The 215,863-nt window shown below is 37.8% G+C and overlaps 2 protein-coding genes across 2 annotated transcripts; both read right to left on the reverse strand.

Moving 5' to 3' along the window:
• Positions 1-53,656: 53,656 nt before the first annotated feature.
• On the reverse strand, positions 53,657-55,110 carry LOC126377365 (zinc finger protein 480-like). The gene has a single exon (XM_050025090.1). It carries the CDS (start codon positions 55,039-55,041, stop codon positions 53,782-53,784), a length of 1,260 nt encoding a protein of 419 aa, XP_049881047.1. The 5' UTR covers positions 55,042-55,110; the 3' UTR covers positions 53,657-53,781.
• Positions 55,111-70,945: 15,835 nt separating this feature from the next.
• On the reverse strand, positions 70,946-201,969 carry LOC126377397 (uncharacterized). Its single transcript, XM_050025131.1, has 8 exons — positions 201,860-201,969; positions 125,429-125,521; positions 114,710-114,909; positions 97,188-97,289; positions 95,808-95,916; positions 87,089-87,200; positions 77,536-77,714; positions 70,946-71,150 (listed from the first exon to the last, which is right to left on the reverse strand). Exons 2-8 carry the CDS (start codon positions 125,499-125,501, stop codon positions 71,047-71,049), a joined length of 879 nt encoding a protein of 292 aa, XP_049881088.1. The 5' UTR covers positions 125,502-125,521; positions 201,860-201,969; the 3' UTR covers positions 70,946-71,046.
• Positions 201,970-215,863: the final 13,894 nt, after the last annotated feature.

The raw sequence follows: 215,863 nt of genomic DNA on the forward strand, positions 1-215,863 counted from the left end.
CCGGCGATGTCTGGGCTATTAAGGTTTCTAGGTTTTATTTAAAAATATTTTTTTGAGTTCAAAACGATTAGGGTTACCTATTGTATGCAAATTATTTTTAACTAGAGAACATGTATGGAAAATTTGATAAGAATGGAAGAAACGAAAATGGTGCGTCAGGGTCGTAGCAAGTCGTGTTCCATGGTACATACGATGTACAGTTGTCACATAACAAGTAAATTGTGCATGAACCATATATGAGGCAATAAATTTGAAACTCGTACGTGCATGGCCCATATGTGGGCCACATTTTTTCTTGCCATAGCACATAATACATAAATTCCAATGTATTTATCGAAAAACAACATTGCAACGTGAGGGGTTGATATCTAATTTTCATTTACACAGTGAACGTGTTAATATCTGTCTTGCGGGCGAGTTTACAGTAACAATTTTTTGTAGTCTACTCGCCTGAATAATTTCATGAGATTGGCCCAGTTTGCTCAGAACGATAGTTAATAGTAGTTAATGCCATCTGCGGCAAATCTACAATAAGTCACGTCAAAAAAAAAAAAAAGCTCAGAACGATTGAATGGGAAATTTTGTCCTTTCAGACATAGCAAATCATCATCATCAGCCCATTAACGTCCCCACGGCACCGGCCTTCCCTATGGATGGGTAGGGAGATCGGGCCTTAAACCACCACGCGGGCCCAGTGCGGATTGGTGGTCATTAACGACTGCTAATGCAGCCGGGACCAACGGCTTAACGTGCCTTCCGAAGCCTTCCTTTTTTTTGTGGTCACCAATCCTATGACCGGCCTTTGCGAAAGTTGCTTAACTTCAACAATCGCAGACCGAGCGCGTTTACCGCTGCACCACCGAGCTCCTAGCAAATATCATTAACAACATTTTAGGCCCAAACATCGAAATTAAGCTTTGTCGCTTTAAGGGCAATTTATGTATGCAACGAACCAATTAGTCTCCTTTCAAATCTACCGTTCAGTATGTAATAGGTTCAATATACTAATTAATATTAAATTGGGAGGGCTTGAAACGTTTCAGTTTGTAGATCTAACTACTAAACGGTACGTAGTTGTTTTGCAAACATTGGTTAGTTGCCAATATCCTCATTGAAATGGAATCATTGACGAAAAAAACAAAAAAATCGTAGACGAAGTTATTTCAATCAATACGTACTGTTCAGGATTCTAAAATTATTTAATTACAATGGTATTAAAAGATAATTGTTCCCTCAGGAACTGCTACCTTAGCAATAAGTCCACCTGTTTTACTACCTACCTAATTATAATAATGCAATTTTAATATTTGTTTTAAGTGCAATAAAGACTTTTGTAATTTATTGTATTGTTCAAAACATCCCAGAAACGTAATATTAAAAGATTTTTACTTTTATAGCACTTAATTATGCTTATGGACATGTTACGGCCTCCGTGGTCTAGTGGTTGAGCGTTGTGCTCACGATCCGGAGGTCCCGGATTCAAATCCCGGTGGGGAAAAATCACAAAAATCACTTATGATCCCTAGTTTGGTTAGGATACAGGCTGATCACCTGATTGTCCGAAAGTAAGATGATGCGTGCTTCGGCAGGCACGTCAAGCCGTTGGTCTCGGTTACTATTTACTGATGTAAGTTAGTAGTCGTTACATGAGCTATGTCAGTGGCCCTTGGTGGTTCAACAGTAGCCCTGACACCAGTGAGAGCCTTCAGCGTTCCCCATTTGTCCGGCCAAGTAGTTAATGCCATCTGCGGCAAATCTACAATAAGTCACGTTAAAAGAAAATATACAAAATAGATCTAGATCTTTTGAGTAGAAAATACTTGATAAAAATCAAGGGGAGGCCTTTGCCCAGCAGTGGAATCGAAAGAGGTTATTGAACTTTTTGCAAAATTGGCATCGTAATAATTTAAATATTCAACAAGCTTCCCCTTAAAAATATCGCGCGATAAGCAGTACACACCAGTTTGTATACGACACAACGTATGATGGATTAGTTTTGTAATTAACCATTTATTTATTTTGTAGGTACTTAAATTTCAGACCCGACGCGTTGTAATGGACTTGATATACATAAATACATGTAAAAGAATGAGTAGAACGGATCGTTAGGTTGGTAGAAAGTAAAAGATAATCCCAACAAAAACATTTTCATTTAAAATGTTGCCAAGACGAGATCATATCGATCATCATCATCAGCCCATTAACGTCCCCACTGCTGGGGCACGGGCCTTCCCTATGGATGAATAGGGAGATCGGGCCTTAAACCACCACGCGGGCCCAGTGCGGATTGGTGGTTATTAACGACTGCTAATGCAGCCGGGACCAACGGCTTAACGTGCCTTCCGAAGCACGGAGGAGCTCGAGATGAAAACTTTTTTTTGTGGTCACCTATCCTATGACCGGCTTTTGCGAAAGTTGCTTAACTTCAACAATCGCAGACCGAGCGCGTTTACCGCTGCGCCACTGAGCATATCCCGTTTTTCACAGGGTCCGCTTACTTAACCTGAAGATTTGACAGGTCCGGTTTTTTACACAAGCGACTGCCTGTCTGACCTTCCCGATTAACAACCCGCCAAAACAGGTTAGGTCACATACCTCCAAAAATGCATTTCTCGGGAATGTGGGTTTCCTTACGATGTTTTCCTTGACCGCTGAGCACGTGATAATAATTTATGATCGAAACATGGATTCGAACCAGCGACCTGAAAGTGAGAGGCAAGCAAACACCGAATGTTGAATTTTATTCCACTACATTTTTCGAACAAGCAATGAAGTTATTAAGTAATTAAATATATTTAGTATATGATTGTGTATGTATATATAAAATGTGTCTATTATTTTATTTTACTTATTTGCGCACTACACTGCAGCTGTACAAATGTACCATATCCTTTGCCGAAGGTTGTCTGGAAGAGATCGCTCTTGGCGATAAGGCCGCCTTTGCCCACCTTAGAATAAGTTTATCCTGTAAATGTTTTGTGAATTTGTGTGCAATAAAGTGTTATATTATTATTATTGACTTTGGCACAAAGCTTTCTTTGTGCTCGATAGACTAACAATAAGGTAACCTCTTTAGGTTAAAGTAAAAAAAACTTATTAACCGTTAGTCTATCGAGGTCTTTTAGAACCGTATGTTCATGTAGGAGGGGCAATAACTGTCTGCTATCTAACAGACAGCCGCAGCCAATAAGGTCTCAAAGCTCGAATACTTTACTAGCTGAGATTCCAAACATACCTACATACATGCCTGTAATATACAGGTTGTTAGAGACGTCGTAACGAAAACTTTGAGGGATGATTCAGACCATGATTCTGAGTTGATATAAAGTGTAATTTTTCTTCGCAAAAGTATGATTTTAAAGTAAAATTTTCATGAATTTTCAGTATTAGTTACGATGTTACTTACATCCAGTACAAGTACATACAGGTAGCCATACAAGTAGGTATGGGTGTCAGTGACACCATAACAAATACTGAGGGCGATGATTCAGACCATGATTCTGAGTTGCGGTTGAAATAAGGCCCTTGTGCTTATGTTTTTATTCGTATGTTTAAATATCCTTTGTACATGTTGTTGTGCAATAAAGTATAATTGATTGATTGATATCAAGGGAAAAATAATTTACGTGAAAATTTTGGTGTTTTTTAAAATTATTTTTAATTTCATACTTTTGCGATGGAAAATTCCACTTGATACTATCTCAGAATAATGAACAGAATCAAAAATTACATAGGTGGAAAATTATATGGTTCAGTGGTTGAGCATTAGCTTATGATTCGGAGGTCCTGGTGGGTACGAATCCTTGTGGAGACAGTAACTCTTGCTGGCACCATGGTACATTAGGTCGGTCGTTGATATCACAACCCACACGAGAAAACTCATGCATCCATTTACGGTCCAAACGTGAATTGAAAAATAAAACGTAAATCATTGGACTTGAAATCAAATCAAATCAAATCAAATATACTTTATTGCACACTACATACAAAACAAAGTTACACAAAAGGACGATAGATACAGTACAATCTGGCGGCTTTATTGCTAAGCAGCAATTTCTTCCAGGCAACCAGTGGAAACATTTATTAATTTAGTGCGGTACAGTGCAACATCTTGTATAAAATTATAAAATTCTAACATAAAAAAAACAAATAAACATAATATAAATAAAGAATAAAATAAAATAGAAATATATACGTATAAATACATACATACATATACCCAATTATATCAGACGTATATACATATTATAATTATATATGACATTATATATAGATACGACAATAGTTTCCTGTAACTACTAAAGGATAAAATACGTTATATTGAACCTGTGACCTCGCAGTGAAATCAAGCGTTCTTCCAACTGGCCTACTACGGCTTACCATATTAGTATATGAATTACTAAGTAATTACTATTCATTACTTGTTATAGCAATTTGACACCGCTTCCATTATGTTATATATTGTCTAAATTAAACCGCAGCATATCAGCTCTATTCCATCAAAATAAATCCACTGTTTACGTTTCGACGTCAAAGTTAAACGTCAATTTTGATAGTAAAAAAATTTGCAAAGTTTGCTTGTTTTTCTTGGGAATCATGCTAAAACCAATAATTGAGGTTTGTTAATTGAGAAGAAATTGGTTTAAATTCTTCGTAAATTTTGTATTTGAGCTTGTTTGTGATTTGTTTGTGTGGAAGTTGTAATTAATGTTAAGGATTCTTGGGGCCGCATCTGAATAAGACACCCGTATCGCTTTCTATAAATCTCGAACAAATTGTGGAATAACCTTTTTTTTTAAAAAAAAACCACCAACCTAACTTTCCAACCAAACCGAAACCCCTTCCCCTTCCTTTTCGTTTTTTTTCTAACCTTTTTTTTTATTTTGTGTATATTTTAATGTTATAAATGTATATTTATGTATATTTTTTGTGTGTTTTTGGCGGAAAGAAGAGAGGAATGACAATTACTCCACCGACAAGAGCTCTTAAATAAAGAGAGAGAAATGTATATGTGTGTCGTAGGTTTTACCTGAATATATTTTTTATTATTATTTTTTTCAAAGAACGTCAAGGACCCCGTTCCGAGGTTGTTCTTACTGCTTCTATTCCTTGGCCATACAGGTTGTGAGAAGCTGTAGTATTTAGGTGGACGAGACGATCGACGAGTTGCTGTTAAGATTAATTAATTATTATTATTATTTTATTATTTTTATTATTTCATTTCATTTCAATTATAGCCGTCCTTCCAATAAAATCACTTTATCACCGGTTAATTATTTGATTAGAAGGTTTACAATAATAAAATAAAGGATCTATCTATCTATCTACTCAGCCTGAATCCGCCCACTGCTGGGTATAGGCCTCTTTCACGCCATCTTTCCGGTCCTGTGCTAGTCTCATCCATTGCTTTCCGGCGTACCTCACAATGTCATCCGCCCACCGGGCTTGTGGGCTGCCTCGATATCGCATACCATCCCTTGGCCACTATTCAGTAACAGCCTTAGTCCATCTGTTGTCTTCCCGTCTTGCCAAGTGTCCTGCCCATCTCCACTTAAGCCTAGCAATTCGTACACCTACAACTTTGCTGATTGCTGAATTTCGACGTTTAGTATACGATCTACCAGGTAAATAAAGAATATTGTAAAAAAATAAAATACAGTGAACACAAACTATGGCGAACAGGAGCGGGCGGGCGAACAATGCGCTTATTTTGCGCGCGATTAGCACCAATAAGTGTCGTGCTTATTTTACTCGCTATATCATTTCAAATTATCTCCTAACACTTAATATTTATTCTTAAATTGATCCATATATCTCTTGAAATATATATTATAATTTAATATTTTTGATTTTATATAAATAAGTTCTTATGCTAAGTAAAATATCCAGCCCAAACACACTTCACAATTAATTATTTACCGCAACATTCTCGCTGCCACTCGCAATTTCTTTCACATAATGTTTTCAAACCGCACAGTTACATTCCCGTCATTCTACAAACACAAAAAGCCACATGAATTATTCAATTTTACCTGAACCGTGTGAGATGTCAAGAAAAAAATCTTATCTACATACTAGGGGGTGACGTGTTACAAATGAGAGGGGGCATCTGTACCCGCATACTTAAAACGAGACAGTGGTGGGACTTTATCGATAAAAAAATATCGATATTTTCACTTTATTCTTTCATGTGGTAGAGTTAGAAATGTAAGGCTTAGGTGTACATACTGCGATCAGATCCAGGATGTTTTAAGAACGGCAAGGACTTATGAAGACTTTGATGAGTGTGGAAGAAGTATCAGAATAGTAGTAAGTGGAATTCCATGGGCCCTGCCTAACCCGACGGGTAGTAAACGTAATATTATGTTTGTATGTATTTTTTTAAACTATAAACCGGACTTGTGTTAGGTTAGGTTACTAGTTATTAGAACGGCTTAACGTGCCTTCCGAAGTAAGTACACATCATCTTACTTTTCGGACAATCAGGTGATCAGCATGTAATGTTCCTAGTTCTTATAGAAAAATGAAAACTGTTAATGGCAATAAATTTGTTTTATTCTCGTCAAGGAGATTGGGCGTCGGTTATGAGAGAGAGGATGTGATGCTCGCTCCAGGTCCTACCTGATGCAAAGACTGTCCATCACCATTCAACGTGGCAACGCAGTGAGTGTCATGGGGACCTTTGCGCCGGATGAGGCGAGGGGAAGGAAGGGACCTGTTTGACTAAGCAGGGATCCCTGCTACAATGTTTATTAAAGTAGGTATTTTCTGTATTATTAATATTATTATTATTTGACACATTGGCCCCGATTCCTGCAGACACCCCCTAATTTTATTTTAAGTTATACCCGTCATTTTCTTATCCGCCGGAAAGGAAAGTGACGGATGATTGTCAACAAGTTAATTTTAAAACGAATGAATAACCCGGGCGAATAAAATAGGCATCTCGCTGCTATGTAATCCGTTTGACGTGCTGTCTACTTTAACTCTGTCGGGTTATTGGGCGATGTAAAATTTTTAGACAGTTGTTTTAGATTTCTGGTTAAAATTGACGCGTGTCCCATAAATTTTATGCCTGTCGATTACCCGTCCCTTTCTTTTTCAGAGGATAAGAAAATGACAGGTGTAACTTAAAATAAAATTAGATGGTGTCTTTATTATTTTGTATTTTAAGGTGTAAATAACTTAAAATATACTTTTATTCTCATTCTTAGTATTTTTTATTTCTCTTTCTAATCCATTTTTATCGATACTACAATGCGTCCCATCCCTACAAACCGCACCTGTCACGGTACGGTATCGCTAACACCGTCTTTGTTTTCCCAAAAAAAAAGGGAATTAATCTCTCGACAGGCCGATAACAGTAGACAGAACTCTGTTTCAAACATTTACCTTTTTCTCCGTAAAAGAATTGGCTTTTCCTTACAAAGTATAGGTGTGTTACAGGCATATTTTTCGCTTGATATATTGCATACAATTGTGTCAGATTGGAAAGGAGAAATGTCGAGATTTACGCTTAAAAAAGAAATGGGGCAATTTGTTTGAAAGTGACTGTATTGAATTTCGGCGGTGCAAATTACTTATTTTTTACACGGTAAAGCAAAAATGAGGGTTATGTTTTTGATTGCTATTTAAATAATAATTATACATATATTTATGTATTTATGAACGTCAGTACGTAAAATCTGTCTGAAAGAGTGCAGACTTTCTGCACTCAGGTGAAGTAGGCTCGATACCCCCTCCGGTTGATTGAGGGGAAGCCTGTGCCCGGCAGTGGGACGTATATAGGCTATTTATGTTATGTTATGTATGTTTTATACTTTTTGGAGCGCGTTTAATTTTGAACTTATATTTTTATTATCACTGTCACTGTCCGTTTCCAACTTGGCCAAGGCCTTTGAATAAGCTACGTTCTGACAGCATTCAAATTAATTCAGCTATTAGAATAAAAAATTGTTTATTATAAAAGGACGCTACAGAGAAAACAAGACAATAACATAATTTAAAGTGTTCACAAAACAATTACAAAACAGCAAAACGGATGGTCGTCGAAATGATCGTAAGATGGTGGTGAACATCTTGAGAATACACTTACATAAACACACGACCCACTGCTTTAAACAAGCCAATATTCCGGCTATTAATAGTGAAAATAGCTCCAGCAACCATCACTGGGGCAGCGTGGTGGAGTATGCTCCAAACTGTATGGAGATAAAAACAGCTACTTACTTTAAAAATAACACTCTCGGTGCTTTCATGGCCAGGGTGAACAGGCACCTTCTGGGCGAGCTCGCTCCATCTTAGGCTTCGTCAATGCCTCCGGGCAAGTCTGTATACTGTGAGTAATTTCTTCTTCTTCTAACGTGTGGATTGTGAGGTGAATTATCAACCCCATCAACCCTGGTGTCAGCGTTACTATTGAGCCACCAAAGGCTCCTGAGATGACTCATGTAACAACTACGTACTAACATCAGAAAGTAATAACCGGGATTAACGGCTTAACGTGCCATCCGAAGCACGGACCTTTTTACTTTTTGGACAATCAGGTGATCAGGTGGGCAATTTAAATAATAGAAGTAGCTGCGTAGTAATCAACTTGTAATCCGAGCTATAATAATTAATTAAGTTGGTTTACATTTTTTTTTAATTAAGATGGGTTTGCTCTTGACTTCGTTCTTCTACAAGAAGAAGAGATCGACGTTGGAACGAGCTTACCCAGAAAATGCCTATTCACCCGTGATTTAAAGGACCCCAGGTTATAAGAGTCAGGAAACACCGACGCCGGCAGCCCATTCCATTCCTTGGCTGTGCGCATTATGAAGGATGAAGCGAAGCGCTTGGTGCGGATTAGTGGTATGTCAACCAAGTAAGGATGGTAACCCGCCGTACGTCTGGATGTCCTCAGATGGAATGGACTTGGTGGAATGAGCCGATGGAGCTCCTGTGCACACTCCCCGAAGTACAATCTGTAAAAAACCGACAGACAGGAGACTTTCACATTGACTTTGACATTTCTATTGAACAATATTAAATACTTACAATTATCATCTCCCTAGCATTATAACATTTTTTCACGGGATCCGCTTACCTTACCTGAAGATTTGACAGGTCCGGTTTTTTACAGAAGCGACTCCCCGTCTGACTTTCCAACCCGCGAAGGGAAACCTAGGATACAGGTTAGGTCACATACCTCCGAAGACGTATTTCTCGGGAATATGGGTTTCCCCATGATGTACGACGCTGAGCATGTGCTGTGTGAGTTTGGATTATAAATGATTATCATGTGATAATCATGAATTACAAACCAAATTCGACAAATAAAAAAAATATTTACATATTAGATTTAATTTAGCACGTACTCACCTTTTAATTCTTAATTATTGTAATTTAACCAAGTGAGCGAGACTGTGATCCTGCAGACAAATTGCTTATGCAATTTTGCAGGACATTGCATTTAAACTAATGTTATACTTAAGGCTTAATAATAATAAATAAATAATAATAAAAAACATTGGTTTAGGGCTGTGCTGGATTCGAACCTGCCACCTCAAAGTGAGAGGCAAGCGTTCTACCATCTGAGCTACTTAAAATATGACAGCTGAAAATCCCACCAAGGCGAATATTTTTACTCTTTAAGTTTTCTATTGATAATTAGTGTTGCCAATGCCGTAACAAAAAGTTTTGAATCGATATCAAAATGCTAACACATTAATAATAATGTTACCGGCAGAAGATTAAACTGTCAAATCGAAACTCGTCAAAGAATTTTCTTTCATTCTTTCGCCAAAAAAGAAAAAAAGAGAGTCGTATCAAAAAGAACTGACGGCAACTCTTCATTTTAGAAGGGTTTTACATTATCCGATACGTATTATGTCGTTATCGAGAACTATGTTTTAAAACTGGCATAAAACATAGCATAACTTGTGTTATGTTTCACTAAAATAGTTGGCTTGACCATTATAGTCGGCGATACGACTCACTACCTATAACGTTGGTCTAACAGAAAGCTCGGTGAGGTGAGGGTACTTAGTTCATCTTGCGATGGATGTACCTTTGTCTATCCCAATTGGGATATATTTGTGATCTTGCGTTATGTTAAAAAAAATCGTAACGCATAGTGTGGAAAGGATCTAATTCCTCGTGATTGACAATAATCCAGAGAAGTCCCGTTTTCAACTGTCAATCCTAACCTTCAATCAGTGTCGCTTCAGTTGAAATGAATCTGCCCCCGCTTCATGGATTACGTTATCTATCTAAACGCGATATAATATATCGCTTCGAACCAAAAAAATGTGTTATCAATTATTATTATTGCGTATGGCAGACAAAAATAAAATATCCTGCGTGGATCAAATATCCAGCTTAAGCTCCCTTAACCAAGTCTCTGCTGCATCCGTCACACAATGCAGCTCGGCTATGCCACCTGGGAACTGGTGCAAAGGGCACTCGTTCACTATATGAGATATGGTTTGATCCGGGTGACCACATTTACAGTATGGCGACTCCTTTAAGCCCCATTTACATAGGTGATGGTTTGACTTTCCATGGTTTGTCCTACACCGGTTCAGTCGTGTCCAGATTTTTCGCTTGGAGTCAAAGCCAGGGACCCTCCGCGAGGGATCCTGAATAAGGTCCGAATTTGTGCCGTCGAACATGTTCCACTCCAGCCAATCAATTATTTTGTTATCAATTATTTCACAACTATGTATTTCTGGTTGTTTGAGGGTACGCTGGTGCCCAGCAGTGGGATGTGTATAGTATGCCAAATATTAGCAATTGTGTTTATGAAAACTGCTCTTAACTTATTATAATAGAAATAGTTTAGTATAAATGGACGCGACACACAAAAACAAGACGATAACATCATTTAAAATTGTCAAAACGGATGTTCGTCGAAATGATCATATAAGGTGGTGGTGGACGTCTTGAGATAAAAGGGCCTTACTCAGCACAAGTCGCGGCGTGAACCATGGTTCACACATGGATGACGCTGATATTATGTGTCCCCTACGTAAATCACGACGCTGGTATTGTGGCTGAATTCCGGTACCGGGGTTCGAGCCGGCGGCCGTCTATTGAGAAGTAAGACGGTGAACCACCAAACAACCAGTGAATATTCTGACATAAGTAGGTTTATGTATGCATGTTTGTACTCCTCCTTTTCTCTGCAGTCAGTAATTGGGTAGTTTCCTAGTTTAAGGTCAAATTATGAAATTCTGATAACTGAATAAAGACAGATTTAAAGGTGACAAAAAACTTTTCCTTTTTTTATTTACTTAACTTAGTTATGAATTTCAATAAAGAAAAATGTAAAAACAAGTCCGACATTTTGTCACGGTTTTCGTCGTAGAAAATCACGACGTTTTGTGACGTTTAGTAAAAAGTAACTGATTTGACCAGTTGGAAACTACCCTATGAGCAGATGGATACTGGAATTCGCATTATCCATACTAAATTGTAAATTCGACATACTAAATTTTACACTTAAAAATGATAATAATATTACAGCTTTCAATGACGAAAATTATTCGTCGAGCCAATTAGCCAGCTTTGTTTACATTTAAATTAGTTTCCAATTTTGGTTGATAAAATAAACAGAAAATATTATGACGCATAATTAATTTATGAACTAACAATCTATTTTGGACGACAAACCGCCCAACTGGGCGCCCTCAGGCATGTTGTCTTAAATTTTGTACCGTGTGAGAGCCCTTAGCGCGCCCCATTTGTCTGGCCATGTAGATAATGGTGCTAATTCCTGTAAATACCATCTAATTTTATTTTAAGTTATATCTGTCATTTTCTTATCCGCCGAAAAGGAAAGGGACGGGTAATCGACAAGCATAAAATTTATGGAACACACGTCAATTTTAAGCACAAATCTAAACCAACCGTCTAAAAATTTTACATCCGTCAATAACCAGACACAGTTAAGTAGACAGCACGTCAAACGGATTGCAAACCAGCGACGTACCTTTTGATTCGCCCGGGTTATTCATTCATTCATTCATTCTTCCTAAAATTAAGAGCTGTGAATCATCCGTCCCTTTCCTTTTCGACGGATATGAACATGACGGATATAACTTTAAATAAAATTAGGCGGTGTCTGCAGGAATCGGGGCCATTAGGTGGCTAATCTAAAATTAGTAATAAAACAGCCATGGAGTTTCCGCGATATTATCTAGCAAAGAAGCAATTTCAAGCAATCAAGCCTTAGTATGCCATCATCTTTCTAGCATTATCCTGTTTTTCACACTGTCCGCTTACCTAACCTGAAGATATGTCAGGTCCGGGTTTTTACAGTAGCGACTGCCTGTCTGACCTTCCAACCCGCGAAGGGAAACCCAGCCCAACACAGGTTAGGTCACATACCTCCGAAAATGCATTTCTCGGGAATGTGGGTTTCCTCATGATGTTTCTTTCACCGCCGAGCACGTGATATACATTTATTATCCAAACATGAATTCGAAAAGAAATCATTGGTTTAGGCCTGTGCTGGATTCGAACCTGCGACCTCAAAGTGAGAGGCCGTTCTACCAATTGCAGTAGTATTATTTCTTATTCTACGATTATATTAGGAGAAACCTCCTTTTAGCCGGTTGTTATAAGCATCTTCGCATGTAAATCCACTCATGGAAAAGCTCAGGAAAAACAACATTAAATTATAATTGTATTTATGCAGAGTAATGTCAATTTTGTGTTTTTCGCCGCAGGAAATGAAACACATTTGCGTGGGTTTTATTAAATTTATTTTCACTCGTTTGATGTTTGAACGAAAATTATATAAGTAGTCTTTACGTTCGTATTTGGAGTTCCTTCAAGTGAACATAAATACCTAGAAATACCAAGTATATTATGTTTCAAGTTTTGACTTAAGTTGCACAGGAAGTTCACAAAATAATTAGGTACCTTTCGTCTTAACACAACATACATACATAAACTCACGCCTATTTCCCACAGGCGTAAGCAGAGACTATAGAATTCCATTTGCTTCGATCCTGACACGCTTCTCTTGCTTCCTCCACATTCATCAATCGCTCCATACACGCACGCCGCGCCGGTTAAGAGTAGATCGTACTAAACCTTTTCTAAGGACAGCTCCAATTTGGTCAATTTGGTCATTTTGGTCAATTTGGTCCGTGTGTGTCATGTTATTACAGAACAAAGACTAAACGGAATAGAATAGACTAGGAAAGGACAGAACAGAATAAAATAACACCTCACAGAACTTTCTGTGTTAGGTGTGTCTTTCTGTTTCTGTGTGTATGTTTGTGTTCTGCTCTGTGTTTCTGTGTTTTAGTTTCTGCTTACAATTTAAGGCTGTATACACTGGCTGACTGCCTAAATGCAGTTTATGTGGCGGTAAACTAGCTTAATTCACTATAAAATTAAGCGCCCGGTCGTTAAATTCAATGGAGCTGTTCAATTAACGACCTAAATGACGGTAGCCAGGTAGTATTGTACAAAATTTTAGCATGTAACGTTAATTCGGTGTTTAGGCAAACTGCTAAATTAGGTTGGTTTCATAGTTTTCTCTCATGTGAATTGTGGCTGATTTTATCAACCAAGGTGTCAAGGGTACTATCGAGCTACCAAAGACCCCTATTATGGCTCATATCACGACTACATGTCTGACATCGAAATCATGATGAACGACTTACGTGGTCCAGCTGAAATACAATTTGATTTTTATGTTTATATAAAAGCAAAACCAAGAAGAGCTTACATGGAACAGATTAAAGAAAAGGTTAACGTCGTGACTTATAGGGAAGTCAAGGAATTGGCCTTTGACAGGCTGGAATGGAAAATGCTACACCGACAAGAGCGTGGCTCTTAAATTGATGATGATGAAAAGCAAACGGTAACTGACTGAATCACTCATCACGACATCTTAGAAGCTACAAGCTAGGAGTGTAAATTTTTGTATGGTAGTTTCTTTTAAGACGTAGTTGCTGACTGATGCGGACTTTTCTGAAATTCAACCCTCAAACGGTTAAAAAACGGGTTTGAAAGTTTGTATAAAATGACAATTTTTAAAGTTAGAATACGGAAGTTTGTCAAACGTCAAAACACGAAATTGGGTCGTGTACTAGGTTCAAGATAAATTATGAAATTCTGATTACTAAATAAAGACACATCTAAAAGTAACAAAAAAAGTTTTCTTTTTTCAATTTAACTCATTTATGAATTTTAAATAAGAAAAACGTAATAATAAGTCCGACATTTTATCACGTTTTTCTATGACGTCACAGTGTGCTTTTCAAACAAATTCCATAGTAATTTCGTGTTTTGACGTTTAGTAAAAAGTAACTGATTTGACTAGTTGGAAACTAGCCTATTACTATGAAAAAGCAACCTGTGACGTCGTAGATGTCAAAAGCGTCTCAAAATGTCGCATTTATTATTCAAGTTTTCATAACTAACATTCCTAAGTATGTTAAATAGAAACAAGAAAAGACTTTTTGTCACCTTTAGCATACATACATACATACATAAACTCACGCCCGTAATCCCAAATGGGGTGGGCAGAGCCACAAGTAATCAAAGACAACTTGCAGCCACTGTTGATACGAAGTCCTAAGATGGATATTATGAACGTTATGGTGATAAGGGATCAGCCTATCGCCCATAACATTAGTCCATCATGTTAGAGAACGCAATCCCTCTGTCGGTTTTTACGACATGCCCGGGAAGACAAGCAGCTGAACGTGTTCTATGTTTTTTATTTGCTCCCAGAACAGCATAGAAGCGACACCTTTAGATCTGTCACCTTTAGATCTGTCTTTATTTAGTAATCAGAATTTATCTATGACCTAGGAAAGTACCCAATTATGATTATTCGCGGCCGAAGACGCGGGGAGACAGGCAGTCCCAAATAGAAGTCCCGGTGATACACAAACACTGGGACTTCTGAAGGGTATCTCCCAGAAATATTGCTGTAATCTGAAAAACCTCGGCTCGACTGAGCTCCGTTATAAATAAAATGTCAACTTCGAAGCGCCGGGACGAAATCTGTTAAAAGTAAAAACACACAGCCGTAAATACTCGTGCACACCGTACTGAAATCATGAAACATTTACTCTTAACCTTTACTGTGAAATGATAAAGATAGAATTGCCTTGTCATTAACCTAGTTATCTGGATTTGTAGTATTGTTAGATAGAACATATTCGATTGGTCTAATCGCGACTGATCACTATGCAGGTGGGGATACCTAGTTGATGGTTGCGATGATTGCGAGTGTGGAGTATCACCACAAACTATGGCTCACCTTTTGTGCTGTCCTAAGTGCCCTAACACCTGCACTATTAAAGACCTGTACGAAGCCACTGGCAATGCCGTAAGCGTGGCCAATTATTGGTCAGCAAAAATTTAGCTTCGATCGCCATCGACTCGCAAAGAAGAAGACTATGCTAATGAACGTCACAACACTGGTTCCTGTACATTGACAAACCTTGGGGGTTAAAATGGCCACACCGATGCTATTCATCCAAGAAAGCAATTAGCACCATTCGACAATACAACATAATTATGTCGTCAGAATCGATAAAGTGACCGTGAGAATATTTTATCATAGCCCTCCTGGTAACGTCGAGATTTCTAGATACTATAGTTAAAGATTTATAAATTTTAGAAGAACATTTGGTCTTATGACTTTTAACATCAACAGCAGTTACGCGGCTCCGAACTTAATAGCAACCCGTGTGTCCTCCCTTATTTCACCGCTAGGCATTAATTTGAGGAGCAATTAAAAGTTTCGCCGACCATCGCACGGTTTTTAGCCGAAAAATGTTTTACGCTTCAAGTAGGAGAGCGCAAACGGTTACACTCATGAACTATAAGTAAAATGCAGATGTTGTATTTCCAGCTTTTTATACCAAAGTTCGTTTGTTATTTATGAGTTTGCTTTCAAAAGCGAGTTTTGTGTTTTGAGCGGTCAAAGCGCGAAAATTCGTTGGTGTGTTTTAATTATTATTGTAGTTTTGAGGTTAGCAAAGTTGGATTTTGAGCGCATTTGCATCCAAAAGGAAGAATGCAAAAAAGTTTGTATTAAACTTCATCATTTTCCTAGCGTTATCCCGTTTTTGACAGAGTCCGCTTACCGTTAGGTAAAATCAGGTTACAGGTTCACACAGTTGTGACAGGTTCCATTTTTAACAGACGCCACTGCCTATCTCATTTTCGAACTCGCGACGGAAAAACCAGCCCAATATAGGTTAGGTCTACCAATTAAATATTATAAACAGATTCTTAGAATTAAAAAAATAATGTCATAGTTGAACGGAGTGGAATTCCATACATATTTAATATTCCATATTCAGCTCAGCGTTGCCAGACGTCCCGATTTTGGCGGGACGTCCCGATTTTTAAATCAAAATTTAATGTCCCGCGCGGGACAGACTCAGTCCCGCTTTTCGGGAATAATTCGACCGTGCGTGCAACGAACGTACTGAGAAAGCGCGGCACAGACAAGTGTGGACTGGAAATTTTGATTTTGATTTCCGTTTGTTTATTCAGAAAACGAATAAGAGTCAACTATTTAACGACAGGGTAGGATAGGGTAATACATTTTCTATGGATATTTTTGCTATCAATTGTTGTAAACGTAATTTGAACTCAAAATAAAAGATAAATATATATTTTTTTTATTATATACGTTTTTTTCACTATGTCCCGCTTTCGACGAAAGAATCCCGCTTTTTTCACTCAAAAAGTTCCAAAATCCCGACTTGGCAAAAAAAATAATCTGGCGACGCTGATTCAGCTACTAATCAGCTTCCAGCAAACCCCAGTTTGGTTAGGACATTACAGGCTGATCACCTGATTGTCCGAAAGTAAGATGATCCGTGCTTCGGAAGGCACGTTAAGCCGTTGGTCCCGGTTACTACTTGCCGATGTAAGTATGTAGTCGTTACATGAGGCATGTCAGGGGCCTTTGGCGGCTCAATAGTAACCCTGACATCAGGGTTGATGAGGTTGGTATTCCACCTCACAACCCACACGATAAGAAGATGGGATTGGGCATACCTGGTCTTCTTATACCATGGGTAAACCAAGGAAACGTGGCAAGCTTAGTACGTTTAAATTTTTCCCGTAACAACAATATTTTGCATTAAATTTTAGTTACGACTCTATATTCAAAGTCAGGAGCTCTGTGGCGCAGCGGTAAACGCGCTCAGTCTGCGATTGTTGAAGTTAAGCAACTTTCGCAAAGGCCGGTCATAGGATGGGTGACCACAAAAAAAAAGTTTTCATCTTGAGCTCCTCCGTGCTTCGAAAGGCACGTTAAGCCGTTGGTCCCGGCTGCATTAGCAGTCGTTAATAACCATCAATCCACACTGGGCCCGCGTGATGGTTTAAGGCCCGATCTCCCTATCCATCCATAGGGAAGGCCCGTGCCCCAGCAGTGGGGACGTTAATGGGCTGGTGATGATGATAATTCAAAGTCACCATGAGCAACTGCATCTTTCGACCCCAATGGAAGGAAGCAACAGAAATTGGCATACATAACTTAGGTTAAAATTGTTTTTGCCACAAATTTCGACCTGTTCAAAGCTGGTTTAGCTGTCCAAAGGGGAAATGCTGCGTCACGTTCAAAAAACTCGGTGAGGCGTGGGCAATTAATTCATATTCCGATGGACGTACTTCTGACTATAAATATAAAAATAAAATTGCTATTTTGAATAGCAAATTCTAGATTAAGTAAATTAAATTCAACATTTTTGGGATTATGTATACGTTTTTCAATAAAATACCAGATAATATATTAAATTTGTCAGAGAATAAATTTAAAGCTCACGTGAAGCTTACCTTATGTAAAAAAGCTTATAATAAGATTAATGATTACCTAAAAAATAAAAATGTCTGGTATTGAATGTGTTCCTCTAGTCATTGAATAACTTGTAATGTACCCATTGATTTAAAAGATGTGTTGCTGTTGCAGTTTCTTGTCATTTCTTTTCCTCAGCCATAACACTTTGCGAAATGACGTAAATTAAAAAATGTTACATTGACCTTCAACAAGTTTATCCATGATAATTACGTTGAATAAATTATTCTGATTTCTGATTTCTACTACAATTGGGATTTAGTCGTGAGTTCATGTTGTTTTTTTTAGTAAAATCAAAGCACAAGAATCCTTAAAAGATACAAAAAAGCGGTTGAAATTCCAAGCCACCTTTCCTCTATTTAAAGTGTAACCCTAATTTGCTACGGTCGCTACGCCGTAGTAACCGTAGCGCCGTAGCAACACTTGTAACTACGATAAACCGAAAAAGGGCAATTTCGGTAAATTATCTCGCGCCGAGCTTCGAAATCTAAACCGGCTGCGTATCACCTAACATAGTCCCCAAGGTCTGTCTACGCTTACTACACGGCTTAAGACATAAGCTGACGACTTAAGGCGGCGGCCAGTCATTTGTTCCATTTCTATTTTATTTTTGAGAATAAAAAAATGAACTTTCTGCTTAACTAGGAGCATAGACTAACGAATAATTTATATTGTTGAAATTCTGCCAGTGTGGTACAGCCATCTTCGTACTGATTATGGGCGTGCGTATACCTATATGGATACTTCTTTATACTTCAGTTTTCAATATTAAAAAGATATATATATATCCTGTTAAACTTATTGTTTTCGATTCTTATTTTAAAACTAGAACTAATTAAAACAGCATTAAATCCACCACATGCTTCGTCAAAAAAGTCCTGTTAAACTGTATTTGTTTATGGTTTTCTTTTTATTTTATTTATTCAAATAAGTATGCCAACAGTACATTAAATATAATGCTATACAAATATGAAGGTAATGTTTGTATTTTGTGTATAGGTACATAACGCAAACAACCTATATACGTCCCACTGCTGGGTGCAACCGAAGGGGGTATGGAGCATACTCAACCACGCTGCTCCGCTGCGGTTTTGTGGTGTTTTTACACCTCACCGTTTGGTCTAGGTATTTACGACATTAAAAAAAATAAAAATAAAAAAAGAACATTTAAAGTATGTGTTGCAAAAGCATATAATCCTCAAAGCTCGCTCGCCCCCTATACCTTTTAACCACCCCTTATCTGGGTAGCGAGATGATTTATAGCAAAGTCGCTCCCATCTCGTCCAATTTAGTGAAAACCCTGCCAACGTAATAAAATACCCTAAAGCCACAGCCGGCGTTTAAGGTTCCAGCGGATGAGGGTCGGGAGAATCGATTCACATGGCTGCGGTAATCGATTATCCTGACTATTACAAAAAAAATACGTCATATTGGCCCCGATGCCTGCAGACATCTCCTAATTTTATTTTAAGTTATACCTGTCATTTTATCATTCGCCGAAAAAGGGACGGATGATTGACAACTGTTAATTTGAAAATGACAGGATAAACCGGGCGAATAAAATAAGCACCTCGCTCATATGCAATCCGTTTGACGTGTCCTGTCAACTTAATTCTGTCGGGTTATTGGGCAATATACAATTTTGGAAGGGGTTTTTAAATTTCTGCCTAAATATGACTTGTGGTCCATAAATTTTACGCCTGTCGATTACTCGCCCCTTTCCTTTTCGGCGGATAAGAAAATGACAGGTATAACTTAAAATAAACTTAGATGGTGTGTACCAGAATTAGCACCATTAAATAATTAAATAATGTATCTGACTGTGATAATCGTTTATAATAGCTCTAGTTATACATACATACATACATAAACTCACGCCCGTAATCCCTAATAGGGTGGGCAGAGCCACAAGTAATCAAAGACAACTTGCAGCCACTGTTGATACGATGTCGTAAGCTGGATATGATGAACCTTATGGTGATAAGAGATCAGCCTATCGCCCATAACATTAGTCCATCATGTTAGAGGACACAATCCCTCTGTCGGTCTTTACGACTTGCCCGGGAAGACAAGCAGCTGAACGTTTTCTGTTTTTTATTTGCTCCCAGAACAGCATAGAAGCTCTAGTATCATTTTAAATATAATCTGAATGTGTAATAAAATACCCTAAGGCAACAGCTGGCATTTAAGGTTCCAAAGCAGGTTAGGGTCGGGAGAATCGATGCATGTGGTTGCGATAATCGATTACCCTGACTGTAACAAGAAAAATAAAGTATACTTTTGTACCCGTTATTTGTTGTATTGAGTTATAAAACCGTCATAGCTCAGTTGCAAGAACGCCTGACTCTCGACCTCACGGTCGTAAGGTCGAATCCCAGCATAGGCCTAAACGAATGATTTTCACATTTGTTTTTCAATTTATATCTGAATAATAGTGAAGAAACCTACATTCCCGAGAAATGCGTCATCAGAGATATTTGGCCTAATTTAACCTAAAACTCTCCTCTATCGTGTGGATTGTGAGGTGGATTACTGGTGTCAGGGCTATTACTGAGCCGCCATAGGCCCCTGACAAGACTCTTGTAACAACTACGTACTTACATCAGTAAGTGATAACCGGGACCAACGGCTTAACGTGCCTTCCGAAGCCCGGATCATCTTCTTTAAACAATCAGGTGATCACCTAAAATTCTCTGAGGATTCACTGCTAACCGCATCGGTGCTTAGCGTCGTGTGACAATCGCCTTTAACCAAACCAAACCAAATTACGGCCAAGAAAGAACAGTCACGAAGTTCAGAAACAAAGTTCATTGAGGTCACAATATCTTCCCGAATCACAGTATAACGACTTTAAGGCCTCCAAAAATTAAGCGTCGCACTCTTGATTTTTAACTACGTTTGCTACGCCATTAAGGACCTTAGAAAATCTCATTTTCCTGAAGGCTTTTGCTAAATTTGGAGGCAAATTGTCGTTAGAGAAAAGCCGGGGTTTATTTTACAGTGTGACTTTAAAAACAACGGTTTGCTAGTGCGTGTAATTTGAATGTTGTTGTTTCGGACGAAGCTTATGTACGTTAGTTGCTTAAATATAAAATTTTGAAATGCTTTTTGCTGGAAGTAGAATATTGAAATTCTCATCATAAAAATCATAAACAGACTATATGCGTCCCACTGCTTTGCACAGGCCTCCCCTCAATCAACCGGAGGGGGTATGGAGCATACTCCACCACGCTGCTCCACTGCGGGTTGGTAGAGGTGTTTCTACAGCTAATAGCCGAAACCAACGGCTTAACGCGCCAAAGCACGGAATCATATTCTATATATGTCACCGTAAAATTGTAAATAACGTTAGATTATAATCTATCGATTTGAATCTCGCGAGATTGTGAACTGTCGAATAATTATGAATCGTATCATATTGCTTACAATTTAACGTATTATTTTTCGGTAGATTATAATTTATCGAAGTGAAACCGTCAAATTGTGATACGAAACGCACCTCGCGTGCTATACCATAGAGTTACAAAACTATTAGAGTGATCATAATGTTAATTTGGGATTCTCTTAAAATGCATAAATGTTTTTGTCATAATTTTAATTATCATAATCCTTTTTGCATAACGTTTTTTAGCATAATAGTTTTACTTTCCCATAATAACATCTAGGAATACTGGTTTGTTAGGTATAACTTATTTTTGGGATTAATAAATAGATATCCATAATTCTTTTTTAGAATAATAGTGTTTTGTCATAATTTTTACAAGGCATAACAGTAGGTTAGGGTGCGGCGGGGGTGGCCCTTGGGCCACCCCTATGCCGCCAACATGTTTATCTTACACACGAAAAGTATACTGAATGATACGTTTCAGATTTTTTAATTTTGATACATTTTTTCTTACCATGTGATGTCAGAATTATTGATTACTTACTAAATAATTAATAAATACGTACTTGATTTCACAATCTTGAAGAGCATTTATTTTATTTGACTGACACCTGTGTTTTATTCCTAACTCTATGGACACAGAACGGTCTACTGTAAGGCCGACCAATCAGGGACAGCCGTCGGACAGTTGACAATTTGACAATTGTAAGATTGTGATTTAACAGTTTTACTTCGATAGATTATAATCTGACGAATAATAATACGTTAAATTGTAAGCAGTATATTACGTTTCACAATTTTTCGACAGTTCACAATCTCGCGAGATAGATTATAATCTAACGTTATTTACAATTTTACGGTGACATCATCATCATCAGCCGTATGACGCCCACTGCTGGGCATAGGCCTCCCCCAAGGATCTCCACGACGATCGGTCCTGCGCTGCCCGCATCCAGCGGCTTCCCGCGACCTACGGTGACATATATAATTTTAATTTTGGATTTTCTATTTTATAATTTTTTTTTCTTGTATATAATTTTATTTATTTAATTTAAGTAAAAACTGAGTGTTTGTACGTGATATTTTTATAAATATTTGTTTTACTTCAACTTTATTTAATTTATTTTTTTCGTTTCGTCTGCCAGTGTAGTGTATTCCTTTCTGTGTACTTATATTGTATTTCATATTGTCACTGTGGCGTACTAAGTTAATGAATAATATAACTTTCTCTTTTTGTTTTCTTATTGTAGATTTATCGCATTTGGCATTAACTACTTGGCCGGCCAAATAGGGGGATCGGTGAGGACTCTCACCAAGACGTACGTGTACGCACGAGACCGATTTATTCGAAAATGCAACGAATTTGCCGCCGGCATGATCACGGTACGTTGTATCAACATCCCCCTAACATTATCCCGTTTTTCACAAGGTCCGGTTACCTAACCTGAAGATTTGACAGGTCCGGTTTTTACAGAAGCGACTGCCTGTCTGACCTGCCAACCCACGAAGGGAAAACCAGCCCAATACAGGTTAGGTCACATGCCTCCGAAAATGCATTTCTCGGGAATGTGGGTATCCAAACGATGTTTTCCTTCACCGTTGAGCACGTTGATATTCATTTATGATCCAAATATGAATTAGTAGATATTACTGTATATCCACTGCAATGTACCTACATTTCTCCCTCCCCTGGCGAAGTGGGACTTTCGTATAACTCCCTGGCTTTGTCTCTTCCGTGCCGTCTCCCGATACCACGCTTTTAAATTTTCATTGCGAGCAGATTGCAAAAATATTCTGCTGTTTTTAATTAAAACTGTACGGTTGTTTACTATACTCAAATATGTTTGGATAGTTCATAAGACACGCTCTGAGATGTATGCAAATGAAAGCATTTTTTATTTTTACTTTTTCTGTGTTTTTCTATGTGATTTTAAGAAACAGAGTAGGTATTTCTCCACTGTATAGTTAGTAGTTAGTTGCTGTGTGTGTGTGTGTGTGTGTGTGTGTGTGTGTGTGTGTGTGTGTGTGTGTGTGTGTGTAAGTATAGTTAGTTAGTCTCATATCCCTGCTTTAAACGCGGTAAGAACCCGTTATTATGTGTTTTAATTATGATAATAACCGCGTAAAGTTAAAACAATGTATAGTTACTACATTTCCTGACTGTGACTATATGACCACCACCACCTTTTGCTGTGACTATACTTCCTCTTTAACCCAGCAGTGGACGTGTACGAGCTGTTTATGTAGAGTCAAAATCACTTTGTGGTCCCTAGTTTGGTTAGAATATTACAGGCTGATCAACTGATAGTCCGAAAGTAGGATGATCCGTGCTTCGGAAGGCACGTTAACTTGTCGGTAAAGTATGTAGTCGTAAGTATGTATAGTACTGTCATGGTTTCCTGTCTTCCATAGTAATGTATGTATTATGTACGTATTTATATATTATTATTATAATTCTTATTATTGTCTTCTATGAATTGTTTTTAATACAGTTTATCTAGGTATGGTTATTAATCAACTTTGCACTGTCTATCTCGCTACGTTTTTATTAAAGTCCTATACCTAAAGGATGCCTGGAAGAGATTGCTGGCTTCCATCTTCGCCTCTGCAACCGTTGAGGTCTTCACCCGTATCCCTGGGTAAGGGTTCTACGTTATACCCCGTAGGTCTGGGTCCCTATTCGAACGCAGCCACCATCTCACTCCGGTCTACTGAAGTAAGAGGCGCCCATCCCCGCGGCAAAGACGCGGCGAACAGGAATTGCCCCAATGGAGGGCAGAGAAGATGATGTCACCCTTGGAGCTGGGTTAACGGTCATGTATGGAACCAAGACCAAAGGCCTATTCTTTATTCTATGGTTTAAGCCTATGGACTTTTTCATATCGGAATAATCTTTTTTAAGTGACCCGGCAATGTCATAAAAATACTTGTCATACTAGCAAAAAGCTCCGGGCTACGGACTGAATTTAATAATACTCATATTATCTGGTTAACCTCATAAATGGAAGGCACTATATCGCTATAATGAAATTCCTGGTAGCCGCTTTGATGGGCGGACTATTATGAATAAAGGACGCCGTGGAATGAAGACAGATGCCAACATGAATTGGAGAGGTTTTTAAATTCGATCTGAAGTATTTAGGAACCTATTTATTCAACTTCCGTAATCCAGTGGTAGAGCGCTGGGCTCACGATCCGAAGGCCCCTGGTTCAAATCCCGGAGGGGATATATTACAAAAATCACTTTGTAATCCCTAGTTTGGTTAGGACATCACAGGCTGATTACCTGATTGTCCGAAAGTAAGATGAACCGTGCTTCCGAAGGCACATTAATCCATTGACCCCGGTTACTAATTACTGATGTAAGTATGTAGTCGTTACATGAGTCATGTCAGGGGCCTTTAGCGGCTCAATAATAACCCTGACACTTGGGTTGATGAGGGTGGTATTCCACCTCACAATTCACACGATAAGAAGAGAAGATGACTCGAATTATATTGACAACTTTAGGGATGTCTTTAATCAGATACTCCAATCTGAACGTTTCTGAAACAATTGAATGTGGAGGAAGCAGGAGAACAGTGTCAGGATTGAAGATTTGCAAAAAGGCGCATGCGTGGTTTTCACTGTTGTCATCTTATAGTAAAAACCAGTTCTGAAGTGATTTTCTTCAAACAAAATCTCGATCGGGTAAAAATTTTGACCACCATTTTCTAATTAAAACACATAATAACGGGTTCTTACCGCGTTTAAATCAGGGATATTTCGAGAACTGTCGAAATATCGGGAGTCTCATATCCCTGATTTAAACGCGGTAAGAACCCGTTATTATGTGTTTTAATTAGAACATGGTGGTCAAAATTTTTACCCGATCGAGATTTTGTTTGAAGAAAATCACTTCAGAACCGGTAAACCTAAAACACCATTTTTATACCTGGGTTGAAACTAGCGAGATTTTGTTACTAAAAACACATCCGAATGTGATAAAACTTGAATAAGACTACAGGCGAAATGGCTTTTGCTAAATAGTTTTTTTGTTTATGTGCAATAAAGTACATTTGATTTGACAACAAGCTGCATACTGATACCGCTTGGCGACAAAATTTAATATTCATAAGCCAAACTGTGGACGGTGCGAACCAGTAAGTTCTCAAATAGTTACAACTTGATTGCGACTCCATGCAAGCTTCTGTGCAGTTGTACGAAATTTGCGTAGTGCTCTCTAGGCGAGTGTGAAACTTGAATGTACACTAAATACATACATAAACACATAGACTAAACATATTACCGTTTCTTACTCCGTATGCTGCTATATTTTATAATTATTATAATAAGCCTTGGTCTGTACGATCACGAGCATTAATATGTATACACTTTGGTATCATGTCACATTAACTTTTTTGAGAAATTGAACTGTAAGTCTCACTAAATGTCAAATATGTTAGTGCGACAGAGTCCTAGAGTGGGTACATTATATTGCTCATGACTGTACCTTAGCACTAGAACTTTCCGGACTCGCTGACCCCCCAAAATACAGGTTTTCCTATTTTGGGGGACAGAGAATCACTATCTGTATCAAAACTCTGTACGATCAACCACTATTGTAACTTTTCGTTTGTGTTCATTTTTGGAAATAAACAACTTATTATTATTATTAAAAAAAAAAACAGCCATATACGTCCCACTGCTGGGCACAGGCCTCCCCTCAATCAACCGGAGGGGGTATGGAGCATAGAGGAGCTATAATAGAGGGCGAACCTATTGCCATTAACTAGGCTATCTATGATTCAAACATGAATTCAAACTCATAAAGTCATATTCAGTGAATATGTTTGAAGATTTTAGTGTCTGTACAAGAGTATGTGTGTACCCCAGATTGTTTTTTTTTTATTAGTTTGTTATACGAAATTCATTTCGAAAGGGCGCGAAGTCATAAAATGTTTCGAAGGTTACGTAGTTTGATATTCACCAGGAAAAAAACTGAAAACTACTGGGGGGTTAAAAAGGCCACATCGAAGCAATTCATTTAAGAAAGCAATTTTGATATTTGTTTGCATTGCGCACTTACTTTTATATGCGCATTTTAAACCCCTGTGTAGTTTAGTATAGATTTTTCCGTTGCAAAATTAATGTCTCATTTTTAAATTTTGCGGTGGTAAATTCCAGTTGATATCAACTCAGAATCATGGTCTGAATAATCCCTCAAAGTTTTTTTATGATGTGACCTATATTTTGTAAACAAGAATTAAAAAAAAAAAAAAAATTATGTGTTTTAATTATGATAGTAACCGCGTGAACCTCAAACTAACCTCGTTCTGGTTGAGCCGAATGTGTCAGTAAGAACATTGTTGCGGGATTGGTAAATTATTTCATACACGAAACCTTCTACTTGCCCCAAAAACACAAGTGCGTGAAGAGAAATGTACCAAATATAATAAAGCAAATATAATAAAGTGACATCTCAGAACAGCCACTATGTGAGAGTATAATACAGGGTGTTAGTGACACCGTAACGAATATTTTGGGTGACGATTCAACCGGGTGAGAGCCTTCACCGGGTGAGAGCCTTCAGCGCTCCCCATTTGTCCGGCCAAGTAGTTAATGCCATATGCGGCAAATCTACAATAAGTCACGTCAAAAAAAAAAAAAAAAAGGTGACGATTCAGACCATTATTCTGAGTTGATATCATGTTTACTGTCGGAAAATTCATAAAAATTTTAGTGTATGTTTTAATTATTTACTGTGTTTTCAGCTGCATAAATTTAAAATGAAAAAGATAAATTATGGTCAACTTAAATTGGCTATTTCATGAAATATGTCCATTTCATCTTCTTCTTCTTATCGTGTGGGTTGTGAGGTGGAATACTAGCCTCATCAACCCTGGTGTCAGGGTTACTATTGAGCCGCCAAAGGCCCCTGACATGGCTCATGTAACGACTACTTACTTACATCAGTAAGTAGTAACCGGGACCAACGGCTTAACGTGCCGTCCATTTCATGAAATGGTCGAACACATCATGAACTGTTCAATTTTAAGATCTCGCCACGACATACCTATATGTAGTTTAGGTGACTGATATATTTTGAATTAGTTTTGTCTTATTATTTTTAAGTTAATTGAAGTTTGTTAATGTGGCGTCCAATATGGAAATAAATGTTTTTTTCTTTCTTTCTTTCTTCAAATAAACGTTCTATTTTATTTCGTTACGGTGTCACTATTGAACACCCTGTATATCATTTTCCTGACACGTGCTCTGCATCGCCTCGTTTCTGAGTGGCGACGAAAGGAGTACAATTGGAACTTCCACACATATATATTGCATCTAGTACTATTAAAAGGGTCCGTGGTCTAGTGGTTAGAATCTTGGGCTCACGACATGGAGGTCCGGGTTCGATTCCCGGTGGGGACATTTTCGAAATCACTTTGTGGACTGTTTGGCTAGGATAATGTCTGACTGTCCGGAAAATTTTAATTTAAGGAAACTTAGACTGTTTATGTTATGTGTTAATATTATTACTTATTTTTATATTTTTAAAGGTATCAATCATCGCAGACAATATAATATCATCATCATCATCATCAGCCCATTAACGTCCCCACTGCTGGGGCACGGGCCTTCCCTATAGATGGATAGGGAGATCGGGCCTTAAACCATCACGCGGGCCCAGCGCGGATTGATGGTCATTAACGACTGCTATTGCAGCCGGGACCAACGGCTTAACGTGCCTTCCGAAGCACGGAGGAGCTCGAGATGAAATTTTTTTTTGGTCACCCATCCTATGACCGGCTTTTGCGAAAGTTGCTTAACTTCAATAATCGCAGACCGCGTTTACCGCTGCGCCACCGAGCTCCTCAACAATATAATATATACCTAACGTAACAATTTATCATCATAATTTTATCTATACTTACCTGTTTACATGTATTAATTGTTATTTATGTGACCATTATAGACGGCGATACGGCTCACCTATTATGTTGGTCTAACAGAAAGCTCGGTGAGGTAACTCAGTACCCACTACTTAGTTCATCTTGCGATGAATGTACCTCTGACTACGCTATTTCATAGTGTACCTCCATACCCCCTCCGGTTGATTGAGGGGAGGCCTGTGCCCAGCAGTGAGACGTATATATAGGCCGTTTATGTATGTACGCTACGGATATTGGCGTGAGGATAATAATTATGTAAAGTGTTAAATTTGTTTGTTTTATTATAAAATCTTAATCATTCAGCGTGATGACGTAAAGGCAGACCATAGGCTTAATAATAAGGCCCTGTCAAAAAAGACCTCTAATTCCACAAATCGTTTCGCACTTGAAAACATTTTTTCTGACCTTTATCATTAAGCCTTTTAAATCTAGAATGAAGCATCACTGTTTGCTATTCGGCTGCCGTTGTCGTCCTAAATGTGTTCAAAGGACGTCGGGTATACGTGAGCGGGTTCACAAAATGCGCCGGTGTGCTAAAGGACTGCTGGGAAGAGTTAAGAAGACGAAGAATCGGGTAGTTGAAATATTTAGTCAAGTGACATACTTTTTATGGAACGTCAAAAAGAATTTGTGTTGTATACATAGCATTGGCTTAACATTGGAATTCACGCAAGCATATATTTGAAATTATACAATCTGATAAAATATGTTTGTTTTACAAATCCTCGATTTCTTTCAATTAATTTCCATCCGGGTAAAGTGGCCGTGGTAGCCCAGTTGGTAGAACGCTTGCCTCTCATTTTGAGGTGTCAGGTTCGAATCCAGCATAGGCCTAAACCAATCGTCGAATTTGTCTTCGAATTCATGTTTGGATCATAAATGATTATCACGTGCTCAGCGGTGAAGGAACACATCGTGAAAAAACCCACATTCCCGAGAAATGCGGTTTCGTAGGTATGTGACCTAACCTGTATTGGGCTGGGTTACCTTTGCGGGTTAGAAGGTCAGACAGGCAGTCACTTCTGTAAAAGACCGGACCTGTCAAATCTGCAGGCTAGGTAAGCGGACCCTGTGAAAAACGGGATAATGCTAGGAAGATGATGACAACTAAGTATTCATATTTTCGAGATAATCATTTCGACAAATCAATTCGACAATCATTGGTTTAGGCATGTGCTGGATTCGAACCTGCGACCTCAAAGTGAGAAGCAAGCGTTCTACCAACGGGCTTCCACGGTTTTATTAGTGGGCGTCATACGGGTGATGATGATGATGAAATCTTAATACTAAAAATACAATTTGTCAATGCCCTGCAAAACTGTTTTTAAACAGTTTGTCTGCAGGAAAGAGTCTCTACTAATAAGTAATATGAACTTATATCTAATAGTCAATTAATAACATAAGTTAACTAGGAATAATAAGTTAGCTAGGACACGAGTCTAGAAGGTGTTGTTTAAGTAATTTTTTATATTAACTTTTTTTTACTTAATATTGTGTCCAATCTAAATGTTATACAGTCTATATTCAGTTATATATTGTCAAGTATCATTTTGGTGTCGACGAATTTTATTACATCTGTCATCGTAACAGATATTAACTTTCCATTTTTGATGCGACTTGCGGTAGATTTGACTCGAATATTTACCTACTACCACACCCCGGACATTTCATACAAACAACCTCATTGGCATAACCACCAAGAGTGGCTCAAGCCTCGAAAAAAAATTAGATTAAAAAAAAAAACCTCATTTTACAAAGACACTACCTACACATTGACATTATCAATACGCGCAACTGTGTGTGTGACGTCTGACGGCTGCCAATTACAATATCTAATTTAACCGTCATTACTTGCTTAGGTGGGTAGTACTACTTACGAAAGATGGTTTTATAATGATCAGTAACTTAATATTTATTGACCACACAAATCACAAACAAGAAGTTTTTAACAATTAAAGTTAAGAATATAAATAAATAGGCTTTACAATTGATTTAAAAATTACTAAACTAATTAATTGCATTCACATTATTTTTACATTAAGCCCTTCCTAAGTTAAATTTGATTGCAAATTATTAGCATGTTCTATTGAACAACCGCCATGAAAAATAAATATTTATAGGCGCCGCGTAGGCGAGCCAGCGCGAGCAGTGACTGTGAGAACAAATATTCGAAATAGACGAAAGAACGTCGGCGCTCAATTTCAAAATTGGAACAAAAAACTAATGTGATAATAAACAATGCTTCGTTATTTTTTTCCAGTAGTACTATATACAAGGGGGGGGGGGGGGGGGGGGAAGTAAACCTAAGGGCTCAAACTGGATGACAGCGGCAGCAGCGCGGCGGCGATAGCGGCGCGGGGAGCGGCGCGGCGGCCGCTATTTCGTTGTCGGTGTTGCGGCGGTATAGAGTTGTGTCTCGAATGAACGCGATGTCGAAACGGCGACAACGCATTTTCGATTGTAGTTCTTTTGTTTCGTACGATTTATTATGGGCAAAAGAAGACCTGAATCCCTATAATGAATGAAGGAAACAAAAAGGCGAGTTTCAAACGCAGCGACACCGCTCGACTAGAGCGCACCGCTCGTACCCCGCTCCCCGCGCCGCTGCCATCGAGAACACTTCAATATAAGTCTTAGCATTTGAACGCGCCGCTCACCGCACCGTCGCCGCCGCCGCGCCGCTGCCGCTGTCATCCAGTTTGAGGCCTAACTCAGAAGCTGGTGGGGAGCGGAGAGTTGCCGTTTACTGCCTATGGCTGTGCCTGTACCAGTAGTGGATCCACCAGTAGAACATTTCACGACCCTGTGTCGTTATTTTTCTTGCAGCTACTTTTCCTCGGCTATACAGGTTGAGAAGTTCACCTCTAGACGCTCTTAAAAAATACAATTTACGGTTTTTTTTAAAGAACGTCTTCTGCCGTGATTGTATTCCTTATTCTTCTTCAAATTACTGATTTTCGCTGCCCGATTCTAATTTCCAATAGGTACTGTTATTCCCAAGCATGCCTATCTTCTCAATTATCAATCATACTGAAAATTTAATTTTTATCTAAGTATTTCATAAGAAATCGAAATACAAAGCCGGGCATTGTAGGATTTATTTTTAATAAAAAAAAACGGCACGAGGAAAAATGAAATTGATTTCAACAAAGAGAGTTAATGCCGGAAATTCTTATATAAAACTCTTGTAAAGGCTTTGTATGGATTTAATCTTCGATAGAAACTTGAAATAAATAAATTAGATTTAATCGAGATTGAGGAAATCCTTGACAGCGGAATTTTTTTGCAAAATAGTCCAGGAAAGTGAGAAAAATAGCGGCGAAGATATTTTTATTACTATTCTTTTAAATTTTATTAAAAATAGATTTCCGTTCCCGGGTGAGAGCCTTCAGCGCTCCCCATTTGTCCGGCCAAGTAGTTAATGCCATCTGCGGCAAATCTACAATAAATCACGTCAAAAAAAAAAGATTTCCGTTCGAGCAAAGGCAAAGTCTCGTCTGCTAAGTACTTATGATTTATTTTTCGCAACTGTGCGCAAGCGATGCGCGTGTCTACTGATGATCTAGTATATCGATGGAATTAATATAATGCATGAGAATAATTAACCTATATTAGACAGCCCAATTGCTGAATGAGGAACTTTCCAGACCGCGTTACCCAAAAATGAAAAAAAAATACGGAAATATGAATTTGGTTTTACATACATACACAAACTCACACCCATGTACCCCGAAAGGGTGGGCCACAAAAAAAAATGAAAAAATAAATAAATTTATTATTTTTTTTATTTATAAATGAATTTGGTTTTCTTTTTAAATATAAAAAAATAGTTCTCAAAACCTCGTTAGATGGCGCTTATTAACTATGTCACTGGGCCATTGCCAAAATGCTAATGATAGAGAAAAAACATTGAATTTAGGATATTAATAAACGAGACAAAGACTTCTTATTTTCATTCTTTGAGGACATTCTGATAAGATTCTGTTTTATTTTTTTCTTTATTTGTTTATTTCGAAACATAATCAATGTGACATGTACGTTTCGTTTTATGATTTCAAAAAGAAAAACACAAATAATTTAACGTTCCGCTCCATAGAGCGGATTTTTTATTGCTACTGCATACAGTAGCAATAAAAAATAAAAAAAATAAAAATAAAATCTCTCATTTGGAACTGCTTTAAAAAAATTACCTAGGCACTACTTCTAATTAAACGAAAAAAGTTTACCTAATAAAGAGTAAAAGATACTGTTTATTGAATCATTTAAAATTCACAAAACAAAATTATAATCCTTTAATTTCTAAAGGGAAGTCCTTCATTGAGTGATAGAGTGAGAAACATTGTGATAAGACAGAGATGTGGTGTCGATATAGTGACTAAGATTGAGAAGGGAATGTTAGGTTGGTTTGGACACGTAAAGCGGATGAAGGATAATAGAATTGCAAAAGCGGTTTATAAAGCGAAAGTTGATGGTAGGGCTGGCAGAGGAAGACCGAGAAGGACTTACGATGACCAAATTGGAGATGTCCTTAGAAAAAGTTTAATACGATCTACACTGAACCGGCGCGGCGTGCGTGTATGAAGCGATTGATGAATGTGGAGGAAGCAAGAGAAGTGTGTCAGGATCGAAGCAAATGGAATACTATAGTCTCTGCTTACCCCGGTGGGAAATAGGCGTGAGTTTATGTATGTATGTAAGTCCCTCCCAGATTTTTTTTTTACGTGACTTATTGTAGATTTGTCGCAGATGGCATTAACTACTTGGCCGGAAGCAGGTTGTGAGAAGCTGCAGTAGTTTCAGGCGGATGAGACGTTTTTTTATGTAAAAAATACGATTCAGAGTGTTACTATGTTACCTACTGAATGAAGATATATTTTTTAATTTGAGTTTTATTTAGAATACCACTTGCTCTATATTTTATATTTCGTTTAATAAGCCTTGCGTGTGGAGTATCACCACAAACTATGGCTCACCTTTTGTGCTGTCCTAAGTGCCCTAACACCTGCACTATTGAAGACCTGTACGAAGCCACTGACAATGCCGTAAGCGTGGCCAATTATTGGTCAGCAAAAATTTAGCTTCGATCGCCATCGACTCGCAAAGAAGAAGAATAAGCCTTAGCTACCCAAGTGAAACACACCAAAAAGAGTTTATTCATTAAAAAAAAAATCATTAAAAACTTTTTACTCTCGCTTATATGTGGGTGTGAACCCCGAACGATAGTATTGACTTTTGTTTTTTCTTGTGCTTGATGACAAATACATTTTTATCCTGAAATATTTAAATAATCCTATTTGAACCGCGTCATCACGTTTGCACTACAAAACGCTTTACTACTATTCCAAAGGGATAGCTAAACTAATTCAATATGCGTAAGCAAATGTTAGGATTTACTTAGTAAAGTTATGATTAAGTCAAGATATTAGCCTGTACGCTTCAACTGGTTTTGAAGGGGCAATGTTTGGGCTATGCCAACTTAAACCCCATAGGTCGAGCCGTTGATTGATGTGGGACGATATTTTGTGGAAAGGAAAATTGTAGAAAAACTTCTACTAACACATTCATTTTGCATAAGATAGTTAAGTGGTTTTAAGTTTACGCGGCTATTACCACTATTAAAACACATAATACCGGGTTCTTACCGCGTTCTCCGTGGTCAACGGCCTCTGTGGTCCAGTGGTTGAGCGTTGGGCTCACGATCCGGAGGTCCCGAGTTCAAATCCCGGTGGGTACATATCACAAAAATCACTTTGTGACCCTAGTTTGGTTAGGACATTACAGGCTGATCACCTGATTGTCCGAAAGTAAGACGATCAGTGCTTCGGAAGGCACGTTAAGACGTTGGTCCCGGTTACTACTTACTGATGTATGTACGTAGTCGTTACATGAGTCATGTCAGGGGCCTTTGGTAGCTCAATAGTAACCCTGACACCAGGGTTGTTGAGGTTGGTAATCCACCTTACGACCCACACGATAGAAGACCCACCGGGATTCGAACCCGGGACCTCCGGATCGTGAGCCCAACTGGACCATGGAGGCCGTCATTTCATGATGTGCTCGATCATTTCATGAAATGGTCATATTTGATGAAATAGAATATCATACGTTGGCCACATCATGACCTAGTTTGGCCAGATCAATGAACACAAAACGTTTAACGATATGAGCAACTAAATGCTCATGCATTTAGTGAAGTTATCATTAACTTCATGATATGGCCAAACGTTGGCAATCATATCGTAAAATTATTTTTGTATATATTTATTTATTTATTTTATTTATTTATTTATTAACACAAATTACATAGACATTATAGGCAACATTATCCACTGGTAATGGCGCTGGTGTCGATTATATTTAAAACTTGATTGATATTTATAATCGATCAATCAATGTAATTGTACACACATACACATACATAAACTCACGCCTATTTCCCACCGGGGTAAGCAGAGACTATAGAATTCCATTTGCTTCGATCCTGACACACTTCTCTTGCTTCCTCCACATTCATCAATCGCTAATTGTACAAGTACAATGTAATTGATTAAGTAGGTAAGTAATTTACCATGTCTAAATTCAAGATAGCACTGATCTCGTTTTAAGTATGTTTTTTTATTTATTCGCTTCCACAACCAAAGTTTATACATTTCGGTACCCTGCGTGTATTTCATACCCTACGCTTTACAAACTTTCAACATTATAAACAACTTCCATTTTTCTACATGATATACCGAATTGATCCCGGTATTTCGAGCTTAAGTAATTGGACGTCCCCTAGCGAAATTCCGGGTAACCATTCCATTGCGAGATCAAGAAAATGAAAAGGAAAATACATTTCTTATAATATAATTCATTTTTACGTCAGATGTTCTGTATTAAAGACTATATCTGGTGTTCCTTTCCTTTTCAAAAGAACAGATTGTACGGTTGCTTCTCAAACGGGGAGCGCCTTTTCGAATCCAGGTACTGGACTTGCATCGATGAGATATTATTTTAAGTGCAGTTTACACTTGGCAAGACGGGAAGACAACAGATGGACTAAGGCTGGTGGCCAAAGGATGGTATGCGATATCGAGGTATACCACCAGCCCGGTGGTCGGATGACATTGTGAGGTATACAATGTTTTAAGTTTACGCGGATTACGTGATATGAGACTCCCGATATTTTGACACTGTTGCAAGTGCCATGATCACGGGATGACTGATGAAATTGGAGTGAAGTAGGTAAGTAGATCCATAATTTTCTACGGGCAGACATATCTGTCTACCTTCTTTCTTTGCCGCTTGTTTATGTATTTGATATCGGAATATCGGGAGTCTCATATCCCTACTTTAAACGCGGTAAGAACCCGTTATTATGTGTTTTAACTATGATAATAACCGCGTAAACTTAAAACCACTTAACTATGTTATGCAAAATGAATGTATATAAAACTTAAAAACTGAGTATTTTATAATAAATTATATAGTCGTACAACTGTAGTGTGCGTGTATGTCCAAACGTTACTATGTATATAAATCTCAGCGTATAACTTATACATGCTTAAATAATTTACGTTGTTAGGTAGTCACTCCTTTATCAAGCAAGATTAAATTGTTATAGGACAGTTAATTCTGTGCTTAGCTCACTAAACTGGCGTTAAGCAACCGTTTGGAGTTAGTGAAGGTTTATAACGTTATTAATCTCCTAAGCCTTGGTTGAGTATGTGAGTATTTTGTTCGGTAGCGACGTACGTGAATCAATGAATGTATAATTTACGAGTATTTACCTACTCCACTTTAAAACCATCGATATATGAGAATAATTATTCAACAGAAATCGACATTATATAAAATTTTAGAATTTAGAATGTTGTTGATGTTATCTGTCGATAGGTTTATGAGACACCTTTTTTGATTGTAAAATGTTTATTATTACTTTGAATAAATAAAAAAAAAATGGAAGATTGCTTGTGCTTGAACCAAGTAGCCACACCTCACCGAGTTTACCGTTAAATCAACGTGATAGGCGATGAGCCGTATCGCCGTCTATAATGGTCCAGGCAACGGTGTTAGTGCAAACTGCACTTAAGATAAATCGTGTGGGTTGTGAGGTTAATTACCAACCTTGTCAACCCTGGTGTCAGGGTTATCATTGAGCCGCCAAAGGCTCCTGACAGGGCTCATGTAACGACTACTTACTTACATCATAGTAAGTAGTAACCGGAAACAACGTTTTAACGTGCCTTCCGAAGCACGGAGGAGCTCGAGATGATGAGTTGCTTCACTTCAACAATGGCAGACCGAGCGCGTTTACCGCTGCGCCACCGAGCTCCTCAACATTAGATTACAAAATTGTCAATAAAAGCGCGTTCTGTGTAGCTTTGGTCGGGTAACACTATAACTACTGTGTGAACTACTTTGAATTCCCAGAGGACGCTATGTGATATTTACATGAAGCTGGTAATACCACTTCTATTTTTTATATATTTAAATAGCATACACTAAGACTGTTACTGTGGAGCAGTGGTATCCCAGTTGGTTGAACGCTTGTCTCTCACTGTAAGGTCGCAGGTACGAATCCAGCACGGGCGTAAACCTATACGATTTTCAAAATCGTTTTTAGAGTTCATGTTTGGATCATAAATTATTATAGAGGAAACCCACATTCCCGAGAAAACTCCATTTCGGGGGTATGTGACCTAACCTGTATTGGGCTGGTTTTCCCTTGCGGGTTGGAAAATCAGACAGGCAGTTGGTTCTGTAAAAAACTGGACCTATCAAACCTTCTGGTTAGGTAAGCGGACTCTGTGAGAAAAGCAGGCTACCAAACTGTGGAATGTGCTGAGCTACCAAAGAGCACTCGACATCATGTGTAGGCAGTTTCAAAACAGTTTATAGAACCACATTATTTACGTCTGAATTGAGTTTTATTAGTTGTTTGTTTTTATATGTATATTAATTATAATTTATATTTTAATATATTTTTTATATTTTACTTAATTATTATTATTAAGTTTTTGATATTTGTTTTATAAATGTCTGTATGATCTATAAATGTTTGTTTTATAAATGTCTGTTTGTGTGCAATAAAGTATATTTGAATTGATTATATTCCCATTGTATAACATTTTTTTTTTAAAGAACGTCTAAAGCTCCACCTCGACTAAAAGAAAGCTCAGTAAAGTGTGGGTACCTACTTAGTACATCTGGCGATGGATCTACCTCTGACTACGCCATTGGGATATCGTCGTGACCTTACGTTATATAATATATGTTGACTCAGGTTTTTACCATTATCATTTGGTAAATCTTAAAATTATTAAGTAAGTATATTTAAACTTGAAAAGGTTTTAACAACTCTAGTAAGCTCCTTAGAACCGCGAGCGAACGTGCGTTATTGTGAATTTCTCAAAATAGTGTTTCGTTTGCTTATATTTCAGCTAGTTTGGGGCAATAGAATGCTTTTGGCACATTTATTTCAGGCTGCGGAATATTCATGCACAGACAAAAGTTAATACAATACAAATATTCTTTATTGCATTAAAATAAAACAAAATAGTTTCAAAAGAGACTTAACTAGGTACATGGCGATTTGTCCCAGACACCCATAAGGCGAGGAAATATTTACAAAATAAAAGTGTTCAGGTGCAAATTAAGTGCAGCTTACCAATAAATACAAGCAAAATAATAAACAAACAAAGCCAAATACAAACAATTTTGTTTGTTCACTGGTGACTCTTCCGGCCAAATAGTTCCCATTCGTGGCAAAACTACAATAAGTCACGTCAAAAAAAATATCTTATCAGAGTTATAATCTTAGCATAAGCGTAGAATACGGAATAATACTATGTATAGAACGGCAACTCTCCGCTCCTCGTAACACGGCATCTCTCCGATTTTAATCGCATTATATAACAATATTTTGTTTCTTTGAGAATGTCTAGGGCTATCACGTTAGTCTAACAGAAAGCTCGGTGAGGGTACTTAGTTCGTCGTAATGGATATACATTGTGACATAGTTTTAAGCTTATAAAATTATGTAAGTAAAATATTTTTTCTTTGTGTGTTATTTATTCTACTAACAATATTCTGTCTTTTACACCACGTCTCTCTGCTATCACACTGTTTCTCACTAAATAGATTGATAGGTTTTTTGGGAGGTTGATTCATAGACCAAATTAAATTATTTTATTTGGTTGGTTTCAGATAGTCTAGGTAGCAATATGACTAGCTACTTTAAAGACTATAATCGCAAAGTGACTACGGCCTCGGTGGTCGAGTGGTTGATCGTTCTGCTCACGATCCGGAGGTCCCGGGTTCGAATCCCGGTGGGGACAAATCACAAAAATCACTTTGTGATCCCTAGTTTGGTTAAGACATTGCAGGCTGATCACCTGATCGTCCAGAAGTAAGATGATCCGTGCTTCGGAAGGCATGTTAAGCCGTTGGTCCCGGTTACTACTTACTGATGTAAGAAGTCGTTACTTGAGTCACGTCAGGGGCCTTTGGCGGTTCAATAATAACCCTGACAGCTGGGTTGATGAGGTTGGTCATGGTCATCCACCTCACAACCCACACGACAGGAGGAGGATCGCAAAGTAATTAGATATAATTTCACCTAGATCTTAATATATTGATAAGATGTTGGTGAAATGATATCTAATTACTTACTAAGATGATGCGCGTAACAATGATGATGATGAGTTGTGACGAAGTATTGATGATAGGCGGATGACTAGATATCATTTCACCTAGATTTTAATGTATTGATAAAATCTAAGTGACATGATATCTAGTCATCCTCCTATCGTCAATACTTCGTCGCAACTCATCATCATCATCACAAAAGGACTACATAGCGGTATGTCTAGTTTGTTCATAATATTATGTGTGCCCATTAAACCACAAAGGTCGACATTGAAGCATCACAAAGAGAGAAAAAACAAAAGAATAAAATAAAAATGGAACACAGACTAAGCCCAAATATACCACTGAATTTCGGCAAAAGAAAAATATGCTACAGAAAACATCATAAGAAAAAGTAGGTACGTCGCTAAATATACTATCCTATCCGTAGTTCCTTTCGAATGCCGACGTCCGAAAGACGGAATATACGATCCCGATGACCCGATTACTCTAGCCGCTAGCTATAGAGGCGGCTAATCAGCTCGCGACACCAAACACCCAAAAATTCCACTTGATATTAACTCAGAATCATGGTCTGAATCACCCTCTTTAGTATTTGTTACGATGACACTAACACCCTGTATGTAGTGTCCGGGGTGAGCTAGTGTACCCGAGGCTTACCTATCTTGAAGCTACTTTTCCCCGGCTATACAGGTTCTGAAAAGCTGCATTAGTTTTAAGCGGATGAGACGTACCGTTCGACAAAAAATATATTGGCCCCGATTCCTGCAGACACCTCCTAATTTTATTTTAAGTTATACCCGTAATTTTCCTATCCGCCGAAAAGGAAAGGGACGGATGATTATCAACAAGTTAATTTTAAAATGAATGAATAACCCATGCGAATAAAATAGACATCTCCCTGGTATGCATTACGTTTGACGTGCTGTCTACTTAAATCTGTCGAGTTATTAGTTAGATATCTGCTTAAAATTGACGTGTAAGTATTCCATAAATTTTATGCCTGTCGATTACCCGTCCCTTTCTTTTTCAACGGATAAAAAAATGACAGGTATAACTTAAAATAAAATTAGATGGCGTCTGCAGGAATTAGCACCATTATTGTTTTAAAATTGATGAATTCAAAATAAAACCATGTTACCTAAAGCATAAATATATTTTTAAGTTTGAGACGTCTCTTGTACAGGTTTCGTCTTTATTCTACGCTTGACTTAAGTACTAATATTATATGAGTATTCTACTCTAGTATTTAAGCTTAATTTGGGTTTACGTTACGAAATATTTTTTGGTTAAGTGCGTAATCTGGCTTAGCGAATTAAAATTTATTGCGTCCGCCGTCCCATTTCATTTACGAAGTATCGTTGCGAGTGTAACACCGAAATATGGCAACCCTGTTTGGGTTTTAACATTAGATTTAAGAGTTTTTTTTTTATAAAAACTCACACCCATAATTCCTAAAAGGGTGGCCAGAACGACATTGCAAATTAAGTAAATACGAAAATAAGTAAGGCTTCTTGTGTATGATTGGGAGGTAATGAATTCGTCTTGTCAAAGTCAAAAATATCTTCATTCAGTAGGGAACATATGAATCAGCATTTTTGACATAACGAACGTCTCATTCGCCTAAAACTACTGCGGCTTCTCACAACTTGTAAAACTGGGGAAAAGAAGCTGCAAGAAAAACCTCGGCACAGGGCCTTAGAAGTTCTTTGAAAAATTAATATCAGCATCAGCCGTATGACGCCCACTGCTGGGCATAAGCTTCCCCCAAGGATCTCCACGACTCTTGTTATATTATATATTGTTATGTATAAGCTTTGAAAATTGTGACGATGCTGGAGCATAAGACGTAGACTACACTGTAAAACCTCTCTAACAAGGAGCGAGTATAATTAAGATAGAACTTCATTTACAGGTAAGTTCGTTTAATCTCATTGTAATATCGAAGTTCAATGCGATATCGAACTGTGCTGTGAGGAGGTATTTTAGTACATTTTCAGTAAAAGCAGAGCGTCGTATGAAGGCAACATGTCTGCCTACTTTGCATATGGAGTTGTGTTGCTTGTTGACGTAAAGTGACGTGTAGGGACGTGTAGTGACGTATAGAGACGTCTAGTCATGCGTGTGGCATACAATCTCAATAATGAAGGAAACTACGCTCAGCTCAGGATAACAACCTACCACCACCCCTATAGTTGCATACATAAAGTCACGCTTATACCCCTATTGGGGTGGGCAGAGTAACAAGTCACCAATAAAATAAAAGAATGATTCATGCGTATTAAGATGAATTGGGTCTTGTAGTAGGTTCAAGATAAATTATGAAATTGTGATTACTAACTAAAGACAAATTTAATAAACTAACGAAAAACATTTTCTTTTTTCTATATAACTTATTTGGGTCGTTCTTCTTTTTTATCGACAATAAAAAGACATTTTCTCGATTTATCGGATTTAACATCTTTAAAATTATAACGGCAATAAATATTTTAAAACATCATATAAAGATGTGTCTGTAGAGGACTATTTAGTGGTTCTCTTTATCTTGGTAACATACTTTTCTTTGCAGGCGCATTCCAAAAAATATTGTGACAGAGTGGCCCTTTTCATCGGAGACAGCATTTCAATTTACCACTCTGTCACATAATTTTGTGAAAAACGATCAAGCTACGTTAATAACTAATTGAGGAACCGATTAGTATTTTGCTTGTATTTTGAGTATAATAAGATAACTATATTTGTGGACAATCAAAACATGAAATAAAATTCTAAAACATAACTTATCAGAAGCAGAACGAAGGACAGATCATTGTCGATAAAAAAGAAGAACAACCCATTTATGAATTTTAATTAAGAAAAACGTAATAATAAGTCCGACATTTTATCACGTTTTTTCTTTTTCTTGGCTCTTCTAGTATAAGCATTATCCACCTAGCATTATTCCGTTTTTCACAGGGTCGGCTTACCTAACTTAAAGATTTTGACAGGTTCGGTTTTTTACAGGAGTGACTGCCTGTCTGACCTTCCCACCCTCAAAGGGAAGACCAGCCCAATACAAGTTAGGTCACATACCTTCGAAAATGCATTGCTCTGAAATGTGGATTTCCTCACGATGTTGTCCTTCACCGCTGAGCACATGATCATCATTTATGATCAAAACATGAATTCGAATACAAATTCGACAAGCATTGCGCATTGGTTTAGGCCTGTGCTGGATTCGAACCTGCGACCTCAAAGTGAGCGGCAAGCGTTCTACCAACTGATAATAAGATATTTTCTATGGAGGGACATATATTATATATTGTATAGAATAAGGAATAATACTACTTATAGAACTCTCCGCTCCCCACCAGCGGCCGAGCCAGGTTTACCTCACCCCCGCTCAGTCTTACTTTAGTTTTCAAGGCGTCGGACGTCACACACACAGATGTGCGTGTATGATAATATCAATGTGTAGTGTCTGTGCAAAACGAGGATTTTTGTATGAAGTGTCCGGGGTTTGATTTTTTTAAATATATCAGCGCCTTTACTAGGTATAAAAGAAAGTCAATGACCTTCATATGTTGTATTTGGATACACTCTGGACGTCAATCTATTAGTAGCGAAACGTTGACTTTGCTTCTTTGAGAATAAATTATTCCGTACTCGTATAAAGATCTAGGTTTATGAACTTCATTTATATTAGGAACATTCGAGAAACAGTTTCTTTTTTTCGTGACTTATTGTAAATTGCCGAAGGCACTTGGTCTAAATAATGGGGGACGCTGAGGGCTCTCACCCGGTACAAAAATTAAGACAGGCCTGAGGGTGCCCAGAGGTCTGAAAGAGATCATCATTATCAAATTCGATAGCTCCGGTTTTTATTGAAGCGTCTGCCTGTCTATCTTTCCAACCCGCAAAAGGGAAAACAAGTCCCAATATAGGTTAGGTCACATCACATACCTCTGGAACGCTATTGGGAATTCGGGTTTCCTCACGATGTTTTCCTTCACCGACGAGCTCGAGATACTCGTATAAGATCTAAAAATTCAAAAACAAATTCGATAATCATTGGTTTAGGTCAGTGCTGGGGTTCGAACCATTCAAAAGAGAAACAGATGAGAGAACTGCCGTCGTGATTCACGCCGCGACTCGTGCTGAGTGAGACCCTTTTACCTCAGGAAGTCCCCACCACCTTATAATCATTCCAACGAACAGCCTCTATGCTTTTTGTAATTGATTTGTGAAAATTTTAAGTAATGTTATTGTCTTGTTTTTCATTCATTCATTATTCACATTTACATTTTACAATAAATGGTATCATTACAGGATTCAATCCAAAATCGATATCATTGCATTTAAGACAATTTAGACAACATAATAACAAATAAATATTCAAAAATTAACCAATTACCTATAAATTATTAAATTAATACATTAGTCAAAGTCAAATCAGTCTAAACAAATTGGATACAAAACATATTTATTATTAAATTAATAACATAATCAGAGAACAGTAAACAAATTAAGTAACATAATTCAAGTTAGTCATCAAATCAAGTTGTTTTTCCGTGTGGCGTCCTTTTATAATAAACAATTTCTATTCTATGCTAAATAATTTCATACTACGGAATAACAGTGTCAGTGTTCCATTATAATACAAAGGGTATTGACCTTCTAATAGTAATATCATGTAAATGGATAGGCGTACTCGTATATAGCGATATGTAAATCGACCCTATCTTATGGTGTGTATGTAAATTATTTGAGTATAAGTATTGTATTAATAAGAAGTTTTCATGGTCTAGTAGCTAAGGCACTGTGGTCGTGTTCGATTTCCGATGAGTGCATTATTGTTTTTTTTTTAAGTAAATAGGCTCGCGTTAAACCACAATCTCACCTGTGTCGTGTTTTTAAAAACTTACAAGTCTACACGTTCACAAGCTACAAGTAACTCACATGTACGGTCACGAGCATTAATATGTATACACTTTGGAACCATGTCACATTAACTTTTTTGACAAATTGAACTGTAAGTCTCACTAAATGTCAAATATGTTAGTGCGACAGAGTCCTAAAGTAGGTACATTATATTGCTCGTGTAAATGACGTTTATCAAAAAAGTAGAGGGATTGTAAAATAAATAATGACACTTTTCTTTTTTTTTTGGTCTTTTATTTACTTAAGGGCTTTTAACAAAATTTGTTATGCCAGCCCCATCGATCAAGACTGAATAAAACTGATAAAAAATCATATTTAATTCATGACACATGTAACATGCAATTTACATGTGTAGTTTTGATAAACACATTCTTGTAATAAAGATAATTTTAACAAGAAAATTTCTTGTAATACAGAGCTTGTAAGTTTCGATAAACAGGGCATTGATCGTAAATGATGATGTGGTCTGGAGTGGATCACGCTTACCTAGCAAATGTCTATTCTTTAGCCTTGAAGACTCCCAGATTATAACGAGTTGGAAAAACAGACGACGGCAGACAGTTCCAGTCCTTTGCTGTTCGCATCAAAAAGGAAGAGGCAAAACTTTTAGTGCGGATTGGTGGTATATCCACAACATAAGGATGGAATAACTGCCTTGTACTAAATAGTATAAACATGAACCCCTAAAAAGTTCCTAGATTTAATGTGATTAAACGGGAAATCCATAATATTTGAATAATATCATAATAAAGACGTGTCTAAAACTGAATATTATTATACTGAATAATATTTTCAAGGAAATTGGATTAAATTTATTAAGGTGCGAACATTTACTGATGTTTGTTTAGGTAATTTGTATAATTAAGTTAAACTATTTGCATGTGGTCTGTCGTCGGATGGGTGAAGATTTAGGATTAGGATTGTGGTTAGGATACTCTTAGCTTTTACCACACCCTGGACACTTCATACAAGTAACCTCGTTTTACACAGACACTACACATTGACATTATCATACACGCGCATCTGTGTGTATGACGTCTGAATACATATGATTCAAGTCTAAACTATGTTCGAGGTGAGGTAAACCTAGCTCAGACGCTGGTGGGGAGCGGAGAGTTGCCTTTCCATACGTATTCCTTCTTCTAATTTTTAACTTCTATACAAATGATTATCACGTGCTGAGCGGTGAAGGAAAGCGTCGTGAGGGCCCAGGCACATTCCCGAGAAACGCATTTTCGGAGGTATGTGATCTATTCTATATTGGGCTGGTTTTACCTTTGTGGATTGGAAGGTCAGACAGGCAGTCGCTTCTATTAAAAACCGCAACTTTCAAATCTTCAGGTTTGGTAAGCGGACCCTGTGAAAAACGGGATAATGCTAGGGAGATGATAAAGAGATGAAATATAGGAGATTTCTTTTTAAATGACATTCAAAATCACTCACGAATTATGACGTTGACAGCGACTCCTCAAACGGCGATTCCCGCTGCGTGTCTCTTTACGGCGAGTGGCTTAACGTCGCGTCTGTCATTTTCTTGCAGGTCATTTCAAAACACAATTTTAATAACCAAACAACGAAACGTTCGATAGAAGTCAAACGCTTGTCAATTCTAACAAAGTATCGCTGGGACCGAATTAGAACGAAACAAAAGTTGTAAAAGAAAAGGGCCCACCTGGGAACAAGGAGGTAACTTGTACCTCTGACGTCTAACTTATCACGTCCCCATTTCCGGGAACAAAAAATCTGCCTCGGTGAAAGGGCCTTAAATTATTTTGCCTTGACTCCAAACATCTGCAGAGTTGTTGGTGCAAGCGATGAAAATTTGCCGAAAATACGCGAAAATATCTTTTGGTTCACAATAAGGTTCGAATTTTATTGTTTCTAAGCGCATCCCCGTGACCACAGACAGATTTCTTTATGCGGCTCGTGACTTTAGCGTAATGTCTGTCATCTACATTATATAAAGCGATGAAGTGTATTCATTGACAGGAAACTCTCGTAAGATTTTCAAACACAATAGCACACCCCGGATACTTCATACAAAACACCTCGTTTTACACAGTCATAACACATTGACGTTATCGTACACGCGCATCTGTGTGTGTGACGTCTGACGCTATTAATTGATTGGTTGTTGGTTGTTGTGTATTTTGTTGTTGTTGTTCGATTGTTTTTTTTGTTGTTTGATTGTTGTGTTGTTTTTTTATGTTTGAGAGAGGGTGAAGTAAACCTAACCTCAGCCGTTCTATATGTAGAATTATTCCTTATTCTATGACAATAGTTAAACAAAGGGGTTTGAATTTAAAGCGGACGGAGTAAGGTGAGCCAAAGGCTCAGAAATGGGATCACTTAGGCTAAATAAGATTCATAAAGAAAAATTGTTCATTGTTGTTGTATTTAAGATATACTGTCCTCTTCAAAAAGATTACAGGTACCTCCTACATAGCCTTAATTGCCGTATAAAAATATTCATCAATAAATCAATCAATATTTTTTAATTGTACATATAAAATTTAAGGACAGTTACAAAAATATAAAATAAACACAACAACAACAACATTGCAGCACACAACAACAACAAAAAAAAATAATTAAAATTGCTACAAGAATTAAATAGCTATTTCTGTCAGGGGTTCATCGTTAAAAGTATCTACTGACATCATTCATTATTTATTACAATTATTGCGACTACAGACGTGACATGATTTTGTAAAAAGAACTTCAAAATCCAACAAAAATAGTCGCAGCCGAGTCATTCCACCAGGCGTTCGCCATTTCGCCGTCTCTTTTGCCAAAACCCCGACAGAGGATGATTGGTAGAGGTTAGGTCCCTAGAGGCACGCGTCGCTTACCTGGGCCAAATCCCAGGCCATTTGGACCCCGTTTGTAATGTTTGCCTGGAGAAATAGGGTTAACCTTGCCTTTGATCTCCAAATGGAGTAATACGGGCATATATTTTAATTTTGTTAACTTTTTTTTTACAATTCTTCCAATTTTAAATTGTTCTTTTTATTAGCATTTTTTCACCGACTGTGCTTCTTTTGTCTGTTTGTTATATCTCATTAAATAAAGCTTAACGACGGGCTCATCATCATCATCAATTTAAGAGCCACGCTCTTGTCGGTGTAGCATTTTCCATTCCAGTATATGAAAGGCCGATTCCTTGACTTCCTTATAAGTCACGATGTTAACCTTTTCGGTTTTTTATTTCTTTTTTTTTTCTCCTTTTTTTTTTACGGCAGGCTACGTTCCCCAAAATTAGTATAGACACCGCTGTCGAGATTTAACGTGCTAATTACCTATTTTCTTATTACTCGAGTAGATAATTATTCAAAAATAAAATGTAATAGCAGAGGCATATATGAAAATTATTGTTGCTTGATTTTTGGATCACATAAGTTATATAATTATGTTGCTACCTATATTGCTGCTCTTTATTTTAATCAGAATAGTAATGGGTAAAAAAGGAAAATGTAGGTAATTGTGTCTGGATGTAATAAAAAGTGTCATCATTTATACCCAAAAACAAAGATAAAAGATGCATTATATCTGGTATGCATGAAATTAGAAGGTTAAACGAATGGAAATCTGTACAGCGCCATCTATATTGTTTTGAGGAACATAGCCTGAAAAGTCCCTCATTAGAATGACAGCAAGAAAGAAATAGTATACCCAACTACTGAGCCGTATCAACCATTGATTTACCACTACCGTAGATACAACGCTTGATACAAAAATGCGGCGAAAACTTGGCGCTTATTTAGCTATACATTCGTACACAGCGGTTTATACATTCAATAAAAATGTGTCAAATTATAAAAACTAAGTACGCATCGTCTTATTACGTGTATTACGAACTTGAGTCCAAATTCTAAACTATATATAGTAATAAATAAGTACTACTAAAGATATATACTACTTTCAGGACATTTCTCTTAAAATTAGAGTGTCAAGGAACACATTTTCAGGTTTTCAGCGCGACCATTGGCGAAATTGTATTGGTTTAAAATTCTAGTCATCGGTGATTGCGAACCCAAGTTTGTTTTAGACAGAGGGATGTAAAAAATGGTTTTTGAGCAAATTAATAACACATTGGTGCAAGTCCAGCACACCGGGGTTCGAACCGGCATATTTCGTTTGAGAAGCAAACCATTGAACCAAAGGACCACAGTCATCATCAATAAAATTAAGAGCCTATCTAGCTAGTGTAGTATTCTCCATGCTACTTTTTTAGGGAAACAAAGGGCAGTGGTTTCCCTCTTGCCTTCCGTCCCGCAGTACTCTGTCTGACGCGAGTGGGATGACGCCAAAGTAGTATATTTCAAAGCTGGGTTAGGACTCACTCCGCCTCTGAATAGTGCTGACGGTTACTGCTGCCCTCTGTCAGGTTCCAGGTTACAGTCCCTGTGACTTACCCCTTTCGTCCTGCATTGCCATACCGATGGCTCCCATCTCCGCCTGTACAACTGTTGAGGACTCCATCCGTATCCCCAGGTAAGGGTTTTACGTTATACCCCGTAGGTCAGGGTCCCTATCCAAACTCAGCCACAATGTTACTCCGTCCTACCGAAGTAAGAGGCACCCACCCCCGCGGCAAGGACGCGCCGAACAGAAATTGCCCCAATGGAGGGCAGAGATGACTTTGTCCCCCTGGGGCCGGGTTAATGGTCTTTTATGAAACCAAAACCAAAGGACCACTGTAATGCAATCTAATTAAGTTGTATTTAATTAAATATATTATATTATCGTGAACTTATGTTATATTTGTTGTTTATTGAGAGGACACCTTTGTACACCGAAGTATTTGGAAATTAATTTCGAAGCTAATTACTTACTACAGACTATTTTCTGGATCGTATACTCTCTTTGACTCCGAATAAGTATTATCTTTGAATTTGATACAAATGAATGCCAAAATATCTGTCTGGTCTCGTCTGGAAATATTCAGTTCGTTCTTCTATCGTGTGGATTGAGAGGTACATTACCAACCTCATCAACCCTGGTGTCAGGGTTATTATTGAGCCGCCAAAGGCCCCTGACATGGCTCATGTAACGACTACTTACTTACATCATTAAGTAGTAACCGGGACCAACGGCTTAACGTGCCTTCCGAAGCACGGATCATCTTACTTTTTGGGCAATCAGGTGATCAGCCTGTAATGTCCTAACCAAACTAGGGATCACAAAGTGATTTTTGTGATATGTCCCCACCGGGATTCGAACCCGGGACCTCTGGATCGTGAGCCCAACGCTCAACCACTGGACCACGGAGGTCGTCATTCAGTTCGTTGACCTTTTACTACGTAAGCAAAACATGAAATCATACGTAGACAACAATTATATAAATTATAACTCTTACTAGCAATCCGCCCCGGCTTCGTTCGGGTGCATTGTTGAGGAAAAAAATGAAATTATTTACGATATCACATTAAAAACCTCAAAAATAACAGTATTTCTCCATTATTTAAAGGATGTAATCATACATATACACCTTCCTCTTGAATCACTCTATCTATTAAAAAAAAATCTATCACAAAAATCACTTTGTGATCCCTAGTTTGGTTAGGATATTACAGGCTGATTGATCGAAAGTAAGATGACCCGTGCTTCGAAAGGCACGTTAAGCCGTTGGTCCCGGTTACTACTTACTGTAAGTATGTAGTCCTTACATGAGCCATGTCAGGGGCTTTTGGCGGCTCAGTAATAACCCTGACACCAGGGTTGATGAGGTTGGTATTCCACCTCACAACCCACACGATAAGAAGAAGACTGTGAAAAGGTTACTTTCACCACGACAATAAACAAAAGATTTTTTTTGCAATCGTAATTTTCTTGTAGATAGGGCGTGTAGAACGGTTGCTCCAATCGCCTTCCGTTCCGCAGTACACCGAACAATTTCTCAATCGGTGATGTACTAGCTAGAGCCCTACCAGAATCCATTTCCTCGGCCTCCAACCAGTACTGATACCGCTGGTTCCCGGCACCAGGGCAACCTCTTCAACCTTTATTTTATTGGCGGAGGATGTGCTGCCGCCAAATGATGTTTTTGGGGTACCGAACAGAGCATAGTACCCCGCTAGTCACGAGTTGGTAGTGTGACTAGGGACCGACGATCCCTCGCCCTATCTATGGAGTTATGAAGGCGATTACTCCACCGACAAGAGCGCAGCTCTTAAATAAAGAGAGAGAATTTTCTTATAAATCTTTTCCTGGTGATGCTTGTGTTGTGTTTACTTGTTTAGATTACATTCTCACGGGGATTGTAGCCGATTGCCAGTCACAAAGTCGTCTCAGGGGTCTCAAGAGGTCTTGATGTTGTCAACCTGTCTCACCTTCACCGCAACCTTCTACTTATACTGAGTCAAAGTTTAATTGACATTGATTTCTATCTGCGATTCTATTACAGACGGCGATACGGCTTACGACCTGTACGGTCTCAAACCGCACAGAGTTTGCCTACGTCACGCCCAATCTACTTTCAGGCTGCGTGACTATTTCACTTACTTAATAATCTTAATAATTTTAGTGGAAGATGCTCTGTAGCATCACACGCTCATGTAACACACACACACGCACGCACGCACGCACGCACGCACGCACGCACGCACGCACGCACGCACGCACGCACGCACACACACACATACACACACACACAAGCATGCCGAACGTTCTTTAACCTTTTCTTATTTCTAATAGGTACTTATTAAAAACTATCCCACTCTTATTATTGTATACAGTCTATAATTCAAGCTGTAACTTAAACATAATAAAATACCCAGCACCTGATTTGGAGTGCGGAGAGGCTGGTGATATGTCTGTATAGGGCATCCTAGTACAGACACCAGTCTCTCACACAGATGTTATAGTTATGCCTTTGTTATGTTGTTTGTTAAACTGTCTGTGTGGGAGAAAAATAAAGCTTTATTATTATTTATTTATTTAATCTTTAGTGTAATAACTAATCTCAACGTAAGTGATACTCTACCTTAATTCTATCTTGTAAACTAAATAACTGAATAATTATCGTCTTATATTGCACTTGCATCTTTCATTAACTTACCTTACCAACTATACGTAGGTACCTATTAAGAGAAGTGGGTGTTCAGACTTAGGTACGGGCTCCTACACGACCTTTCACGTTTGTTATAAAACGCGGGGTACTAACTGTTGACAGTAATTAACAAACCATAAACTCTCGACTATAACCAATTGGGGTAGTCAGAGCCACTTCCATTGCGAGATGAACTAACCACACGAGTTTTCTGTTAGATCAACGTGATAATGGCGAGCCGTATCGTCGTCTTGCGAGCTAACTGTGTTACTGAAAACTGCCCTTAAGATAAATTAGCTAATAACTCATTGGTGTAGTAACATATCGGGGTTCGAACCCCCATTTGAGACGTGTTATTATTATTAGTTTTTTCTATGGTCAGTTGTAAGAGACGTAGGTACAATTAAAAGCAAAAGTTCAGTCACTGAGCCCAGCGAATTATTTGTAAACATTTGTGAAATTATAAACCATTATAAAACCATTCGCTGTTATAATTTTAAAATTTATGTTTCTGTAGGTGTTTTTGGCCTATTACAGAAACGACATGTAACCAGGAGGGCTTAAGTGCAACCAGTTAATTTATTACTTTCCACGAAACTGATTGGGCTTTGCAGCTTATTGTACCTGTATTATTAATAACAGGTACCTATTAAGGCATTAGGCGCCCTGTACTTTATGAAAATCTGAATACCTACCCATCATCACTACATACTTAGTATAAAGCAAAGTCGCTTTTTCCGTTCCTATATCCCTATGTACGCATAAATCTTTAAAACTACGCAACGGATTTTGATGCAGTTTTTTTAATAGATAGAGTGATTCAAGGGGAAGGTTTATTATGTATAATAACATCCATTAAATAGTGGAGAAATACTGTTATTTTTGAGGTTTTTAATGTGATGTCGTAAATAATTTCATTTTTTCCTCAGCATTGCACCCGAGCGAAGCCGGGGCGGGTCGCTAGTAGATACATAATAAATCGTTACTCGGTAAGTAATACGGTAAATTGAGTCAAATCGCTTGTGTAAGGTACTTGGAATAGCCTATTATCACTCTTGGTTGTATAAAATTACCTGTGGGTAGTCCTTCCGGGCATATAAACCGATTATGAGACTATCTAGGGTCACGAAGTTTCTCAAAGTGTGCATATTGTGTTTGTAGTAGTGTTGTCTAAAATAAAAATCATCTATAGAAACAATCAAAGAGCAAAAGTTCAGTCACTCAGCCCAGCGAATTATTAGTAAGTAAACAGTGGTGAAATTCTTAACGACCTCCGTGGCCCAGTGGTTGAGCGTTGGGCTCACGATCCGGAGGTCCCAGGTTCGAATCCCGGTGGGGGTATCACAAATATCACTTTGTGATCCCTAGTTTGGCTAGGACATTACAGGCTGATCACCTGATTGTCCAAAAAGTAAAATGATCCGTGCTTCGGAAGGCACGTTAAACCGTTGGTCCCGGTTACTACTTACATGAGCCATGTCAGCCTTTGGCTGCTCAATAATAACCCTGACACCAGGGTTAATGAGGTTGGTAATTCACCTCACAACCTACACGATAGAAGAAGACTATACTTATTAATTTCATTCACAGTAGATATTTTTACATTAAATACTAAGCGTAGGTTCAATTTAATTTAATTGCAGATTATTAGCACAGTTTAATGAGCAATCACCATTAAAAATAAATATTTATAGGCGCCACGCAGGCGCGCCGGCACGGCGCGGGCAATTACTATGAGATCAAATAATTGAATCAGACGAAAGAACATCGGCATCCTATTTCAACGAATATTAAACTGTTAAATAATTAAAAACAACGGTCCGCGCGCAGCCTTCACGATCCAAGACCAAAACTAAACTATGTCAGAGGGGGTGAGGTAAGCCTAGCTCAGACGCTGGTGGGGAGCGGAGAGTTCCCGTTCTATACGTAGTATTGTTCTATGGTATTGCTTCTGAACTATTGTAAGGCCTATCGAACTCATGTAAGATTATGGCTGTTTTTTTTTCGATGTCTCTTCAATTCTTACTAAGTAAGATGATTCCGTGCTTCGGAGGGCACGTTAAGCCGTTGGTCCCGGCTATTAGACGTAAAAATACCTACACCAACCCGCATTGGAGCAGCGTGGTGGAGTATGCTCCATACCCCCTCCGGTTGATTGAAGGGAGGCCTGTGCCCAGCAGTGGGACGTATATAGGCTGTTGTTTATGTTATGTTATGTCTTTAATTCTATTCCGATCATAGAATAAAGATATCGAGCGAGTCACGCCTCTTTCAAATTCTCTAGTCGAGCACAGAGTAGAACGTAAAAATGGAAATAATAATAATATTTCTATCAACGTTGTAGAATAACAAAGTGCAATTTTTAAATGAAATTGTTCAAATAAAACATTGGATTAAAGTACTTTAAAGGGGAAAAGGTACTCACATTTCTGCCGTAGTTAACTTCGTACCCTCGGAGCTGCTGATGCACTTTTCAATGTACTTTAGAGAAGATTATCAGTTTTATCACGACAAAAGAGATTTCGATAAACGCGCGCCATGCCTGTGAACTGACTGCACTTTTTTTTAAAGTTAAAAGTTTTTGGCAGGAATCAAGGAGTTTTAGCCGGAATTTTAAGTCGATTTATTTATTATTATTTATTACATGAAGTTTAAAATATTTATCAAATAGTTTTGCATTAATAAATAATAACAATTAAAAATTCATTAAATTAATTTAATGTAACTAGTTATTAGTTTATCAATGTAATTTGGTAACAAAACTATTATTTATATTTATTTACAATAAAATAAGAAATTAGAATAAGTAGGTTATTAAAAATATCCATACATATGTAACTAAAAAATCTATTACATCAAATTTAATATTAAAAATAAATAAAAGATTAAGCTGATTACCTATTTAAAAATAATTGTAGTTGTAACATTTTATTAATTTCAGGAAAACAATTTTATTATTATTACATCAGAAATAATATGCAATATAAAAATATAGCATGCAATAATCATTAAATTGTACAATATAAATACATTATCTTATTGAAGATTTGGCTAAATTAATCCTAGTTATTCTGCCTTGCATTTCCCTGGCAACACCATGTTTTTCTATCAAATGCCGTCTCACCGTAGCTGGTCTTGCATATGTGACGTCACATTCATTACAAGCATAGACATACACTCTCTCATGCACATTATTTGCATGGGCTAACATTTCACTTCTCTGGTAAAACTTTCTCGGGCATCTAGGACATTGAACTGTTTTTTCCATATGGTATAACGCATGTTTTTTCCACACAAACCGTCTTCGGAACGTTAGCCCGCATTTGTCACAAGCAAAGGGGCGTTCTCCAGTGTGTAATCTTATGTGTTCGACTAGGTCGAATTTCCTAGGTGCTTTGAAACCGCATTCTTTGCAAATATGATGGGGACCGATATCGTGGGAGGAAGCTAAATGGTATTGTAACTCAGCGTAAGTCACATATTTTTTAGCACAGTGTTCACAAACATATCTGCAGCCTGTATGACGTAGCATATGACTATTGTATGTGTATAAGTTAGCCAATACCTTATTGCAAATCTTACACTGTATATCCTTTTCAACTTTCTGACGAACCTTTTGTTTTGTCTTTTGTTTGCTATGTTTATACTTTTGTTTTACTTTATTTTGCTTGTATTTTTTTCTGTAATTATTTAGGCTCTCCGGCTTCATTTCTACTATTTTTTCTATTCTGTTTAAGATATCATCAACATCTAAGTCATCATTTTCAGGAATTTCAATCGAATTTGATTCTTCTTGATAGTCATTTGAGAGAAAATCATCGAAATCGTTATTTGGAAATTCTACCTCAGCAACAGTATTAGTTTCAACTTGTTTTACAGGTTTTTCATTGGTCTTATTCAAAGATAACTTGACTTTATTTTTCTTAGAAGTTTCTAATGTAAATCCATCAGGAAAATATTGAGAAAATAGAACAAACTGAGATACTTTTTCTTTGAACTCCACGTCAGAACTGTCGAATTTTCGCACCATTTTTGTAAGTTTTTCGTCGCTCTTTTCACATATTTTCTTAAATACGATTGCTTGTTTAAGTAAAAATAAACAGTCTTGACACATTTTATTAGGTAAAGAGTCGTTTTTTAAGCGAATATTTGCAAAAGTTATCACCGATTTGCCATAACAACTTAGTCCGTCGTCAGATGCCGTATCAGTCAAATCCACCATATTTTCACTGTTTCCTTGCGACAAACACACTCGACAGATTGTTTTGTAGAATTCCTCATAATCTTCCATTTTAAAAACTTAAATTATCGCCAATAAACCGTGAGAAAAAAATCAAAACAAAAATAACAGAACTGTCTATATGACAGCCTCAGTTTTTTTTTTAAGTTTTTGGTTTGGATTCAATGATTTTAAGCCATGTATTTAGTTTATTCTCTTCAATTAAATTAGTGTGTTTCAATCAAAATGTTTCTTTGTAGATAATTCGAGTGAGTCAGAATGGAATAACAATATTATAGAGAAAAATGTTCTGCGATTTGCTTTTCCAATAACATAGAAATCCATTTGCTATGGATCTACGCCAAAAATGCTTTTGGATAATAATTTTGTTTCAAAATAATAATTTTGTTCTTTTTATTATACCAAGACGGTTGGCTGAAAGACTTGCTTTCTTGGTGGAATTCTCTTCTTAGATTGCAAACTTACACACCGAACTCCCACCCATAATACCCAATAGGGTGGACAGAGCAACAAGTAAGTAGGTACTTGACGAGAGGACTATTTATAGCCACATTTAATGAATACCAGCGAAGTCCTAAGATGGATATTATGATGAATGAACCATATAAGGTTAGGTAGATAGGTCCCTACTGGTCTTTATTTTGTCTGTCTGTGAGTGACACTAACTTTAGCGACTTCAACCCAATTGGACCCCTATTATGTTCACATTTTTTTTTTTTTTTTTTTTTTTTTTTTTTTTTTTTTTTTTTTTTTTGACGTGACTTATTGTAGATTTGCCGCAGATGGCATTAACTACTTGGCCGGACAAATGGGGAGCGCTGAAGGCTCTCACCCGTGGCCGGACAAATGGGGAGCGCTGAAGGCTCTCACCCGATTATGTTCACAGAAGTTTTAAACTTTATATCCCCAACTGAACATTTGGACCCCGTAATGACTCGTTGTTCTTCTGTTTAAATTCTTATCTCGCTCTTTTGTTATTTGTTTGTTTTTAAAATTCCCGTAGTGCCGATAAACGTACAGAGAACATCAACAAATGAAATTCAATTTTTCTTAGTTCTAAGTTTTGTTGGAACTCTAGGGATAGAATCGGATGTTAGCTTTGTGTTCAGCTGTATTCGTAGTGATTGTTCTCATTGTTCCTTGTTCAAAACTAAGTCAAAAATGTATATTATGGAGCGCCTTGTCCGCCATTTTGTTTATCTGAACTTCTCTATGCTGAACTGCCGGGTCTGCATGACAACCGCGCCGCGCGCGGTGCGAATTATATCGAGGGCTTGGACCAATAAACGATGCTATCTACGTAGATGGACGTCAATCGGCTATTGATCGAAGCGCTCAGTATAAATCGGGCCGCGCGCGGCGCGGTTGTCATGCAGACCCGGCAAGGAGCGTTAAAAAAACATGGAGAGATAGAATGCTTTCAACTATTTTGCCCTCTTTACATGTTTGAGAAAAAACCGCTTGAGGTTTTGCGTCCTTCCCGTGGACAGTTATTTTAGTGAATGCGTGACTTAGGTACATCGTAATGTCACGCACGCCTTCCATCAAGGTCACCGATCTGGAATGACGAGCGCATAAAAAGTCAATTCAGTGTGGAAGATACGTGGAGGCTGGAGTGGAACATGTTCGACGGCACAAATTCGGACCTTATTCAGGATCCCTCGCGGAGGGTCCCTGGCTTTGACTCCAAGCGAAAAATCTGGACACGACTGAACCGGTGTAGGACCGACTATGGAAAGTCAAACCATCACCTGTGTAGATGGGGCTTAAAGGAGTCACCATACTGTGAATGTGGTCACCCGGACCAAACCATATCTCACATAGTGAACGAGTACCCTCTGCACCGGTTCCCAGGTGGTATAGCCGAGCTGCATTGTGTGACGGATGCAGCAGAGACTTGGTTAAGGGAGCTTAAGCTGGATATTTGATCCAAGCAGGATATTTGTCTGCCATACGCAATAATAATAATAATCGTAATGTCAAAACGAAATCAAGAGCAAACCCATCTTACTTAAAGAAAATGTAACAGGTTTGAATCCCGGCTCTAAACCACTATTTATAGGAGTCAGTCTTGTTGGTTGAGAACTTTTAATATGCATTCACAGAGACTTACGTCACAACTGATACGACACAACTTTCATTAGTTCCGCCGTGGTCTTCCTCATCGACGTCCTTCTATTTAGTTAGTATTTAGTTGTTTTGTGACTTACATCGTAAAGTAATGGGTTCGAATCCCGGCTCTAAACCACTGAATTCGACTACATGAGTTTGAGTTTATCTTTGGATACTAAAGGTGGTACCTATTAATAAACTAATCTCAGCTGCGAGACTGCCCTCAAGATCATGTCAATGTGACAGTTCTCATATAAAAACAGAGACTTGAGCACGTGGTTTCCACGATTTGTGTCAGTTTAGCGTTAGGCTCGCTCTCAAATTTAATTCAAATTCAAAAGTATCTTTATTCAGTAGGTAACATAGTTACACTCTGAATCGTCAATGGTGCTAATTCCTGTAAATACCATCTAATTTTATTTTAAGTTATATCTGTCATTTTCTTATCCGCCGAAAACGAAAGGGACGGGTAATCGACAAGCATAAAATTTATGGAACACACGTCAATTTTAAGCACAAATCTAAACCAACCGTCTAAAAATTTTACATCAGTCAATAACCCGACACAGTTCAGTAGACAGCACGTCAAACGGATTGCATACCAGCGACGTACCTTTTGATTCGCCCGGGTTATTCATTCATTTACTCATTCTTCCTAAAATTAAGAGCTGTGAATCATCCGTCCCTTTCCTTTTCGACGGATATGAAAATGACGGATATAACTTAAAATAAAATTAGGCGGTGTCTGCAGGAATCGGGGCCAATGTTTACATAACGAACGTCTCATCCGCCTATAATTACTGCAGCTTCTGCAATTTCTGCCCGTCCTGAGCGATCTCTCTAATCCGTCTGAAACACGTCCAGGTCGTTTCTCCATCGCTTACTGGGTCTGCCTCTGCCTAATTATTCTGCATTCATCATCATCATCAGCCCATTAACGTCCCCACTGCTGGGGCACGGGCCTTCCCTATGGATGGATAGGGAGATCGGGCCTTAAACCATCACGCGGGCCCAGTGCGGATTGGTGGTTATAAACGACTGCTAATGCAGCCGGGACCAACGGCTTAGCGTGCCTTCCGAAGCACGGAGGAGCTCAAGATGAAATCTTTTTTTTTGTGGTCACCCATCCTATGACTTTGCCAAAGTTGCTTAACTTCAACAATCGCAGACCGAGCGCGATAACCGCTGCGCCACCGAGCTCCGTTTTCTGTTGAATTCTGCATTATTATTATTAAAAAAAAAAACTTTGAATGAATTTCAATACATTTCTGAAACGGTTCAAATTACGATTCAATTTAGCTGGATAGTCAAGCAAAGTTCTACAATTATTTAGCATGATTATACCTCGCCAGACCGCAGTTCAAAGGAAAGCTAACGTTCCACCTATTACGCACACATTTCACGATTGATGAACGAGACGCTAGTACGTTTCGAGTGATGTTTAATAGTCAAACAAGATCGCGATTAGAGGGTAATCTATCGACTCAGCGATTTCACTGCGTGTGGAGCCGCCTTAATAATCAGTGAGTGCCGCTGAAAATGCCTTTCGATAATCACATACCTACCTACCGTCGGCTGGTACGAAAAACCGCGAAAGCGCCTTTTTAAAAGATAACACTATACGGGCTTAGCACCGTAAGCGCGCGACTCTTTCTCGCCTCAAATTCAAATTCAAAAATATCTTTATTCAGTAGGTAACATAGTTACACTTTGAATCGTCAATTTTTATATAACGAACGTTATACCTCGACATACGTCACTCGTCACTGTCTCACAGTACCGCACAGAAAGAGACAGATGATCTATGTCGCGGCGAGAAAGAGTCGTGAGCTTACAGTGCTAAGCCCGATTGATAATGTTTTTTTTTTTTTAACTCTCGGTCAATCGAACGTCGCCAGGGGCCTGTTTAATAAAACATACTATTGTAAATTGCAACGACAATTTGGTGTTCATTACGTAGCTAATATGAAACTGCAAAATATTCGTCATCACACACTCCGCAATGTACATCAAATTGTCATTTTAATTTGCAATTGAAGTTTTATTAAACAGGCCCCAGGTCTCTTTGGGCCGCCCCGCTTCCGTAGTAATTATTATTTTTATTTATTTCATGACGTGACACACTGTAGGCTGAGGGCTCTCACCCGGTACAAAAAGACAACCGCCCTGAGGGTGCCCAGTTGACCGCGAACCTCAGGGTGTCGTTTGAGAGCTTATAATTGAAATTTCTTCGATGGTTTGATACGGCAACAAGCACGCGGGGAGCGGAGCTAGGTTTACCTCACCCCCGCCAAGCCGCGGAAGAATGCGAAAGTGGAGACGAGATGTGAACCCAAATAAATCATGTCGTTCTATCAAAATCACGTGCCATGCATGTTAGAAAAACAAAATAAAAACAAACGAAAAACAAAGGAAAAACAAAGTTATCAATTGCGACAAAATTTATTGAATGGATCGATAATTTTATCACGTTGCATAATATTATATCCCTGCAGGATTTACATCAAAACTGACACGATAGAACAAGATAAAAGGAAATCTGGCAGTCGATGCATCTTGCTTTCTCTTTTTTTCCTTCTTTTTTAGTTTTTTTTTTTATTTATTAATAATTTCTTGTACACATGATAGCAAGAAAACACAATATGACAATATGAGAGACAAAAGGCACAACCTAACAACTTATTCTATCTTTCCTTTAAAAAAATCAAACCGAACAAAGTTCAATTAAGCACTGTTATTGTTAAAATAATAAAATCGTTTACACTAGCGACGATGTAAACAAACCCAAATTGATTTAAAAAGAAAAGAGGTTTTTCGAGGGATCCCTGTAAAGCTTTTGAAAGGTAAAATAATGCCAGACCTTGATAAAATTTTATTTTGTTTTGTTCCAACTGACGGAGTTGCCGCTCCACCACAACGGTGTGATATACAGGGTGGCCCAGAAGTTCAGGTTCAAAATGAAAAATTAGAAAGAGGGGCTCATTAGCTACCAGAAACACCCCCATGTATGTTCAGCAATTATTTACGGTTTAGGAGATATGACCCATTTTGTACCTTTTTCTAGATTTTCTACCTTACTTCAGAAATAATCATTTTGTCGCTATCCCTTTCTTAATAATTATTTTATTTTACTTCACAACTATGCCTAAGTCTGTGTACCGCTCAATCAAAGATAAATCAAAGTGAAATCAAAGATAAAAAAAAAGTTATCGGAAGTCAAAGTGAGAATTCGACCAAAATTGTTACAGTTGTCAAAACTTCGCCGAAGAATAATAAACACATGAAATTGTCATGGACCCTGAAAGTATTTCTAAAAACTGCTCCATTTAATAGGCTTTTAGAAACATTCAAAAAAGTACCCTTAATACGGGCAAAAAACTAAGTAATTAGCCCTCAAAGATTGCAAGACAGACAGATTTAAAGGAAAATTTGACATTCTCAAATAATGTAGCTGCTACTTTCTAACGTTGTTAAAGGTGCTCAAAGACACATTTTCAATTAAAAGTTAATAAAAATCACGCTTATAATCGCCAACAGAGTTAAGCGTACATAGGGATATAGGGACAGAAAAAGCGACTTTGATTTATACTATGTAGTGATTAGGCACAAAAAAAATATACGTTTCTTACAGTTGGTCGCAGTAGAAGAAGAGAGAAAAAGTATTGCCATTTTATGCATCAAAAAGTAAAAAAATATAATTGGGTAGATGTTGCCAACAGGGAGACTATTCGTATTAGGAATGATCCAATATGTTCGTATTCTCACCAGAAAATATTAATACACTGCATGACTAGCTTATAAGAGAAAGTATTTCCGTTATTCTAACAATATTTTCTTCACCAATAATATTACCTTGTCGTTCCAGATGTGCCATATTTAATACATTCCGCAGGTGCTGTGTTATTGCGTGTTATATAACAAGTAAGTATTATTACAATACACATATTATTAATTTATACAATTTGTCACAAATCAATCTCAATTTGTCAATTTGTTTGTTATTACAATTATACTAACTTGTTCGAACGCTTGACTCTTATTAAGAGGTCGCAGTTTCGAATGCCCGACACGGTCCTAAAAAGCTGACTTTCGAATTTGCTTCCGAATTCTTGCTTCGATCGTAAATGATTATCACGGGCTCAGCAGTGAAGGGAAACATCGTGAGGAAATCCACCTTCCCGAGAAATTAAAGCACATAATAACGGGTTCTTACCGCGTTTAAATGGGGATATGAGACTCCCGATATTTCCCGAGAAATGTATATCAGACGTACTTATGTAACTTAAGCTTTATTGGACTAGTTTTCCGTTCGCGTGTTGGAAGGTAAGACCGGCATTCGCTTCTTTTTTTTTTTAAAAAAAAACGGCTGATCAGTTTAGTTAAGCGGATACTGTGCGAAACGGGATCTAGGGAGATGATGATTACGACGAAAACAGCGGCCTTTTGCTCGCACCGTGTCGCTTTGTTGAGTGTTGTTAAATTTTGACAGTTCCCTATACTATGTGTGTAAACAAACATTTGTTTAGGTTATATTTTGACAGTATAACCCTTTGCGCAGCGTTTAACTCTCTCTCTCTCTATTTAAAAGCTGCGCTCTTGTCGGTGGACTAACCGCCATTCCTCTCTTCTTCCCGCCAAAACCTTCACCTCCCGATACGACACGACCTGCACCTTCTCTTTTATTTGTTTCATAAATGTTATCCTAGGTCTACCCCTTCCTCTCTTCCCTTCAATTTTTCCTTCTATAATGTTTGTTATAAATGAATCGTGTCGTATCAGGTGGCCAATCATATTTCCTCTCCGGTTCTCTATAGTCTTCAATATGGTTCTCTTTTCTTCAACTCTTCTCAGCACTTTTTCATTTGACACCATTTCAGTCCAGCTTATACCCTCCATCCTTCGCCAACACCACATCTCAAACGCTTCCAATCTCTCTCTGTCTCTCTGTGTCATAGTCCACGCGTTTAACTGGAAAGGGCGAAATCATTGTGTTATATTTATTCCCTAAAGATCGGAAAGAAGAAAACTTAGAAAATCTTTTAATTTATCACGAATTTCCACTTTATTTTATTCTATTGAATTTCTATTTTATTCTATATATAACTGTCAAAATTCTCAACAGTGCTGCCACCTACATTTGAGCTTCTAGTTTTTATCCTAATTACATAAACTTGTATATAACAGATTATATAAAAAAAATATTTCGGGTGTTTTCCAATAGCAATTGTTAGTAACAAAAGTCTTATTCTAGTCGTAGTCGGTTAAGTCGTATTTTATGGGCGGGGCACACGATAGGAATAATGAAAATGTATGGAATGTCCGGGGTGTGCTAAGGGGTAGGTAGGCTCCTATTTCGTTTAGATGAATACTTTCAGGGTGGAGCCTATATAAATTACTCCAACGACGAAAGTAATAAATCCTGAATACTTTGCAAACGACGCCGCGCACTGTACTTTTGCAACATTCCGATTTAAGAGAAATAGGCTTCTGTTCTATAAATTATTATTTTAAGTGCAAAGTTTTATCTGCAGGAATCGGGGCCTTTAGGACTGTATCCCACTTGGGGTAAGTAGAGTTACATCCATCGCAAAATGAACTAAGTGCCCACACCTCACCGAGCTTTCTGTTAATTTAACGTGATACGAGTTTTTTTTGACGTGACTTATTGTAGATTTGCCGCAGATGGCATTAACTACTTGGCCGGCCAAATGGGGAGCGCTGAAGGCTCTCACCTGGAGTGATACGAATAGATGCAGATAAGTACGTCCTAATTTTATTGTAAGTTATAAGCACCTGTCATTTTCTTATCCGCCGAGAAGGAAAGGGACGGGTAATGAATTTTCTTTTTCAATTATGTTTCTATGTAAAGTTATTGATGATTGGACACCTAATAAGACACGACTAATTCATTAAAAACATCATAGAAGGAAAGCTAGAAGGAAAGAGAGGAAGGGGAAGACCAAGAAGAGCTTACATGGAACAGATTAAAGAAAAGGTTAACGTCGTGTCTTATAGGGAAGTCAAGGAATTGGCTTTTGATAGACTGGGATGGAAAATGCTATACCGACAAGAGCGTGGCTCTTAAATTGATGATGATGTAAAGTTATTTGCATAAAGAAAAATAATTAAATTTTTATGCTCTGTATGTAATGTGTCACAAGTTCATGAATAAATATTCTCCAGCTCTCTCTTTCTCTATATTTATTTTCCGAGCACTGGAACGTTTTCATATATACATACATAAACTCATACCTATTTCCATTTGTGGAATTCCAGTCGCTTCGATCCTGACACATTTCTCTTGACGACGGCTTCTCTTGGGATGTTTATATTAGTTTATATCAAAAAAAAAATCAAAATTCAAAAATATCTTTATTCAGTAGGTAACATAGATTATAGGCTGTGTTCACGGTGTTAGTGGCACTAATAATGATCTGAATTATCCCACTCAGTACCTATTTGTTACGACGTCTCTTACACCCCGTAGTTTACGTAAGTTTTTTTTTTAAATATTACGAATATATTATTTAATAAAGTATTTTACTAAATGCACTAGAAATTGATTTTTAAATTTATAAAAATGTTTTGTGGAATTTTAAATAAATAAAACAAATATAAAAATGAACAGTTATTTTATATTTATATGTGGTTTGACTTAACACGTAATATTTACACATATTAACAATTACATTCATGAGCTTTGTTTATCACATACAATCTAATTTTTATTTACATTAATGTTTATTTTATAGCGACGTTTCACTGGAATGACAAACTTATATATTTATAATATAATATAATATTATATTATAATAAATATTTTAAAACAAAACAGTTTACTTTATATATTATTATAATAATATGTAATATATTAATACAATAACAATATATATTATTATAATAATATGTAAGTATATATAATTACTTACTATAATAATAGTAAGAATAGTATTATTATAGTAAGTAATTTTAAGTATTAATGGCAATTCTAATCGATCTAACAGAAAGCTGACTGTGTCTTTCTATCGTGATAGACAATGAGGAACTTTCCAAGCTTTGTTCCTCAAAAACAATATAGATAGCGCTGTACAGATTTTCCTTCGATTAACCTTCTAATTTCATGGATAACAGACATATGCATCTTTTATCTTTGTTTTTGGGTATAAATGATGACCTTTTTTATTTAATACACCCAGGAAAAAATACATCTTCCACGCATTATTATTCTGATCAAAACAAAGAGAAGCAATATAGGTAGTACCATAATTCTACACAAAATATATTCCGATTACCAAGCAACAATTATTTTTGTATAATATGCGTTTGCCATTACATTGCATTTGAAATATGTACCCGAGTAATGAGAAAATTGGTTATTATCACGTTAAAGCTGTACACCGCCATCTATATTGTTTCTGGTGTTATCTCATTCAAAGATGCCACGACATTATGTAAGTGTACAATTATAAAAATTACGTCAAAACCAAGTAAAAGTGTCAAAAATAAAAAACAGTGTCGATTTGCCGATTAAAAAAATTTGGCAAAAGGATTATTTTTATACTAACTACCTAGATTTATTCATTTCTTATCGTGCTGTGGATAGTCACTAAATGTAAATTTTGTACACTAAAATAAATTAAAATGTTATTTTACCTACAACATTATTTTTATTAAGTAAGTTACATAAAAAAAAAGTTTGATAATCTAGAAAATTATTATTTTGCGCGATATATAAGTACTTATAAAAGTAATTATAGTTTCTAAACATGCTGTAGATTAACAAAGTTTTTCAATTTACAGATAAAATAAAACTTGAGTATTTTCTAGAACGTGTGAAAATAATAAATAAAATATTATAGTTTTATAATATTTAGTTACCTAGGAGAACGTTTAAGACACAAATAAAAGAAAAGGTACAGGCCGTGTCGTATCGGGAGGTGAAGGTTTTGGCGAGAAGAAGAGAGGAATGGCGATTACTCCACCGACAAGAGCGCAGCTGTTAAATAAAGAGAGAGAGAATGTTTAGTTAGCGAAGAAATAATTGAGGAGAGGCTGCGGATAATGATAGTTGCAACACTGTTGCTTGATACCAAAAACCACGGAAGCGCCTTTTTGAAAAATAAATCAAATTCTAAGTTGATATACTTCAACAAAAATATAATTTCAAATAATTTTAATATGGGTAAAAATTTGAAATTAGCTTGTTTATTGCAAGGTTTTGTTAACAAAAATCACATTCGTTTTGGTAACAAGGCGCTTACCTGGTTTTGTCTCTATTAAGCGACAATGCGGTAATCTATTTGTCCGGTCAAGAAGTTAATGCCATCTGCGGCAAATCTCAAAAAAAGGTTATCCATTTTTTATCATCCTGCCCACATACAGTCTAGCTAGGGTTTTTATAAACCACATTTCAGAAATTAATGTTATTATTTTATAAATATAACATATTTGATTGCTTTTTGTGAATTTTAAATGATTCAATAAATAATAATATATTTTACACTTTATTAGCTACACAATCATTTGTTTATTAACCGACTTCAAAAAAAGACTTTTAAGACTATAATCGCTAGCAGAATCAAAAATGTAATGAAGTTTATTACAAATGTTATTCTTTTAACTAAATACATTGTAATACTAAAATATCTTAAAAAAAACCGAAAGTAATGCCAACAGGGTTAATTTTTGAAAGCAGTTTAATATTTAGGGGGTTAGAACACAGTCATACAACCTAACCTGCAGTTTCAAGTTCTTGAGTATGACTGAAAAATATTGAAGAATTGTGCCAACAAAATTTCGTATGCGAAGAGGCACTTTCAAAAATTCACCCATCTCTTTCCATTGTGTGGCAAAAATTGAGACCTACATTCTATGACAACATACAATAACACAGATTAAAAATTTAATTACACCGGACCTGACGAGGGTTGCCATATTCCTGAACACGCTTCGTTTTTATTAGATTTTAAAAATATAACGCCAAGAATTAATATTACACTGAAATGGTTTAGACGTTCGTTTTTTTGAACATTTCATTTTGAATTCCGAAAAGGAAAGTACCTACTCAAAATGGGGTCGAGATAAATTATAAAATTCTGATAATAAAAGCAGATCTAAAACTAACGAAAAACATTTTCATTTTTCTATTTAACCTATTAATAAATTTTAATCAAGAAAAATTTAATAATAAGTCCGACATTTTATCACGTTTTTCACAGACCTCCATCTAACTTTTCATACAAATTCCAAAGCAATTTCATATTTTGACGTTTAATAAAAAGTAACTGATTTGACTAGTTGGAAACAGGCCTATTTTTATGTTTAATTTTAGAACGTAAAATTAATTTTCAGATTCACAAAACAAGATCGCTTTAGTGGCGATGTCGTACGGATAAGCAGTGTTTTAGTTTAGGACTTAAAGTTAAACACATAGAGTCCACAGAAGCCTCCTGTCAATCATAATGGACTAATTAAAAAGCGACGAGCAGCTGTCACTACGCAATTAATTACACCTAACTAATGATGCCAGTATCAAGACTGGCAAGTTTTTTGATGACTTGAAATCTGCTCTTTTGAATTGGATAAATGACTTGGACAAAATAATAAAGCTCATAAAATTTATTTACACTATGGACTTAAGTTGTCTGAAATTAAACAATTTTTATTTTTATTTAAAAAAAATCTGGCCAAGCATGCCATCTGCGGCAAATATACTAACGTAACTATCGTACCTTAGGACTTATTTACGAATTTAAATTAAGAATAAGCTAAATTATAGAGTCAAAGATAAATGATACAAGCTAATTCACAAATAGAATCCAGTTTTAGGTAGTTAAAAACCAATCTCATATTTGTTGTTGTCCAATTTGGGCCTATCGTTAGGTTACTATTTTTTTTAGATCCAAACTATCGATTGTAAAACTATCGATACGAGTACAAGTGCAAGTTTGAATTAGCAGTAGCATCGATACGCGCAATATCGATATGCTTGATGTTGTCTATATATATATGCTATTGATAATTTACCGTCCATACTATCGATAAACCTCCATTATAATACATAATTAAATATAATTATATACATATTTTTGTCTAATTTATGAATTTGAATTAAGAATTACATTACGAAGAGTTTGACTTTTGACCACATTTATTGATGACGTCATACTTGTGATTACTATTATAGAAAAACAAATTCCATAGAAATGTATCGTTTTCCCGTTTCGTAAAAAGTATCTCATTTGACTAGATTGTCCTTTTGCCTATAACCAATAAAGAACAGTACTACGTATAGAACGGCAACTATCCGGCCCGCACCAATTTGTTTTGGGCGTCGACTTCTGCCCTCTTTGTTTTCTTAGTTATAAATGGCTGTAAACCGCTAAGAAGTAAGTGAAAGAGCGCGCGGACTATATATCTCGCTCGCACTTATGCACAAGGCAGCACAAGGTATGAATGTCATTTTTACATGGGGATCCGGGGTGTGCTATTACATTACAAAGAGTTGTACGTTTGACCACGTTTTTCGACGATGCCAAACTTCGTTTAAATTTATTTTAAGTGCAGTTTTCACTAATACAGTTGTCTCGACCATTATAGACGGCGATACGGCTCACCACCTCACTTGGTCTAAGAGAAAATTTGGTGAGGAGTGGGTAGATACTTAGATCAATCTTGCGATAGGTGTTGTCGGCGCTGCAGTAGCTCCGGCGAGGGGTTATTGTTTGTTGTAGGTGTTGATGGGATTGCTTCAATGAAAGCTTCGTTTCTTGAGGGGGATTGTTTATTGACTTGATTGTTTCATTACATTTTGTGCGCGTACGCGATTGTTATAGTCTATCGTTACGTGACGCGGAGATAGATAGAGAGAGTGAATTGAAAGAGCACAGATAGAAAATATAGACCGGGAACGGAAGAACGTCTCGGGGTTGCCGTCTTTCAATAGTGTTATTGGTGCGTTCACGTTGGCGTGAACAGGTGTACTTCTGACTACCCCAATTCGGATATAATCGTGAGCCTGTTATGTTAACGTTTACGATTTGTGAAAGATATGTTATTTGTCTGGGCGTCTGTGTTGCCATCCTTTTAAAGGAACGACGGGTGTTCGAGTCGAGTAATTCGAGTCCTATATTTCCTCAGCAAATACGAAAGCCGAGTTGCCATGGAAAAGGTTAAAAAAATATGAACTAGTTTCCATGTCAAACGGCGGTTTTTATAAGGAAAATATGAAGTGGTATGTGGTGGTTAAAATGTGTTCCGTAATTACTACGCTCTCGTTTTCAACATTTTATTATACCTCCTGTCTCAGCGAAATAGTTTTCCTACTAAAAAAATATATTTAAAAGTTTAGCCAAGCTGTAACACTTTTATTTGAAAAAAAAGTCTTTAGATCTCATCTAGAGCTTAGACTCTTTAGGAGATGGCCAGTTAATATTTTTGTAAACGAATAATTACATTTTTTTTAATTATAATTATTAAAAATTACAGAAAAAAATGAAAAAAATGTTGTAAACAGAAATTATAAATGGAGACCCGTTAATTAAGAGCAATTTTCTATTTAAATTAAAAAAAATAATAAGTTCTTTATGCTCTGTGTTTTTTCGACTTCGACTAAATTCTATACGATACGACTCATAAACAAAATCACATTACAAAAGTCAAAATATTAGTCAAAAATCTACTTTGATCAATCGGTCCCGGCTACTATTTACCGAAGTAATGTATGTAGGTGATGAACGAGCCATACCAAGGGCTTTACCTGGCTCAATAATCCTGACATCAGGGTTGATGGGGTCGGTCATAGACCTCACAATCCACACGAGAGAACAAGGGGTGTTTTGGAACTACAACTTTGAAGCAAATTTTCTCTCGTACATTAAGAATTCCATTTGGCCGTACAGAAAGCTATCCGCAAGTTTTCGCAAATGTTCAATGCTGCAGAGTATGAGAGACACCGTAACGAAAACTTTGAGGAATAATTCAGACCATGATTTTGTACCGGTATTTTGAATTTGTCAGAAAATAAATTTAAAGCTCATGTAAAGCTTACTTTATGTAAAAACCTTATGATAAGATTAATGATTACCTAAATGATAAAAATGCCTGGTATTCAATGTGTTCACCTAGTTATTTAATAACTTGTAATGGATACCTACATTGATTTAAAAGATGTGTTGCTGTTGTAGTTTCTTGTCATTTCTTCTCCTCAGCTATAACACCTTGCGAAATGACGTAGATTCAAAAATGTTATATTGTTCTTCAACAAGTTTATCTGTGATAACTACATTGAGTAAATAATTCTGATTCAGAATTCTTATCAAATTCTTATTTTCCGTCGCAAAAGTGTGGAACTGAAAATAATTTTGAGAATCTCTAAAATTCTATTTGATATCAACTCAGAGTCATGATCTTAATCATCCCCAAAAATTTTCGTTACGGTGTCACTAACAAAACCTAAGACTTATGTCATAAAAACCGTGATAAAATATCGTACTTATTGTTTGTTATTCTTAATTTAAATTCGTAAATAAATTATATACAAAAATAATAATTTATGTGAAAGATTAATAAAAGTATAAGGGTGAAGACAGAACATGAATTCAAATTTATTACTCCACTATTATTAATCAAGGAAAAACTTCTGAAAACATTAATATTGCTAGGATTTAAGTTGTTACTGATATTACAATTTTGAATTACTTACATACGAGTAAATCGATAGTTGGCTGATAGAAAGAATATCGATAGTTTTGCTAGCGGTCGATAATATCGATATGCCCATCGATAGGATACTATACAAATAGAATCCAGATTTAGGTAATTACAAATCAATCTGATATTTCTTTTTGTCTAATTTGGACCTGTAGATAGAATTAAATTTTTTGTAAGTACATCAAAACTATCGATTTTATAATTATCGATACTTAGGCAACACTATTTTGAACTACCAACAGTGTTGATACGCTAAATATGTAATGTTATTGATTATTTACCGTCCATACTATCGATAAACCGTAGATATCCCGGGCGCGTAATGGAATAGCTAACTTAATAAGCGCGGGGTACACGCACGCACAATTATTAATTGCACAAATTCCCATTTGCACAAATTTGCTTCGCATCTCTTAACGAACTTACAATGATTGCTTGTGCAATTCAGAATTTGTGCAAACAATACGCCTGTAGCCGGAGTTTCAAGCATGTACCCATAATTTACACGAGTTTATGACATCATAAAAATAAATTATTATTAACGTGTGACGTTTCTTATAATTATCTAACATTGTAATTATAATTTTATAATCATAATTCTGTACGACTAATTCATATTCTAAATATGAAAAGTACAAAACGATATAACAAAAATGATAACAGAATGAAAATTTAAAGACAACATTGGAATACTTATTAATTAAATATTTTTAAAAATAAACTTTAGTTTTCTTTCAGATTTATTTCTTTTTATGAATCGCCCACATCTATATTTTTAATTTTAGTTACGTTAATGATTATTTTAAAATTGGCTTTTCTTTTTACAACGTTTTCACGCGGAATGAAAATGTAATTAATAAATTAATAACCTTAAATTATTATATTAAGTAATAAAATTATTATTGGTTAAGATTACGTAGTAACTAGGCTACTCAGGTTTCAAATAGAAGTTAATTAAATGTCAGAAAAAAAATTCTTTTTTATTATTTATTTAGAATGTGGTTTTAATTAAGCAACTTTAATATTATGACCAACTTAATATCCCAAAATGGAATCCAACTAAACCAACCATAACATTCAAACATAACCTCAAATGTGGCACAACGACGAAAACTGTCCAATTCTCCCTACTCTCTTGATTACATTTCGTTCCGCGTAGAAACCAACTGTTCCTAATAATAAATAGAGTACATTTTACATTGACACTTAGATTACAGCTGAGGCCAATAGTCGTCACCGTAGAATGATGTTGAATACAAATGTTGGTAAGAGTAATCTGTAGAAATTGCGGCTGATGTGTGAGGGAGACGACGACTGCATAGCTGCTGGGTTCTCGCCTGTGAAAGAAAGAAACAGTTATATATTTGCCAATACCATAGGACCCTGGCGTGGTTGATGATTTCCCTCAATCAGCGCTTATCGCTATCGACCCACTAGGATCGATTAATTCTTTGAAATATTTTTCCTCTCAGACGACTGAGCCGAGGTTCGCGCCCAACTGGGCACCCTCAGGTCTGTTGTCTTAAACGTTATACCGGGTGAGAGCCTTCAGCGCTCTATTTGTCCGGCCAAGTAATTAATGCTATCTGCGGCAATTCACGTCAAAAAAAAAAATCAGCCCATACCATGTATGAAATATTACTGATAATATTTGATGGGGACTTATAAATATCCTAAGTGATCCCTAGTTTGGTTAGGACATTACAGGCACTTGATTTTCCTTCTTCTGTCGTATGGGTTGTGAGGAGTACTTACTAAACTCATCAACCCTGGTGTCAGGGTTACTATTGAGCCGCCAAAGGCCCCTGGCATGGCTCATATAACGACTACGTACTTACATCAGCAAGTAGTAACCGGGACCAACTGCTTGACGTGCCTTCCGAAGCACGGATCGTCTTACATTCGGACAATCAGGCGATCAGTAACGTCCTAACCAAACTAGGGATCAAAAAGTGATTTTTGTGATATGTCCCCACCGTGCTTCGAACACTCAACCACTGGACTACAGAGGCCGTTTCAGTGGTTTAGGATCAATAAAACAAATTGAGGGATAATCTAAACACGTTGTCACTCTCACCGTTTGTCGACAAACATAAAAGTCAGCCATTAATGGGGAGGGGACATAAAATTCGGTCGTCGGCTATATTTTACAGCGGATTTATAAACTACTAGCAGTTCATGTCTCACAGGACATTTACTTTAACAAATGAAAATGTTAAGTAGTATATTATTGAAGAGAATGAGCATAAAAACTGCCTATTTCACCATTTATGTAATCATCGTCAGGCTATTAACGTCCCCACTGCTGGGGCACGGGCCTTCCCTATGGATGGATAGGGAGATCGGGCCTTAAACCATCACGCGGGCCCAGTGCGGATTGATGGTTATTAACGACTGCTAATGCAGCCGGGACCAACGGCTTAACGTGCCATCCGAAGCACGGAGGAGCTCGAGATGAATTTTTTTTTGTGGTCACCCACTCTGTGACCGGCCTTTGCAAAAGTTGCTTAACTTCAACAATCGCAGACTGAGCGCGTTTACCGCTGCGCCACCGAGTTTATGTAATTTTGTTGAGAGTTGATTTATGTAATACAAACTGGATTTAAAAAAAGAAAAGAAAGGAAAACATGAAACAGAAGGACTAGGGCCCTGTGCTGGGAGGTTTTATGGCCACGTGTTTCCCTCAGCGTTACAGATTCCGGTTTGGTTGTAGTTTTACAGCTAGTTACATAGTATGTAATTTAATTTTTGACGTTCAAAAAGCGCTGACTATGTAAGCCAATTTTGAAAAATAAATAAATTGAATTTGAGTTTGCTTCATTTATCATAGAGAAAGAAAAACGATATCGAAGTTCAATAACGATACAGGCATCCAATTAAGAAGAGAATTGTTTTAAAACAATAATTTTGTTAAAAGTCACTTTGGTCCTATGGCACTCCGGCCTGCTTCTCGATCAGGAAGCGTCGGTTCGAACCTCGGTACTGGTTTTCATTAATACAGTTCGCTCGACATTTTATAGATGGCGACACGGCTCACACCATGTTGGTCTAACAAACATCTCGGTGATGTACCATAACAAAATTTTGTTAACATTTTGTTTTGTCACGCCTACATCCCTATTGGGGTAGGCCGAGTTACATCTATCGCACGATGAACTAAGAACCCACACCTCACCTAGCTTTCTGTCAGACCAACGTGAATTTGATGACTTTTACTTCTGTTTTTCTCAATAAAAAAGACTGTGTTATTTGTGTGATGTTAATATTTGTAGGAGGATAGGAGCTCGGTAGCGCAGCGGTAAACGCGCTCGGTCTGCGATTGTTGAAGTTAAGCAACTTTCGCAAAGGCCGGTTATACGATGGGTGACCACAAAAAAAAAGTTTTCATCTCGAGCTCCTCCGTGCTGCGGAAGGCACGTTAAGCCCGGTTGGTCCCGGCTGCATTAGCAGTCGTTAATAACCATCAATCCGTGATGGTTGAAGGCCCGATCTCCCTATCCATCCATAGGGAAGGCCCGTGCCCCAGCAGTGGGGACGTTAATGGGCTGGTGATGATGGTGTTTTGTAATTTGCGTGTATGAAACGATTTATGAATGTAAAGGAAGCAAGAGGGGTACGCTGGGATCGAAAAAAAAATCCATAGCCATAGTTCCTCTTTTTTGTATTTTTTTTATATTTTATTTTATTGCTCATTAATTTTGTACTCTTTTGCGTTTACTTTCGATTTTGATTATCAATACCAATGTATCACATAGATTATCGGGGCTACTGACGCAAGGATTGTATGTATGATTTTTTGGTAAATATTTTTTTATTGAAACACGCCTAGTGACCGGTCATCCTGACGTCAGAACCGCGGGTCACCTTTTAATGTTAATTTATTTCTAAAATACGTTGGGAGCAAATGTCTAGTGAAAGGCATTAAATGGGCAGCACTTATTGAGCACTATTTAAACTTAAAATACGCCTACAAAATACGAGTGACCGGTGATTCTTATGTAATAATGTCTTTATTAGTAATTTTTTTTTCCTGGCTATATCTGCAATCAGTATCTTTTTTTTTGTTTACTATGAGCAGATTTGGTATAAGTGTATTGTGAGGTAGAGTGTGTCTTCCAGCGAAGACAGCTACTCATAATTAGCTAATCTATGACCACTCATTCTTCTGAATGCTCCAGTATATCTTTTCTCTTGAGTCGCTTCCTATAAGTTTGACTGGTAAGCTGGATTGCCAATTCATTGGGATGTTTTTTCAGCCTTGCTTGGTAGTTTAGGACTTCTTCTTCTTTGCGAGTCGATGGCGATCGAAGCTAAATTTAGGACTGAACCCCTAATTTCATCCTTCACTGTATTCATTCTCAGGTTGTCATGAATTTCTGCATTTGTTATGAACCAAGGAGCGTTGCAAATGGTTCTCAGGATCATGTTTTGCATTCTCTATATAATTAAGATGTTTGAGTTGCAGGCACTTCCCCATAGTTGGATACCGTACATCCAGACTGGTTTCAGGATAATTTTATAGATGAGAAGTTTGTTATCAGTCGACAGTTTGCTGTTACGTTTTAAAAGCCAGTTAAATCTTATATTTAGTTGTTCTCTTTTTATTAGTAATTTAATTTAGGTTCCAATTATTTTCGTTTCAAATTGGAACGAATTTTCTTATATCGTTTTTTCCGTTCCAGCATTTTCTTTTGATATCACATAAATCGAGTCAGTCACTCAGTCAATTAACGAATGTCGATATTTCATTTCAACTGATCTTGTTCGTCAAATTTTCTCGTATCCCGGGTTGAATAAAAGCAAAAAGTTTTTTATAGCCTCCGCAGTCCACAGGACACAGACCAAATCAACGTCTGAGGAGGCATTAGATACGTATTTTGCTTATTGTGTTTTTGTTCTAAGGTCTAAGGGGGTCTAGAGTAACTCTGAGGTCGCAGGTTCGGTTCAGCACAGGCCTAAACCAATAATTGTCTGTTTTCGAATTCATCATGACCTAACTTGCATTGGGCTGGTTTTCCCTTCGCGGGTTGGAAGGTCAGACAGGTAGTCCCTTCTGTACGAAACCGGACCTGTCAAATCTTCAGGTTAGGTAAGCGGACCCTGTGAAAAACGGGATAATGCTAGGAGATGCTGATGTTATCTTCTCTGTGGTATTTGCACTTAGGTTTGCGCTCACTTAAGCATCGCCTCACGCTTGTTGTCTTGAAATTATGTATCTGTTGAGAGCCCTTAGTGCTCCCCATATGGCCGGCCAGTTGGTGAATACCATCTGAGGCAAAACTACACTAAGTCAAGTAAAAAAAAACCTCTTAGATGGGTTTTCAAAGTAGTTACTAAAAAATCTGTTTTTAGGTTCCTTTAAATCTATAAAATTTCGCATGCTCAGTCTGTCTGTAGGTCACTTTTACCCATTATTTCTTCTTTCCTCATGTTTGATAAGTAAAATGTCATGTAACTCAATAATTTTCACTAACAGTTGACTCAACCATAAACAGCGGCACCTGTCACGTTGGTCTAACAGAAAGCTCGATGAAGTGTGAATACTTAGTTCATCTTGCGATGGATATTATGTACCTCTGACTACATGACAATGCATAAACTCACGCCTATTTCCCTGCGGGGTGAGCAGCGACTATGGAATTCCACTTGTTTCGATCCTGATAAACATCTTGCTTGAGGTATATTAGAAATTTTGAGGTGTCTGGTAGTACAGCTTCCGATGGAACCAATACTGCTTTTTATTGCGAGGCTTCATTTACAAGTTCCTTTGGGCAGTCTTTTAAGTTATTTTCGATGTCGTTTTCACGGTTCAATCACTCTTCAGTTGAAATTTTGTTTGAATAACCATTGTTACATTCTTTTTTTATTTTCATTGTATGAAAAGAAATATTGATGAAACTTTTTTAAGGTTCTTGATTTCATTCACAGGTTTTCACAAAGGTTACTTAGAAAAATCTTGATTTAGTTTTTTGTTTAGTTTAGTTTAGTGTATTATATCTTCTGCCGAAGGAAGAGATCGCTTTTAGCGATAAGGCCGCCTTTGCCCACCTTAGAATAAGTTTATCCTGTCTTGTAAATTTGTGTGCAATAAAGTGTTTTATTATTATTATGGTGAGTTTGCTTTGATATTGTTGCTTATTTAATGTATTTGCTTATAATTAGAAATCCACATTCCCGAGAAATGCATTTCAGCAGTATGTGACCTAACTTGTATTGGGCTGGTATTCAATGTGTTCCTCTAGTTATTAAATAACATGTAATGTATATCCTCATTGATTTAAAAGATGTGTTGCTGTTGCAGTTTCTTGTCATTTCTTCTCCGCAGCCATAACAACTTGCGAAATGATGTAAATTCAAAAATATTACATTGACCTTCAACAAGTTTATCCATGATAATTAAGTTGAATAAATGATTGTGATTAAATTTCTGATTTGCTGGTTTTCCCTTCGCGGGTTGGAAGGTTTCTCAGACAGGAAGTTGCTTTTATAAAAAAAACTGGACCTGACAAATCTTCAGGTTAGGTAAGCGGACCTGTGGTGATGGATGACTTATAATTCAAAATCCGTGACAGTTCTGATCGGATAAAACGTGAATTACTTTTTAGTATCACGTATTCTAATTCCAGCTAGTTATAGCCAGTGGTTTAGATCCCGATCTAAACCGCTGAATCCGACGTCGTATTTGGGTCATAGATATTTGATATCACATGGTTTCCAGGACTTGTGCCCAGTTACTGGCAATATGCTCGCTTCCCAATTACATGGTATTAAAACATAACTGGCGGGGAGTGGGTGCGTGGGTGACACTGGCCGGTAGTATCAGGAGGTCTGACAAATATGGTTACCACTCACCATTGAATATATGCACGTATATGCTGGCAGGGAAAGCGTTGTTGGGTACACAGGTTTAGTTACCAAGGTGGGTGACAATGGCCGCTGGTATGAGTAGGTCTGACAACTGTGGTCATGACTCACCATTGAATATATGCACGTATATGCTGGCAGGGACAGCGTTGTTAGGCATGTAGGTGTAGTTACCAGGGTGGGTAGTCACCCACACACTGGGCGCTAGTTTGAGGAGATCTGACAACTGTGGTCATGACTCACCATTGAATATATGCACGTATATGCTGGCAGGGACAGCGTTGTTAGGTATGTACGTGTAGTTACCAAGCTGGGTGACACTGGGTGCTAGTTAGAGCAGGTCTGACAACTGTGGTCATGACTCACCATTGAATATATGCACGTATATGCTGGCAGGGACAGCGTTGTTGGGCACGCAGGTGTAGTTACCAGCGTGGGTGACACTCGCCGCTGGTGTGAGGAGGTCTGACAACTGTGGTCATGACTCACCATTGAATATATGCACGTATATGCTAGCAGCGATAGCGTTGTAAGGCATGTAGGTGTAGTTACCAGGGTGGGTGACGCTGGGAGCTGTTTTGAGGAAGTCTGACAACTGTGGTTACCACTCACCATTGAATATATGCACGTATATGCTAGCAGAGATAGCGTTGTAAGGCATGTAGGTGTAGTTACCAGGGTGGGTGACGCTGGGCGCTGTTTTGAGGAGGTCTGACAACTGTGGTCATGACTCACCATTGAATATATGCACGTATATGCTAGCAGAGATAGCGTTGTAAGGCATGTAGGTGTAGTTACCAGGGTGGGTGACGCTGGGCGCTGTTTTGAGGAGGTCTGACAACTGTGGTTACCACTCACCATTGAATATATGCACGTATATGCTGGCAGGTACAGCGTTGTTGGGCACGCAGGTGTAGTTACCAGCGTGGGTGACACTGGCCGCTGGTATGAGGAGGTCTGACAGCCTCTGTGCCGGGTCCGTGGTGACGTTAACGCCGTTTTCGAAGTCATAGTTGATCATCTTGCTGTTATGGTACCTGTGGAGAAAAAGGTCCTTGTTAATAAATGGACTTTTAAAGATTAATAATATTAAACCACACGCTATTAGAGTTCTTATTACACGCTCAGTGGGTAGGCCCGCTACAAGGTGGACCGACGATCTGGTGAAGGTCGCGGGAAGGAGCTGGATGCGGGCAGCGCAGGACCGATCGTTGTGGAGATCCTTGGGGGAGGCCTTTGCCCAGCAGTGGGCGTTGTACGGCTGATAATGATGAAGATGATGAATATTAAACCAGCAAGTGTCTTACTTATTGCTGAGTAGCCAAATACCCCGTGACTTTTAAAGGTTAGGTATTTATATTCTTATTTCGCATGGGTTTTGAAGTCGGAGACATATTCAACACGTTCACAATGTTCAATATATGTTATTTTTCGATAAACACATTTGAATTTATATACATAGACATACTATGGCAAGAAAAAATGTGCCCCACATATGGGCAATGCACGTATGAATTTCTTTATTAACTCATATGTGGTCCATACACAGTGAACGTGATAACCATCTCTGGTGTCCCATTACTAAGCAGCTAAATCCCTTTTCATATTTCAAATAACAGTTTTTTGTAGTTATCTACAGCAGCGCTTATCCCTATCGGTCAAGGGTCGATTAAGGCTAGGCGCGCACTACGAGTTTTTCGCCGCGCGGCAGAAAGATCTGCGGCATAATGTCGCACTGTAATACTACGCCGCTGCGGCGGCTCTATCGTCAAGTGCGCGCAATACAATTTAAAATTGTTTAGTACAGAATTACAGTGCGACATTATGCCGCTGCTTTTTTTCTGCCACGCGGCGGAAAACTCGTAGTGCGCGCTTGGCCTAATTCTTTCAGTAATAACCTTCCCAGACGCCCTGAGCCAAGGGTCGCGCCCAACTGGGCACCATCAAGCCAAAAAATTCTTCAAATTCTTTACCGGGTGGAGAGTCTTCACTTCTCCCCATTTGTCTCGGAGGCTTGTCAGCAGAATTTATCTACAATAAGTCACGTGATAAACAAATCCTTCTATTTTCAACATTTTTACACGAAAATTCTTACATTTGGAACCATGTTTTTCCTGTTTGTGAAACCCTCGTGAAACCTCAATCATTACAAAATATGAAGACATTTTTCACTTGTTAGGGTTTGTAAAAATAACTCATGAGAAAAATAATGTTTTCCGCATATTGTCCTTAAAGGAACGATACGCATTAAAATAGGTGCAGGTAGTAGGTACATATTTGAATTGTTATCGTGGTCTAGAGAGTTGGCTCGCGATCTGGAGGTCTGTGGTCGATTCCCGATAAGGACATTATCGAAATCACTTTGTAAGACTGTCCTTTGTTTGATAAGGACTTTGCAGGCTTGAATTACCTGATTGTCTGATAAAGTAAGATGATACCGTGCTTCGGCTGGTAGCCGTAGAACACCTCCACTAACCCGCAGTGGAGTAGTGTGGTGGGGTAAGATAAAACCAAGGAGACAAATTTCTGCAGGTCTGATGGGCCTCCGAAAACGACACAAAACCTGAATAGAAAAAAATGTGTCCTGTCTAGTGAATTATATTCTCTTTGTTCAATCTGCCTGCAAAAACAACCGGCGTCTTCTCAAACAATGAGGACGCCCGTCGAATCACAAAAAGGCGTAACGGACATAATGAAACTTTACAAGAGAGCGATTTAAAGAAATCACATTTCACTGATGGACATAAAAGTTTTTTATTAGGTGTAATAATTTAAGTTTAAGTATTTTAATAAAAAGAGATGGCGTTCAAATCACTTTTTGAAGTTCATTCAAGCAAATGAATGTAAAAAAAAATGAAATAGCCCTTTTATTCGCGTAATTCGTTATAATTTATATTTTATTGACAAAAAAAAAATACTAGCAATTTATTAGTATATTCTCTCGTGGCCGAGATTTCCAGACACAATAATTCAACTATGTAATTTGGATTTTAAAAGGAAATTCGGTCTTATGACTATAGTAGTTAGATATCTTCCCTTGAATATTGGAACGTTAAATATCATGCCATACAAAGTTTTGCCAAAGCCATCTCTGTATGATAGAACTAACTGGAAAACTGCTCATTCCAAATACAAAAAAATCAAAACCACCATAAACTAATTGACGGCCAGTAACATACATCCCAGTACTATGTGAAATCTTTTTTATTCTGTATTTTGTAATATTAGAATAGAATAGAATAGAATAGAATAGAAAAAGTTTATTATAAAAGGACGCCACACACAAAAAAAGACAACAACATCATATCAAATTTCCACTAAAACAATTACAAAAAAGCAAGACGGATGTTTGTCGAAATGATCATAAGGTGGTGGTGGACGTCCTGAGATAAAAGGGCCTCACTCAGCACAAGTCGCGGCGTGAACCACGACGCTGATATTATGTGGACCCTGTTGGGTGACGCACCAACATCGTATTCCATAAACATGTGTTAATGGTGTATATATTCAAATTCAATACAAAAATATACATTATAATATATACCTAATTATTTTAATAGAATTAGAGTGTACATAGACAAATATTATCGCAAAGATGTATACGTAAATACTTAAGGTTAGAATAAAAAAAAAAAAGTTATTAATATAGGTAAAACTAGTAAACAAATGTAATAATATAAACAAATACGAATTCCATGAATGTAACCTATATATCGCGCGTGCCGCACCCCGATTCTAGCTCGGTCGGATATTTGCGGTCTTGTGCCGGCAAAATAAAGAAAATAAACCAGTCGAGTTGATTTTATTGATAAAACAGTCAATTTTCCGACGCTATCATAAACTTTGATCTCGGTACGAAGTGGTTATCTCCACAAAGCGTATAAGTACCTACATACAACGTCATATGAATATGGGGAATATTTTTCTAGAAACTTCGAAAAGTGTTTAGTTTCCGTCACTGTTTTCTCTCCAACTAAAAATATTTTCCCAACTATTGGAAAGTTTTGGAAACAAAAGGAAACGACGTGCTTTGATAGTCTCTTCGAAATCTGTAAATAGAGCGAGTTCAATTTTACCGTAAAGAATATATTGATTTTAGATTCCCTATTAACGGCCTCCGTGGTCCAGTGGTTTGAACGTTGGGCTCACGATCCGGAGGTCCCGGGTTCAAATCCCAGTGGGGACATATCACAAAAATCACTTTGTGATCCCTAGTTTGGTTAGGACATTACAGGCTGATCACCTGTTTGTCCGAAAGTAAGACGATCCGTGCTTCGGAAGGCACGTTAAGCTGTTGGTCCCGGTTACTATTCACTGATGTAAGTAAGTAGTCCTTACATGAGCCATTTCAGCCTCTGGCAGCTCAATAGTAATCTTGACACCAGGTTGATGAGGTTGGTAATTCACCTCACAACCCATACCATAGAAGATAGAAGAAGATTCCCTATTTACCTGTACATCTAGTTGCCCGGAAAAAATATCACTAGAGAAATATGGCCGCGCTTTGTAACTTAATATTTATTGTATTTGTTGTCCAGTGGTAAACGTTGGGTTTACGATAAGGTTCCGAGTTCGAATTACGGTGGGGACATCATAATAAATATCATAAACTGCCTATATACGTCCCACTGCTGGGCACAGGCCTCCCCTCAATCAACCGGAGGGGGTATGGAGCATACTCCACCACGCTGCTCCACTGCGGGTTGGTGGAGGTGTTTTTTACGGCTAATAGCCGGGACCAACGGCTTAACGTGCCCTCCGAAGCACGGAATCATCTTACTTTTTCGGACAATCAGGTGATTCAAGCCTGAAAAGTCCTTACCAAACAAAGGACAGTCTCACAAAGTTATTTCGACAATGTCCCCATCGGGAATCGAACCCGGACCTAAAGATCGTGAGCCTAACGCTCTTACCACTAGACCACGGAGGCGGTTACGGTGGGGACATATCACAAAATTCACTTTGTGTTCCCTGGTTTGGTTAGGACATTAGTTTACAGACTGATCAACTGATTGTCCGAAAATAAGATGGTCCGTGCATCGGAAGACACGTTAAGCCGTTGGACCCGGTTACTTTTTACGTTACATGAGTCATGTCAGAGGCCGTTGGCGACTCAATAATAACCCTAGCACCACGTTTGATGACGTTGGTAATCCACCTCATAACCCATACGATAGAAGGGAATGTAATTATCATAAAAACTTATGATGAAACCTTCTCCGGTTGATTAAGGGAAGGCCTGTGCCAAGCAGTGTGACGTATACAGGATGTTTATGTTATGTTGTCATAAGTTTTCGACACGTGTGAAAAAAATACATGTCATTATGACAGTTTTTTTTAAACATTGTTTTAAGTTTACGCGGTTATTATCATAATTAAAACACATAATATCGGGTTCTTACCGCGTTTAAAGCAGGGATAGCGTGACTCAGTCGTCCCGTGATCATGGCACTTGCAACAGTGTCGAAATATCGGGAGTCTCATATCCCTGCTTTAAACGGTCATTATGTTTTTTTTTAAATATTTATAACTTTTCAAAAAATGTTTATTTCAGAAAAGGCACTATACTATACGGCGATATACTATACTATAGGCGATATACTATACTCATACACACATACATAAACTCATGCCTATGTCTCACCGGGGTAAGCAGAGACATGGAATTCCATTTGGTTTGATCCTGACACAGTTCTCTTGCTTCCTCCACATTCATCGTTTCATGCACGCATGACGGTTCAGAGTTAATCTTACTGACCCTCTTCTAAGAACATCTCAAATTTGATAAATTTACGTCTTTCTCTTACTTGTAGACTCATGTAACAATATTCCACAGTCTACATAAATAGAGTATGTAATTGGTAAACTAATTATCCAGTTTCTAAAGGACAATAGACTGTGATAATTAGTCTAGACTACAACACCCCGGACACTTCATACAAACAAAGTCGTATTACACAGACACTACACATTGACATTATCAACACACACTTCTGTGTGTATGACGTCTGAGGGCTGCCAGTTACAATACCTATTTTAACTGTCATTACTTATTTAAGTAGTACTACTTACGAAATATGCTTTTATAATAATAAGTTAATTATTTATTTAATATGACACAAATCACTAAAAAGATTTTTTTAACAATAGGCTTAAAAATAACTGAGCTAATTAATTGCATTTAAATCATTTTCACATTAAGTACTTAGCGTAGGTTAAATTTTATTGGAAATTATTAGCATAAAATATTTTGACGAATAACCAGCATAAAATAAATAATTATAGGCGCGTCGGCGCGGGCAATTACTGTGAGATCAAATATTTGAATCGGACAAACGAACGTCGGTGTCCAATTTCAAAATTCGAACGTATAAACTAAACCGATAAAAAATAAAAAGAACGGTCCGCGCGCAGCTTTCACGATTCAAGTCTAAACTATTGTCGAGGGGGGGGTGAGGTGAACCTAACTTAAACACTGATGATGAGGGGAGAGTTGCCGTTCTATACATAGTATCATTCCTTATTCTATACTAATACCCATATTAATTTATTTTATTTTGAGTTCTGTTTATTTGTTTTAGTTTTATTTTAATTTTATTTGTTTTGTTTCATATTTTTCTAATATTTTTGTTATGTAACTGTTTTGTTTATGGTTAATAATATATATCTATATCTTGTATTAGTTACCAAGAATAATTAATGTTATTAGTTCGTTAGTCCGGATCGAAATAGATTTATTTGCAGATTATTGTTTGCGCCAAGTCACTGTGGGACTGTGGTAAATCAGCTTGCTGTTCAATCGGGGAACGCGGGGTCGAACCCGGTACTGGATAGCACCAATAAGTTATTAAATTATCTTAAGTGCAGTTTTCACTTACACAGTTAGCTCGACCATTATAGATGGCGATACGGTTCACCACCTATCACGTTGGTCTATCAGAAAGCTCGATGAGGTGTGGATACTTAGTTCATCTTGCGATGAATGTACCTCTGACTACCCCAATTGGAATATAGTCGATACAATCTAATTGAGGTTTATACATACAAACATGCTTAAATTCGGTGAGATGTGGGTACTTAGGTCATAAATTCGGAAATATCTGACTTTAGAAGATATGAATGCACGGGATTAACTCTCAGGAAACTTTATATTAGGCTGCCAAATTACTAAATTAATTATTTTAAGAACGTCTAGGGCCCTGTGCCAAAGTTATTTTTGCAGCCTTCCCCGTCTATACGTATACAGGTTGTGAGAAGCTGCAGTAGTTTTAGGCGAATGAGACTGTTACTTACAGAATAAAGTATAAAGAACCCCAACTGGGATATAGCGGTACCTATATTTAAAGTTTATTGTTTGAAAAACTATTTTGAGCTGCTAAAGTGCGTAGACTTTACTTCTTAACAATATTAATATACCAATCTAATCAATCGAGTCGTTACCCACTAGACACCTCAAGGCGGGTATAGAAGTCGAGGCAAACCGCGTAAAGGGTGGTGTGACGACCTGAATGCTTATCGAAGGGATTAGCCGGAGATCGCGCGAAGTCGAGAAATGTGGAAAAATCAAGGGGAGGCCTTTGCCCAGCAGTGGGGACGTTAATGGGCTGATGATGATGACTAATAAAATAGATTCACCATTCAAAAGTATGAAACTTTTCAAATGTTATTTTTATCAAGACTAGAACGTTTAAACTCCTAAACACTTCTCAACAATTCCTGACCACCGCACCCGGAAATCAACTCCGGAATACGAAAACGAAATCCCTTTTTCGTTTGCGGAAAATATTCATAAATTTTTAGTCGGATCCGTTCTACACCTGAGCGAGTCCTTCGAAATTCTGCCCACGAAGTTACGAAAAAGCAATTCTAGTTTCATATTGTTGAAGATTTTCGTGAGTTAGGGTTTTCTATTCAAGTGGTATTTCATATCGGAGTGTGTATGTGGGTACGATAACTATTGTTGGATTGATTTGCGAAACTCTCCCGAGGATGTTGTTGGAACTTTGTCAATAGATAAAATACTCACTTCGGGTTTATTGTTGTGTTATTTCACTCATTAAGTAAGGGTGGTATTATTAAGAAGAAAGCAAGAAAATCATTTCGTTTCGAAATAAGTAGGTAGGTACACAGAATAGAAAAGTGAACTAAATAATGAATTTAAACCTTATCTGTAACGGCCTCCGTAGTTCAGTGGTTCAGTGGTCTCAATCTAAATATATAAAAGGAGAAACTGACTGACTGACATATCAACGCACAGCCTAAACGGCTAAGCGCATGCACTTGAAATTTGGAAGAGACGTAGCTTAGGTACCGTGGAGGTGCACTAAGAAAGGAATTCCCGAAATTCCCACGGAAAAGGGAATTAGCGGGAAAATCCTTTTGTATGAAAAATCTAAACCGCTTAAGTTAGACGCTTGAAATTTGGCATGCAGGTACCTTAGTAAACTTAAAGCTTAGTTGCAACAAGACATTGCAAAATTCCCACGGAAACGGGAGTTAGTGGGAAAAAACATTTGTATGAAAAAATCTAATTATCTAAATATACTATAAAAGGAGAAACTGACTGACTGACATATAAACGCACAGCCTAAACGGCTAAACGTAGGCACTTGAAATTTGGAAGGGACGTAGCTTAGGTACCGTAGAGGTGCACTAAGAAAATAATTCCCGAAATTCTCACGGGAACGGGAATTAGCGGGAAAATCCTTTTGTATGAAAAATCTAACCCACTTAAGTAAGACGCTTGAAATTTGGCATGCAGGTACCTTAGTAAACTTAAAGCTTAGTTGCAACAGGATATTGCAAAATTCCCAAGGGAACGGGAGTTAGTGGGAAAAACATTTGTATGTAAAAATCTAATTATCTAAATATATAAAAGGAGAAACTGACTGACTGACATATACACGCACAGCCTAAACGGCTAAACGTAGGCACTTGAAATTTGGAAGGGACGTAGCTTAGGTACCGTAGAGGTGCACTAAGAAAATAATTCCCGAAATTCTCACGGGAACGGGAAGTAGCGGGAAAATCCTTTTGTATGAAAAATCTAACCCACTTAAGTAAGACGCTTGAAATTTGGCATGCAGGTACCTTAGTAAACTTAAAGCTTAGTTGCAACAGGATATTGCAAAATTCCCAAGGGAACGGGAGTTAGCGGAAAAAAACATTTGTATGAAAAAATCTAAACTGCAAAGTTAGATGATTGAAATTTGACATGCACTCCCACACACACAAAGACTTCTCTTTTATAACGCCTCGCGAACGAAGTCGCAGGCAAAAGCTAGTACTATATAATAAACTATTTTTGGAAACGCGTGGCACATGTAATTAGACCCATTTTCCCTCTGGGTATGAAGGTCAGATGTTGAGAACCTAATCCATAAATAACTTTATGTTAGTCCGGAAATAAGCGTATTCTGGAGTGTATTGGAATATAATGTATTATGTTTTTATTATTTACTTAGGTAATTTTAAAAATAGGATTTTGAGTCATAATTAGAATAGAATAGAAAAGAATAGAAATTGTTTATTATAAAAGGACGCCACACACAAAGACAAGACAATGACATCACAATTTTTTGGTGGTGGTGGACGTCCTGAGATAAAAGGGCCTCACTCAGCACAAGTCGCGGCGTGATTGGTAAACCAAGACTAGTTTATATATTAGACTAGGCATATCTTTTAACATTGTATTATATCATAAGTTTTGCACATAGTTTCGTGAATTGAGCAGAATATTATTTTCAATTTTGGGAGTTCTTTCATTTGATTACTTTGAGGTTATAAAAGTTTTCTCGTTATGTAGATACAATATAACTTTATAATTAATAAAAAAAGTTTCTAATATCACTTTACCTTGTCTATGGCGATCTCTCTCCAATGCTAACTCGGAGGACAATCCAGAATATGTAAAAGTTACTGCTATGCTGGACTTCAAGCAAATCTTCTTCTATCGTGTGGGTTGTGAGGTGAATAACCAACCTCATCAACCAAGCAAATTAAAACCATGAATGCGATCAGACTAAGGAATAGTTTAGCTTGATTATAGTACTTAATAAATTATCTGTAATCATTACTTACAACAGCCTCCGTGGTCTAGTGACTAGAGATTTGGGCTTACGTTTTCGAGGTCTTGGTTCGATTCCCAATGAGGACATTGTCGAATGCACTTTGTGAGACTGATTTTCTTTGGTAAGGACATTGCGGGCTTGAATCACCTGATTGTAAGAAAAAATAAGATGATTCCGAGCTTCGGAGGGCACGCTAAGCCGTAAAAACACCTCCGCCTACCCGCAGTGGAGCAGCGCGGAGGAGTATGCTTCATACCTCTCCGGTTGATTGAGGGGAGGCCTGTGCCTAGCAGCGGGACGTATATAGGCTGTTTATATTATGTTTACACAAAAAAACTTACCAGAAAACAAATGCAGGTGCCTCAGTGGTCTGTACCACGGAGCACTGCAGCCTAAGAGTTGACCCCGGCTTGAGATATTTCTCCGTGGGTCCAGAGATCTGCGCCCGAGCCTCTGTAACAAAAGTTTGAGCGTTAGACTAATATTTATTTACACCATAGACAAAATATTTACATCTTTTTCTTATCGTGTCGGTTATGAGGTGGAATACCAACCTCATCAACCCTGTTATCAGGGTTATTACCAAGCCAAAGGCCCCTGACATGGCTTATGTAACGACAACATACTTACATCAGTAAGTAGTAACCAGGACTAACGGATTAACGTACCTTCCGAAGCACGGATTGTCTTACTTTCGGACAATCAGGTGATTAGCCTGTAATGTCTTAACCAAACAAGGGATTACAAAGTGATATCTCCCCACCGGGATTCGTACCCGGGGCCTTCGAATCGTGAGTCCAACGCTCAACCACTGGACCACGGAGGCTGAGCCAGGATTCGAACCCGTGTAACTACAATGTAGATCCCGCGATTTCCGAACAGGCCATTCACGGATTCAGAAAAAAGCAGACAATCGCAAATATTTTATTACTAGAGTTTATATTATAAAGTAATTTTCATAATACACTGCCGTAGCAAACATCTACGGCGTAGCGATGGCTACGCTTTTACATTGGGCAAGAACCCGACAAAATTAAGTTGACACCACACGTCAAACGGTTTGCGTACTAGCGAGAAACCTATTTAATTCGCCTGGGCTATTCATTCATTATAAAACTAACGTATGACAATCATCTGTCAGCAATAGCAATGGTCTAATTTCCAAATATTCAAATCAGTTAAGTACTTTTTACTAAATGTCATAATACGAAATTACTATGGAATTTGTATGAAAAAGCAAGTCACAGATTCATAGAAAAACGTGATAAAATGTCGTACTTTTTTTACGTTTTTCTTATTTATGAATTTTAATCAAGAAAAACGTAATAAAATGTACGACATTTTATCGCGTTAATATAAACATTTAAATAGAGTAGGAATTTGTAGGAAATATTTTTATTTAAATAGAATAAAATAAAATGTTTTTCGTTAATTTTAGTTCGGTCTTTATTTAGTAATCCGAATTTCATAATTTATCTTGTACCTAGTACGGTCACGAGCATTAATATGTATACACTTTGGTACCATATCACATTAACTTTTTTGACAAATGAAACCGTAAGTCTCATTAAATGTCAAACAGGATAGTGCGACAGGGTTTTAAAGTGGGTACATGATATTGCTCATGATTGTACACGACCCAATTCATCTAAAAAGCAATATTGCTATTTGACATTTGTGTGCATTGCGCATTTACTTTCATATACGCAAATGTCAAATTGAAATAAAGCTTTTTTAGATGAATTGTTTCGATGTGGCCTTTTTAACCCCCCCTGTACATAGACTCAAGTGATTAAGCATTGTTTGTCACTTATGTATATGTAAGCATGTAACATTGTCAACTATCGTTAAAAAAATCCTAAAAGTGAAAAGGGTTTTTCTAGTGCCGTGTTTCGTAGACCTTTTATTATTAAGAACGTTATTTTTAACCCGTCGTTAACCCTTTGAGTAAAAACCCAACCTAAACGCTTAATCTTTTCTGACCCTTAGAACAATAGGCAAGCTAAAACAAAACAAATTAAAATTCATTCCTATGTTAAAATAATAAGATGTGAATTTTGATTAACGATAATACTTAATTACTTATCTCATAACTAAGTATATACGAAGCATATTTACCTAAACTTGTTGGTAATACATAATATGGAGTAATTATTACCGTTCACCACAAATGTCAATAATTTTGTTAGTTATCAGAACAACAAAATCATAATAAAGCTGTTTTAATTTTTAGCATTTAATCGATAAAAACTTTCGATATTTTTTTATTTTTTATTATTACATTTATTTCAGATTGTACTCCATATTATTGTTAGTAAGAAAAAAGGCGCTTATAAAATATGTTAGTAAAGTAACACTAGGTAATATCTATTTTTCGTAGGCACCAGAATTAGGCATAATAAGTACCTTCATCCAGTGTACTACAACCCTCTCGGTTAACGCGCTCAGGTACATGTTGATATATCATCAAAATTGTAATAAATTATTAATTTTTCGAACGCATATTGAAGTATTTTGGATAATAACGAATAAAAATCAGCCTTATGAAATTAACACGTAAGGTAATATCAACTCTATGTTACTTACTTACTACCTTATGATAATTTCGACGAACATTTTTTTTTAATTGTTTTGTGACCTTTTAAATGATATTATTGACTTGTTTTTGTGTGTACCGTCTTTTATAATACTTGAACTATTATTCTTTATTCTATTCTAGAGGTATAATCTCCTGAATATGGGTAGTTCTATGTAGGTATGTATAAATGCAACTAGGGAAAATTCTGATCAAATTGAATCCTTCACGGATGGTCTGCGAACGGTCAGTCTGCTTAGTCATTATATCTCAAAATATTCAAATGTTGGGCAGAATTTAATTTGTCAGAAATGCGCCTGAAGCGATGAGAGAAATGCGAATTTGAAGGAGGATTCTAATTATTTTCGGGCTACAATGTTACAGCCGGTGAGGAAAGGCCTTTATTTAAACGTAAAGTTGAATATCCACCTTAATGTTCTCAAAGGTATCCTTTACTAGGCTGTTTAAATATTTAGTTTTCTATTAGTTACAAGGCATTCAAACCCTGTTGAAATTAAATGTTTTATCTGTTTAATTATACTTCAAATTAAACCTGTTTTCATTACTAGTTAGTTTGAAAATTGTGTATTTTTAAGCTGAAAACACATTAATATTCCGAACGTATGCGCTGGCAGTATTGAATTTTGTATGGAATTATGACTGGCAGAGGAAGACCTAGAAGGAAAAAGATGTACATTGAGCAAAGATGTCCCTAGAAAAGGTTCAATACGATCTATTCAGAACCGGCGTGCGTGTATGATTTTTTTTTTTTTTTGACGTGACTTATTGTAGATTTGCCGCAGATGGCATTAACTACTTGGCCGGACAAATGGGGAGCGCTGAAGGCTCTCACCCGGTACAACGTTTAAGACAACAGGCCTGAGGGTGCCCAGTTGGGCGCGAACCTCGGCTCAGGGCGTCGTCTGAGAGGAAAAATATTTGAAAGAATTAATCGATCCTAGTGGGTCGATAGCGATAAGCGCTGAATGAGGGAAATCGTCGACCACGCCGGCGGGGTCGGTATCGGGGACCTGAAGTGTTTGGTGTCGCGAGCTGATTGGCTGCCTCTATGGCTAGAGTGATCGGGTGTGCGTGTATGAAAAAATTGATGAATATGGGGGAAGCAAGAGAAGTGTGTCAGGATCGGAGCAAATGGAATTCCATAGTCTCTGATTATCCTGATGGGAAAAAGGCGTGAGTTTATGCACGTTATGAGATCAATCTTCTTCTTCATCTTGATAAGGACATTACAGGCTGATCACCTGATTGTTCAAAAAGTAAGATGATCCGTGTTTTGGAAGGCACGTTAAGCCGTTGGTACCGGTTACTTCTTACTGATGTAAGTACGTAGTCGTTACATGAGTCATGTCAGGGGCCTATGGCGGCTCAATAATGACCCTGACACCAAGGTTGATGGGGTTGGTAATCCACCTCACAACCCACACGATAGAAGAAGAACATACGTCATGGTACCTCGTGCGTGAGATTATGTAAATAGGGATACAATGTAATATTACCAGAGCCTTCAAAACCACATCCGTACCTACGTCACATATGAACGCAACCTTTGTGGTCCCAGTCATTTTAGCAGGGTCACACAATTTGCATTTAAATATGTAATTAAAGGAAACCAGCTTTGAGGTCAAAACAATGAATTATGTCCGCTTTTATATTCTGCGAAAGCTTTGTATTTTGGATGTCCGAAATAGGCTAGTTCCTAACTAGTCAAATCAGTTACTTGTTACTAAACGTCAAAACACGAAATTACTGTGAAAGTATGAAAAAGCACGCTTTGACGAAATAGGAAAACTTGGTAAAATGTCGGACTTATTATTACGTCTTTCTTGATTAAAATTAATATAAATAATTTAAATAGAGAAAGAAGAGTGGCCCTGGACCACTTATGTAGGCACAATCAAAGACCAAAGTGCAGTCACTGAGCCCAGCGAATTATTTGTAAACGGTGGTAAAATTATGAACCATTAGTTGTCATAATTATAAAACTTATGTTTTGTAGGTGTTTTTGGTCTATTACAGAAACGACACGTAACCAGGAGGTCTTAAGTGCAACCAGTTAATTTATTACTTTGCAAGAAACTGATTGGACTTTTTGCACCTTATCGTACCTACCTATGCAGTGTTGTTCTACATTGATAATATTTAATAATTTTCTTTAAGTTGGCTGGAGTGACCCAGCCGTTTTAGGTTTGACACAAAATAGCTGCTTAAACGTCGAGTTGCGGAAAACGTCTTGCGTATACTAATGACAATTATCTTTTTTATAATAATTAAAGCATAAAAATATAAATTTCCATGAATTTTCCGACAGAATATCAACTCAGAATGTTCTCCATCTTTCTCCCAAAGATTTCGTATTCGAGTACTTATAAAAATCGAATATTCAACCTGAACAAAACACCAATTTCAGGCCTTTAGTATTCATGAAGCTCGCAAAGTAATTTAAAGCTTACCAACAGTACCTATAAAGTTTGGCCGATTGTAAAAGTTTCTGAAATTTGCTGAAAATACGCTACCTGTTCTGACGCTCTTATTTTCAGATAATTAGAGTCACTACGCGCATGTGTGGTGAAATCGGTTGAATTTATCTCTTTCCCGCTGGAAGAGAATTAGACTAAAAACATGTTAAAGCTCTTTTTGTTGGCTCCAACAGCCTTCTGCAGGTTGTAATGGCGGAACTCGAGAAGGAATGCTATCATTTTATATTTTCTTCATTTTATTTTATTCTGAAAAAAGCTCAGAAGAAGGTTGTGTAGTACTTATAGCCAAGAAATCCATGCGTCTACATGCTAAAAATAGAGCCCTGTTCAGAGAAGTGTCACAGTGGTTGAGCGTTGGACTCACGATCCAGAGGTCCCGGGTTCAAATCCCGGTGGGGACACATAACAAAAATCACCTTATGATCCCTAGTTTGGTTAGGACATTACAGGCTGATCATCTGATTGTCCAAAAGTCAGACGATCCGTGCTTCGGAAGGCCCGTTAAGCCGTTGGTCCCGGTTACTACTTATTGATGTGTTACATGAGGCATGTCAGGGGCCTTTGGCGGCTCAGTAGTAACCCTGACACCAGTGTTGATGAGGTTGGTTCCACCTCACAACCCACACGATGAAGACAGGGTCCGTTTACGTAATCTGAAGATTTGAGAGGTCCGATTATTTACAGAAGCGACTGCCTGCGTGTGAGTGTCAAAATAAACTAGTTGAAATAAATATAACACGACACAAAAGTCACAGTTTTCCATTTATTTTTTTATTCGACAGCTGTTTTACCTATATTTATATAATACTGCGACACAATCTCGCAATAAGCCTTTTCCGATGGCTCTTCGAAACAAGTGCTCTTGTCGAAGCGAAGTGAAAATAAGTTAAACGGAAAGCTTTTATTGCAGCTAGTTACTATGAAAATTCTGTTAGAATGTGTGTGGATTGACAGATTGAACAGCCTCCGTGGTCTAGTGGTTAGAGCGTTAGGCTCACGATCTGGAGGTCCGGGTTCGATTCCCGATGGGGACATTGTCGAAATCACTTTGTGAGACTGTCCTTTGTTTGGTAAGGACTTTTCAGGCTTGAATCACCTGATTGTCCGAAAAAGTAAGATGATTCCGTGCTTCGGAGGGCACGTTAAGCCGTTGGTCCCGGCTATTAGCCGTAAAAAACACCTCCACCAACCCGCAGTGGAGCAGCGTGGTGGAGTATGCTCCATACCCCTTCCGGTTGATTGAGGGGAGGCCTGTGCCCAGCAGTGGGACGTATATAGGCAGTTTATGTGTGTGGATTGATTATTATTATTATTTTTTTTTTTTTGTATTTTCGTCAGTGTGTCCTCCGGCATGGGGCCAGAGACTTTGTACATCCGAAAACTTATGAGACATTCATTTTTTACTCTGGAGAAGCAGATCCATGTTACACTATTGGTGTAACACTTCGTCAGCTTCAGGGTGTGTATTGTTTTTTATTGAAAGTGTTGTGTGGATGTAGTATAAGTATATATGTATATATATATATATTGGTATATAACACATTAATATAAACAATGAGCGTACTCTACTGACAGCATATCTAGGATACTTTTTTTTTTCCTTTTTTTTTTATTATATTTTTTTTTTTTTTGGTTTTTTTTTTTTTTTTTGTTCCTGTTTACGTATTACATATTTAGTTTTATATCTAGTTAAGTCTACAATACAATTATATCCCATGATATATTTCATTGTAGAGTTTCTTATACATAATTTCTATATTGCTTAATTTCTATTATATTCTATAGAGATATAATTTCTATTATATTCTGTAGAGTTCCGTTTACAAACTTTTGTACGACCGTAGTAAAATATATTGCAGCGTTAAACAAATAATCGGAACGTATGCCGATAAGTGTATTGAGTACGCTGAATGGTATAGCATTATAAGTAAATATGATAGAATTAAGGAAATAGGTTAAATAGAATATAATAGGATTGATTATTTCACCACTCGCAGACTGTATTAAAGGAAACGCTGATTGTTTTGCCACTTCGTATATGATTCGGTTTTAGTAGATAATTACAAAGGTTAAAAAAAACACGTCCGACAATAAGAGAAGTTCGATGAATACAAAATTAATTTAAAAATAGTAAAGAATTAATATTTATTTTAACCTTTTTTTTAAAAGGTATTTTTATGTTGCAATTGTAAACGAATTCCAACAATTCATAATGATATTTATGTTGTTACTCGAAGCCTCCAAAAATCGGGTCTGAAGCGTTTTATTTTTAATAATATATGGCTCGCATTTGACCACAATGTCACCTGATGGTAAGCGACGATGGGGTGTAGGGTGGATCACGCTTACCTAGCAAATGCCTATAGTAAATAACAAAAAAAAACCGACTTCAAACGCAAAACTAATTTTTGACAGGCCATAGGGTATCTCCCTGATGCTGACCAGTTTTCGAAGGCCGGGAAGTTTTCCCGAAGCCTAAAGATCGATCCGATCAATATAACTTTACAAACGCACTAGTCGCTCCTACGATTTTTGAAAATTCCCCTCGATTTCTCTGGTCTTCCATCATCACATCCTGACTTCCTTGACATGGGACCCCCTTGGGTATATCTCCTTTCAAACAAAAAAAGAATTATCAAAATCGGTTCATATACGACGAAGATATGCCCGAACAAACATAAAAAAAAAAAATATATACGGTCGAATTGAGAACCTCCTCCTTTTTTGAAGTCGGTAAAAAGTAGTTCGGTATGGAGAAAACGTGACTTACATCGTAGTGTCGCTTGTTCATGTGAAGCTTACTTTATGTAAAAAAGCTTATTATAAGATTAATGATTGAGATTGCTTCTACGTTGTTCTGGGAGCAAATAAAAAACATAGAACACGTTCAGCTGCTTGTCTTCCCGGGCATGTCGTAAAAACCGACAGAGGGATTGTGTTTTCTAACATGATGGACTAATGTTGTGGGCGATAGGCTGATCCCTTATCACCATAAGGTTTATCATATCCAGCTTACGAAATCGTATCAACAGTGGCTGCAAGTTGTCTTTGATTACTTGTGGCTCTGCTCACCCCATTAGGGATTACGGGCGTGAGTTTATGTATGTATGTATGTATAAGATTAATGACTACCTAAATGATAAAAATGTCTGGTATTGAATGTGTTCCTCTAGTTATTAAATAACTTGTAATGTATACCCTCATTGGTTTTTAAAAGATGTGTTGCTGTTGCAGTTTCTTGTCATTTCTTCTCCTCAGCCATAACACCTTGCGAAATGACGTAAATTCAAAAATATTACATTGACCTTCAACAAGTTTATCCATGATAATTACGTTGAATAAATGATTTCTGATTTCGAATCCCGACTCGGGCTTTAAACCACTGAATTCGACTTTATGAGTTAGAATTCATGTTTGGATCATCATTGGCCACAACATCTATCGTAGATGATTCTTGCAGCACTTGTGAGTCTACGGGTTCCCGCAGCGCCGCCGATGGCTATAGAGCCCTATAGCAGCGCCGCATTTCTTGTCACATCGTTCGTACACAAAACGCGACTCCTCAGGAGGTGGTAAAGCACGATCGAATCGAATCAAATCAAATCAAATATACTTTATTGCACACAACATACAAAACTTTACACAAATGGAGGATGGCCGGATGGAATGGTGGTTTTCTGGCTCGCTAAGGGGCAAAACTCGACATGGAACTTAAAGCTGGAGAAGAGTGGAAGAATGACTTCTGAAGAAGAATGCTGTCTACCTCTTCGAGGAAGCAGGCGTGATGCTATGTTTGTTTGTGCTTCTCTTCTATCATGTGGGTTGTGAGGTGAATTATCAACCCCGTCAACCCTATTGTTTATTTGTTTATAAAGCATAAATATGGTTTCTAGCTTAACAAATAGCTTACCTTATCAACCCTGACTACGTCTCAGGGTTGATAAGGTTGTTGACCTTACAACCCAAATGAAAGAAGCAATGACTCACCAACAACATCAAGTCGTAGGAAGATGCTCGTGGGCGGATGTGAAGATACCTGGCATTCGTAGATGCCTGCGTCACGCTTCTGCACGAAACGGACCTTCAGGGTCCAATCCTGAGGGCAAAAAAAAACAACCATTATTATTATGTTCCCCTATCCATCCATAGGGAAGGCCCGTGCCCCAGCAGTGGGGACGTTAATGGGCTGATGATGATGATTATTATGTTATTTTTACAGCCTCTGTGGTCTAGTGGTTAGAGCGTTAGGCTCACGATCTGGAGGTCCGGGTTCTATTCCCGATGGGGACATTGTCGAAATCACCTGATCGTCTGGTCGATTCCGTGCTTCGGAGGGCACGTTAAGCCGTTGGTCCCGGCTATTAGCCGTAAAAATATTTTCCATGCTCCACCTTTATGCTGACCAAACTAGGGATCACAAAGTGATTTCATTATTATTAACGAGACCAGTAGACCATCCGGCCCGATGACTGTGACCTAGTATGCACGTGGAAAATGCAAAAGGGGTGGCCCAAAGAGACCTGGCGACGTTCGGGTGATTGGGAATTAAAAACTCTAAGCTTGTCATGGGAGCAAGCTACAAAGCGGGACGTAGAAATCTGTTATATTAGCCCTTTATATATATCCTTTTATATCCCAAAAGAATTAGAAGAAGGAAAGATTATACGAGGAAATGTCATTAGCAACCATATCACCACCGTTATGCTAAAGTTACGGATTCGCTTTTGAATTCCTCCACGAGGTCTTCCCATTTCAACTCAAAACAACAGTATACAATGTATCCAATAGTCTATAATTAGTTGTCGTATATCTTTGAATAATTAAATGGACCCCTGACATTTAGACGCAATAAATATCCGTCCGCAAACCCCAATCTGGGAAGCGAATGACAGACGGTTTTCCTGTTGAGGGCATTTTATATTTGGAACGAATTGTTAGGGTTATATTCGTCGTTTAAATATTAAATGAATTCACTCGTTTACACTTTGGTGACGAGGTATTCCGAAAACAATTAGTCGTTATGAGAATAAACCATTCTAAGAATTGAACGCGACAGCATTATCTCGTAAGATCTCAATCAATCAATCAATAATTCTTTATTGCACAAAGACATAATAAAACAACCACAATAGGCGGCCAAAGCCAAGATATTTTGAATGCTAACCACACGTCACACTATGGAAACTTCGGTAGCGCGTTTTAGGACTGCATTATTGAATGGTGGCGCCATCTGTTGCATGTCGGCGGAACTAGTTGGTCAACTAGTTGGGTCCACTACGCATAATGCCGTAAGATTCGGTAAGAATTAAAAATAAAATGTAAAATGAGGAGCGCAGATAGGAAGGCCTTTTCAAAAATACACCTTACCTCAGAATGCTGCAGGTGTATGGCCTGAAACCTCTGGTCGGAGCTGTATGTGGTCAGCCCGACTGTCAGCAGATGGTAGTCTTTCCGTCTGATCCAGGATACCTGAAACAATTAAAACTATGATAAATACCTGCTTGCTTCTTAATTGAAGCCCGTTACGGGACTTGTACCTTCTTCTTATCGTGTGGGTTGTGAGGTGGAATACCAGCCTCATCAATCCTGGTGTCAGGGTTATGATTGAGCCGCCGAAAGCCTCTGACATGACTCATGTAACGATCACTCACTTACATATCTTCCGAAGCACGGATCATCTTACTTTCGGACAATCAGGTGATCATCCTGTAATGTCCTAACCAAACTAGGGATCACAAAGTGATTTTTGTGATATGTCCCCACCGGGATTCGAAACTGGGGCCTCCGGGTCGTGAGTCCAACGCTCAAATACTGGACTACAGAGGCCGTTGGAGCTTGTACCAATGAGTTATTAATTTATCTTAAGTGCAGCTTTCACTAACATAGTTGGCTCGCCCATAATGGACGGCGATACGGCTCACCGCCTATAACGTTGGTCTAACAGAAAGCTCGGTGAGGTGTGGGCATTTAGTTTATCTTCTGATGGATGTACCTCTGAATACCTTAATTAGGATATAGTAGTTAGTTTATGTTATGTAATAAGTAATAAACAGTGAAAACTGGTCACTTGGGGACGTGTCAGTTTCCACCTAACCCGCACACCCAATATACCTCCGTGGTCCTGTGGTTGAGCGTTGGGCTCATGATCCGAAGGTCTCGAGTGCGAATCCCGGTGGCGACATACCACCGTTTGAAGTAAAAGGTTCGCTGAAGTCTGTCGAGTTATTGGCCAATGTAACATTTCGAGAGATTTGTTTAAATTGCAGCTTAAAATTAACGTGTATTCCATACGTTTTATGCCCCGATTACCCGTCCCTTTCATTTTCTGCGAATAAGAAAATAACGGATATAAAACATAAAATTAAATGGTGTGTACTGGAATCGCAACAATTAATGAATTTACAAAAAAATTACTCTGAATCACAAAATGAAGTACGAGCGTTAGTTTCATTTCGTTTCATCATATTCAAATTCATATTTCAAATTCATATTTCAAATTCATATTTCAAATTCATATTTCAAATTCATATTTCAAATTCATATTTCAAATTCATATTTCAAATTTATATTTCAAACTATTATTTTTTAAAATTCAAATTATTCTTAGAAGAGAATTATAGTTACATTTCTCCACGCTGCTGCCACGAGCTAATCGTACGAAATTATGTTCAATTTCGGCGCTTATTTGGCATATTATAAACTTAATTCTTCGCATTTTCCCTCTAATACATATCATCATACACAAATTCACGCTTGTAATACCTAATGTGGTGGGCAGAACTATAAATAATGAAAAACTTTTTCGATGAACTGATCAAATTCAGTGATTTAAAAACCGAGCCGGTATTCGAGGCCATGACATTTAAATGCTAATCATGCGTTAACAGGGATATCACCGATATGAAGAAACACATGAATACATACACATACATAAGATCACGCCTATTTCCCGCTGGGGTAGGCAGAAACCACGGAAATCGACTTACGATCCTGACGATTTTCGTATCTAGTTAAAGACTTCATGCTTATTCGCTGGTTAATAACTAACTATCAAAATAAGCTCCATTTGACTCATACATAACATAACATAAACAGCCTTTATATGTCCCACTGTTGGGCAAAGGCCTCCCCTCAATCAACCGGAGGGGGTATGGAGGATACTCCACCACGCTGCTCTACTGCGGTTTGGCGGAGGTGTTTTCACGGCTTAACGTGCCCTCCGAAGCACGGAATCATCTTACTTTTTTAGTCAATCAGGTGATTCAAGCCTGAAAAGTCCTTACCAAACAAAGAACAGTCTCACAAATTGATTTCGACAATGATCCCATCGGGAATCGAACCCGGACCTCCAGATTGTGAGCCTAACGCTCTAACCACTACACCACGGAGGTCATTTGACTCAAATACAGAAATAACAGTTCCGCTTCATCGGAGCAACGAAGTAGCTTCATAAAGCCGTTTCAGCGAACATTACCCGGCGCTAAACGAACGGAGGTGCGTTTAACCAAATTAATTACGTTACTTGTTAGCGTGTGAAATTCTAAGCTAACATCAAGCTGTACTTAGAGAATGGTGGAATTGGAGTAACGTCTATCCTGTGGGTTGTCAGGCCAAACAAAGCAACTTTTCAAATTCAAATATATATTTATTCAATAGGTAACATAGTTACACTTTGAATCGTCAATTTTACATAACGAACGTCTCATCCGCCTAAAACCACTGCAGCTTCTCACAACCTGTATAGCCGGGGAAAAGAAGCTGCAAGAAAAACATCGGCACAGGGCCCAACCCCGGTGAAAGGTTTATTATTGAATGACATGGTAACCCAGAAGTACACTCGATTCTTACTGTGAAGTGCCTAGACTAATATTTTTCAAATTTATGCTTAAATGCTGATCCGTGGTAGCCCAGTTGGTAGAACACTTACCTTTCACTTCGATGGGTTCAAACCCATCACATACCTAAACCAATGATTACAATTTTTGTGTTAGAATTCATGTTTGGAACACAAATGATCCTTTTATTTGTGATTATGATTGTTGAAGAAGTGCTAGTAAGTGTAAAGGAAAGGAGTCAATGATTGAGAGTTATTGAAAATAGAAGAGGCAAGATCACTGGAAATTAATAAGAAGAATTTATTAAAAACATCATAGAAAGGAAGATAGATGAAAAGAGAGGAAGGGGAAGACCAAAAGAGCTAACATGGAACAAATTAAAGAAAAGATGAATGTCGTGCCTTATAAAGAAGTCAAGGAATCGGCGTTTGATAGACAAGAATGAAGAATGCTACACCGACAAGAGCGTGGCTTTTAAATTAATGATGATAATAAAAAAATCAAAATTATGTTACATATTGCCAACAATTAGGAACGTGTATTTATGTATGTATGTAAATGCATTGTAGTTGTAGGCACAATTGAAAACAACAGAATATTCGCCAGCTAAAATCACAATCAAAATGTTCAATTTACATCTAAAATCACAGTTGTACGGGGATGCGATGTTGCACGTTCAATTGTCTATATCAGAGACACGAGATTAGCAAAATACAATGGAATTCGTGTAAACCTCGAGTGTTCATAGTAAATGTATGTGGTTGTTATTAATTTAAATAACATAACATAGCAGGATCAGGATCGAAGCAAATGGAATTCTATAGTCTCTGCTTACCCTGGTGGGAAATAGGCATGAGTTTATGTATGTATAACATAGAAGCTACTTTAAAAAAAACAAAGTAGGGAAAAAGACAAATACTGAGAATTATTGAGGACAGAAGAGGCAAGATGATTGGACACCTAATAAGACACGACGAATTTATTAAAAACATCATAGAAGGAAAGCTAGAAGGAAAAAGAGGAAGGGGAAGACCAAGAAGAGCTTACATGGAACAGATTAAAGTAAAGCTTAACGTCGTGTCTTATAGAGAAGTCAAAGAATTGACCTTTGATAGACTGGAATGGAAAATGCTACACCGACAAGAGCGTGGCTCTTAAATTGATGATGAACATAGCAAGATACAAGGTTGAACCTGTATCCCCGAAGAGATAAGTTTTTTTTTGACGTGACTTTTTGTAGATTTGCCGCAGATGGCATTAACTACTTGGCCGGACAAATGGGGAGCGCTGAAGGCTCTCACCCGGTACAACGTTTAAGACAAGACAACAGGCCTGAGGGTGCCCAGTAGGGCGCGAACCTCGGCTCAGGGCGTCGTCTGAGAGGAAAAATATTTGAAAGAATTAATCGACCCTAGTGGAAAATCGTTGACCACGCCGGCGGGGTCGGTATCGGGGGAAGAGATAAGCAGAGGTGTCTTTATACACATAATCACCGCCAGCTATGTTTAAGTTATGTAATTATTGGCCCCTATTCTTGCAGACACCTCCTAATTTTATTTTAAGTTATACCCGTCATTTTCTTATCCGCCGAAAAGGAAAGGGACGGATGATTGACAGCTCTTAATTTTAGGAAGAATGAGTAAATGAATGAATAACCCGGGCGAATCGAAAGGTATCTCGCTGGTATGCAATCCGTTTGACGTCCTGTCTACTTAATTCTGTCGGGATATTGGCCAATGCAAAACTTTTAGACGGTTGTTTTAGATTTATGCTTAAAACCGACGTGTGTTTCATAAATTTTATGCTTGTTGATTACCCATCTCTTTCCTTTTATACGGATAAGAAAATGACAGATATAACTTAAAATAAAATAAGTTGGTGTTTACAGGAATTATTGTTAGGCGTGCGTGTATGAAACGATTGATGAATGTGGAGGAAGCAAGAGAAGTGTGTCAGGATCGAAGAAAATGGAATCCCATAGTCTCTGCCTAACCCCGGTGGGAAATAGGTCTGAGCTTATCTATGTGTGTTGTTTTGCTTGTTTTGAATATAGAAATTTCATCCGAGTATGTTTGTATAATAATATTCTTGTTTACTAATAGTTGCTCCAATAAGTGTGGATGTTCACAAGTTGCGGTTATATAACTCTGCCATCATAAACTTCACTGTTTGAAATTATTACCCCTAAAACAGTGCTAGAGATGTGCTTGAAGTGATTCAGTCGTGAGATCTTACTCGTGAGTCAGTTAACTTTTTCTGTAAAAAAATTAATAAGAAACACCAAGCTTTCTGTTAGACCAACGTAACGGATGGTGAAAAAAATAAAAACAATATTCGAAATTGCAAATGATAAGTGACACAAAAGTAAGACCCAGGGGGGTGAGGTAAAGCTCGGTACCGATACAAAATAGTGCGGGGTGGAGTGTGTCCTTAATTCCCATGCATTTCCATATTTTAAAAGGTCTCTAACCTTAAACCTAACCTATAATACAAAGTTCCTGTTTAGTAATTGTCCTATTAATATTCAAAGAACTTCTGAACGTTTTTGTAAAAACATATACCCTTAAATAATTTACTGATCTTATGCAGTCGACTGAGCCTGAATACATTTATAAAGTTAACTCCTTTTTAAGTCTTGAAATAGCAACTTAGAAGGTACGGTAAAGTGACAGGTAATCTATAATAGTAGAAAAGACACAATCCCTCTGTCGGTTTTTACGACATGCCCGGGAAAATAAGCAGCTGAACGAGTTCCATATTTTATATGTGTAATATAAAATGCACATTAAATCGTCTGACATTGTAATCTATCTATTATACAGCTAAACGCTGATCAATAATAAAAAGGTACATTAAACATATTTTTATTTGAAGAACGGAAATTATGCATTCCAATCTAGCTTGTTATTTCAACTGTAAAAACCAAATTATGATTGTAAACTTTTTATTTTAATGCATATCCGAGTCCAACACAATGCAACGCCTAGTAACATAGTTCATGTACTGCTCCACCTATGTCATCATCATCAGCCCATTAACGTCCTCAATGCTGGATCACGGGCCTTCCCTATGGATGGATAGGGAGAACGGGCCTTAAACCATCACGCGGGCCCAGTGCGGATTAATGGTTATTAACGACTGCTAATGCAGCCGGGACCAACGGCTTAACGTGCCTTCCGAAGCACGGAGGAGCTCGAGATGAAAACTTTTTTTTGTGGTCACCCATCCTATGACTGGCCATCGCGAAAGTTGCTTAACTTCAACAATCGCAGACCGAGCGCGTTTACCGCTGCGCCACCGATCTTCACCTATGTAAAACATAGTATTAAAGATCTGTATAAGTATTGTACATGATGGCAAGACATGAAATAAATACATTTTTATTCACTCCCAGTCTAGCTTAGAAGCTATTACCAACTCCATCGGAACATTTATTTCACACTAGCCATCCGAACTGTAACTAAACTTTGAGAGATTGCGTCTGAACTGTCGATAGTTTAGTTCAGTAACTGTTTGCATTGCATTTATTTTACAACTTAAGAACTTAATGAAGTAGAACTTCTCATTCTAACTATTGGATATCTCACTATAAAGTTATAGTTTATCATCCTTGTTACTTTCAACTACAAGAGAGAAAGAAGAAGACAAAGAACAGATTATGGAGAAGGTGAACGTCGTGTCTTTTAAGGAAGTGAAAGAATTGACCTTTGATAGACAATAATAGAGAAAGCTACACCGAGAAGAGCGTGGCTCTGAAATTTATAAGTGTCAACTTAATTGCACCCACGCTGGATATTGAGTCACTAATATTATAAATACATAAATGTATATCATGTACGGTGTTTGTCGGTAGATGCGTGGTAACCCAGTTGGTAGAACGCTTGCCTCTCACATTGAGGTCGTAGGTTCGAATCCAGCAATGTTTTCGAACTCTTGTTTGGATCATAAATTGTCACGTGCACCCACGTGAAACCCACATTCCCGAGAAATGCATTTTCGGAGGTATGTTACCTAAATTGGGCTGGTTATCCCTTCGCGGATTGGAAGGTCAGACAGGCAGTAGCTTCTGTAAAAACCGGACCTTAGGTTAGGTACAGTCATGAGCAATATAATGTACCCACTTTAGGACTCTGTCGCACCAACATATTTGACGTTTAGTGAGACTTACAGTTCAATTTGTCATAAAAGTTAATGTGACATGGTACCAAAGTGTATACATATTAATGCTCGCGACCGTATTTAACTGTAGCGTTAGGTAGTGTTATACTAACTGAGTTACCATGACTCAGTTAAAGTCTTAGAATGCGGATGTTAGGGTGGTATTAATAACCGAAGCTCAGCTGAGACTGCCCTCAAGTCCCTGTTTCTATATAAGAACTGTCACATTGAAATGATCTTGAGAGCAGTTTCGAAGCTGAGATTAGTTTATTAATACCACCCTTAATCTGTTATTCTCCTTTTCAAGGCTCAGAACTCAAAGTCACACATTATCCCAACAACTTACACATTCCTATTTAGAAATCAATAAAACGTTTTCACACTGTGCATCGGAGCTAGTAGATAAACTTGGCGATTGATTTTTGGTCTGTCGATAGTTCGGTGAGCATTCACAGTGCAGTTGGGAATTTGTACAGATAAATCGAGTTGGAGAAGTACGTTGCTCAGTTGTAGGTACTTTTGGATTGATACCGATCAACCAAGTGAAGTGATAATTTATTTATTTATAATAAGACAGGATGTTAGTGTACCATTTATTTAATGACAATATATTATGGTACCTAAAGGGGGTTTAGAAATTACTTTTTTTTTTGACGTGACTTATTGTAGATTTGCCGCAGATGGCATTAATTACTTGGCAGGACAAATGGGGAGCGCTGAAGGCTCTCACCCGGTACAACGTATAAGACAACAGGCCTGAGGGTGCCCAGTTGGGCGCGAATCTCGGCTCAGAGCGTCGTCTGAGAGGAAAAATATTTGATAGAATTAATCGACCCTAGTGGGCCGATAGCGATAAGCGTTGATTGAGGGAAATCGTTGACCACGCCGGCAGGGTCGGTTTCGCAGTCCTGAAGTGTTCCGCGAGCCAGTAGTGTCTATCACCTACTGCAATAGCCACTACAATATCACTTGTCACTTAACGGCCTCTGTGGTCCAGTGGTTGAGCGTTGGTCTCACGACCTTGAGGACCGGGTTCGAATCCCGGTGGGGACATATCATAAAAATCACTTTGTGATCCCTAGTTTGGTAAAGACATTACAGGCTGATCACCTGATTGTCCGAAAGATGATCCGTGCTTCGGAAGGCACGTTAAGCCGTTGGTCCTGGTTACTATGTATTTACTGATGTGAGTAATCATTACATGAGCCATGTCACGGCTTTTGGCGGCTCAATCATATCCCTGACACCAGGGTTGATGAGACTGGTATTCCACCTCACAACCCACATGATAAGAAGAAGAAAACTTGACACATATCAACTGACTCAATCCTTCTTGCCCCACCCTAACTGCTCTAAAGTGCCGTTAAATAAAACTAATGTTGCTTACTACTAAAACATGGACAATTAACTAGTAACAGCTGCAATTTATTTCTAAAAGCTACTTGAATTGTGCACTAAACATTGTTTTCACTATTTTTACTTTGTTTTCTCACTAACAATAATATATTGCGGTACAGATATGATAAAGAAACTATTTAAAAAAATGCTCGGATTTTTTCTCTTTTATGGTTATTTTTATAATAGTTTTTCGCATAAGTACGCAGGCAAAGACAAGTGTCTAGACTTAGAATAAAGAATAATACTACGGATAGAACGGACACTTTCAGCCCCGTACCAAATCGTTTCGCGCCTTTAGTCAGATTTACCTCACCCCCTCTGCATCTCACTTTAGTCTTAGTGAGCGTAATTCGCTAAGAAGTAAGTAGGAGTGCTGTCTTGCTCGCACTTACGCTTCAAATTCAAATACAATTTTAAATTTAAATTCAAATTCAAACATTTATTTAATATTGAAATTCAAATTATTTATTTATTTTGTTTAGAATAAAATTTCTATAATATATAAAATAGCAAATAAAATAAAATAAATCCAAATTAAAATTAAAATGATAAATTGTGCAAATTGTTTATAATTCAAACATATCTTTATTCAGTAGGTAACATAGTTACACTTTGAATCGTCAATTTTTACATAACGAACGTCTCATCCGCCTAAAACTACTGCTAATGCGCTAATGTGCTTTAAGCTTTAATCTCGATTTCTTTTTTTTTTCTCGACCCAAAAACAAGGTCGCACGTAACCAAGACAAACAATAAGCTCGTACAAGGGCAATGTTCAAAATTATGGCGGGAAAATAAAAAAGTTGGAAGTAATAGGCACTTATCGTAAACAAGTTCTAAGTCCAGAATGAGTCCACATAAATTGTTTGTTGTTTGTACTCGTGCGGATGGTTGAATGGGATTCAGCTTATTTTCAAGCTGGATTACTTTGAGGGTGAACTGAACACTTGTTTTGTTTTCATTCTTCTATCGTGTAGTTTGTGAGGTGGATTACCAACCTCATCAACCCTGGTGTCAGGGTTATTATTGAGTCGTCAAAGGCCCCTGACATGGCTCATGTAACGACTACTGACTTACAACAGTAAGTAGTAACCGGAACCAACGGCTTAACGTTGACTTAACTTTTTGGATAATCAGGTGTGTGTTCCATAAATCTTATGCTTGTCGATTACCCGTCCCTTTTCTTTTTGGTGGATAAGAAAATTACAGATATAACTTAAAATTACATTAGATGGTGTCGACAGGAATTAACACCAGTAACGGATACTGAGGGGAATGAGTCAGCTCATGATTCAGAATTAATATCAAGTGGAATTATCCGTCGGAAAATTCATGAAAATGTTTTAAGTTATACTTATTTTCCTAATCCAAAGCGAACAATGAAAACAAGTATTCACCCTCAGAGTAATCGAGCGTGAAAATGAGCCCAATTATATTCAGCCATCCATATAAGTGTGTACGGTCACGAGCATTAATATGTATACACTTTGGTACCATGTCACATTAACTTTTTTTGACAAATTGAACTGTAAGTCTCACTAAATGTCAAATAATATGTTAGTGCGACATAGCCCTAAAGTGGGTACATTATATTGCTCATGGTTGTACAAACGAGTGATTATTTTTTAATTATAATTATTTTCATTTCTACACTTTCGGGACCGAAAATTTCACTCGGTAACAACTCTCTGAATCATCCCTCAAAGTTTTCGTTACGATGTCACTAACATCCCGTATAGGATTGTCTCATAAATAATGGATCAAGTGAAAATGTTTTTAATCGACTTCAAAAAAGGTGAATTGTAGCGTTGACAGCGACTTTCCGAACGGCGACCCGCGCTACGGCGAGTCTCTTTACGGCGAGTGGCCTTATTTTCCCTCTACGTCGAGCGAGTTTTGACGTTATGTGGAGGTTCTCAATTTGTCTGTATTTATAATTTCTTTTCATGTATGTTCTTCTAAACGATTTTCATTTTTTTTAATGCGACGAATGGGTGTCGAAACAAAGCCACAGAAGTTTGTACTGAGGATTTCAGACAAAAATAGGTTAACTTTTTATCTAAAAATGATTTGATTGGAATTGAAAATATTTTTAGGGTTGCCAGTTTATTTGTTTCGTTTCATTTTTATTATTCTGCTTTTTTGACACTGTAGATGTAGCTACAATAGATGATATTTTTTGCACAGGCTTTTAGTGATTTTCATTCTAGAATAGTTCACTTATCCCGTGCAGTGACAGTTTTCAGTACGTAGTACGTATTCTATAAATAATAAATGTTTCTTTCTTTCTTTCTATTCTAAAAAAATAATAATAACATACAAATATCTTAAATAACGTGGCAACCCTAAGGGAATTAATTAAATTTAATCAAATTTCTTAAGTAGTTCTGTTTCAAATTATCCTTTATTTACATTTATTTATGTTTTTAATAATTTTTTTGTGTCTTATTAAGTGTCAAATCATCTTGCCTCTTCTGTCCTCAATAACTCTCAATATCAAAAACATCATAGAAGGGAAGTTACAAGGAAAGATAGGGAGGGGAAGACCAAGAAGAGCTTACATGGAACAGATTAAAGAGAAGGCGAACGCCGTGTCTTATAAGGAGATGAAGGTATTGGTCTTTGATAGACAAGACTGGAGAATGCTACACCGACAAGGGCTTGGCTCTTAAATTAGTGATGACATTTATTGCAGAAAACAGACAGAATGACGGGTATAAAGTATTGCCAACATAATTTCTGACAAGCAGATTAGCCAACATACGTATGAGTACAGTCATGAGCAATATAATGTATCTACTTTAGGACTCTGTCGTACTAACATATTGGACATTTAGCGAGACTTACAGTTCAATTTGTCAAAAAAGTTAATGTGACAAGGTACCAAAGTGTATACATATTAATGCTCGTGACCGTGCTTAGTTCATCTTGCGATGGATGTACCTCTGATTACCCCGATTAGGATAATTGATCTTCTATTGTGTTGCGTGTTACATTCTATGTGTTTTCATTCCTAGTTTCGCAAATAAGTGAACTAATTGACTAATATGAAACAATCAATTGGGCTCTTAGTGTAGCGGGCGACCTGCCAAAGTTAATGCGTTGCCAAAATTAACCCAAACGGAACAGTTAGTGTTAAATCTAAGTGACGTTACGAGGTCGTAGGTTTAATTCCGGCAGCCTAGATTTACCCGTTCCATGCATGAAAGAAAAAGTTTCAGTGATAAGATTATTATGTATATTTACAGATATATATTCAAATTCAAATTCAAAAATATCTTTATTCAGTAGGTAACATAGTTACACTTTGAATCGTCAATTTTTACATAACGAACGTCTCATCCGCCTAAAACTACTGCAGCTTCTCACAACCTGTATAGCCGGGGAAAAGAAGCTGCAAGAAAAACCTCGGCACAGGGCCCTAGACGTTCTTTAAAAAAATAAACATAAAATATTTATACAATTGAGTAATTTAGCTGCCTAATATCAGTTCTCAGACAGTTAATCCCATGCATTCATATCTTCTAAATAATTTCACTAACTTTATAATAACCTTTTTTGTAAAGTTTTTGTTTAACTACTGTCTTAAAGCAGCTGAAAGGCAAATTCTGAATGTCAATGGGAATCTTATTGTAAAAACGTATACATTGCCCCTTAAAAGATTTAGTAATCTTATGTAATCGACTGACTTGTAAAGCAAGTTTATTTTTATTCCGGGTATTAACAATATATATATTATTTATATGAGCGTGTATGTATGTAAGAATTACTTTTATGTATATATGGTGGTGGCCTTATTGCTAAGCTAGCAAATCTCTTCCAGGCAATATTTAGGTGTAGAAGGTGAATTTAATAGAAACGTAGCGGGATAGACAGTACAAAAGAAAAAAATAATATAAGTATACCTAGATAAACTAAAAACAATACAAATTACATGAAGTACTTACCCAATTACGTTTCAGAACCAATTAAAGGTTCATACAATGTATACATTATTCCCTAATTTCTGACACAAAACAGGGCAGTATATATAATGAGGGTTCGTGTAATATAATGTTATTAAGGTGGGTGGTAAATACTTCATTTTTGCTGAATTTAGTAAACACCCTTTAATAAAGGAAGGTTTAATTTATCCGTGTTAAAATTATACTGTCGTGCATTATAATCGTATAGTAATTTTATTAGGGGAAAATCGAAAAAATATCTGACTCGGACGGTATTTGAACCCGCTTGTCAAGCCGGGATGAACGTGTTAACTATTACGCCACCGGGACCTCCTCCTGTCCATGCAAAATCTTTCGATCTATGTATGTATCGTCATTAAGCCGAGGCCTTGATTATTTTTTTGACGTGACTTATTGTAGATTTGCCGCAGATGGTACTGTCCCTATATCCCTGTGTACGCATAAATCTTTAAAACTACGCAACGGATTTTGATGCGGTTTTTTTAAATAGATAGAGTCATTCAAGAGGAAAGTTCATGTGTATAATAACATCCATTAAATAGTGGAAAAATACTGTTATTTTTGAGGTTTTTAATGTGATGTCGTAAATAATTTCATTTTTTCCTCAGCATTGCACCCGAGCGAAGCCGGGGCGGGTCGCTAGTATACTATATATCTCTCAGGACCTATCAGATACAGTCGTGATGGTATGTTATGTTATGCAACACAAGAACTGAAAACTTTTGTAATTGAGCTATCCTTTGTACCTCTCAACTTCCTCAGGAATCCTCACGACGAAGGGAAATGAAGACGAAATTAATTAACATTTCTGCTACGGAACGTCAATAACGAACTAAGAATTAACTTCGTTAGATCCGCTTTGAATAAGAAATGAAATCCTTCAGAGAAATTAGAATCTATGAATTCGTAAAATATCCGACACGACCGCACTGTTTCATTCACAGACCACAAAAGCGAGAATACGTACAGAACGGCAACTCTCCGCTCCCCACCAGCGGCTGAGCTAGGTTTACCTCACCCCCTCTCAAACATAGTTTAGACTTGAATCGTATGGTGTCAGACGTCACACACACAGATGCGCGTGTACGATAACGTCAATGTGCAGTGTCTGTGTAAAACGAGGTTGTTTGTATGAAGTGTCCGGGGTGTGGCCAAGTCCCCATCGGATATGGAACCTAGGGCCTTCGGATCGTGAGCGCACTTCACCCCTGGACCACGGAGGTTGATGCACCCCACCAGCGGCTGACCTAGGTTTACCCAGTCGAATCAAATCTTCAGGTTAGGTAAGTGGACCCTGTGAGAAACGGAATAATGCTAGGGAGATGATGATGATGATTATGTTACCGTGTGTCGCCTAATGCGCAAATGCGAGCGAGACACAGTCCGCGCGCTTTCCCTGTTAAGATAATTCAAGAGCGGGGGTGAGGTAGTCGCCCGGTACGAATTGGTGCGGGGCAGAGTGTTACCGTTCTATTCGTAGTATTATTATTTATTCTATGATGCCATATAGAACTGTTGTAACAAAAGAAGACGTCTCTTAGAATTAATAATCTTAGAATTACTGTGTCCACAAGTAGTTCTTATCAAATTGTGGACAACATTTTGTAAAAACAAAACAAATTTCATTCCTGCAAAAAAGGGCAGTCTAATAAGTAAAACACAAGTCCCAAGACCTAAGGGGATAAAATCCTGCTCTGTTAAGTCCCTCGTAATTAATTATCCTTCTTGCAGAGCCTCTTAAAGGGAGCTTTTTAAAAGATATTACTTTTTGTAGTTTTGTTTAGGCTTTTATGGTAATTCAAAGAAGAAAGTGAAGTCCTCGCGCGCTACTTTACTTCTCGGTTTGTGGCCATTTAGATTAAATAACATTCGTATTCTGAGATGTTAAATCCACTCCTCCACTCTTTCTCCACTTGAAGCGGCACCAGCTGAGTATTTTGTTACTTTAAGTTGACATTTCAGTGGGATTGAGCGAATAAATGATCCGGATTCTGATTCTGATTCACAGGGTCCGCTTACCTAACCTGAAGATTTGACAGGTCCAATTTTTTGTACAGAATGCTTGTCTGACCTTCCAATCCGCGAAGGGAGAACCAGCCCAATATAGCTTAGGTCACATACTTCTGACATACATTTCTCGGGAATATGGGTTTCCTTACCGCTGAGCACGTGATAATCATTTATGATCTAAACATGAATTCGAAAACATATTCGACAATCATTGGTTTGGGTTTGTGCTGGATTCGAAACAGCGACCTCAAAGTACTACCATGGCTCCTTGAATCATTGTGACAGGTTTGTATCTGTCAAGATAGAAACTAATATTATTGAGTGAACTTTGACGTCAATAAGCGACTGCAGCGAGTATGAAGAGGCTACTTCGATTTTTATTTCCGTTCACCTATTCCAAAGGCTGAAACGTTGTGGAGCGAAACGTTCCAAAAAGGTTATATTTCGTTTGAACATCCCTTCACTTGAATGTAACTTCTCCCTTTGTGACGTGCCACGTTCATGTCACATACAAATATGAGGGAAAACTGTTCCAATATTAGAATGTAGAGATTCCACGTGTAGTAAGTATTAGTTATGTAAAGATAACGGCCTAAGCGAACATACCACTTTCAAACAACAAACAAATGCTTCATCATAGAGGAAATAACCTGTACAGCGTATAGAACGGTAGCTCTCCGCCGCGCGGTTCTGGGGTTCACGTTCCCGAGAAATGCATTTTCGGAGGTATATGACCTAATCTGTATTCGGCTGATTTTCACTTCGCGAGTTGGAAGGGATATCGCTAGAGAGAAGATAAAATATCGAACTGTCTCAACAACTGTGTACAAAATAAACCCTATTACCGACACTAGTTACAGAGTATCAAGTACAGCACATCACTAGTGGAGCTAATAAACAAAATGTCGGAAGCAGTCGGTGGCTGCAACCCTCGAAATTATTTTACGCTGAAATATGAAACGTCACGTAAATGGGCTTTCATGTGAAGATGTACGGCCTGCCCTTTTGAGATTATTTGGTTGTGTGGCGGACCCAACTAGTTGGCTATCTAGTTCTGCCCACGTGCAACAGATGGCGCCACATTCAATAATGCAGTCTTGAAGCAGTCGTGAAACGCGATATCGAAGTTTACACAGCAAGACGCATATATACAACTTCCAACATAACACCGTTGGAGCCGCCTGGCTGGAGTCGCTCACTGGGCCTCCCTCAACAGGGTCTCACCCAGTGGGCTGACTCGCCGGCGGCACCACCGGACTCGACAGGGCTTACGGAGGGGCGACCCTCGCCCGCCGTAGCCCGCCCCCGTGCCCCGCCCGTATTCGCGCCCGCACTGCCTCGAAAGTGTGAGACGACAACCTGACGACACCGTTGGATTGTCGATCCTTAGTCACACTACTAACTTGTGGCTAGCGGCATACTATGCTCAGTACCCCCAAAGTTGTATAGTGGGCCTGTGTTTCACCGGCTTGGTTCTCAATCGAGGAGCGCCGATTCAAAGCCCGGTACTGGACTTGCACCAATGAGTTTCACTAACACAGTTGGCTCGACCATTATGGACGGCGATACGGCTCACCTATTTTTTTTATTTTTTTTTTATTATCACGTTGGTCTAACAGAAAGCTCGGTGAGGTGTGGGTATTTAGTTAATCTTGCAATGGATGTACTTACCTCTGATTACCCCGATTAGGTTATTGTCGTGAGCTTGATGTTATGTTGAAAACCAAGTTCCAAAACGAGATATCAACGGTTCTCATATAAAATGCGCGTTAGCTTCTAACCGTTAAGCCGTTGCTCCCGGCTATTAGCCGTAAAAACACCTCCACCAACCCGCAGTGGAGCAGCGTGGTGGAGTATGCTCCATACCCTCTCCGGTTGATTGAGAGGAGGCCTGTGCCCAGCAGTGGGACGTATATAGGCTATTTATGTTATGTTATGTTAGCTTCTAACCTCTTTTTAGGGTTCCGTAGGCAAAAAGGGTTCCCTATGGATTCGTCATGTCTGTCTGTCTGTCAGTCCGTCCGTCCGTCCGTACGTCACAGCTACTTTTTTCCGAAACTATAAGAGCTATTCGAACTTGGTAAGTAGATATATTCTGTGAACCGCATTAATATTTTAACACAAAAATAAAAAATAAAACCAATACATTTTGGGGGTTCCCCATACTTAGAACTGAGGGGTTAAAATGGGCACATCGAAGCAATTCATATAAGAAAGCAATATTGCAATTTGACATTTGCGCATATAAAAGTAAGTGCGCAATGCAAACAAATGGCCATTTTAACCCCCCTGAAACTAAAAAATACATTTTCTATTCTGTGACTAGTGAGCTAGTAACTATATGAATAAGTATGTACCGTGCTCAAAACACAAAGTGCCAAAAATAAATGTGCCCGTTCTGGCATGTTGCCTTACATTTTTCACTGCGGCACCAAATATGTAATGTTAGGCCATTATTTCAGCTGTTATTGCAGTTTGAAAAGCTGATTTTTCATACGTGGTGTTGGTCGACAGTTTTGAGTTTTGGGCTCGACTTTGAATAAAATATAACTGATGTACTTTAAAGTACTATTATATCACGGAGTTGGTTGGTTACTGTCCGCTACATATTCGCAATCCATACATATACAACATAGCATCGCGCCTGTATCCCCAAAGGGGTAGGTAGAGGTGTACAGACATACATACGTAAAACCACGCTTATGTTCTGTTGGGGTAAGCAGAGACCATGAAATTTCACTGATGATCCTGTCACTTCACATTCCTTCCTTCTACTCTCATTCATTATCACCCAAGCATTATCCCGTTTTTCACAGATTCCTCTTGCCTAACCTGAAGATACGGCAGGTCCGGTTTTTTTACAGAAGCAACTGCCTGTCTGATTTTCCAACCCGCGAAGGGAAAAACCAGCCCAATATAGGTTACGTCATATACCGGGAATGTGGGTTTCCTCACGATGTTTCCCTCACCGCTAAGCACGTGATAATCATTTATGATCCAGACATGAATTCGAAAACATATTCGACAATCATTGGTTTAGACCTGTGCTATATTCGAACCTGCGACCTCAAAGTGACAGGCAAGCCTTCTATCAACTGGGCTACCACGGCGGTATTCTAGTAACCTAAATACCTCTAACGTGAAAATAATTATAGTGTCCCAACTCAGGGTCTGTCCATATCTCCACGTCACTGCGTCGTAACGCTGTTAACGCGTGAATTCCCGTAAGACTTACACGTTACGAAATCGTGACGTGTGAATTCACGTGAATTTATACGTTAACGGTGTCCATTTGATATCGCGTTCTATAAGTACCCACTGGGAGTGAGACAGACATACACAAGCAATACAATAATGGATTTTCAAACTAAGAATAAAATAAAAAAATAAATAAAAAAGAAAATTAAAAAAGAATGTCTACTCACGATTCCGTTCCCAACAGTCTTCGATTAATTACAAGGCAGAATGGATTTTCAAACTAAGAGTAATAAAAAAAAATGAAAAATATAAAATATCTACTCACGATTCCGTCCCCAATATTTCGGATCACGCACGGCAGAAGCGCTGTCGATCCGGTCTGTGACGTCACTACAGTGTTGTTGTCAGTTGCGAAGTGCTTCTCCGGCGTATGGGGATAGAGGTCGTCCAGTGGTGGAAAGGTGACTGTCAGTTCATTGTGCTCCGCTTTCACCGTTGATGGTGGCAGCGGTGATGGTGATGTACCTGTGATAAGAAATATGATGAGAAAGTTACATCCAGGCTGTTAGTGACATCGTAACGAATACTGAGGGGGATGATTCACACCATGGCTCTGAGTAAATATCAAGTGGAATTGTCCGTCGCAAAATTCATGACTTTTTGTTTTTAAAATTATTTTCAATTCTATACTTTTATTTATATTTATTAACTCAGTTGTATTATCCGCTTTAGTGTTTGTAACGATGTCATTTACACCCCGTACAAGTACGTATAGGTAGCCATACAAGTAGGTATGGGTATTAGTGACACTATAACAAATAGGTACTGAGGGGGACGATTTAGACTATGACAGTTAAAATCAAGAGAATTTTTCTGTCGGAAAATTCATGAAAATTTTAGTGTAAGTATATTTTAATTATTTGGAGATGTCGTTAGAAAAGGTTTAAACGATCTACTCTGAACCGGCGTGTGTGTATGAAGCGATTGATGAATGTGGAGGAAGCAAGAGAAGTGTGTCAGGATCGAAGCAAATGGAATGTGTGTTATAAATAAATAAATAAATAAATAAATAAAATTCTATAGTCTCAAGTCTAAATAGGAGTTTATGTAGTATGATTTTTTCAATTATTTTCAGTTTCATATTTTTGCGATGAAAAATTCCTGATATCAAATCTAAACGTAGTCTGAATCATACCTCGAAGTTTTCGTTGCGATGTCACTAATATTCTGTATATACATAATATATCAACATAATCTCACGACTATATCTTTTGGTGTTCATCCATCGCAAGATGAACTAAGTACCCACGCCTCACCGAAATTTCTATTAGACCAACGTGAAAGGTGGTGAGCCGCACACTGAAAACCGCAATCTTAAGTTAATAACTCATTGGTGGGTCGCACCGGTGCTCCCCGTTTGAGAAGCCAGTAAACCACAGAGACTTCCATAATGACTGCTTCCTGAATTGTATTTTTTTAAAAGAACGTCTAGGGCTCTGTGCCGAGGTTTTTCTTGCAGCTTCTATTCCCCGGCTATACAGGTTGTGAGAAGCTGCAGTAGTTTTAGGCGGATGAGACGTTTGTTATGTAAAAATTGACGATTCAAAGTGTAACTGTGTTACTTATTGAATAAAGATATTTTTTAATTTGAATTTGTACAAATATAATTTCGTAAAAATGTTTCGATATAAACAAACCCCGTTCAGTTATGCAAAACGGCGTAAAACCAACGTAATTACGCGCTTTTCGAGATGAAAATGTTGCATGGACTTCAAGCTAAAAGTCTGTTTAAGCACAAAGATTTCGTCTTGCTTGAAATCATAGCCCTAGCTAAAGCAATTAGAAGACTGAATAAGATAGAACGAGGTATTAATGTATTTAACATGGTTGGTTCTGCTGAACGTTTGCGGTGTGGCCTAGGGATGGGAAATAAATATTTTTTTATGCATGTTCAGGCAAGCATTTGACCACAAGTTCAAGGTAAGTCTTGATGTGGTTGGTGGTATGACATGCTTACCTAGAAAGTGCAAAATCACTCTTGCCTCTTCAACCCCAGATTGTACTTAACGTGAAACAGATTCGCGGGCAGAGAAATATATAAAAAACACTTTTTATTTCGTTTATTTTCTAGGGCGGTAGAACGGTGAGGTAAACCTAGCTCAGTCGCTGGTGGGGAGTGGAGAGTCGCCAAACTATACGAAATATTATTCTTTCCAGACTTGTTTTCAATCAGTCAAATGAGTTACTTTTTACTAAACGTTTGCGAAGCTATTCAAGGAAAAAAATACTAAACGTCATAATACTAAATTATTATGGAATTTGTATTTAAACACACTGCCCCGATTCCTGCAGACACCGCCTAATTTTATTTTAAGTTATATCCGTCATTTTCATATCCGTCGAAAAGGAAAGGGACGGATGATTCACAGCTCTTAATTTTAGGAAGAATGAGTAAATGAATGAATAACCCGGGCGAATCAAAAAGGTACGTCCCTGGTATGCAATCCGTTTGACGTGCTGTCTACTTAACTGTGTCGGGTTGACTGATGTAAAATTTTTAGACGGCTGTTTTAGATTTGTGCATAAAATTGACGTGTGTTCCATAAATTTTATGCTTGTCGATTACCCGTCCCTTTCCTTCTCGGCGGATAAGAAAATGACAGATATAACTTAAAATAAAATTAGATGGTATTTACAGGAATTAGCACCAATGTGACGTTATAGAAAAACTGAGAATAAGTTTAATAGAAAAATAAAATGTTTTTCGTTACTTTTACATCTGACTTTATTTAGTAATCTGGATTTCATAATTTATCTTGAACCTAGTTGCATTTCACGACCCAATTGTATTCCAACAATGTATTAATGTGACGTACGCGTGTCACTTGTATTTTTCAAATTCAAATACAAATTCAAATGTATTTATTTTTAGTAACAGCTTTATCCGATACCAGGTCCCATCCCTATTCCACGCCGGTAAAATACCCGTGGTAGCTAGTAATTTCATCAGGCTATGCAACCGAGTGTTCGTACTCTCACAATATATTGAGTTACGGTCGCTTTTTGACGAGATATTATCATCTCGTCTACTATGGGAAAATAGCCGTTTACTGTCACGATATCCGGCCTCCGAAGTCCAGTGGTTGAGCGTTAGGCTTACGATCCGGAGGTTCCGGGTTCGAATCTCGATGGGGAAATATCACAAAAATTACTGTGTGATCCCTAGTTTGGTAAGACAGGCTGATCACCTGATTGCCCGAAAGTAAGATGATCTGTGCTTCGGAAGGCACGTTTGGTCCCGGTTACTACTTACTGATGTAAGTGTACATGTATCGCAAGATGAACTAAGTAGATACGCACACCTCTTCGAGCTTTCTGTTAGACCAACGTGATAGGTGGTGATGGTGAGCCATACCGCCGTCTTTAATGGTCGAGCCAACTGTGTTAGTGAAAACTGCACTTAAGATAAATTAAAAACTCGTTGGTGTAAGTCAGATACCAGGGTTTGAGCCGGTGGGGATATATCACAAAAAAACGCTTTTTGACGACAACGCCACTACTTTATAATAAGTTGCCATATGGAGTTCTATAGTACACAAGTGTCAAATAGTTTAAAAACCATTTATTTAAATTTTTAGTAAATTTATAGTGTGTCAGAGTTCTTAATTATACCAGTTTATAAAAAAAAAGACAATTTGACTTGTTAATTTGATGTTTTGATTATTATATCCAGATATTTATTATTTTAGTTAGGTATTATTGGTTGTTAATTATGTGCATTTTTTATTGGTTACTTTTATTTATAAATTCAAATTAATGATTGATAATATATCATTCTGCATGACATTTAGGATTTATTATTATTGAGTTTAAATTTGATTTATGGAATTCAATAATTGTCAAATTCATAATAAATTATTATGTTGATTTCTCAAGTTTAGTTTGTTATACGCATGACAATTTTAAATTCGTATGCCAATTCTCTACTGAATGTGCTGAGACGATGAAACACTGTAATATCTTGTAACACGCAACATTCACGAATAAATATTTTTGTATTGTGTTAGTATTTGTATTGATTCCTAGTTTGGCTGGGATATTGCGGGCTGATCATCAAACCTGTGACCTCACAATGAGAGTCAAACGTTCTTCTTACTGCGCCATCACGGTTTATGCCTCATTAATTAGTGAAAGCAAATAATAGAAGAGCTTACAGGAGCGCTTTTAAGCTAATTACTAATTGTAGAGGAAAGCTTACCGAGCTCATTTCACATGCATTTTCTCTTGGTAAAGCGTTATGTAAGGTTTATATACTTTGATAAGACGGGTTTACTTTTTAAATCCTTTAGGGAATAATGCAATAGTTCAAGTAATATCGCGCCCAACTGGGCACCCTCAGGCCTGTTGTCTTAAACGTTGTACCGGGTGAGAGCCTTCAGCGCTCCCCATTTGTCCGGCCAAGTAGTTAATGCCATCTGCGGCAAATCTACAATAAGTTACGTCAAAAAAAAAATAAAAAAATCAAGTAATATCTACATACATACATACATAAACAGCCTATATACGTCCCACTGCAGGGCAAAGGCCTCCCCTCGATTAACCAGAGGGGGTATGGAGCATACTCCACCACGCTGCTCCAATGCGGGTTGGTGGAGGTGTTTCTACGACTAATAGGGACCAACGTCTTAACGTGCCCTGCGAAGCACGGAATCATTATACTTTTTCGGACAATCAGGCTATTCAAGCCTGAAATGTCCTTACCAAACAAAGGACGGTCTCACAAAGTGATTTCGACAATGTCCCCATCGGGAATCGAACCCGAACCTCCACATCGTGAGCTTTACGCTCTATCCACTAGACCACGGAGTGTAAGTAGTGCTAAGTAGTACAGTATAGTGTAGTGTAAGTGTATAAGTATAGTGTATAAAATAAATAAAAAATAAGTTCATTTTATTAAACCACATAGCAGCATATAAAAAGAAGCACTTGGTTTACGACTGGACATAAACGGGCATGGTATTTGAAACTTTCCAAAAAGTAAACATAGTAAATTTTTGCCGTGAAACGTCGGACAAATAAAATGGGTTCCGTGAATTTTAAAGCCCCATTTAAATACCAGTGGGGCGATGTAGTTTGTCTGCGAATCCGAGGAAGTAATTAGACGATCTACCGCGATGCGATCTTACTTAATTGTGTTGTTTTTACAACTTCGGAAGTCGTGTATCCTGATCCACTAGGGTTGATAAAATCTTTTAAATTGAATCTTCTCAGACGACGCCCTGAGCTGAGATTCGTACCCAACTGGGCACCCTCAGGCCTGTTGTTTTATTTTTGTCCTTGGTAGGGGGAATGTTTAACCGTATCATACGCGTATACGCGATGCAATGTATTATATTTTTGTTTTTTTTTATCCGCTAGATGTCGCTGTACCGATTACTACATTTTCTGCATCGCGGTGTTAAGATTCTCCGGCAATATATTATGTATGACCTTCCGTTTCTATTGTTATGTTTATTTTTTAACATTTGTAAGAAACATTTACTTTAATTCACGTTAGTATCGAATATTGCGGCTGTATTATTTTGAGATTGTCCCGGGTGAGAGTCCTCAGTGTCATTTGTCCGGCCAAGTAGTTAACTGTTAGTGCGAGTTATACTGCCGACGACACACAAATGTATACTTCACTGCACTAAAAAGAAAATGTTACACGTGTAAAGGGTTAAGAATAAAACTTTTTATTTTTACTTCTCGAATAAACATAATATTTTTTTTTTATTTTGTTTAAGGAAAGCTAATGATATACACCTCTGCCTAAACCTTCGGGGATAGAGGGGTGTTGCTTTGTTGTATTTGGTATATTACACCAAATAGCTTACTACCACGAACTTTAATTACAATATGAACACAGCGATGCCGATTCCAGTGCACACCATTTAAATTTATTTTAAGTTATACCTGTCATTTTCTTATCCGCCGAAAAGGAAAGGACGGGTAATCTACAGGCATAAAATTTATGGAACACGTGCCAGTTTTAGGCAGAAGTTAAAAAAAACTTCCAAAATTTTATATTGGCCAATAACCCGGCAGAATTAATTTGACAGCACGTCAATTTTGTTGCCTATCACTAAAATACCTATTTTATTCACCCGGGTAATTTATTCATTTTAAAATTAACTGTTGTCACTCCGTCTCTTTCCATTTCGGCAGATAAGAAAATGACAGGTATAACTTAAAATAAAATCAGGTGTCTGCAGGAATCGGGGCCAGTTTATCTGTATACGAGTAATTTAAAAACTTTTACGAAACAAATTAACCGTTGCACCAGACCATAACTTTACTGTCACATTTTGAATGTTAATAAAATTAAAACTAAGTGTTTGTTAAAAACGAGAAATATTCAGAATGAGGGTACTAACCACTTTTGTGTATTTTTGTGTTTTTTGTGCACTTTATTTCGGAAAATGTGGCTAGGTGTGGCGTTGCTTCCTGTTGTTTCTGAGTTTTAGGGTTCCGTCAGATTTATTCACTCATTAACTCTACCAACGACCTTTTCTTTATATACCTCTTTTGTATTTCTATTATCCTTCATTTGCTTTACCTTTCCAAACCAACTTAACATTCCCTTCTCAATGTTGTGATTTCCCTCATTCAGCGCTTATCGCTATCGACCCACTAGGGTCGATTAATTCTTTCAAATATTTTTCCTCTCAGACGACGCCCTGAGCCGAGGTTCGCGCCCAACTGGGCACCCTCAGGCCTGTTGTCTTAAACGTTGTACCGGGTGAGAGCCTTCAGCGCTCCCCATTTGTCCGGCCAAGTAGTTAATGCCATCTGCGGCAAATCTACAATAAGTCACGTCAAAAAAAAAAAAATCTCAATGTTGTCATTGTATTTAATAAAGTGTAAATCAAATTAATTTTAAGCATATTGACATCTATATTGACTCACCTTATCATATAACTTTGACATTGTATTTAGTTAAGCGTACCTAATGAAATTATTTTTAATCATATTCACATTTATATTAACTCACATTAGTTTAATATCTAATTGAAATTGTAATTTAAATATATTAGAATTAAAATTGTACACCTAGACTGGTATGCTGCAGTGGATGTATGTAATATTGTTTAAGACCTTCTTGACCTGTAGCAATGCAATAAATACATTTGAATTTAAATTTGAATCAATCTTAGGCACTATAATATCGTCTTTTACACCACATCTCTCTTTTCACATTGTTTCTTACGTATATATAAAGTTACTGTCATGATGAATGATTTTTTCTTTACTCTCAGTTGAAAAAAATGACATCCTTTTTGAGCTATAATGGTGAATACCATCCGAGGCAAGTCAACAATAAGTCACGTCAAAAGAAGTGACGTAACTCCATCAGTTTAAAAGCAACAATACTGTACGGAGCCACTCTAACATAACGACCGACTCCACATGTCCGTTTATTCTTTTATTTTGGCGAAACCGCACTCACAGTGGACTTTTGTGGTGAGCTTAGTATTTCGGTCTTTTTGTGTGGCTGTTTATGGTATTAAATAGACTGTGTTAAGTTCTCGTTTCATTTATAACGACTTCAAAAGAATAGTTGTTTTGTTTTAAATGTCTCTTGTTGAGAGACTTTTTGGCGGGAACGGGAACTTGACGGATGCTTTCTTCATTGAATACACATACATACATACATAAACTCACGCCTATTTCCCACCGGGGTAAGCAGAGACTATAGAATTCCATTCAATAATAATAATATTTTAATTATAAAAATAAAAGATATAATATATTTTTTTATATACGTAATAATATTTTTTCTTTCTTTCATTGAATAATCTAAATAATTAATACAAAGTTGTGTTTTGTGGTTAATGATCGCATAAAGTTAGACGGAAAACATTCGCGATAGTGTAATTATATCGGAATATTCAATAAACAAAGTGTACTTATCTATTTTCGCTACGTGCCAACAAGCCGCTTCATAAAGCTCGAAAGTTTATGCGGACTTTGGAATTAATTCGTTTAGGGTTCGGAGTAGGAGTCTGCTTCGTGTGTGAGGGCTTAGGTTTCATCATTCATCGTCATCACTTTTCTTCAATAATTATCATCAAGGAAAAAATATATAAGACATGGCTGTATGGACATAGTCCCCTTTGCCTTGCCCTTCGGGGAAAACCAAAACAAAAAATAAATGTCTCTTGTTGAGATGAACAATGGTTCATATATCCGGTTGCTAAGGAAGTAGGAATAACTTTTAATTTTAAACAGTATTTATGCAACTACCCTCGTCGGACTTGTATAAGTTGTTGAAAATTGTTTGTTTTAATTTTATGTTTCTAGTTGCTTAAACTTGTTAGCTTTTTCGCTGGACTAAAGAATAAAGAAAAATATACTACGTATAATCAGAAAGAAAAGAATCATTAATTCGACGTAATTATTATATATTATGAACTTGTTGAAGGTTTGTTTAATATTTTTGAATCTACGTCATTTCGCAAGGTGTTATGGCTGAGGAGAAAAAATGTCAAGAATCTGCAACAGCAATATATTATATACACAACATCATCCCCCTCAGTATTTGTTACGCTGTACGGTCACGAGCATTAATATGTATACACTTTGGTACCATGTCACATTAACTTTTTTTGACAAATTGAACTGTAAGTCTCACTAAATGTCAAATATGTTAGTGCGACAGAGTCCTAAAGTGGGTACATTATATTGCCCATGACTGTACCCATATGTACTTATATGGCTATAGTATGTACTTGTACGGGGTTTAAGTGACATCGTAATGAATACTGAGGGGCATGATTCAGCTCATTCTTTTTCTTCTATCGTCTGGGTTGTAAGGTGGATGACCAACCTCATCAACCCTGGTGTCAAGGTTACTATTGAGCCGCCAAAGGCCCGTGACATGACTTATGTAACTACTACGTACTTATATTAGTAAGTAGTAACCGGGACCAACGGCTTAACTAGATGTCGTAATGTCCAGACTGTCCTAACCAAACTGGAGATTACAATTTCCCACCGAGATGCGAAGACCGAGATCCGGATCCAGGACCTCCGGATTGTGAGCCCAACCCTCAAGTACTGGGCCTTTGAGGCCTCAGTTTATTATTCTGAGTTAATATCCAGTAGAATTTTCAATCGCAAAAGTACAGAATTAAAATTATTTAAAAAAACAACACGAAAATAACATGAATTTTGCGACGGATCATTCCAGTATTCGTTATGTCACTTACACCCTGTATATATAGAACGGACACTCTCCGTTCCCCACCAACTCGTATCGGGGGTCGAGCTAAATTTACCGTCTTACTTTAAGCCTAATATGTGCTACGATGTAAGTATCGCGTACGCCCGTAAAATATATACGTGTCTCATTTTGCAAATGACAAGTTCTGATGTGCTAAGTAAAATAGGTATATATATTTTCGCGAGTGAAAAGCGAGCGATTCAAAAATAAGGCCCGAGGGCTCTCACGGATTTTGTGTCAAAAAGAACCTGACAGATAATCATTAATTGATTTTTGTAATATTAATTGGACCTCAATCTTATCATCAATAATTGAAATGTCTTGAACAGTCCGTTCTCATTACGATTTTCCTTAAAAAATCCGAAAGAATAACATTAATGTTACGCACTTAATATGACATAACGACTGTTTCCTTAATCATTATCTTCAATGATCCTTCATTCCTTAAATTGCTTTGCTCAAGAGCACGTCGTAATTTCATTAGAATTTCTTATTAAAAATACATTACGCTAACACGCTACTCTCTCACGCTACGCTCTCACGCTACGCTTATATGCTACACTCGGACGCTACGCTCTCACGCTACGTTATCACGCTACGCTCATACGCTATGCTCTCACGCTACGCTTATATGCTACGCTCGGACGCTATGCTCTCACGCTACGCTCATACGCTACGCTTATATGCTTCGCTCGGAAGCTACGCTCTCACGCTATACTCTCACGCTACGTTATCACGCTACGCTCATACGCTATGCTCTCACGCTACGCTTATATGCTACGCTCTCACGCTTACTCGCTAGCTTCACTAAGCTACACTAAACTTCGCTTTTGCTGAGTTCTAGATGTAATATTATTATTTATTCCATGACCGCGGTACGTACACGAAAACCTTTTCTAGCTAGAACACGCAGTTTGTACTTAAAAGCTCATACTCGCTTTATAATCAAAACGCCAGGTAAGGCTTTTTCTGAAAACTCACAATCTGATGTGATTTTCTTCAACAAAACGACAATTTCTTTCAATAAATGTCAATCTGGGTGAAAATTGAGATTGAATTTATTATCTAAATAGAAAGTAGCATGTCCGTTGTGGGGCTTTTTAACAAAACGTGTTTGCGTGGATTTTATTAGAGGCGACGAAATGTACGTCCTTCGGTTTTAATACATTTATGTAGGTGCAATTAATTATCCAAATCAGATCAGTGGCTTATGCGTAAAGAAGTAACAAATAGCAAATAACAATTGTGGTGTAGAAAACGATATAGTGACTAAGATTGACAAGGGAGCGTTAAATTGGTTTGGACACGTAGAGCGGATGAAGAATAATAGGATAACGAAAGCGTTATATAAAGCGAAGGTTGGTGGTAGGGCTGGCAGAGGAAGACCGAGAAGAGCGTACATTGAGCGAATTTGAGATGTTCTTAAAAAAGGTTCAGTACTATCTCATAATATGGAATGATACTATGTGATGTATTTAAGCCGTTATTGGGATAGATATTAGTAGGGGGTACTCCTGCTTACATTGACCAAATTGGAGATGTCCTTAGAAAAGGTTTAGTATGATCTACTCTAAACCGGCGTGCGTGCATGAAACGATTGATGAATGTGGAGGAAGCAAGAGAGGTGTGTCAGGATGGAAGCAAATGGAGTTCCTTAGTCTCTGGCTTAACTCGGTGGGAAATTCACGTGACTTCATGTATGTATGTAAGTAACGAATATAAAAATCGACTCGCCAATGCATTTACTACATGAGTTAGGAGAGAAAGAGACAAACTCACCTTCACCAGCGCCCCTGACCGTGTGTATGAGCAGGACGACGACACAGAGGCATCGTTGCCCCTCCACCGACATCGCTGCCTTAGGTTTTGTACCTGAAACGAAAGGAATAAGTGAAAAATACAAACGTTTTATGGACATTGTGAAGGTCACACAACAATCCCTCTGTCGGTTTTTACGACATGCCCGGGAAGAGAAGCAGCTGAACGTGTTCTATGTTCTTTTCATCTCGAGACTAAAAGGGGTCCCGAACTTTTAGAAGGCGTGTGTAGGGTCGAAGCCAACACGTAGAGGACCTATAACATTTTAATTTTAAGGTGATGGTACACCATTATTATTTGTAATGTTCTTTCCATATTTCGAGACTTAAAAGTGCCGGACTTTTGGAAGGCGTGCGTGGAGCTGAAGCCAACACGAAGACATCTTACTTTCGGACAAATAGGTGATGAGCTTTTAACGTCTTTACCAACTAAGGAATAATAAGTGATTTTTGTGATGAGTCACTTAGTGACCCTCCCGGATTCGAATTTGGGGCCTCCAGATCGTAAGCTCAATGCTGTAACCTCTAGACCACGGAGGCAATACAGACAAACAAATAATTATATTTGCTGGGTATACTACTTCGAAAATAATACGAGTAAATAGCCAAGTATTTCATGTAAAGATGTGAAATGTTACACATGGTTCGTATTTCGTTATTTCCAGACGTCTGTAATTCTATATTTTCTCAATAGTCTTCTTCTTCTATCGCGTGGGTTGTGAGGTGGAGTACCGACCTCATCCACCCTGGCGTCGGGGTTACTATTGAGCTGCCAAAGGCCCCTGACATGACTCATGTAACGACTACTTACTTACATCGGTAAGTAGTAACCGGGACCAACGGCTTAACGTGCCTTTCGAAGCACGGATCATCCTACTTTCGGACAATCAGGTAATCAGCCTGTAATATTCTAACAAAACTAGGGTATAGAAAGTATTTTTTGTGATTTGTCCACATCGGTAATTGAACCCAGGATCGTGAGCATAACGCTCAACCACTGCACCACAGCCGTCTAATGGTATTATCGGTAAAGGCAGCTCATTTACTGTTTATTTTGCAAAATAAATGATTTGATTTGATTTTGATTTGATTTTACTGTTTAGAGTAAGGTTGCGATCGACCGATGCTTCGATTGGACCGCAATTTTTTTGACAACCGGTTGTTTTGACTATAATAACATATAATTGAGGACGCTTGATAGCCCAGTTGATAGAACGCTTGACTCTGATTTTGAGGTTGCAGGTTCAAATCCCATCATATTTTATGCCTTAACCAAAGATTTTCGAATTTGTTTTGAATGATTACCTCGTGCTCAGCGGTGAGGGAATAAAGCATCGTGAGGAGACCCACATTCCCGAGAGGGATGTGACCTAACTTAGGTTGATGAGGTTAGTAATGCACCTCTTGCACCTCACCTATGAGGTGAATTTATTACCGACCTCATCAACCCACACGATAGAAGAGAAGATGATTGCGTATGGCAAGAAACAAAAAAATGTCCGTGGATCATACATCTAGTTCAAGCTTCCTTAAGTACTCGAGTAAGAGTACATGCATACATACATACATGCATAAACTCACGCCTACTTCCCACCGGGGTAAGCAGAGACTATAGAATTCCATTTGCTTCGATCCTCACACACTTCTCTTGCTTCCTCCATATTCATCAATCGCTTCATACACGCACGCCGGTTCAGAGTAGATCGTACTTAACCTTTTCTAAGGACATCTTCCATTTGGTCAATGTAAGCAGGAGTACCCCCTACTACTGTCCCAATAATGGATTAAATACATCACATAGTTTCGTTCCATAGTAACTGGATGACCCCATTTCTTATAAAAAAGAAAACTAATGATACTGATACCATAAATTCATTTGGCGTCGCCGAAGCACAAAAGCCCGGATCGGAATCGTTTTAGGAAGAAAAAGTCCGAACTCATCCTTTTATATCACTCTAGTTGACACAATTCCATTTGGTAAGTAAAGTTGTCGACACACTTTCAATTCGACTTAAGCCTCAAGCCGCGGTTAAATTGACAGGTGTCCGGATATACGGAAAATATCCCGGAATTCCGGATAATAGCATGTCTATTTGAAAGAATATTTTTTTGTGGGTATCGTGTCCGTGTTTTTGGATAAGCTGGATAGTGACAGATACTGAAGCTTAAATACACGAAATTGCTTTTAGATAAGATGGTGTCAAGGTTATCACTACAGGGTTAGATAGATAAAAACATTTTATTTGCTCTACAGACAAACAGGGTTATTAGGGGCTTTGGCAGCACCTTTTACTATTAGGTATTATTTACCAATAACATTCTATGGAGGAGCCGAGGAGCTCGGTGGCGGAGCGATAAAACGCGCTCGGTCTGCGATTGTTGAAGTTAAGCAACTTTCGCAAAGGCCGGTCATAGGATGGGTGACCATAAAAAAAAAAGTTTTCATCTCGAGCTCCTCCGTGCTTCGGAAGGCACGTTAAGCCGTTGGTCCCGGCTGCATTAGCAGGCGTTAATAACCATCAATCCGCACTGGGCCCGCGTGATGGTTTAAGGCCCGATCTCCCTATCCATCCATAGGGAAGGCCCGTGCCCTAGCAGTGGGGACGTTAATGGGCTGATGATGATGATGATGAACATTCTATGGAACCTAGAAGACCTAGAAGGACGTGCACTGAGCAGATCGGAGATGTCTTTAGAAAAGCTTTAGTACTATCTACTCTGAACCGTCGTGCGTGTATGAAACGATTGATGAATGTGGAGGAAGCAAGCGAAGTGTGTCCGGATGAAAGCAAATGTAATTCTATAGTCTCTACCTTCCCCGGTGGGAAATAGGCGTGTTTATGTATGTATGTAATATTGTATTTTTTTTTTGTTTGTTTGAGCTAACTTCGAAAACCATTGAATGGATTCGAATGAAATAGAACCACAGTATTTTTTTTTATCTTATTGTAGGTTTGTCTCAGATATCATTAGCTATTTGGCCAAACAAATGGTGGACCCTTTCACTAAAAAAATGTACGATAAAAAGAAATGAATTACTAAGAAATTAAGATGACATACTCAACTCTAATTCTCGTGTTAATTTCCCTTAAAATTTCTAAGTCACATAATCTACAATACAAAAGAAGGATCTCGCGAAGATGATAATATCCGATGCTAAGATAAGCCTAATACCATAAAGCAAGTGCTTCCTTGAGCGCGGCTTAAGCCGGCTTACCCTAGTGTAGTACCAGCTTAAGTTGACGAAGATTAATTAGGCTGGTTGCCTAACAATTGTTTTTAACCTTATCACGGTTGTTCTCTGCTTAATTAGGAAGAAATATCACAAAGAATATTCTGCTTTTTTGATGACTCTTTTACATCAAGCCGAATGAAATGTGTGAATAATTTAGAGGTAGAATGTAACCGTACAGGGAATTTTGGATTGATAAATACAGAAGCGAGAAAGCTTTTGGTCTCAAACGTTTAATATGTATTACCCTATCAATACGTGTGATTAAAGGAAAGTCGAGAAGTGTAATTTGTCTAAGTATTTAAGTACCTATTCATCATGAGAATTCGAAATATATAATTACATTAAACGACCGAGTTGCGGAAATTATGAATTAAAAGTTAAGAGTTAATAACGACATGCTCTGCGCTGAAGGAAAACATGGTGAGGGAAAGGAAACACATTCCCGTGAAATGCATTTTCGGAGGTATGTGACCTAACCTGTGTTGGGCTGGTTTTCCCTTCGCGGGTTGGAAGGTCGGAGGGGCAGTCGCTTCAGTAAAAATCCGGACCTGTCAAATCTTCAGGTTAGGTAAGCGGACCTTGTGAAAAAAAACGGAATGACGAATGACAATCTTCTTCTCCTATCATATTGTGGGTTGTGAGGTGAATACAGTCTGTATACGATCAACTGCTGGACACAGGCCTCCCTTCAATCAACCCGAAGGGTTTTTATCATAAGTTTTTTTAACTCTATCGCGTGGGTTGTGAGGTGGACTACCAACCTTATCAACCCTGGTGTCAGTGTTATTATTAAGCCGCCAAAGGCCCCTGATATGGCTCATGTAACGACTACGTACTTATATCAGTAAGTAGTAACCGGGACCAACGGCTCAACGTCATCTTACTTTCGGACAACCAGGTGATCAGCCTGTAATATTCTAACCAAACTAGGGATCACAAAGTGATTCTTGTGTTTATTTTTTTTTTGCCGCAGATTGAATTAAGTACTTGGCCGGACAAATGGGGAGCGCTGACGGCTCTCACCTGGTGCAACGGTTAATACAACAGGCTTGAGGGTGCCCAATTGGGTGCGAACCTCGGCTCAGGGCGTCGTCTGAGAGGCAAAATATTTGAAAGAATTAATCGACCCTAGTGGGTCGATAGCGATAAGAGTTGATTATTGTCTTCGAACATAGCTATGGTATAGCTGAAAGATTTACTGTAACCTCAGTCCAGGAGAGGAATACTTTAACTATAATTCAAGAACTTGTAACTGTATTACTTTTCAGTTTGCGTGTTTCACTTTAGACCACATTGCTACTTAAGACCTTAGGATCGCGGTCAAACGCACTCAAATCTTTTAATAAAAAAAAATATAATGATTATGCAATTAATTACAAAAAATGATGATACCCTTAAATAAACCCAGTCAGTTTTGCTGTAATACTGAAATTACTAATTACGTAGAGTAGCCGAATTACATTTTAATTTTTCTCTCTTTTATAGCTTGGTAATGATAAAATTTCACACTTGGAAATATTTTATTAAACGCTGAAAAGGATATTTAACATTTTTAGGGACAGAACGTCCACAGACGTTTCGCTTCGAAGGTGTCATACTACCTAATATGAACCATCAATGACCCATGGTCTCTGTCCGTGAAAGGGTTAATTTCACTTTCAATATTAATTAAGTGCAATTTTCACTAACACAGCTCGACCATTATAAACGGCGATACGACTGACCATTTATGATGTTGGAGTTAAAGAAAGCTTGGTGAGGTGTGGGTACTTGGTTCATCTTGCGTTAGATGAACCTTTGACAACCCGAATAGGGATATCCTCGTGATCTTATGTTATGTTTTTATTGTTCATAAACTGCCTATATACGTCCCACTGCTGGGCACAGGCCTCCCCTCAATCAACCGGAGGGGGTATGGAGCATACTCCACCACGCTGCTCCACTGCGGGTTGGTGGAGGTGTTTTTTACGGCTAATAGCCGGGACCAACGGCTTAACGTGCCCTCCGAAGCACGGAATCATCTTACTTTTTCGGACAATCAGGTGATTCAAGCCTGAAAAGTCCTTACCAAACAAAGGACAGTCTCACAAAGTGATTTCGACAATGTCCCCATCGGGAATCGAACCCGGACCTCCAGATCGTGAGCCTAACGCTCTAACCACTAGACCACGGAGGCTGTTTTTATTGTTAATAGGTATTAATTATGTAGGATAAACCTATCCTAAGTTTCTGTCCTTTCTACTATTTTGTCATGCTGTGTTCTGTATTTTATTTTTTTGGATTGTAGACTAGTTCTAAACCTGTTTCGAGGTATGTCGTAATAATATTATGTGTATTCATTGTTTTAAGTTTACGCGGTTATTATCATAATTAAAGCACATAATAACGGGTTCTCACCCGAACCCGAACCCGTAAGAACCCGTTATTATGTGCTTTAATTATTATGTGTATTGTTTACAATCTGTGTACTTTTTTAATAAAATAAATAAAACAATCTAATCTAGCTTACAAGATCCCACTGCTGGGCAAAAGCCTCCCCTTCCTCTTTCCATTTATCGCGGTCCTGTGCGTAATCCAACCAGTCCGTCCGGCAAGCGTCCAAGTCGTCACGCCATCTCTTTCGAGGTCTGCCACGACGCCTGTACCCGTCAAGAGGCACCCAATGCGCGATGATCCGTGCCCACCGCTCATGTTATGTTTTTATTTACAATAAAATAATTACATTTTATTTTATGACATAGCCCTGAGATAAGAAGTCAAATTACGCGCGAAAACAAATAAGGAAAACACTTGAGATAAATTATGTTTTTTTCGTTTTCAATTACATTTATTACATTTGGGAAAGTGAACTTTATCATTGTCAAGCTGTAGGCTGATATCCCCACAAACCCTTACTGATTAATTACTTAAGCCACAGGAAGGGAAAGTCGTAAAAAGAAAGATTAATTCATAAAAAGGCTTGTTTCATAATTCAGGATGTTTTAAGGAAAAAGTAAGGTCAAAGGTAAGTATTATTAATAAATCGACGAGCATTTAAAAGATGGAAAATATAGTGAATAAGAATCATTTATTCAACGTAATTATCATGGATAAACTTGTTAAAGGTTAATGTAACATTTTTGAGTTTATGTCATTTCGCAAGACGTTATGGCTGACGAGAAGAAATGACAAGAAACTGCAACAGCAACACGTCTTTTAAAAACCAATGAGGATATACATTACTTACAAGTTATTTAATAACTAGAGGAACACATTCTATACCAGACATTTTTATAATTCAGGTAAGTAATCATTAATCTTATAATAAGCTTTTTTACATAAAGTAAGCTTCACATGAGCTTTAAATTTATTTTCTGACAAATTTAAAATATTATCTGGTATTTAATTGTAAAAACGTAAACATAACCCCAAAAAAGATGAATTTAATTTACTTAATCTAGAATTTTGAGTGGAGTCAAGGCAGTGTTGTCTACTAGTCGATTATCGATTAACCGATTATGGCGCTCCTTAGTAACCTAAATATCGATAGTAAAGATACAATCAATGATACCGATACTGGCCCCGATTCCTGCAGACACCTCCTAATTTTAGTTTAAATTATACCTGTCATTTTCTTATCCCCCGAAAAGGAAAGGGACGAATGATTGACAGCTATTAATTTTAAGAAGAATGAGTAAATGAATAAATAACGGGCGAAACAAAAGGTATCTCGCTGGTATGCAATCCGTTTGACGTGGTGTCTACTTAATTTTGGCGGATTATTGGCCGATGTAAATTTTTTAGACGGTTGTTTTAGATTTATGCTTAAAATTGACGTGTGTTCCATACATTTTATGCCTGTCAATTACCCGTCCCTTTCTTTTGCAACGGATAACAAAATGACAGGTATAACTTAAAATAAAATTAAACGGCGTCTGCAGGAATAAGCACCATTATCGATATAAATACAATTATGTAATCATTAAGAGAAGTAATCAAATAATTACCAGTAACAGTTGATTCAAACATAGATGGATTTTTATACACTTTTTTGACATTATTTTTTGAGAGGGTAACTTTATGTATTCTCATGACGTGAGACTTACATCGTAATTTCCCAGGTTCGAATCCGGTACGGTCTCTGAACGACTGAATTCGACTTTATCTGTTTGAATTAATATCTTGGATAATAGATAATTACTGTCACGTGGTACCAGAAATTTTACCCGGTTAATGGCAATATGGGAACTGGGCCTGGGACTTAAACATAGGTGGCGAAGAGTAAGTGTATATATACAGGCTGTTAGTAACATCGTAACGAAAACTTTAAGGAATGATTCAGACCATGATTCTGAGTTGATATCAAGATAATATTTTTGTCGCAAATTTCATTTTATTTTTCAATTCTATACTTTTGCGATGGAAAATTCCACTTGATATTAACTCAGAATCATGGTCTGAATCATCCCCCTTTGTATTCGTGACTATGTCACTAACACCCTGTATACACCTCTGCCCACCCCTTCGGGGATACTAGCGTGATGCTCTGTTAAAGAACAACAAGAAATCCCAAATTTGTTTAATTGGTTTAGTACTCTTATTTCTAGTGCTCTGAATTTAATGATAATGTTACGTCAGACAAAATCTAGAATTTTCGTCTAATTAATATTTAAAAGTAACCCTATTTTCTCGTCTTAATTTAATTATAAAAAACCACAAGAATTATGAAAATTACAACATTGTATTTTTTAATATTATTCTCTTTAGGTCAGTCAAACTAAAAGAACTCGTCTAGACTTTAAAATTACAAAGATTGTGTTACAATTTTCTTTCATCGATATTTTTGCAGGCGAAATAATTATTAATAAGATTGTTAATAAATCCTTTTAGTAAAAATAAGAAATGCCTTAAGCGTTTGAATAAACAGAAATGGTTGGCAGACATTTCATCCTTTTGAAATTTTTCATCCGCGACAGCGAGAAAAGAAAGTCTATGGGTATACCTACCTGGTGTTACTATAGTAACATAATAAACATCAAAGCTTACCACTAAACAAGTGACCCAGAGATTAAAAATGAAACATTAGATAGAGGAGTCAATGGCTATCAGAAACACACCCTTGTATGTTCAGCGATTATTTACGGTTCAGGAGATATGACCCATTTCGTACCTTACTTCAGAAATATTTTTTTTGTCGCTATTTCTTTCTTAATAATTCTTCTTTTATTTTGCTTCATACATATCCCTTAGGGAGTGAAGAGAAAATAAAAAAAAGCTAAATCAAAGATAAAAAAAAGTTATTGGAAGTCAAAGTGAGAATTTGACCAAAATCACACCCCGGACACTTCATACAAACAACCCCGTTTTACACAGACACTACACATTGACATTATCGACACGCGCATCTGTGTGTGTGACGTCTGACACCATACGATTCAAGTCTAAACTATGTCCAGGGGGGGGGGTGAGGTAAACCTAGCTAAAACTCTGTTTTAACAGAGCCGTGAGGCTGGGTAGCTGCGCGATTTCAAGAACCCTCTCATTAGTGACCCTGTCTTTCCATGAGATCTCCAAGATGTTCCGGAGACAACGCATATGGAATATGGAACGCATATGGGCCATACTGTTGTACGATTATGTATATACGCTACGTCATACACCATGTAACTCTACAAATAAATAGCTAGGCTCAGTGACTGAATCGCATTCGAGTAATTTATTTTTACGACATCATCAGCAGAATATCCGCGTGAGTACTTATCCCTATCGTTATGCGATTAGGTCCAAAACTGTTCGACTGGGAACTGTTTTGCTGATAGCACTAATTGACATTTCATGTACGTCGCGCCGCTCGATCATGTTTAATTTATTCATTATACAGGGTGTTACTGACATCGTAACGAATACTGAGGGGGATGATTCGGATCATCATTCTGAGTCGATATCCAATGGAGCTTTCCGTCGATAATTATGATTGTTTTAAAATTATTTTCAATACGTTACTTTTGCGATGGAAAATTTCACTTGATGTTAACTCAGAATAATGAGCTGAATCATTCCCCTCAGTATTCGTTACGATGTCACTTATACCCCGTATAAGTACGTACAGATAGCCATACAACCTATAGGTGTTGGTGATACTGTTACAAGTACTGACAGGAATTATTCAGACAATGATTCTGAGTTGATATCAAGTGAAAATTCATGATAATTTTCAGTTCCATACTTTTGCGACCGAAAATTCCACTTGATGTCAATTCAGAATTATGGTCTGAAACATCCCGCAAAGTTTTCGTTACGGTGTCACTAACACACTAATTTATTAATGTACGCCCTTGTATTTGATATATAATTCAGGTTTAATTCCAGAACAGAGGGCTTTGCAACTACTAACAGGCATAATAAGCTTAATTCTGTACCGGATATTGAGAAGGTTGTTATGTTACGCGGATAGATTTTAGAGCGCGTCGCTCACACGATTAAGGGTGCCTTGCCACCAGAGACGTGCTATGCAGCTATGATGTATAAGCTGCATAAGCTGCGCTACGAAACTATATAATAATAATAATAATCATTTATTTTCAGATTTACAATCCATAGTTGTTAGTAAAAATGCAGTCTTAACCTATTATTAGTAGAAAACACAAAATAAGTTAACGATTGCCAGATGTGTGCAATCGCATCCACCGCGCGAACATAGGCGCGTCCCACCTGCCGATCAGCACACTCAGGATACTGTTCGAACTCTTACACATTCGATTTAGGGTCGAGGCGCCTCTCTTCCTCATTATTGTATAGAAGCAGTCTATCCTCGCTATATATATGACCCTGTCTACCAATACTAAGCTATGTAGCTGTGCGAGGAAGATACGCTGCGAAGATGCGTCTCCGCAAAGTAGCTGTGTGGGTTACCCCGATACCGACCCCGCCGGCGTGGTCGACGATTTCCCTCATTCAGCACTTATCGCTATCGACCCACTAGGGTCAATTAATTATTTCAAATATTTTTCCTCTCAGACGACGCCCTGAGCCGAGGTTCGCGCACACTGGGCACCCTCAGGCCTGTTGTCTTAAACGTTGTATCGGGTGCGAGCCATCAGCGCTCCCTATTTGTCCGGCCAAGTAGTTAATGCCATCTGCGGCAAATCTACAATAAGTCACGTCAAAAAAAAAGCTGTGTAGGCATACTGTAGGTACTCTGTTCGGAACATAGCAAAGTATGCATCCACAGCACGCATCCATAGCACGCATTCTTTCATATAAAAAAAACATATCTTAGTTGAATCCGTTTCCACCGGTGCTATGCTATGTGCACCAATGAATATGATTGGTGGATATCAAACGCATCCGTAGCATCATAGCATAGCACATCTTTGGTGGAAAGGCACCTTAAGAGTCGAAGCGACGTTGAAGCTAGGATGCATAAACGGCGCTTCGCATCTTGATCTTATCACAGCATCACGCCTGTATCCCCAAAGGGTAGGCAGAGGTGCATAATATACACACCCACTGATCGCCAGCTTTGAAGCCAAGGTGAGAACAATGTTGAATGTGAGAACATCTCTAGGTGAGCCCAGTTGGTAGAACGATTGCCTCTCACTTTTAGGTTGCTGGTTCAAATCCAGCAAGAATTTGTTTACAAAATTTATGTTTGGATCACATCACATCACACACGCACACATCACATGCTCAGCTGTGAAGGAAAACATCGTGAGGAAACCGACATTCTCGAGAAATGTATTTTCGGAGGTATGTGACCTAACCTGTATTGGGCTTGTTTTCCCTTCGCGGGTTGGAAGGATCTTCGCTTCTGTAAAAACCGGACCTGTCAAATCTTCAGGTTAGGTAAGCGGACCCTGTGAAACGCGGGATAATGCTAGGTAGAGGATTATCGAGCCGATTAAAGTACAAAAAAAAAGATTTGAAAACAAAATATCAGTGTCTTTACTATTAAAGAGTTTGTCCAACAGGAAACTTCCCGCTTTGGGAATATTCTCGGGAACGGCCTATCCCTAGCCGCGATGACGCCTCGACTCTCGTATGAGCGACGCACCTTATGTCTTAGGGTATACTAAATTATGCACTAACATTTAATGGTAGCTATTACTCAGCTATCCTAATATATTTTTCAATACTTACTTTAATATTCATAGATAATAATATTAATCACACAACAGATTATGCAGCGCAATGAATACGTTTTTACAATAATAATTATGTTTTTACTTATTTGTACATAAAACAACAGACAAAAAACATATAAGGAAAACAGACAGTACAGGTTAGCTTCTCTAAGAAAGAGATTTCATGCAGCTGACCTACGTAAGATTGCCATTATTTTTTTTATAAAACATTAGAATTAAATGTGTGCTTCATAATATTACAACCTAGCCTACAAGCTAATAAGTAATTAATCTATATACTAATCTATGTACGATAAATAAAATATGAATTCCTAAGAGTTTGTCAACCGATTCATCTTAATTAAAACACATAATAACGGGTTCTTACCGCGTTTAAATGGGGATATGAGACTCCCGATATTTCGACACTGTTGCAAGTGCCATGAATTATGGATCTACCTACTTCACTCCAATCTCATCAGTCATCCCGTGATCATGGCACTTGCAACAGTGTCGAAATATCGGGAGTCTCATATCCCCATTTAAACGCGGTAAGAACCCGTTATTATGTGTTTTAATTATGATAATAACCGCGTAAACTTAAAACAATTCATCTTAGTTTAATTTAAGGGGAAGACACTTTGTTTACGTGTTCTTAAAAACATATCACTGAAGATTCCCATTGACATTCAGAATTTAGCTTTGAACAGTTTTAAGACGGCCATTAAACAGAAACTTTGTAAAAAAGGTTATGATAAGATTATTTTATTTTATTTATTTATTTATTAGGTTTGCCAACAGACAAAAACACTTTTACATGTAACTTAACCTATTATTAGCGATTATCTAGAAGACCATGAATGAGTGGGATTAACTGTCTGGGAACTGATATTACGCAGCCAAATTACTAAATAATTGTACTTACAACAATATTTTATGCATATTTTTTAAAGTACGTCTAGGGCCCTGTGTCGAGGTTTTTCTTGTAGCTTCTTTTCCCCGGGTTATATACAGGTTTTGAGAAGCTGTAGCAATTTCAGGCTGATGAGACGTTCGTTATGTACTAAATGACGATTCAAAGTGTATCCATGTCACCTACTGAATAAAGATAATTTTGGATTTGAATTTTGTACTTTAGTCTTTATTGTTGTAATTAATGTGTTCTTTAATGTTTAGGTAAATTATTAATCAAGGATTTTTTCTGTTTATTATATGAACAAGCTAAAGAAAAGTCTGAAATAGGTATCACAAAGTTATTTTTGTGATTAAATAATAACTTCCTTTTTTGATGTCTTTTAAACATCTATTTTGTTGTGCCCGAAAGGGTCTATGTTGTGAAAATCATAATATGTAACTTACAAACTTGTATACCATTATAGTATAAAAATAAAGAATATTGAATATACAATATGTCCCCACCGGGATTTGAACTTGGGACCTCCGGGTCGTGAACCCAACGCTCAACCACTGGACAGCAGAGGCCGTTGTATATTATACTGAGTGTTAGTGATATCGTAACAAAAACTTTGTGGGATTATTCAGATCAAGATTCTCAGTTGATATCAAATAGAATTTTCCGTCGCAAAAGTATGGATCATTATAATAGTTTCACATCCACAAACTTTACAATTGAACAATGGAAGTCATATTGCTACGAGTATGTAGCTATGGGTCCAGCTATTGTGAAGCGACCCTTAGGCTTTGTCGTACAGTCAAATATGGATGTTTGCCGGTTAAACTAATGTAAAGGGAAATGGGCAAAAACTATAGAGTTTGTGTACACCGTAAATATTCATTTAATGACCCGATTACCAGCCATAGAGGCAGCCAATCAGCTCGCGACACCAAACACTTCAGGACCCCGATACCGACCCCACCGGCTTGGTCGACGATTTTCCTCAATCAGCGCTTATCGCTATCGACCCACTAGGGACGATTAATTCTTTCAAATATTTTTCCTCTCAGACGACGCCCTAAGCCGAGGTTCGCGCGCAACTCGGCACCCTCAGGACTGTTGTTTTAAACGTTGTACCGGGAGAGAGCCTTCAGCGCTCCTCATTTTTCCGGCCAAGTAATTAATGGCATCTGCGGGAAAACTACACTAAGTCACTTCAAAAGAATGACACGTCATCCTTAAAAACGAAAAAATGCCCATTACATGAATATTTTATTTCACAGCGTATCTTCAGCCGTCACTCAACATCTTTGTGGAATTGTCAACGCTAAGTATCTCTCAGTTTTTCGGAATCACGATTCTGAGGATCGTTTTGATTGGCATAATGCCAGTAAAAATAACTAGGAAAAAGTATGATACATTCATAAGATTGCGGGATAGAATTTCAGGTCGGTCAAAAAATTCATTTTAAATAAATTATTAACCGCCTCTGTGGTCCAGTGGTTGTGCGTTGTGCTCACAATCCGGAGGCCCCGGGTTGGAATTCCGGTGGGGACATATCAGAAAAATCACTTTGTAATCCCCAGTTTGTGTGTGTGTGTGTGTGTGTGTGTGTGTGCGTGTGTGTGTGTGTGTGTGCGTGCGTGCGTGTGTTTGTGCACGTGTGTGTGAGCGTTACTGTGTGTGTTTGTGTGCATGTGTATGAGGGTGTATGTATGAGATTGTGATGCAATTGACAGCAACCGCCTAGATACGATTGAAAGAATATTGGGTTCGGGTGTAAAAAAATCCACTTGAGATTACTGACATTTACACCAAAACAGAAATAGTTGTAGGCTCAGTTGTTCAGAATACGTAGTAAGTACTATTATTATTTATTCTATGTCACAAGCTGCCCACCCCATTAAGAATCACGAGCATGACTTTTTATATATTGGAATACCTTTTATTCACATTAATAAAAAAAAGGAAAACCTGTACAAATTACATTACGTTTTTAATATAAAAACTCAAAAAGGGTTTCTCGTAGCATTTTGCTACGAAATTACGTAGCATTGCTACGCTGTATGATGTTGCTAATTTCTCTACGTAGCAAATATTATGAAATTATTTTGCTGGAAAATTACTGCTTATATAAGAAACGGTATTGTTTTTTCCACACTGGTAGAAACATATTATCACTGCGTATTATAAAAGCAATGTTACGGATTTCAGAATGTAACTACATACATAAAGTTTAAGAAAAAGTTATAAAAGGCAAGTTCAGTTCTAAATAGCCATCAGAAAAATATCAAAGGTGAATCAGGACGGTATGTTTTAAAAATAATAATTTGTTTATTTTCAATTCATGATAACATAACATAAGCTCACGACTATATCCCAACCGGGACTAATGGCACGGATCTTACTTTCGGACAATCAGGTGATCAGCCTGTAATGTCCTAACGAAACTAGGGACCACAAAGTAATTTTTGTGATATATTATGTCCCCACCAGGAATCGAACCCGGACCGTGAGCCCAACGCTCAACGACTGGACCACGGAGGTCGTTATCAAGAAAATAAACAAGATCATAACAAAAAAAATAAGGTCCTATATTATTTATAAATATTATAATAATTAAAACAATAACGGGTTCTTACTGCGTTTTAAATCAGGGAAATATGAGACTCCCGATATTACCCTGATTTAAACGCGGTAAGAACCCGTTATTATATGTTTTAATTATGATAATAACCGCGTAAACCTAAAACAATGTATAAATATTATATATCATAAGCTCAAGATTTACCACAGTTAACTCCTCTGAAGTAATAAGACCATCTATCAATTACACAAGTAATCGATCGTAGGTATCTCTAGCATGCCTAGGTCTCAATGGTACTCGACACAAGCTGCCTGTGTGATTAAGCTGTCAACCAACTATGTTTAGTGACCGCCCTCACGAGACGATGCGATGTCGCATCGATACGCGATTTTAAATTAAGGTCGCTGAACAACATGTGAAATTCCGTGGTCAAAGGGTTCCCGGTGCTTGCACTTTTTTTTTGACTTGACTTATTGTAGATTTGCCGCAGATGGCATTAACTACTTGACCGGACAAATGGGGAGCGCTGAAGGCTCTCACCCGGTTCTCAACCGTTGTACCGGGTGTTTATCTGTTTGACCATTATTGATGACTTTATTCATTATCCAGTGCCTTTTTTCTCTTCTATAGACAAGTTCTAAAGTTTATTTATGTTGATTTTTCGTTGAGGGTCCGGTTACCTGACCTGAAGATTTGACAGGCCCGGTTTTTATTACAGTCTACGAAGGGAAAACCAAAAATGCATTTCTCGGGGATGTGGGTTTTGGGATTTCTGAGCACGTGATAATCATTTATGATCTAAAAATGCATTCGTAAACAAATTCGTTTGAGCCTGTGCTGGATTCGAACCTGCGATCTCAAGGTATTAATTTATCTATGTTGATACCGCTTTATATTTGAATCACTCGTCACTTGCTTTGACATCGTACGAATCGCGTCGCGCTGTGGGGAAGGTTTCTTATACTACAGTGCAAACAATAGAACTGGGAGCATAATTAATTATCTGTAACCTGTGGTAGTCGAGATGGAAGAACGCTCGACGGTCGTTGGTAGGTCGCAGGTTCGAATCCAGAACGTGCCTCAGTTTCGAAATTGTTTTCGTAAATTAACATAGCTGGCGGAGAGTGGGTGTGTGCCTAATGTGCCTCATATACCTCTGCCTACCCCACTGGAGATGCAAGCGTGTTGCTATGTTACGTAATATTATAAAGACTTAATTCCGAACAACTTACTTCTAAAGTATACAATTTAATCCCTTATAATTATGGCAAGAAGCCTTATGAGTGTGGAGTGTAGCGATAACCGTTCCCCGCTTTTGTTTTTCTTGCAAATTTCAAATCTCTATAATAGGTATATAATTATATGATTTTACTAAGTATATGTGTTGAAAAATAATCTTCAAACTCAAATGAAATTTTCTGTTTTGCACCAAACATTTTAATACAAAGATTTTAGCAAGTTGCGAAACATCAAAGTTGAATAGAGATGAAACATGTTTTGAAGTTGAATTAGTCTGTTTTAGATATGTTTTGGATAAAGTTTTGCCTTTGGCTTTTGCGCACTCAAGTTACGTAAGTATTAAGCATGTTTATCTGTGAGTGAAAATATAATTTAATTTCTTCGAAATCAGGGAGAGTGAGGCGCGAAAAAGTTTAAATTAATAACTCAATTATGTTGTGTACAAACGAGGAATTTCATGTTCATAGAAGTTAGACAGTAAGAGCTACCCACAGATATTAGAAAGTCAGATATATGTTATGAGACGTGTGGCGTTTCGTCAAGTCCTGAGCGAATTAATTTGTAGATAATTGTTATTCGCATGTGAGTGTGAGTCATGTGTCTCGGCGGTATGCATATCAATGTCATCGTGTTCGAAATGCTTTCTTGTACTATAATTGGCTATTTGACAGTTGTAACAATAAAATATGAAATATATGTCGGAATGGTAGTTTATTTCTCTCTCTTTGTTTAAGAGCTGCGCTCTTGTAAGTGGAGTAATCGCCATTCCTCTCTTCTTCCCGCCAAATCCTTCACCTGCTGATACGACACGACCTGCACCTTCTCTTTTATTTGTATCATAAATGTTCTCCTAGGTCCACCCCTTCCTCTCTTTCCTTAATTTTTTTATTGTTTTATGTTTTTTTTATAATATTAATGATTTTATTATCACAAATCTATTTTATATAATGCCATAGATAATTAAATGGCAGCCAAAATGATTCGCTGATACCGCAACAAAAAGCATACGTGCTAGAATTTCTAAATTTTTCCATAATTCTTCCGCATTTTCATTCGAATAAAACACTCTTAAAACTCACATCACGCGCCCTAAAATAGGTAAGTCAAAAGTTTTGAAACTTCGGCACATATTTAGAACAGTAACATTGCAGTACATTTTGTCGAGGAACATAACAGTGACAGTTGTTACTAAAACCCAGTGTTTTTCAACCTCTTTAAGTACAGTCATGAGCAATATAATATACCCACTTTAGGACTCTGTCGCACTAACATATTTGACATTTAGTGAGACTTACAGTTCAATTTGTCAAAAAAGTTAATGTGACATGGTACCAAAGTGTACACATATTAATGCTCGTGACCGTATCCACGCGACATGTTACAAGTAAAAAGACCTGGCCAAGTGGTTTGAGGGTTGTGTGTGAGGTGGAGTACCAACCCCATCAACCCTAGTGTCGTGGTTACTATTGAGCCGCCAAGGCCCCTGACCAAAAAATATTTATTAAATAAAAATACATAAACAAGTACATTCCATTCAACTACAATTGAAACAACACACATATAATTAAAAACAAACATAAAAAAAGAATAAAAAGTTATAAATAAAAAATGTCCTCCAGCTCACCACATCGAGACAAAGTCTCCAGAATACTGGCCACGTTGCCTCTCTGCACCACTTACATTAGTAAGTTACATTACTTACATTACATAAACAGCCTATATACGTCCCACTGCTGGGCACAGGCCTTCCCTCAATCAACCGGAGGGGGTATGGAGCATACTCCACCACGCTGCTCCAATGCGGGTTGGTGGAGGTGTTTTTACGGCTAATAGCCGGGACCAACGGCTTAACGTGCCCTCCGAAGCACGGAATCATCTTACTTTTTAGGACAATCAGGTGATTCAAGCCTGAAAAGTCCTTACCAAACAAAGGACAGTCTCACAAAGTGATTTCGACAATGTCCCCATCGGGAATCGAACCCGGACCTCCAGATCGTGAGCCTAACGCTCTAACCACTAGACCACGGAGGCTGTTATTACTACTTACATTATTAAATAAGTTTCCATACAATTCAATATTAACTTGTCGACCGCTACCCTGATATCGACCCCGCCAGCGTGGTCGACGATTATCCTCAATCAGCGCTTATCGCTGTCGACCCGCTAGGGTCGATTAAAATCACGTCAAAAAAAATTGTCGACCGCTTCACCGCTAACCGCTCCGCGTCGTGTGATTACCGCCTAATTGCTTTCGAAAGCACACCACGTGCGGAGGTAAAAAAGTTTTTGTGAATTTCAAATTGCGAAGTCAAAAGGAATTTTGGATTTGTCACGTCCATCTGTCACAAGAATTGTGATGACAGGTTCTGAGTAAAGGAAGACGGGAGTGTAATTGGCGGCTGGGTTTTGGGGTTCTGTAGTGAAATGGCGGAACGATTTTGCCGTCACAAACTTGCCTTTTCATTCGGCTTTGGTCAGGCGTGCACTACGAGTATTTCGCCGCGCGGCAGAAAAAAGCAGTGCCATAATGTCGCACTGTAATTCTGTACCAAACAGATTTAAATTATATTGCGCGCACTTGATGACAAAGCCGCCGCAGCGGCGCAGTATTACAGTGCGACATTTTGTCGCTGCTCTTTTCTGCCGCGCGGCGAAAAACTCGTAGTGCGCACCTGGCCTTTAACTGCTTAAAGTCACACATAATATTATATGTTATTACTATAATAGGTATGCGTGTGACTATAAAGTCGCTTGATAGTACGCTTACATATTATGCCTTATATCTCTAACTTTAAAGATCTAATATTGTAATATTATAATGTAACACAGACTTCGGCAGGCTAGTACAGATAAGATAAAAATACTTTATTGAGCACATATTATAACACAAGGTAAAATAAACAAAAAAAAATGCACAACGGACCGTGTAACATAATACATGCTTTTTTGGGGAAAATTAGGGCAGTGGTTTCCCTCTTGCCTTCCCCCCCGCCACGCCTTACTAAAGGAAACATTTAAGGTCCAGTACTTTGCGTTTTTTATATTTTTTATAATAAAATTATTATATCATCAATCAACCCGCATCTCAGTGTCACGTGCAGGCCTCCTCAATTTTATATAATTATATAATATTCATTTTTTTACTTATTTGCTATCTCATGATTTTGCGTCTAGCATAGAAAGTAAGTAAAGAGATAAGCTTGGTAAATTATTTCGTTTTGTGCATTTTTCCAGTAACTAAGTTTATGTCACGGATAACTTGAATACGGAACCTTCAGTGCTCTGTTTCGACTCGTAACTGGCCGACTATGTTTTTTTTTTGGCGTATAACTCAATTTTGTAGTTGATTGCGTCCTTGTCACCGAATAGCTGTCAGGCTGTTGATCGAAGTTGATAGAAACGATTTTTTTAGGTTCAGTAATGAATTCTGTGTCAATTTGACATTAATATTTTAAGAGTATTCTCTGGTATGGAAAGAAAAACATGAAAACAAAATTAATTCGGGTATTTCGTAGAATCTGTTATTAAATAAATTAGGCAAGCTCTTTTATCACTGAAGTCTTAAATACGAAATCAGTTTCTCACTTAAATCTTGTACTTAAATATTCTGTTTATTTTATTTTATTTATTATGGCAAAGAAGTCAAGGAAGACCGCGTAAAAGATGGTGTGACGACCTAAATGCTTATCTGAGGGATTGGCCGGAGATCGCGCGAAGTCGAGAGGAGAGGAAAAATCAAGGGGAGGCCTTTGCCCAGCAGTGGGATCGAATAGGCTAAATAAGAAAAGATAAAATTTATTACGGACAACTTACAAGCTACACTTATGTCTAACATTATGAAATGAAATTAAAAGTTTATTATAGTAGCTTCTTACTAGTGGTAAGAGCATTGGGCTCACAGTATAAAGGTCCGGGTTCGATTCCCGATGGGGACATTGTCGAAGTCACTTTGTGAGACTGTCCTTTGTTTAGTAAGGGCATTGCACGCTTGAATCACCTGATTGCCCAAAATAATAAGATGATTCCGTGCTTTAGAGGGCACATTAAGTCGTTGGTCCCGGTTATGTAGCCGTAAAAGACACCTCCTCCAACCCGCAGTGGAGCAGCATGGTGGAGTATGGTCCATACCCGCTTCGGTTGATTAAGCTGGTTATATTTTTGTGTTAAAATTATTATAGTAAGTAAATCCAGGACGGGCCTAAACCAATGATTGTCAATTTTTTTTCGAATTCAAGTTTTGATCGTAAATAATTATCACGTGACCAGCGGTGAAGGACATCACCGAGAGAACTGACAAAGTGATATTGCGATATGTCCCCAACGGGATTCGAACCTGGGACCTCCGGATCGTGAGCCCGACACTCAACCACTGGATTTTGGAGGAAACGGTGTCATTAACACCCAGTAGGTATCCCAACTCTCTTATTTAGTTCTTACAGTATTCTGCAGCGTGAAATACTTCAGTACTTATAAGAATTAAAAGAATTATACCAAGCCGGCAACCTGCCAATTCCTTTTCACCTATTCAACTATTCACTCACTCACCTTTTCATCTTTGACTTTGCAACGGTAACTCAGCGTAAATGGTTTGTTTTACATCACTCATTTCAAAGGAAACGTCCAAAATGGTATTTTAAATAAAGAGTTTGGAATGAAGAAAGCAATTTGTGTCTTAAGAGACAAAGCAAACGACTGAATTGCGTTGCGTCGACGTGACGAATCTTTACACTCAAACTTTGTTACGATGGTAACGTAATGGAATATTATAAAGGCGACAGATTAGTGGTTACTTACAAAGTTAGCTCGACCATTACAGACGGTGATACGGCACACTACCTATCACGTTGGTCTAACAGAAAGCTCGGCGAAGTGTGAGTACTTAGATCCTCTTGCGATTGATGTGCCTTTGACTATCCCAATTGGGATTTAGTCATGAGTTTGTGTTGTGATTTATAATGTTAATGTTAGAATTTAAATTCAAAATAAAAGGAAATAGTTACAAAAGAGACTTCGAAAAAGATTTGAATGAAGAATAAAACAAAGAAAATTTCGTATCAAAAGAGACATATAGTTGTCTATGGCTCTATGCCCAACCCATTGGTGGGGGTTTCTGGTGTACTACGCGTAGTACAACATGTATTCAAACAGTAATGAGCAAGCTGATTTATGCTCATTACTAAGAGCAATCAAGACGCGACGATTTAACAAGATGACTCATTTCGAACCAATCTGTTCCCTGTCTTTTTGCTTAAATTCATTTCATAAAATAATTACGTAGACTATGCCGTGAAACCGTGGTAGCCCAGTTGGTAGAACGTTTGCCTCACTTTGAGGTCGCAGGTTCGAGTCACACGCCTTGTCTGTTTTTCGAATTCATGGAGCATAAGGCGGTGAAGAAAAACATCGCGAGGAAACCCACAGTGCCGAGAAAGGCATTTTGGGAGGTATGTGACCTAGCCTGTATTGGACTGGTTTTTCCTTCGCGGGTTGGAAGGTCAGACAGGCAGTCGCTTCTGTATAAAACCGGACCTGTCAATTCTTCAGGTTAGGTAAGTGGACCCTGTGAAAAATGGGACAATGCTAGGGAGATGATGGTGACATTATAGGAGCTAAATATGGTAATCGTTGTGTTGGGAGAAGACATTTTTATCCGCTCAGCATATTCAATCATATTCTGACATACAAGAACAAATCATAACATAACATAGAATCACGAGAGATCGCAGAGATGTGTACTATACCACATCCACTCTTCTACAAATTATATGTAACAACTGCGTAATTTTTTTAATGATGGCCCTTTAAAGTTACATTTACCCTACTAAACTACAGTCCGTGTAGTTACTAACACAAACCAACTTATAATTCAACTACTGCAAACAATATTATAATACTAGAATTCTTAAAATAAAAATTCTAGAACTAAACAGACTTTAGTAATATTAACGTTCCAATTTAGATTCCAGACATAACAGGTGTAAATAGGCTAACAGTTTCAGAGTCAATTTCTATGCTATAAGACAGACAGACAACTGTCAAAGACTTTATTCAGGGTGTTAGTGACATCGTAACGAATTCTGAGTGGATGATTCAGATCATGATCGTCGCAAAATTCATGTTTTTTATGTTTTTTAAATTATTTTCAATTCTATACTTTGCGATGGAAAATTTCACCCGATTCCAACTCAGAATAAAAACCTGAAATATCGTTCTCAGTATTTGTTACGATGTCACTTACACCCTGTATAAGTACACACAGGTAGCGATACAAGTAAGTACGGCTGTTAGTGACACCGTAATGAATACTGAGGGGGATGACTCAGACCATGATTCTGAGTTGATTTCAAATGAAATTTCCTGTTGGAAAATTCATTAAAATTTTAGTGTTTTTTTAAGTTTCAGACTTTTGCGACAGAAAATTCCACATGATATCAACTAAGAATCATGGTCTAAATCATCCCTCAAATGATATAATAAGATTTAAGATGTTATAAAAACCTGTATATATTATTAATATAGACGGTATACTTTTGTCATTTGGTATTATATTTTAAATCTAATATAAGGTCAAAGAATATAGCCTTCGTTAGAAAAATTATAGAAAGAAAGAAGAAAAATATTATATATCTAACTAAAACTAAACAAGAAAAAGATACAATAATTAAAAAATAATATGAAAAATGTACACCTTAACACGTTCACTGTGTTACTGAAAATTAGATATCAACCCCTCACGTGCGATGTTATTTTTCGATAAACACATTGGAATTTATGTGCAGACACACTATGGCAGAAGAAAATGTGCCCCACATATGGGACATGCACGAATGAGTTTCAAATTTATTGCCTCATATATGGTTTATACACAGTGAATGTGTTAGCTACATGTTGTGGAAGGCGTTTAAAATAAAAAATAAAAAAAGGATAAAGAAACTGGGACGTAGAAATAGATAATGGAGGATTCGTCCTAATAATTATTACTTATTTTGACTTTTGGAAAAAATGTCATTTATAAACAATTATCCAACAATTATTTAGATTTACTTATCGTGTATCTGAATTTGAATTTAGAAATAAATATTGTTTTGTTTTGATTGCCGCGTGAACATAATAACATAAAGTAGGTATTTAATTCTAAATTCAAATTTAAATACAACATGGAAATTAATTTGTATTCAGAAATGTGATAATTTTCAAGAGCGATTAAGAATAAAGAAGCACTGTACGTATGTATGTATTTGTATTTCGGAGCTGTGAAAATGAACGGAGACATCTAAGTACGTGACATAATTGAGAAAAATGGTTGCTTGTTACGCAGATAAATTATAAGCACTAGTAACAGATTACACAGCATTTGCTGGCCGTTCACCCTTGTCTTAACTTGTCCTTGGAATAAAGTAATGAGATTTGGGGTCCTACATAAGTCTGTACTTAATATCCCTTGATAGTAGTTTTACAGCTAGTTACATAATATGTAATTACATTTTTTGACGTTCAAAAAGCGTTAACTTTGTAAGCCAATTTTGAAAAATAAATATTATTTTGAATTTTTGAATGTTGTGAGAACTTTCACTAACACAGTTGGCTCGACCATTATGATGGCGAAACGTTTCACGACCTATCACGTTGGTCTAACAGAAAGCTCTGTGAGGCGTGGGTACTTAGTTCATCCTGCGATGTATGCGCCACGGACTACCCCAGTTGGTATATTGTCGTAAGCTTATATGTTGCTATTAGGTTCTCTAACAGCAACTCCAAAGCTGTCCTCGTGGCAGTCAGTAGAAGGCACTTTTAACATAACAACATAAACATAAACTGCCTATATACGTCCCACTGCTGGGCACAGGCCTCCCTTCAATCAACCGGAGGGGGTATGGAGCATACTCCACCACGCTGCTCCACACAGCCTCCGTGGTCTAGTGGTTAGAGCGTTAGGCTCACGATCTGGAGGTCCGGGTTCGATTCCCGATGGGGACTTTGTCGAAATCACTTTGTGAGACTGTCCTTTGTTTGGTAAGGACTTTTCAGGCTTGAATCACCTGATTGTCCGAAAAAGTAAGATGATTCCGTGCTTCGGAGGGCACGTTAAGCCGTTGGTCCCGGCTATTAGCCGTAAAAACACCTCCACCAACATAACAAATATGTAATTAAATTTTTGGAGATGTCCTTAGAAAAGGTTTAGTACGATCTACTCTGCGGCGTGCGTGTATGAAACGATTGATAAATGTGGAGGCAGAAAGAAAAGTATGTCAAGACCAAAGCTAGTGGAATTCCATAGTTTCTGCTTTCCCCGATGGGAAATAAGTGTGAGTTTATATATGTATTTATGTTTTTTTTTTACTACTAAGTCTAAGTTCTAGAAGAAACAGGAGTGGCTACAAGATGAATAACAACATCTGGCTCAATAAGTCTATATTTATTTCGAATAATCAATATTAATTGTGACCCATAAAATTGATAAAAAGGTTTTTTTTCGTTATCTCTGCACGCCATATTTAATCTCAATACACTACTGAACCCACGTTTCAATATCATTTCCATTTCATGCATGACTTGCAAAAGTAAATAGTCAACGAACCGTAACTTTATACACTATCTAAGAAGAAAAGAGACAAAAAACTTACTATCACAATATGTATTTAGGTAGTAAGACAAACTGAAATGTAATTTGGTGGGGTAAGGTCTCTATTTAACACGTCACGGGACAAGCGACGAGAGACGAATTTTAATTTGAAGTGTCACTTCTGTCGAAAATAGAGTTTGAGAAGAAATCAGAATGATTTATTCAACGTAATTATCATGAATCAACTTGTTGAAGGTCAATATAACATTTTTGAATTTACGTCATTTCGCAAGATGGTTATGGGTGAGGACAAGAAATGACAAGAAACTGCAACAGCAACACATCTTTTAAATCAATGAGGGTATACATTACGAGTACAAGTTAATATATCATTTAGGTAATCATTAATCTTAAACTTCGCATGAGCTTTAAATTTATTTTCTGACGTATGTTCTGTTTACGTTACGTTATCTTTACGAAACATAAACTTATTGTTACGATTTTTTCGACGAGAAGTGTATTCATAAATTCCTCGCTATCACTAACACCATAGCCTGCTAGCGATGTAAATATATTTCCATTTAAGGCTCCACAGGACTGTAATAAAGTTTTATGTGTTATGCGTGAATGTATGTATGGCTGTACATAATGGGTGTATCGGAGCGTCGATGACGTCAGAGCACTGTAATTACGCATTTCTGCCTGTTTCGTGTGAGGACAAGAGAATGATATGGCCCAGTTTTGCGAGATATATCCAGCGATTCTCAAAGTGGATTCCGCGCAACCTAGGGCTAAATTGTCTGTCGGACATAAAGGGTGTTAGTGACACCGTAACGAATACTGAGGGGGATGATTCAGCCCATGATTCTGAGTTGATATCAAGTGGAATTTTCCGTCGCAAAATTCATGTTTTTTTTACTTTTTTAAAATTATTTTCAATTCTATACTTTTGCGATGAAAAATTCGATTTGATAGTAACTCAGAATAATCAGCTGTTTCATCCCCCTCAGTATTCGTTACGATGTCACTTACACCCCACACAAGTACATACTGTACCCATACAAGTAGGTATGGGTGTTAGTGACACCGTAACGAATTCTGAGGGGGATGATTCAGACCATGATTCTGAGTTGATATCAAGTGGAATTTTCAGTCGGAAAATTCATGAAAATTTTTGTTTTTCTTTTTATTATTTTCAGTTCCATACTTTTGCGACGGAAAATTCCACTTCATATCATCTCAGAATCATGGTCTCAATCATCCCTCAAAGTTTTCGTTACGACGTCACTAACCCCTGTATATAATCGAGAGAGAAGGGAGGATTCCGGAATGACAGGGAAATAGCGGTCGGTTGTTTTGAAAATGAATATTTATTTTATTATTATTAATTATGAATTATTATTATTAATAAAACGTTTTAAATAAACAAGGATTAATTAGTTAATCAATCAATCAACAATACTTTATTGCTCAACGACATAATACAAAGGACATAAACATACAAAATAAAACACACATAAGACAAAAGAAATATAATCGTTTCCTTCATGCCCCATTCCTCAATTTTAGGGATGCCTCAATAATAATATAAAACAAAATATAATACATATTCTATAAATTTATTAACATATATAAATTCGAAATGGTTACATAAATATATTATATTTATTATTTTTTTTATATTATATTATATTATTATTATATTTAATATATTATATTTATGTAACCATTTCGAATTTATATATGTTAATAAATTTATAGAATATTATTATATTTTGTTTTATATTATTATTGAGGCATCCCTAAAATTGAGGAATGGGGCATGAAGGAAACGATTATATTTCTTTTGTCTTATGTGTGTTTTTATTTCGTATGTTTATGTCCTTTGTATATGTCGTTGAGCAATAAAGTATTGTTGATTGATTGATTAATTAATTAATCCTTGTTTATTTAAAACGTTTTATTAATAATAATAATTCATAATTAATAATAATAAAATACATATTCATTTTCAAAACAACCGACCGCTATTTCCGTGTCATTCCGGAATCCTCCCTTCTCTCTCGCTCACTTCTCGCTTGCTCTTTCACACACCTTCACGTTACGCTAGCTAGTATAAGTAATTTCTAAATAATTTGTACGCGTATGTATGTCTATTTATTTCATAAAGTACTTTGCTGTTAGACTTTGGTGCTAATACCTGCAGACGCCATGTAATTTTATTTTAAGTTATACCTGTCATTTTCTTATCCGTTGAAAAAGAAAGGGACGGGTAATCGACATGCATAAAATTAATGGAATACACGTCAATTTTAAGCAGATCTAAAACACCCGTCTAGAAATTTTACATTTGCCAATAAATTTAAATTTTATATAAATAATAATAATAACTCGACATAATTAAGTAGACAGCACGTCAAACGGATTGCATACCAGCGAGATGCCTATTTCATTCGCACTTTTGAAATATTGTACAATAATAATGGAAATGAAATGACCATAGTATTTATTTAGATGTAAAATGGGTGGGCTTAATTATTATCACGTAATCAGCGGCGAAGGAAAACATCGTGAGGAAACCCACATTCCCGGGAAATGCATTTTCGGAGGTATGTGACCTTACCTGTATTGGGCTGGTTTTCCCTTCGCGGGTTGGAAGGTCAGACCGGCAGTCTCTTCTGTAAAAAACCGGACCTGTCAAATCTTCAGGTTAGGTAAGCGGATGCTGTGAAAAACGGGATAATGGTAGGGAGATGATGATTATAGGGTGACATGTTATCGCAATTCAAAATTTGTATTTTGACTCATGATGTAAACTTTTATCGCTCTGGGCAACAGTGATTTAAATAGTGTAGTAATTATTAATAAATTATTGAAAAAAGTATTGAACATTATTTGGTTTCTCTCTCTCTCTTTCTCTCTCTCTCTCTGTCTCTCTCTCTTTATTTAAGAGCTGCGCTCTTGTCGGTGGAGTAATCGCCACTCCTCTCTTCTTCCCGCCAAATCCTTCACCTCCCGATACGACACGACCTGCACCTTCTCTTTTATTTGTTTCATAAATGTTCTTCTAGGTCTACCCCTTCCTCTCTTTCCTTCAATTTTTCCTTCTATGATGTTTGTTATAAATGAATCGTGTTGTTTCAGGTGTCCAATCATATACAGGGTGTTAGTGACATCGTAACGAATACTGAGGGGGATGATTCAGACCATGATTCTGAGTTAATATCAAGTGGAATTTACCGACGCAAAATTAATGGTTTTTTTTTTTTAGTTTTTTATTATTATCTTCAATTCTATACTTTTACGATTGAAAATTCCACTTGATATTAACTCAGAATAATGAGGTAAATCAGCCCTCTCAGTATTCGTTACGATGTCACTTACACCCCTTACCAGTACATACAAGTAGGCATACAAGTAGGTATGGGTGTTAGTGACACAGTAACGAATACTGAGGGGGATGATTCAGACCATGATTCTGAGTTGATATTAAGTGGAATTTCCTGTCGGAAAATTTATGATTTTTTTATGTTTTTTTAAATTATTTTCCGTTCTATACTTTTGCGACGGAAAATTCCACTTGATATCAACTCAGAATCATGGCCTGAATCACCCCACAAAGTTTTCGTTACGATGTCACTAACACCCTGTATAATATAATAAATATATAATCATACATATTTGATATGTCACGACCTTATATTTTTGTTTTTAAATTTACCGCTTAATTAGGTACCCTTACAGGCAATCTACGAAAGTCATCAGATTTTTTACACCAATATACTCTTTGTCGAAAATAACACCATCTCCCTTTTTAAAAAAGATATAAATCAGAATAATGACATGAACACTTTGACATGCAAACCGGCATAATTTGAAACACATCGTGTATGTGCACACAGCGGGGTTGTGACACACTTTTATTTCGACATCATTATATTTTTACGGTCATAGATTATGAAATAATTTCAAAGGCACGCCATAAAAAAGAAAATAAAACTGATGGGTTTTTCTTTAGGGTTTCGTTGTAAAATTATAATTATATTGGAATAATAAATGAAATACGGTACGGAGATAAAAAAAAAACCCAGTTGGGGCCAAGTTTCAAATGATTACATATACGAAGATAAAAAAAATATTGAATTGTCAGCTTAAAATAAAAATACATATTTTTATAACTGTCAGTCCATTTTCATCATTGTTTGCAACTATGCTTACCTCCCAGGATATTTCAGAAAATAATAACACATAAAATAAATATAGAAAACGATATATTGCTTAAAGTAAAAAAATGCATATCTATTTGTGAAGTATAAAGTAATTTTCTTACGTGACTACGGAACCCTTGCAAATCCGACTCTTACTTACCCAGTTTTATTTTTAGGGTTCTCGAGTATTTTTAAGCAACTGCAGTTTCCTTTGACAAAAAGGGAAGGCTTTTCACCCTTTTGACTCTGAAAGGACCGACAATCTAGTCTGAAAACATCAACTTAACTTGTGTATTTCTGTCGTTTTGAACATTTTTTGCTTTGGAAGAAGCTAATGATGATTACGCGGTTCGAAAGATCTAGAATCGCGTGTAAAAGGAGACCAAAACATTTTTTCTGCGGGTCTTTAAACATAGAATAAGGAATAATACTACGTATAGAACGGCAACTCTCCGCTCCCCACCAGCGGCTGAGCTAGGTTTACCTCACCCCCCTCGGTCTAACTTTAGTCTTCTTATGATAAAGTCAATGTGTAGTGTCTGTGTAAAATACGGTGTTTTGTATGGAGTGTCCGGGTCCTGACATGGCTCATGTAACGACTACTCATCAGTAAGTAGTAACCGGGACCAACTGCTTAACTTGCGTTCCGAAGCACGGATCATTTTACTTTCGGACAATCAGGTGATCAGCCTGGAATGTCCTGGCCAAACTAGGGACCACAAAGTATTTTTTGTGATATTGGGAACATATCGGGAATCGAATCCAGGATCGTGAGCACGTACATTTGAGCTTCTAGTTTTTATCCTCATTGAGAAAGCGATGCTCAGATGGTTCGGACATTTAAAGAGAATGAATGAAAGTAGATTTACTTACAAAAAAATATTTATGATGCGGGTGTAACCGGCAGAGTTGATTGAGGATCTAGGCGTACGGTCACGAGCATTAACATGATACACTTTGGTACCATGTCACATTCACTTTTTTGACAAATTGAACTGTAAGTCTCACTAAATGTACATTCTGAATTACTACATTCTGAAGTACTAAATGGACATTCATAATTTTCCTGGCAACTGTTTTAAGACAGTAGTTAAACAAAAACTTTACAAAAAAGGGTATTATAAAGTTAGTGATTATTTAGAAGATATGAATGCATGGGATTAACTGTCTGAGAACTGATATTAGGCAGCTAAATTACTCAATTGTATACCAATATTTTATGTTTATTTTTATTTTTTTTAAAGAACGTGTAGGGCCCTGTGCCGAGGTTTTTCTTGCAGCTTCTTTTCCCCGGCTATACAGGTTGTGAGAAGCTGCAGTAGTTTTAGGCGGATGAGACGTTCGTTATGTAAATTGACGATTCAAAGTGTAACTATGTTACCTACTGAATAAAGATATTTTTGAATTTGAATTGAATTTGAATTTGTAAAATATGTTAGTGCAACAGAGTCCTAACGAGGTACATTATATTGCTCATCACTGTACATACCGTCTGGTCTTCTCTAAACCAGCGAGTATGCAAGAAGTCTTTGATGAGAGTGGAAGAAGGGAAAGTGGTGAGTCAGGATCATATTAACTGGAATGCTGTGGTCTCTGCCTACCCCAATGGGAAATAAGCGACGATATGTTTATATTATTTTAGTAAGTATTGGTGCTATATCCTGCAGGCGCCATATAATTTTATTTTAAGTTATATCCGTCATTTTCTTATCCGCCGAAAAGGAAAGGGACGGATGATTGCCAACAAGTTAATTTTAAAACGAATAAATAACCAGGGCGAATAAAATAGGCATCTCGCTGATGGGTGAATATCAAAATTAGATATCAAATTTAGAGGAACAAGTTACCTCGTAGCTAGAACTATCCTTTTTCATGTCGGAACCCAATTTTTCACGAAAAAATAATATGAAAGTTCCCCACTAAACTTGACATTTTGATATTCACCCTGGTATGTGATCCGTTTGACGTGCTGTTTATTTAACTCTGTCGGGTTATTGGCCGATGTAAAATTTTCAGATGGTTGTTTTAGATTTCTGCTTAAAATTTACGTGTATTCCATAAATTTTATGACTGTCAATTACCCGTCCCTTTCTTTTCCAACGGATAAGAAAATGACAGATATAACTTAAAATTAAATTAGATGGCGTCTGCAGGAATTAACACCATCTTCAGTCGTCGTTTTGTATAAGGCGGCAAAGTTATGAAATACTTTTTCCGGAAAAGTAACTCGCAAAAGTGTAAGCGACTTTGGCAAAATTCTCCACGCTTATTAAAAACGAAAGTGTAATTCCTATTTATTTTCGCTTTACACAACAAGTGACGTCGTAAAAACCTCATTCCGGTATAAAAAAGACTGTAAATTGCTTTTCGTTTCTGAGATATTAAATTCAACACTACGACAAAGTACGTAATAAAATTCCGGAGTTTCATATCATTTTTTATCTTCCAAAATATGGCGGAGGGGAAAAATGACGTCATATTTTGAGTTTCGCGTTTATAATGATTTTGGTGGAGGTGTTAGAGCTAGTAGAGCTGGTTGGGGTAGAGATGGGAGCCATTGGATTGGCACTGCAGGACGGAAGGGGCAAGTTGCAGGGACTGTAACCTGGAACCTGACAGAGGGCAGCAGTAACTGTCAGTACTACGACAGGAGTAGGTAAAGTAGTAGTAAAACAGGAGTCGAACAGTAAACAGTTTATTAACTGCCACTTCACAAACAGGAACTTAAAGTCACATTTGAAAGATAATTACATACAATATAAATAAATTAAGATGCAATGGACACATATATCACAGTTAAAGATAGTGGACACAGCCACAGTTTTGCAATATAGATGTTACTCTTATCAAGGTCGTAATGCGTCAGAGCAGATTAAAAGGAATGGAATGGGAATTTAGAAATTTAAACCAGTTGGCGGTTAAAAGAAGAAGCCAGTATGTGCAGAGTTCGCACTCTGCTACAGTACTATTTAGAGGCGGAGGACAAGAGTCCCAGTACGGGTTTGAAATAGACTACTCTGGGCGCCATCACACTCGCGTCTGACTGGGTAATGTGGGGCGGAAGGCAAGAAGGAAACCACTGCCATATTCTTCCCTAAAAAAGTAGCATGGAGAATACCATACTTTCAAGAGTATTTTTTTTAGTGATGAAGATGTGTCAGAGCTAGTAGCCGGAGGCCAACAGCTTAACATATCTTCCGTGGAACGGGACTTTTCGAGACAACCAGGTGATTAAAGCCTGCAAAGTCCTATCCAAACAAAGAATATCACAAAGTGAATTCTATAAAGCCATCGAGGATCGAACCCGGACCACCAGTTCATGAGCCCAACGCTCTAACCCCTAGACCCCGCAGTCTGTTAACTGGCTTAAAACACAGATTAAAAGAAAGGAACAAAAACGATCAAACATTAGTCAATCAAGAGTAATTCTACATTTTCACTTTCCTAAAACGACGACTCAGCTTACAAAAGGAAATGGACAATATATTTTCTTGAAAAAAGAAAAAAATCAATCAACGTAAAGTGTTCGTCGAATTAGGAGAGATTCGTCAAGCGAAAAGGGATCGCCGGATTATAGTGATACGAGCGAAGATATTATAGAACAGACAATTTTGCAGACGCGACAAATAGGTATAAACGTTGTTTTAAGTTTACGCGGTTATTATCATAATTAAAACACATAATAACGGGTTCTTGCCGCGTTTAAATGGGGATATGAGACTCCCAGGGAGGGAGGGGGTTAAACGCGGTAAGAAACCGTTATTATGTGTTTTAATTAGGTATAAACGATTGAATTTGGTAAAAAAATGAATTTAGAGTGCTTGAGAATTGAGAAATCTATATAATGAGAATCAGTTTTGTTTTAATGCCGATGAAATGAAAATGTGGTACCAATGCGTGTCCACTCGAAAAAAACAATTAAATATGTAGCTATTTTTCCATAAAAGAGAAGTACGGATAATGCAACAGTAACAAGAGCGTGACTAACGATGATGCTGACTGCTGAGGACATATCTTCCCTGTTTCTATGATCTGTGGTTTGTACCCAAAAAGTCCACAAACGTTTGTCGCCTCTGCGTTTTATAGTCTTTGGCACCAAACTTTATACTACTCGTTGCACTCTCGGTGAATTTGAGCTGTCCTTTTTTGGCAATAAATTCCAGTAGATTTTCGGGAATATAAATTGAATTCAGGAAGTGTTTTTTTGTGTCCTTGTAATGACTAAGGCGAAATCGGAGTATTCGTTTGTCAAATGCCATTTGAAATGTAACTAACGAACTGTAGTTTTGGTGGTTTAACAGATACCTATTTCCCTCTAGCGTTATCCCGTTTTTCACAGGGTCCGCTTACCTAACCTGAAGATTTGACAAGTCCTTTTTTTACAGCAGCGATTGCCTGTCTGATCTTCTTAACTTCGAAGGGAAAACCAATCAAATCTAATCTAGTCTACAAGATCCCACTGCTGGGCAAAGGCCTCCCCTTTCTCTTTCCATTTTTCGCGGTTCTGTGCGTACTCCGGCCAGTCCAAGTCGTCACGCCATCTCTTTCGAGGTCTACCACGACGCCTGTACCCGTCATGAGGCATCCAATGCGTGACGATCCGTGCCCACCGCTCAGGGTGCATGCGATAAACATGTCCGGCCCAATCCCATTTGAGTCTGGCGGTGATTTGAGTTTGATACATATAATAAATATATAAGTAATGAAAACTATTCAAGAGAGAAAGTGACAGGCAACAAAGTGCCTATGTGATAATTATTTTACAAGGAGATCTTGACGTATTGATTTTTTATTGACGTCTTTATGTTAACATTGTTTCTCTTATACATCCTAAATCTATGGCCGAATCAAACCCCTACCTAAACCTTTTACGAAATTAGGTATACAGAATGGCACAAAGGTTCACGTTCGAGTCATTGGCTACCAGAAAGACTGGTATCTTCAGCGATTATTTACGGTTTAGGTGATATGGTCCACTTTGGACGTGAACCTTCGCGCCACCCTGTACACAGCAGACGTCAAGAGCCTGCAAACATTTATCAAACTGAGTAGGAAATGTTCCGACTACATGAGAAATTCTCCACAGACGGAATTGATACCTAACTAAATCTACAAACACAGAATCACGTCAACACTCAGAGTAACTCAGCGACCCTCCTCACGGCTCGATGCGATCTCGCATAGATGCGATATACAGACACACACCGGAAATTTCATATAAACACCTCGTTTTACATAGATTCTATATATATTGACGTTTTCTTACACTCCACTAGGGTCGATTATTTTTTTCAAATATTTTTCCTCTCAGACGGCTCCCTAAGCCGAGGTACGCGCCCAACGGGGCACCCTCAGGCCTGTTATCTTAAACGTTGTACCGGGTAAGAGCCTTCAGCGCTCTCCATTTGTCCGGCCAAGTGTTTAATGCAATTTGCTGCAAATCTACAATAAGTCACGTCAAAAAAAAGAAAGAAAAATATTTTTTTCCACTCTAACACCGCATCTGTTGTGTGTGTGACGCCCATTACGACTGAAGACTAAAGTAAGACCGAGGGGGGTGAGGTAAACCTTACGCTGGTAGGGAGCGGAAAGTTGCCGTTCTATACGAAGTTAGCCTTATTCTATGATACAGGTAAGGAGGTAAGGTTTCTCCGACCAAGTAGTCTTCTGCTATCGTGTGGGTTCTGAGGTGGGTTACCAACCTCATCAATCCTGGTATCAGGGTTACTATTGAGACGCCAAAGGCCCCTGACATGACTCATGTAACGACTACGTACTTACATCAGTAAGTTGTAACCTGGACCAACGGCTTTACATGCCTTCTGAAGCATAGAAGCCAAGTAGTAAATGCCATCGATGGCAAACCTACAATGAGCCACGTTAAAAAGAAAATTAAGTTTCATAAAAAGTAGGTATACGTGCTATAATTTTAATAAGGAAGACCGTTCAGAATGGTACCTTAACTTGTAATAGATTGCGCTACAAAATATAACATAAACTGCCTATATACGTCCCACTGCTGGGCACAGGCCTCCCCTCAATCAACCGGAGGGGGTAAGGAGCATACTCCACCACGCTGCTCCACTGCGGGTTGGTGGAAGTGTTTTTACGGCTAATAGCCGGGACCAACGGCTTAATGTGCCCTCCGAAGCACGGAATCATCTTACTTTTTCGGACAATCAGGTGATTCAAGCCTGAAAAGTCCTTACCAAACAAAGGACAGTCTCACAAAGTGATTTCGACAATGTCCCCATCGGGAATCGAACCCGGACCTCCAGATCGTGAGCCTAACGCTCTAACCACTAGACCACGGAGCCTGTTAAATATACAAAATATACGTAATCTAATATTGTTATTTAGTTTTCACTAGCACAGTTGGCTCAACCATTATAGACGGCGATACGGCTCACCACATTCATATCACGTTGTTCTAACAAAAACCTCGGTGAGATGAGAGTGCTTAGTTCCTGCGATGAATGTACCTATGAATACTTCAATTGAAATATAGTCGTGGCTTGTATTATATTGAGTTGTTATGTGTTAATATAATCTGGTACCAGTTCGAGTCTCTGTCAAGTCAGTGAATCAACAAGCTCTAGATAGCTATGCTTCACGTTTCAGTCAGATGGAATCTGTAATTAGGTCATACGAGAAACACAGCGGTCAACACAGCTAAGGCATTAGCAAACTGAAGCGACAGAGCTGCGGTTGTAGGCTAGTCACTGAGCTGGCTATCAATGAAGCAAACGTCAAACAACAGTCTCATGTCATGGAATAAAGAAGAATACTTCTTCTCCGCCCGCACCCATTCGTATCGGGCGCCGACCTCACCCCCTCTGGGTTTTATTTTAGCTTTAAATAATATCTTTTTTATTTACTTATATATGAAATGAAATTAAAATTTACAAAATAAATTAAAAAAATAAAATAATAAAAATAATTTTTTGCTTTTTTTATTATTATTTTTATTTATTTTTCTATGGGTATACCTATCACGTGTTACTATAGTAACATACAAACGTAAATGCTTACAACGTGCTTACTACTATACAGGGTGGCCCAGAGGTTCACGTTCAAAATGGGGCTCATTGGCTATCAGAAACACCCACTTGTATGTTCAGCGTGTTGGCGTCAGATCTGGGAACCCCGTTGCCTTGATTGTATAGTATTGTTGATTGTATGGCGCATAGCAAACAGCATACATACATACATTACAGCATACATGCATTGCAGCATACATTACTATATTTTTTTTTTATACGTTAATACTGACTTGGTCATCTTTGATTTTGCTCGCTAATACAGCGATTATTTACTGTTTAGGAAATATGACCCATTTTGTACCTTACTTCAGAAATCATTATTTTATCGCTATTTCTTTCTTAATAATTCTATTATTTTACTTCATATATCTTTCTTAGTGGGTCACTAGTTGAAAAAACAAAAGCAGCTAAATCAAAGATAAAAAAAGTTATTGGAAGGCAAAGAGAGAGTTTTTATCTTCTCCCAGTCCAATATAGTCGGCAAGAATCGCCGCGCGCGGCGTGATTTTGACAGATTTGAGCGGTAGACACAGCGAACTTGTCTACATGGATAAAGGTCATACGGCTATAATTGGTCGAAGACCTCGATATAATTAGCGGGCTCGTGCCGCGGGAGCAGCAAGACTTAAAAGATTTACCTAAATTTAAAATAAGTCTATCTATCTATCTATCTAAAAGTTTTATTCTCGAGCTCCTCCGTGTTTCGGAAGGCACGTTAAGCCGTTGGTCCCGGCTGCATTAGCAGTCGTTAATAACCATCAATCCGCACTGGGCCCGCGTGATGGTTTAAGGCCCGATCTCCCTATCAATCCATAGGGAAGGCCCGTGCCCTAGCAGTGGGGACGTTAATGGGCTGATGATGATGATGATCTATCTATCTACCCAGCCTGTGTCCACCCACTGCTGGGTATAGGCCTCCTCTCTTTCATGCCATCCTTTCCGGTCCTTTGCAAGTCTCATCCATTGCTTTACGGCATACTTCAAAATCTTCTTCTATCGTGTGGGTTGTGAGGTGGAGTACCAACCTCATCAACCCTGGCGTTGGCGTTAAGCCGTTGGTCCCGGTTACTACTTACTGATGTAAGTAAGTAGTCGTTACATGAGCCATATCAGGGGTCTTTGGCGGCTCAATAGTAACCCTGACACCATGGTTGATGAGATTGGTACCTTACAATGTCATCCTACTACCGGGCTGGTGGTCTGCCTCGATACCGCATACCATCCCTTGGCCACCATTCAGTAACAGCCTCAGTGCATCTGTTGTCTTCCCATCTTGCCAAGTGTCAAGCGTAAAATAAGTATATTATAATTATTGTAACTAAGTAAGTAAGAGCGTATTACAATATTCCGTTCGAAATGTTCATCTGCAATGAATTCGTTTGGTAATACCGTGATATATTCAAATTTACTTTGTTTTGAATTTGAAATTTGCTCCATATATTTAGATCGGTTGCTGAAATTACCATTTTATCATAATCTTGGCTCGAGAGTTTTAATATTTTACCAAGTTTGGTTTATGTCTTCCAACTGGTATTGAGTCGACGTTTTGAGAAAAATATAAGTTACGAATCTGTTGTTTTGTAAATGTAAGTAAGTAGTCAGATATTCTGATAGGCAGAATTCGTTCACACATATACAGCGTGTCGTTTATAGGAATCATTTAAGGTATCAATTAGACCTGACACATTCTGGCTAATCAGGGTATAATCAGGGTAGTTGTCAAGTGGCAAGTTGTCAATATCAAGTGGAAACTTCAGTCGCGAAATTCATGTTCTTTTGTTTTTTTTAATTATTTTCAATTCTACTATACTTTTGCGATAAGTAAGTAGTCGTGATATGAGTCATGTAGGGGCCTTTGGAGGCTCGATAGTAACCCTGACACCAGGGTTGATGAGTTTGGTAATCCACCTCACGAGCCACACGAGAGAAGAAGAAGAATGATCTATACATGGTTTGGGCCTTTGCTGGGATTTGAAACTGAGACTTCAAAGTGGGAGTCAAGCATTCTTCCAGCAGCTCCTTCCCAAATTTGCAAAAGATGTGGAATAAAGAAAAAGAAGAAGTTTACGAGCCATAATGACTAAAACCAGAAAACCTCATCCGGGAATCCTTTCCAAAATTTGTAGTGAAGTAGGTAGATGCCATTGCTGGCATTTTGCCAGTTAAGTAACGGCTGAATGCCAACTCTACTAATGACTAAAAAGGTGATTAACATTCGAAAAATCACAATTTTAAAAGCTTTAAGAACTTTTTTGACAGCCCATGTTAAGTGTTAAATAAGAATTTCCAGTATTTACTTTTGAAGTTAGTATTTGACTGAGGAACTGCCCCGACTACGTTCCTCAACAGCCTCCGTGGTCTAGTGGTAAGAGCGTTAGGCTCACGATCTGGAGGTCCGGGCTCGATTCCCGATGGGGACATTGTCGAAATCACTTTGTGAGACTGTCCTTTGTTTGGTAAGGACTTTTCAAGCTTGAATCACCTGATAGTCCGAAAAAGTAAGTTGATTCCGTGCTTCGGAGGGCACGTTAAGCCGTTGGTCCCGGCTATTAGCCGTAAAAACACCTCCACCAACCCGCAGTGGAGCAGCGTGGTGGAGTATGCTCCATACCCTCTCCGGTTGATTGAGAGGAGGCCTGTGCCCAGCAGTGGGACGTATATAGGCAGTTTATGTTATATTTTGTAGCGCGATCTTTTACAAGTTAAGGTACCATTCTGAACGGTCTTCCTTATTAAAATTATAGCACGTATACCTACTTTTTATGAAACTTAATTTTCTTTTTAACGTGGCTTATTGTAGGTTTGCCATCGATGGCATTTACTACTTGGCTTCTATGCTTCATAAGGCATTTACTACTTGGCTTCTATGCTTCAGAAGGCATGTAAAGCCGTTGGTCCAGGTTACTACTTACTGATGTAAGTACGTAGTCGTTACATGAGTCATGTCAGGGGCCTTTGGCGACTCAATAATAACCCTGACACCAGGGTTGATGAGGTGAGTAACCTCACAACCCACACGATAGCAGAAGACTACTTGGTCGGAGAAACCTTACCTCCTTACCTGTATCATAGAATAAGGCTAACTTCGTATAGAACGGCAACTTTCCGCTCCCTATCAGCGTAAAGTTTACCTCACCCCCCTCGGTCTTACTTTAGTCTTCAGTCGTAATGAGCGTCACACGTCACACACACAACAGATGCGGTGTTAGAGTGGAAAAAAATATTTTTCTTTCTTTTTTTGCCGTGACTTATTGTAGATTTGCAGCAGATGGCATTAAATACTTGGCCGGACAAATGGGGAGCGCTGAAGGCTCTTACCCGGTACAACGTTTAAGATAACAGGCCTGAGGGTGCCCCGTTGGGCGCGAACCTCGGCTCAGGGAGCCGCCTTGTAATTTCACAAATTGGAAATAATAATTGAAATTTTAATTTATTTTAATGTTTTTCATGTTATTTATAGTTTTATTTTTCTTTTTGTTTCTTTTTTTTTCATTCAATGTTTATTTTTGTTGTATTAGTTTGTATCTTGTTTTCACGTCATACAGCGCATTGGGCCATACTGTAATGTTGTGTGTACTTTAATAAATAAATAAATAAATAATAATAATAATATGCATCTTTTATCTTTCTTTTTTGGGTATAAATGGTGGCCCTTTTTATTACAACCAGGCATAAATACATCTTTTACCCATTATTATTCTGGTCAAAATAAAGAGAATCAATATTGGTAGCAACATAATTCTATATTGATGTGATCCAAATCTCAAGCAACAATTTTTTTATATTATTATTATTATTTGAAAATTGTGAGGGTCGGACTGAAAAACAGCCCGAGAGATCACTGCGACCTTGTCAGATCTATTGTGACCTAAATCCCTACATTTAAAAATCCTCCTCTAGACCGATCCGTTCGAAGAGATCCAACATCTTTTTGGAAGAAAGCTCCATAACTACCTGGGGGTCCATTATGTGGCCCCCAAGTGTACGGATTCTACTATGTATGAGAGCCTCACAGCTGCACAGCAGATCTAGTGGCGTCTCATCTTCCCCTAAGCAGAATCTGCATAAAGGAGACTCATTATTTTTATATACTATTATGCTTCTGCCATTACATTGTAATTTTGGTAAGCGTGATCCACCCTAGACCACATCGTCACTTACGATCAAGTGAGATTGTGGTCAAACGCAAGCCAATTTAATTTAAAAAAAAAATGTAAGATTCTATCAAGTGTCGACTGCTTTCGTAGCTCTGCCTAACCCATAAAGGATCACGTACATATGTACCAAATAAGGTCGAAAACAAGAGGGAAAGAAACTCGGTATCGATCTGTAATCCCGGCTGATACGGCAAACATAATAAAGAAAGGACTCAGAAAGTTAGCGGGCGCTACAAATGGCTTATACAGGAGGGAAACAGCCATAATAAATGGAATGAGGAATTTTCCAATCGACGTTCCCCAAACACACGATAGATTGCGTTGTTCACTTTTAACGTGATAATTGGGGTCGTGTACTATGTTCAAGATAAATTATGCAATTCTGATTACTAAAAAAATACAGATCTAAAACTAACGAAAAACATTTTCTGTTTTCTATTTAATTTAATTATGAATTTTCAAAATTCAAAATTCAAATTCAAATTCAAAATATTTATTTCGGAAACTAGTCCATATTTAGTTAAATAATAATAGTTTAGTTGAATTTTAATAATGAAAACGTAATATTATGTAGGACATTCTATCACGTTTTTCTATGACGTCAGAATAAGAATAAAATAAATTTATTGCCAGTAACAATTTATAAAGTGTTTTATTATTATTATTTACAGTGTGCTTTTTCATACAAATTCCATAGTAATTTCGTATTTTGACGTTGAGTAAAAAGTAACTGTACACCAGCGGGTACATAATTATTCAAAAATGTAATGTAATCTTCTTCTTTGCGAGTCGATGGCGATCGAAGCTAAATTTTTGCTGACCAATAATTGGCCACGCTTACGGCATTGTCAGTGGCTTCGTACAGGTCTTCAATAGTGCAGGTGTTAGGGGTGTTAATGTAATGTAATGGCAGAAGCATATATGTGAAACTAATTGTTGCTTGATATTTGGATCACATTATGTATGGAATGATGTTGCTACTTATATTGCTTCTCTTTATTTTGATCAGAATAATAATGGGTGGAAGCTGTAATTGTACCTTGGTGTAATAAATAGGGTCAGATTGCAGCCTAAGTTGTGGTAGCCCAGTGGGAAAAACGCTTGACTCTCACTTTGAGGTTGCAGGTTTGAATCCCAGCACGGATCTGAACCAATTTCAATTTGCTTAGGCCTGTGCTGGAATTTTCAAAAGTTTTCCATTCGAATTGGAGTTAGCGTCAGAACCCCTGGATCAAGTGTGATATTTTATGCTTGGAGGCTATCAAATTGCAATACCTTTTTGATACTATTTGGTATCTACAATGTCAGACGTTAGAATATCTGGCCACACACAGAAAAAACATATTATAAAGAATATGTTTTTTCACTGTTCCTTGAGGTACTAGATCAAAGAATCAAAACCAAAATATCTTTTAAGGAAAAAGTAAAAAAAAATACTTCTATATTGTCAGAAACAAGAAAATTCACACCTCTTGCATAGGTGGCGAACACTGCTTTATAGTTATTTTATCTATGCATTTAGATTGTTATTATATACATATTATATAAACATCAAACAAGTATCTTTTTATTATGTACGTAGGTATATCAATAATTTTACAACGCATTTTTACGATTATCTTCTGCATGCATTATTTATTATTTGTAAACAACGTCGGTTACCGTATCCGCGGTTTCCTCCATCCGGGTTGTAGCTGAAAATCAGCGATTTGCTCGAAAGGGCAATACTTGCGCTGAGCTATGACCGTTTTGCGCTGCTGCAGCACACATACATACCTGGCGTGTGTTAAACATTTTGTATGTGGTGTGTATTGTTGTTGATTTGTATTGTATGCATGTGTGACTGTAGACCAAATAAATGATTTATCTATCTAGATAATTTAATCTAGGTACCAAATAGTATCAAAAAGGTATTGCACTTTGAAAGCCTCCAAACATAAAATATCACACTTGGTCCAGGGGTTCTGACGCTGACGAATTGGAAGGTAAAAGACCGGACCTCTTAAATTTTAAGTTTAGGTAAGGGGGCCCTGTGAATAGCAGGATGACGGTAAGGAGATGATGGTAAGGACATGTTCAAGCTTTAATCTAAGATATTCTCGGGCTAACAGCCAAAACACTTTCACCAACCCAGACTGGAGCAGTACAGTATGCTCCATAACCCCTTCGGTTTACTGAGGGGAGTTTTGCGCCCAGCACTGGGAAGTATAGCCCACATAGTCTACATAATCATCATCTTCCTAGCATTATCCCGTTTTTCACAGGGTCCGCTTACCTAACCTGAACATTTGATAGGTCCGGTTTCCTACAGAAGCGACTGCCTGTCTGACCTTCCAACCTGCGAAAAGAAAACCAGCCTAATACAGGTTAGATCACATACCTCCGAAAATGCATTTCTAGGGAATGTGGGTTTCCTCGCGATGTTTTTCTTCATCGCCTTAATGTTCCAAAAACAAATTCGGAAAACAAATTCGACAGTCATTTGTTAAGGCGTGTGCTGGACTCGAACCTGCGATCTCAAAATGAGAGGCGAGCGTTCTAACAACTGGGCTACCTCGGCTCCACCGTATAGTCTATGTAATTATTTTATGAAATCAATTCAAGCAAAAGGCTAGGGTACAGTTTAGTTCGTAATGAGTCATCTTGTTAAATCGTCGCGTCTTGATTGCTCTGAGTAATGAGTATAAATCAACTTGCTCATTACTGGTTGAAGACGTGGTTTTTTTTACGACTTATTGTAGATTTGCCGCAGATGGCATTAACTACTTGGTCGGACAAATGGGGATGCTGAAGGCTCTCGCTCGGTACGACGTTTAAGACTACAGACCTGAGGGTGCCCAGTTGGGCGCGAACCTCAGCTCAGGGCGTCGTCTGAGACGAAAAATATAGCGATAAGCGCTGATTGAGGGAAATCGTCGACCACGCCGGCGGGGTCGGTATCGGGGTCCTGAAGTGTTTGGTGTCGCGAGCTGATTGGCCGTCTCTATGGCTAGAGTAATCGGGTCGTCGAGATCGTATATTAGGTCCTTCGGTCGCCGATATTGAAGAAGTAGTACAAACATACACCAGAAACCCCCAATGGGCTGGGCATAGCGCCATGGACAACTTGCTTTCTCTTTTGATACGAAATTCTCTTTGTTTTATTCTTCATTTAAATCTTTTTGAAGTCTCTTTTGTAACTATTTCCTTTTATTTTGAACTGAAAATCTAACAAACCAACCACACCTCTAACAACATTCTAAATTACAACACAAACTCATGACTTTATCCCAATTGGGATAGTCAAAGGCATACCAATCGCAAGAGGAACTAAGTATTCACACTTCGCCGAGCTTTCTGTTAGACCAACGTGATAGGTAGTGTGCCGTATCGCCGTCTGTAATGGTCGAGCTAACTTTGTAAGTAACCACTAATCTGTCGCCTTTATAATATTCCATCATGTTACCATCGTAACACAAAGTTTGAGTATGAGAGCCTTCAGCGCTCCCCATTTGTCCGGTCAAGTAGTTAATGTCATTTGTGGCAAATCTACAATAAGTCACGTCAGAAAAAAAAGTCTTACCTCATTCACCTTACGTTGCACATTCAGTACATTACAGCAAATTGCTCACGACTACATCTTAATCTCAGTAGGCAGAGTTACAGTCATGAGCAATATAATGTACCCACTTTAGGACTCTGTCGCACTAACATATTTAACATTTAGTGAGACTTACAGTTCAATTTGTCAAAAAAGTTAATGTTCTATGGTACTAAAGTGTAACATATTAATGCTCGTGACCGTACATCCATCGTACATCTAACGACCAACGCGATAGGTGTAGCGTATCGTCGTCTATAATGGTCGAGCCAACTGTGTTAGTAAAAACTGCACTTAAGACGGGGGGGACTCCGCGAGCACAGGCCAGCCACGGTAAGCCCCTGCGCACCGCCGGCCACCGCCGCAACCGCGTCGCGGGACGGCCGCCAACCTGTTCCGTGGGCCTGTCAACGAGCCACTGCGTACTCTAGACGATGTACAAGTACCTGTCGCTGGACGATTAAAATATTTTTACTAGAAATGGCCTGATCTTACTGACGATTACAATATTTTGAACTGGCTCAAAGGGTATCCAATACCGTTCAAAGAAATATCTGTACAGATAGTGCTACGTAAAAATAGTGCTTGCAATTCCCAGTCTCAAATTGCTATAAATTGTCATAATTGATAAATGCATTGTTGATTTAATAGCGTTGAGATTGATTTCAACTTGCTCAGCCGAACGGACAACACATGTTTATATTAAACTTAAAACGACTTATATAGAAGACTAATAACTCATTGTCCAGTACCGGGGTTCGAAACGACGCTCCCCGTTTGTAAAGCTAGCCGATGAACCACAGGACCACAGAGGTGAATATCCACATAAAAAATTAACCAGTCAGATACTGTCTTTATACTGTCTTTTGTACACGTCACAACGTGTACATGAAAATTTCACAAGTTAACGTTTCAAAGGAATCTGAAACTGAAATTTAATTTGTTCTAAGAATAAAAAAATATTTAATATACAATGACAAGTAGACAGGCACTTCATTTTATGAATAATATATAACATAATAGACATACTTAACATTATTTTTATGAAACTAATATAACACAATAACTAACTCATGACTTCATAACTTCTTTGAAACTAAATCGTCATGTACGAAGTTTTTGAGGAAATTTTCGGAGGAATTCATCAGCTCCAAACAAAAAAAGATAAGATAAAAAAATTGATATAAGACTGTAATTTTAAAATTAGCGTCAAAATGGCGGCGCCAATTGCTTAGTGTTGAACTTGAATATTGGCCCCGATTCCTGCAGACATCCCTTAATTTTACTTCAAGTTATTCTGTCATTTTCTTATCCGCCGAAAAGGAAAGGGACGGATGATTGACAGCTCTTAATTTTAGGAAGAATGAGTAAATAAATGAATAACCCGGGCGAATTTTTAGACGGTTGTTTTAGATTTGTGCTTAAAATTGACGTGTGTTCCATAAATTTTATGCTTGTCGATTACCCGTCCCTTTCCTTTTCGGCGGATAAGAAAATGACAGATATAACCTAAAATAAAATTAGATGGTGTTTACAGGAATTAGCACCATTGTTAGACATTGTACATTATCCAGTACTATTTGGTACTTAAACGAACAAATCTAGTACCTTCCTCATTATTTTTATAAAAAATGTACACGTTAAACTGTGGTCGTCAAGAATTCAAGATGGCGGGACCAGACAAAATGGCGAACCGAAGCTAAATAATTGCTACATACATAATATTTACTACCTCTCCAGTACTTTCTCAAACTGTAATCAGATTTTTTATCTCGCAACAGCCAAACGTTTGCATATTTCAGCCCAAATTCCTCCTTCTAAAATTAAGCAGTTTTAAGCAGAAAATCAATACACGAGATCGCTGTTAAGCGTTATTTATAACCGAATGGGCAGTGGTATTTTAAAATAGGTTCATTATATATGTACGAGCTAATGAGATACCTACGTTTTGGATTTTTGCTCACTTTTGTCAGCTTAATTCATGATTCAATTCAATTCAGTTCGAAAAAAAAAATTCACACAAACACAACTTAAGGGACAAATTGTACTAGTTGAAAACTAATCTATATAGTAGTTTTACTAAACGTCAAAACACGAAATTGCTATGGAATTTGAATGAAAAAGGAACCTAAGACTTCATGGAAAAATGAGACAAAATATCGCACTTATTATATTTTTTTTCTTTATTGAAATTCATAAGTGTAACGTCGTGGGCACAGGGTGACGACGTCGTCGACACCCCAGCAACCGCGTCGACTACGTCGTCGGCACCATCGGCGCTGGTGTGTAAGCGCACTATTAAGCTGTCCTATTAACTATTTTTCGTATAAATGCTCTCTATAAGACTAGGCTAGTTTTGTACTTGCGCAGAAATGTAATGTAACGTAATGTGTAATGTAATGTAATGTAATGTGTAATGTAATGTAATGTGTAATGTAATGTGTAATGTAATGGATGTAAGTGACATAGTAACGAATACTGAGGGGGGTGAATCAGACCATAGTTCTGAGTTAATATTATGTGGAATTTGCCGCCGCAAAATTCGTGATTTTGTGAGATTTCAGAATAATGAGCTAAATCATCCCCCTCAGCATGAGTTATGATGTCATTTACACCCCATACTAGTACGTACAAGTAGCCATACAAGTAAGAATCAAGTACTGAGGGGGATGATTTAGACCATGAAACTGAGTTGTTATCAAGTGGAATATTCTGTCCGAAAATTCATGACAATTTTAGTGTTTTTAATTTAATAATTTAAAGTCCCTGACTCCTGATAAGACCCATGTAACGACTACTTACTTACATCAGTAAGTAGTAACCGGGACCAACAGCTTAACGTGCCTTCCGAAGAACGGATCATCTTGCTTTCGGACAATCAGGTGATCAGCTTGTAATGTTCTAACCAAACTAGGGTTTGCAAAGTGATTTTTGGGTTATGTCTCCACCGGGATTTGAACCCGGGACTTCCGGATCGTGAGCTCTGCGCTCAAACTACTAGATCACGGAGGCCGTAATGGTGGCTTAAAGCGTAGTTGGCCTAAAATAGATAGATATAAGCAATTAGAATTAAGATTAAACATAGTGACAACTGTTTAGCATGTAAGAAATAGATTAAGAAAACATTGTATTGTCTAATAAAAAAATTGTTAAAAATAATAAAAAAGAAAACCCCTGTGTCCAGTGTCCATCTCCTAATAGTAATAAGAAGTAGAGTAGGGAATTAGGTATGAAAAGAATGAAAGACGATGAATCAAAGTGCGAGAGGCATAAAAGCGAGAACTGGTATAGTAATAGAGGAACAGAATGAAAGTGTGCGTAGCGTAGCCCTTGCGGGCAGAATAGACATAAGAGATAGATTGTTCACATATGTATGTGATTGATAAGGTCCCTGCCTATCCTGTGCGGCAGGGGTACTAGAATTAAAAAAAAGCGTTGTTGGCCAGCCCTCTTGTCATGCTATGGCATAACGCCATCCCGATCCTAATAAGGAGCACACCCCAACCCATTTTTACTCTCAGATTTATATGATGATGCCTTTTTTTGGGGAGGCAATATGCTATTTGTTGCCCTTATTATATAGGTCTTATTATGTAAGTCTTTCGGCTTCATTTCCTTTAACAATTTATCGATATAATATATTAAATATATTAGTCGTCTCATAGGAAATGTGTCTTCTTTTGATACTTTCAAAGACTCGCTTTGAGCAGAAGAGTACGCGGGTTATGAAATAAAATATTGACACACTTTTTTTCCTTTTAAAACACGTGTAAATGCTTGTATAACTTTTGTCCGGCCAAGTAGTTAATGCTATCTGAGGCAAACCTACAATAAGTCACGCGTAGTCACGTCAAAAACACAATAAAAAGTATAAAAAGCGGTCAAGTGCGAGTCGGACTCGCCCATGAAGGGTTCCGTAACAGCAAGTATTAGTTTTATCTTTCCTATACTTGAGTTAAATTACGGTTTACGATTTATGAAGTATTAAAAAAAACTACTTACTAGATCTAGTTCAAACCAATTTTCGTTGGTAGTTTGCATGCTAATCTACATCATATATTTTTTTTTAGTTTTATCCTCCTCTTATTTTAGAAGTTAGGGGGGGGGACGGGACACACATTTTACCACTGGAAGTGTCTCTCGCGCAAACTATTCAGTTTAGAAAAAAATGATATTAGAAACCTCAATACCATTTTAAAAGACCTATCCATAGATACCACACGTATGGGTTTAATGAAAAAATATTTTTTGAGTTTCAGTTCTATGTATGGGGACCCCAAATTTTTTTTTCTATCATTTCGGACATGGAGATATATGATACCGAAAGGGATATTCAGAAGTGTAGTGTATGTATGCGTAGGTATGTGTGTGTGTGTGTGTGTGTGTGTGTGTGTGTGTGTGTGTGTGTGTGTGTGTGTGCGCGCGCGTGTGCATTTGTGCGTGTGTGAGAGAGAGAGTGTGTACACACGTGTATGTACAAAAATTGGAAATTTTGCACCCTACTATTATGTATTAAGCATGTTTGTCTTCTTGACCGATATTCATCCTAACACTACAAAGCCAATTGATGTTTTTTTTTCTTCGCGGCTGTAACCTGTCCTCTGATTACTTGTTGTGCTGCCCACAAGAAAAATAAAAGATCACAATACTTTGTTGATTGGGAATCATTTTTCGACGCTGGTCCAGTTGGCAAACGTCCAAGAATCCCAGCATTACATAATTCAGCGAAAATATGTTAGATTCATAAAGGATTTGTTTCACTCGATGAGAACTTTTTACTGTTTTTCTACTCCTACGTACTTGGGTTGTCATAACTGAACGCGTGATAATATTTGGAGTAACATAATAAAATAATAATCTTGTGACCAATATTGATTCTAAGAAGCATAGCTCACACGATTAAGATTTACTACGTTTTCTTTCAGAATAAATAGCAATACATTTAATGGTAAGTCGAAGCGGCAGAATTCAGGTTCGCCACCATTTTAGCATTGAATTTCATACATAGAGATCACGCGACACTACACGGCAACGTCACTTCGACAACGCCACGACGCCGCCTCGACTACACCGCGACGCCATCTCGACAACGCCACGACGCCGCCTCCCCTACACGGCTTCGCTGACACTTCAACGCAACGCTGCGATGCCGCCTCGAGTCCGCCGCCACGACTCTCGTGTGATCCACGTGCCTAAATGTATTCTGTTTCAATCATGGAATGAATCTCGTAAATAAAAAGATTTCTTATCTGTATAGGTATTTCAACCTGAACTGGGCATCGGACCCTTCGGAATTGCCTTCCCACCGTTTTTTCCTTATTTATCACGAAACAGTCGAGATTCGAAAATTGGGAGCAGCAAAAATATTTCACGATAACCTTTTTTTTTACTTCCAATCGGAGAGAAAACGGTGTTTTTGTCGGCGGAGGAAAATTCCTTTAAAACAATTATCCTAAGGTTGATTCCAAATTCTTTTTCGTCTCATCTTAAGTGCGGGGTTAGTCAAAAAATATTTTCAACCGAAATAAAAATACAATGGTACTGATACTGTTTTGAAGATTAAAAAAATGACAAATAAGAAATTAAACACGATAGAATTACATTACAAATAAAAGGTATAAATAGTACAAGCCTTTCAATTTTCTATCCTTAACCTATGTAGCTACTTCAAAAGCGCACCCCTGATGCCGGGCAGTAGCGGTATCAGTACTGGTTGGAGGCCGAGGAAATGGATTCTGGTAGGGCTTTAACTAGAACATCACCGATTGAGAAATTGGTCGGTGTACTGCGGCACGGAAGGCGATTGGGGCAACCACCGTTCTACACGCCCTATCTATGGAGTATTGAAGGCGATTACTCCACCGGCAGGACCGATCGTCGTGGAGATCCTTGGGGGAGGCCCATGCCCAGCAGTGGGCGTCATACGGCTGATGATGATGACTCCACCGGCAAGAGCGCAGCTCTTAAATAAAGAGAGAGAGAATAATATGTAGTTACTCTTTGAATGTCCTGAGCTTCGAAACGACAGTTTTTATATAAATATACATTTTATTTCGAACATCTCAACCAAGTCACTACTGCAGCTTATCCGCCTGTATATCCCAGCCAGGTCTGCTTGACAACCGCGCCGCACGCGGCGCTATACCTCAAATTGAGCGCTTCGACCAATAAACGATACGAATGCTACGAGTATCTACGTAGATGGACGTCAAACGGCTAGTGGTCGAAGGCATCAATATAATTCGCACCGAGCGCGGCGCAGTTACCGTGCAGAGCCTACAGAGTTATTTAAAGTTCGATACTGTTCCGTACTTCTTTTAAAACCAATTGTCACAAGCACAAGACGGTTATTTCTAGTTCGTAATTTATGTATTTCTATTCATCCAAATCGATAGCTAATTTGAAGTTTGGATATGATCAAAACGCTTTGCAAAGTGCACTAATGAAACGCACACGACAGTGCTGCCAACGTGAAGAGACTGAACTACGTCTCTCTCTCATTACATTCTCAAGACTTTTCAAGTCGAATCACAACGGCTCAACGAGCTCATACGCCTTCTAGGCTTTTCTATTTCCCAAAAGTGCTCAATTACTCCAAATTATCGACACAAGACAAGTGCAATCTTACACACAAGGACTATATACACTCCCTGTGGTGAACGAGACCGGGGCGCCCCGAAATCCAGCAGACGAGGAGCTTCAGGACAGTCCAATTTTCTCTCTTTAGCTATCGAAGTCAAACTCCCTAACAGATATAATAGAGGTATGTTATGTGCCTCCCACGCCATGTGTTGTATGATTCGCAACGTGGTATATGTCCGCACATGCCTATCCACGAATATCTACACACATAGCGAGGCGTTGCACGCGTGCGAGACAAAATTATTTATTGCCAAAATTTTAAAAGTTTTTATGTGTCAGTAGATAAGAATTTTATGTTATATTCTCTATTTGCATGCCGTTTCTACTGTTCGCATTTTAACCTCCTAAGGCCGCGATTTCCAGACGCAATAGCATAGAATATTAGGTGATTTTCACACTGCCCCGCATGATGCAGCGTAGCGCGTCGTTGCGCGTTCTTCCGTTGCTTGTATCTCCGTTTGTATAGAAAACACGCACAATTTAACACGCAAAATATGCGCACATGAACGCGCGTGGATGCATCATGCGGAGGAGTGTGAGAAACGCCTAATACTACGTATAGAACGGCAACTCTCCGCTCCCCACCAGCGGCTGAACTAGGATTACCTCACCCGCGCCGGTCTAACTTCAGTCGTATGACGTGAGTCGTCACACACACAGATGCGCGTGTACGATATCGCCAATGCGTAGTGTCTGTGTAAAACGAGGTTTTTGTATGTCCATGGTGTGACAATGAAGTAAACCATTAAACCAATGATGTTTCTATTTTAGGAACTTTGAGAGGACTATAGAGTAAAATTCGTATCATAACGAAGCTTTGTCGAGTAAAAACACAATCTAAAAAAATATTATTTTCGTGAAAGAAATAAACTAGGCAAGTAAATATAAATATTTTCATCATGCGAAAGGATTTTGTACTACAAAAGACGTCACTGAAATATTTTCCAGCAAAACAGTCTATGTAAGAAGCTTTCATAAGTATACAAAATAATTTCTTATCTCTCAAAGTCATGTAACTGAATAGTACAAGGACATAAAGCCTATAAGAAGAAGACATTAAATCTACGCAGGTATGCGAAAAATAATTTATTTATTTATTTAAGAATTGGCACAGATACTTCATAATATATCTTTGGGTTCCGTATAGTTTCACATACATAACAAAATATAAATAGCGAAGCCTATATACGTTCCATTGCTGGGTGTTGGCCTCCTTTCTATCAATCGGAGGGGGTTAGAAGCAAACTTCACCACGCTGCTCCAATGCGGGTTTGCGGAGGTGTTTTACGGCTAATAACCTGGACCAACGGCTTAACGTGCCCTCCGAAGCACGGAATCATAAAGTATATATGATTTGATTTTGATTTGATTTGAATCATCTTACTTTTTCGGACAGGGCGGAGATGGGAGCCATTGGTACGGCAATGCAAGACGGAAGGGGCAAGTCACAGGGCCTACCTGGAACCAGACAGAGGGCAGCAGTAACTGTCAGTACTATTCAGAGGCGGGGGACAGGAGTCCTAGTACGGATTTGAAATAGACTTCTCTGGGCGCCATCCCACTCTCGTAAAACAGAGTAATGCGTTGCCTTCCAAGAGGGAAACCACTGCCCTATTTTTCCCTAAAAAAAGTAGCATGGAGAATGCTACGCCGATAAGAGTGTGGCTCTTAAATTAGTGATGACTAAATGATAATTCAAAAATATAGCTCTGAAGCGTTCGTAGCACGTGCTGTGTACTTTTAAGGAAAATGCGTGATGAAAACATTAAGGGTTTTCCTTGAGGATTCACTGAAAAAAGAGCATTCTCGAAATTAACTTGGAGAAAAAGGGTTTTCAAATAAGATAGGGTAACACTAACAATAGTTTCATTCGTCTCAAGGGCTATTGTAGATATTACATGGAGTACTCAGAATGACAGTAAAAAGTAGACAGGAACAAGTCGGAATAGAGTTATTAGGGTTCCGAATTTGATTTTCTATTGTGTGGGTTGTGAGGTGGATTACCAACCTCATCAACCCTGGTGTCAGGGTCCTTCCTGATCCGTAGTACACCTAGCAAGTTCACCTGGGTAGACTACGGGCACTTGTACTGACCCATGGTACACCTCTTAGGTGTACTAAGGGTACAACTATAAATTTTATTATCCGTAGTACACCCGAGAGGTGGTCTATTGCTACTTTAAAAGTTCTATGACCCTTGGTACACCTCCAAAGCGTGCCATGGACACTGATTAAATTTATCATCTAGCTAGGTTTTTAGTTTTTTTTATATAGTATATTTATATCAGTTTTTTATTTTTATCAGTTTTCTTGGTTACTATTGAGCCACCAATGACATGACTCATGTAACGACTACCTACTTACACCAGTAGGTAAGTAGTAAACGAGACCAACGGCTTAACGCGCCTTCCGAAGCACGGATCGTCTTACTTTAGGACAATCAGCAGCCTGTAATGTTTTAAGCAAACTAGGGATCACAGGGTGATATTTGTAATATGTCCCCACCGGTATTCGAACCTGGGACCTCCGGATCGCGACCCCAACGCTCAACCACTGAACCACGGAGGCCGTATTTGATAAGAAATATTTTTATTTTGAATCATAGTAATATTTTGATTTAAGGACGACTGTAGGAACACAAATAAAGAATTCATTGTAATGATAATGATATATTACATATGTCACGATGACTTGAAAGGGATCTATATCATCTGTTTTAACATACATACATACATAAACTCACGCCTATTTCCCACCGGGGTAAGCAGAGACTATAGAATTCCATTTGCTTCGATCCTGACACACTTCTCTTGCTTCCTCTACATTTATCAATCGCTTCATACATGCACGCCGGTTCAGAGTAGATCGTATTAAAACTTTTCTAAGGACATCTCCAATTACTAACAAAAAAAATATATATTTCTGTTTTAAGACAGTAGTTAAACGGAAACTTTGCAAAAAAGGTTTTATAAAGTTAGTGATTATTCTGAGAACTGATATTAGGCAGCTAAATTACTAAATTGTATAACAATATTTTATGTTTATTTTTTTAAAGAACGTCTAGAGCCCTGTGCCGAGGTTTTTCTTGCAGCTTCTTTTCCCCGGCTATACAGGTTGTGAGAAGCTGCAGTAGTTTTAGGCGGATGAGACGTTCGTTATGTAAAAATTGACGATTCAAAGTGTAACTATGTTACCTACTGAATAAAGATATTTTTGAATTTGAATATAAGAGTTATAAGGCCGCCTATTGTACTAATTCTATTTCTCTTTTGTTTTGTATTTTGTTTTTTTCTGTTTGTGCAATAAAGTATTTGTTATGTTATGTTATGTTAAGAGTTATAAGTAGATACCCCTAGAAAATAATCAATGGTGTAATCGTCCCAACAACTGAATCATAGTGGGCCCAGTTACCCACTATCAAATTAGAAAAGGGCAAACTCGTCCCTGGGCCCAGTTTAAGACTGGGACGAGATGTCCCCTTAGCCTACAAATACACGCTGCTCTATTGCGGGTTAGCAGTTGAGGTACAGAACCCTAAAAACCATGTAAGCTTTTGTATTACATACAGAGGTCAAGAAATAAAAATAAACATGGACTTCGACTGAACATTGTCAATGTTTGTATAGGAAAAGGTTTTGTATGGGAATTGTAAGTATGAAATGATAAATTATGTAAGGGTGCTTTGGTACTATGTATTTTTGACGAAATGTGTATTTTTAACAGTGGGCCGTGATAGACCAAAGAACGCTTGACTCTCATTACGCGGTCCCAGGTACGAATCACAGCACGGGCCTGAACCAATAATTTTAGAATTTGTTTTCTAATTCATATTTGGATTATAAATGATTATAACGTGCTTTTATTTATTTATTTATAAAGTACAACCACATCATATATATTTAAACATTTTACATTTATAAGGTTACGGTATTGTGACTAATATATATGACAATCACGGCGTACATAACTTATACAATTAAGGGTACTTAAGTATTTAAAAATAAAGTAAAATTGAAGGAAAACATAATGAGGAAACTCACATTCCCTAGAAATGAATTTTCGGAGGTCATCATCACCAGCCCATTAACGTCCCCACTGCTGGGGCACGGGCCTTCCCTATGGATGGATAGGGAGATCGGGCCTTAAAACCACCACGCGGGCCCAGTGCGGATTGGTGGTTATAAATGACTGCTAATGCAGCCAGGACCAACGGCTTAACGTGCCTTCCAAAGCACGGAGGAGCTCGAGATGAAAACTTTTTTTGTGGTCACCCATCCTATGACCGGCCTTTGCGAAAGTTGCTAACTTCAACAATCGCAGACTGAGCGCGTTTACCGCTGCGCCACCGAGCTCCTCGTATTGGGCTGGTTTTACCTTCGCGGGTTGAAAGGTCAGACAAGTAGTCGCTTCGGCAAAAACTGGACCTGTCAAATCTTCAGGTGAGATATTCGTAAGCGGACCGCGTGAGAAACGGGATAACGCTATAGCGATGATGATATCACCATCTGTTTGAGGTTTACGCGATTACTATCATAATTTAAACACATAATACCGGGTTCTTACCGCGTTAAAATCAGGGATATGACACGTGCTCACACGTGATAATCATTTATGATCTATGTTTGATTGATTTATGTTTACGCTTGTGCTGTGTTAGAAACTGCGACCTCAAAGTGAGAGGCAAGCGTTCTACCAACTGGGCATAACGGCTTAAACAGATGATATTTTTATGTATATCGAACAGCGGAACGAATCCCGCTACCGAACTTCCAACTCCGGCCAAGTAGTTAATGCCATTTGCGGCAAATCTACAATAAGTCACATAACAAAAAAAAAACAAAAAAAGGACTTTCACTGAGAGTTATTAATTTATCGTAAGTCCAGTTTTCACTATCACAGCTCGGCCATTATAGATGGCAAAACTCACCACACGTTGGTCTAGCAGAAAGTAAGTTTGCGTCCTTAGTTCATCTTGTGATAGATGTACAGTCACGAGCATTAATATGTATACACTGTGGTACCATGTCACATTAACTTTTGTGACAAATTAAACTGTAAGTCTCACTAAATGTCACATATGTTAGTGCGACAGAGTCCTAAAGTGGGTACATTATATTGCTCATGATGATGATGATGATGTGATCCAGCCGATTTCGGCTACGGCGACTGCTTCAACTCCGATGTTCATGTGCTCGCATGTGGCTTATATAGCCAATCTTACGGAAGCAGTCATCTGCGCAGGAATACTTTTAGTGCATAGGCGGGTGCGCAACCGCAGATGCCCTCTCTCGTCCTAACGCTCCGTAGACCAGTAGAACGGAAACCGATACGACTGGCGGAGAGTTCAGATGCAGTATCTGGCCGGCAGTTACTTATGACCTCAACTGCCATCAACATTGCCTTGCTAACCCGCCAGATCCGCCAGTATCCGATGCTTATCAGCGTGGAGTGCCTTCTCCGCCGAGTTAGACTTAATGCACAGCGCAGGAGATATCTGCATGAGAAGCCCATTCTGCTGAAGCAGAATTGCTCATGACTGTACCTGTGACCACCCCGATTGGGATAAAGTCGTGAGTTTATATATGTGTACATTTATATAGTGGAGAACTCTGTTACTACGCATTTTTCTAACACTCTCGTGTAAAAGTGGCAACGTGTTGAAATCCTAAGATGGATTATGATTGATTGATCCCTCCATTTCATTTGCCCATATTTCTTATAGGTATATTTTTAGTAAGTATTGTGTATTTTGGGCTATGAGCCGTGTAAGCCCAGTTGGAAAAACGCTTGATACTAAATGTGGGGTCACAGATATCACAGCATGGGCTATCAATTATTTTGCGGTTTATGTTTGGATCATTAGTAATTGGGTAGTTTCGTAAGTCAAAGATATATTAACTTTATTGCTTAATAAAGTTTATCTTATTTATGATGTTTAAAAAAAAATGTGCTTATATTTGACTAGCGACCCGCCCTGGCTTCTCGCGGGTGCAATGCAAAAAAAAAAATGGAATTATTTACGACATCACATTAAAACCCTCAAAAATAACAGAATTTCTCCACTATTTAATGGATTTTATTATACATGTAAACCTTCCTCTAGAATCAGTATATCTATTAAAAAAACCGCATAAAAATCTGTTGCGCAGTTTTAAAGATTTAAGCGTACATAGGGATATAGGGACAGAAAAAGCGACTTTGTTTTATACGCAGTGGGCGTCGTACGACTGGTGATGTTTGATACTATGTAGTGATAACACACTGGACTATTGAAGGAGCCGTGTGCTGGCTACTTGTCATCACGCTGTCCATTCTCCCCCCCCCCCCCCCCCCATAAGGCATTACAGTCATAAGTATACCTATATATGTATATCTCTCTCTATTTAAGACCTGCGCTCTTATCGGTGGAGTAATCGCCTTGAGTACTCCATAGATAGGGCGTGTAGAACGGTGGTTGCCCCAATCGCCTTCCGTTCGTAAGTATACCTATGTAAGTGTAAATTTTAAAATGAAAATTCATCCTCAAATTAAGCGCGAACAAAAACAGGACGTGTTACAGGAAGCTTAATTTTTCCATGCATTATACTAATTAACGTGTTAAACACGTCACACGCGTAACAAGGGTGTCGGTGTGTGTTGAAGTAAAAACGCTCTGTAAACCCACAAGTAGGGTGACCATGAGTCTAAGTATTTGAAAAAAATACTCAAGGTTTTTATGACACGCCATTTCTAATTTTATTTTTTCATTGAAATGGGTTATGGGTAAAATTTTTTGAACAAGCTCAATAATCCCTGAAGGATGCTTTTTGACGTGACTTATTGTAGATTTGCCGCAGATGGCATTAACTACTTGGCCGGAAACCTGAAGGTGGCTGAAATTGGTCATTCAACTCACACCCCACACGATAGACGTAGATAAAATAGTTTTTCTGTAGTGTGTACCATCTGTCATGACTCTAGGAAGGAGTTATCGTTGTACAGAAAATAAAAATGATGATGTTTTTTCTACCACCTACGCTACTAATATTATCTTTTAAGTTTTATTCTATGTCACTAACCAATTGGATCTATGTTATCTTGAAATTAAAAAAAAAAAGTTTTGTTGAAACTGTTATTTAAAATTTTAAGTACTTGGTATAATTTGAAAATTCATTATTAAATAATTCATTATTAATTTATTATTATTTAAGTAGTATAATAATATTACGCGATGTCTATGTTTTTATGAAAAAAAAAAACTTAAAGTAGCTCGCCTCTAAAAGTTTACATAATCAAAAATATCTTGACATAGGTTTTTTGCCAAGACATAAATTGAAACTGTTTGAATCATCTGATAAAGATGTAAAGGCCAATGATGATGATGAAATTGAAACTACTATATTATGAGTAGGGGATGCAACCCCAAACTCGCGAGATCTCGTCTAAGTTTTCGGGATCAATCCCGAAACATAAAATGACGAGATCCCCCGTTCGAGATTGATAGGATTGGGCGAATGTCTTTGCGTTTTACTTTTAGTTTTGACTTTACTGTTTATCCATCATCATCAGCTGTACGACGCCCACTGCTGGGCATAGGCCTCCCGCAAGGATCTCCACGACGATTGGTCCTACTGTTTATCCAAAAAAACTTAATTATTTAGTAAATAATATTGAAGAATAAAGGTTATTGTTTACTTTAAAAAATTTTTTGTTTTAGTTAACCTCACTATCACAAACTAGCAGTTCTTGTTTTCAGCCATCCTAAGTTTACATTTTTATTAACTTAACGAGATCCCGAAAATTTCGGGATCTAGCGGGAATGCTATTTCCAATCCGGGATCGCATTCCCTAGCTATAAGAAAGCATTCAAAAGCATGGAACAAGTGAAAACATTGAAAGTAAAAGTCCATAAATCTCTCGAGCCCTGGCTACCCTGCAAACAGCCCTAAAGTTGCTACGTAACCCTTCTGATGAACCGTTTCATTCCGCGCTCGACCCATTTGCCTTCGTTTACGCGCAAATCGGACGATTTTTTCGACCTGCTACTTCAGTTAGGGAATATTTCGGCGTAGGAATAATTTTTCATCATGCAAAATTACAGGGGTTATTTTTTGATGCAAAATTTTGAGGAGAGTTTTCTTAAATATTTTATATTGCTCGGTTAAGTCGGGACGTGTTTGAAAGTATGGAGTAGGCCTTTGCACTGCAGTGAGATCAAGTGGGCCAATAAATGTCCAGAGTATTCATTCATACATACATAAACTTCTTCTTCTATCGTGTGGGTTGTGAGGTGAATTACCAACCTCATCAACCCTGGTGTCAGGGTTACTATTGAGCCGCCAAAGGCCCCTGACATTACTTATATAACGACTACGTACTTACAACAGTAAGTAGTAACCGGGATCAACAGCTTAACATGCCTTCCGAAGCACGGATCATCTTACTGTCGGACAATCATGTGATCGGCCTGTAATGTCCTAACCAAGCTAGGGATCACAATGTAATTTTTGTGATATGTCCAGTGGTTTGAGCGTTGGTCTCACGATCCAAAGGCCCCGGGTTCGAATCCCGGAGGGGACATTTCACAAAAATTAATTTGTGATCCCTAGTTTGGTTAGGACATTACAGGCTGATCACATGATTGTCCGACAGTAAGATGATCCGTGCTTCGGAAAGCACGTTAAGCTGTCGGTCCCGGTTACTACTTACTAATGTAAGTATGTAATCGCTACATGGGCGATGTCAGGGGCCTTTGGCGGCTCAATGATAACCCTGACACCAGGGTTGATGATGTTGGTAATTCACCTCGTAACCCACACGATAAGAAGAAGAAGCAACTATGAGGTCACATTTTACCATTTTGGTATGAAACCCTAAAATATCACTGTAGGGTACATATAGCCTATATACGTCCCACTGCTGTTGGTGTCACTGCTATGTGTACATAAACTGGCAGTTTATGTACACATAGGTTGCCTGCAATTAATTGCTATTTTGGCAAATAGGTTGCCTACTTATTGTTTTATTTATGTTACGTGTTATATTTGTACTCAATAATGTATTATACTTATGTATTGTAATTGTAAGTTGGCTTTGTAGAGGTATAGGTGTTAGTGATACCGTACTAAATACCGAGGGAGATAGTTCAGCTCAAATTTTAAGTTAATATCACGTGAAACTTTCCGTCGCAAAATTATGGAATTAAATTTATTGGAAAAACACTAACATTTTAATTTCCCTTTAAAATATTACGTTCCTCTCGGCTTTTTCTAAAATTACAAAATTGAATATTTAAGCAGAATTTAATAAATTCCTAAAATCCCTCTACAAATTTGAAATTCCTATATAAAACAAGAGAACATCAAAATTTGATATCAGAAAACAGGGGCGACGTTCAAAATAATTTGGGGCTCAAAAATATTGGGCCCAAACATCAGAAGAGCTCCGAAGCTTTCTCATAAAAATAAATGAAAGGGTTAATCGTTGGGCATGCCCAAAATTACTTACTTCTGACCTTTTTTATGATGTATTTTTCTTATAATATCTTCATAAAGTTAGGATAGCTTGAAATATTGGGGGATTATTACGTTTTTGTAATAAAAACGCTCGCCTTTCATTTAATTTTATGATACTACGAGTTTGTTTTTTCGTATTAATATGCTGAGAATCGTTTTCGAGTTATTATTGCTTGGTAACGGAAACAAATGAGGTTTTGTGTTGTATTTTTTTTATGGTCGTCTGTCTCTTTAATTTAGATGCTCAATGTTTAGCAATTCTGTTGCCAGTTCCTGAGGCAGTTTCAGTTCTATTTTCAAACGGTTGCGGCGAACCGAAAAAAGGGTTGTGTTTGCTTTAACTTTTTTTTTGACGTGACTTATTCTAGATTTGCCGCAGATGGCATTAACTACTTGGCCGGACAAATGGGGAGCGATAAAGGCTCTCACCCGGTACAACGTTAAAGACAACATGCCCGAGGGTGCCCAGTTGGGCGCGAACCTCGGCTCAGGGTGTCGTCTGAGAGGAAAAATTTTTAAAAGTATTAATAGACCCTAGTGAGTCGATAGCGATAAGCGCTGATTGAGGGAAATCGTCGACCACGTCGGCGGGGTCGGTATCGGGGTCCTGAAGTGTTTGGTGTCGCGAGCTGATTGGCTGCCTCTATGGCTAGAGTAATCGGGTCGTCGGGATCCTATATTACGTCCTTCATCCCGCGATCAATCTACTGTAAGTCACTAAAGCTGCAAGTTATTCTAACCACTCAAGGCTCTGTCCTTTCCTTTAGGCGTACTTATTTCACTATTACGGTCGTGAGTTCATGTCATGTTATTGTTACCTACTTCACATTGTCGTTAGCAAACCGTTCTGTAAAAAGCCGGATAAAAATCAGGTCAATATAGTGATAAATCATAGCAATTGTTGTTTCCACGTGATTGATACGGGTTGGACCGATACCCGGATGACCGGTAGCTTTTTGTCCGGTAAGCCGGTTTTTCGTTTTTCACAATTTCAATTCGGACTGTACGGGGTCGGACTGTCCGAATAAATTGTACCTTTAAGTGTACTTTGATCGGTGAATTGGATAAGTTTCGGAATCCTATTCATACAACCGCCTACGTGGTCTAATGGTTAGTGCATTCGGCTCACAATCTGCATAGAATAACGAATACTACTACGTATAGAACGGACAAGGTAGGGGCAAGTCACAGGGACTGTAACCTGGAACCTGACAGAGGGCAGTACCTGTCAGTACTATCCAGAGGCGGAGGGTAGGAGTCCTAGAATGGCTTTGTAATAAACTACTCTGGGCGTCATCGCACTTGCGTCAGACAGAGTACTGCGGGGCGGAAGGTAAGAGGGAAACCACTGCCCTATTTTTCCCTAAAAAGTAGCATTAATGCTACATCGACAAGAGCGTGGCTCTTAAATTGACGATGATGATGATAGTACGGACACTCTCCGCCCCATGATGATAGAGTACGGACACTCTCCGCCTCGCACCAATTCGTTTCGCGCGTCAAGTTACATTTACCTCACCCCCTCTGCGTCTCACTTTAGTCTAAGTGGGCGTAAGCCACTACGAAGTAAGTGGGAGTGCTGTCTCCCTCGTACTTACGCGTTTAGAATGAGATTTTTTTTTATGGAGTGTCTGGTGTGTGTTTCGAGGTTCGGGTTCGATTCCCGATGGGGACATTGTCGAGGTCACTTTGTGAGCCTGTCCTTTGTTGAGGATTTCGCACGCTTGAATGATCTGATTGTCCGGAAAAGAAAGATGAGTCCGTGCTTCGAAGGGTAGGTGTTGAGGTTGTGAGGTGGAATACCAGCCTCATCAACCAGGGTTGACTTGACACTACCTAACTAACAGCCCCCTAACCAAAAGGCCCCTGACATGGCTCATGTAACGATTACTTATTTAAGTACATCAGTAAATAGTAACCGGGACCAACGGTTAGGGTAGGCGTTAGTGGTAGATGATAGAATAGGAAGGCCTAGGCGCACATACAGCCATCAAATTATACAAGTTTTTTTTAAAAAAAAGGGGCAGATCAAGACGTTTTTACACCAGCGAGCTTGCATGAAGTCTGTGATGAGATTGGAAGATGTGGAAGTCGTGTATCACGATCGTAGTAATTGGAATTTATTGGTGTCTGCCTACTGTCCAAAAACTACACTTTGTTTAGAAAGCCCTCATAACATGTGCATAAAACTATACAATAAGATACCTGATAAATTTAAAAACGGACCCACTAAAGTTATGACTTTTAAATTACGCGAATGGCTTATTACTAATAGTTTTTATAGTATTAGAGAATTTTTGAATTTCTGACATTTGCATGCTAATAATAATTAGCAGGATAGAGATGATATAACACTGCTTTATACCATAATGTGACTTTGTACCTACCTATCCTAAGCGAATAAATGATTTCTGATTTCTGATATCTTTATGTAAGTAAGTCTGTATATTGTATTGAACTTACAGAATGGAATGCCGGAAATTCTCGTTCCGCCCTATTGACCACTTCGTATTCCAAAGATAGCAATAATATTGACAGAAACAGGCGGCGTTCGGGAAGAATATATTTATTATTGGCACTATTGACTGAGTAAATGCTCTTAGGATCGCCGGGCGCACGTTCGTCCGGCGGCTTCGTCACAGGGTCGGATTTTTTGGGGCCCGTGGTAGAGACATATAAGACCCGTGGTAGCCCAGTTGCTAGAACGCTTGCCTCTCACTTTGACGTCGCAGGTTCGAATCCAGCACATGCCTAAACCAATGATTGTCGAATTTGTTTCCGAATTCAAGTTTGGATCATAAATGATTATCACGTGGTCAGCGGTGAAGGAAAACATCGTGAGGAAACCCACATTCCCGAGAAATGGATCGGAGGTATGTGACATAACTTGTATTGGGCCGGTTTTCCCGCGGGTTGGAAGTTCAGATAGGCAGTCGCTTCTATAAAGAATCGGACCTGTCAAATTTTCAGGTTAGGTAAGCGGACCCTGTGAAAAACGGGATAATGCTGGGGAGGTGATAATTATGTGTGTACACACAAATGTGTGTGTAAAACACGTGAGATTATGTACATAAACAGGTGATTCAAGCCTGAAAAGCCTTACCCAACAAAGGAAAGTCTCACAAAGTGATTTTGACCACGTCTTCATCGGGCATCGAACCCGGACCTCCAGATCGTGAGCCTGTCGCTCTAACCACTAGACCACGGAGGCTGTTATGGAGATCAAGTAATGTACGTGTATGTTATGTGTATCGTTTCGTGTTCGGAAGGCACGTTAAGCCGTTGGTCCCGGTAACTACTTACTGATGTAAGTATGTAGTCGTTACATGAGCCATGTCAGGAGCCTTTGGTGGCTCAGTAATAACCCTGACACCAGGGTGGATGACAACCCACACGATAAGAAGAAGATGTAATATTAAGTCATGAATTTTATGGCAAATTCGCATTAAGTTGTTTAGAGTCTGAGCTGAAATACGAACTCCTGTTCCAATTGCATCAAAGAAGCCGGACTTTCTAACTGCTTATTTCCCAGGAACAGGTCCGATTTCAGTGTTCTTCTTTCTTTTATAAGGGTAGTTTTTTATATAATTTAAAACCAGAAACATCTCGAGTGGGGCAAAATTCGATGTTCAAACGGAATGGATTTAAAGTACCTACTTTTCTGTTTACGTACAGAGACGGCTTTCGATTAGTACAGCTAACCGTTTTTCAAATTAAAATCAAAATCAAATCAAATATATGTACTTTATTGCACACAACATACAAAACAAATTTATACAAATGGATGATAGATACAGTACGATCTGGCGGCCTTGTTGCTAAGCAGCATTTTGTTTTTGTTTTTGAGTCTGTCCGTTTGTCTGTCAGAAGACCTCAAAATTAAATAATAAAAAGGAATTAATATATTTAATTTGATTTTGTTTTAATTTACTTTCTATTGTGTTAGTCCAATTGTTTTTATATTCTGTTTTGTGTAAACTGTTAAATAAATGAATAAATAAATATTTATTAAGTTCGACATTTCTATAGAGCATCACTGCGGCCTCCTTTCACATTTCCGCTATCTAAAATAGGTAACTGATATATCTCTTTATTAAAATAAGCTATAAGTGTAAACCACATCGAAATTTATACCAATAATGGGACGTAAGGTATTAATATTTCCGCCTTAATTCGACTATCGACTTGACATAATTGTTTCGACTTACGCAATTCCCTGTCCAATAACAATTTCGTAGACTCGAAGAGACATTTCGTTTCAATAATAATAGTAGTTTGGCAAGATAATATATCCCTTGGGTCATATTGAGGTAACTTTACTCTAGCTTTATCTACGTAGTTACTACACGACGTCTCACGCCCATACGATTGAAGACTAAAGTAAAACCGAGGGGTGGAGGGGGGAGGTAAACCTAGCTTAGTCGCTGGGAATCGAAGTTGATATCAAGTGGAATTTTCCGTCTCAAAAGTATGCATCATCATCAGCCGTACGACGCCCACTGCTGGGCATAGGCCTCCCCCAAGGATCTCCACGACGATCGGTCCTGCGCTGCCCGCATCCAGCGGCTTCCCGCGACCTTCACCAGATCGTCGGTCCACCTTGTAGCGGGCCTACCCACTGAGGGTCGTCCGACACGCGGCCGCCACTCCAGAACCCTTCCGCCTCAGCGGCCATCGGTTCTCCTCGCCATGTGTCCTGCCCACTGCCACTTCAGCTTAGCGATTCTCTGAGCTATGTCGGTGACTTTAGTTCTCCTGCAACTGACAAAGTATGCAACTGACAATAATTTTAAAAAATAAAAAATAATCATGAATTTTGCGACAAGAAATTCCACTTGATGTCAACTCAGAATCATGGTCTGAACCATCCCCCTATTCGTTACGACGTCACTTACACCCCGTACAAGTATAATGATTCAGCTCATTATTCTGAGTTAATATCAATTGGAATTTTCCATCGCAAAAGTATAGAATTGAAAATAAATTAAACAAAGTAAAAAAGAAACATTAATTTTACGACGGAAAATTCTACTTGATATTAACTCAGAATCATGGTCTGAATCATCCCCCTCAGTATTCGTTACGATGTTTTTACACCCTCTATACGTTGTTTGTATAAAAATAATAAAGTTCAGGCAGCTGAATTCATGTCTGTAGTAATGGCTATGTATAATATTTCACGCCTAAAAATGGCAGCAGAATTTTCCGTTGCGGAACAGTTATTACGAGAATAAAAATACGCAGTAGGGTGATTGGACAAATAACAGCAATCCAATAACAATTACATCTATCAACACTAGGGTATAACAACTGTTATGGGCCGTATCGGCCCGACAGGAGAGCATTCCCTTCAATCAATATGACGATGGAAATATATTGGGTTTTCCCGTTGTTTATGCCTTTCGTATGTAATAATATAATGGTAGGGGGTTTTTATTACTTTTCTGGCAATATTATGTACTTTCTACGCAAAAGGCATCTCCGCATATTGTGGTAATCCTTCTTTATGGCTTCTCTGTTTGACAGGAAATGATTTTAACACGTTCACTGTAAGTGAAAATAAGATCTCAACCCGTTACGTGCAATGCTATTTTTCGGTAAACACATTGGAATTTATGAACACAGACACACTATATCAGAAAAAAAATGTGCCCCACATATGGGCCATGCACGTATGAGTTACTTTATTGCCCCATATGTGGTTCATACACAGTGAAAGTGTTAAGAATGGTTTTTCTCGGGACTGTTGTATAAACCTATTAATGATGGGCCATTGCCATAGACTCATTAATCCTTTATTCGGCAGAAAAAAAGTTCTAGTATAATGATAATATAATTTTAAATACAGGTTTATATATTTATTATAAACAACCCATGTTTAGGAGCCAGTAAAAAATTGTTTAAAAAAAAATTTGTACCTTTCAGATTTCAGGAAAATACATGTTCGCTGCGGCGAACGTTGTCAATGTATGAACGGAAAATTAGGAAAAAAAAAGATTATAATTATATTAACGAAGACCATACGGCTCATTATTTCCATCAAAAACAAAAACAATTCGAATAAAAAGTGACAACCATAAAGAAAAATCAGAATGCGAGAAAGATTTATTCCGTATTAAATTTTCTCTTTGCGAGTTTCCCTAAGCACAGGTGAATGGTATAAAAAACAAAAACCATTTAAGTGACAAACACTCCTAAAGGATTTGACATAAGTAATATTGAAATGATCAATCGTGTACATTTTTATCACTGTCACTTAACGACCTCCGTGGTCCAGTGGTTGAGCGTTGGGCTCACGATCCGGAGATCCCGGGTTCGAATCCCGGTGGGGACATATCACAAAAATCACTTTATGATCCCTAGTTGGTTAGGATATTACAGGCTGATCACCTGATTGTCCAAAAGTAACATGATCCGTGCTTCGGAAGGCACGTTAAGCCGTTGGTCCCGGTTACTACTTACTGATGTAAGTAAGTAGTCGTTACATGAGCCAGGTCAGGGGCCTTTGGCGGCTCAATAATAACCCTGACACCAGGGATGATGAGGTTGGTAATTCACCTCACAACCCACATGATAGAAGAAGACTGTTACTGTTGTTTTTCGTAATCGTTTGCAACTCAGAGGCTACAATATATTCTATAAATAGTTCTATACGTAGTATTTTCTCTTATTCTATGCGCGTGGATGCGTGTTCTTCCGTTGCTTGTAAGTATCTCCGTTTGTATAGAAAACACGTACAGTCTAACACACAGAAAATGCATCCACGCGCGTTCATGCGGATCACGCGCATACTTAATGTTCCTTAATTCACACATAAAAAACGAAAATATGTCGAAAAGTAAAATGAGATTGATTTTCGATCATTTTAGACTGGCTTCTACTTCTATAATTGTACACAGCGAAAACAAAATGTACTTAGCTATGACTTTGTGTCATAATATGAAATCAAACACGATTTCCAAGGCGGCCTCTTACCACGTCACCTCTTTTCTTTCTGTCCCGGAACGTGTTAAAAGACATTGTAACCACGTTCGAGTCGCAATCCTTACATAACATTTTAATGAACTCGGCAAAACCACCAAATATCTCCTCTTCAAACAAAAATAAACCGTTTAAAAAACAGGAAAATTGTTTCTCATGGTAAAACAAAGACTTCCCTTTGGGGAGAGAAACCATTGTGATGTATACGAAACAATTAATTCCAAATGTGCCGCAAATGTTGCTGTGTGCCTATTTGCCCCTTTTTCTGGCAAATTGAACGTATTCGGGCGTCGGAACGGAATAGTAGCAGTTTATTCTTTGTAATTTGTTATTTTTTCATCGCAGAAATAGACTAAAGCTGTATCCATGGTATAAGAAGACCAGGTATGCTCAATCTATCGATGACGTAAGGGTTACCATTCAATTGGTATCTCCACCATTCAAAGGACGCGAATTTTATCATTGAAAATTAAGTGAATTACTGACTGATGTATTTAATTACTAATATTTGTCACTTATACAAAAATCATTAAAACTGTACGTAAATATTTTATTAAAAGTACAAAATTTATTTGCAAAGTAAATTAAAAACATTGGACGTTGGTAATTTATTTTTTACGAAATGGCAACGCAGGGTCCGATGACGTCAGCTGGGCTAACCTTGAAATGCTAGCTGTCAGGTTTGAGCGTACCTGGTCTTCTTATATCATGATTTTATCGTTGTCTAGTGTATAATGACAACTAATACGTTTCTGTGTTCGTTTTCCATGTTTCTATATAGAAAATATTTCGTGTGTGCGTTGACTTCTGATGTGATGTCATTATAATGGCCCCGATTCCTGGAGACACCGCCTAATTTTATTTTACGTTATATCCGTCATTTTCATATCCGTCGAAAAGGAAAGGGACGGATGATTCACAGCTCTTAATTTTAGGAAGAATGAGTAAATGAATGTGTCGGGTTATTGACTGATGTAAAATTTTTAGACGGTTGGTTTAGATTTGTGCTTAAAATTGACGTGTGTTCCATAAATTTTATGCTTGTCGATTACCCGTCCTTTTCCTTTTCGGCGGATAAGAAAATGACAGATATAACTTAAAATAAAATTAGATGGTATTTACAGGAATTAGCACCAATGTATATATATGTTATCCGTGTCTGTGGTGTCCTAAATAATAAAATGTTTCTTTCTTTCTTTCTTTTTTTCTAATATTAGCACAACGTTACTTTAGAATTTATTGTAAATTGCACCTGAGAAATGCGTTTCGCAGGTAACTGACTATGTATTAAGCTGGTTTTCCCTTCGCGGGTTGGAAGGTCAGACAGGCAGTTGCTTCTGTAAAAAAAGCCGGGCCCGCGTGATGGTTTAAGGCCCGATCTCCCTATCCATCCATAGGGAAGGCCCGTGCCCCAGCAGTGGGGACGTTAATGGGCTGATGATGAAAGTTAAAGCAAAAGCGTCTCTATAACATAACTGAGTCAAAAACAATAAATTTTATAACCAACTAATAATTTCACGCTCCAACGTTCTGACCTACTTTTCAACTCGTCAAACATTTGCAAATGAATCGGATTAGTTTATAATCAGTTTACACGCCGCCAGTCATTTTAGCATCCAACTTCATATTAGGTCATCATCACTAATTTAAGAGCCACGCTCTTGTCGGTGTAGCATTCTCCATGCTAAATTTTAGGGAAAAATAGGGCAGTGATTTCCCTCTTTCCTTCCGCTTCGCAGTGTCTGACGCGAGTAGAATGGCGCCCAGAGGGCTTAGCACCGTAAGCAAGCGACTCTTTCTTGCGACAGAGATCATCTGTCTCTTTCTGTGTAGTACCGTGAGAGAGTGAAGGGTGACGTATGTCGAGGCGAGAAAGAGTCGCACGCTTACGGTGCTAAGCCCGCTGAGTAGTCTATTTCAAAGCTGTACTAGGACTCCTATCTTCCGCCTCTGAATAGTACTGACAGTTACTGCTGCCCTCTCTCAGGTTACAGGTTACAGTCCCTGTAACTAAATTAAAGTCTATAACGACAAAAACAACCGTTATATAAAAATCAACGGTTATAAAAATCTGAAAGCAGACCAAAATGCTTTATTTTAGTACAAACATTTTATTTCTTAGCTTTATTTTCCCTACACGTGCGAGTTTTGATGTTATAGTACTTTAGCAACAATACAAACGGGCGGCCTTATTGCGCTGAGGCAATATCTTCCAGGCAACCACTACCAGGAATCAGCCATAAAAGAAGACTTGGATGCGGGACGGTTACTACAACGGTTAATTTAATAACTGCAGATAATATTTATACAAATACACTTTATATAATAATTATATACTCAATATAATATAAGACATATTATTAACCTAATAATGCTTAACCAATAACCATACTATAAAGAAAAAACTAAACTATACAAAGACACACAACAGAATAAGAAGGAAAATATAAATATATAGAATACATTATAATAGTAAATATACTAAGAAAAACTCTAAGAAGTGGAAAATGAAGTATGTATATGTCAATAATGTTGTATTCACACTGTATTCAAATCTCGACGGATATTCTTCGGTTATGTATTATGGTAAAATTATTATCGCTACATTTAAATATATCTTCGAGAAATAGACACGTTAGGAAAAAACTGTAAACATCCATATTCATTGTTTAGGTACTTAAGTATATCTATTTCCGATTTCTCGAGATATCAAATCTTTTTCAGAAAGTATTTTTAAGTCTATTATAATATTTCGTTACATAATAATTGTTTTGAGTTATTTTATTCTTTTTCGATGAGATTTTTACCGTCGTGGGTATTTTCTAAATTTTTAATTTTGCTTCATTTTTTACTTGACTTATTGCAGATTTGCATCCGGCCAAGTAGTTAATGCCATCTGCGGCAAATCTACAATAAGTCACGTCAAAAAAAAAAAACAAAAAAAATATTGCAGATTTGCCGCAAATGGAATTTGCTTTACTTGGACGTCAAAATACTCGTAAGAAATTACTATGGAATTTGTTTGAAAAGCACATTGTGACGTCATAGAAAAACGTGGTAAAATTTGAAGCACTTATTATTCTGATTTTCTACATTTCGGACCCACGATACCCCTGACGATACCCCTGGTGGTATTGTGGGTCTTTTAAAATTAAACGATACCCCTGTCAAAATGACCGTAGTGTTGTAGTATTGCGGTGTGGAATACGGAAATGCATTAATCTCATGTATGTAAATGACTAATGAATTTTAGAGACATGAGCTCATTTGGAATTTACCACGAGGCATGGGAGGAGCTCGCCGACGATCGAGACCTGTGGAGGAAGCGTGTGCTCGATGGACGCGACACTCATGATCACACCTGGTTTGACACACTGGCGAGCAGGAGAATGAAACGCCATCAAACCGACAACAATCCACCAGTTGGAGACTTCTCCTGCAGAGTGTGTGGTAGAGTTTGCCGCTCTAGGATTGGCTTGCACAGCCATGAAAGAAAGTGCATTTCTTCGAGGCAATGACGATCGTCTGAAACAGATGTATAAGGCCAATGATGATGAAATGACTAATGTACTTATAACTATAACGCATAAAAAAACCCGTAAAGGCATACTGCGCAATACAAACTCTTTAGTGACAGCGCTATGACAATAAATTTAATAAAGATGGCAAAGCTATTATTAATTAATGTCACAACACTATTCATTGGGGGTATCGTTTGATTTTAAAAGACCCACGATACCACCAGGGGTATCGCCAGGGGTATCGTGGGTCCGAAACGCTTTTCCATTTTAAATAAGTTTATGTTTTGGATCTGTCTTTATTTAGAAATCAGAATTTAATGTTCTATCTTTGACCTAGGACACTACCCAATTGCTTAAATATACCATTTTAGAGCTTTGGATTTATTTTTTACGGGATTTTCGTAGATATTCCGCAGAGGACATTAACCACTTTTCCGGACAAATGGGCCCAGAGCGCCATCTGGGAGGATTATGATGATATTACTAAAGTTTAAAAGATTGAGTTTAGGAAAAGAGTAATGCAAAACGAAATTCCCCATTACCTTTCAACGTAATTTCCTCCAGAGCTACCCCTTTAAGATCTACCGTGAAGATAAGCCGGGAAAAGCGTTCCATTTCACGCAATTTCACCGAGAAATTGTACCGACATATTTTCCATCTAAGCCCAACACCTCTGATTAGGTTCCTCTAATAAACTCCTCGACTTTATGTTGCATTTTGCGATATTTCCTACTTTTCTACTCACTCTATCTTCAGGTTAAAGCAAGCTATGTTGGTGAACGAATTAACTTCCTATTCTTTTGCTTTGTTCGTGTGTTTGCTTGTCTTACAGAAAGCTCGGCGAGGTATCGGTACTTAGTTCATCTTGCGATGGATACATCTGACTACCCCAATTGGGATTTGGTCGTGAACTTATGTTATGTGTGTTTAATTTGTTGGTTGAGCGATCCCATACGACACTGCTCACCAACGCGGTTTTTGTTTCATTTTCATACTTTTGCGACGGTAAATTCAACTTGATATCTACTCAAAATCGTAGTGAAATCATCCCTCAAAGTTTTCGTTACGATGTCACTAACACTCTGTATATGCAGCAAAACAAATGTATGATGATGATGAAGATGATGATGATGCGATCCAGCCGATTTCGGCTACGGCGAATGCTTCAACTCAGACGTTCATGTGCTCGCATGTTGTATAAATATATGTTGTATAAATGTATACATATTGTTAGTGACAGGAACGTGGATACGCCACCAAGGTATGTACTGTAGGAATGTTTAAGTACTGGTGGATTTCATCCATCTTTGTGAATCAAGGGGGGGGGGGGGGGTTATGAGTACGGTCACGAGCATTACACTTTGGTACCATGTCACATTAACTTTTTTGACAAATTGAACTGTAAGTCTCATTAAAATGTCAAATATGTTAGTGCGACAGAGTTCTAAAGTGGGTACATTATATTGCTCATGACTGTACACCATTCTGAACTTGTAAATGATGATGTGAAAAGGAATTATAGTCATAGATTCAAGTTTACTATGTAGGTTGTCTATCATTTACCTAGGTACTACGAGTAGGACTATTGAGAATTTTGTGTTACTGGGAAGTTAAAATTCCCAGTGGTACTACCAGTAAGTCTATTGGGAAGGGAATTCCCAGTAGTTCAACTGGTAAGACTACTGGGAATTGGGGAACCTAATGAGTCACTATTGTCCCATCGGTATTCAAAAATTTCCCGCGAAAAAAAAGGCTGATCGCATTTTATGCTTTTCATTTCCACCTAACCCGGTAGTTCATGCAAAAAAATACATACATTTTTAAAAGCAAGCCAAAAAGGGGCCTTTTACCGTAGGCATTTCTTTAACGAATATTTTCAGCTTTTTGACATTTCATTAAATAATCTATACGTAGTTTCACATTCTACTTTACAGTGGTTGGCTGTGACAAGCCCCGTTTTAATTAAAAGTAGGCTTGCTTTGCAGACAAAAACTTTTCATCGAATATTAGATTTTGGTCGCGCACAGCCGGTTTCCTGTTAGGCTTACCGATATAACAAAATTAAAAAAAAGAAAAAGCATTGAAAATGAAATTCGGAAATATTTCTTCTTCAAAATTGGCTTACAAAGCGCTTTGAACGTCAAAAAATAAATTGCGTATTATGTAACTGTAAAACTATTACCACATCGGAAGCTGCATCGCTGAGGGAAAGACGTGGCCAGAAAACCTCCCAGCATATTATTTACCAGTTTTATCAAATACTTCTTTAGCTTCTATGGAAGTAAAAAAAAAAAATAGAACGGCTGAGTCCATTTCCACAGATTAACCTGAAGATTTAAACGACTTTTTTGTCTATTTTGCATCTTACGTTCTTCTATGCTGTTCTGGGAGCAATTAAAAGGCATAGACCACGTTCAGCTGCTTGTCTTCCCGGGCATGTCGTAAAATCCGACAGAGCGATTGTGTTCTCTAACATGATGGGCTAATGTTATTCTAATATGTTAGGTATGTTAATATTTATTCTTTCTTTCTGTCAAATAGGTTTCCTCGCGATATTTTCCTTCATCGCCGAACAAAACATGAATTTTTACTTTTCTCGTGTGGGTTGTGATCACAATTTTTGATCTTGAGATCGATATCTGACTTCATCTGCCCTGGTATAAGTAATGCGTAAGTAGTAAACAACCGAACCAACGAATAGTGTGCTATATTATGTCACTCTATACGCTTCCAAGGGCGTACCTATACCAATTTTTATCTTTTACTTTAATAAAAATTGACGGCCACAAGAGAAAAAAAAAATGCTAAGTCCTTCATTCCCAAAGGTTAACCCTTATTGATGTCGCCCATCCATTTGCGCCATAACCTGATATTTTCACCGTTATTTTTGACATATTCTTTTATGGCTCCTTTTGGTGAACGTTTTAACTTGCCGCGACTTTTGTCAAATCAAATCAAAATCAAAAATATTTATTTTTCAAAATTGACTTTCATAGTCAGCGCTTTTTGAACGTCAAAAATTAAATTACATAATATTATGTCACTAGCTGTAAAACTACTAACTGTTTTTTCAGAATAAATAAAAAATGGTTAAGGATACACGAGCCCCCGTGGTCTAGTGGTTAGAGCGTTAGGCTCGCGAACTGGATGTCCGGGATCGATTCCTGATGGGGACATTGTTAAAATCAATGGTGGCCAAGGGATGGTATGCGATATAGAGGCAGACCACCAGCCCGGTGGTCAGATGACATTGAGAGGTACGCAGGAAAGCAATGGATGAGACTTGCACAGGACCGAAAAGGATGGCGTGAAAGAGAGGAGGCCTATACCCAGGAAAGGGTGGACACAGGTTGGGTAGATAGATATATATCTACCCACTTAAAAAGGATTTCAGGTATGAGCTTGTTCCCATTTTTTATTCGAAAACGCCAATGCCATTGCTTTTCAAAGCCTTTTATTGGCCTTTTTTGACAGGGATTTTTTTAACACGTTCTCTGTATATAAACCACATATGAGGCATGAAACTCACAATACATGTGCATGTCCCATATGTGGGGCATATTTTTTTACTTGCCACAACGTGTAAAAATTTACAAATAAATAAATAAAAAATGATACAACTCGAGTTATATTACTTTTCACTGACAGTACAGAAATACATTGCACGTGAGGGGTTGATATCTAATTTTCAGTTACACAGTGAACGTGTTAAATAAGCATTTGACCACAGTCTCACCTGATGGTGAGTGACGATGTATTCTAGACAAGATCACGCTTACCTAGCAAATGCCTTTTCGCTTTAGCCTTGAAGACTCCCAGATTATAACGAGTTGGAAAAACAGACGACGGCAGACAGTTCCAGGCCTTAGCTGTTCGCATCGAAAAGGAAAAGGCTAAACGTTTAGTGCGAATTGGTGGTATATCCACAACATAAAGATAAGAACTCTAGATTCTAACGAAATCGGATCAGAATCAGAATAAGAACCATTTGTTGAACGTAAAAATAAAAACTTAAAAAGAAAGAAACAAAAAGAAGAAGAAGAGAAGTGTCGCGCTGGAAATAGTTTAAGAAAGGAGAACCATAATGAAGACTATAGAGAACCGTAGAGGAAATATGATTGGTCACCTGATACGACACGATTTATTTATGACAAACATCATAGAAGGAAAAAATTAAGGGAAGAGATGAAGAGGTAGACCTAGGAGAACTTTTATGAAACAAATAAAAGAGAAGGTGCAGGTCGTGTCGTATCAGGAGGTGAAGGATTTGGCGGGATGAAGAGAGGAATGGCGATTACTCCACCGACAAGAGCGCAGCTCTTAAATAAAGAGAGAGAGAATTATAAAGAACATAATAGTAATTGTAAAAAAGTAAAACATCTTCGCCAACCTGCAGTGGAGCAGCGTGATTGAGGGTAGGCCTGTGCCCAACATTATTTTTTATTACAGGCTTATTCTCGTAACGCCAAGGTAAGGATTTAAAAAAATGATCTTAATGGTCTCATTGGTCTTGGTTGGTCTGTACTCTTCTCAATGGCAAATAAATGATTATATAGGCTGTTTGTGTGTTGCCATAATTAAGTATTATTGCTAGCACGCGTAATGAATGACTTTCCAGGCTACCCCAAAAAAATATAGATGGCGCTATTCGTTTAACCTTTTAGTTTCATCGGTAACTGTCATATAATAATATGTATCTTTTATCTTTATTTTTGGCTATAAATAATAACCCTTTAGTTCAACGTAACGTGGATAAACTTGTTGAAATCAGTCAGGAGTTGCTGTGGTCTTCTGGTACACTGGCTTCTCAAACGGGGAGCTCCGGTTCGAACCCCGGTACCGGTCTTGCACCAATGAGTTATCTTAATTGCAGTTACCACTAACACAGTTGGCTTGACCATTATAGACGGCGATACGGCTCACCTATCACGTTTGTCTAACAGAAACCTCGGTGAGGTGTGGGTACCTGATTCATCTTGCGATGGATGTATCTCTGCCTACCCTAAATTGGAATATAGTCAAGATCTTATGTTATGTTCTCATCTAATCGAGGAGGTGAGAATTGTACCCAGAAATTAAAACACATAATGGCCCCGATTCCTGCAGACACCGCCTAATTTTATTTTAAGTTATATCCGTCATTTTCATATCCGTCGAAAAGGATGGAAAGGAGGGACGGATGATTCACAGCTCTTAATTTTAGGAAGAATGAGTAAATGAATGAATAACCCGGGCGAATCAAAAGGTACGTCGCTGGTATGCAATCCGTTTGACGTGCTGTCTACTTAACTGTGTCGGGTTATTGACGGATGTAAAATTTTTAGACGGTTGGTTTAGATTTGTGCTTAAAATTGACGTGTGTTCCATAAATTTTATGCTTGTCGATTACCTGTCCCTTTCCTTTTCGGCGGATAAGAAAATGACAGATATAACTTAAAATAAAATTAGATGGTATTTACAGGAATTAGCACCAATAACGGATTCTTACCGCGTTTAAATGGAGATATGAGACTTTGTACCCAGAAGTCGAACGTATGCTGTTGTATAATAATTATGATCTCCATCTTCCTAGCGTTATCCCGTTTTTCACAGGGTCCGCTCACCTAACCTGAAGATTTGACAAGTCCGGCTTTTTACAGAAGCGACTGCCTGTCTGACCTTCCAACCCGCAAAGGGAAAATCAGTCCAATACGGTTTAGGTCACATATCTCCGAAATGCATTTCTCGAGAACGTGGGTTTCACGACGTTGTCCTTTGCCGTTGAGCAAGTGGAAACATGAATTCGAAAACAAATTTAGGTTGTTTATATAACAATGAGTAAATTAAACAAAAACATGTTTCGATAACTGATTACGTAATACGAGTAGCTACGTAAAAGTTTTATTATTTAATATTATTTATTTGATTTATTATTTTTATTGACATTATTATTTAAAAGTTAATTTTTTAAATTAAAACTTTTACAAACCGCCTTATTTAAAACAGCTTTTTTAACATTAATTATTTTATCCTTACCTATCTAAATAACTGATAAATTAGTTCTATAATAAGCGTAGAAATTATACAGTATGTTTTATTTTTTTTAAGGTAAATATTTTGTCTACAACAAAATATAATTAATACAAACTTAAGAACAAAATACTTACCCTAATACTTTTCCGAGCACATTTCACTCACAGCACTGAAACTCCTTTGCAATCCGTTAAAAACAAACAAAAACACATCACACTGTCAGTTTTAAAAAAGAACAAAGAACACTTTCATTTCTTGTTTTTTTACGCACTTTCACTTTAACACTTCGACGGACGATCGCGAGAGATGCTTTCAAAGCCGATGTAACGTTCGCCCCGTACGGTAAAGCGTTCCGATCTAACCCCCACCAGCAACTGCGGTGCGTTACCGCGCAGGCGCTAGGATAAAGAATATAAATTCGCGATTTGTTCCCCTGAAGGTCGGTAATATGATTAAACTAAGTTTCTGATAATATTTCGCTGTTATGGTTTTAAAATTGGAGCGTAGGAATTGAAGTTATACAATGCCTCAATGCTTTTGCGCGCACGGACCTTTTTTTCAATCTCTTTTTCTTATCCTCAGCGGGAGATTTCCAACAAAATATAAGCTAAAGACAACATCCTAATTAAGGTATTCAGAGGTACAATCAAAAAGCAAAAGTACAGTCACTGAGCCCAGCGAATAATTTGTAAACAGTGGTGAAATTATGAACAATTAGTTATCATAATAATAAAATTTCTTTTTTTGTAGGTGTTTTTGGTCTATTACAGAAACGACATGTAACCAGGAGGTCTTAAGTGCAACCAGTGTATTTGTTACTTTATAAGAAACTGATTGGACTTTTGCAGCTTATCGTTCATTCATCGCCAGATGAACTAAGTATCCACAACTCACCTAGCTTACTTTGAAACCAACGAAAAAACATTGTATAAAATCTTCTTCTATCGTGTGGATTGTGAGGTGAATTACCAACCTCATCAACCCTGGTGTCAAGGTTACTATTGAGGCACCAAAGGCCCCTGACATAGCTCATGTAACGACTACTTACTTACATCAGTAAGTAGTAACCGGGACCAACGGCTTAACGTGCCTTTCGAAGCACGGATCATCTTACTTTCGGACAATTTAGTGATCAGCCTGTAATGTCTTAACCAAGCTAGGGATCACAAAGTGATTTTCGTGATATGTCCCCACCGGGATTTGAACTTGGGACCTCCGTACCGTGAGCCGAATGCTCAAACCACTGGACCACGGAGGCCGTTAGATCTCTGCCTACTAATGGAAATGCGCGTGATTATTATACTCAAATTTAGGACAAAGTTTTGATGACTTCTGACGCTCTAAACTGTTTCAACTGTCAAAATAAAATACCATTGTGACAGGTATACACGATCAATAAAGTGCTTAATTAATACTTGACGTAATTACGGAAGTTTCGACGTGTTCGCATCTTTACGTGTTAATTAAAGAGACTTGTTTCCCGAAAAAGAATATTTAATTCAGTAGATAGAAAAAAGTTAAATGTACAGGTCGTTAGTGACATCGTAACGAATACTCAGGGGGATGATTCAGACCATGATTCTGAGTAAATATCAAGTTTGGTAACGAAATTGCCAGGCTTGAATCACCTGATTGACCGAACAAGTAAGATGTCCCGGCTATTAGCCGTAAAAATACTTCCACAAACTCGCAATGAAGCAGCGTGGTGGAGTATGCTCCACACGCCCTCCGTTTGTTGAGGGGAGGCGTGTGCTCAGCAGTGGGACGTATACAGGTGTTACTGACAATGTAACGAATACTGACGGGGATGATTCAGACCATGATTGAGTTGATATCGAGTAGAATTTTCCATCACAAATATCATATTATTTTTAAATTTTTTAAAATTGTTTCAATTCTATGCCTTTACGATGGAAAATTCTACTTGTTATAAACTCAGAATAATCAGCTGAATCATCCCCCTCAGTATTTGTTACGATGTTGCTAACACCCTGAAAGTACTTATCACAACGGTCACAATTTTTATCACTGTCGTTGTCGATTGTCATAATCTGCTACTTACCTGGTTAGCCAAGCTTGTTAGCCAAGTCAAGCTAGCCATGCTTGTTAGCCAAGCCAAGCTGGTTGCTCACTCCCCAGGACTGGGAACGAACGAAAAAACATACACACGCACCTAACATAGCGGTCAAACATTTAAAAACCGTTATTTTGCATTCTATTTTTGTGTAGTTTAAATTGTTTTGGTTTGGAGATGAAAAAACTATTTCATGCCGTCGCCAACTGTATTGACTGTTCATTGCCATATTCTGTTATATAAAGAAAAAAATCAAAAAAATATATTTTACAAAATTGGTTTAAATAGTCAGCGCTTTTTGAATGTCAAAAAATAAATTACATTTATGTAACTAGCTGTAAAACTACTACCTCATCGGAATCTGTAACGCTGAGGGAAAGACATGGCCAAACCTCCCAGCACAGGGCCCTAGTCCTACTGTTTCATATTTTCCTTTCTTTTTTATTAAATCCAAAATATTGCAAAAAATGACTTACATAGTCAGCGCTTTTTGAATGTCAAAAATTAAATTACGTAAATATTATGTAACTAGCTGTAAAACTACTACCACATCGGAATCTGTAACGCTGAGGGAAAGACGTGGCCAATCCTCCCAGCACAGGGCCCTAGTCCTACTGTTTCATATTTTCCTTTCTTTTTTATTAAATCCAGTATAGTTCTAGTATAGTATAGTTCTTGTTATCTAATTACTTAAGCGGTGTGATCGTTTAACAAAAGTGCTGTTTTTCTTATTAAATAATGAATTGATATTATTGCAAAGAAAAAAAAAATAAGATTATATTAAAATATTTAGTCTTTGCTGTAACATTTATAAATAAATATATAAGCCCACTATTATAATTTGTCTAACGTGTAGAATTTGTAAACTTAAGCTTGTATAGTTAGCCAGTCTTGTGTTAAAAGCTTGGCTCTACATGAGATATGAAAACTTTTTTAAATTCCGATCGATATGGTATCGTCTTAGCAACATTTTACATGAAAATGTTTTTGTTGGGATTAGTTTTAAGAACGTGTAAACGCACGTCATGTGTATAACTCAAGTAAGGGATTTCCTCAAACATTATTCCTGGGGTTCTGCCGAATATATTAGCAATTACTTTTTCTAACGTGGCTCTAACTCCCTCCTCCTTTTGAATATTTATAAAGACTTAGTTAACTTGTAATTAGAACGCCTACGAATTTGTTACCAAACCTTTTTTAAGGTTCTTCTTTGGGTAAAAAGGCCTTCCCAATCTTCATGTTTATATTAGAGATTTCACTGAATATGTTTTACATTTAGATGCCATCAATGTAAAGCACATTATAAAGTCACAGCTTCTCGCCCCTATCTTCGTACGCAGAGTCATATAGTACTTATATATTATAACAATACATACACAGAATCAAAATCATTTATTCAACGTAATTTTCATGGATGAAGGTCAATGTAACATTTTTGAATTTACGTCATTTCGCAAGGTGTTATGGCTGAGGAGAAGTAATGACAAGAAACTGCAACAGCAACACATTAATTACCAGACATTTTTATCATTTAGGTAATCATTAATTTTATAATAAGCTTTTTATATAAAGTAAGCTTTGTATTTTATTTGTAAATATGTATACATAAACCCAAAAACGATGAATTTAATTTACTTAATCTTGAATTTTGAATAGCAATTTTATTTTTATTCCGTAACATAGTTAACACGTAATCAACACAACTGCGGCTTAAAAAAGCTGCCAAGGAGTGGGGTATATACTACGTATAAAATTAAGAAGAATATGGGTATACTCTTTATCTTCTAACAATTCTTTTATTGCATAAATATTGATTGTCCACCACAATGAAGAGAACATAAAGGGGAAAAGGATTGTGAAACACTTAATGATATTTGAACAGTAGAGTACTTTTTTATATCCAGGCGGAGGATTCTGAGCTTCTTTATATAAGTGGTGCATGCTCGCCTCGAAATGTTCGTGTACCTACGCGGTGGCGTCCGGAAGTCGGGTCGCACCTTTCCCTCAAAAATGTGCGAAGGGAGCGATAGCTGGCTTTCGCGTCAACTCGTGATCGGGTGCTGCGTATGTGGACAGGCCTGCTTCTGTCAGGGAGCTCATAAAACACTGTTTCTGTGATAAAGTCACATAAACTCCCACCGACTGTAATTGGAATACCATTGTATTTAAGTCTATAAACAAATTATGAAATACAAACTGGATTTAAAAAAAAAAAGAAAAGAAAGGAAAACATGAAACAGTAGGACTAGGGCCCTGTGCTGGGAGGTTTTCTGGACACGTCTTTCCCTCAGCGTTACAGATTCCGATGTGGTAGTAGTTTTACAGCTAGTTACATAATGTGTAATTGAATTTTATGACGTTCAAAAAGCGCCAACTTTGTAAGCCAATTTTGAAAATAAATATTTTTGAATTTTTTTTTTTTGAAAGTTCTTAATAGTCATGTTATATGATATGCCATTTTCTCTTTTTGCAGATACTTTTCCTTGGCTATAAAGGTGTGAGAAGCTGCAGTAGTTTTAGGCGGATAAGATACTCGACAAAAAATATATTTACCTACATAAAACTTGACTATAACATTGATATGTTACCTAATGAATAAAGATATTTTTGAGTTTGAGTTTGCTCGCTATCTTTTTAATTATTTGATATTTTGAAGACAAAATTGACAACATGAAACTACAAACACAAATAGAGTCCAAAAACCCAAACAGCTATTCAACTGAATCGCATTGACCTCGCAAAGTTATAAACTATGGACTCCGCTTTGTGGACTTAAATTTGCTCCAACCCGCCGCAATACGACTTGACACCAATAAAATAGTTTTAAATGGAACTTGAAAGAACCGCTTTTATAGCCAGAGGAGTAAACTCGGTTCATTTGAAATCTAGAGTTTGGAGCGAAACTGTTTTTGACAGGAAATAAAATCTTTTAAATAGTTCAGGTGGGTTTGGAAATGTAAAAATACTTATTGGGGTCGAATTTCCCGCGTAGAGTTCAAGTATGTCAGAATGTGCATTATGTACATGGCATCACGCCTGTTACCCCGAAAAGGGTAGGCAGATGTATGTTGTATATACATCGAAGCGACTGTCTGTCTTACCTTCCTACCTGCGAAAGGAAATCCAACCCAATAAAATAAATCATGACAGTTTTTTGAGACACGGGGTAATTTATCATGCGATGGCTACCTCTAGCTACCCCGATTAGGATAACCTCGTATATCGTAAAAAATAAATAGTAACCCCCTTTTTTATGGCGGTTAAAAAGGTGTTTTTTTTCCATACACACTGATGACAAACGCCCACCCATCCAAATTCTGTCCTCCCCAAACGTACGTTAATTTACCCAGTCAATTGCCAGCTATGTAGAGACAAAAGAAACAATTTATCAAATACGTTTAATTAAGAAGTTCTCTCACAAGGGAAACTTGGATCATTAATCATAACAATAAGTATTGTTAATTTCATTTAACTTCCTGCACACAATCATAGTTTGTTGATATCGATTGGAACTTGATATTGAAGCTAGATTGTAATAGACTAAACCCAAACAGCTATAAACTAGCTAGCTAGCTAGTTTTAGATTATAAATAGGACACTTATGATTACCTAAAAACACGAACACGATACACGATATCTTTATCTGCTAAAGCTAGATACATTTGTGTATATTTTCCGTATTTAGACTGCCTGTCCACCGCAGCGGAGCGAGGCAGCGGAGCGGAGAAACGGAAAAATATTAACCAAAACAGGGCATTGCGAACTAGTTTGAACAAGCCTGTTGGTAAATATTTCTCCGTTACTCCGCTCCCATCATATTCATACTCATTAAAATCCCCACACTACCCCTCTGGAGCGGGGCGAGGCAACGGAGCGGAGAACGGAGAAATATTAACCAATATCGCAGGTTGCGAGCTAGTTTGTAGAATAGAATAGAATAGAATAGAAATTTATTGCAAGTCACAAGTTATACAAGGTGTTGTAATAAATATGCGTACATGTGACGCCCTGCTAGGGCACAGCAAACAATAGGGGCAACTAGTTGCGATGTACAAGCCTGTTGGTTAATATTTCTCCGTTTCTCCGCTCCTATCATATACTTACTCTATTACAATAGTCACACCGCCCTACTGGAGCGGAGTGAGACAGCGGAGCGGAGAAACGGAGGAATATTAACTAACACAGGGGGTTTCGAACTAGTTTGTGCAAGCCTGTAGGTTAATATTTCTCCGTTTCTCCGCTCCTATCATATACTTACTCTATTACAATCGTCACACCGCCCTACTGGAGCGGAGTGAGACAGCGGAGCGGCGAAACGGAGGAATATTAACTAACACAGGGGGTTTCGAACTAGTTTGTGCAAGCCTGTTGGTTAATATTTCTCCGTTCTTCCGCTCCGATGATATAAGAATCTCCACCACGCCTCACTGAATTGGGGCGAGGCAGCGGAAGCCGCTAGCGGTATTCGGTATCAGTAATCAATCGGTTTTCAAATGCAGCGTGCAGGTAGACTATAGAGAACCGGAGAGGAAATATGATTGGCCACCTGATACGACACGATTCATTTATAACAAACATCATAGAAGGAAAAATTGAAGAGAAGAGAGGAAGGGTAGACCTAGGAGAACATTTATGAAACAAAAGAAAAGGTGCAGGTCGTGTCGTATCAGGAGGTGAAGGATTTGGCGGGAAGAAGAGAGGAAAGGCGATAACTTCACCGATAAAAGCGCAGTTCTTAAATAAAGATAGAGCGAGGTATGTTTTGTACACAAAAACAACAAAACTATTTCCCATTTCAAAAGTACAAACACAAATACCGATTGAAATTTAACTGCAGTTTTTGACGGATTTATACGTTTTCAGTATTGAATTCGTAAAACACATACCACAATATAGGCTCAAATTCAAATTCAAAAATATCTTTTTTCAGTAGGTAACATAGTTTCATTATGAATCGTCAATTTTCACATTATAACAAACGTCTCTTCCGCCTAAAACTACTGCAGCTTCTCACAACCTGTAGGGCAAAGAAGCTGCAAGAAAAACCTCAGCACAAGGCCCTAGACATTCTTTAAAAAAAAAAACATTAAATTATACAATTAAGTAACTTAGCTGTCTAATATCAGTTCTCAACCAGTTAATCCCATGCATTCATATCTTCTAAATAATCACTAGCTTTATAATAAATAACCATATTTGCAAAGTTTCTGTTTAACTACTGTCTTAAAACAAATGAAAGGCAAATTCTGAATGTCAATTGAAATCTTAATGTAAAAAGGTATACATTGCCCCTTAAAAGATTTAGTGATCTTATGTAATCGAGTGACTTGTATCCCAATTGGGGTAGTCAGAGGTACATCCATCGCAAGATGAACTATGTACCCACACCTCACCGAGCTTTCTGTTAGACAACGCGATAGGTGGTAAGCCGTATCACTGTAAACCCAACTGTGTTCGTTATCGACAGCACTATGGTCCGAACCAGTTGTAAACGAGAATCTACGTATTATGAATCTGTTCACAGGAAACGAACTTATTTACTTATTTTATTAATATTAATCCAATCAAAAACATAAAATGTAAAATGACAGCCAAGTCCAATATTATGATAAATGCCTTGGTTGTCGACTTCAACGACAAAAGAAGTGAGATCTAAATGGGTGCCAAGTTCAATGGTCAGTCCTGAAATTTATTTATAAGTAACAGTATAACATATCATATCTTCTTATAACATAAGATTATGTATTGTAGCCTAAGGTCTGTCTTGGCTAGTTAATATGTATATACCTACTTATGTAAATAGTACACACAAATTACCTAATAATAAGCAACTCAAGAGCCACAGAATATGAATAACACTACAACACACTTCATTATAAATACAGAACCATTACCAATTTTAAAAAAGGAAAAGAGTAAGTATGTGTGTATGAAAAAAAACAACTATTTTTCGTTTCCCAATTACCAACATAAATACGTTTTTAATATCAGGTGTAGTTTCATTCAGGATCCGATTTTTGCGTTTACATCGTCAAATACGTAAAACCTTTGAATAAAATCCTTTTTCAGCTTGAATAAGTAGTTATTTCTGGTTGGACGCGTATTTTTTCAGTTCCTTTTCGCTTGGTTAAAAATGGGACGGAGGGAATTATTTTCCTCTTCAGCGGAGGGAATCTATTGCTTTTGAGCTAACTGGTGATTTGGTCACCCTTTTGCTCTTTTTAGGGTTCCGAACCCCAAAAGGAAAAACGGAACTCTTATAGGATCTGTCTGTCAAAACCTTGAAGACCAGAAGACCCAGAAGAGCTTGGGAACAATAGGAGGTATCAAGTTGAAATTGACATTTTAAACTTATGTCTGCTGTTTTAAAGCTGTAAAAAAACGCTCCCAAATCAACGCAATCCAACGACGACCATTTTTACCCGACTTTGACGAAGCAAAAATGAGGCCCCGGGTTCGAATCCCGGTGGAGACATATCAAAAAAAAAAACTTTCTGGTCTGATTGTCCAAAAGTGAGATAATCCGCGCTTCGGAATGCACGTTAAGCTGTTGGTCCCGGTTACTACTTACTGATGTAAGTTTAACTTTATAAATTTAAAAATGACATTCGAGCAACTTTCACTCCTCGTGAGGACTTGATGGTGTATTTAGCTGGGTCATAGATAAATATACGGTGTTAATCCAGAAATGGAAGTCTTTCTCATCTGCCTGACTATTGTTGAATGTGCTATTTGGTTCTCGCTTCGAAGTAAAATCGTCATTACTAGTTTTAGGTTTGAGCTTCTTTTTGATATGTTTAGCAACCTACCCCCTATGTTTATCATAGTTATAACATAAGTGGCTGAATGTGCATGCATGTTTTAATGTTATAGTCTAGTTTTACGTTACAATATATCTCAATATCTAATTTCACGACTGTAACTAGTTATGTATGCCATAAATAAATAAATAAAGTAGTCGTTACATGTGCCATGTCAGGGGCCTTTGGGGGATAGTAACCTTGACACCAGGGTCGTTGGGTTTGTAATTCACCTCATAACCCACACGATAGAAGAAGAAAAAAATAACAGTTTACACTTCAACTGCACGCCAAATAGCTGACAAAATCTACCCAATTTAACATAGTATTTACAGCACAGGTCAAGAATATAGAGGAAATGTAAAACCATGTCTCAATCCCAAAATTGGAGTACTCTAATCTTGGTAAGATGCCAAGCAGATTTACCAGCTAGAAAAGAAACATTTGAGAAAACGGTCCTATGTTTCTATGTTGTGTGCGTTTCCATAGAGTAAGTTAGGCGGTATGTATATATCGTGTCGTAAAATATAAAATATATTTGTAAGTTTTATAATTTGAATTTGTTTTGCTATTATGTTGTGTCGATTTTTAAGTTCATCATCATCATCAGCCCATTAACGTCCCCACTGCTGGGGCACGGGCCTTCCCTATGGATGGATAGGGAGATCGGGCCTTAAACCACCACGCGGGCCCAGTGCGGATTGGTGGTTATTAACGACTGCTAATGCAGCCGGGACCAATGGCTTAACGTGCCTTCCGAAGCACGGAGGAGTTCGAGATGAAAACTTTTTTTTTGTGGTCACCCATCCTATGACCGGCCTCTGCGAAAGTTGCTTTACTTCAACAATCGCAGACCGAGCGCATTTACCGCTGCGCCACCGAGCTCCTCCGAGATTTTTAAGTTAATCGTTCCTAATTTGTACGTCTTTAATAAAATATTATTGTGATGTTCACGTGAGCATTATTGTAATTTTATTTAATTAAACAGCCTATATACGTCCCACTGCTGGGCACAGGTCTCCCCTCGATCAACCGGAGGGGGTATGGAGCATACTTCACCACGCTGCTCCACTGTGGGTTGGTGAAGGTGTTTTTACGGCTAATAGCCGGGACCAACGGCTTAACGTGCCCTCCGAAGCACGGAATCATCTTACTTTTTTGGACAATCAGGTGATTCAAGCCTGAAAAGTCCTTAGCAAACATAGGACAGTCTCACAAAGTGATTTCGACAATGTCCCCATCGGGAATCGAACCCGGACCTCCAGATCGTGTGCATAACGCTCTACCCCCTAGACCACAGAGGCTGTTGTAATTATTTCATCTATTGTTAATAGTGTAGTATTGCTATAACCTACACAGTTTGCGTTACCTATCATTTGCTATATCTTTTGTGTTGTAAAACATTCCAACACAATGTTTGCTTTGTTTAAGGAACAAAAAAAATAAAAACTTGATTGCTTTTTTATTATTTTATACGTTTGTAGTGTAGATTTTGGTGTACACTATCACATATATTCATAAATAAGTTAAAGAATGAATGAGAGGAAAGGCGATTAGTCCACCGATAAGATCGCAGCTCTAAAATAAAGAGAGAAATAAGTCAAATAGAAAAAAGAAAATGCTTTTCGTGAGTTTTAGATCTTCGTTTAATTTTAAGTCTTTATTTAATGATCAGAATTTCATAATTTATCGTGAACCTAGAAGACGACCCAATTCCCCTATTTCTTTTCCGTGGTATTTAGGTCAATGAAAACGCACCCTTACCCACTCTCTATTTCGAAGAAAATTTCTCGTACTCCCTCCACCCTCTCCACCTCGTCAGGGTATGATAAATTATGACGTACACATATTTTTACACCATGAGGTAAACAGGTTTCTCACCTAAAGGTGTGCAAGGTGAACGTCTTATATTATTAATATAAAAAATAAAAAAAAAAACAAGAGAGGAAAAAAGTTAAAAGATAAAGGTTGGCTAGGTTTAGTACGACCTACTCTGAACCGGCGTGCGTGTATGAAGCGATTGATGAATGCGGAGGAAGCAAGAGAAGTGTGTCAGGATCGAAGCTAATGGAATTCTATAGTCTCTGCTTACCCCGGTGGGAAATAGGCGTGAGTTTATTTATGTATGTATGTATAAAGAAGGTTAAGTTTTTTTGCTTCTATGCTGTTCTGGGAGCAAATAAAAAACATAGAACACGTTCAGCTGCTTGTCTTCCCGGGCATGTCGTAAAAACCGACAGAGGGATTGCGTCCTCTAACATGATGGACTAATGTTATGGGCGATAGGCTGATCCCTTATCACCATAAGGTTCATCATATCCATCTTAGGACTTCGTATCAACAGTGGCTGCAAGTTGTCTTTGATTACTTGTGGCTCTGCCCACCCCATTTGGGATTACGGGCGTGAGTTTATGTATGTGTATGTATGTAAGTTTTTATAAATATAGTATTAGAATATCTATAATTTGTTTACCCTATTATGAACAAATAAATAATATTTGTCATAAAATAAACTTGGTAAAAAATAACTTACTATAAACGCTCTTAGTGATTCATTATAATAGGCTAGTTTCCGATACTCAAATCAGTTCCTTTTTACTAAACGTTAAAACACGAAAATATTTTATACAAGATGTTTTCACTGTCCCGCACCAAATTGTAATAATGTTTCCTATCCACTGGTTGCCTGGAAGAAATTGCTGCTTAGCAATAAGGCCGCCAGACTGTACTGTATCTATCATCATCTGTGTTAATTTGTTTTGTAAGTAAGTAAGTAAAATGTTTATTTTTCATGAGAAATACAGAAAATATGGGTACAATAAAAACCCCACAAAACCAATTCCTCGGTTTGTCTGTGGGAGTGGAGTTCGCTTAATGTTATTATGTTTAAGATACTTAAAGTTAACTTACAGCTAAGAGATCTTTTGCATGAGATGTTTAAATAAAGATTTTCTAAAGGAGAATGGGCGAAACTGGTCCAAGAACCTCCACTGATGAGACTTATATGTAATGAAAGTTTATACTTTCCCTATGATTCTGGCAAAGTTCTATCAGATTCTGTCCCGGGATTCTTTTTCTACGGCCGTGTTTGTCCTGGCTATGTAGATTTAGTTACTGAGCAACAAATCTTGAGTCGATTTTAGTCCCCCACTGTATTTTATCACATTTTTAGCCAGGACAAACATGGTCGTAAAAATAGAACCCCGGGACAGAATCTGATAGAACTTTGCCAGAATCATAGGGAAAGTATAAGCTTTCATTACATATAAGTCTCATCAGTGGAGGTTCTTGGACCAAGTTTCATACAAATGTGCCCATTGTCATTTATTTATATTGCACTCCTGACGTATGTCGACCGGCAGCACGTTGTACAGATACGGTATGCGTTTACGAAGTGTTCTGTCACCGAAGTAGTTGTTGACTCGTGGTACAACATACCTGCCCGTCGACATCGTCCGTATGTTGTGTACAATAAAGTATATTTGATTTGATTTTGATTTGAAAATACTATGGATGTTGTATGAAAAAGCAACCTGTGGCGTCATAGAAAACGTGACAAAAGGTAGCACTTGTTACATGTTTTTTTATGAAAAATTAAAAATAGTTTAAATATAAAAAAGATAATATTTTTCGCCAGTTTTAGATCTGTCTTCATTTAGTTATCAGAATTAGTTATTTAGTTATTATATCCTGTGACGTGTAATTATTATCATCAATAAATGACTATGACTATGAATTTCATAATTTATCTCAACATAATTTCAGTCAGTCAGTCGATTATATTTTGCGTTGAGACAAACCCATGTCGGGTTTAACAATGCTTCTTAGCGTTTAAGGTATTATGTTCATGATTTTCTTTGCAATAAAAAAAAACTTTGACCTAGGAAACTATCTAATTATTATTGTTAAAAAGATCACAATACCTCTGTCGGTTTTAACGACATACCCGAGGATATAAGCAGCAGAACGCGTTCTGCTTTTATTGATAACCAAAGCCAACCAATGTTTAAAAGCTTTTGATGTCCTGTTTACGTCATATCTAATAGATATGTATTCAGAATTGGGGATGCCAATAAGTAGTAATTGACATCCATAATTCATCCATTCATATTCAAAGCTTCGTAATACGAATTGGAACGATTTAAACGTGGCTGGGTTAAGTATGACACTGTAGTCTATTACGTTAAAAATATATTAGCATTTTTCTCCAAATTCAGTCCAATATACAGTGTGTTAGTGTCATCGTAACGAAAACTTTGAGGGAGGATTATGATACTGAGATGATATCAAGTGAAAATAATCTATAAAAGACAAAAATTTAAAATCATACTACGTGCTTGGCCCATATGTGGGGCACATTTTTTCTTGCCATAGTGTGTCTATGTACAAAAATTCCAATGTGTTTATTGAAAAATAACATTGCACGTAAGGGGTTGATATCTTATTTTCAGTTACACAATGTACGTTTTAAAAATAGTATTACTTATATATTTTTTATACAAACATACAAATTCTACTTCAATCTAATCTTAACGGTTGTTAACAAAATAATTAAATACTTACGCTTTAATTTCTTTACATAATGAACTTCATCTAGCAATTTGAAAACCCTGTTATTGTATCTATAGAAGGGGTCGTAAATCCCATTTTAGCTAGCACCTACATTTATAAGGATCCCCTGTACAAAAGTTGAGACTGTGCAGAAGTTGCAGTTATATAAAAAAATTCAAACAAATAATAAAATTAAAAATGTCCCATAAAAACGGTTTCTATTTCTTAATACACATTATAAGAAACTGCAGTAAATTCAGGCGGATGAGACATTCGCCAAAAAGTTACCTAATGAATAGAGATATTTCTTTGAGTTTGAGTCTTCTTCTGTTGTGTAGATTGTGAGGTGGAATACCAACCTGGTGTTCAGGTCTGTGACATGGCTCATTTAACACTATAATATACTTACTTTAGTAAGCATTTTACTTCGGACAATTACGTAATCACCCTTTAATGTCCTAACCAAAGGGTCGTAAATTGAGTTCGAGTAATAACTTCTGAGTCAAATTAGTCGATCAATGTCACATGTTCATATAACATTGATTGTCGAACAAACATCCATTTGCTTAAGTTTATACAAATGTGAAATTGATGAGGGTGAAGCGTGACCAACCGATCATTAAGGACATAATGAATACGTTCATAGTTTACCAACTGAACCTTATACACTATACAGGGAGTTATTGACATCGTAACGAAAACTTTAGAGGAAG

The sequence above is a fragment of the Pectinophora gossypiella genome, chromosome 23 (genome assembly GCF_024362695.1).
Source record: "Pectinophora gossypiella chromosome 23, ilPecGoss1.1, whole genome shotgun sequence".
NCBI lineage: Eukaryota > Metazoa > Arthropoda > Insecta > Lepidoptera > Gelechiidae > Pectinophora > Pectinophora gossypiella.

Coding starts and splice junctions, on each gene's coding strand:
- LOC126377365 (XM_050025090.1), bottom strand. CDS start 55,041: ATGGAAGATTATGAGGAATTCTACAAAACAATCTGTCGAGTGTGTTTG.
- LOC126377397 (XM_050025131.1), bottom strand. CDS start 125,501: ATGTCGGTGGAGGGGCAACGATGCCTCTGTGTCGTCGTCCTGCTCATA. Junction 114,910..125,428: donor GGTCAGGGGCGCTGGTGAAG/GTGAGTTTGTCT, acceptor TTCTTATCACAG/GTACATCACCATCACCGCTG. Junction 77,715..87,088: donor GCACCTGCATTTGTTTTCTG/GTAAGTTTTTTT, acceptor TTTTCTCCACAG/GTACCATAACAGCAAGATGA.